Source organism: Protopterus annectens, chromosome 13.part0, assembly GCF_019279795.1.
Source record: "Protopterus annectens isolate FY-2018-M chromosome 13.part0, PAN1.0, whole genome shotgun sequence".
NCBI classification, from domain to species: domain Eukaryota; kingdom Metazoa; phylum Chordata; order Ceratodontiformes; family Protopteridae; genus Protopterus; species Protopterus annectens.
The window spans coordinates 177687001-177943712 of record NC_056747.1 but is presented as its reverse complement, the minus strand read 5'-3'; the positions used below and the strand labels follow the sequence as shown (position 1 = coordinate 177943712).

Here is a 256712-nt window from a genome sequence, read left to right as displayed (position 1 = left end):
GTTGTCTGAAATCATTTTAGACAGCCTCACCAATTGCCCCTTCACCAGATTAGCTTTCTGCTCCATGGGGTAACACCTCTTATGGTGTAGGTATGAGTTTGAAATTGTAGGCTTCCTATAGATATTAGATTTAAATCCATAAGTGTCCTTTAATGAAGGTCCCATCTAAATAATTAATTTCTTCAAATGAGTGATAACCATTAAGTATGTTTACTTAAAAGAATCTGTAGATATACTAATATATATTCAATAAGTTCACGCATACTGTCAAAAAAATCTTTCCATAAAATGGAAATATCATCCAAAAATATGTAATAGGCAGTCTGGTAGGATATAAAGCCACACTCAGATTCCTGTATCCACATCACAATATTCACATAAACAGGGGGACAGGCTGCACCCATCGATACCCGTTACTTGTCTGAAAAAATCACAATCAAAGAAAAAAGTTTTTTACCATAATCTCTATCAAATCTGCTATAAAATATATGTATATGTATCTCATGTGATATACGCATAAATAAGTCTTTAATGTCAACAGTAAAAGGAAAAGATTTTTGCCCCATAACTTGCTAGTAATACTTTTAATGAAATTCCAGGAGTATGAAATGTGTGGACATGAGTCCTGGAAAGGTTTTAGAATTCTTTGTATAACTGCTAGGGAGTAGATTTTAGATCTCTGTGTGACAACTATAGGTCTAAGTGGTGGACCTAACATAACCTTATGAATTTTAGGTATACCAAAAATAGAATGCACCCTTGGATTTAGTGCATAGAAGAACTTGTATTCATCTTCAGTAATACCTTGCATCAAACTACCATATGCAAATAAATCTATTTTCCTGTAGGCTATATTGATCTCCTTAACTCATTCACTCCAGTGGAGCTCAGGAAGTTTGCCCTGTAACTTCCAGTGGGTAGAGCCTAAGCCTTTTGATAATCAAATTATGTCCTCACATTTCAAACAAATGTTCCTATTTCTGGAACTATAGGGGTTATAAAAGAGGTATAAATGGCAAACCCTTCGGCACAAACTATTTTTATAGTGGTAGTATTCTTTAGGTTCTAGGTCTTAAGATGAATTTTTATAATTCACAGTAGATAAAGGAACTATTATGTTTGTAATATTTTGTAAACAGCTTACAACATCTCACCAAGCAATCAAGTTACACGCATATTGACAGCAGCATTTTATTCATCTAGCTGAGAGCTTTCATGTGAGGTTAAGGAGTTCTGTCCATGTTACTTGGCTGTTGAGATATTTAAAACAGTGAGAATGGTATTTATATAAATTAATATCCTAAAAACAACAGTTAATATCTCTTTACCTGCACTAGGTAGAGGTCAAATATTAACGCAGTTCAGTCTGCCATTGTGTAAGCTTTAAGATGAAATCTTTTAGAACCTTGTACACATCATGGCTTTGGAATTATTGATGCAAATATGAAAAAGCAATATTTGACACCTAGAGGCGTCAGTAGGAGTTAACTGCAGATGTATCTGGAGGTGTCACTCTGATATAATGAGTTAAGAGAAACTTGTACACATACTTCTATATCATAAAAGTTCAACATCTTATTAGAATAAATATAATCCATTACAACTGTATCACCCCCTTCTCTGGGTTCATAATCCTAATTTTATGGTCATCTGAGAGCTTGTCTAGTAACTCCTTTTCCTCCTTTGTAAAGTTATATTTTGTAAAATCCCCCTTTTTAAAGTTATCACAGATTTCAGTCTCAAAAGTGGTAATAATGGGATTAATGGGTGGAATGCATAAACTCCTTATTGTTGTACATGCACCTAAATTGTTCTCAGATGTGTTGTCTGAACCATGATGCATAGAAGCCAAATTCAGTTTTCTTGTATATGACTTTAATTCTATGAATATATTGACCACATCACACATGAAGTGAGCTATAAAAATGAAACCCTTTTCAAAAAGGTGAAGATAAATCTTTGAAATGGCTACATTACTGTAATTAAATATGTTGTAGCCATTATAAGAGTGCACAATACTGTACAGATAAACTGATAATTGAAGGGGTAGGTGCCTGGCTTAATATCTCTCTAATTTCCTGCCCCCTGTAAAACCCATCCCCCTTCCTCAGCCTCTCTTTCTCTGTTGTATTCCCTGAGTTTTTTGTCTTTATTCCATGCGGGTTGTTTGTTCTAACCTCTGTGATCTCCTTAGAGTGGGAAATTCCAAAGGGCCCTTCAGGGAAAATAAAAAAAATCAGCAAAATTAATAACTTCTCCCTCATCCTCAGAATCCATGTCTTTATTCCCTCATGCAGTGTTCCTTTGTACAGTATTTCCTCTTTCAAAGTCATGCTGTCGCCTATGCCAACACACATTACTGTTAGAAACTGAAATCTGTTTTTTATTCACGTAAAGATAGGATAAACATTCCCCACTTTGTATTTCTTAGCATCACGTTCATTTCTTATATTCCCTATCCATAATACTGTTGATGTGCTGATGTGCTTTCTGAAAAATATCATATTTTTAGATGCAGTTCAAACAATAAAACGGCTTTAATATTGCTGTCTGAAGTCTTGACCTCCTTCAGCAGCTTGTTTCTTACATCCGTTATCTTTAATTAGTACCTTTCCTAGGTTTGATACCAAAAATGGTCATACAGTTCAGTCAGTTCATAACCAGGATCTGAGTTATGGTCCATACCATTTGGAAACTTCCATAAGCATATGTCTGTCAGTACCCTTTTGTTTTTAATGCATTCTAGAAAAATAAAAAGCATTGCTGAATTATAAAGTAGTTAATTTCAACAACTCTTTCCCAAATCTCGCCAGTTAATTCAGTAATGTCCCACTAGAATCACTGTCTTGGTCCTTAATATTGAATTAAAAAGATCTCAACAACCAGTTCTCAAAATTGCAGGATAAATCCTTGTTATTTAGGCAATCGGTAACAGACCTTGTGGAATGAATCACTTGATGACTTCTTGTGTGGACTTAAGGTTAGGATTAGGAGAATGTCCACAAGCTGAAACAGCAGCAGAAGAGTCTGAGGTTCCTTTTTACCCAAACACCAATGTTCACACCATTCTAGAACTGGAATAGGTGGTAATCGTCTCTAGTAATCGACAAAATTCAGATGCCAAAAGTGGCCCACGCTGTACGATCTGCAAAAGCTGACCCACTAATACTGTGAGGTCACCTATGATTTTTCCCTAGGTCAGCTTCCCAGGATGGACCCATACTGTAAATACCCTGTTCGTCAACCACATCCTGAGATTTCATCCAGTCTACTGCACACCAATCTTAAAAACTAAAGCAAAAGGAAATGATGCGGAAAATACTTGTAACCAAATAAAAATGCAAAACAGTGTCTTAAAGAATTGGGATTTCAGGCACAAAACTAAATAGTTTGTACAAAGTATGTATATAATTGACTGAAGTTTAGTGCTTTCATCCAGAATTATAGGACTTCATCAGATCTGCAGTCTTAAACAATACCATCTATTTAAATAAACATACAAACCAATCAAACAACATTATCTAGTCACATGGTCCATAAAACTTTTGTAATTATACTTTGGCTTAGACACAACTTTTACTTGTAGCATATAATTCATAATTAATTTGTGACAAAATTATACCACCTGTTATTTCATACCTATACAAAATCTTCATAAGTAATAACTTTGAAATCTCTAACTAATGCCATCATATCCATCTTTTATATCTAGCTCTCATGTTCAGCTCACTACAAGCACTACCATCATTTCAAATGCTTACCCTATTGATTAAAAGCCTCAAAGTCAACTTTGTGAAACCAAGTTTAAAAATAAATCTTTTTTTTTTTTTTTTTTTTTTTTTTTTTTTTGCTGGAGGTAAGCCCCACCTCCTGCTTCCCCATAATCTCTTAGTGATACTCAATGGTTACACAGCCATAGTGGGGGAAAAAAGTACAAACAATATGAATCAGTCCTTGTTCAGGAATACAAAGTGTGCTTGCAGTGATTTCCTATAAGAAAACCAGTGAAGGAACAGAAATCAGTAAGTTTGAATGTGTTTATTTTGCACTAAACCAAGTGCAGGCAAACCATTTCAAACACAGGTTCAAATAAATCTCGCAATGCTAAGGAAAAGAAAACCATTTCTCTTCAATGAAAAGAAGTGACTTTTCAAGCATGTAAAACTTAAAGAACTGCAGCACCAATTATAATCCTGGTGGTATTGTCAAAATAGCTGTAAATACTGAACTTTGGGGCCTAATTTTGTATTCATCAAAACTCCCTACTTTCTTTTAGAAACTCCTCAGAAGGCATTAGTCTACTATCAGATTTAGAACTTCTACCTTTTCCATTTCCACAGCCAAAAGACACCATTTGATGATTCCCCCTATTTATTGCATATTGGCCCTTCATTCATATTACTAGTAACATACACATATTCTTTCCATTGGCAAAAAACACACTACCAAAGGGTGAATAATTGGTTAATAAATCCAGCACATATACATTTGAGTTTGTTGCAATTATGTGTCTGCCACCTAAAAATTATCATATAAAATTTTAAAGATGCATTCACACATTGTCATGCTCCCTAAAGAAAGTGAAACATTCCTGCCAAAATAAACATCAAACTGCTGCATACAATTAATGACATACATAGAAAGTACTGACTATAACTGCATAGGCAGTTTTAGAAATTTATGAATGTTCTTTATGGCAAATCAGAATCTGTTGATCATAGTGCTCCAAAAATCTTTTTTTTTAAATTAAATAAGTAAATAACACCTTGAAAAGAGTTAAAAAGTGTAGGATAGTAGTCAGTTCAAGTCATGGGTAAGTAATGAATTACTCACCAGAAGATGCCAGTTCTTAATTCTTTCACACCACCTTTGTGGGTAGAAAAAAATATACTAATACTTTTGTAAAAGCCTTGCACTCAACTTGCATTTGTAAAATATAGCTAAATACGGTATCTAAATAGTTTATTCATTTTCCAAATCATTTGTACAACTGGTGAGAGAACACCTGTACCTGGGGTTGCATTATTCCTCATATATTGTATCACTTCCTATACTTTAGCTGGCATATCTGGCCTACAGAGTGATGCTGTTTCCTTTTTTAGAAATTACTCATACTTTGAAGCCATGATCAAGCTGATTGTCTACCTCATCATGAGTTGCAATTCCTCCTCATTTAAGTATTCTTTTAACACCTTCAACAACTGTAAGTGTAGTAATATATCTGCTTGCATCTATGTGTGTGTGTATGTTTATATATACACACATATGGGTGCAGGGCAGAGGTACAAGCATCTTCTCTTGATGCAGGATTCATGAACTACATTTACTTTTGGAATGTTTGGTTAAACACTAAAATGCTGCAAGGAGAATACTGCTCCAGCTGTAGCATGTATGGTAGAGCCTGTTCTGGTGATTTAACATTCATGATTCATCAGAAAGGGGTTTATATTAGAATACTACTCCAGCTGTAGCATGTATGGTAGAGCCTGTTCTGGTGATTTAACATTCATGATTCATCAGAAAGGGGTTTATATTAGAATACTACTCCAGCTGTAGCATGTATGGTAGAGCCTGTTCTGGTGATTTAACATTCATGATTCATCAGAAAGGGGTTTATATTGTGCGACTCATACATGTGCAATTCAGCATTTAAGAATAGAACACAATTACATATGTGCATACATAGCAAACACAGATATGCACACACACTATACGGCTGCATTTCATGCATTTGAATGTTCACCTGTTCGAATGATAAAAAGACTAACAAAAGCAATTGAAACTGTAAAGATCACCAGTTGTCTTTCTCTGGCGAGATCAGGCTACTGTGGGGTTTGGGAATTTGCTCTTCTCCTCCTGCAATCCAGTCTTGTAGATGGTTATAAGTAGCTGGGGGTGTGGGGTGGGGGGGGCTTGCCGCCTTGCAAGACAAATGTTTAAAGTGTTTTTTAGTACGTGAATTTCAGTGACATTTGTTCAAGCAGTTGTGCTCTCTTGTTGTTTTGAGGAGTCAGTATCAAAGTGTGTGTGTGTGTGTGTGAGTGCGTGTGTGTGTGAGTGTGTGTGAGTATGTGTGAGTATGTGTGTGTGTGCGCGCGAGTGTGTGCGAGTGTGTGTGTGCGAGTGTGTGTGTACGAGTGTGTGTGTACGAGTGTGTGTGTGCGTGTGTGTGTGTGTGTGTGTGTGTGTGTGTGTGTGTGTGTGTGTGTGTGTGTGTGTGTGTGTGTGTGTGTACGTGCACGTGCGTCCACATGTCATTTGGTCAAGTGTTGCTTTGCTTTGATTGAAATCTGTTTGGCGAACACACCTTGGTTGACAAAACAGATAGTTGACAGGTATGTGAGACAGATACCTGGTGTTGCGGAATATGCCCTTTCTCTGCAGATGGTCTGATCTTGGAGTTAGTGTATGTAATTATTAGGGGGTGATGGGGATGTAGGAGAGCTTGCCCACTGCAAAAACAGTGTTTTAGTGTTTGCATGCTCTGAGGTTGTGCTTTGAGCTTGTGCGTTGAACTGTAATTTTCACAAATTTTGATTGCATTGACATTCATGTGTTTTCGTATATCCAGTACACCCATATATAGGTATTCTGGCTTTAGATCAAATCACACACACACACACACACACACACACACACACACACACACACACACACACACACACACACACTTGTATATGGAAAGGGTAAAAGCAATAGGATGTCTACAGGAAGGAGAAGATAGGAATGTGCTATGGAGATGAAGTACAAGGTAAGAAAGAGTAAAATATTCATCACAGATGATGACAGGAGATAAATTAAAAAGACTGGAACAAGTTATACATGAATTCCAACTAGCAGCTGTATTTGAATGGTAATATCAATGAATTAAGATTAAGTGGATTAAGATCAGAAACAGAATGACAAAGAAGGAAGGAATATCAGAATTAATATAAGAAATAGATTGGAGCAGGGAAGAGGAAAACCACTGTGTAGGCATTATTAGATAAAATGTGGATAACAACAGGGACTGAAACAGGGACTGAAAAAAAGAGAGGAACAAAATAAGCAAAGAGTTAGGCTGAAAATATGAGAGGGAATGAATGGAAACCAGAAAACTATCACAATCTATCTCTAAAGCCTGGAAATTCCAAATTTTGCTTGGAAGTGTCCACGCAGATATTTTATATGCTGACAAAGTTAGTTATGAAGCGTTTACAAGTAGAAGGCACATGTTAGAGATGTAAAGACAAAAGGGGATATGGGGGCATGTCTTCTGTAGTTACAGGAAGTTTAAGGGTTAGAAGGAGGAGTTAGAATAGTTACTAGATAGTGTCTCCATGGGAATATGAGAATTAACCCCTAAGATATTCTTAATAACATATGATAAAAAAATACCAGAAAAAGATAGAAATAGGCTCGCTGCTAACCGTAGGGAAAAAGGGATTGTGAGAAGATGGAAGCAGGAACAGTCATGGATAGGAAAAGAACTGATAATGAAAATGAATGTAATGTGGAGACTGGCAAAGGGGGATAGGGAGAGAGGGGAAGTGGAAACAAGATGGAAGAGCAGAGGGGAAGTGGAAACAAGATGGAAGAGCAGCAGGGAGATGAAAGTGAAACAAGACATGTAGACAGGAGGGAACAAGGATCCATTAAATATACAATAAATTTAAAGAATAGAAAGAGGAAGAATACTAGGAAAGATTACAAGAGACAGAAATGAATGTAATGTGGAGACTGGCAAAGGGGGATAGGAGAGAGGGGGAGTGGAAACAAGATGGAAGAGCAACAGGGAGATGAAAGTGAAACAAGACACGTAGACAGGAGGGAAACAAGGATCCCATAAATATACGATAAATTTAAAGAATAGAAAGAGGAAGAATACTAGGAAAGATTACAAGAGACAGAAATTAGTGTAATGTGGAGACTGGCAAAGGGGGATAGGGAGAGAGGGGAAGTGGAAACAAGATGGAAGAGCAGAGGGGAAGTGGAAACAAGATGGAAGAGCAGCAGGGAGATGAAAGTGAAACAAGACACGTAGACAGGAGGGAAACAGGGATCCCATAAATATACAATAAATTTAAAGAATAGAAAGAAGAAGAATACTAGGAAAGATTATAAGAGACAGAAATGAATGTAATGTGGAGAATGGCAAAGGGGGATAGGGAGAGAGGGGAAGTGGAAACAAGATGGAAGAGCAACAGGGAGATGAAAGTGAAACAAGACACGTAGACAGGAGGGAAACAAGGATCCCATAAATATACGATAAATTTAAAGAATAGAAAGAAGAAGAATACTAGGAAAAATTACAAGAGACAGAAATGAGTAAAATTAAATGAAAACAGCCTTGGGTAGTGCAACTGAAGGAAATTCAGCCTGGCAGAGGTGATGAGGTTGTAAGTACAAGGAGTATATGGGGTAATAGTTAAAAAAAGGGGAGACTCAGAAGAGAAGAACAAATGGAGGGAAGATAAACTGGGGAAAGGTACACAGAAATTTACCATTTTATGTATATAGTTTAAGATGACATTCTATATACAAGTTTTAAAGACAAACTTTGCATATATGATGCATATGGTGAAATGGTATTATGTTAAAACTGGAAAGTACATAACTGTTGAGAATGGATGAGTGCTGATGTATAAACAAGGTAATAAAAGTAAGCATAAGTCATTATGATTGAAATCATCAGAGGAGTTTTGAAGTGAACCATGCATGGAAATTGTGCAGTCTGTGATATGGAAGACTTGAAATAAACATGATATAAACTTTAAAAAAGGTGTGTGTGTGTTTGTGTGTGTGTGTGTGTGTTTGTGTGTGTGTGTGCGTGTGTGTATGTGTATTTATGTGTATGAAGTCAGAAACCTATAAATTATATCAGTCAATTGCAATACTTATTGTGCCAGGCAGCATTTGTATGCTTACTTATGAAGTTTGTGTCAAGAAAAAGTAACAGTAGGTTTAACTATGGGATGTCCAGGACTTTGCTTTTCCATTCTTAGCAACATATTACCAGATTTCTGATATTCTTTTCTTTGTACCACTGCTATAACAGCTGAATTCATCAACCATGCCAAAAGGTTACCACAGTTCCCTCTTTTTATTAAAAAAAATATATAAACTGAACTCTCTGCCTCAAATGACAACCTCATTAAAATGCATTATCGTCTTCTGGTGATACACTTTTCAGATAGCAGCCGAATGAAAACATGCATTTATTAGTTCATGGCCAGAAATTTTATAAAAATTATCAAAGTAGCCACCCTGTTTAGGTCTGTCTAGAACATTCAATTAATCATTTTATGGGCTAACATGTTATATATATTTTTTGTTAACTTTTTTTTTATCATAAACATAGATATAGACTTTAAAGGTACTGATATACACAGCTTCTTTTAATGGCATATTACTCTGTTAAACTATCTTTCATGACAACATACTGGAATGCGAAAAATGGGTTTTAAGAGTATAATCATGTGTGGATAGTTGCTTTTTTGCTCTCTTTGACCCCAATTTCTGATTGTCTGTTCCTCCCAGTCAATTGTCCCATTTATTTTTAATCACTGGGAAGAGGGTTAACTGGGAGGATCCTTCATTCTGACAGCTAGTGGCTGTGGTTCAAAGATTTTTGCTGCTTTTGCTGTTCTATTGTCTGCACCTACTCTGCTGGACTTGTAATGGTTGTCCATGGAGGATGTCTCCTCACTTTTGCAAGTGGCATTTCCTCATTGATGTACTGCCCCTCACCTGAAAGCACAAGTAGTGGCTTCTCTGGTCTTCAACAGGCAAACAGCATCACTCATTGTAACACCATGCACCTGCAACCCTCCCCATCTCCAGCAGGAAGTGAGTGGGTCCACTCCCCTTCATTCCTCATTATGTCTGTCTGGCCCCTCTAGTCAGAAGTAGAGCTAGCTCTTTTGGTGCCTAGTGTTGTCAGTTTGGTTCCTCTGTCTTCAGTTTTAAGTTCTGGAGGAAAAAAAAGCTCCTTACACTTGTAGACTGTGCACACATGCATAAAAAAGATTACCAGCTCTTCTTTCATTGTAATGTGTTGATAGATGCTTGCTGCATTTGTAGCAAACAGCTGCTACAGTTTAGTTACTATGTTTTCACACTTCAGATCACAAATGCAAATAAATAAATAAAAAGCACTTTTATTTTAAATTGCAGCAAACAGCTTGCTAAATTTGTAGCAAGCAGCAGCTAAAGTTGGAGCTACATACAGTAGGTGAAAATGCTTCACTTCAGACTGTAAATGCAATGATACATGTGAGATCTTTGCTTGGTGCTAACAACATTGATGTGTAATATTATACAGTTGGACAGAGAAATGAAGGGAGAAATGTGTTGTATCCTTGAATTGGTCAGTGTGTGTCAGAATATGGTAAATAAGTTTAGGTTGAAAGTGGGTGGATGGTTGCATCAGTACCAGAGTGGGCACAAAGGAAATAATGAGGGGGTGGGTGGGCAAAGGGATAGGGTAGAGAAGCAAAGTGCTATCTCACTGTAGCAAGAGGTTCAAAGAGGAAAAAAATATTTCTAAGAACAATCAGTTGGTAACTGTGTCTTAATTAAGCAGTACATTAAGGATTTAATGATTTAATGCAAGACTTTGCTGTGTATGTTATAAAGAAAATATAGGAAATAGAACTGTAAATAAGTTAATAATTAAAACGCACAGAAATAAAATCTGTGATCTAGTTATAGGGATTTGCTTTAAGAAATATGGCTAAAACCCATTCCGGGGGGGGGTATATTTCCCAATGCACAAATGGTGGGTACATAGCATATATTCCTATCCATCTGTGAATTGTGAGATAGAACTGATACAGGAGATAGGCAGTTAACTATCAAACCAAACAAAAAAAAGATAAAACAATATTTGTTTGTTACAAAATGTCCGTTGAGGTCAAATAATTGTATAATTTTATTTGAAGTTGCTCAAGTTTCTTGTTTGGTTCAACATTTGTAGTCAGAACAACGCTGAGCTTGTTGGCAGGTCATTTATTGTTAATTTTAGATTTTAATGCATAGTTCTGTAACTACTAATATAGTCTATTTTATTTATTTACTTTATTTATTTATTTGAATTTATTTACATGGAAATTCAGACTGGGTCATACAAGAACCATTTTCAGCAGAGGTTTTGGGGGGAGGCTCCAAAACAATTTGCAACCAAATGCAAATAGACATTCCAGAACACATTTTAAAGCGCACAGTAATTGGCACACCCAAAGCATTTGACTTCACAGAGCCATGTAAACATGGTCTGTTTCCACAGAATGCAACATTTGGACATGTAAGGTTATACACAGTAAAACTACGTCAACTATGCTGCGGTGACAGAAGCCCCATTAGTATTAATATGATTCCTAGACTGATGATCTTATTCACAATATATAATAATATATATTAATATGTCTTTGTATGATTTCATCATAGGTAAGTTTGACTGAAAGAAAAAGATCAGGGGCAAATAAAGTACATTTGACTGAAAAGCCATTTCTTCAAAAATATTCTATGTAACATGAACCACAAAGATTTTTAAGGGGGAAAGGCCTGCCACACACCCCATAATTATATATATTCTCTCAGTCACATACCAGTGGAAAAAAGGAAAAACACAATACAGTGAATCAGTGCTGGCACACAAACACAATCATCTATAAATCTGGGGGTAAATTGCGGGCATTGCCAGTCCACACAAAATCTTCTAAATGACATCATTAACTGCCATGATCAAAAACAATACCAGAAGTACCATCTATAGAATTCTATTTCAGTTTTTGACAAAAATGACTTTTCAGTCAAACTGTATATTTTCAACCAGGTGTGGTCCAGTCAAATGAGACGCACATACACACTAATAAATATATATATATATATATATATATATATATATATATATATATATATATATATATATATATACATATATAGGTCTAATTGCTGTTTCTTTGACAGACATGGGGGGTATGGTTTGATGTTGACTATATGGATAGCCAAGTGGTGGAAATATCGATAGTGTGTAATTTTGAGACATAAGTGGGGTTTTGGGGGGTGAGAGCATGTGTGCATGTAAATGTGAGTTAGGGTTAGGGTTGGGGATGAGTGAAGGATAGATGCTGTATGTTAGTGTGCGAGTTTGTGTATTTTAAGGTTAGGATCAGGCCGAGGTTATGGATTGATAGTGTTATTTGAGTGTGTTTGTGAATGTGTGCCTGAGTGTGCCTTGTGTAGTGTCAGTATTACAGAACGTTTTTTATGGAGGTAAGGTATAGGGTAAGGTTTGAGGGAAGGGGCAGCATTAGCACCCATTGCTAAGCTGTTATAGGGGGCAGAGCCCCCTGTCTCTTCAGTAGTGGGTGCTAACTCTAATCCTAGTGCTACCCTTTGCCTCAACCCTAATCCCTCACCTTACCTTCATAAAAACCTTCCCATAGCATTGCTATTATTCAAACAAATCTGAGGCTAGTCTTATGGAGAGTTTAGTTTTAATCTGGGAAGGAAATAGTTTTCCTTTCTTGATGTTAATTTATTTGATATTTTTTGTTTTCTGAATTATGCATGTTTGAACTTTTTTTTGTCGATTTAAATTTGGCATTAAATTAGTTAGGTAATATACAATAGAAAATATGCAGTGTCCTTGCTTCTTTGCAATTGTTTGTGTTTGCTGCTTTTCCCGCAATTCACAATGGCTGGGTAGGTAAGGTCTAGAAATGTGGGGGGGGGGGTGAGAGGGATGTTCCTTTACAGTTCACATTGTGTGGTTATTTTCATAAGGTTTAACTTAAAATTGTGTAGGCAAAGTGAAAAAGTCCTGAAAAAGTTTCATTGCTTCTGTGTTGTGAAGTTAAAATGAACAGTGGCTTGGGATGGTTTGCCTTTGCTGTTTCTCTCAAAGTTTGCAGTGTGCATAGGGTAAACAAGGTTCACAAAACACAATGGGGGGTTGTGATGTTTCTTTACAGTTTACAATATGCAATTCCTGATAACTTCTGATTCTGCCAATAACTGTGTGTGTGTGTGTGTGTGTGTGTGTGTGTGTGTGTGTGTGTGTGTGTGTGTGTGTGTGTGTGTGTGTGTGTGTGTGTGTGTGTGTGTGTGTGTGTATGTATTGTGGGGTGAGAGGGGACCAGAGTTCTAAATATTAAGCGTGCATGCTTGTAACTGTCTGGAAGTCTGGAGACAGCAGTGTCTTCAGGTATGTAAATTCAGTAAAAGCAACAATACCTGGCGTGTGACCATTTCTTATTGTGTTTCAAAGGTATGTACCATCCCCTTTGGGAGTGGATATTGACCCAGATAACAGAGCATCATTATCATTGTACAGTGATAATGTTTTTTATTTTGTTAATTGTGTTATTAGGGAGCTGTAAAATGGGGCTGGTTCATATTCCCAGTTTACTTGTATTGTCATTATATTTATACTGTATATGCATAGATTTGTCAGTTCTGTTATATAAGCTGTGTACCTATATTAAATGGAATAAAAAAATCAAAAAATAAAAGTATACAAACAAAACATTAGAGCCATGAAATTAATTTAGTAATATTTTTTTTCCTTTTGCTTGCAAAGATCCAGAAGTGGAATATTCAGTTGGAAATCTCACTTCAGAAGGAACTCGGTTACTGAATGTATCATTTAAGGTATTATGAATATTTCAAAACATTGGCATGTGGTAAAACATTTTCCTATATTTCCTATAGGAAAATAATTCAATAACAGCATTTTTACCATAAGCAAACAATATTGTATTTATCTTTCTATTTCTTTTTGCAATTTCATGATAATTGTCTCAGTGTTTAGTTTGTGGAGCTTTCATATTCCTCAAACCATGTATACTGTACAGTTGCCTGCAAATGATAAGTTTATAAAAAGGAGTGCCATCCATCAACCATATGGTCAACCCGCTCAAATCAAATAAATTGTTGATAGTTGTGAACACTAACACAGTGTTTTCTGTCGTTTCAGTCACTCTTTTTTCAATGAAAATGCCAGTTTTCAATGGATATAAACTTAGATCTATGTTTCTTGTTGTTAGGTGGGGCATGTAATTCTGATTAGAACCTTTTCGGCGAAGTCTCCCTATCTGTTGTAATAAAGCTTTTCTACTTGAAAGGCTAGGAACATATTCTAGAGATATTGAAGCAATAGCATCATCTACTAGTAGACAAGGTATATCTCTACAAACAGCAGCTCTGTGTTTCAACTTGCTACACAAAGCATACTTTTCTACTTGTACAGAGTCTGTTGTGTGGTCATGAGCAACTTATTTCAACAGTTGCTCCCCATTTGACAAAGACAATGTTACAGCCCTTCCTTTACATTTTGCTGTAGATTTGGACTTACAGCACCCATACTTTTTTAACTTAATACTTCATTCCAAGTGATTGATATAGCCTTCTGCATTCAAAACCTGCTTACTTTTTTGCGATTTAGTAGTACTATATAGTTCTCTGATTTTTCCTGGAGCGTGGAACATAACATTGGCCATTTTTTTAGGTACAAAGTATGAATCCTTAATGACATAGTACCCTATTTAAATCTTAGAAATACTGTTTAATCAGGGATTTTGGTATTTAGCAATTCGGGAATGTAAAGTTTTAATTTATTGTACTTTTTGTAATTTGGTAATTGAAACTACATCCATATATACATATGTGTGTGTGTGTGTGTGTGTGTGTGTGTGTGTATATATGTATATATATACGTATGTATATATATATATATATATATATATATATATATATATATATATATATATATCTACACACACACACACACACACATATATATATATATATATATATATATATATATATACACACACACACACACACACACACACACACACACACAGGTTCATAGGTTCATAGATGTGTACTATACTAATGGCCATGGAGCCTTTACAAGCCTAGCCTATAGGATTACTCTGGCATCATGCCACCCGACCTAAGTTCTCAGTGTCTCTGTCGAGTAGAGCCACTGGAGTGACCCTCAGGGTGAATTTTGTATTTCCCAACGCCAGTGAAGTGCTCTATTTGAAATGGATGGGAAGTCTATTCCATGGCATGTGCAGTCTCTGTGTTATGAACCTGTCCCTCCAGCATGTTCTGTTGATTGTGGTAATGAGGTTGAGGTCTCTGGAGCATGTGGTGCGGAGGGACTGGGATTTCTTTAGATGTAGCATTTCTAAAAGAGCTGGGTCAGACATGGCTTTGTAAGTCCAGCAGAGATCGTCTCTAAGTAGGTGATATACGACAGAGGATAGTTGGAGTTTTTTGAGTCTGTCCATATAGGACAAGTGTTTAAGGCCTATGATCCTCTTTGTGAGGTACTATTGCAGCCTCTCCTGTTGCTGCAGCTGTCTAGTGAGGTACATGCCAAATGGGGCACTGTACTCAATGATTGGCCTATTGAGGGGAAGAGTACAGGGAGACAATGACCTCTATCTTCCTGGATGAAAAACCCTTAGTAATGAGATGTGCCACATAGAAGGACTTTCTGACCACAGTGGCAATGTGGTGGTCAAAAGAGAGGTTGCTGTCAACCTGTGTTCCCAGATCTCTTATAACACCTTCCATGTTCAGTGGACTACCATCGATGTGGTAATTCATGGGAACCAGGTTTTTCCCAATGGGGATGATGACACATATTTTGGCACTGAGCTTAAGGCCATGGTTCTGACAAAAGTCATTGATCTCAATGAGGGCTTTCTGTAGGATGTCAACATCACTTGGGGAGTTAATAATAGCTCCAACTTGCAATCACCTGCTAACTTTGTCAGCCAGAGTCCCTTCATTTTGGCCTGGACTTCAGAGAAGTACATACCAAACAGAAGAGAACCCAGTACCGAACCCTGTGGGACTCCACTTGTGACTGGTCAGCAGTCTGACTTGGAGTCAGCTACTTTCTCACTGTGGGTTCTATCTTTGAGCCAGTTTGCAACTCACCTAGTGATATAGGGGTTGATGCCTAGATTAGTGAATTTTTCTATGATTCCTGAGTGGAGGCTGTATGAACCACCTTGCCTTCATCCACAGTTCTGGTGACTGACTCAAAGAAGTCAACCAGGTTGAGCAGGCATGATCTACCCCTCACAAAACCAAACTGTGTGGGATCCAGAGTTTGGAGATTCCCTATATCCTTGTTTATTAGGTCCATGATGATGCATTCCATAGCTTTGCATATCAGACTTGTCAGGCTAATGGGGTGATAGTTCCCAGGGTCAGTAGTTGCTCCTCCTTTGTGGAGAGGGATGACTGTAGCAGTGTGCCATTCAGTAGTGACAAAGCCTAAAGCAAGGCTGTGATGAAACAGGGCACACAGGTGAGGTGCCAGTTCACTCTGTAGTTCATGTAGAACTCAGCCAGGGATATTGTCAGATCCCATAGAAGCTGTATTCTTGGCCTTGGACAGTGCTGTTGTAACCTGTGCAGCAGTAGTACTGGGTACCTCACAATCTACTGGTTTTGTGATTGGTCCTTTGGGGGGGAGAGAGGGGTAAAGTTGGCACTGACTCTGTTGGCCAGTATATTGGCAATATCTGTTGGCTCAGTATAGGAGGTACCATTGTGCAGTGGCTCAGAGCAAATCTGGGTATTGCCATGGAGATTCTTTACATAACTATAGAAGGCCTTGTGCTTGTCTTTACTTTCTGCTGCAATTCTGTTTTCATAGCTAGCTTTAGAGGATTTGATGAGGGATCTCAACCTTTTGTTGAGGCTGATAAGGGAGTTTTTCCAGTCTTGGGAATTCACTTTATTCCGCATCAGTTTCCTCCTTCTTTTGTAGAGTTTGTTTATGGCAGGGGACCACCAGATTGGCTTCCTTTTTTTGGAGGAGAACGTCTTGGTTCTATTGAGTATGGTGAGATCCATGCATTTGTGTACGTGTTCGTACAGTGCATTGGTGTATGATTCGGTGATCATGCAACTATTCTCCATTTGCATGGGTGCCGTGAAGTTAGCTACCTCTGTTCTTAGGAGCCCAAAGTTAGCGTTGGAGAAGTTTTTTTATGGTGGTTACCTTTGCAGGAGGGGTGGGAGGGATGTGATTTTCCAAGGTGATTAGTTTGTGGTTGGATCTAGCCAGGAAAGAGTTGACTATTGGTGTAGAGCAATGGTCTCTCATGTTAGTAATGACCAGGCCAAGGATGTTGCTGCCTCTAATGGGGGTAAGAATGAGCTGGTCCAAAGCATTGGAATTAATGAATTCCAGGAAATGTTGGGCAAGTGTATTGGTACATGAGTAGTTTTCCAGTTAATGGAGGGGTAGTTGAAGTCACCCAGTATGTGTGTGTTAGGTTGGACCCTAATATTCTCTAGAGTGCTTAGGAATGTGGAGTGGGTGTCTTGGGACATGGTTGGAGACCTATAACAGGCTATGACCTGAATCGCTGCCTTACCCAGTGTTTGCTGCACCTGACGTATCTCTGATGCGTTATGTTGGGCTACCACTCCGGTGCTGTGCGCATCCTTTATGAATATGGAAACACCACCACCTTTGGAGCTTCGGTCCACGTTCTGAGGCAAAAAGGCGTGGAATGAGTTATAGCCTGGTAGTGCAGGGGTGCTTTCCGCTGCCTTGAACCAGGTCTCTGTTACAGCACAAATGTCAATGTTCTCCATTTTAAGGAGTGCTTTGAGCGAGTGCATTTTGAGATTTAGACTTCTAGCATCATGTTTATGATGTAATGCTTACAGGGAGAAATAATAAAAATTAGCATATTGTATCAGCTTATCTATGACAGAACCCTCTTTAGAGGGTCTATGATTGAAGTCAGTCCTCCTTTTCAGTATTAATTTCTTTGAAATTCCCATGTTTGCTGATATTGCAGTGAAAACTAGTGTACACCATGGCATAGAGCAAGGCTGGGGCAGCATGCCTAGCATGTAAGCCTTACCATTTCATCCCAAGCATTGACTGAGTGAGGACATACCCTGCAATTTGAGAAAAATGAACAAAAATAAAACACATTTAGTTAAGTCAAGGAAAAGAAACAAAAATGTGATGCTTTCACTAACTGCAAATAAGATACAAGCATATGATTACCTGGTCTAGAGGGCACTCTAACAACAATGTCCAAATGGGGGGGCTGTTCCCAAGCACAAGGAGTCTGCTTGAGGTTATTGGGAACCCACTAAATAAATCACCATCTTTAGATTATCTAATAATTATAATGTTTACTAAATTAATATCTGACGCCCCCCCCCTCCGGTAGCTCTTCATTAAGATTGAATCCCAAACACTAAATCTGCTGGGTTGAAAGAAGTTGGAGAATAGCCAGAAAGTAAATGTTTCAGAAGATGGAGTCCTGAAGTACTGATATATGAAAGGATATCCTTTTCCTGCATTCATGGCACAGATAACAGGGCTTGGTAATGTTATGCATGGATGACAAAGGGGCCATGGCACAGCTATCTACAATGGACATATTTCTGTGTCTGCCACTGGATCAGTTATAACTCTAATGGAATGGCCTTGGACCACAGTATTTTCCAATGGAGTGAGCTGTTGGCATCCAGTTGTCAAGTGTTTTCACTTCAGACTGTGCCACCCCTTTCTTCCTTGGAACAAAGGATATGAATGGCTGTCCTATCTTCCCAAATTTCTCACTTGTTTCACATAAAAGCTGAACTCATTTGACAAATACAAACTATGACGTGATCTTTCTTGGTTTATTCTCTCTCTCTTTCTCTGCCCTACTTTTTGTCCTAGTGAAGAAAAAGTAAGATGAATGGATTGGTTTAGGGATAGTTTAGAAAACATTTCTGGAAGGAATTGTGTGCTAACTGGAGGGATACTAGATGTTCAAAAAGAATGCGATATGTTTCCCCAGACCAGGGCTGCACAATATATGACTCACAAGGTGCATGTAGCCCGTGGGGGACATTGTTTGCAGCCTGCAGATTACACTGCTTTTTATTTCTTTAAAGATCATGTGCAAAGGAACACAATGGAATGCCTTATCTGCATTACAGTTTCCAGCTGTCCTGCTCCTCCAGAAGCAGGACTGATAGTCTCTCAGGTTTTCACCAAAGAGATCATCCTGCACGATATGCCACCCCTCCCCCTGAGTGTGCACAACCCTCACCACCTGCTTGAAGGATAAGTGGGCTGAACCAGTTCACTCCTCCCTCTCCCTGAATTCCTCATCCAAGTGCCAGGGCCAAAATTTGAACCCCAGTCAGCTAGGTTGCAGATGGGGACTGAGCCACAGGCAGCTAGTCTGCAGATGAGGATTGAGCCACAGACAGCTAGGCTACAGATGGGAATTGAACCCCAGGCAGCTAGACTGTAGATAGGGATTGAACCCCAGGCAGCTAGTCTGCAGATGGGGATGAACCCCAGGCAGCTGGTCTGCAGATGGGGAATGAGCCACAGGCAGCTAGACTGTAGATGGGGATTGAGCCACAGGCAGCTAGACTGTAGATGGGGATTGAGCCACAGGCAGCTAGTCTGCAGATGGGGATTGAACTCCAGGCAGCTATTCTGCAGATTGGGATTGAGCCATAGGCAGCTAGGCTGCAGATGGGGATTGAGCCACTGCCACAGGCAGCTAGTCTGCAGATGGGGATTGAGCCACAGGCAGCTAGTCTGTAGATGGGGATTGAGCTACAGGCAGCTAGGCTGCAGATGGGGTTGATCCCAGGCAGCTAGGCTTCAGATGGGGTTGACCCCAGGCAGCTAGGCTGCAGATGGGGATTGAACTCCAGGCAGCTAGTTTGCAGATGGGGACTGAACCCCAGGCAGCTAGTCTGCAGATTGGGATTGAGCCACAGGCGGCTAGGCTGCAAATGGGGATTACGCTACAGGCAGCTAATCTGCAGATGGGGATTGACCTACAGGCAGCTAGGCTGCAGATGGGGTTGACCCCAGACAGCTAGGCTGCAGATGGGGATAAAGCCACAGGCAGCTAGGCTGCAGATGGGGATTGAACCCCAGGCAGCTAGGCTGCAGATGGGGATTGAACCCCAGGCAGCTAGGTTGCAGATTGGATTCCAACTCTCCACACCATGGAACCAGCTGGAAAACAAATCCTCCTAAGGTATTAACATCAGTCTTGCATCTGACAGACTACAAATGCTTATAAACTTGATTCTTCAATTTCCTTGTAACTTTGCCAGTGTAAATGGAATCACAAGATACATAAGAGGCTGCATATACTATGTATGTTTGAACTATAAATCCTGGAGATTTGCACGTCATACTGGTGTTTCAATAACATTGGGAGCATCAGCAAAGGAATGTCACTTTTGAGGGAGAACTATCTGAAAGTGCCTTGCCTACTGATGATGATGCACCTCTTTAAACAATGTTCAAAGACTTCTTTCAAGTTTCTGTTCTCATGTTAATCAAGTGTAGCTGTGTGTGGTCTCTGCTTTGTATTTGCTTAGAAGATTCTCCATTTGCTGGAGATAATCTGTTTAAGGGCAGAGCTATTAAAAGGGTCAGTGAGTGTCATGGCAATATTCCACTCTACTTATTGTCCATCATTCAACACATTGCCTTTGTCACTGTCTCCAGTATCACTACTTCTAGAAAGTTCTTCATCTACAACCTGAAGCAAATCAGCAGAATAATCTCTGCTCTGGGGGTTATCCAAATTATTATTTTCATGTGCTCTTCTTTGGCTAAATTCTCTAACCTCACACTTGCATTTTTTGATAAATGCAAATATGAGTTACTTCTTGTATTTCTGAACTAATACTAGTAAGTAAAGAATTACTGAGAAGAGTTCTTCTAAACCAAAATATCAAGTAACTCATTTCAGAATTGTTGCAAGTAACAAAGAGCTCCAAACTAAATTCTAGAAAATTACTGAATTGTTCTGTAGAGCCCTTCCAAATAGAAAAAAAATGCCATTGATATAACTATATACAGGCATCATCACACATATGCTACTGGGAAACCATTCTTTTCTGTAAACAATATGACCAGGTCAACAAAACTTGATAGCATGGTGACCTTCATGACCATGCCCATAAGCTGCAGGAAGTACGTACTCTTAAACAACAGCTGGTCAGTACATTTACTAACTAGCCTCACTGGTCTAATAGTATATGGACTGCCATCCATTAAAGTACAAGTAATCCACTCCTCAATACCAAAATCATGTGGGGTAACTGTAACCATTTTTACCACCCAGCATATCATCCCTAAGTTTTTCAATAAAATGAAGCAAATCCCTTATGCAGGATGTACATTTGATAACTATATATTTTATCACTTATCAGTAAACCTAGATAACTCTGCATCAAGTGACATTGTTCATACATGCCAGTATTAATAATGTATAATTCTGCTAGGAAATGTGTTCATTTTGTAATGAATGGTTTATTACTGATTTTCTTCCAGAAACATAATTTCCACCAGAAGGAATTTAATTATACAATCAAGATTTCTACACCTTGTTCTTGTGCTGCTAGCAATAATAAAAATCATTCTGCTGGAAAACACTTCAGCTTAAATGTCTCAGGAGCTCAATACAGCATGTCGGTGAATTCATTCAATAAACTAGGACCGTCTAGGAGCAGAGTGCTTGTCATCCCCTCAGCAAGTCATAATGGTAAGGTATTAAAAGTGAATGCATAATGATATGAAAAGGATGTGTACCTGCATTAAACTTCATCCCACCATCCATTGTTACTACTGACTGCTCCAAAGCCCTACATGAAACAGGCTGAACCTGTTTCAACATGACCATAGCTATGTAGAGCACTTTTTAGTGGCAGTTGAGGGCAGCGTTGTCATAGTAAGAAGGTACTGAAGAAATATCTGCATGCTGATTTTAAGACTTTGTGCTTGTTTGGCACACATACCATGAATACCCTGAATACAGTAATTAGCGTGGGCTGTCAAAGATTCATAATGGGTGAACTGAGTAGTGGATGGCTGGAACATTTTGTATAAGGGGCAGCAAGGGATTTTCCTGCTGGTTAACTATAGTGTGGTAACCAGTGCCTCACTCTAAACCAGTAAGACCTGTCTGAAATATCATGGACAGACACATGCAGCAACGCACTTAACCATTGTGATGTCACTGTGTATTGTACAGCTGAGAAGAAGGAATCCACTTGAAACCTTTTTTTCTATGTGGGCCTTAAAAATTATCCCCCACTAACACAGGCCATGTGCTACCAAAGATAATTATTCCTTTAATCTTAAAGTGGGCATTAGGTCCCTGTGCTAGTCACAGACTAGTCTGGCTGGCTGGATTAGATCTTTGTGCTGCTCACAGAGTAATCTGACTTGCTGGATTAGATATCTGTGTTAGTCGAAGACTAGCCTGGCCTTCTGGATTAGACCAGCTACAACACAGACAGGGACTAAAGGTGGAGGTGGCTTGATTTACATGGAAAATAAATATACCTCAAGGCTGATCAAACAGGACAGTGCACTTGAGCTGCTCCATAGGGAAAATCAAATACCACTTCCTTGCAAGCTATAGGTCCCCCCTCTATGACCCAGGAAACCCATACCATGTATTTAAACTTATTTGAAACACTCACCATCCAACCCAATACCATATTCATGGGTGACTTAATTACTTCAGTATTAAGTGGGAACCTATACAACACCAAATGTATAGGTACAGAGATTCCTGGATTTTGAAAACACAAACTGTCCGGACCAGATTGTCAATACACCAACCAGGAGTGCAACCATACTGGATCTGGACCTCATGTGTATGGGAGAGTGCTACACACCCCATACTGTAATGTCTTCCCTGGTAAGGTCAGACCACAAAATGGTCTCCTTTGAAGTAAAAATAAAATCTGGACCCCCAGCTAAACCTGGAATATTCAGGAACTATTCTAAGGATAAGTTCTTACTATTAAGTGATAACCTGGCAAAATTTCAAGCCACATAAATCCTGAGAACACCTACTGCCTATGCAGAACCATTCACAGAAACCCTGTACAAGCTTTCTAATTGCTGTGTAGAGGCAGCTTTACCCACAGGAAGAAGTACAGAACTAACTCAAAAAACAAGCCAACCTGGTGGAATCACAAAATCAGTCAGATGTACAACAGAAGGAAGAAAATCATGGCAAAAATTAGGAGGTGCAGCACCCAGCAGGATAAAAGCACTCTCATGAAACTAAACAAACAACTCAGATGACAAATAAGGTTTACCATAGCCAAACTTGAGGTAAATTTGGCCTCCCAGGCCAAGGACAACCACAAGGTATTATTTAGCTATTTGTCCACAACTTCAAACGCAATACATAATTGTGGGCAGAGCTCATTGTAAATGGAGCCACCTATACTGAGCCAGAAAATATAGCAAATCCACTGGCTGATAAATTCAGCTCCAACTTTACCCTACTCTCCTCGTCAATGTACCTAACACTTTAGTCATAGGTGACTCTATAGTCAGGCACACTGATGTCCCACTCACCAGGCTGAACAAGGAGAAAATTACAGTCAGCTGCCTGTCGGGTGCCAGGATCTGCCACATAATGCATGCACTCAAGTCACTCCACAACAAGTACAAATACGACTCAGGCTGAACAAGGAGAAAATTACTGTCAACTGCCTGCCGGGTGCCAGGATCTGCCACATAACGCATGCACTCAAGTCACTCCACAACAAGTACAAATACAACTCTGCCATTGTCCATGCTGGAGTGAATGACTTGAGACGTACCTCCCTGGATTACATGAAAAGAGACATGGAAGAGCTCTCGGATCATGTGGCCCAGGCAGTTATAACCCTAGCCATGAGTAGCATCCTGCCTTCGCCCAGAATGATACCACAGTGTAAGGACAAAATGATTGACTTCAACAATTGGCTAGGCTTCTGGTATAATTCAAAGGGGATCCAGTATCTGTCTGCCTGGGAAGACATGATCGACAAACCACGATGCTTTGCCAGAGATGGTCTGCACCTGTCACCCCGGGATTCAGGTTACTGGCTAAAGTTCTTGCCACCCCTATAGTGCCTTATTTTAGGCAAGGTTCAAAGGACAGAACCACCACCGTAACAGATACAAGCATGCAAAATCTGAAGGTAATGCTACTCAATGCTAGAAGTCTAAACCTCAAAATGCACTCTCTTGAAGCACTCCTAAAAATGGAGAACATCGATATCTGTGCAGTAACTAAGACTTGGTTCAAGGCTCCAGAGAGCACCCCTGCAATACCAGGCTACAACTCTTACCACACTTTTCGGCCACAAAACCAAGACTGAAACACTAAAGGTGGAGGAGTGTCCATATTCACCAAGGATATTCACACCTCCAGGCTAGTTGCCCAACACAATGCATCTGAAATTCTCCAGGTGCAACTAACACTAGGTAAGACTGCAATCCAAATTGTAGCTTGCTACAAATCCCCCACCATGCCCCAAGATTCTCGCTATACCTTTCTAAACATACTGGAAAATATTAAGATACAACCAAACACCCTAATACTGGGTGATTTCAGCTACCCTGCCATTAACTGGGAAAACTACTCAGGTACCAACTCCTTTTCCCAACGGTTCTTGGAATTCATAAATTCCAACACCCTGGATCAACTAATCCATTATCCCACCAGGGGCTCCAATTTCCTAGACCTGGTCGTTACCAACATGGGAGATAGATGCTCCACACCAGTGGTCACCCCCTCATTGGTCAGGTCTGACCATAAGCAAATCACCCTTGACATCCACATCCCACCCCCACCCCCCAGTAAGGAAACCTCCTTAAAAAACTTCTCCAAAGCCAACTTCATGCTACTGAAGTCAGAAGTGACAAACTTCATGACACCCATGCAGATGGGATCTGAAAGTTTGACTCCAGAATCTTACACTAAGGCACTGTATGAGCACATCCACTCATGCATGAATTGTGCCATCCCAAATAGAACCAAGATGCTCTCCTCCAAAAAAAGGAAGCCAATCTGGTGGTCCCCTGCTATAAACAAACTATACAACAGAAGAAAGAAACTGTTGCAGAAAAGAGGAAAATCCCAGGATGCAAAAAACTCCCTCACCAGCCTTAGTAAGAAGCTGAGATCCCTCATAAAATCCTCAAAAGCTAGTTACAACAATAAAATTGCCAAATATTCCAAAGACAACCACAAGGCATTCTATAATTATGTCAAGAATCTAAATGGCAATGCTCAGTTCTGCTCTGAACTTCAACAGAATGGCATTAAATATACTGATCCCAAGGATATTGCCAATATCCTGGCAGATCAATTTAGTGCCAACTTCACCCCCCTCTCACCCCCTAAAGGACCCATCTCAATACCAAAAGATTCCCAAATTCCGGTAATCAGAACTACACAGGTAGAAACCGTACTCTCCAAAGCTAAGAATACAGCATACATGGGACCAGATGACATCTCAGGCTGTGTACTACATGAACTACAAAATGAACTGGCACCTCACCTATGTGTCATGTTTAATCATAGCCTCATCTCAGGCTTTGTGCCCACTGAGTGGTGCACAGCTACAGTTATCCCACTCCACAAGGGGGGATCCACCTTGGATCCCAGGAACTACGTACCATCAGTCTGATAAGCCTGTTCTGCAAGGGCATGGAATGCCTTATCATGGAACTTATAAACAAAGACATTGGCAACCTTCAAACACTGGACCCCACCCAGTTTGGGTTTGTGAAGGGCCGATCCTGTCTCCTGAACCTGATTGACTTCTTCAAATCAGTATCCAGAGCTGTGGACGAGGGTAACGCGGTCCACACAGCCTATCTGGACCTTGCCAAGGCCTTCAACACCATCCCCCACTCTGGAATCATAGATAAACTTACTAAGCTGGGCATAAATCCCTACGTCACTCGATGGGTTGCCAACTGGCTTACTGACAGAACCCAGACTGCAAAAGTAGCCAACTCCAAATCCAGCTCCAGGCAAGTGACAAGTGGAGTACCTCAGGGTTCAGTCCTGGGACCATTCATGTTTGGCATCTACTTATCTGAAGTATAGGCCAACACTAAGGGACTCTGGCTAACAAAGTTCGCAGATAACTGCAAACTGGGAGCTATTATTGAATCCCAAAATGATGTGGATATTCTGCAAAAGGGCCTTTCAGAAACAGATGCCTGATGCCAGAGCCATGGGCTCAAGCTTAATGCCAAAAAATGTATAGTTATCCCCTTTGGAAAAAAATATGTACCCATGAATTGCCACATAGGTGGCAGTACACTAAACATCGAAAGTGTGATGAGAGACTTAGGGACACAGGTGGACAGTGGTCGCACTTTCCATAACCACATCACCACAACAGTCAGGAAATCCTTCTATGTGGTACACCTCATCACTAACAGCTTTTCATCCAGAAAAAAGGAGGTCATTGTCCCACTGTACTCATCCCTCATTAGACCCATTATAGAGTATAATGCCCCATTTGGTATGTACCTCACAAGACATTTGCAACAGCTGGAAAGGCCACAGAAATACCTCACTAAAAGAATCACAGGCCTAAAGCAGATGCCATATGCTGACCATCAAAAAAAACTCCAGCTATACTCTGTGGCATATCGTCTACTCAGAGGCGATCTCTGCTTAACATACAAGGCCATGCCAAACCTTGAGCTGTTGGACATGCTCAACTGAAACAAATCCCAATCCCTCAGAGCCACACACTCCAGGGATCTAAACCTTGTCATCACAATGAACAAAACATGCTGGAGGGATAGGTTCCTTACCCAGAGACTCCCCATATTCTGGAATAGACTGCCCATACATGTCAAGCAGAGTGCCTCCTTGTCCCTCTTCAAAAGGAACCTTGATGATTGGATGGGAGATAAGAAATTCACCCTGGGGATCATGTCAGTCGCCCTGCTAGACAGGGGTCCAGAGAAGTAAATATTGTGGGAAGAATATCCAGGGAATTGTTATGGCTAGGCTTGTATAGGCCCTAGGGCTGATAGCCTAGTACCAGCCTATGAACCTTTCCTCAGGAAATACCATCAAATATAACTCCCTCTGCTATCTCTAGGTAACAGGTGCTTAATGCTCTATGTAAGACCAAGAACACTGCATCAATGGGCCCAGACAATATCCCAGGATGCTTTCTAAATAGCATGACACTTGACCTATCAGGGCCTCTGGAATTTTTATTTAGCTGCAAAACAGGCTTTGTGCCTCATAAATGGAAAACAGCAGCAGTCATCCCTCTGCACAAAGATAGGCCATCTACAGACCATGGAAATTACACACACATAAATATCACAAGTCTTATATGTAAAGCCATGGAAATAATTATCATGGAGATGATCAATAGAGGTATAGTAAATCTTCAGACACTGGACCCAACCCAGTTTGGTTTCATCAGGGGCAGGGCATGCTGACTTAACTTGGTGGACTTCTTTGAGAAGGTCACCAAAGCAATGGATGAGGGCAAAATGGTTCGCACTGCTTACTCTAACCTGGCCAAGGCATTTGATGCAATACCCCACTTGGGCATTGTTGACAAAATCAAGAGGTTAGGTAGAAACCCATATCTCACCCAGTGGATAGCTAAGTGGCTCACAGACAGGACCCAGGAAGTTAGAATTAGGGAATCCACCACTACAAAGAGGCCAGTCACAAGTGGGGTCCCTCAGGGACTGATCTTTTGACAGTTCCTTTTTGACATTAACTTCTCTGAAGTCAAGGCCAATGTCAGTGGTCTCTGGCTGACTAAATTTGCAGATTATTGCAAATTAGGAGCTATCACTGAATTCCACATTGACGCAAATGTTCTCCAGGAAGGGCGGACAGTTGAACAAGTGGTGTCAGAGCCATGGACTGAAATTAAATGCCAAGCAATACATAATAGTGCCCTTCAGGATATTATCCACCCCTGGTAACTATCGTATTGACAACCCACCCCCTTAGATTTGACCCAGTAGTCAGGGACTTAGGGACAAACATAGGCAGTAATCTAGCCTTTGACGATCATGTGTCTATAGTTGTGAAGAAATCATTCTATGTTGTGCAAATTATAAACAAAGGTATGGCATCTAAGTCCAAGGAAGTCATTATTCTACTGTATAAAGCATTCATAATACCTATCATTGAATACAATGCCACCTTTGGTATGTACCTAACCAGGCATATCCATCAATTGGAACATCCACAGAGGTTCATAGGTTCATACTAGGCTATCTGCCCTAGGGCATTTATAAGCCTAGCCAGAATGTGTTTGGCTTTCGCCACCCATTTTAAATTAATTTTGCTATGCCTTTTTCGAGGTTAGTATACTGTGCCTCTGTCTAACAGTGACACAGAAGTGATACCCGGGTTAAACCTACGATCTCCCATCCACTCATCAAGATTCCTCTTGAAGAGAGTCAATGAGGGACTCTGCCTAACCTGGACTGGGATTTTATTCCAGAGTGAAGGGAGCCTCTGGGTTATGAATCTGTCCCTCCAGCATGTCCTATTTATTTCAGTGCTGAGGTTCAAGTCTCTCGAGCGTAGCTCGATGGGATTTGCATTTTCTGAGTTGCAGCATGTCCATTAATTACCGGTTGGACATGGCTTTATACATCTGGCACAGATCACCCTGAACAGGCGGTATGCCACTGAGTAGAGCTGGAGTTTCTTTAACTCGGCAGCATATGGCATCTATTTGAGCCCTTTGATCCTCTTGGTGAGGTACTTTTGGGGTCTTTCCAGTTGCTGCAGGTGTCTGGTAAGGTACATCCCAAAAGGGGCATTGTACTCAATTATGGGCCTGATGAGGGATGAGTAAAGAGGCACGATGACCTCCCCTGATCTAGATGTGAATCCCTTCATGATTAGGTGGGCTATATAAAATGTTTTTCTAACCACTTTGGCCACGTGGTTGTCAAATGAGAGAGTGCTATCAACTTGGGTCCCCAGGTCCCGAATTATTTCTTCTGTACTTAATGGATTACCACCTATGTGGTAATTTGTGGGCACTTTGTTTTTGCCAAAGGGGATGACTATACACTTTTTGGCGTTTAGCTTGAGGCCATGGCTCTGGCACCAGTTGTCTGTTTCTATGAGGCCCTTTTGGAGGATGCTTGTGTTGGCTGGAGAGTCGATTATGGCGTCCAGTTTGCAGTCATCTGTGAACTTGGTCAGCCACAGTCCTTCCGTGTTGGCCTGTACCTCCGAGAAATATATACCGAACAAGAGAGGTCCCAGGACTGAGCCTTGTGGGATGCCACTTGTAACTGGTTTGGAGTCTGACATGGTTCCAGCAATTCTAACCATGTGGGTTCTGTCCTTGAGCCAGTTTGCAACCCATCTAGTGACATAGGGGTTTATATTTAAGCTGGTGAGCTTATCTATAATGCCCGAGTGGGGTATTGTATCGAAGGCTTTTGCGAGGTCCAGGTAGGCTATGTGGACCTCCTTCCCCTCATCAATGGCCTTGGTGACTGTTTCAAAGAAATCAACCAGGTTTAAGAGGCAGGATCTGCCCTTAACAAAGCCGAACTGGGTAGGATCCAGTGTCTGTAGGTCCCCAATATCTTTATTTATGAAGTCCATGATGATTCTTTCCATAGCTTTGCAGACCAAGCTAGTCAGGCTTATGGGGCGACAGTTTCCAGGATCCGTTGAGGCACCACCTTTGTGGAGAGGGACCACTGTTGCTGTACGCCACTCTTTAGGTACATATCCTGTAGTAAGGCTGAGATTGAACAGTAGTTTTATGTTTGGGTTTAGCCCTTCTTGGAGTTCATGTAGGACACAGCCCGGGACACTGTCTGGTCCCATTGATGCTGAGTGTTATAACTATGCCAACTTCATAATAAACTGATGACAAACAAAAATTGAAAAAAAAAAAAAAATGAATGATGATAGTACACTAGTTATCCAGGGAATTGTTATGGTTAGGCGTGTATAGGCCCTAGGGCCAATAGCCTAGTACCAATCTATGAACCTTTCCTCAGGAAATACCATCAAATATAACTCCCTCTGCTATCTCTAGGTAACAGGTGCTTAATGCTCTATGTAAGACCAAGAACACTGCATCAGTGGGCCCAGACAATATCCCAGGATGCCTTCTAAATAGCATGACACTTGACCTATCAGGGCCTCTGGAATTGTTATTTAGCTGCAAAACAGGCTTTGTGCCTCATAAATGGAAAACAGCAGCAGTCATCCCTCTGCACAAAAGTAGGCCATCTACAGACCATGCAAATTACACACACATAAATATCACAAGTCTTACATGTAAAGCCATGGAAATAATTATCATGGAGATGATCAACAGAGGTATAGTAAATCTTCAGACACTGGACCCAACCCAGTTTGGTTTCATCAGGGGCAGGGCATGCCAACTTAACTTGGTGGACTTCGTTGAGAAGGTCATCAAAGCAATGGATGAGGGCAAAATGGTTCACACTGCTTGCCCTGACTGGACAATGTAGTTGATGCAATACCCCACTTGGGCATTGTTGACAAAATCAAGAGGTTAGGTAGAAACCTAAATCTCACCCAGTGAGAGCTAAGTGGCTCACAGACAGGACTCAGGAAGTTAGAATTAGGAAATCCACCACTACAAAGAGGCCAGTCACAAGTGGAGTCCCTCAGGGACTGATCTTTTGACAGCTCCTTTTTGGCATTAACGTCTCTGAAGTCAAGGCCAATGTCAGTGGTCTCTGGCTGACTAAATTTGCAGATTATTGCAAATTAGGAGCTATCACTGAATCCCACACTGACACAAATGTTCTCCAGGAAGGGCTGACAGTTGAACAAGTGGTGTCAGAGCCATGGACTGAAATTAAATGCCAAGCAGTACATAATAGTGTCCTTCAGGATATCATCCACCCCTGGTAACGATCATATTGACAACACACCCCCTTAGATTTGACCCAGTAGTCAGGGACTTGGGGACAAACATAGGCAGTAATCTAGCCTTTGACTATCATGTGTCTATAGTTGTGAAGAAATCATTCTATGTTGTGCAAATTATAAACAAAGGTATGGCATCTAAGTCCAAGGAAGTTATTATTCTACTGTATAAAGCATTAATCATACCTATCATTGAATACAATGACCCCTTTGGTATGTACCTAACCAGGCATATCCATCAATTGGGACATCCACAGAGGTTGCTCACTAAAAGAATAGAAAGCATAAGTAAAATGTCCTATGCAGACTACCTCAAGATCCTATAATTGTATTTTGTCTCCTGTAGGCTTTTCAGGGGAGATCTATGCCTGACATACAGGGCCTTATCAGATCCCACTCAGGATTGTCTGTATATCCACAAACAGCATCAAAATTACTAATTTTAAAAGCGTAAACCTTTCCTGTGCTATAAATAGGACCTGATGGAGAGACAGGTATGTATCCCACAGGCTACCCTGTCTCTGGAGCAGGATCCCCATAAATTTGAAGCACAGATGCTTAACAAAATTGAAGTGCAACTTGGACAATTGGATGGGAAACAGGAAATTCATCCCTGGTTTGGCACCTCTGTCTGTAATGGACACAGGCACCCTGTAAATGGTTCATTTCCCAGGCCTTGCTTGTAAATGTTTCATCTTTCAAGCCCCTGCTTACAGTTATCAAGGATAGGAGAACTTGTCAGAGATTTGGGATGCATGGCTAGGCTTATAAAGGCCTATGAACCTATATCTGTGCTAGTCACAGACTAGTCTGGCCTGCTGGATTAGCTATCTGTGCTAGTCACAGATTAGTATGGTCTTCTCCCATCTTTATATTTAAAAAAAGTACACATTTCTGATGTGTGGCAGAATAAGAGACTAAAAATGGAAAACAAAAATAAAGTATCAAACTATTTACAGCAGTGTGTGCCATACATTTATCAGATATATTTGGGCACCCTGATATTAATTTCCAGTTATTTTATAGACATTTGACCCACCTGAATAATGTTCATTCATTCATTCATTCATTCATTCATTCATTTTTCCATTTATCTATGTTATCAAAATTAGGGACAAAGTAGAGCCAGAGTTTATCCTGCTACTCAGTGGGCACAACTCAGTGAAACTATTGTTGAATATGCCAGTATTCTTTTGTATGAAAGACAGACACAGATGCAGACACTGATACATGCTCACATATGCAAGAAAGAAAAACACATGAAAATACACTCACATGTACATACGTACACATATACATGGATGTATGCATATGTATGCCTATGCATAAATACTTAATATGAGGACAATGATTTTACCTAAGCTTGTCTTTCGAATGTGAAATAAAATTGAGGCACCCAGGAAAAGTCCACAGTGATGTGGGAAAGACATACAGACTTTGCAAAGAAAACACCTCAGCTAAGAACAGAACCTGCAACAGGCACTATGAGGCTGCAGTGTTAACTACTGTGTCATTATGTCCTCTTTTTGTGATATGATGATATAAAATGAAACTGACTTGTCCCATTGCAGCAGTTAATAAGTAAATAACAGCATTTTATATTACAAAAACAGTACTAAGCTTAATTCTGATAGTATGAAAGACATTTTACAAATCAGACTTAAAGTTTGCATTGTAGGAAATGTTTCCCACTGTTTATAAGTAAGAATGTAAATCTGTTTATAATTCTTTAGGCATTTAAAGATGGATAGTCTTAAATGATGTTTACTTTAATGGTTGCACACACTATTTAGTGCCATGAAAAAGGAAAAAAGAGTGAACAAATGTCAAGCATAACCTTTAGGCAACTATGAAAACAATGAAAACCTAAAAAAACTACTTATGTCTCATAAATGAATTTTAGCTTCATAATGTAGAGATGTTAATCTTATAGCATAAAATAAAGCATGATAAGGCACCACAAAAACCAAGTAAGATGTCACTAGAAATAACTGAGGAGATATGAATGTAGATGAGAGGAAAAAGCTTATAATGACCGTGCAGTTATCTGCAACGTAAAATGAGCCCTAGTACAGCTGATGGAATTTGGAAGCAAACTGTGAATTTTGGATTTAGTGTAGATATTGTACACTTCTATGTGAAGATTACTAGAGTATCTGTCCCTGGAAATAAGTTCTTTTGTGATTTAAGGTTGTTTTTGTTTTTAGGTTTGGTTTGGATCAGACTTTGCAAAGACTTTTCTCCCAGATGCTCCTTCCACCCCCAAAATATAGCAAACTCGGGTAATCTACCCATATATCTAATGCCACTACAGCAGTGATCAAAATTATAAACATAGTACAGTGTTATGTAAGTAAAATTACCATAACAGTAGATGTTTGAATGATTGCTGCTGCTGCAGTAGCCGCTCCTTCCCTCCATTCCTCCACCCCCTTGTTTTTTGGTGTGTTCTTTATGCCACACCCTGGATGACCCTTGCAAATGAAGGGTGGAGGAATAGTAGAGAAGATTATGGGTGAAGGAACTGAGCAGAAATGAGACTCAAACTGATGGTAAGGTGACCAACTCTAGTGAGTTTTTCACAGCTGAATGTGAAGTGGCCAGAAAGTTATTTTTTCAACAAACAAAATATTTATTGACATAATATTACAGTTAGTAAAAGGTGTATAAATAGTTCAGTCAGATTTAAAAAGAATAACAATATAACTAAACAAATACTCAGAAAATAGAAAAGAAAAATTATTTAATCATATAGTCTGAACAGTAATTTAAAAATAAGTTATAAACAAAAGATCATGGCTGAAATTCATTGACAGATAGCATGTAGATCATTGCTAACAGGTAGCTGTGTGAGAGATGTGGGTGATTCTAAGACAATGGGTAATGTAATTCTTCTTAGATGTTGATCCCCTCCTCACAGCAAACACCTGCATATTATCAGCATTGTGACTGCCCACATATTGCTGTATATAGATAAATATGTCCACCTGTTATTTGCAATTGCAAGCAATTAATTATTAATGATCACCATTTTTACTACTATAAAGTACTATATATAAGTACTATAAAGACATTTTACCTATGAAATAACCAATTTTAAGCAAGATAGCAAAGGCAGGAGATACCATGTTTTGTATTGTCAACTCATTTAGATATTTTATTATTATGTATTTACAAAAAATGTTACACAAGGCATCCAATTCAAATTTATTATATGTACAACTCATCAGCATTAATTAGATGTTTTATACATTAAAAAAATATTCAGTATTTTATACTCTCTTTTAGCAGGCACTATTACTTATTCATTGTATCAGTTTCCCTTCTAGTGTTCAGCATAACACTGAGGGTGGCAGTTATCTTAGTAAGAGTTAATTCTGTCACAGAGAAAGGCACAACCATTCCTTTATTATTTCCCAGTATTACTCTTAGTTTACTACAGATAAAATATTTAGATTCAACTTAATTTGCAATATAGTGGGAATGCATAAACCACAGGAAAATGTCTTCACCTTTACTCATATTACAGGTATGTACTTTTCCCCTTTTGCTTCTCTCTACCCTACCTAGCCATTGGCATCCAGATTGTGTACTAACCATAGAGGGTGGATCAAATAGCTACATCCTGGTATTTTTAACAAATGAATGTGCATACCCTACAGTGTCTGTCCTTGCCTGGATTTGATGGAGAATTTTACCCAAAATGATATTATTGCTCTCTTAATGACTTATATAAAAGTAATACTCAGATTAATATTCATAGCAAATATATCTTCAAACAGATGTAACTATGTACTTGTAATAGATCTTTTATTGTATTGTGCTCAGCATTTTTGATTCATGTTTTTATCACCATTAAAGAGAGTGTTTTTATACGTGACATGCTTCAATGACTCCTTTTGGTGTTGTTTGAGTTTCACTCCTTTCTGGGGTACCTTGATCTGTCTATTAGCCTTATTCTTGTAATTCCTTTGGCCATTTCTTTGTGATTAAGATCAGGAACCAAGCTGAGGATTGACAGTAGGCAATACCCATTAAAGTAGAGTGGAAAAAAGTGTAACAGTTGTAAAAGCTATTAGATACTTTGCTCTTCCACCATTATAAACAAAATGTGAGGGAGAATGAAGTATCTAATAGTTTTTAATGCACAGTTTGTTCTGAGAGAGAGAGAGAGATACTTCTTTTTTGTCTGCTGCCTAACAGTGCTAAAGTATTTTTTGAACGCCAGTAAAATACTTTGAATTCCTACAGTTTATTCTTCCTCTTCTTTTTTCTGAAACTATAAGTCCATTGAGCAGATATAATTATTTGTTGTACATGGAGCTTTGAGTTTGTCTCACCAGTCACAGCCCTCATCTGTTCTCAACATGGATGGCCAAGATTCACCTCTCAGGCTACACTCTTAAGGTGAATACCTTGGCATTCCTTGGACACACATGTTGGTTATGGTCAGATACCTGATCCTGATCCTCTTAATTTCTACCTAGTTTCCATTTACTCCAAATTTCTATAATCACCACCATTTATACATATGTGATGTTTTAAAAGCATGGATTAAGTTTTGCTTTATTAGTTTTACTTACTTCAATCCGCAGAAATAATTTTGATGTGAATTAGATCTAATGTCTCAGAATTATATATTACATTTCTTAATTGCAGAAATTGCAAAAACCCTCTCTACTATAAAAAGTATTTTTAATTCACTTAAGTATATTAAATAATATAAAGTAGAGTTATATAAAATGTGTGTGTATGTATATAATATACATATATATATATATATATATATATATATATATATATATATATATATCTGTGTATGTATGTGTGTGTGTGCGTGTGTATGTATGGTTTCACTTCATAATCGCGAATTGCTGAAATCTGGAATTTCAGCATTTCGAGACAATGAAGCTGAAACTGCAGATTGCCGAAAGTGCATAAGAGCGAATTCGAATAACTCGACTCCATGCTTATGCATTTCCGGTACGTTACTTGAAGTGTTTGGCTGGTATGTGTGAGTGTGTGTGTGTGTATATTTGCACACATGCATACATTCAACAGATGATGAAAACAATGTCTCAGAAGTCATTACATAAAGATAAAAAGAGCAAATGCAACTGCTAGGATATAAGATACAAAATGTAAGATAAAAAAGTCAGATGATAATGTCTGAAAAAAACTTTAATCATGAAAATAATTCAGCATAGTCATCTTCCACATATTTACACTGAGATCGCATCAGAATTATTTCTTCAGAAACTTTCCATTTGTTTAAAATAGTTTCATCTAAGCTATGTGACAAAATGTTAAACAACCAATAGTACTTGAAAATCTGTCACACTAGAACATGTCACTAAACTTAGTTATAAGGAGGAAATGTTAAATATTTCAAAATTATAAAAACTTTTCAAGACATTAAGCTTTTTGTTTCTGAGGTGTTATATCAAACATCAAGCCTAAGTTGACATTCCAGTTCTGTATTATCTATAATAGCTTAATAATTACCACTTCTCTAGGTCATATCAATGCAATCAAAAATATAAAAAGCACATACAGTACTATATACTCTTTGGGGACTTTTAACTGAAGTTGTTTACAGTAGGGCTATCTTGCCTGTTAGAACAAATGCAAATATCTGTTTCAACACAATAATGCTCCATTTCTTCAGGATGTAGATGTTCATGCATTCTTTTTTTCTTAACTTTCTTTTTTTTGTCATCAAAACCTTTTACAAGCATACAGTAATTAAAATGTTCTACCTCAAGTGTCACCTTTTTTTGCATAAATTAAAGGCCCTTTATTAATACATCTATTTATAAAAGATGAGACACATTTAAACATTCCTTGTTTGATTGGTAGATCAATCATCTGTTAATCTCAAAAGCATTTTAATATCTGGTTTATTTTTACAGATAAAAATTTGTTTTTTATCCAAACACTTGTTTAAATCTTGGTTACCCATTACAATCTTCCAGTTTGATTTTGCAATGCTTTTGATATTAGGCATAGCTATTGAATTGATAAACATAATTTCACATTTTTCATAATTGCATTTTTCTGAAATTCATATTAACTATGTACTATTTTACCATTTAACAAGGCTTAGTGTATATGCCCATTTTCTTGGGCGGTCATGTTAAACTCTTTCTGTAGGTGGGCTCTTTCTTTAAGTGTATCACAAAGTAAAGCAAAATCTTCATCACAGTTTTCATCTTCTCTTCTTAGTCTAGATGATCTTACAACTTTGGATATAATAATGTGTATCTTAACATGGCAAAGATGAAAGCTGTTAGCACATAATTATTTACAAATTTAGATTTAGAAAATATTCTTACTCTATGTTTTTGTTTAGTAAGTCCTATATTAAATTTTGCATCTACTTAAAAAGTAATTTTATTTTACTGCATAAGTAAATCATAAAAATGTACCTTCATCTGATTTATAAATGCCAAAAAGTTCACTGGTACCTCCCAATCAAATGCAAAATAAATCATCAATGAACTGGCAATTAAAGCCAAGTTTTTTTTAAGGCAATCAATTTCATAAAACAAGTCTTCCTCCCATTTGTATCATAATCAAATTTGCAATTGCTGGGGCAAATGCTGTTCTCCATGGCTACTTCATTCAGTTGTTTAAAGTAAGCCTTTTTAAATGAAAAAAAAATCTATTGGAATAGGATGATTCAGCTAATTATTTCTTAAAAAGTTCACATCTTTGTTGACTGAAATACAAGCTTATAATGAAACAACATCTATAATAGCTAATTAAAAAATATTAAGATCATTAGTTAATAATTATTTTTTCAAGGAAATTCCATGAATCTTTTATAAAAGATGGCGCATTATTTAGTAATGCCTTCATTTTTTAAATAGTAACTGGCTCATTCACAGATCTAGATGTAGCTACAATGGGATGAAAAAGTGACTTGATATTGCTTTCAGAATCCCAAAACAATAGCAATTGTAGGACAGGGAATTTAGAAAAAAAAATAAATAGAAAACAGCATCTGCATTTGTTAGTAAAGCATATAAACATTTTCATAATATAATTATAGGATCCATAAATCTTAAACTGTCACATAATCTCCACTTTGTGTTACCTGTTTCACACATTACACTCACATTGTACTTGAAACATCAAAACTACTCCTTTTTCATTTGTCATAACAAACATTTTTTTCATTAATTAAATTATTCAAATATTCCTTTTATGCTGTAGTTAAATTATAATATTTAGTATTAGGATGTATATGCAGTAGTTCACTAATCTTACAGCAGTTGCATTTAGTGTAAGTAATATTGTTGAGATGGAATTAAAGGAACTGCTTTTCTTTAAAGACAGTCCCCCCTGAATCAGTATAAATGTTGATGCCATTTAAAATACACTGTAAATTCAACTTTCTTAAAGACTTTGATTGAAATGAAGTTGTTTATAATAGGGCTAACCTACCTGTTAGAACAAATAAAAAAAAAACATTTTCAACACAATAATTCTCCCTTTATTCAGAACTGCCAGTAAATTTTAAAATAAAAATGCATTCTTTTATTTCCATGATGATCCACTACATCTTGTTTACTGGTTTAATAATTATCAAACCAACAGCAGGCAAGGTAAGAACATTGCAAGATGTTAGAGTGGAAATACAAGTGTTTAATAAAATTAAATAATTTATAATTAAATATTTACCATTGTAGAGATTATATATTGAAAACCATTTTACAGTTGTCTGGTCTCAAAACTAATTCAGAAAGAATTGAAATTTTACATAATGACTAAATCAGCTTGCTGTTTTGTGGTAGTGGATGATACCAGTTACTTTATTTAACAAAGGAACAACTTAGTATCCTAGAATATTTGCAAGACTATACAACAATAAACAATATAATTAAACCTTATAAAGCTATGTTATGATATTTATATACATTTATGCTTGGATTCACCTTAAATTGCCGTACATAAGCAGAATAAGAAGTTTTGCTAGTTTGTTTTTACTGCAACTACTTTAGTATTATCTGATTCATGCACAAATTGCTCAACAAAATAAAGTTAAGTTCATATATTTTAAAAGTTAAACACAGAATGTCACAATTTAAGTTCTCATGAGACATAAAAGGGAGATGTTTTCACTTAAACCCTTGTTTGTATATTAAAGCTTCTAAAATGTTACTTCAAACTCAACTATGATGATATAAATTGAATTAAATAGGATTTAATTCTTCATCTGATATAAATTTTAGTCTAGCACAAAGTTTCTTAGAGAATTAGGCTAAATTATACAACAAAGCCACATTCTGTTAAATCCCCTGCAGATTGTGGAACTGTCTTAACACCCAAGTGACCTTATTTTTCTCCTACACTGACCTTTAACAGAATCTTCCCCATTGACTCTTCTACCTAGCCCCAGTTGGTATGTTCATTTACAGAGGTGGGAATTGTGCATCTTCAGGCTAGGCAAGAACCCTTAGCTGATTTGACCCTGTCCAAGAAATCTGATCTGCCTTCTGCTTCCCCACATCAAAAATTGAATTGTAGGGAGTGAGCCATCTTGCAGACCTAGTGGAATGGCTTACCTTTCCATCCCATTAGGCTGATTTCTTACTTTTGATACCTGTTTGGCTAGGTGAAACAGATTGGATGCTAGCAGAAAAAGTTTGCCTGGCCTTTTCCACAGGTAATGACTTACCCACCAGTAGATTTTGCCAGTGAGGTGGAGAAAGTCTCCTCCATCCCTTCAGGATATATGAGCTTGCATCAGCTATTGATGTCCATCTTCTACTGCCCAACCTCTCAAGTGCCTGCACTTCTAACTGGAAAGGATCACCCTAGCAATAGTCAGGGCATTATCCTTTAATACCACGTGGCCACCCAAGTCTAGTGATACAGAAAAATCCAGTTTTGTTTAACAGTTGCAGGCAGGAATGCAAACTCTTTTCCATATTCAAAGTACCAACCTTTTAATTTTAGTCTTTTTTATAGAAATCTAAAGCTTTAACTTTTAGAGCCTGTCTCAGTACTCTGCTGGTGCATGGCAAAGAAGCTCATCCTTAATGGGGCAACAGACAATCCTGGGACAAGCATGCATGCAGATACACAGATGCAGAAGTATGTTAAATCAGCACAACGTCACTTAGGGCATATTATTGAGACATGAGCATAAACAAGATCACCCAATGGATACCTGGACCAGACACATGGAGGAAAACAGACCCTACACAAAATGCACCCAAGGTAAGAATTGAGATCCAAGTACAGTAAGACAGTGACTTTAAGTGCTGCGAAGCATAGTACATAGTAATAGTACCTTGGATCTCATCAATGCCAGAAATTCATTTTTGCTGAATTAAATTAATATAACCAGTGAAACATAATTTGATTAATGCTTTTAAAAGGAGCCAAAATAAAAATCACATTTATAAAACATTAAAGATAAAATGGGATGCAATACTTAAATTTGGGATAAAATGAAGCATTGATATAAATAAAACATTTTATTCACATTAAATTAACAAACACTTTAATGGAACATTTTAATAGAATATTTTAAATCTTATAATATGCATTTAAAATGACTACATAAAGATGTATGTCACCAAGATTCCACAATGGAGGTCTTATTGTCTCAACTGTTTTTGCTGCCTTCAGTTCAGGAGGACATACAATTAATTAAATAAAATACACAAATGTAGAAAGCCAAAACTATTTGTAATGAATTGGAAGACTGTCTGCAGACAGCTTCTCATGATTTATATGATTTACTTGAATTCTGGTTATTTGGTATAATTCCAAATAGTACTAAAATTATATAATTTGTAATAAAATGGATGCTTATGCATTTTGTATAGAAAAAGGCCTAACAATAAGAAAATGGTTTAAATATAAGTTATTCTGTGTAGAAAAAGTCAAATGAGAAAATGGTTTAAATATAGTGAGTTAAAATAATAAATTGTTTACTATCTTCATTTTCCTTCTTATTATGAAAATGACCATTGCTGATACTTTGCTTGCAATCATGATGAATTGCTTAATTGACTTTTTCTTATTTCTGCTGTTTCTTGCCCCATGTAACTTGCCAATCATCAACCCTTCCTGACCAATGGACCCAATTGTTCTCCATCACTGGGACAAGAGTCAGCCTGAAAGGGGCCATCATTCAGGCAGCCATCAGGGTTAGTTTAGCTTTGTACATGCTAATCCAAACACCCAGCATGCACTTGGTTAAGTGCTGGGGAGGTGATCAGGTAATGGGCTAACTGCAGAAGCTGTCTTTCTGCTTCCAAAGGGGACATTCCCTCAGAGCAGTCCCACCCCCTAGAAGTATGAGTGGTGGTTTCCCAAGTCTCTATGAAGAAAACAGGATTCTGTTATTATAGAGTACAATATAAGTAGGTATATAAAAACTTAAATAAAACAAACCACCAGTCTCACCATATTAAGAAAAGCAACTAACCAAAAATAAAGAATATAGTAAAAGACAGTCTCAGAAATTCACAAGATACAACAAAAACATCCATAGCATACTAGTTTGACTGCTTTTGTCTTTATTTTCTACAGACATTATTCACACCTAGTACTCTCCATAACCAATCAGTCTTTAAAACTTTGTTGTGATTGGTTGATAGCTGAGTATTCGACTGCATATGGTCAATTAAGCAGCTGCTTGGCACATGTGCAACATGTCCCAGGGTTGGGAAATTTGCCCTTAGCCCTTGTTTGTGCAATCTCAGACTTAGTATATACATATATATTTAGCAGAGGTGTGGGGGTATGCAGGGGGCAATGTTTTCTTGAATTTAAAAAAAAAAGATTGTATGTGCTGAGGCTGTTTCTCAATACATGCATACTTATGTGTTGGTATTGTTGATGACGGGTGCTTTTGTGAATTTAAAGATTATATATATATATATATATATATATATATATATATATATATATACATTCATATTAAGACTGCTCTGTTTCACAACACTGGTACTTCTAACACCATCATTTAAGCCTGTCCTGACATATGCATAAGTTAATAATTGCCACTTTATTTTAGTTCAAGTCTTTCAAGTCTGTTTCTTCAATCCTTACCCGCTTAAACCCAAACATACTTTCTCCAGTACAAGAAACACAAAGCCTTCATAGTCTGGGTGTTCATGTAAATGTCTAAAGGGGGGCATTGTTAACTTTTCCTGTTCTAATAGTGTAATAATGTTGGTAAGTACGTTGACAGGGAGCTACACTGATGACCTTTTAAGCATATGCATGGGACTGCAATGGAAAGTAGGAAACCAGTGAGTAGGCAGGGCATAACTTGAAAAAAAGCCAATGGAATGTAGATGGCTGAGATCCCCCCCCCCCCCAGGATACCCTAAGGTTCTGTGACCATCTCCAGCAAAAATCAGAGAAAGGCTGGGGGAATAAAGAGTTTCTGGTAGACATGATATGGACCTAAGGCAGTGGGTAGCAATCCCATAAGGATGATTTAGGGAACAAAAAATTTAATTACAAAATTTGACTCAGTAACACACTATTCAACAGTTTTGTCACCAATGAATCATTAGGTTGACAAAAAGTGGTAAGGGAAATGGAGGAAACAATGCTGGTGGGGGCTGATTGCCTGGAAGTGAAACTCAGACATCAAATGAGATTAAACAAACAGGCAATGAATGGAGAAAGAACCAGTTAAATAACATGAAGAATGACAAGTGGAACACTGAAAATAAAGGTCAGGAGGGGCAGAGTCAAGATGGCTGAAAGAGTAACAGTACTGGAGAAGATACAAGAGAATATATTTTATTCAGGAAAGGTATCAACAGGATTAATCTAAAAAATTTCTATTAAACTGCATCTTAATGTTATGGCTTCCTTAGATCCTAAACTTTCATAAATGAAAGGGTGCATAAGGCAATCAGAAAAGACATTTCAACAAATCCTGCTACTCCACCAAAATCCATTGTAATAATTTTTTTCTCTTTCTTGGATGAAGAATTAATATTAAAACTGCAAGGGCAGATCTCCTTTGAAAATGGATCAACATAATATATAATATGGCAATGATTGCTTCAACAAACTTGGAAAACAAATTCTGGTCATTAATTAAACAGCTAAAACATAATGGTTTAAACCACATCTACAGTTTCCCACAGGGCTGAAAGTATTATCTTCTGTAAAACAATTTGTATCACTCTAGAGGAAGCAAAACACTTACAAATTTATCCCAGATGAAGAATATATGGACTGTTTAGTCATAACCATGAAAAGCTCATAGGATAAAAATAACTGGATCAAAGTCACCATTAAAAACTGAGGTGCCCCTGCTACTTCAACTGCTTTTAAGAAAAAAAGTGTCATTAACTATTATCATTTGTTTTTCATATTAATTTCAATTTTGGTAGATGTGTTTTAATCTAATAAGTGATTTTCAAAACATATAACCCACTTCATTATAAGATATACCAAAATGTTACTTAGTCTTTATTATAAGCAGGAGTTATTTAATGTGCTTTTTGTGGTATTTGACATTATTACTAAGGTAGGCAAATCACTATTATTATTATATGTTAAAGTTGACACATATATAAATTGAATTTATTTAAATCATTAATACTAATAGTGATAAGAATAAGTCATTGCTAACTCTACTTATATTATGTTTTGTCACTAATAAGCTAAGGAGCTTAAAAGAGTGTATGAGTGCACTTTTAGAAGTCAGTTATAACTTAATTCAAATAGGTAAGGTGTGTGACTGCGTCCAACTTTATTTTGTCAAAGTATAAGGCAAATGTATCGTTAACTCAGCTATGATTCCCACCTTAGTTTCCAACAAATCCGAACAAATACGACTGTGTAAGCAATGCCCAAGAATTTCTGATGCAACCAGGCTTCACTGCACTTGAAAAGTGGTTGACTCTAAGTTATTTAAAAGTGTTTTGAAATTAGAGATTATATATTGGGGAAAAATGTCTGTTAAATGAGCAAACAGGGTGTTCATATCATTGCCATACTGAGCACTGTCATATTATTTATGTTGTATTGCAACATAAAATACAGGATGCTCATTTTTATTATCTTCCCTTTATTATTATAAATTAATAGCATGTGGACTTTGGAATGAAACCTGCATAGGATAAATTATGTTGGATACAAGGGAGTAGTCTAGTTATTAATAGGTAGTGCATTACTTACAAGGCTGATTCAGACTGTTGGGTAGATACGAACTCCAAAGTCATTCTATCTTCATATATAATGCCAGTGTTTTCGTACACAACATAAATATATGTTTTTAAACATTACCAGCTAAGGTTATCTTGTGCTGTATAATACTATGAACAATATTACACAATGATAATATGAATAGATAATGGAATGTACTTTAATTTGTAAATTTTATATTATAAATTGGAATATAGTCAGTGGATAGTATGCGATTTGCTATTAGTCTTACATAGCATGGAAAGACTTGGGGAAAGTCCTTAACAGCAACATTGCCTGCCTTTTCATTTATAGTTTTATTAAAATAAAGGCAGTTTAAGTTTAACTCCTTAATAATATTTGCATCTTTTAAATAATTTGGTCCATTTGCTGTTCCTGACTGCAGCAGATGTGTTTTGCAGATGGGTCTTGTGGCTTACTTAAATAGGTGGAGTTTGATAATTAGGATGTATTACCCACAGCTGGTAATTCTATGATTTCATTTATTAACATGTCAAGTTTGTTTTGTCTGCAGATTTTTTTTTTTATTTCATGGTTTTACAAATTGGACTTAAAGTTGAAGAGAAAGGGAGGGACAATGGAATCTTTATATATATGTGCTTTTTTTCAAACTGGTACAAGCCACTTCTAAACATAAACATTATGAATTGCTAAATGTGGCTCTACCTAGAAAGGACCATTATGAGCAGCACTTATGAAGAAAGGACGTCTTTAAATGTTCAAATTGAAATCTAGATTACTAATATGTTTTAATAGTGCTATAAGTCAAAGTAAATTTTTCAATTTCAGGAGAGCACCTCTCACATATTGAAAAAAAATAAAAATGGCAATGGACAAGAAGCACTCAAAGAAAATCAAAGAATTTTATTTATTGGACACAATAATGTTAGCGCTTTCGTATGGGATAATACCTGTACTTCTTCAGACAAAAGTAACATCACAAAACAGCTTCACGTAAATACAGCTCTTATTAGTTACATGAATAATACTACGGAGTTTTTAAGGTTTACAAGTGATTTCCAAAAGGAAAAAAATGTCCTATTTGGATATATGCTTGAGCAAGGATAGCATTAGGCAGTGTTATGTGGCTACTATTTACAGGAAGGAAACATACTCCAATTCCTACCTACATTATTCCAGCTCCCACCCTGACTACCAGAAAAAAATCTGTTGTCAATAGACAACTTGTCCAAGCTGCCAGAATGGTCTCTAATTATGACGAGTTTCTGGTAGAATGCCAGTTTTTGAAGGACCTGTTCATAAAACATGTCTAGCCACAATTGTTACTTGAAGATATATTAACAGAAGTAACCACTAAAAGGTCTGCTGGTTACTATAAGACAATTTTAAATGATTCCCGGATAAGTGGGGTGGATGTCATAGACATAACTAATGAACAGTTGGGAAGATCTAATCCAAACCTAGCCACCGATTTTGCTTCCGCTTTTATTACTCCTTTTTGTAATGAAGGTTACCTGATTAAATGCATTTTGTGTAAAAATTGGGATTTGATAATAGCTGATGAGAATGTGAAGAATAGTTTATCTATTAAACCTATGGTCATATTTAGGAGGGGATAGCATTTGAAATCATTATTAGAAGAAAAAAGGGTTAATAATTCTAGAATAAAAGGTATGTTCAAATGTGAGTCATGCCCCTACTGTAAATTCATTGATACAGGCCTTTTTTTCACTATCAGAGATATTAGATTTTCCTGCAATGGAAGGTTTAATTTTAATTCAAGGAGCATTATTTATTTGGCTAAGTGCAAAATGTGCCCTGCCTTCTACATAGGACAGACAGACAGGAGATTATGGCATAGACATGCTCATACACTCTGTCCCTAAAAGAACAAAAAGTTAAAAATGCCCTTGACAAGCATATAGTCAACCACCCAGACCACAGTTTTGATTTTAGAGTTATTGATCAGGTAGTTGGTTCCATAAGAGGTGGCCCTATTCCATTATGGTTGGAAAGATGTGAGCTCTTGTGGCAACTTAGGTGTGATGCCTTTAAATACTTGGGCATCAATTATATGTGCTCTCTATAGCATGTATATTAAAATTAAAGAGCCTAATAAGATAGAGCTTTATTATATTATATTATTATATTATGTTACATTGTATTAAATACATTTACATTTTAATATATGTACACCAGTTTTTAATTTACCTTTGCATGTATGTATATTTGTTGTTTATATATATATATATATATATATATATATATATATATATATATATATATATTTTTTTAGTGATTGCTTCTTATATGTGTGCTTTATATACATACAAATATTTTTAAAATAATGTTTTCATTATTCAGTTTTAAGGGTTAAACCAATTAATTAACTGACCATGTGATTTAAGATAGGTGGGGTTATCAGCCGAGGGGTTGTATTTAAGTGAAGTTGTTTTGTGATGTCACTTTTGTCTGAAGAAGTACAGGTATTACCCTGTACGAAAGCACTAACATTATTGTGTCCAATAAATAATATTTTCTTTGAGTGCTTCTTGCCCATTGCCATTTTTTTTCAGTTTGTTTGTCTTCATTTTTACCTTTTACATATTGTTTGATAAAGATCTGTACTGTATTATAATGCTACTAAATGCTTATGTTAACAGGGAGAAAAAGCGCACTGAACAATAATGATCAAAAGCATCTTACTAAATAAGACAAAGAAATCTCATTTAAAGATAACTTCTTATTTTGAGGAAATGTGAAGTAATTGTAATTTCTTAGCTTATTTAATATATTTTAGAGGAGTATTTATCGAAAAATTAAATATTCACAATGTTTGATGGAAAATTTTATTCATTTAATTCATATTTCTGAATTTAGTTGATAAATATATTGAGAGCATTTAATATGACAGTATATTGTAAATTTAGTTCATGACTCAAAAATAAGTCAAAGTGCAACTGAATTCTCTTCAGTATTTTGAGAGTTTGAAAATTGGCATGCAGCTTTTAAAGAAACATATATTATTCCAAGATACCAAAAGAATAATGAAGATACTGTAAACCTCACCTAAAGATTTGAGTTCTTTTCTCTTAGCACATTTTGTCTAGTGTTATTTGTAAAAGGTAGCACTCTGATTAAGTACTTGCAATCAAGCTTTGAATCATAGTTCAGTTCCATGAGGAATGTTTTGTTATGTGATATAAGGATTTATTGGATGCCTGTAGCATATAATATATGGATATATTTTATTTTAGGCCTTGAGCAATATCACATTTTATAGATAAAATTAGGATTTATATGTTTCAGTAGTATTACTTAAGACATTCCATCATTAGCATAGTTAATTTATAAATATTATAGCATTTGGAATTGAGTGTTCTGTCTTTGAATGTCAGTGGCTTGAACGGAGGCCAAAAAAAGGATTTATTATAAAATATCTGAAATTAAATAAATTCCAAGATATAAAAGAAAAAGTGTAGCTATTTTCTGGAAAAGGACTTGCTTATCCCTAAAATATTACTTATTCACATTACGACGGTGCATTTCATCCCCAATCTAGAACAAATAAAATATTGATCTCAAATGATCTGCCGCCCAAAGTTTCTAACTTCACATTTATTCTGTGTTCATTTTCTGGACATAATGCTCTAACACTTAGAAGTATGAATAACTTTAACAGACTTGCAGTTTTGTCAATTATATTAAGCAGGAGGAATTTTAAAAAAATTGTTTAATTTAATTTATGAATTATAATAGGTTCTATTATGAAACAATGATGTCATAATGTCAACATGTCAAAAGGATAAAAAATGCCCAAAAGTAAAAAGGGTAAAAAAAAATATTTATTTATGTTTTTTTTGCAGGGAGGCAAGCCCTCTACACACCAGCTGTGAGAGAAAATCCCCCTTTGCCTGCCCCCCAAACTTATATATATCAACTCCACAGTCACAGCAACTCAGAAAAGGAAGAAATATCCCTAGACAAGTGAATTATTGCTGGTGCACTATTAGAGATTGTACTGGCAATGATTTCTTATGGTGAAGAAGGGTTCTGCATTATACCATTCATCTTTTTTCTGTTATCTACAGAAGCTCAAGCAATTTCAAAATAATACATGTGTAGGGAAGCCATTTTTATAAGAAAAAAGAGGCAAATAAGCTAATGATATGGGATTCTTTAAAAACATTTTTCTATGATAAAACAATTGTGTGGTGCAAAAAGAAAAAATCAATAGGATAATGAGACTGTACACCTTCAAGAAAAAAGGAGCATGCTTTTTGGTTTGGATTTCAAATGGGAGAAAAATCTCTTCTGAAAGAAATCAACTCTTTAGAGAATATAAGAATATCTCATAAAACTTGTTCATAGGTAGGCACTAGGCTATTGGCTCAAGGGCCTAAGTAAGCTTAGCCAACAAGGTTCCATGGCTTACACCACCCAAGAAAGTTATTTTCCTGTGCCGCTGTTGAGCAGAGCCACAGAAGTGATCCTTGTGGTGTATTTCCTATTTCCCATTTCCCATCCACTCATCAAGATTTTTCTTGCAGAATGCTAATGAGGATGTTTGCTTGACATAGATGGGTAGCTTGTTCCAGAGTATGGGAAGTCTCTGGGACAGGAATCTATCCCTCCAGCATGTCCTGTTTATTGTGTTGACAAGGTTTAGGTCCCTAGAGCTTGTAGCTCAGACGGATTGGGATTTCCTCAGGTGTAGCATGTCCAACAGATCTGAGTCTGACATAGCTTTATATGTTAGGCAGAGATCACCTCGGAGTAGGCAATATGCTACGGAGTAAAGCTGGAGTTTTTTGAGACAGTTAGTGTAGGGCATTTGTTTGAGGCCAGTAATCCTCTTTGTGAGGTACTTCTGTGGCCTTTCTAGTTGATGCAGATGTCTTGTGAGGTACTTTCCACAAGGGTCATTATACTCTATAATGGGTCTGAGTGTCGAGTAGAGAGGAACAATGACCTCTTTTTTCCTGGATGAGAACCCTTTTGTGATGTGGTGTGTCATGTAGAAGGATTTCCTGACTACTATGGTGATATGATTATCAAAGGAGAGACTAGTGTCGACCTGGGTCCCAAGGTCTCTTATCACACAATCGACGTTATGTAGACTTCCGCCTATGTGGTAGTTCATGGGTACTGAGTTTTTACTATAGGGGATGGCAATGCATTTTTTGGCATTGAGCTTGAGGCCATGACTCTGACACCAGACATCTGTCTCAGTGAGGCCCTTCTGTAGCATGTCCACATCATTTGGGGACTTGACAATGGCTCCTAGTTTGCAGCCATCTGTAAACTTTGTTAGCCAAAGGCCTTCTGTGTTAGCCTGTACTTCAGAGAAGTAGATACCAAACAGGAGAGGTCCCAGGACTGAACCCTGTGGTACTCCACTTGTCACTGGTTTGAAGTCAGATTTGGAGTCTGCAACTTTTACAGCATGGGTTCTGTCAGTGAGCCAGTTGGCAACCCATCTTGTGATGTATGGATTTATAACTAGTTTAGTGAGTTTAACTATAATTCCAGAATGGGGATGGTGTTGAAAGCCTTGGTGAGGTCAAGGTAGGCTGTGTGAACCACCTTACCCTTGTCTACAGCTTTGGTGACTGCCTCAAAGAAGTCGATCAGGTTCAGGAGGCATGATCTGCCTTTCACAAACCCAAACTGGGTGGGGTCCAGAGTTTGGAGGTTACTAATGTCTTTGTTTATGAGTTCCATGAGGATACATTCCATGGCCTTACAGACCAGGCTCGTCAGGCTAATAGGGCAATAGTTCTTGGGATCAGTGGTGGCTCCCCCTTTGTGAAGTGGGATAACTGTTGCTGTGAGCCATTCAGTGGGCACAAAGCCTGACATGAGGCTATGATTGAACATGGTGCATAGGTGGGGAGCCAGTTTGTTCTAAAGTTCGTGTAAAACACATTCTGGTATGTTTTCTGGTCCAATGGATGTTGTGTTTTTGGCTTTAGAGAGTGCAGCTTTTACCTGCATAGTTGTGGTTACAGGGACTCTGCATTCTTCCTGTATAGATGTGGGCCCTTTAGGGGGTGAAAAGGGGTAAACTTTAGCACTGAACCTGTCTGCCAGGATGTTGGCAATATCAGTTGGTTCTGTAATTTTCATGCCATTGTGCTGTAAATCAGAGCAGATCTGGGTGTTGCCATTGAGATTTTTGACATAGCTATAGAATGCGTTGTGGTTGTCCCTAGAATCAGTAGTGATTTTGTTTTCATAGCTAGCTTTGGAGGATCTTTTAAGGGATCTTACTGAAGCTGACCAGGGGGCTCCTCCACTCATGGGATTTTACCCTCTTTTGCAACAGTTTCTTCCTTCTGTTGTAGAGTTTGTTTATGGCAGGGGACCACCAGATTGGCTTCCTTTTTTTTGGAGGATAGCATCTTGGTTCAGTTTGGGATAGCATGATCCATGCACTCATGTAAGTGCTTATAGAGTGCGTTTCTGTAGGATTCAGCAGTCATAACTGTATTGTCCATCTGGATGGGTGTCATGAAGTTTGCCACTTCTGTCTTAAGAAGCATGAAGTTGGCTTTGGAGAAACTTTTTACCATGGTTTCCTTAATGGGGGGTAAGGGCAGGATGTGGATATCTAGGGTGATTAGCTTATGGTCAGATCTGACCAACAAGGAATTGACTTCAGGTGTGGAACACCGGTCACTCATGTTAGTAATAAATACAATTGTGAGCCAGAACACAGAGCAACCAACGTACTTTCCAAATGGAAAAAAAATCTTCAAAGAATAGCTAAGCCAGGGACAACCAGGTATACAGGAAATGAATAAATCCAAGACCAAGTTTAATTTTGAAGCGCTTTTCGTTTGCTCAAATGGGCAAACTTCCTCAGAATGACCAACATTACAACAAGGAACCATATTTTATACAATGATCATAATTGATTCAATGCAATTAAGCACTACATTGATAATCAATCTATAGTCAATAGACTATCAATGTAGTGCTTAATTGCATTGAATCAATTATGATCATTGTATAAAATATGGTTCCTTGTTGTAATGTTGGTCATTCTGAGGAAGTTTGACCATTTGAGCAAAGGAAAAGCGCTTCAAAATTAAACTTGATCTTGGATTTATTCATTTCCTGTATACCTGGTTGTCCCTGGCTTAGCTATTCTTTGAAGATTTTTTCCATTTGGAAAGTACTTTGTTTGCTCTGTGTTCTGGCTCACAATTGTATTTTTTACTCATGTTAGTAATGACTAGGTCTAGGATATTGTTACCCCTGGTGGGGGTGTGGATAAGTTGATTCAGGGCATTGGAATTTATGAATTCCAGAAAGTATTGAGCGAAGGAGCTGGTACATAAGTAGTTTTCCCAGTTAGTGGTGGGGTTGTTGAACTCACCCATTGTATGGTATTAGAAAAGCTAAAATTGCAGTCCTATGCTATAACACCAAGCAGTATGCATAATTTAATAAGAAGATAGAAAGTGACTTCTAACTCTAACAAGGATAATCTTATGGAATTGAAACAAAGATATAACCTGTCGGTTAAAGTCTCATGTAAAAGAACAAAAATACAGCTTACTGCAACCTGCATGGCAACTAGAAATAAAACAAACTTAAAAAAATATGTTTATTCAATGACATTACACAGGTAAGCGCTTTCACATTGAATTAACTAATGCTTCATCAGACAAATAAAAAACTTCAAAGAGTATCTTAAATACAAAAGCATTACTACTTAGCTCATTAATACATATTCAAACTGACAAATAAAAACAGAGATACAATAAATCACCAAGGATATTCACCACCTCATCAGCAAGCTCTGGTACAGAATATGTCTCATAACAATGACATCACAAAAAACTTCAATTCTGTAGTTTAAAACAACAGTACTATAAAGCACATATTATGCTCTTATTCATAGAGTTCATAACATTCATGCAGACAGTGCAAAACAAGAAGTCTTCTAAAGCTATTATACTTCCCTACATAAACTAAATAATAATAATAATAATAATAATAATAATAATAATAATAATAATAATAATAAACAATTTAATGGAAATATTCGTTCAACACAATGCAATTTTTCAGTTTCTTTAAGTAATTTATAAGTTTATAAGTTTATAAGTTCTTAGACAGTGGTTGTGACTAAAGGGCTTCTAGGATCATTGATTCCAAAAGACTGGGCAGGGGCTGTAAAATTCTTACCCTATCATTAATATGAAGAATTCAATATTAGATGCAATCAAATAGGGTTCCTATTATATAATCATATAATTTATACATTCTTTGTGTTAGACTGACAAGTCTTAACTGAGACATTATTCCACAAAACAGACATCTGATTTGAAATAAAAGAATATCTTAACTTTGTTTTACATAAATGTGTCTGAGATTTCATATTGTTATGTCTTAGTGCTTTTTCATATTTATAAATCTTCATATTAAATAAAATTTGCAATGTATCATCACAAAAAGTTTTGTAAGCTAAATTAATTTTTCTCATGTACCTGTAGAATAATGATTTAAGTACTTGTATCTCCTCATATGATATGTTTTACTGCAGTAATATTTTTGGCAAACCTTCATTGGATGTCTTTTCATCTGACTCATAGTGTAAATATAAAGCATACTGTTAGTTTCAGTAATGGGCTAAATATATGTTTTATATACTATGATCAAACAATCCATATCTTAGTGGTTAAAATCTTCAGTAAGTAATCCATCTGTTTAAAAGCTTTAGTGCTTGCCCAATTAATGTGAACTTTAAATGAAAAGTCTGGGGATGTTATAATCCTAGATCACTATATTGCTGAACTAAACTGCATCTAGGGAAAACTGGATTTATTTGTATTTTATTGTTGAAATACATAATGTTACATTTCTTTAAACTAAATTTTAAACCTGAACCATTAGCCCATTTACCTAAATGCTTCACATAGGAGTTTAATTCATCATAGTCTTTGTTTTGTTTAACAAATCCAGGTCTGCAGTCATCCAAGTATTCATAAATACACAGTTTCCTATGTTATTTATTGGAGGAAAAAAACAATGTATTTTTGAACTTCACACAGTTTCCTATTTTTTAGCCATTCCATTACCCATATAATAATATAACAGTTAATATTTAATATTTTTAAACTTATCAGTTGCTGAGAATGGCAAACAATAAAAAGGCTTTGGCTAGGTCCAGGTATATCCCAAATACCATGAACCAAAAGTTTGTGTGTGTCCATGCAACACAAAATAAAGAACAAAATAAGCAGAGAAAATCTGCTCACATGGTGCTTGCAAGAGAAAACCCAGAAAAAACAAGACCAGAATGGTTTATTGAAAATATATACACTCAGTGAAAATTAAGTTTTTTTAAAAACATATGGTCAAGTGCTTTCATCCTGTAAGTATCAGGACTTCATCAGAACCATATTAATCAATCACAAAGAATGCTCATTTAAAAATTCAGACCAACATATCATGTGATTCAAATAAACAATCAGTGTCATTTAAAGTTAAATTAAGCAGAGACTTTTAAAAAGTGCTGTCGGTATGAAAAAATATACAGTGTTGAACAGTGTATAAAAGTCAGTCTTATGAACCTTTAAGGTTAAAAATTTTAAAGAAACTTCTGTTCACATAAAAAATATTAAATAAAAATAGTTGAACAAATTAGCAGTTTGAATATTGCCTGTCTTATAAATAAAACATTGTCTGGAGAACAGTAGTATCTTTTGCAGAGCATCAGGAAACTATTATTAAAAATTAATAAAAACTCAACAAATAAACTGAAAATCAACAAAAAATGCAATAATCATTTTATTTATTTATTTATTTTATTTATTTTACATTTGTTGAACGGGATAGTCCAACTGGATATATTTCCATTTTCAGGGGAGGCCCAGGGAGAAAAGCTCCAAGATAATAATACACATTGAACATTTAGTAAATGCTAGTTTCAAGAAGATTACAGTCATAAGCAGCACCAGCATTTAGTACATATAGTACTTATTATAAAACACTTTACAAAACATAACATTATTTTCAAAGTTATATATACATAACATTACATTCAGGTTTAAGACACACTGAGCAGCAGCTCTACAATTGACCCTTCCTAAAATGGTGTGGTAAAAAAAGTTTGAAGTAGTTGAAGGTAAGGCACCTAAGTAATAGGTCACTAGTCGGGGTTAGTGCAAGGACATAACCGATGAGTTTTGAAGCATTTGTTGAGATTGTTTTTGAATTGACTTAGTGAGGGTTCTAGGGTCAAGTCAGCTGGGAGTCTATTCCATGTTTTCCAAAGAGAGTTAGCAAACAGAGTCCCCAGCTGAGTAGTTGGATTTGTATGTTTGAACTAGGAGTCTAGTTTATAGAATTATAGTTTAGCACTCCTCAGTTTTAAGACATGTATAATAGAAATACTTTTATGTGCTGGGAGAGTCACAGCATTCAGTTTTAACTGCTGCTTTAGTTCTTTGTATTCGATTTAAATTTTCCCACTAACCCCCCCATCATTCTTGGGGACCACCTCTAGGATTCCAAATAAACCTTTTCTAAAATTCAGATATATTAGGGAGTGTTTATACAATGAATTGTTATAATTCTCATTTTTGTGTCATAGTTGTGCTTGTAAATTCTTTTGTGAAGAAGATGCTCAGTTTTACCAATGTAATCATTAAGCAATTTCCTTTTACTAAGTGGACTTTAATACTAATATAGCAATCTACCTCAATATTAGCTGCTTCCAAGATGAAGCTACATTGGTTACAACAACCACATTTGCTTGTGCCATATTTATTACTGTTGTGGTTATTTGAGTTGCTATTTTCCAAAAGTTTGTTTTTTTATATTTAGCCCTGTTTTCAAATTGAAATTCGGAGTTTATCCTACCTTTTTATAATTCTTTTCATCAGTCTTTTAAATATTCTCCAGTTATTTTTAATAATATTTTAATAAATGGTTTTGGTGTTTATACTGAATTACCAGTGCCTGTGAATGTTTTTTTACTAATTTTATTGTCTGTGGCTTTTAGACTTTTTGTTATAAACTGAGAAATCAGAATCTGAGGGGAAGGCATTTAGTTCCCCATACTTTTTTCATTTCTTCTCCTACTTTGCCTAACAACTGTTCAGGATATCCCTTCTCTAGAAACATATTGTAGATGTCACTAAACTCCAACTTAAAGGCATCAATGTTTGAGCACATTCTTGCTGCTCTAACAAGCTATCTTTTATATAAAATGTTCTTAATGTGATATGGATGACTACTATGGAAATATAAGTATGTGTTTGAAAATGTAGGTTTCTTATATACTGTTGATCTGAAACAATTTAACACTGAGTTCTTAGAAATAGTGACATTCAAATAATTTACTGCTTTCTTATCAAAATCGTATTTAAACATTGATAAAATTATTGATCTTCTTACATTTATTAACAATACAACAGATTTTTTAGAGGGACCTGTCCAAAAAATAAAAATACCATCTAGGAATCTAGAATATAATTTCATGTTAATGTTGTAACAAGAGTTGACAACATATTTCTGTTCCCAAATATACATGATGAAATTTGCATATAATGGGGGTACATAGTAACTCCCTTTGATTGTATGAAATATTTTCCTTTGTTATATAGTATGAATTCTATCAAATCAAGGAGAGGTTTAATAAGGGTGTTGTCCAGCGTAGTAAATTTTAATAAGGCTGAATGAAAATAATCTATTCCCAAAGTATGTGGTATGCAGCTGAATAATTAATAATATCCACTGTTAAAAAGTACAGTCATCTTCATAAAATTCCTGTTCAATTTTAGACAAAAAGTCCCATGAATCTTTTAACATTTAATGCGTAGATGACAAAATGTCTTTCAAAATTCAGTCTACAAATATGGCCGAGGGGTAGGTTTTCAAACCTTGGACAGCTTCAATTTAATCTAAATAGCAAGACCCTCACATTTATATGTATTTTAAAAATACCAAATTATGCTGGAATAATGGGATATTTTAATATTTAAAAAATCATAGAATTCAGGCGAAATGACTCCCTGTGGTAAACAGGACTTAAATGCATTTCTGTTATACTTGCCTTAAAGCGGAGGAATGCTAAGCTATGATTCATCTACATGAGCAGATTTTTTTTCTGTTATTTAGATCCAGGTACATAACACCAGGAACTGACCAAGATCCAGAGCAACTATAATTTGATTGCAAAAACTAAGTTGCTTATAGTAGATCTTCCCATGACAAAACCATGCTGTTCAATGTTAATAAATTCCATCACACCATCTTTTGATGAATTTACCAACAACAGATGTCAAACTAATGGTTCTATAATTTTTAAATTCATATTTCTTTCCTTCTTATAATTGAGATAATGTGAGAGAATTTCCATGATTTAGGAATCCCATTAGCTAAGGGTCTATTAATGATGTTATGCAGAACTGGCACAATAGTTGCCTTTATATTAACTAATAAAGAACCTGAGATCTTACCTGGACCATTCAGTGTTGTCTCTTTAATCTTAATCAATGCAACAATAATCAATTAGTGATAAATTTAGGACAATAACTTTCTCCTGGTATTGAAAACATGGAAACATCTATTTCATCATTACAACTCTCAACAAAGCATTTATTAAACACATTTGCTACACCATATGGATCTGCTATTGTTCTATGTGTTTTCATGGTTGGAGAAATAAGATCTTTGTTAAATGCATCAACATATTTATAAAGAGGACATTTTACATGGATAATTCTTTAACCATAATTCAAAATTTCTGATTTTAAATTTAAGTTTCTAACATACTTTGTTGATGTCTTATTCCTACTTTTTGAATACTTCCTACATAAATTGCACTTCCTTTTTTCTTCTTTAAGTGTTTTTGTTCTGTATTTCACCTTATGTGATAATATCTTCCTTATATTCTATAGCTAATTTAATAGCAGAAAATAAATCTTCATATAGCTTATACCCATACTCCAAAAAATATAATCCAAAATAGGAAGCCCATTTTATATTTGATATCCTTTCTGTCAAGAAACTATAATTACCCAAATTATATTTTTAAGTCTTGTATATACCTTGTTATATGTTGGCGATTTAAGAGTTAATGTTGAGCAGTGGTGTAAATATTCAAGAGAAGGTTCTATGTTTATCACCCACACATTCAGGAATAGCAGTTAGAATTACATCCAGTATGGTTCTGTTTCTTGTCTCACTGAACAATAGTTGAGTCATATTAGCAAAGGTTATCATGTTAAATTCTCTTTCTAAAATAGTACTTACTGAGTAATCAACCCAAGAAATACCAGAACAGTTAGTCACCAAACAGTATAATGTTATTAACTTTTAAATATGTCTGTAGTTTGTGTAAAAAAAATCCCAGTGGGTTATACTATCCATAGAAGAAATTTGATAGCATAATGCAGTATGAATTATTGTACTACTAATAGCATCTTTTAACTGGACTACAGTAGTTTCTGTATCACTTATTTGTTTTATAAGTAATGAGGAAAACAAATTGTGAATACATAGGGTAACTCCACTAATCCTAGACTTTCCTCTTAAACATTTATATTTTATGAAAGACTTGAAATTATAATTAGTAGAGTTCCATGATTCAACAAATGCTGTATGCTTGCATTGCTTTTCTGTATTAATCTAATTCATCATATTTATATCCCATTCTCTGTGCATTACAAAAGTAATTTATAATTTGCAGATCTGGAAATCCTACCATTTTCTTTTATACAAAGCCTGACCCCCCAAAAAAATTAAATATGTTCATATATTTTCCCCATGACATAAGATGTCCCATATGGGATAAGATTAAATTTGTCAGTTGAAAATAACCTATTGTCCAGATAGTCACAGTCCATCCAGTACTTTCAGTTCAATCTTACAGATGCATGCTAATTGCCCTAACCAGTTATTAAATGGGGTCTATAGTAGATCACCGAACACTTAAAAAAGCGAACAGTGATTAATTGACCCTCTGTAAGGAAAAGCTTACAATGTCGAAATGTCAGAACAGTGAATTTTTTTCCAAGGGGAAAAAAATCTCTGTTCCAAAAAAAAAAATTCAAACATTACATTTAGTGGGTAACTTCGCCCCCCACACCCCCTACTTAAATATACCAACTCCGAGACCACAATACAGTGCCGAAAATGGCAAAGTACCGAAGTGGCCAAGTAATTTCTTTCCCAGGGAAAGAATTTGCTTAACAGCCGCTTAGATATTTTGCGTTTTCAGCCTTTTAAATTCGACCAAGATGCATTGTAAAAAATGCGTCTTTGGTCTTCTAATATAGACCCATTAAATGCGTTACCTTCATGAACATGTAATCTGACCAAGGCTATGATGGAATAATTTCAGTCAAGTTATAATGAACTTTGTTAGTTTCCATGTATTTGATGGGTCTATATTAAATCAATGAATGTTTAAAAAAGCGAGTGCTGATTTATCGACCCCATGTAAGCGAAAGATTACGATCCCAAACACAGGGGAAAAATCACTGTTCCACAAAAAAAAAATAAAAACTTCAAAACATAACATAAAGTCGAGGGCTTTGCCCCCACACCCCCTGATATAGGGGGTGTGCCCCACAGCCCCCTACTTAAACATACCAACTCCAAGATCGCACTATGGTGATGAAAATGGCAAAGTAATGAAGGCAGCCAAGAGATTTCTTTCCCAGGGAAAGAAATCGCTTATATGCCGTTTCGCTATTTTGCTGTTTCGTGCTTTCAAGTGCGATCAAGACACATTCGAAGGAGTGGGTCTTTGATTATATAATAGGAACCCTATTTGACTGCATCTAATATTGAATTCTTCACATACTTCAATGGGGTATATTTAAAATCATTTACTCCTGTATGCATAATAAACATATTTTGGTAAAAGCTTATGGATCATTTCACTACCATCAATTAATTTCTGTCCAGACAATGATGAAACTGTAATTGCTTCTGTTTATTTCACAGAGTTGACTGATAGCTAATTTCAACATAGTCTTTCCTAATACCAAAACTTCATGGTGAGAATGTGTCAGGCTAGGTATTGTTAGAGTCTCCTTGAGTATTACTTTTTGTAGGCTCTGAATCTAAATTCGTTGAATTAAAACTGGTCTTTTTATTCCTTTTCCTAGCAGTAATGTTGTTATCAATACACTCATACTTAGATGTTAGTTCTTCTTTGTTATTATTAAAACATTCTAATGAATCAGTGCTAATCTGTTACAGGTAATGTATTTTTATCATTTAAAATGTACTTTTCTTCAAAATCAGAATTATTCCTTGAACTACCTTCAACTTTTACTTAAGAATAAAGACCACAACTTTTCAACTTTCTACAATTAGTCCTGAATTTTGTATATCATTCACCTCACAGTTTACATGACTTTGTCTAGAATCTAAACTGGCCATCTTTTCACAATTTCTACGCTCATGTCACTATCAAGAGTTTTTTTATAGTATTGTCTTGTCAAACTTTCAGTATATATCTTTATTAGAAACTACCTGTTAACTCCATTTCATTTTATTTTAATTCTTATTTTAATGTCCCTTTCTTTTCAAAGACTTTGCAGTTTCACATTCATTTAAATTCCCTGTTTCCAAAATATTCCTGCTTCTTCACAATACTTTTATTTGCTGTGGGAAGTATATCATCATTTGAATGAATGTATTTAAACTTGGAGCTGTCTTCCAACTGTTCTAATATAAATCCATGTATAGATGTGAAAGCTTTGATGTAGGGACAATTACAAGTTAGTTAAAGGCAAAGATTTTAGCAATATTCTATGTTACTTATTTCTGGGAGTTTAACACAGATAATGCACATAGCAACTTCATTCTTATTCAGATATATTCTGCATTTATTACATTCAGTTATGAATTGGCTTATTAAATCATAAAAACGTCAGTATTTAATGGAACCACTGTAAATAAACACAAGGCAGAGCAAGTAAATAAAGGAAATATTCTAAGCTGTATAAACTTAAATTTTTATTTACAGTTAGTACATTTTTATCAGTTCAAATAAATCAAACAAGTTCTGTTAACTATTCATCAACCTTATAGAAACAAGACCAGAAAACAAATGTGCCAGAATAAAATGAAATAAAATTATTACTAGTTGTATAATAAATACCAACCAACATTATTATAACTATAAAAATGCAAGCACAATAACTGTTGCTAGTACTTATAACTATTGGATGTTTCCCTTCTGTTGTCACAAGATTTATGAGCAAACTACAAGGACAGTTAGAAAATTATATCTCACAAATCAAATCTCACATATATATATTTTTATACATGTATATATATATATATATATATATATATATATATATATATATATATATATATATATATATATATATATATATAGAGAGAGAGAGAGAGAGATGGGTCCTCTTCACATGATTGACTTTTCACAAAGTCGAAATTCATATGGCTGAGACCATATGATCGACTTTTGAAAAGCCGACCATGGGGAACTGCTAGTGCGATCTTGGAGTTGGTATATTTAAGTTATGGGGGGTGTGGGGGCAGAGCTAACAGCTTTTAGGTAAGTGTTTGTTGTGTTTTTGTGTTTACTTTACATGTTCGGATTTTCAAAAAAGTCGATCATGTGAAGTAGACCCACACACATACACACACACACACACACACACATATATATATATATATATATATATATATATATATATATATATATATATATACATGTGTATATATATATATATATATATATGTATATCTAAAGAGAGAGACAAGTATCACAAGACTCCTCTTTGTGAATATATTAACAATATCTTAATCACACAAAACATCAACACTGACTCATTGTCTGTCCGAATAATGTCCGCTTATTGAGCAGCACTTCTTAAATAGCCCCCCTGTACTTCTGATAAGCAAAGCACCTGTCAGTTAAACCACTAGCCACCAGGTCAAATAAAAACTAAAGAATACGTGTAACATAATCTTGGAAAAAAACAGAAAAGTGATGAAAGTATGTCCTATAGATTTGTCAAAAATGGAGAGCCAAAAAGTAGGGATGGTAAGACTAAGGTAGATGCCATGTTTCTTAAGAGTTATTTGAGAGGTACTGTTTGATTCTATAAAATGCAAGTTGAAATTCAAATTATCATCTATAATGACCCCTAATATGTTTCTGTGTGAGCGATATTCTAATTTTGTGTTATTTAGGGAAGTAATATTGAAGGCAGCCCTTTCCAGATTGTGCAGTTTGGGAAGGTATAGATTTAACTTTGTTTTCATTAGATTTCCTGGGAGCTAAGAGTTAATTCAGGATTCAATAGCAGTAAAAGATTATTGGATTATATAATGAAGATTGGACTGAGTTTGGACAGAATATATGAGGGTCGAATTGTTGGTGTACTTGATTAAGGAGGCATGTTTGGATGTGGTATGGAGGTTATTAATGAAAATATTAAAAAGTAGAGGACCCAGAATAGATCCTTGGGGACTCTGAGAGGAACTGAATGGAATGATTTATGGGTACTATGCTACTTTTACAGCCTGCTGTCGATCTGATAAGTATCTGTTGAACCAACTGTAGGGATGGGGTAGAGAAGGAAACCTGACTGTAGGGATGGCATAGGGAAAGTAAAAAGCCATGCTGAGCGAGAGTGAGAAGCTCATGGTCAAGGAGGTATTGAAGAAGTTACCTCTGGACACATTTTATATAATTCTGGATACAAGATACATTATTGTATTTGGCCAAAAGTTTGACACATCAATGGAGTTTTCACCATTATGTAGTAGGAGAATGTATATATTTTTTCCAAAATGATAGTACCTGGGGACTTCACTGCTATAGCATTTGCAGTCAATTTGAGATACTCTGTGAGAAGGTTTTGTGAAGTATGACTAGTGGGTTATAGTTTTTATTGGTACTTTTTATGGAATATTTTGATATGGTTTGCAATGTGAGGGTGGAAGAACATTTATTTACAGGTATTTGCATTAGTGGATGAATTTTGTTATCTGAGTGGTTAAAGTATCCATGAAGTACAGGTTAAATTTTGATGCAGTCTCTGATGAAGTGTTGTAAGGTGATTGATTGGACTGGTCTTTTCTCTGTGTGAGATAATAAATGAGCTTTGGAGTATTCTGATGTGTAACTGGGAGTATGGTATTGTATATTTTCTAATTTTAATTATGGTAAGGTTACAGAGGTATTTGTATGCTTGGAGGATTTTTGTGTTGTGACCAAGTTTTTTAACCTTATCACTAGTGTGCATGAGTTCTTTGGTTGATTTGTTTAGCTATAGGTGGAGTTGGCTTTGACTCTTTCTTCTAATTTTGTTCTGTTAATTAAATATACTGAGAAAAGCAATATTGAATTTTGCAATGACATTAAGTGGGACTGTTTTCAGAATGGATCAATTCTAACTTTGTAATGTGGATATAAAAGTTTTTGCATTAAAAGTTGATAGGTTGTGTACCATGTTGTAACTATGAGGCCTAGTTACATGGGTATTTAGTATGATAGCTTCAGTTATCATTGTCCAACATTTGCTTTCTGGAAGGGTCCCCAGTGATAAAAAATTGATAGGAGTAGAAGTAAATATCCAGTCTAATACAGAAGCTTTACTACTTTGTTATATTTTGTTGGAGTATTAAGCTGAGTAAAGCCATAGGATCACAGGAAGTTACTAGGCTATTGGCCCTGTGGCCCTTACAAGCCTAGCCAAGACTTTATCCCATGTTCCAACAAGTCAGCACCCATTGCCTGTGTCCATCAGGGGCACAGGTGGAATCCCATGGCTGTATTTTCTGTTCCCCATCCAGTTATCCAGGTTGAACTTAGGATCATTGGAAGGTACTAGGTTATTGGTCCTGAGGACCTTACAAGCCTAGCCAAGAATTTAGCCTATGTTCCAAAAAGTCAGCACCCATTGCATGTGTCCAACAGGGACACAGGTGGAATCCCAGGGTTGTAGTTTTTCTGTTCCCCATCTAGTTATCCAGGTTGAACTTAAAAATGGTTAATGAGGTACTCTGCTTGACATGGAGTGGGGTCTATTCCACAGAAGGGGGAGTCTCTGGGACACAAATCTGTCCCACCAAGTCCTGTTGATGTCACAGACCAGGTTGAGGTCATGCATGTGGGTTACTCCAGTGGAGCCTGACTTGTGGATATGCAGCAGTCCCATCAAGTTGGTGTCTGACTTTCCTTTGTATGCCAGACAGAGGTCACCTCTGAGGAGTTTGTAGGAGACTGAGTAGAGGGACAGGGACTTTAGCTTATCTGTGGAGGATAGATGTTTGAGGCCCTGCATTCTCCTGTTGAGGAACCTCTGTGGTCTCTCCAGCTGTTGCATGTGCTTTGTGCCATACATGCCGAAAAGGGAATTGTACTCAATGGATCTTATAAGGGAAGAATACAGGGATGTTATGACCACCTTGTCCCTGGATGAAATACCCTTACTAATGAGGTGGGTCATGTAGAAAGCTTTCCATACAATGGGGGCAATATGGTGGTCAAAAGTCAGTTTGCTATCGACTTGGGTGCCCAAGTCCCTCATGATTGACTGCACACTTAGGACCTTGTTATCAATGTGATAATTAGTGGGGACATCACTCTCTCCAAAGAGGATGATGATGGCTTTTTTGGCATTCAGTTTGAGGCCATGTTTCTGGCACCAGTCATTTGTTAGGGTGAGACCCTCTTGGAGGATGTCCACATCACTAGGGGAATTGATGACAGTGCTCAGCTTGTAATCAACTGCAAACTTGGTCAGCCATAGCCCACTGGTTTTGGCCTGTACCTCAGAAAAGTATATCCCAAACAACAAAGGCCCCAAGTCTGATCCCTGGGGTACACCATTCATTAAAGGTCGACTGCTTGATGTGGCTTCCCCTATTTTGACTAGGTGGGTTCTGTCCATGAACCAGATTGCTACCCATCTGATAACCTCTCTCAGTTAGGCATCAGTCTGTATGTTATCTATTGTACTCTAGTAGGGAGTAGTATTGAAGGCTTTGGCCAGGTCAGGGTAGGCGGTGTGTACCATCTTCCCCTTGTCCATAGCTTTGGTGACTGTCTCAAAGAAGTCGATGAAATTTAACAGTCATGACCTCCCCTTGATGAAACTAAACTGTGGGGGGATCGAGTGTTTGGAGGTTGCTAATGTCCTTGTTAATGAGGTCCATGATAATCTGCTCCATGGCTTTACAGATCAGGCTAGTTAGGCTGGTGGATCTATAATTTCCTAGATTGGTGGATATAAAATGAAACTTTAAAAACAAACACAAATACTGTAGCCAAGTAGTTCACTCTGTGATAGAATTTTAATAACTGGTGCTTCTGGTACATTGGCTTACTCCTCCTTGGAAAAACTTTTTTACACCAAGCAGATCATTTTTATACAAGTGCCACCACATAAGTTAATCAATTAGTAACTGTTGATTAAATAACTGAATAATAGTTAAAATTCCTTTGTTAGAATGCCCAATGCATGAAAAATTCATGCTGTGCAAAATGTCAAATCTGCAACTATTAGATAATGTACCATATAAAATCACCCAAACATTAATACAAATATTAAATATTTAATTTTTTGAAATAAACATTATAGTTAGTCTTCTTTAAATAATTTACAATAATGGAAAAACAACACTCGGGCAATCAAACTTACCTCCAAATTCATACCCTTAGCTTGCATAGTCCTATAATTGAAAATTAGCTTGCTTTCCATCTCTAAGAGCTTTTCAGAGGACCCCCCCCCCCCACAGCTGTATGAGGTTTACCAGGTATGGTAAAGAAAATACTGTCATCCAAGCCTTGATGAACTTGAAAAAATGCTCTGTAACTGTACTGGCCAAGATGGCAAACTACTAACAGCACAAAGTCTTAGCTCAGCTTTATTTTCTTTTTTTTGCTGACAGGATTTTATTATACAAATGTGAACTTATTTTCTTACACATTGAGTCTTTTAAACAAACTTGGACTACTATTTGAAAGAAAAATCAAGTTTTTATGTTTTTGTCTGTTGTTTTTTTCTGTCAAAAGTTTTATTGACTGTTGTGACAGAATAAGCCACTCAAAAGTGAACTCTCAATACAATTCTGTGAAAAAGGAACTGTAATATATAATGGACAGTATCCAGGAGCTTTCTGTTAGATTTGATAAACTTGAGATCAGTATGGACAATATAAAAAAAGATTCCAAGAAACAAACAGAGATGTTAAAAGAGATCATAAAATGACAATCTGTTCAGATCTCAGCAATAAAAGACACATTAAATGACCTGGATAGCAGCATAGCAGAGAGTGAGAATCACACAGAATTCCTGTTAAAGCAAAATACTTTGCTTATGGAAACAGTAGGATCTAGAAAGTAGATCTAGAAGAAATAATAATAGGATATATGGAATACCAGAAAAGGAAGGAGGAGACAATATGTTACAGTTTTTAACTAACTGGATGCCTAAAATTCTAAATCTACCAGAAGCTCTCTCTTTTAGTATTGAGAGAGCCCATAGATTTTTCAACGTATTTTTTGAAGAAAAATCCTCCAGTCCCCAGATCTGTTATTGTAAAATGTATCTACAGCCAAGACAAGGACCTGGTGCTGAAGACTGCTTGGGCTAATTCACCGATAAAAATAAATAACAACACTAGCAGGTTTGACAGTGACTATACTGCATTTTTTATGACCAAAAGGAAAGCATGTATTCCATTCATAAAAGACTTAAAAAGCCAAACATTAAAGCTCAACTAATTTTTCCAGCCATAATTAGGATATTTTTACCAGAAGGTCAGAAAGTGTTTAATTCTCTAGAATGGGCTTTTCTCAGAAAAAAATAAACTTTTTGATCAGTCAAAAATATGGATTGGACTCTTGTCAGTTTAAAGAGACAAGCAACAAGAAATGGCTGGTCTTCAAAGAACAAAAATAGTAAAAAAAATAAAGAAAAGTAATGTTCTCATTTTCCATTTTGCCTAAATAGATTTCTAGCAAGTATTCAATTTTATCTATTACAGTTCATCAAATACAAGGTAAAACAAACAAAAAATTATACTTTATCAAAATACCTTTTCTATAGTATCTGAAATATTGCATCTATTTTCTTGTTACTATTACTTATAAACCCTTTTATTTTATTTTAATTCTCTCTAACGTTATTTTCTAAAATAGAGAGTAGTGTGTATGTGGGGGTGTATATTAACATGTTTAACTAATCCACTTAATTTATGTATACTTTATATACATAATTTCAAGTAATCTATTTTTTATTATATCTGTTGAATGTCGTTGTATGTGATAAGCTTTATCTATGTGCAGTGGGGGTTTTGAGTGGTTTTGTCTGCATGAAAATCATTTATATACATTACTTCAATTTCTTTTAATAGGTTTAACTGGTATGGTGCTTGTTCATTACTTAGACTGTTATTCAAAGAATTAGTTGTTAGTAAGCAATTAGTAGGTGTTCTACACTTTGCTCATTTGTTTCATGTTATGATGGCTAGTGTTCCTCATTTTGGAGATAAAAGGTTGACTGCTATGCTTATAACAGTCTAGATTCCATGCTCAAGCTGTTTGTGCTTCAGGAAATGCATTTTGAACATTAACCCTCATTTATAGGAAGTGAACTTTTAAAATGTTAAAATGAGCAGCAGAAAGTCAAAAATAGGACATTGAGAATTAATATAGTTAATTTAGAAACATACCCATGTTTTTATGCTCATTATATTTTTAAAAAGTGGAATAATGAAAATAAAACAGGAAAGAATAATGCAGTGGGAAAAAGAAAAAAGAAGATATCTGCAGACTTAGATACCTGGTACTAATATTTGTTTAGTGACTATCTTATGGCCATCTTAATTGTAGCTCAGTGAAAATTATATCCTTTATATACGTATAGTGTAAATATAATATACTCATGCAGCAGATCATCACAGTACAGAAGATTGTCATTTATAGTGATGAAAATGCTTCTTTAAAACAATATTACTGGTTTTAATGTCATAAAAGAAGCTGAAAAAACTAATATAAATGTAATAATTAGACAGTTACTGCTATGCAGAATACTTCTGATAAGCAAATAAGTACCTATTACAGTAATGAAATTTCCTCTACAGTTTCTCTGGTTCTATAATGTGCTACCCATTATATTGTAGGCACATATATTTACACATTGCCAGACTGGATTTTTAATTATTCAGTCCAAACATTTCATTGTAAGTCCTGATATTTTAAAAGGTTACTTTCCTTAATTGAGCCATTATTATCATTGACCTAATATATTGTTTCATAGTCACATTTCATTTATGTAAGTACAGACCATTAACTTCTTTGCTGGCTATGTCCTATATTTCTGACATTTCTGAGTTTTGCATTGTTCATGAGCTATCTGGTATTTTCTTCCTGGGCTCCCTCAGAATACAAATTCTTCACTAGAATAGATAATTTCATTAAATAAGATCTAATAAGTAAAATACCTGATCTGCTTCTTGCAACAGACAATGGTACACATAAAGATTTAAACTCATAAAAATATAACACATATGCCACAGATGATTCACAGGTAATGGAAGACCTGAGATATAATACAGAGGTAGTTAAAAATCAAGACTTTTGGTGGAATACAGAATACTTACAAATGCATAGTATGAACAAAGCTGAGAGTATAGTAAACATAGAATGATATGTCATACATAACATCTGGCAGTGTATTAAAATACTGTTAGAGAGAGCAGTTAATCATCTGAAAGTTGAGATACAGATTAAGAATCTGTACTTAAGTAAATGATGTCACATTGCAATTCTATATACAAAAGGACATCCACGTGCAAAAACGCAATCAAATTTAAATACATATTTACACAGACCACACTTGTCTGTTCATAAGTAAGGAGTCTACAGGTGTATTTACTCAAGGTATAACCAACTGCCTACAAAAACGAAATATCCCCAAACATTTAGGTATTACTTCAGTATACAGTTGTCCCAATGCTTTCCTTGAAATGGAATTGTGAAATCTAACACCTGATGTGATGCCTAAAAGAACTATGCAATGCAACAAAACTGTAAGGTTGAATATAGAGAACATGTCATTACTAAAATACAAATGAAAACAATCATGTAGGAGGCCAGCATATCGTATATGGGATAACATATGGTTCACACCACTGCACACTGGTTGCTATAAAATAGTTTTTTGTTCTAAATGATTTGTACAGACATTTGACTAGAAACTATTAACAGTGATTATAAACTTGCTCTGAGAGAAATATAATTATTTGACCTCTATATATATAAATTAATTGGCATACAACAACATATATATGCATTACTGTATTTATACTTTAATGTAAGCTGTCTTCTGTGCTACATGTAACAGTTTAGAAGAGAAGATGCTTAAAACACCTCAATCTGCTCAACTTCTATTGCCTTAATAACTCAGAGTTATTCCTCTAATTATTGGAAAATAATATTAATGAGCAGATTTAACTCTTTGAAATGTTCTGCATTTCTTAGTGAAATATGCAATTTTATTTTATACTAAACTGACTTTTAAATCGTGTCAAGCATTTTTCATCTCCGAGTGGTATGACAAATACAAAAACTTGATCTGCACATTTCGGAATATGGCAATGAAAACTACTATAAGAATTTTGTCAGTACATGATACTTAAAATTTAATCAAAAAAGAATGCTTTCTGTACAGAAGTTAGATTTTAAATGTACTAGAGGTATTGATAGTAACATAATACATTCATGATACAAACATTTGCTTAAAAATACTCCCTCATTTGTATATTTACTGTCATGCATAGATACATAGAACATATTCATTATCTTAACTGTTAATATACATATCGAGCATCTACTTATAATTTACAGACACATACATAAATTTATATGAATGCACATCCATGTAAATATATTATGCATATATAAGCGCATAAAATATACACAAATATGAAAATTTAAATTAAAGCACCTTTTAATTATACTTCATATTCTATTACTTTCACTTTTCACCCATGTTATTAAATGGGTATTAAAAGGTTTATGATATGTGATAATGATATGTGTTGGTGCTATGATGTGTATAGATTAATGTGTTATAGTTGTCAGTGTTATTTATTTACTGCATATAGATGCTTAGTATTTTCTATAATATGATTAATTAGAAGAAATGACTATATAAAATGCCTTTATCAAACAGAGAAATTTGAAATGCATTATTTCTGGGATATTTTTGATATATTCAGAAATGTTTAATATCATTCTTTATTATTAATACTTCCAAATATATATTTATATGATCAATAGTAACATTTTTCAAATTAATACTTTATATTGTTTTTCCTTTTAACTTCACTTGAGAGTGCTCTAAATAGTTATAATTAATAATAGTTTTAAATTAAGAAGCAGCAGCCACTATTTAGCTTAGTGACATTGGGATGAGTTGGTTGTGTGTGATTGGAATGATTATATCGTCAAATCAGGGAATTTTCATTCCATGATGCGAGATTTAAATGTACATAACTTTGAATTTTTTTTTTGTATCTGTCCATAGCGGAAAACAGAATATATGAACAAAACACTTTTTCTGGTATCTGTCCATAACAATTATTAGTATTTATTTTATTTAAGCTAACTCATCCTAAATCCGTGCATTTACATGTTCTTATGAATGTCAACATATAATTGTGCCTCATTAAACATCAATGGACTTAATAGTTCATTGAAGAGGAGTAACTTTAACAAATATGCAAAACTGTATAAAGCTCACATAATTTTCTTACAAGAAACACATTTATTATCTGAAGATGTAGATAGCTTGATGTTAAAAGATTATTCAACTGTTGTGAGCTCTTATTTTAAATCAGAAAGGAGAGGCACTCTTATTCTTTGGAGAAATTCATTACCTGTGCTTAAATATTAAATACCTATTCAGATAAAATGGCATGCTAGTTTAGTATTACTAGAAATTGTAAAAAAAATATATATATATACCTTTTGTGAAGTCTTACTGGATACCTGGAATTGGAGCCAAAGTTGCTAGGAAATATTTGTATATTATAATCTTGTATACAAAAGCTGAACTGATTATTGCAGGAGATTTTAACTGTCTTCTTTCTAGTAAAGCTACAACTACTGACAAGGTTCCTAAGCACCCAGACATTAAGAATGTTTTTACTTCTAGTGGTTTATTTACTAAAATTAAATATGTATTGATATCTGTATGTCCTTTATCTGACCACAATGTTGTTACATTTATGTTAATGTTAAGGCCAAGTAATTTGATTTACTGTCAAAGAATCCCTGCTTATAGAATAAAATGGAAAGACTTTAAGGAATGGTGTCTAAAAGAAATTGATCTATACATTGAAATTAATGATAATGGAGAAGGCTCAGAATTAATTCTCTGAGATTCTTAAAAAGCTTATCTATATGGAATAATTAAAAATGGTACATTAGTAAAAAAGTGGGATAAGGAGTTGATGTCTTTGCAGTCTAATATAGATAAACTAAAATCCAATTTAAAACCTTATGATACATTGGCAAATTCTGAGTTGAAAGTATTAAATCAGAAATATCTTGATGTACTTCACCACCTAATATCAATACATCTAGAAAAATTGAAATTAAAAACTTACTCAATAAACCCAAACAGCTTGCACAGGTTGGTTGTTATATCTAAGAAAAAATAAATACTAATCATATTAAAGAAATAATTTCCAAGCAAGATAATAAAAATAAAAAAAAATGACTGAATTAAAAGACATACTAAAATGCTTAGGAAATATTATAAATAAATTAATAACTATTAGACAGACTTAGAAAGCAACAACATAATTAATGGCTTTTTGAAAGAGAATACAAGTTTTAAATTAACCAAAGAACAAAGATCCAAAATTGATAAGTCATTCTGTTTTAAGGCGTTAAAAGACCAAATTAATAATCTTTAGCCAAATAAAGCACCTGGCCTTGATGGTAAATTGCCAGAGTTATACAAATTATTCAGAGAATATTTTAAATATCTTATAAAAAGTTTTTGAACAAGTTAAACACGTGTTAACCATTCCCCATCCTGGATATTTCCCTGATATCTCCTATCTTGAAACCAAATAAAGATTCTAATGTGTGTTCTTCTTACCATCCTATTTAATTATTAAATGTTGATAATAAAATATTTGTCTATTCTTGCAAAAAGATCGAACTTTATTATATCTAGATTGATAAATGATGATCAACCTGGTTTTATACTACATAGAAAGGTTCAGGATAATGTAATTAGGTTTAATACTTTAATAGCTGTAACTATAATAAGTCTAGATATAAATAAGGCTTTTGATTTTATTAGTTGGAATTATTTGTTCAAAGCACTTAAACAGTATGAATTTTGCCTAGATTATATAAATTGTATAACTAATCTATGTAGTAACTCATTGTCTTTTATTAAAATTGGTTCTTTTCTTTCTAGCTCTTTCAAAATATTAAAATAAAAAAACAGGGATATTCTTTGTGACCTCTATTACTTGCTGTAGCAATTGAACCTTTCACAAATGTTATTAGATCTAATAGCAAACTTCAGGGATTCTTAATAGATGAAAGTTATCCCTGTAAAATTCAGTTATTTGCAGATGACATTAATTTTAATAACAAGTGGTAATTTTGAAGCTTGAATAGAAAATTTAACTAAGTCTATTATTTACTTTGAAAAAGTGTCTGCTTAATGTTTAACCCTGATTAAACAGAGGCTTTACTTATTAATAAAAAAAGTTATTTAAAGAAACTATAAGAATTTTGTTTGGGACAATTTACAAATTTACTATCTTTGAATTATAATTAAAACTACTGTAAAAGATGCAATAGCATTAAATTATAGTAATATAATAGACAATGTTACTAAAATCATTAAAAGGAACATTTTTTACAATGGAAAATAGACTTACTTGAAAAATGATAATCTTATGAAAAAATACTTTTCTATCTATAATCACTTATAATTCTCCTTCCTAAAATATTTAACAAATTAAATTCTACTGTTAATTTTCTCTGGTTCCCAATAAACCAAGAATATCCTTTGATTGCCATGTTAAAAGTTGGCAGGAAGGTGGATTCATTTTTCAAAATGTTGAATTATATGCTGAGTCCATAATTCTCAATTTAATATCTCTGTGGTTAAATTCTTCTTACCAATCCACTTGGAAATCCATTCATGAACGAGTAATAAAAAAAAGAGCTATGTTGTAGAATCTTTGTCTAAATTTGGAATTAATAAATTTTACTAGATCCTGAAAGACTTTTGTTTAAATGAAAATAAAAAAAAAATACTATCCCTCTCGCTCCGCTGATTACATCCTCATAAATTTTAAAAGATTCATAAATTCTAATTCTATAGTTAAAGATTGATTTATTTTTGTTGTTCCCTATATCAAATACTGTGGGTTGTTTGGGAACTTTTGATAGAAACAAATTGCAAGGCCTTAGAGATGTAATTTTAATCTTTTGGCATTAATTCATAATCAGCAATAATTCACATAATACAGATTAACTTCTTGTAAGACATTGTTTAGGAAATAATAACTGATTGACTATAAAAGCTTGTAAAAATATTAGTTATAAAATCAAAATCTCTATAGATTTTCAAACAAAAACATATTCCAAAGATACTTGATTTTTTTCAGAATCAATAGTAACTCACATATGAATAAAACATGCATATCAGTTTATAAAATAAGAGTTTGGTTCTAAGGATTCATTATTTTGGAATTATTCAACTAAGATTAATGAGAAGGTCTTTTCTGATGATCAATGCTTAATTCTTAAATCTGTGGGAAAATCTACTTGTATTTATTAAAAAATATTTACATATAGATTTTTTTCACAGAGATTTTGTAACTCTACATAAAATGGCTTTAATATATAACTATGGGAAAATTAATTGCTGGAGGTGTAATGAAGTCTCTAACGCAGATTGATTTCATAAGAAATTGCATTGTAAAGTAGTAACTCCTTTTGGGGTTGAATTTAGACATTTTGCCCAAACTTTGTGGACAGATAATTACATTATTTCTAACTCCTTGATCTCCTGATTCAATTCCTAGGGCGCAGATGCCTCTCCTTTAGCCATAGCAAGAACAAATAGTCACAAAATACAGGAAATGTAAAACTGCTCTTTCTTTCACTGAATTCATTAATTTAGAAAAAAATATGTCTAAAAAGAATTGTCAACTGCCAAATTGAGAACTTTGAATATTACTCACCAGTTTAGAGTTTGGTCAAAATTAAGTGATTTGTTTGATAAATTTTAATGATTTAGTTTTCTATGATTTTTTGTTTTTTTTGTGGATGTCTGTAAATAGTTATGTTTTTGTTTTATTTATCTTTAAATGATTTTGTACAGTCTTTGTTTTAAAATGAATAAAATTGTTTTAAATAAGCAGTTTCTATGGGAGAGCTATCAGGGTAGGGGCTAGGGGCAGTAGGCATCCCTGGGTGTAAGATTTTATTAAAGGAGGACCAATATGTATATGGTTTATTTGTGGATATAAGTAATACTGTGTTTTAATAGCAGTGACTTGACTTTTAGCAAGGTTATAGAGATGCTTATAAATTTGAAGTGGGAGGAAGATTTGAGTCTTTGCCAATTTTGACAAAATATATCTCTCTTGTGCATTAGTCTGTGACTAGTATGGGATAGCCATACAGTTTGGATGGATTTAACACAGTTTCTTCTGATGGGGGCAAAGCTATTCAGGGTATTGAGAAATGGTTAACTGAATTTAAGTACAGCACCATCCAGTGATAAGGTGTTGAATAGCATTGCTAAAAAAGTTTAAAGCTGGTAAAGTTAAAGCATTCCTTAATTTGGAGGAGTTGTTTATTAATCAATGGACACAGATGGAAAAGTGGTCACTGAGTATATATGTGATTCTTTTGGGAGAACTGCATTGTTTAGGGTTTGAAACTAGGATTCAGACTGGAATGAAACCAGAATTTCAGGTTTTGTTGGGATGAGTATGAGAGGTTATAATTTGTGTAAATCCTTTCAGGTTGATGCTATTTGAGGGGTAGTCTGTTGGAAGATGCTGTCAGTCAGTGTTGACATCACCAAGGATTGTTGTTTCAATGGAAATGGAATTTGATCCAATTAAGTATGTCTTCCAAGACAGGGATATTTTTACCTAGAGGGATATATATATATATATATATATATATATATATATATATATATATATATATATATATATATATATATATTATATATATATATATATATATATAGAGAGAGAGCAATGATAGATTTGTATGATTGTTTAGTTTCAGGTTAGAAATTAGTATCTCTGCAGAGTAAAATGTAGGTGAGACAAAGTAAGAGGGAAAAAGAGTGAGGTGGTTTGAAAAGAAGATGGCTACACCACCATTTTTGTTTGTTTAACTATCAGCATTTATCATATTATAGCCTGGAGTAAGAATTTCAGAATCTTTGTGTGGCTTAAGCCAGGTTTCAGTAAGGATGGCAATATCTGGAGAGTAATGACAGAACCAGGAGTGGAATACTGTTACATTAACTATACTTTGTTTGTTGATGGAGGAGACTTTTACATTTCTTGGGGGTACAGATGTAGGAGAGCTAAGCTTAAATAGTAGAGATGAAGGATATGGGCCAGGATTAGGGTGTACCTCACCACATAGGGGAATTAATATGGTAATGTAAGTAAAGGGCATAATGGCATGTTCATAGTGGACTTATGTTTAAGCTTGAAAGAGAGCTAGATTTGTATTTGTAAAGGAGGTGGGGAGAACTTAAGTTGGATGCAATTTTGTACAAGTACTGTTGGCTGATTTAATGTGTGTTGAATAGGCAAGAGTGGGGGATTTTATAGTTAGTGAGAGTTGTTATAACATGTGAGGTATGACGGTAAAGGGAGTAGAAAAGTTCTTAGATATATGAGCAACGTGTTTAGTGGGGGTAATGAAAATTAACAGTTATTTCTAGAGTATGAAAAGAAGGTGATAACTTGAGGAAGAGGGGTATAATGTTCATTATCTTGAAATCATCACTTCCTGTTTGTCAGGAATAGGAAGTGATGTAGAAGGAAAAAGGATGACTAAAGAACTGAAGTGAGTATATATGCAGGAAGGGTAGGATTCTGTGTAATACTAAGAGGGTCTTGTGTAGGCATAAATGTAGTTGTAGAGGAGGTTGGGTGGGACTGGGAGTAGTGCAGGGAAGTGGTGTGAGCCTAAGCAGACCATCAGCAAATAGAATGGGACAGACCTGAGCTAAATGTGTTTCTGATACAATAAGTTTCTTCCAACAACTGCCAGGTAATAGTAGGTAGAATTTATTTTATATGACAGTGTCTCTTTAAGGATTTTAATAAGCTTATTAATTAATTATTAAGTGAATGTATATAAGGTGTAGTGTTTCTTGTCACAACATTGTCTGATGAAGTCTGAGGGATACTTGGAGAAAAACGCCATTGTTATAAATACAGCGTTAATCTTTGTCAATAAAGGACTACAAATTCTACTTGTTCTCATAGTCCAGTATTTGGTTTATTGGTTTTGCTTCCTGGACTAGCTCTGTTTTCATTTAACTGCTAGGTAAGTGTTATAGTGAAACTATAGAGTAAAAAGTAACACAACAGTCAGTAGTAAATAAATGCCTGAAGTACACTTTTTGTCAGAATTCAATATGTGAAAGAAAACAGATACATAGCTGACAGCAGATGGGATATTTTGATTAGCAGCTTGTGTTGTCAGTATGGATCAGCCATGATTCTTCACTGAAAGGAACAGTAGCAGTAAGCTTAAATGCTTACTTTTTCTATGAAGGACAAGTGGTTCATGTATAAGAAAGGCATACATATGAAGATATATTGGGTCCAACAATCCTGAGGCACATTAACACATGAAATGTCCTTTTTCCTTTAGCAGTAGCACTGATTGCAAGCTCAGTGGTACGGAATGCTTAAACAGCTTACCTACAGGCACCCATATATTGTCCGTACTGAAAGGTATTTTTTGCAAGCTTGCAAATCATCCTAGCAGAGGATAAAATTATTTAGAATGACAGGGGAACATGATGACATCTGATACTGTGTGGAAGGGGCAATTTGTGTTTTGTTAATTGTAGATAATTTAAAATGTTTTGTAAGTGAAATGATCATGCAGCCAATAAAAATAATCTTAAAACCTGAATAAAAATCAGGATAAGGCAAAAGCTTAAGGCAGAAATTGAACAGATAAAGAAGATGAGAGAACAGGAAATAAGGGACAAAGGGTAAAGGAGTTGGCTTATTAGGTTTACCTTCATAACTGCATTATGCACTCATGCGAATCCACTTTGTGCAAAAGGAGGTTTTCAAAGTGGCAAAACCTCGAAAAAGAATTGTCCGAATGGGCAATGGGTGAATGCACATTGGCATTCGCTCATTGCAGATTCGACATTGTGGGTGCGGATTGCACTATAGCGGGGATCGGGAAATGATCCCTTTTCCCACTGTAGTGCAATCTCGGAGTTAGTATATTAAAGTAGGGGGTGGGTGGCAGAGCCCCCCTCTTGGGGGTGCAGGGGGGCTTGCCCCTGCATTATGATGTGTCTTCAACATTTTAGTTCGAAAATCAGCGAATCAGCTGTTCGATTTGCTGATTTTTGAACTTCTGAGAATGTAGAAGTTTGAAATTCACGCATTTGGTTCACCCAAATGCGCGATCGATATTGTCATTTCTGACAATATGAATATATACTGGGTTATTAGTAATGCCTGAAGTCTAGAAAAGAGGATGGCTGAAAGGAAAATTTAATAGTGGAACATGAAGATGTTGCGGTTGAATCTTACTTGTTTTATTTTAACTGTGGTACAATTCTGATCCACCAGGACCTTTTCAGTCAAACCTAGGAATACTGTTGGCTTAAATGAATTGTTGAGACTTGTAGAAAAGACAACTGCAGGCTGAGAGAATCAAACTTGTGTTACAGGATTCAGCTCATTAACAATTCATAGTCCTAATCTTCTGCACTAACTGTGACAAACAGCAATAGAAACATGGACAAATGGTAGGAGGGATTTGTCACTGTGATATCAGAATACACCTTGTTCACAACATTTTGACTCCTGTTTAAATTTTAATCAATCTGTGTTTTTTGTTTCAGAAAATGTTGAAATGAATGGGGGTGGTTATAGTAATATTTTATTAATAACAGAATTTTATTGATAATTACAATTACAAGCAGATAAATTACCTGGACTAAATGGGAATGTCTCTGTTTCATGCGTTTTTAAAGGATAAAAGAAATGACTTGTGGAGACTGGTCACTGCATGCTCCTGTGATGGGAATTGTGGTGATATAAAAGGGTTTGCATTTTAATTACTTGAATTCTGATAAAGTCTGAATTGTATGTATGTATGAAAGTGCTTAGTGTCTTCTTTATTATGTAACTTCTATTATATCAGTGTTCATTTGTCTCAGATTCAGTGGTCGGCTACCAAGAGTTTATTGGTTCATTATTCGGGAAGGACAGAGGAGTGAAAACTGGGGAGGCAGAAGTTACTTAAGGGACGGCTGGAATGGAGAGGTGCTAGGGGCCTTCCATATGTGAGTTACCGATGGAACTTTGATTGAGGTCTGACTTGCTGATTTAAATTTCCCATATGCTACTGTTTCCTTGACTTTGCCCAAAGGTGCTTACATAAATAAATAAATTATCACTTTTTGATCTCATTCTGTATAGGTGGGTTGAGGTGAGAGATCTTCAAGCCAGAGCTGCATTGGACAAAGGGGACTACATAACAGTGTGGCTGACAGCAGCCATGAAAATGTAACTAGAAAGGTCCATAAAGAGTAGAGTTGCAATTATAGGGGAATGATATTGACTGGAGGGTACTTAAGCATGGAAAAGGGGCAGTGGTGCTAGAGGAAATGAGTCAAGGAGCAACCAGAAGTCAAAGCAAAACGGGAAATCTGAGAATGAATGGGAAAAGGGATTAAAGGGGGTTTTAATAAAGAGAAAAAAAATGAAATCAAATTGATCAACTTAGGGGGTAAAGTAATATGTAATGAGATTTTTACACACACACACACACACACACACACACACACACTGTATGTGTGTGTGTGTGTGTGTCTTTATGTGTGTGAGTGTGTGTGTGTGTGTGTGTGTGTGTGTATATATATATATATATATATATATATATATATATATATATATATATATATATATATAGATAGATATATATATATATATATAGTTAGATATAGATATATAGATATCTAGGTATTCAAGATTCAGAATAAACTTTATTGTCATTTAGGACTACACATTTGTAGCCTAAATGAAATTTGTGCATCAGCTCCTTCTTGAGATTACAAACAGAAAGTAAAACAACACAAACAAGTAAAGAATGAACATGACTAGCATATACAATCCTACTCTCAGTACCTGTGCAAAAGAGCAGAAAAATTCCAACACTTGAATACAGAATAAGTATACCCTCCCCATGTTTTAATAACTGCCCCATTTAAATAAGACACATTACAGATTGCACATTGCCTAAGATGTCTGTCTAATATTGCGCTTGATAGGGGTAATATAAATAAATATTGTACTTACTTGGAATTTGTGTGTTATATATTATACAACAGATTCTAGGTATTTATGAAAAAAAGAAAGAACTGCCTTAATGTCCAGTTCTCTGAGACTTATGCCCGAGTTCAGAAGTTTGATCACTCTCTAGTAGAAACTGTTGTTGAATCTGGTAGTCCTGCAGTGGATGCTGCGATATCTTCTACCTGTGCCAGATGCTTAGAGTCCATGTGCATGGTGGCCCTTCTGATGCTTCTTGCAGAGTCAAGTTGCATCAATGGAAGACTGGTACCTGTTACCTTCTCTGCGACCCTCACCACTCTCTGTAGTGCCTTCCTTTCTGTAGCTGTACACCTTCCAAACCACACTGTGAAATTGCTGGTGAGGATGCTCTGAATAGCACCTCTAAAGAAAGTGGAGAGGATATGAGACCCGAGCTTAGCTTTCTTGAGCCTTCTCAAAAAATGGAGGCATTGGTGTGCTTGCTTGACTAGCTGGCTGGTTTTACTCAACCAAGAGAGATCCTCTGATATGTGTATACCTAGGAATTTCATACACTTAACCCTCTCTACAGTCTCACCATTGATCATGGGTGCTGGATGGTTTGTTTTCTTTTCCCTGAAGTCAATGATAATCTCTTTTGTCTTGTTTAAATTCAGGTCAAGGTTGTTCCCCTCACACCAACTGATCAGAGATGCCACATTCTCTCTGTATGCTCTTTAATCCTACTTTGTGATGAGTTTCATGACTGTGGTATCATCAACAAACTTGATAATATGGTTGGACTTGTACTTTGCATAGCAGTCGTGGCTCAGGATGGTGAATAACAGTAGACTGAGAACACGTTCTTGTCGAACCCCAGTATTAATCTTGATACACTTTAAAAGGACTCGGAGAATAAGTTTGGGTAAGAACACATCAATCAGGAAGTCCAGGATCCAGTTACAGAGATGTTTACTGACTCCTATATATGCCAGTTTTTCTATCAGCTGCATTGGTACCACAGTATTAAATGCTGTGTTGTAATCTATGAACAGCATCCTCACAAAGTTGTCATTGCTCTCTACATGTTCAAGAGAGCTGTGTAGCGCTACTGATATGGCATCAGCCATGGATATGGTGGCTCTGTAAGCAAACTGCAGAGGGTCAAAAAAAGGAGGTAGGCCCAATGACAACTGTTTTTTTGATCAGCTGCTCGAAACATTTTATAGCAGTGGATGTTAGAGTGAATGGTCTGAAGTCATTAAGGCTGGAGGGGAGATTTTCTTAGGCAATGGAATGGTGTTTGTTTCCTTGTAACATGAGAGTTCTTTTGCCATAGCAAGAGAAGTGTTAAATATCTCCGTGAGTACAGTGCACAGTTCATCTATAATACACAATGTATGTATGTAGTAGGTAATAAACATGGTTCATGTTTCATCTTGTAGTGAGTTTGTTTCCTTTGCTTTTTGCACTGATTTTGTGGTTTTATATTACACACACACACACACACACACACACACACACACACACACGCACACGCACACGCACACACATATATATGCACACAAGCACATGCAAAAGAATTCCTCCCATATAAGTATAAAATCCATTTTATAACCAGAATAAGACACTCAAATGCATAGTTCTTTGATAAATACATGCTAACTGCCTTAATGTCCAGTTCTCTGGGACTTATGTCGAGTTAGCTAGTGTAAATGCCTCATGCCTTATGCATCAGAAGCATACACTTACCTGACCATAAGCCATATCTTTGTTTCCTTACATAGTGCATAATCTTGTAACATGTACAAATATTTTTATTTTTCATTGAATATTTGCATTAACCCATATATGTTACTTTGTGCAGTTCACTGTGTATCTCATTCATACTCTGACATACTTTCATAATAGTAATGGTTTTAAAAGGTCTTTTTTTATGGGTGTAACTTATGACAGAGACCTCTTTTTGGCTCTTCACTCTTCTTATGCTCACAGAATACCACTCTGTACATTTTATTGTTGCAGTAGGTGCAATATGCTTAGGAGGCATAAGGTGGGGGTCTACTATTTCCTCTGAGGCATCCTGGGTTTTGGTTTTCTCAGGAAACAGAAGTGAGTTGTAGGGTGCTAGGCCATATCTGCATCCATATGGCATCATACAGGGTGATGTATGTAAATGCAATTTAACCCGTAGCAAAGTTGACAACCATCTCTAATCTTTGAGACACTGACATCTTGTTTGAGATCTTACTGGGCTCTAAGTTTCAGCATTTATCTGCAAACATTTCTTCAGGTTTCTATATTTAGTGTCCTAACTTTCATAAGATCAGAAAGGGTAGCCTTCAGTTTTCGATTCTGATTGGTAAGCGGCCCAGTTCCCTAATGGAATCATCAGTTGTTTTGAATCTTTCATGAGCTGCATGAAACATTTTGCAATATTGGTCATCTTCCCTATACCCAGAAATGTCAGTGTTTCTCTACAAGATGTTCCTGACTTCCTAAATAATTCAGAGTAAGCCCATCTAAGGTAAACCATTGTTAGTTGTTTTAATAGGTTGATAAATGACGAGTTAGCCATTTTAACTACTATTACTTTTCATTATGTAAAGCCCTTTGTTTGTTCAGATTACTACTTTTGCTACCTTTGTTCAGATTACTACGTTTGCTACCTTTGTTTGTTCAGATTACTACTTTTGCTACCTTAGTTTGTTCAGATTACTACTTTTGCTACCTTTGTTTGTTCAGATTACTACTTTTGCTACCTTTGTTTGTTCAGATTACTACTTTTGCTACCTATAATAAAGGATACTCATCCGATTTGATACTCCTCTCCATAAAACTGGAGCCTTGAAGTTGAGCTGGTAGGGTGCAGAGACTTAAGTACTGTAGCAGGTAGTAACGTTACTCTTGTACCCAGGCAAAGTGAGGGTCTAGTGGTGAAATACATTACTGTCATCAGAGCAGTACTTCATCTAATTGCTCCAGTATACATTTTGCATTTCCGCTGCTCTATATGACCCATAACAGAATCAAAAGCTCTACACTCTAAGAAGACTGGGATGTAGTACAAAGTATCATTGAAGGCTGCCACCTTTTTAGGAGCAGGCTTGTTTGCAACAATGAAATCTCCCAAAAGAAGTCAATATTCTGGTTGTAGGAAATCCTCCTTTAGACTAGCTACTGCTTTCCAGATACTTGAGAGTTTGTGCAGTCCATACTGACTTGTAAACTAGAAAGCATTTTCTGCTTCTGAGTTTGAGGCACCTGCTTGCTCATAGGTTCATAGGCATTTACTAGGCTAATGACAACAAGGGCCTTTTTAAGGCCATGCATCCGAAATCTCTGACAAGTTCTGGTGCCTATGATAAGTGTAAGCAGGGGCTTGGGAGATGAAACATTTACAGGTTGCCTGTGTCCATTAGAAACACAGGTGCCAAACCAGTGATGAATTTCTGTTACTTATCCAAGTAGCACTTGAATTGGGTTAGGGAGAAACTCTGCTTTACATGGATGGGGAGTCTGTTCCAGAGTCAGGGTAGTCTCTGGGATACATACTTGTCTCTCCAGAAGGTCCTATTTATACAACAGGCAAGGTTTAAGTCTTTAGAATGGGTAATTCTGGTGCTTGTTTTGTGGATATGCAGGCGGTCCATCAGAGTGGGATCTGACAATGCCCTGTATGCCAGGCATAGATCTCCCCTCAACAGCCTGTAAGAGAAAATAATATTTGGAAGAACACACACTCAGGTTGACTGCTGTGAGATTAGAACCTCTAAGTATCTGATTATAGAAGCTGGAGAACACAGTAATTAAGATTAACACCACAGCACAAGTTTTTGTACTTTTTTTTTCTTTTTGCATCTAGTATTTACTCTTCATGAATCAACTGAGGGGCAGAATAGTGATTTTCAAGGATTGCCGGACATTTACAGTGTGTATTTAATAATACTGACTAATGTTATTAGTTTGATCTTGTGTATGTGCTCTGTTACTTGCAGTCCGAATTCAGGCTGAACCAGAATGTGTCAGTCTGTCAGCAGTCAGAGCCTAGGGATGCCACCTTTTCAAATGCCCAAAGTGGGACATTTTTGGTACAAACATCAGATTTTGCAGGCCAAAACATACCCATGGCCAGTACAAAGGACAATACTTCACTTTTTTGCCTAAATAAAAGCTTATTCTTGTAGCATTTTAGTTGCTTATTCTGTTTTGTATAACATATAATATTTAGGTGTTTCCGATACAGAATAACTGTTTTATGCACCTATTACATAAAATATAGGAAATAATTTTGTCCTAAAATCTCAGGACATTTGCCATTTTTACATTTTTTTTGCAGGACACAACTGCCCAAAGAGGGACTGTCCCTTGCAAAGTGGGACAGTTGGTAACCCTATCAGACCCTTTAGTTCTTCTGACAAGGCATTTCATGACGTTTCCCAAGATGCAGCTGTAACATTTGGTCCAGTGCTCCTTTCATTGTGGAAATGACTGCATTGTCAGTTAACAGATGGTTGCCCTCAAGACACCAGTGAAGTATTTTAAACACAGTTTGCACATTTTATAAGTGCATTTTAAACTATTAGTCTTAAGTATATTTTTTTTCATTTGTATTATGTTTAGAGTACTTTTTTATGAACAAAAAAATATTGATTAATCCAGAAACAGTAAATAATACAGTACGGAAGAATATCATTTTAGAATTTTAATTATATGGGTAGCCAAAATAAACGAATATTTGCTACAACACTGACAAGTTACAGTGAGTTTCAACAACATGATAGTTACAGCTATGGAAACATTGAAAATAATTCTAGACAGATAAAGAATTACCAATTATAATTATCTTGAGGCAGATCTCTAATCTACAAATACTGTCTTAATGTATCTGACAGTTTATATGCACTAAATATTCAAATATAAAATAAGAGAACTTTGAGACTTCTGTTATAGAAAAGTCCAATTACTGCTTTAGTTAAGTGTCATTTCATTAATTAATTACAATGAAAGTTTAGCACATTTAATAAAAAGCCTTGTAATAATCAGGATTTGCAGTCAAAACGGACCTAGATTTTCTAGGTTTAAACTTCAGGTCATCTGATTTAATTGTCCAATCTCATCTCAATAAATCTTTAGAATGGTTTAATAAAAGTGCCTCATTAGTAAAAAAAAAAAAACAAAAAAAACAATGTATCCTGTGAGACACTAAAACTGTAGAAAACTGAACAACATAGGAACTGAAAAGCTCATCTAATATGTACAACTTTCATTGTAATTAATAAACTGTGAATCTTTCACTGAAATTTGTTACATCCTTCTATGAACTGTTGAGTGATTTCCTTCGAATTCCTTTATCTTAGTACTCAGTTTATTGGAATCATTGGATGTTTTTGGTTGGATCATTTCTTTAATGAAGTTTAAATTCTTAAGCATGTTAATAAATTGGACTGAAAGGAGAAAATTACATCCAAAGTGAAGCAAATATAACCTTCTGTCTTAAAAATTCCACACTGAAGAATAGAAAGGGAAAGCAATAAATCACATCAAAATAATGGCATACAGAACAGACCTAATGGATCTAATCCCCGAGGTAAATCCATCACAGATCACATATTGCTGGAACTCCCAGGGCTGTTCCTCTGAACAAACATTTAATACATGGTGGGTGACTTTCTTCTGCAGGTTACTGCTTTCAATTCCTAGACTTGGGAATAAAACTTCATTTATTGCAGCTAAACATCTCCAACAAACATAACACTATCTCACTTATTTCATAGGGCAAGCCAGTGGGTAGAGTTAACTTTGACCATTTATATCTGTTGTGATTTCACTCCCCTCATGATGGGTACTCCCTGAATGTACCATAATAAACAAAAGGAGTGTTTTATGAACTGATAGTAATGTATACCTCTCATCTGTTGCAAATGACTCTTCAAATAGCTTTGTGTGTATTAATGGGGATTGTAGCATCAGATCGGTTTTGCTTCATTTAACAGAAACTTAACTTTATCCCTTCATGAGGCCTCTTCAGAAATATTGTCTCAATGACGTGATGGATTATTCTATGCATGCTGTTTATCATTAATTTGTATGTTTTTTTATTACCTGTATTAGATACTTTAGACCATCAAATTATATGCATAGAGCTGCAGCATTTATACTTTTCTTTCAGTAGATGGTTTCCCTGAAAAAAAGGGGCAGTCCTATAATGCAATAAAGCAGACAAGAGTAAATGCAATAAAATGTGACAACAGTGATTTAATTTGAAAGGGGGGATCTTAACTGAGAGTCATTTGGTAAGACTGATTTTAACAGGTTGCAATACAATCAGACTTACAAGACTGAGATGCAGACATACGTTTTAAGTACAGGCTATCAGAGTACAATCATCCAAAAAGTACACTCTGAAAATTTGACTGCAAGACTGCTGAGACATCACAGCATACAGTGAAGCATTAGTGAGACTCAATTGTTTGTAGCACTAGAGCTTTGGGTGGAGGTTACACTGTTCTCCCCCACTTCCAACTAAGGAAATAAATGTTTACTTCCTAGGCTGATATAAAATCTGGTGTGTTTTTCATTCAGTAGATTTTTTTGATGATTTAGGTTAAGCGTTTTTAATTGAAAAGATGGCGGCTGTGAGCACTTTCTTACTTTCTGGTTTGATCTAAAAACTGAACCTCTTCAAACACAGCACTTTTGAATAATTAGTCTCAGACGTTTATAATTAGAAGGATTGTACTTTGAACAAGTAAGTGGCCATGACTTGATAAAACTGCACGTTCACTTAAAAAGTTCTAGTAACAGATTCCCTTTATTGTTCTTGTCTTATTCTACTTATATTTAACTTCAGAAGTGGTTTTTACCCATGTAAGGTTTATATTGCTGGTGAAATTAAGTCTTCATACTGACAGATCATTAATCAGAAATCCATTTTATTTTCTATGTAGAAATGCGTTTACTGCAAAACAGCTTTATCAGGAACAATAGTGTTCCTTTTCCATGGGAAGATAAAAAGCATACACCACGGTACAAGAAGTATTGCATTGAACTTCATAATTTGTCTGAGGACACCTCTCATTATCATCCCTGTGTTAGGTGGAATAAACTGAGAACTGCCATAAGAGGTAATCTGTTGTCTATTGAAAAAGCATTGGTAATCTTCATCTATTGAAAATGCATTGGTAATCTTCAGTATACATTTGTATATAATAAAATGACTGTTTATACATGAAAATGTTTAAAATTATTCAGGCAATATCTCACTGTGTCTGTGTACAGCAAGAATTGTAACTGTTTAACAACACTGAATTTATTTTGTATGACTTCATTGTTTCCTTTGCAGATGTTTTCCTTCCAGCCAGAAGGGAGAAAAATATAGGTAAAATAGCAGACATAATTTCTTGTCAGATGAAGTTAAGTGAGCCTGTACCTTGGAATGTGCAAGACACAGGAAGGAGGAAATACCCCATCTTACTCTTCACAGGCAGTGACTATACCCCATCTTACTCTTCACAGGCAGTGACTAAACTCCACAATTCATTTTGGTGCAGCTCTGTGACTTATTGCAATTTTATTACCCATCTCAGTGTAGGAAAACACTGCATTAGTGCTATAGTTACATGACACGTGTCTACAAGGCCAACTCTCTGGGTTCAGCTGGTGAGCCTAGACTTACTTACAGGCTATGTCTGGAAATATAAGCGTAAGTAGCTAATGACTTGCTTTCCTATCTTGTGGAAACAGTGATGGATTTTTCACCACAAGATTGTGTTGTAGATGGAGACTAGAGAGCAGTTTCTGTATACAGCTTGCAGTCTAACATTACATGCAGAAAGTATGTGTAAAAAAAGATGCAGCTCATAGCAGGTACATGAGAATAATGGATTCTACTATGATTCATCAAGTAATAGTCAGTCAAGCATCATCTGGATTAAAGAAACCAATTAAAGTCTTAAACAGATGAAACAATCAACTAAAAGTATTTTTTTTGGGGCAACTCCCTCTGCATCCTGCATGCCACTTTATTTAAATGTACTAACTGCACCATTGCTGAACTGAGGAAAAAATAGAAAAACCCAAAAATGTTGCATAACTGCTATTGCTCTGATAGTAAATCCCCTGTAATGATTCTCAATCGATGTGGCAATCGACATGTTCCGGTTTGTGAAACTGTACTTATCGAACTGCAACCTTATCCACAAAAACAGGGGTGGAAAAGCCTAGGCCAGCACTGAGAGCATTGTAGAAATGTGCATAGCTCACGTTAGGAGATATAGAGAACTAAAAGAGAAAATGCACCTTAATTCCACAATAAGGATTATGACGTACTGATCATTGACTATCACTCCATACCATAACATGGAATGGGGGAATAAAAACCTTCCCATTCCCCTGGCTGTATTTCTTTCCAGTCCTTTCATCATACCAGTGAAGAACTTGAAAGAAATGGTAAAGAATTTTGCTTAGAGCAGTAGGTAAGCCAAGTGTGCAGTGTGTGCATGTATGTGTGAGGTGTGGGTGTTTGTGTACATGTAATGAGTGCGTGTGTGTGTGTGTGTGTGTGTGTGTGTGTGTGTGTGTGTGTGTGTGTGTGTGTGTGTGTGTGTGTGTGTGTGTGTGTGTGTGTGTGTGTGTGTGGTTGTTCATGTACATGCCGTGTATGTGTCTATATGTTTTGAATGTCTGAGTGTATGTATTTTTGTGTATATGCACAGTTGTGTATGTGTCTTCCTGATGCAGACAACTACAAAAAGCCCATTACTGAAGAACATTACAGCACACATTTCTTCAAAACATATGACTTAAGATATTTTTCCATGTACATGTATAGTCAAATATTAGAATGAAACAAAAGATAAACCCAGCCCCATGGTGTTCAGGGTTTAAGTCTTCACTATGACACAGATGACCCGAGACTGAGTAGAAAATCTGGTACTGGAGGAGATATACAGGGGATAAGGGTTTTGAGTGGTGAATGCAGATTTGCTCATTCTGGGGGTTGGAAGGGCAGTAACCCACAGTAATGCTGGCAGCTACAGGAGAGAGGTGAATGGCGTACAGCACTGGGGACAGGGGACATGTTAGACCCTGCCAAGCTATACCTGTACTATAGCTTTCATGAGCTGGGAGGAAACATGCACCCGCATACATGCTGTCCACTAGAGGCTGTTTAGGCCTCAACCAGAAGAAGAATAACTGCCTTATGACAACATCCACAATTAGAACTTAAGCAATGCAGACCATAAAGGCTGATTAAGGAGAGCTAGTAGATAGCAGGCGAACTGGGTATAAAAGGTACATAAAAATAAAGCAACACAAAATCTCTTCTGTGCTAGTCAATTAATATGTTTGCTGCTGGAAAAATAAAAATTACCCTGTACCCCTGTCATGTTGTGCTTCCTCACACCACTTCTATTCAATTATTCTACCTCTGAGGTCACACAGTCATGGGGAAAGGACAATATATTTTTATTTGGTGGGAAATTGTATGTATTTCCCCTCTTTTAAGATTGTCAACCTCAGGGTTAGAAAAATTAAACCAGTTGTGAGAGGAAAATTGTAGCACCCACATAAGGGCTGCAAGGGTGTGAAAATCTTAACTTATGTCTTACCAAACCTATTAAACCAATGCAGCTGTTTTGGCTTTTCACATCTACTATGGGATTAAACTGTAACCCATATCGCTGCTAGGATTCAAATGAAAACTTTTGTAACTGCATCAGTACTAACACATTTTATTTTGTAATTTTACAAAAGGAGGCCATTTTGCTGTAAATGTACGTTCAAAGATAATATGCAAAGAGCTAAACAGAGATAAGATATGATAGTATGAGCACATTCTGTAACAAGAGTACATGATTGTCTCTTTGAAAACATGTTATACCAATAATAAGCTATTGCTGAGGTAAAACAAATGACAACTGCTGCAATGGAGTAACAAAAAAAACCCAATATCAATAAGTCTCAGTAGTTAATAAGCTATAAAGATGACAAAATCAGATTTTAAAAATGCTGACCAAAGAGCACAGCTAAGGAAGTTCTAATTACTAATGTGAACAAATATATAGATAAAAAGTATCCTAGAACAGCTCTCAAACTATTTCAGTTTGCACTATACAGATGACAAAGATATAGCATAACAACCCAAAACACTCTGGAATGAGAGATGACCTGCAGTCCAACAAAATAATCCAGATATATGGTAAAGGATGAACTAATAGCTTAGGTGAAATCAATTAATTATTAAACATTTACAACATGCTGCTTCTGTTTCAGTTCGTTAGATGAACAAATCCACAACTGACAGAACAAACTTTCTCCTCAAATGACCTATTCAATTTCCCCAATATAAAAGCTTAGATAAACCTGCCAAACTGCTAAGTACACCACATGTTGGTTATTATAATCAGCATAACAGCTCATTATATTTACACCTACTGATGTGGTCTGTTTTCAGAACATATGTACAGTAGCTGCATTCAAAGCATGGTAAAGTCCCTATTCTGACTAACCAATTAGTTATTTTAACCAGTGGTAATACTAAAAACGTTTCAGGTCAATGTTACATTTAAGAATCCACCATCTTTGAAGAAACATTTGTTCCTTCATTTATATTTAAGAATAAACAATCGTATAATAAACCATCATGCTATGGACAGCAAACTTAAGTGAATAAACCTTAGTTAGTTTAGTGTAATACCTAAGACCTAGTGTTGTTAGCAGTCTGCCAGGTTTGTTATAAATTTTATGTGAGGAAAAAGAATAGGTCATTCAAAGAGCTTTATGTTATAGCAGTTGTTCTCAAACTTTTATGGGCTGAGACCCACTTTTGAAAATGGTAATTTTTCACGACCCAATAATCGCTTGTAGTTTTGTGTGCATCATCAGTTCTCACACTCCCTAATCAGATACCCTTTCATGTACAGTCTAAATAACTTTCCTAAATAGGGTGGACAGTTAAAGTGGTTTGAAGCAGTATAATAAACAGGAAACATCACATTAAGAGAGATGAACACATTACATCATCAGACCCATTATTGAGTACAATGCATCAATTGAAATGTACCTGGCTAGACATCTCCAGCAGCTGGAGAGACCACAGAGGTACCTAACCAAGAGGATTACTGGCCTCAAACAGTTGCCCTATGCAGCATGATTGAAAAAGCTAAGACTGTTCTCTGTTATACCGCTTTCTCAGAGGCGATCTCTGTCTAACGTACAGAGCCGTGAGGATGGGTAACAGAAAGTTCACACTGGGGATCACACCAACAGCACTACTAGATAGGGGCCAAGGGTACTAGCTGTTAGTACAAGGGTCTAGGGAACTACTAAAGGGGCGGTGAATACCGCACAATGTGGCTGGGCTAATATATGCCTTCGGGCAGATAGCCCAGTACCAACCTATGAACCTATGTTAATCTGTCAAGTTCAATGAAACACTCAGCACTGTTGTCTGCGACTCTGTAAATGCTGTTAAAAATTATCAGCTTCAGGTTATACCATTACCTCCCCCAACACACACACACACACACACACACACACACACACACACACACACACACACACACACACACACACACACACACACACCTCATGCCTACATGGTAATATACAAACATTCAACTCGTAGTGAAGTGCCATCCCAGCAAAAGCAACTGTAAAGTGCCCATCCCCTCCCATTGGCTGCTGCGGTCTGGTTTCCCCTTTACTTCTAGTTTTACAACTAGCAATGGGAAAATGATCTTTATACACCCCCCCAGTCAAAACAAAGAACAAAAACCCTATCTTTTAAAAGTCCTCCTACTGTCTTACCCCAACACTATGTGCCTGACCTGCTGCAAGTCCCCTGACTGCAGTGCCATTCAGTAGCAGTTCTGCCTGGGGACCTGCATTCCCTACTGCTAATTCTAAACCACTAGCTACTCCTTGGACCCAGGAGCAGATGTAGGTGGTGACAAATGTTACAAACATGCAGACATAGCACCAACTCTTATTCTGGGTGGGACCACACCAAGAGCTCGCCATGTGCTTGTACTGGTGCTACGGAATGCTGGCTTTAATTTCAGCTTGTGCTCATCGGCAACCTGAGTCCACTCCTGGGTTCTTTCCCCATAACCTCAAAGCTGCAGATGCAAACTTCCATTTCAGTGTAGAGACTGGTCAGATCTGAAAATGGAAAAAGATGAAGGAAAGGAAGGAATACGTTGTAACAAGGAAAACATTTCATTGCCAGGAGTCAGAATGTTTGAATATCACTTACAGATTAATTTGTGTTTGGTATGAATTTGGTTAATTTCCCGTAGCCATATAAAATTAGTAGGTATTTGAAACTATACAGACGTAACTGTAGGATTCACTTAGGCACAATGCATAAATGTCTGCCTTGACAATTTCGTACGAATGAAACGTTTGTTTCACAGAAAATGACTCATTCTGAGACTGCCACTATCTTTTTACAGTTTTTACAAGATTTCTCTCTCTCTAATCATTATAAAAACTAAAAACAGTGCAATACATACTTATCATGCACTGCATCACAATCAAAAAGATAGAACACACTTTATAGGTACACTGAAAATAAACATAATAAAAAAACAGTATTATGTCAATACAGCCATTAAATGAAATCAAAAAGGACATCTTTTGCAGCAATTCTTATTCTCCTTTTTCCTTTTAACTTCAACATCAAATTGCACCTTCACACCTAATACTTGCAAAATACATTCTTTGTTGTTCTTGGGTAACCTTAAATGACCTCTTGTCATGGTCATTACGTAATTACTTAACAGAATCACAGGTACATTAATTATATGATTGTCAGTTATTCCTTAGCTGCTATACCTTGCTTAATAATGCCTGTTGTACTAAAGACACATGCACACACACACACACACACACACACACACACACACACACACACACACACACACATACACACACACACACACACACACACACACACACACTCTTCAGGTTTGTTGTCCAGTCACTCTACCTTGCCTTTCAGGTCCTTTGCTAGTACTATTTAAATAGTCGCCATTAACAAAGCAGCATTTGAAAGGAAAGAAGGTCTGTTATCTGGTCTGGTCCTGCATGGCACAAAAGCAAAGCGTACAAGTTCCAATGTTTCAGATCTGTGTGTGCATTTCTCGTACTAGAGATACACAGACACTTCAGGTTTGCTGGCCAGTCTCAGCCTACCTTTCAGGTCCTGTACTCGTGGTAGCCATTAACATAGCAGCATTTCAAAGGAAGGAAGGTCTGTTGTCTGGTCTGGTCCTGCATGGCGTGAAAGCAATGCATGCAAGTTCGAATGTTTAAAATCTGTGCATGAGTCTTTTGTATGACAGACTCATGCACAGACATTTTTATCCTCAATGGAGAAATATTTTAATGTAATTTTGTGCTGGATCTGTCTCTGATGGGGGAGCTTTAGTTCCCCTAGACTCCCTGGTAAATCCACCACTGTCATACACTCACTCACCCTTACCTAGGCACGGTTACTTTAAATTCTGTAGTAAGTGTAGACTGAGATTGCAGTGGTGGTGCTGCGGTAGCGTTGTCACCTCACAGTAAGACGTCCTGTTCGATTCTCAGCTAAAGCGTCTTCTGTGTGGAGACGTGTGAATGGGCATACCTTCGTTGAAGGTTGTGCGTCAGAGCTGGCAACTCGGCACATAAAAATCTACTGCCAATCATTAGCGGACCGGAGTTCCGCTGTGGTGACCCCTAACCGGGAAAAGCCGAAAGACACAACAAGTAAGTGCAGACGGAGTTTGCATCAGCATACATGCATGTGAAGCATGCATGGTCCTCCTTAAAAAAGATGCCACCACCAAGGATTGTTTTTTTTTTCAGAATTTAAAGGGTCCATGTATACTGTTCTCATACTTTAATTATTAGTTTAATATTTAATGCGGCCCACCCAAAATCAGCTTACGATTAATACTTTGGTAATCTCTGCGATATAGAAAACATAATTTAATTAAGCTTTGGAAAAACATATTTCTGAAAATACATAATTTTAAATTTATGGCCTTATAAACTATGGTTAATAAACTGGGGGAGGGATATAATGAATGGCACAGAAAATGCTGAATATAAGTGGATAATTAGACTGAATGCCAAAAAATATCCTGGTCTGAATGAATACGTAACATGAAAACCAGTCTATTAAATTGTTTTACTCTGTATGTTGTGGATATGTTCATCTGAAGAAACTCTACAGAGTGTGAAAGCACTTATTTGAGAGTTTGATTCATTTTACCTGAGCTATTTCTCTGTAGTCCATCTTTTTGCTATATAAAGACGCACATCATCTTGTTTATCCAGGTATATTGTAAGATTTTTAAATTTAATCAAGAGTCTATTGCGTCATTCAGTTATCTATACCGTACAGATTCAGTGGGACAACACTATAATTGTGATCTTTAGAGTACAGAGAGTACAGCAAAAACAGGAGTGGGGGGTTTTCAACAAATGTTCTAAAATCAGCATAGCACTTAGCATTTAGAAACAAGATACAGTACTCCCATCTACCAAAATAGGCCTAACTCAGGCCTAATACACTAGAGAATCTAAGTTTTGTAAAATCTGAGAAATAGTTAATATTCAATATTTTAACTTTGGGCTCTAGTTTATTGGATAAAGAGCAGTGTGGTTTTGTGAAATGTAGATACCATGTCTTCAACTCACTTGCATTCTTTGAACAGGTTTCAGGTGGACTGGAATTGAGATTATCTGTTCATACCATGTATGAAGTCTTGCAAAAATCTTTTTGGCACCCTATAGTAGCTAATGATAGGAAAACAGACTAGTATATAACCTGCTGCACAGAAAAAACTAAGGAATGAAGCTAGCAGTGGTGTTCCATAGGGATCTATTTTGGAGTCAGCTTTACATGCTATCCTTGTAGCAGTCAGTAAACTGAGACACACTAAGTGGTTAATGGCAATGTGTTGCTGATTTTAATGTAGGATGTAGTTAGGAGAACACAGATTTTAGACAGTGAGCTTGTTCGATTTTTGGCTGGGGTCCCTTCTGTGTGGAGTCTGCATATCCTCCCTGCGTTCATGTGGGCTTCCTATGGGTTCTCCAGTTTCCTCTTACATTACAAAGACATGCGTCTGGAGTGTTTCTCCCCGGGCCTCCACTGAAAATTGGCTTTGTGTTCCAAGTTGGACTTTCCCGGTAAACAAATATTAAATAAAATAAATAAATAAATGTTAGGGCTAACCACTCAACAGTGCGGAACAATGGATCTACTTGATTTGGTCACACTGGTGAATGTTGCCAAAAGTGGTCATACAAATTTGCCAGTGACTAGTGGACTGAAGACCCACCTAGTCCAAACCTACACCAGAGACACATGCTAATGTTGGGAGAGTTCTATATGGCCATTGTGTACCTGTCATAAAGCCCAACAACCCTGGAACAATAAACTGATAGCTGGCCAGTGTTAACTTCTTTCCAGCTTGGGTTACCTTAGGTCACTATGTTGCACAAAAGCTGGATGTGAACCTATTAACCTGCCAACTAAGGATAACTACAATCAATACAGAACTAGAAAAAATGGGTCTATATTAGAACATCGAAGTTTCAAAACTTCGAATGTTCTAATATCGAACCCTATTATGCGAAAGCTAAAAACATCGAACATACAGAACAGCAAATTTTTTCCTAGGGAAAAAATTTGTTGTTCCAAAACACATACACTCAACACAAGCACACCAAACAAACAGCAATCCACACACATACACCTAATATCTTACACCTAACCCTACACTAAACTATACACACACCACTAACTATCCACTTACCTTAACTCAAACCCTAACCCTAAGGTCTGTCACTATCGCACACTTACCTGACCCGCACCCTAACCCTAACTCACCTACCCCACCCTAACCCTCACGTCCACACAATCGCACACTTACCTGACCTGCACCCTAACCCTAACTTACCTAACCTGCCCTAACCCTCATATACACACAATCACACACATACCTAACCTGCATCCTAATACTAACTCACCTAACCCGCCCTAACCCTCACATCCACACAATCACACACATACCTAACCCGCACCCTAACCCTAACTACCCTAACTCACACTCAATCGCACACTTACCTGAACCCGACCCGTAACTTTCCACCACAGCGCTGAAAATACTGAAGCAACAGAAACGGACAACCGAATTCTTTCCCTAGGAAAAAATTCAGTTTTCTGTTGCTTCGATATTTTCAACTTTCGCGTAATAAGGTTCGATATTAGAACATTTGAAGTTTTGAAACTTCGATGTTCTAATATAGACCCATAAAAAACATGGTGTACAAAAGTAAATAAACCCTTGTGTTCAGAAGAAAAGTTGTTGAAAAAAAGGAGATTGAGTTTGTCAAGATCACTTAACTTACTACTCATTGAAGCAAACGTCCTTTCATTAGAGCCAGTTAACAAACTGAGTAGCTGCAACCCAGTCAAAACTTAATTAAGATTGAATAAAATGCATCAGGCAATGTGCACTTAATGAAGAATGATTTCAGTACTTTAGATGGTGTTATTGGATTATAGAAGAGGGAATTTTAAAAATACATTAGAAATGAGAAAGACAGTTTAGCAGCTTAGACTTCAAGCTGGCAAATTTACAGGTCTTAATGAAACCATTTAATGTTGTGTGTTTAAGAGATAAAAAGCTGATTAGCTACATTTTTGTATTTTGCATTGTGTTTTTAAATCTAATTGTTCTTAATTGAATTGTTTTTATATTAACATGTTAACTGTTGTCACATGAATAGTGAACAATATAAAATGTGGAGTAAAACTTGTTATGGTATTTTGGTGAAGTCATTCAATGAGGATGAAAGTGCTAAACAAAGGGAAGTTTTGACAGAGAAATGGCTTCTTTTGGGTATGCTGTGCTTGTTTTTCAGTTTTGTTTGCGTCATTATTGCACACTGGTATACTTTTTTGTTTTGTTTTACATTCAATATAGGTTCACTGTAAAAATGCAGCTTTTAAGTATATGACCAGATGACCAGATGGAAGGGCAGTGGAACAAAGGCACTTGGTTCAGATCCAGAATCTACTCTGCAGGAGAGGACAGACTAGAAATTGTGTGGGGATTGTGGTGAGGAAGAATCTTCTGATGAAAGCAAGGGCTGTTGTAAGAATTAATGACAGACTCATGACAATCAGAATCCGATGTATAAATAAGACAACATTCATAATCACCACCTATGTGCCCCACATCAAGGTTGTGATAGCAAGAAAAAGAGTGCATTCAGACAGCACTATTAGAAAAAGCAGGACAACATAAGCTGGTGTTAATAATATAATACTTGAGTCATAGGATAAGAATATCATAGGAGGTTACTAGGTTATTGGCCCTGAGGCCCTTATAACCCTAGCCAAGAATTTAGCCCATATTTAGACAAATCAGTACCTGATGCCCCTGTCCAGCAGGGACATGGGTGGTATCCCAGGGGTATATTTTCTGTTTCCCATCCAGTTATCCAGGTTGCTCTTAAAAACGAGTAAAGAGGTACTCTGCTTGACGTGGAGAGGGAGTCTATTCCATAGATGGGGGAGTCTCTGAGACACAAATCTGTCCAACCAACAAGTCCTGTTGATGTCACAGACCAGGTTGAGGCCACGGCTGTGAGTTACTAAAGTGCAGCTTGACTTGCGGATATGCAGCAGTGCCATCAAGGTGGGGTCCGTGATCACCTTGTATGCCAGACAGAGGTCACCTCTGAGGAGTCTGGATGAAACTGAGTAGAGGGATAAGGTTATCTGTGTATGGTAGATGTTTGAGGCCCTGGATTCTCCTGGTGAGGAACATCTGTGGTCTTTCCAGCTGCTGCATATGCTTTGAGAGGTACATGCCGAAAGGGGCATTGTACTCAATAATGGGCCTTATATGGGAAGAATAAATGGATGATATGACCTCCTTGTCCTGGATGAGATACCCTTATATATGAGGATTGGCCATGTAGAAGACTTTCCGTACAACGGAAGCAACATGGTAGTCAAAAGTCAGGTTGCTGTCTTGCGTGCCTAGGACATTGTTATTAATGTGATGATTTGTGGGGTTGTCACTCTCCCCAAAGGGGATGATGATGCATTTTTTGATATTCAGCTTGAGGCCATGTTTCTGGCACCAGTCATTTGTCTGAGTGATACCCTCTTGGAGGATGTCCACATCACTAGGGAATTGATGACAGCACCCAGCTTGCAGTCATCTGCAAACTTGGTCATCCATATCCCACTGGTTTTGGCCTGTACCTAAGAAAAGTATATCCCAAAATAACACAGGCACCAAGACTGAGCCCTGGGGTATGCTGCTTGTTATGGGTCTACTGCTTGAGGTGTCTTCCCCTATTTTTACTTGTTGGGTTCTATCAGTGAGCCAGTTTGCTACCCATCTGGTAACATATGGATTGATGCCTAGTTGAGAGAGTTTATTTGTTATGCCTGAGTGGAGAATAGTGTCAAAGGCTTTGGCCAGGTCAAAGTAGGAGGTGTGCACCATATTCCCTTCATCCATGGCTTTGGTGACTGTCTCAAAGAAGTCAACCAAATTTAGCAGACATGACCTCACCTTGATGAAGCCAGACTGTGTGGAATCGAGTGTTTGGAGGTTGCTAATGTCCTTGTTAATAAGGTCCATGATAATCTGTTCCATGGCCTTGCAGATGAGGTTAGTTATGCTGATGGGTCTATAATTTCCCAGATCGGTGGATGCTCCACCTTTGTGTAAAGGGAAGACAGTGACTGCCTTCCACTCAGCTGGGATGAAGCGGTACTCAGGCTTTTGATGAATAGGGTGCCTAATGGTGCTGCAAGTTCCTGGCTGAGTTCACATAGGATGCAGCCTGGTATGTTATCGGGTCTGATGGAGGCCGCATTTTTTGCCTTTGAGAGAGCAGTGATGACCTGTTCTCTAGATATAGGGGGAAGGGGCAGGTACTGGGGGTGTCCTGATTTACTAATGGGGGGACAGAGGGGTGAAGTTTTCACTGAATCTGTCAGCCAACCAGTCGTATCAGGACAGAAAGAACAGGATATGAGGACTGCAACATAAGCAAAGGAGAGCAGACCATCCTAAACTTTTGTCTGGCAAATGACTAGATGGTGGTTCAGAGAGAGGGAGAATCCCAAGATTACATACAAAAGTAGCCAACATAAAACTCAGATTTCCTCCTAGTAGGGAAATGGTATCAGAGTAGAATCAGAGATTATAAAGTCATCCTCAGTGCAACAGTTAGCCCACTGCATTAACAAATGGTTGCCACAATCAGCTGCAAGCAGAGGTTTGAGAGGGCACTAAAGTCAATGGAGACTAGGCTTAAGACCTGTAAGTTGAATGGAGAAAAGGTGCAAGAGTCCAAGGAATTATTCAGAGCTCTAGCACCTCAAAAAGAAGAAAAAATTGATGGAGTTGAAGAATGGCAGCACCTCTAAACAGCATGTGTGAGGACTACAGAATAGATGTGTAACCAAGCCAGGTATGGAAATAAGGCACATAAGTAAGGATGGTGGTAGAATGCTGATGTTCAGGAAGTTACCAAAATAAAGGAGGAAAGCAGGAAAAGGGGGAGAGAACAGACGGATTGGGATAAGAAGTAATACTGGTTGACTAACAGAGAGACTGAGAGAGAGAAATTAAGGCAACAAAGAACAAGGCATCAGAGGGCACTCTACCAACTTCTGGAAAGTGACCATCCAGATGGTACAAAGAAACTCTATCAGGTTGCAAGAAAACAGAAAGATAAAAAAGATAGTCATCAGGCACCCTTCATGGGGGATGCCAGTAACAACCCACTCACCAGTCCATGGGACACCGAAGGCAGATGGAAGAATTACTTATATCAGCTTCTGATTGAAGAAAACTCCCTAAAATGTTTACTGCTCCAGACACACTCTACAATGAAAAAGTAAGAAGAGTCCACCTTAGAAGAAGAAAGAGCAGAATGATGGCAAATTAAGTCAGTGAAAACAGCAACCTTAGATGAAGTCACAGCAGACATGTTCAAGATGTTGGGTGAGTTAGGGGAGAAATGGCTCCGGAGGGTACTCATCGCTGTATCGGCAGATGACCGGAGAATATGAATTCTAGTGCCACTGTACATAAACAAAGGGTACATTCACAACTGTGGGCAATACAGAGGTATAAAACACCTGTCATACTATATGAAAGGGCTGGACAGGGGGACTGATAAATGAATACACAGAGTAGAAGAAAGTAAGATGATAGATGAGCAGTTAGGTTTTAGATTAGGATGCAACACAACCAACCTGATGTTTGCAGTAAGACAGAGTTGAGAAGAAGCTAGAGATGAAGAAAGTGTCCAAATGGGCATTTCTAGATGTGGAGAAAGCACATGACAAAGTCTTAGGAAAGCTGATTTGGGTAGTTATGTAATGGTTCAAAGTTGCAGAAACATTGGTAGAATTAGTGCAGGTTATGTACAAGGACCCAAAGACTCAAGTATGAATAATGTTCTGACTCTCAGAAGGGTTCATAGTGAGAGTGGGTGTGCATCAGTGTTTAGCTCTGAGTCCACTTTGTTTCATACTGGTGATGGACTACATCAGCAAACTGGCTGGGGAGGACATATCAACAAAGATGCTGCATGCAGATAATGTGACATTACAAGCAGACCCTGAATAGAAACTTCAGAAAACAATAAGGGAATGGACTACAAAACTGCAGGCACACAAGATGGAAACTGAGTACAAACAAAAACGTCATAGCAGTAAATGGGGGAAATCAGAAGAAGCTGAAAAACTGAGATAGAAGAGAAAATACTAGAACAGGTTAACAGATTTAAGTATCTGGGATGCATGGAGGAGGAGAAGGAATGTCTACATGAGGAAGTCAGATCTGGAATCAAACAGTGGTGTGACCAGTACCACTGTATGGGTCAGAAACGTGGGCAGTGAAGGCAGAATAGTTTATGAAGCTAGAGGTGATGGAGATGAAGTTCCTAAAGTATGTGATAGGATCCACACTATGGGACAGTTGAAGAAATGAGGACATCAGAGCAGAAGCCAAACTAGATCCAATTGCAGATAAGGTCAAAGACAATAGATTACAGTGGTTTGGAATGGAGAAGACAATTTAGTGAAGAAAATTTGGGAGAGACTGGAAGAAGTCAAGAGGAAGCAAGTATGCCAAACAAATTGACAGACGTATTGCTTGAGAGCAGACCTGAGATAAGTATGACTGTTGAAGAAGGTAAGAGAATGGCATTGAATTGGGAGAGATGGACACAGTTGATGTTACACCCCAATACCATGTCGAAAACTGGCAAAATGGAGTCTTCGTTGATGAGATAGTCCCTTCTGCAGTGGACATGGTCATATTTCTGGATTAGCATACATAAATGAATGGATGGTGCTGAGAAAGCTTAATTTCAATTTGGTTAATGTCATGAAACCAGTAGGAAAGAATACTGAGTGTACGTTGTCATGAATGTATTCATTTTATTGTGGAGAAGACAGTGAGTTATATGGTTTTACTTTATGATGATTTCATCTGTCCTGAAGTCTGAATATTTAACAGCATGTTTTTTTCTGATCACAGAACTCAGAAGCATCAGTTATGGTGATGTGAGGGGCATACAAGTGTTTTTACTGCAGTAAAAAGCACTTGAGAATTAAAAATGTCTGCTAAGATGCATACATGTTGTCCTATGTATTGTGATATAGTCTTGTATTTGTTCTATAAAAATATGATGGTAACTTAAGTCCCATCCACATGACCTGTCCTTGACTCACACAACCTCTATTTCCATACATTTTAGCCCTGTATAAATTGCTCTTCTAATCCAGTTTTCTTGGCTTATTCCTAAATTTAGTCCTTTGCCCTTTTGTGTGTCTTAAATACACTGTCAAAAAATAAGCAAAAAAAAGAATACTGCACTAGTAAAAATGTGTCTCCTGGATGGAAGTGTCAGGATTATATAACCCAAATAATCTACATTAGTATGTACATTAAAGGATAAGGATCGAGTAAAGGTCAACATTGCCTGCTAGATTACTTAATTTAATTCACTTTTTGTAATATTTAAAATTCTCATTTCTGAAATTGACTGGTAGACTACAATATATAATGTATTAAACTTTTTGTTGTCTTCTGTTTTAGGAGAAATGAAAGGAGAGATACACTACAGAGTGATAGTTCATGGTCAAAAGGATATGTTGTTGTTCACGATGGGATATACTTACATATGTAACCTTACTAAACGTAAGTTATTATTTAGCTATAAAAAATAAAGTACTATGTTTGCAATATTTTAAGTGATGCAGAAAACACAGCTGGTAGCAATAAGCTTTTCAGCTTATAATTTTTTAACTTTTAGTTGTTTTTCTATGTTTTTTGTGCCGACAGTGACATTTTAACACATGTGCATGTAAATGCACAGGATTTGTGGATCTACATGAATGAATCAGTACAACTATCACTGACAAAAAAAAGTGTCAAAACACCACATTGACATGCACAAACCCATAAACTGAGCATTCAGTAAACACATTAGCAAACAACAATTTCCAGCTCACACACACACACACACACACACACACACACACACACACACACACACACACACACACACACACACACACACACACACCATACGAAAGAAACGCACTACTCACAAAACACAGTTTCCCTGTAGACCTGCTGAATGCAAACAAGACTCAGGAGCACACAAACCATAAAAAGAAAGCTAATGTCACTCAGGCTAAGTCGGCACATGATCTCAACAGCAAGCATCCACAAAACCAATATACAATCTCTTCACTTCATAAAATAAAAACCTGCATTCACTGATCTACTGCAAATGGGTTGCCTGGATTGTGCCCAGACATAGAATATGCTAAGAAGTCACATACAATTGGTAAAGCCATGTGGGATCTCCATACACACACCCCCTCTAACTTACATGTATTGACTTCACTGATGCACAGTGACACAGGTTAACAAACTCTGTACAATGCACATGTAAAATCCCTACATTTTGACTGCCGTTTCAAACTGAACAATCCTGTTTTCAGTAATAACGGGCAAATCACTAATTGAAATATGATTTCTAGTACAAAATATTGAAAGATTCAGTAGGTCAGCCAACAAACAGATGAGCTGCAAGTGAAGTTTCCTCTACTTTGGAATTAATCACCGTTGATGTTTTCCTCTTGTTACACTTTTATGAAGTAGAGAACCTTAATGTCTAATATTAAGGAAATCAGTTGTAATCCGGCCTTTAACAACAGGAAACCTCTTTTCTTCCAATCTTAGGAGGCTTACTTTCAGTAATCACCTATTCTAAACCCTCAAACTGAGCTAAATCTTTTTACCCTTCCCATCCTTTCTCCACTCTTGTTTCAGCATGTTCTACTCTGCTTCAATTACTACTCCAGACCCCTACAGCCCTGTTTGCCCCTAATCCCCTCTATTTGACCTTACCCCCCCTTTTAACCTTACACCCATCCTACCTTCCACTTCAGTGCTCTTTCAACTGACTGCCACTTACTTCAGACAAAATTCATTTCTTCTCCTAATCTTTCAGACCTGATGAAGCCTCATTATTCCCATCTGTGCTTTCCTGTACTTATTCAGATTCCATCTACCTATTAATTATACAGCTCAATAACTGGCTCGGTAGTGACAAGCTTAATGTAGTATCAGTTCTCCAACCAACCACGCATCACTCTCATGTGAAACACTTTATAGGAGATTACTACTCTAATGGCCCTAGAGCTTTTATAAGCCTAGCCATGTTATACCTGAGTTCCCCTAACTGACCTTGATTAGATGGGGGTTATTATCAGAGCGAATCTATAATCAGCACCGACTACCCCTGTTGATGAGGGACATAAGTGCCACCCCTGGGGTAAATTTGCTGTCTCCCATCTAATTCTCTAGGTTGTGTTTGAACAGGGTCAGTAAGGAGCTCTGCTTCACGTGAATTGGAAGTTTATTCCAGAGAACTGGCAATCTCTGGGAGATATATCTGTTTCTCCAGCATGTTCTGTTAATGTCACAGGTTAGGTTAAGATTTCTGTAGTGAGTGACTCTTGTCCCATTTGATTTGTGCATGTGCAGCATTTTCATTAGCGCAGGGTCAGAGATTGCTTTGTAGGCAAGGCACACGTCACCTCTCAGCAGCCTATAAGATACAGAATACAGTGATGGGGCTTTCAGTCTAGCCACATAAGTCATGGCTTAAAGGCTCTGAATTTTCTTGTTGAGAAGCCTCTGTGGTCCGTCCAGCTGTGTCTGGTTAGATACATGTGAAAGGCAGAATTGTACTCTATTAGTGGCCTTATAAGGCTGGAATACAGAGGAGTTATAACATCCTTAGACCTGGATGTAATGCACAATGTTGAAGGCTTTCCTTACCACTGTGGAAACATGGTGATCAAAGTTTAGATTGCTGTCAACCTGTGTACCCAAATCTCACACCACGGGGTTTGAGCTTAGGGGGATGCTGGCAATACTGTAATTAGAAGGAAATTCATCTTTGCTAAAGGGGATAATAATGCACTTTTGTTAATATGCTAACGTTGTTGTGCAATCATCAGTGAACTTGGTATGCCACAGGCCATCTACTTTAGCCTGGAATTCCAAGAAATAGATTCCAGACAGTAAAGAGCCCAGCACAGGACTTTGTGGTACCACTGGTGACTGGTCTACTGGTAGAGTTGGAGTCACCAAGTTTGGCAATATGCATTCTGTTGGTGATTTGGCTACCCATCTAGTGATGTAAGGGTTAATCCCCAGCTGGGAGAGTTTCTCAATGATGCCTGAGTGGGGGATGGTGTCAAAAGCCTTGGTTAAGTCAAGATAGGTGGTATGCACAGTTTTACCTAAATCCAAGGCTTTGGTGACATTCTAAAAGAAGCCTACCAAGTTTAATAAGCATTATCTACCCTTAATGAAGCCAAACGGGGTTGGGTCAAGAATTTGAAGGTCATCTATATCTTCGTTGATAAAGTCCATGATGATTCTTTCCATGACCTTGCAGATGAGGGTGGTTAGACTTATGGGTCTATAGTTTCCCAGGTCAGTTGATTGCCCCATTTGTGCAGGGGGGATTACTATTGCTGTTCTCCATTCTGGTGGAACAAAGTCACTTCTCAGGCTATGGTTAAAAAGGCCACAAAGTGGTTCCATTAGATGTTGTTTTAGCTTGCTTAGTAAGCAGCCTGGGATATTATCTGGTCCCAAAGATTCCATGTTTTTGGCATTGGACAGCATGGATATAACCTGCACTCTAGAGATACTAGGTAGAAGACAAGTATCAGGTATACTTTGGGATATGGTTGTTGGGGATGGGGGGGGGGGGTTGAAGTTTGCACCTAATCTGTCAGCTAACAGGTTGACAATTTCCTCAGGTGCAGTATGAGTGGTACCATCTATTACTACCTCGGCACTTAATTGGGCATTCCCCTTTAGAGTCTGGACATAGCTAAAGAAGCCTTATAATTATTCTTAGCTAGGGATGCTAATTTAGCTTCATAATTAGCATTAGAAGACTTATAAGATATCTGATTTGCTTGTTCAATCTGTGGAGGGTATTCTTTCTCTGCTGAGTCAGTTCCCTCTTGTTCTTAGACGTCAGTTTCTTCCTGTTGTTATATAACCTATTTATACGTGAGGTCCATCAGGGTGGCTTGTTTTTCAGGGGGACCAGGTTTTGATTGGATCCGGTACAGCTGACAGTCTCTTAACTGTTTATACAAGACATATGTGTACATCTCTGCATAGGAGTCATTGTTTACTGTGTTAGCAGGGAGTTTGAAACTTTTTATATGCTTTGGAGAAATGTTTTAGTAGTTTTGCTGCTGTGGGGGTGTCAGGTCTGATCATTAATTCAAATGAGACTGATTTATGGTCTGACCTTAGCAGGGAGGGCAACACACAGGGGATAGTGTAGTGACCCCCCCCCCCATATTGGTGAGTAGTCAGTGTAGGACTTTTGAGCCCCTTGTGGGAGAGCAGACTATCTGTTCCAGAACATTTATATTAACAAAGTCCAGGAACCTGAAGGCGAGCATGTTTGTGCTCATATATGTCACTCAGACAATGCAAGGATAGTTGAAATCTCCAATGACCATGGTGTTTGAGAAGTTGACAAGGAGTTATAAGATGGACACATGCTTTCCTTTTTGACAAAATTAAAGTTGAATAATCATTGTCAAATCTTAGAATGTTTTATTTTATTTTAACTGGATAATTAGTCCACGCTGATTTTAAAATAAAATCCTTATCTTGGCTGAAAAGAATCTAACAATCACTGACCTTGGTGTAGGTGGATTATTCTTTGTTGATGTGTTAGAAAGTGATCTGTGTGCCGTCTCAATAATGAAGGAAAGAGCTTCAGGCAGGATCAATGTGTCAGGCAGCCTGGTATTGGTTTCTGGCCCAGGAATTGTAGTTTATTGACTGTTTGGGCAGTTTTTCCATCCTTTCAACTTTCTGGTTTAAAAGCCCGAGTTTGCACTTGTTTCCCACCTTTCCTGTAACTAGTCTAGTCCAGATACAGATTTGCTGTATCCAAGACTGCAAGCTTCTGAGCCCCCCAAGCATTTCTGTGTCATAGGGAAGCATTCTAGCTTATCAGTGAGAGTGGTAAGCACTAGCTAGTCTATCTACCACAAGATGCAGGTACAGATTCTTAGTTTTAGCACTTGAATTTGCTTATTCGTGCTCAGCACTTGTTCAGAACTTGTTGTTAGCACTAAATAAGCTACAAATTACTACAGCACTCAACCTTCCTCTTTACCTAGAGGAAAGGAGTTTTTGTACTTACTTTCCTCACTTGCTTAGAGAAAAACAGCTCTTATACTCACTTTCCTCACCTGTCTAGAGGAAAGTAGTTTTTTATTCAGGCATGTCCAAGGGTCAGCTCCCAGTGTTCTCTCCTGTCTATAGCGATTGCCTCATGTACAAAGACAACCCTCTCCATCTACCCACACAACACCACAACCTGTGAGAGATGCACTTATCTAGACAAACTAGAGGTAAAGCTCTCTCCAACCAAGACTGAACTTGACAGTCAAGAGGAGAAGGTAAACACTTGTACCACACTATACTCATCACATACTCCCACTAAACCTACAACACCAAAATCCACACATAGAAACACAAAAACATTTGTGGAGGCTCTCAATAATAATCTGCTCAAGCAACAGAGACCTCCAAAGCAGAAATGCAAGCAACCTCCACCCCCCAACACAACCCAAATGACACATAGCCCACAGACTCAGTGTGCCAATAAACCACAGCCCATAAAGCAAAACAACATACCCAACACACTAGTCATAGGTGACTCTATAGTCAGGCACACTGATATCCCACTCACCAGACTAAACAAGGAGAAGGTTACTGTCAGCTGCCTGTCGGGTGCCAGGATCCGCCACATAACCCACACACTCAGGTCACTCCACAACAAGTACAAATATGACTCTGTCATTGTCCATGTTGGTGTGAACGACCCGAGATGTACCTCCCTGGACTACATGAAAAGAGACATGAAAGAGTTCTTCAGTCTTGTAGCCCAGGCAGGTATGACCCTAGCCCTGAGTAGCATCCTGCCATCACCCATAATGATACCGCAGTACAAGGACAAAATGATTGACTTCAACAATTGGCTAAGCTTCTGGTGTCATTATAAGGGGATCCAGTATCTGTCTGCCTGAGATGACATGGTCGACAGACCATGATGCTTTGCCAGAGATGGCCTGCACCTGTCGCCCCTGGGATTCCGGACATTGGTTAAGGAACTTGCCACCCCTATAGTGCCTTTTTTAGGCAAGGTTCAAATGCCAAATTCACCACCGTAACAGGAACAGGCAAGCAAAAACTGAGGGTAATGCTACACAATGCTAAAAGTCTAAATCTCAAAATGCACTCACTCGTGGCACTCTTTAAAATGGAGAACATCAATATCTGTGCAGTGACTGAGACCTGGTTCAAGACTCTAGAGAGCACCCCTGCATTAGCAGGCTATAACTCATAGCACACTTTTCGGCCATCTAACTTGGACCAGAACAACAAAGGTGGAGGTGTGTCCATATTCATTAAGGATATCCACACCTCCAGGCTAGTTGCGCAGCTTAATGCATCCGAGGCTATCCAAGTGCAGCTAATTCTGGGCAAAACTGCAATCCAAATTGTAGTTTGCTACAGATCCCCCGCCATGCCCCAGGATTCCCACTCCTCTTTTCTTGATATACTGAAAAATATTAGGGTTCAACCAAACACCCTAATAATGGGTGTTTTCAACTACCCCACCATTAACTGGGAAAACAACTCATGTACCAACAACTTCACTCAACACTTTCTGGAATCCATAAATTCCAATGCCCTGGATCAACTTATCCACACCCCCACCAGGGGAAACAATATCCTAGACCTAGTCATTACCAACATGAGTGACCGGTATTCCACACCTGAAGTCAACTCCTCGTTGGTCAGATCTGACCACAAACTAATCACTCTAGATATCTGCATCCCGCCCCCACCCACCATTAAGAAAACCATGGTAAAAAATTTCTTCAAAGACAACTTCATGCTTTTTAAGACAGAAGTGGCGAACTTCATAACACCCATGTAGATGGACAATACAGTTACAACTGCTGAATCCTACACAAATGCACTCTATAAGCACTTACACAAGAGCATGGATTGTGCTATCCCAAACAGAAACAAGATGCTATCTTCCAAAAAAAAGGAAGCCAATCTGGAGGTGTCCTGCCATAAACAAACTCCACAAAAGAAGGAAGAAACTGTTGCAAAAGAGAGTAAAATCCCATGAATGGAGGAGCTCCCTGGTCAGCCTCAGTAAGAAGCTGAGATCCCCTATAAGACCCTCCAAAGCTAGCTACGAAAACAAAATTGCCACTGATTCTAAGTGCAACCACAAAGCATTCTATACCTATGTCAAGAATCTCAATGGCAACACCCAGATCTGCTCTGAGTTACAGCACAGTGGCACGAAAATTACAGAACCAACTGATATTGCCAACATCCTGGCAGATAGGTTCAGTGCTAACTTTACCCCCCTCTCACCCCCTAAAGGGCCCATATCTATACAGGAAGAATGCAGAGTCCCTGTAATCACATCAGTGGAGGTAAATGCTGCACTCTCTAAAACCAAAAACACAGCATCCATGGGACTGGACAACATCTTAGGCTGGGTTTTACATGAACTTCTGAATGAATTGGCACCCCACCTAAGCACCTTGTTCAGTCATAGTCTCATGTCAGGCTTTGTGCCCACTGAGTGGTGCACAGCAACAGTTATCCCACTCCACAAAGGAAGAGCCACCAGTGATCCTGAGAACTGTTGCCCTATTAGCCTGACAAGCCTGGTCTGCAAGGCCATGGAACGTATCATCATGGAACTCATAAACAAAGACATTGGTAACCTCCAAACTCTGGACCCCACCCAGTTCGGGTCTGTGAAAGGCAGATCATGCCATCTGAACCTGATCAACTTTTTTGAGGCAGTCACCAAAGCCGTAGACAAAGGTAAGGTGGTTCACACAGCCTATCTTGACCTTGCCAAGGCTTTCAATACCATCCCCCATTCTGGAATTATAGCTAAACTCACTAAACTAGGTATAAATCCCTATGTCACAAGATGGGTTGCCAACTGGCTCACTGACAGAACTCAAATCTGATTTCAAACCAGTGACAAGTGGAGTAACACAGGGTTCAGTCCTGGGACCTCTCCTGTTTGGTATCTACTTCTCTGAAGTACAGGCTAACACAGAAGGCCTCTGGCTAATGAAGATCGCAGATGACTGCAAACTAGGAGCCATAGTCAAGTCCCCAAATGATGTGGACATCCTACAGAAGGGCCTCACTGAGACAAATGCCTGGTGTCAGAGGCATGGACTCAAGCTCAATGCCAAAATGTGCATTGTCATCCCCTTTTGTAAAAACTATGTACCCATGAACTACCACATAAACGGCAGTCTACTTAATGCCGAATGTGTGATAAGAGACCTTGGGACCCAGGTGGACAGTAGTCTCTCCTTTGATAATCACATTACCACAGTAGTCAGGAAATCCTTCTATGTGGCACACCTCATCACAAAAGGGTTCTCGTACAGGAAAAAACAGGTCATTGTTCCCCTTTAATTGGCTGACATACCTCTCAACCATACCAAATTCCTCGGCAAATACTGGTTTTGAGGGCAAAATATTGGGGTGCCACGAATTTACAAGTGGCCTCTTTAATTTCCAAGTTTCACAGTTTTTTTTTTTTTTAATTTGCTGCTGAAGTCATCATGTGTATGCGATGACTTCAGCTTCAACAGGTAGGCAGACAGCCTGACTGTCAAAATGCAGAGCCACTCATTATTAGTGTACTTCATTTAGTTTAACTTGTAAAGAAGGCGCCAGTGCACCACGTGTTTTATTCAAGCAGTGCAGCACAGACATCATAACATCTATTTTTCTTCCTCCAGAGTCCAGGTAAGGCAAAAAAAAAGACTGTAAGGCTTATTGCCTTATATACGTGCGAGAGAAACTTAAGCTGAAATGAAAACTGGGTCGACACTCGGCAGTTCTTAATGTGCGAGAAGTAGAACAGCAGTCTGCAAAAGTGTAATACTACTATGTATTTGCATATTACTTGCTTCTGTTAAGGTGCAGGAAGTGTATTGCTTTTTTTTCTGGTTAAGCTCGCCCGACATGAGAAACAGCAGTTCTAATGTGCGAAACTGTGAACAGCAGTCTGCAAAAGTGTATGTATTGCTTGCTTGTCTGTTAAGCTTCTAATTCTGTGCAGAAAGTGCCCCATTTCAAGCAAATTTGTTTCTTATTGCAATGCTGCTGGTGGTTCAGTCCGAGTCTGACTCCATTCTGAAATCCATAGTGCCGTAGTTCAGAGAGTGCATGTAAAGAACTGTTTTAGTTCTGCTGCATTTTGCATATTGCTTGCTTCTGTTAAGGTGCAGGAAGTGTACTGCTTTTTTTTTTCTGGTTAAGCTGGCCTGAAATGCGAAACGGCAATTCTAACGTGCGAGACCGAGAACGGCAGTCTGCAAAAGTGTGTGTATTGCTTGTCTGTTCTGCGCAGAAAGTGGCCCATTTCAAACAAGTAAATTTGTTTCTTATTGCAATGTTACTGCTGGTTCAGTCCGACTCCGTTCTGAAATGGATAGTACTGCAGTTCAGAGAGTGCATGTAAGGAACTGTTATAGTTTTGCTGCTGAATGTAAGGAGATCGTTCATAGAGTGCTGCTCATTCATTTGCTGTAGTTCAGAGTGCATGCAAGGAACTGCTGTTCATTTGTAATTCTTTCTGTTGCTGACTCTGTAATTCTGCTTAGGAAATACTTGTTCCGCATAGTGGTGAAACGAAGTGCTGTAGTTCATTCATTTCTATGTAGTGTATGTAAGGAACTGCTGAGCTGCTCGTTTGTAATTCTGTTGCTGTATAGTTCTGCCTAGGAAATACTCATTCCGCGTTCTGCATAGTGGTGAAGTGCCGTAGTTCATAAAGTGCATTCTGCATATGAAATACTCTGTCTTCGTTCTGCATAGTGTGTGTGTGTATACGCTTTGTAATATTTTCTTTTTATAATTGCTTAAGTTTTCTTGAAAGCCAAATATTGTTAGAGGCATGTATTTTGTATAATGCTGCACTAATTGTATTGTTTGTTATACGTATTTTGTGCATATATTCAGTATAATGTTGCTTAATTCAGGATGCAGAGAGCTTTAAACTGGTAAGTGATATTAATGTCAGAAATGCAAGTAGTGAACATGCACATAATAAAGCTGTCAGCTCTTTGTAAGAGTCACTATATACACACAGTTGTAACTGAAAGCACCTGACAAGTAAAAGACAAATCAAAAACTGCTTGATGCCTGTGTGATGATAATATACCCTTGCCCATTAGGTAATTTTGTTGAATAGCAATCATAAAGCAATCTGTACTGCTAAACTGTTTACCTTCTTTGCACGAGTTATGTTATGAGCTACAGGAATCAGCCCATGCATATTGTTTTCTTGTTTATAAATGGTTATGGGTAGTACAGTCATCATTCCCTTTTGCACACTTCTGTATTATGGTTCAGCTGCTGGCTTACAGTTGGTAAATAAATGCATAGTTATAACCCAAACATTAAATCACTTATTGTTTTCTTCTGTGCTGCAAGCCTGCAAGTCCCATAAATTAGAAATTCGTATGGTTAAATGGCTAACATTTTCTCCATTTAACAGGAACTTGAGCTGTTCATTTGCCATTCAGTAGAAAGAGCTATTCAGCAGATTATTTAGCAAGAGCAGACCCAAGCCAGCTAATGTTGCTTTCAGTAGTTACATATTCTGAGCAGAACCAAAAAAACAAGGAAACAGTGATGTGTGTGTGTGTGTGTGTGTGTGTGTGTGTGTGTGTGTGCGCGCGCGCGCGCGTGCATTTTGTTTCATTGCTTACTGGAAAAATGTTCAAAACAAATTTAAAATGCGCTCTAACAAGTGTGCTGTATTATACAAGGAATATAATTTAATAGTCAGGAAGGTGTATAAAGAAAAGAACACATGTATGTTTCTTATTTTGTGTGCAAGGGGCCATTGATTTGAAAACAGCCCAAAGGTAATCTTTATCCATCACTGGCCAGATGCATTTTCTTTGGATGTATTGTGGGTTTCAATGCTGTTTCAATGAATGTGAGTTTCAAGGGCAGAGAAGTTTTAATGTCAAGCCTATTTCCATTGTGAGACAGTTACTTTGTTTACCAGATGATGTCTATTAGTGTTTCTGCATTGTTGTGCTGTAAAATGTGAAAATAAAATCCAAATAATCATTGTAGAAGTAAAGCAGTATGCATATGTTAGTGTTTATGGTAAATGGGGTGAACTAGCCAGGTAATGGGACATTGGAATGGCTGCAGGGTAACTTTGGTGCCATATTTTGGTTGTCTGTTCTTCAGTTTGCGTTTGAAAGTTGGTATCCCACAATTCCGTTGGAGTGGGTAGGGTTATGTAATTATGTATGCAAATTATATGTTAATTAGCATACAGATTTGTACCTATTTTTCATGGGCCTTGTCCAGATTTTTGATGTTTCCAGGTTGAGAGGCATGCTTGGCACTCATTCGACCCATTATATAGTACAATGCCCCTTTTGGAATGTACCTCACAAGACATCTGCAGCAGCTGGAAAGGCCACAGAAGTACCTCACAAAGAGGATGACTGGCCTCAAACAGATGCCCTACACTGACTGTCTCAAAAAACTCCAGCTTTACTCTGTAGCATATCACCTACTCTGAGGAGATATCTGTCTAACATATAAAGCTATGTTAAACCCAGAGCTGTTGGACATGCTACACCTAAATAAATCCCAATCCCTCTGAGCAACATGCTCTAGGGACCTAAACCTTGTCACCACAATAAACAGGACATGCTAGAGGGATAGATTCCTGTCCCAGAGACTTCCCATACTCTGGAACAAGCTACCCATCTATGTCAAGCAAAGTTCCTCATTAGTACTCTTCAAGAAAAATCTTGATGAGTGGATCGGAAATAGGAAATACACCCTGGGGATCACTTCTGTGGCTCTGCTCGACAGGGGCACAGGAAATTAACTTTCTTGGGTGGCGTAAGCCAGGGAACCTTGTTGGCTAAGCTTACTTAAGCCCTTGGGTTGATAGCCTAGTACCTACCTATGGACCTATGAACAAAGAGGCTTTTGTTTTGTTTTTACTTGTTGGTCCCGGGAAAAACCAACCACTCCACCAGGTTTGGAGAGTCTATAAGTGCACCTATTCCAGATCAGGTACCCTATATTTTATATTCTTTGTTGCACTTATCTAGAATTTTGCCATTTCATCTTTCTAGTTTGCCATTAACTAGGTGTGCATGCAGACGATGAATCAAGAAGCATCTTGGTAGTAGCATTTGTCCATCTGAAATTGAAAGACTACACTACCATAAACTAAGTTCTCTGGTATAGAAACTACCTTCATAATAGAACATTCACTGTTACTTCAGGCCTTATCATGATCACCATAGATACTTTTTTTTTTACAAAGGGGTTGCTTAAAGTTCAATTCTTGGATCCATCCTGTTCCCTTCCTCATAAATCATCTATAAATAGTCACAAAGTAATTTGCGTCTGTATGGTGATGTCATAATTCTATCCTGATCACACAGACTGCCTTCCTCTCTAAAATAGTTAGTTCAAACTGATGTTTGAAACCTGTTAACTTCTTGTTTATTTTGTGATAGCCAGTTTAACATTAAATGTATACCTTTCCCATAGTTATCCAGCAACAGTATTTAGATATTCCCCTTGTCCAAACCTTCCAACCCCAACATTCGAATTACCATATCAATAGGTACTACAGCAACCAAAACCAGACCACAGTGTCGACACTTGAACCTGGAAGACTCCCCATATTTGTATTCTCTGCTTCTGAAATCAGAATTGATAGATTTATACACTTAGCACACTGGAGTGAACACCACTGGTCAACCATTCAAAAACAAATGGCTCCCCATTAAGCAGAGGGCTTCCTTCCTTTCTTCCTTATAAATATCTTGGTATTTAAGCTTCTGCATGAGTCACTCTGTTCACCTCTTAAACACAGACTTCAACTCCACTTTACTGAATACTATCTCAGGAGCCATGATAAGCTCCTACCTCACAGATCACCTTTTCTAATACCCAAAGACAAAACTGCCTTCTCTAAGCTTTGCCCTTCAAACTGGAACAGTCTGCGTGACAAGTTTTAACAGATAAATACATTGATCCAGTTCTGAAAATAACTGAAACAACATCACCTTATCTATTCCAAATGTATCTGCTTTAACAACAATAGTTGAAACAAACCTGTGTGTGTGTGTGTGTGTGTGTGTGTGTGTGTGTGTGTGTGTGTGTGTGTGTGTGTGTGTGTATTATATTATATGTATATACATTTGCAGTAGTTATGATCAAATATACAGTCGACTTGCAGAACATCCATGTAAAAATGTCAAACATCAACACTGACACGCTAGTACACATGGACCAAGAAACAGCCTCAGTGCATGCAAAAAACAAAAATGTATATTTTTGCATGCAGCAAGCCCACCTGCAACTTCCATGTAGGGAGGGGGGGTTGGCTCAACACACCGTGATAATGATATTAACAATACGATTGCACAAACACTGAGTAAGGGTATATGCCCCGACTTACATTCTAAACACATACTGCAGGCAAATATTCCCCATTGTTTCTGTAGTGTATGCAGTTTTTATGCATTTAATCCCTATCATACTCAAATCATTGCATTAAACTACAATCTGTTTTACTAAAAGAATGGTTACATCCCCCACCACATTTCTTAATGTTGTACCTGAAGTCAAAATCTTCTAAATTAATAATTGATCTAATAGTAGCCGTATTTGTCAGATTTTCTAAAGCTATTCTTATTTCTCTTTCATCGCCTGTTTATTACTATTTGTATCCCTTTACTTTTCACGTGATAAACTTCATCAGTTATTGTTAATCTCAACACTGTTTTCACTCTTGACTCCAGTTATTTTAAATATGTTGGATGTGCACTGGTGAAATTTGAATAATTATTGCTTGTATATTCTTTTCTACATATTCTTATTCCTAATTTTGATTAACTTTCTGAACTAAATGCCTCTACATTCAAAAACGTAACCTTTTGAAAATCACAGTTAGCTGTAAATGTAAGAACATCTGTTATATTAATGTAGTTTAGAAATATTTAATGCTCTGCTGTATTGTCTCCAGGCTTACCCATCACTTTTTTGTTGATTTATATTGAATGGTTCCACATAAAGAGGGTGTGGCATTTTTAAAGAATTTAATATTTTGCCATCCAAAGTTACTTGCATATAATCTGATTTTATTTCTAAATACCAAATTTTCTCGAAAAAACGAAATGCGTCTTTAACAAATGAACCCGCTCTTTAATTGTAATGGATATAGCCATTTATTAATCGTTACTGTACTGTTCTTTTTTTAAAAAAAAAAATGCTGCTGTTCTGTCATGTTTAAATACAATTCTGCCATCAGGTATGTGCACTTTTAGAATAACAAAAAAAAAAATAGAGAATAACAGGTTTATAAACTTGACAAAATTCAAAGGCATCATCTGACAATGCATCTAAATGAGACAAGTGATTATAAAAACACAATGTTAGAAATATTAAATGAAAAATAATGTTATAAATATGTTGCAGTTGATGTGATAGGTAGACAACCTAAGGGAATTGACTTGGCTTTAAATGATATACATACATTCAGTGAATTGTTAGGATGATGATTTTGAAGTTTTGTCAGCTGTGTAAACCTATTATTTTTGCTACATCTTACCCTTCCCCCTTAGCATGGTACTGCCAAAAAAATAAATCATCTTCCAAAACATAAACCAAAACAGCTGCCACAAGAAATCCTACTTTTGACATGTATAAGCAGACTATTAATCCATGTCAGTCAGTCAGTCAGTTAAGGGACTTATTAAAATCTGTCTACTGGGGTATATATTTGGGACAAAATTCAACTTTTGTTCAACTGCCTGTAAGGACTCTGAGAATTCATTATGATTCTAGAGTCTAGATAGCAGTATATCTTTAAGAGAGATAAGACCTGGATCATGTGTGTCTAGAGAGTTCATGATAAGGATCTTGAGTACCCATCTTGAAGCATCAGGCAGCCACTATAAACCCAACAGCAGAAAAGTGATATGATTGCCATTGTAACAGTAAATCACTGTAGTGAAACTTCAAGTTAATAATTTGGCTGCAGAGTTTTGAACCTACAATGGTCACGCCATGTCAGTGTGTAGGATATGTGTCATTGTATGATGTATTAGTCATAATATGAAGAGGTCGCTGCATGAAAATCGCTGGCCACTGCAAGATTTTGTGGACTATTTGATCATAGAACGATCCTGAGATGGTAATATGATGCTGATATAGTTGGTGCTATTCGTTCTAAGTTACAGAATATTAACTAGGACCCTTCCATGCACTTTAATTCTCAAGATAAACCGCAGGATATTTCCAGCATATACAACAATGGGGACAGCTGCAGATGTTCTTATGGTCATATGCATGGCCATGACCTCTCCCTTTGCATTTATTTATTTATTTACATTTGTTTACCAGGTAGTGTCTGACTGGGCTAGTAGCCCATTTTTAGCAGAGACCAAGGGAGAAAAGCTCCAAAAAACATGACAGATAAAAAAAATACAGAATTTACAATAGTAAGATCTGAATAATACCATATGTAATTATATGTTAAAAGTAAAACTAAATAAATTATTACATCATAGGAACAATTTAGAAATGTAAACCACAGACTCTTGGTAAATGAGTAAAATTCACAGCTGTCAGAGAGCATGCCTAATTAAAATATATATACACATAGTGCAATAGAATGTTAACAGAGATATTTGCAATACCAAAAGTATTTAAATCTATCAGAGAGGAAACAATCAATTATAACCTTGAAGAAAAATATCATCTGTAAAAGATGGATGAGCCTAGATGGGAAATAATAGGAGAGAGGAATTATCCAGGAGGACTACAGGGGCAGACCCAGTTGCTTTTAAGATAGTCTTTTATTTTTGTTTTAAAATAAGAATAGCAGGGGGGGTGCTTTGTATGTTTAGGGGAAGAGCATTCCAGGACTTAGCTATTTTGTTCAAGCAGAGGGAGTCACCATGGTAGTTATGAGATTGTGTTAGTCTGTGCAGTGACCTATTGGAAGACCTAAGGGAACTGCTGTTGACCTGTAGTTGAGCCAGGGTTGAAATTGCAGCTATTGGGGTTGTATATGATTTTGTGGGTGAGGGTAAGTTGGTTTAATGTTAACAAGTTGAGAAGTTCTAGCCAGTTAAGGTGTTGAAGAGCAGAACAATGATGGGCTTTATGGGGATGATTGGTGGCAAACTTAGCAATTTTGTTATAGTAGGATTCTAGGCTATGAAGGTTGGCCTTGCATAAGTTGGTGAAGATTTATGAGCAGTAGAGAAGTGTAGATAGAAGCTGAGATCTAGCTGTGGCTAGCCTGGCTTGGGGTGTTAGGTAAGGTTTGCCCCTGTAGAGAGCACCGAGTTTAACATGGGCTTTTTTAATAGTTAGGGAAATATGAATGGTATCATTGGTGGATTGAATAGAGAGGGATAGGGTGTAGAGCTTGGTAGTTTTGTTTATAAAAATCATTAACTTAGTCTTATTTGGGTTAAGAATGAGTTGATGGTTTGATAGTCAAGTTTCAATTTCCTGAAATGCTTTTTGCATCTTTTCCTGTAGTTCTTGTAGGGAAGGGGCAGGGCAAATAAGAGGTGTATCATCTGCATATTGTATGAGTGAAGCAAGTTGGGTTGCTGAATTAAGGTTATTAGTAAATATGATAAAAAGAAGGAGGCCAAGTATTGAACCTTGGGGTACATCAGTGGATACTGGCAGTAGAGGGGAAAGATTGTTCTCCCATTTAGTAGCCTGTTGATGGTTTGATAGGTAACTGTGAAACCACATCAGGGATGCTGAACTGAGACTGTACATAGCAAGTTTGTTAGGTAGCAATTGGTGGGAAATGGTGTAGGACTGAGTCTTACTCTATTAACTTTCATCCAGCTGAGGATCTCCCTTAATAACCCCTCAAGGGAGCCAGGAACTTTCTTGAGGGAAGAACAGGTATAACTGATAATCTTTGGAATAACAATAATGATTGGATTTTAAATTATTCCAATTAACTCAACCAGTGGAGGAGTATACACTATGAAAAGTAATAGGACCAATATAGATCCCTCACACTTTAGAGAATGAATTGTGGAAAAATTCATTTCCAGTACCACTCCCTTAGTGCACCATAGAAGGCAGTCAAGGACTGCGACCTTGAGGCCACAGGGAGACAACAGGTATTCATCTGTAATCCTATGGATCTCAGTATCAAATGCTGAGAGATCCAGGGGCTCAATAGGGGAAGCTCCAGTGATCTTTCCTCAGACAAAAGTAAGGCCGGCCTTTGTACAGTTTTTGGCTCTTGAATACTCTCCATGAAGTATCAAGGAGGCAATCAAATATTATTTATTTATTTATTATTTTACTTTATTTTTTCTTTGCTGACCTGGAAAGGCTGACTGGGCAAACACCAGTTTGACCGGAGACCCTGGGAGAAAATCTCCAGCAGATACATTTAAGATATTTAAGACAGAAAAAAAATTACAAAGATATATTACAAAGATAATTTTTATGACATCTAGATACAAATAAGTAATTGGTCTCTAGTAACACTACACAAAGATAGAATTGGCATTTCGTCTATAGTGCCATTATATATAATATTATATTCCAAGTATAAAACATTAAGTATACAAGTAGTTCCTGTGCAATATACGTGATAAGTAGGCATCAGATATGACTTATAAGACATGGATATGGAGGGTTACAGTATTGACTTTAGAAATAAATGAAAATAAAGTAGAGTGCAAAATGGTAGGTTGATAATTAGAGCTTGAAGACAGTGACAGGCATTGTATAGCTGATGATCTAAGGATAGTTGGGATAAAATATACTAGGTTACATAGTGACATAGCATATGGTTATAAGAGAGTGGTGGATAGCATTTGAAATAAATGGATAAATTGAAATGTCAGAAAGAAAGAAATGGAAACAGGGGATTTAAGATAGAAAGGTAATTCAGGAGGAGTGCTTTCTTGTGTAGATGGGGATAGATGTTAAACATGGTGGTATGAGCTAATGGAGTTACCAAGGTGAGGAGCATGTGCACAACCACATGTGAGCTTGAAGACAGAAAAATGTATGGTCTGCTTTAAGTGTATTAGGAAGGTGCTCAGTGTTTAGATACTAATTGGAGTATAGTGAGTCAGTTTTTGAGTTGTTAAACTTTGTTGTGATTACAAAAATTTTATTTTAGGAATAAAGGTCTTTACCTGGAGAGTAGTGCTGCAGGTTATCTTTTAGTGCTGATCATTTTTCCAAAGTCTGTATAACATTTTGTGTAGTAATAAGTTGCGAGCATGTTAAATAGTTCAGGAGCTCAAGCCAAGTTAGTTGTTTCAGGACTCTGCAATGATGAATTCTGTCAATTTCTATCATGTATGTAGGTGTGTGTGTGTGTGTGTGTGTGTGTGTGTGTGTGTGTGTGTGTGTATATATATATATATATATATATAGATATATAGATGTAAATATATGTACATATATAAGATTGACAGCAAATTTGCATAATTTATTGTAACAGAAAGTTTAGCTTTGAGTTTATTATTTAGGCATGTAAGAATAGGTGAGACATATAGTAGGGATGAATGAAGTTAGTTAGATGCTGGTGTTTGCCTTGCATTGCTTGTGAGGTAAATTTTGTTTCTATGGGAGGTGTCAAGTTTCTGGTGTGTTTCTTTATAGTTTGCAAAATGTGTTGGTCAAATTTGAGGTTATTGTCAGTAAGGACACAAGTTATGTTTGAGATATGGTTTCAATTTTTGTGATGTTGGAAGTGGTTATTTTGAAATACTGTGTTTCATTTTGGTTTTATTTAGGAGTTATCAGCACATTGAATTATGCTAGTGAGGTGGGTGGCAGTATGTAGTTTGTTTATAAAAATGTTGAACATGAGGGAACATAATATTGATCTTTGTGCAACACTGACAGTGGATGGTGGTAAGGAGGAGAGATTTTGTCTCCATTTGATTGTTTGTTGCATGTCAGTCAGATATCTGTGCAACACTGAGCTAGAGGGCTAGATGAGGCTGAGGGAGAGAAGTTTTTTAAGATGCCGATGGGATGTGGTGTCAAATATTTATGATAAATCTAACAATAGAACACATACCATGTTTTCATCATTCCTGTATTGGTGAAGTTGAGGAGAACTTAATGCTTTTAATTAGGCAACCAAGTACGTTATCAGACCCCATGGATGAGGTTTTCTTTGTTCTGGAGAGCACCCTCAGGGCATGTTCTGATGATTGGTGGCTTGATTCCATCTGGGTTAAGAAGGTTTGGAATAGATGTCTGTGGGGTGAACTTGGCAATGCATTTACATTTCTAATGTTTTTAAGTTGTAAATGGGTAAGTTATTTCCATTAAATTCTGGAAATAACATTTCCTTTTAGGTTTTGTTGCATTTATGTGGTAGATACTCTGGTTTACTGTTGCGAACTTTGAGCATCCATTTCGTGGCCTTGCTGTTTCATTTACATGGGTATGATTTATTAATTTCTTGATGCATAGATTGTATTTTGGTCTTTTAATTTTTTCTGCATTGGCTGTGTAGCTGTTGTTGGGCTATACATTCTGGATTTTTTTTCCTTTGGAGAAAAATTTTAATGGTCACAGATTGTTTAAGTATTAATACTTCTTTTTTTTTTTCAAAACAGGTTTATTGTTTTAACATACAAGAGAAATATCATAACAATTTTATACAAGTAATTAAAAATAGATATGATTATAACATTCAACAAAACAACTAAAGTATTTACAAAGACATCCACTACAATCAGATCAATTAATTAAACTAAAATACCATGCTATTGAAATTAGGATTTTTTTAACAAATTTTGTAAATTATCCCATACAATATAATAAGATGTTTTTCTAGCTGTTCTTGACCTAATTGTGTTTATTTCCATATGGCACACTATATTCATAACATTTTTAAATTCATTGAACGAAGGAGGTGTATCTGAAATCCAATTTCTGGTTATTATTTTCCTAGCCACTGCTAGAATAGACCATAACAAAGGAAGCTTAACCTTTTTAACACTTTGAGGTACAGGTGTGTTGAATAATATAAGAGATTTAGAAATAATGAAATTATCTGTAAAAAGAGCCTGCTATATTAATACTTCTTGAGGGTCAGTTGTTAGTTTATAAATTGTATTTATGAATGGGTTGTGGCAGGGTTTTTACTATGTTGTAGCTCTGTAATTTTATTTTATATCGTAGGGGCTTTCATTGAGCAGGTTATTTCTGCTGTAGTTAACAGGATGCTTCCAGATTATTCTCCTCCTACCTGTGTCAGAACTTTACCACCATAAAGGGTTCACTACAAGAACTGGTCCTACTGACTGTTTATTAATGACCAACATAGAGAGGCTATGATTATACTATGTTTGTACTTTCGAACATGCAGGTGGGTGTGTGTATGTATGTATGTGTAACATATATATATATATATATATATATATATATATATATATATATGTATGTATGTAGTTGCAAAAAACACACAAGTTTGTAACACTTATAAAATTGTAATGCTGATCTTAAATACATTTTTCAGCTAAAAGACATGAACTATTACAAGTTACTGTAAGTAACATCAGAAAAACATCCGCAGTAATTGAGTGGGAAAACCATCATTCTATAGAATGCCTGGAATGGAGCAAGTACATCATACACGTTTTTGATGAACAGAAGAATCGGACCGTTAGTAAGTAAAATCCTTTAAAATTCACTGTGTATGATTTTCGGTAATCACTATAGCAGAAAGGGATAACTTTTGTATGGTATATTGCTGTCTTTTTAATTTGCATTGTTTATTCATTTTTCATTTTAAGACATTCCCTTTAAAGCGTATGTTATGTCTTGTACATTTACTCAGGGTAAAATATTGCTTTACTCAGCTTCTGCTTAATGCATCTCACATGTCCGACTAACATAAAAAGCAGCCAATCTGAATGTTAGCTGTGTTGTCAGATGCAGGAAGAGATAGTCAAAGTCCTCCCTTCTAACTGCAGTGTCATACTGCAGTGTCACAGATTACTGTTGTTTCAGGTACATAATAGAAACATATTTCTGCTTTTTATAATACAAGTGTATTACTTACAGATCTGCTGCATCAGGACAGTTAGTTGCATTTTTAAATCTTCTGCAGAGTCTAAACAAGACACACCTAAAGATCTCTCATTTATTATTCATAAACCCGCAGAGAAGCCAGTTATTTTTATGATCCACACCTTTCAGCTGGAGGGCTGCAAAGTAACTTGTGATACAAGACAGACACATTTGGCTCTGTTAATCGTGTAGCCTTAGACAGTATATTGCACCATAATTTAACCCTTCCCACTTCCACTTTTCCCATTTCAATTCATTCATACCTAGCAGCTGTGAAATGTTGTTTCTCTAGCAACACCCTTGTGACCTTAATTATTGGTCACTTTTTAACTCAAGCTTAAAAATGAAAGCAAACAAATATAAATATCTTGTCACCAGTACATTCTACTTAAAATCAGCGTCCAATAAAAATCTGCTGTATATAATAACATGATCAGCACTATCAAATGTTTTACACGAGTACAGCAATGCATTATTGTGCATAATCTCAAGCGTTTATTTTTCTCTACATTTTCAAAAACAACTGCTAGTATCTTTGAAATTATACAATCTAGACACATAAAACTGACATTATTTTCTTCAACCAGACTTGAATCTTCACAACATACCAAGGAATTCCTTAACATATGCTTGTTTTTCTTTCAGATAGTTACAGAAACATGGAGTATGTATCCATAATTAACAGTGTAAATGGCATTCAGTGTCTTTCCAGCTGTAAAATGGTGTAAATATGAAAGACAGTCTTCTTCAACATCATCTAAGATTTCCACTGATACCAGACAACTTTGTTGTAAGTCAGCTGAGTAGGCAACAGTAGTGATACTATGCAAATATGGTATATTCTCAGAATGCAAAATGGCTGTCAATATCTCCAGTGTAGTGCATCATACTTGTGTTGTAGCCTATTTTTCTGTACATCACTATGACATTCTTCACTACACCCAAACCCCCCCCCAATATAATGTAGCTAATTGAGTTCTGAAAATAGTTATATAAATATGAAAATAGTTATATAAGTAGGTTAAATCCTTATAATACCCGTGATGGAGGATTAGGGGTCAGCTCCGTCTGATGTATTCCATAGTCACCTGGGTTTGTTATAGTTGTGGTCAGCCCCTGTGGTACTGATACTTTTGATGACTATAGTGCTCCATTTTCAGGCTTAGAGAGCTGAGTAGAAAAGCTGCAAACTTATGCCACCAGGTAGAGAAATCCTAGTTGAGTAAAAATCCTAGTCAAAGCAGAAAAGACACTTTAGATGCTGTTAAATTCTTCTTAATGTTTTTATTATGAGTCTTCCAGTATTCAAGGCAGATGAGTGCTGTCCAAGTGACTGAACCATCAGAATTTATTTCAAGAAAGAGGGGGTATGTAGGAGGTGGAACTGGCCCTGGGAGCATGTCCATATAGGATGGAGAGCTATCAATAACTCCAGTGTAGTGCATCACTTTGACTGCTGTAGCCCTCATTCGAGGTCTGTCAACCCTGTCCACCATTGCCAACCCACTGAGGGTCAAGGCTTAATTCTATTTATTTAGTTCTGGTTCACGCCATATGTTCTTTTTAATGCGAATATTACCTTGCACCCGACAGCCTTAGCATCCCTGGACACTGACACATGAAGCCATCTTGGTACAAAGATATACTTTCTTCACCATCACTGGCAGTGGGCCTAGATACAAACCTCTCCCAGCACCACAAAATAAGATGAATAAGAGGACAAGCAATACTAATGGAATCCACGGACAGGCACTAAAACCACCATCAAGACCAGCATCAACTAATGACTTGACACACCTCAAAAACATATTAAGGTGAAATCCTGCTTCACCAGATAAACAACGTGATGACCACCAGCAGGTATTTCAAGTATGGCAGAACACACCGAGACAGGACCTGATTGCAAACAGCCACCGGCCCACAGACATATCAGATCAGGGTCTGATGACCCCAACCCCCCCATAGGAACCCTGCACAAGACCCTACAACCCCTCCACTTCAAGCAAGAGTGGCACCCAGGTTGGACAAGTCTCCAGAGAGCAACCATCACCACTGACATCAGACCTAGAAAGAAAGAGAGACTTCAAGCACCTATGGAACCACTCACGACCCTTCCAACAGACAAGGAAGGAAGAACATGACAAGCAGACAGGATTGATCAAGGTTTGGAACCACTTCAGAAAACCTCTTTTGAAAGTGGAAGATGATGTTCTTAAAGGCCTGACATTTATCCCACAACAAAGGAATATCCTCATTCAGACCTCAAAGACTTCAAACTCTTTACATGTAAACTGAACTTGAAAATATACTTTCACAATAAAGAGTTACACAATAACACCCCTACTAATGCAGTCATCCACTGAAAATGGAAAAAAGTAACTTCTGCCCATCTCCACATCTGATCATCACAGCATTTGAGAATAAATGCAAGGCAGACATCCAGAAAATATTGAAAAAAAAACCCTAAGAAGATATTTTTAACCTGAAACCACATGAACTGAAGACATATAAGAACCTTAATAAAGACCCCAAACATGTAGGATTATGAAAGTAGACAAAGGAAGTGTAAACTACCTTGCCATCTCTCCTTCCTTCTCCTATAACCACCCCACCTAATTTATACTTTATTGGTTAGTTCCTAAAGTGCCTTATTGCCACCTCACTATTATTAATATCTCTATCTGCTTTTTTTTTTTTTAAAAACTCTTTCTGTCTTGATATCATCCCTTTTACAACCTCACTAACATTTTCCTTCTATTTCTTTCTTGTTTAGCTGGTACAACACTGGTGTGCTTACTTTATCAACAACAATAGAAAAAGATGTAATATCTCATTTTATTCTTTTTGATTAAAACTCTTCATATGTAATTTAGCACATCTATTATTTTATATATTGCTAACAATTCCAGGTTTATTTCCTCTACTGTATTTTTGTATTCTGGAATGTGTATTTTATGTAACAGTATTGTGATTTTCTCCTTGGGACTGCTCTGAAAATGGGTCATATGGCCCAGTTGGACTAATCCGGTTAACAAAAGCCAAACAAATAAAATAAATAAATAATTCATCCTACAATGATCAGGTCACCACAAAGCTAAGCAACCCTGACTACTGTGAGTAATGCAATACAGAGACAATAAAAAGAGCATAGGAAACATAATAAAATAACTGATTTCTCAGGAATGAAGCCTCATCTGCAACAATCTGGTCAAATCCCTTTCAGTTGAACACCCCAGACTCCCTTGTTTCTTCAGGATTTCCAAACCACATAAAAATATCAGACTCTTCTTACAGACCCATCAGTCAGTGGAGGCAACATCCAAGAACCAATTTTAATTTACCTTGAAGTGCAAATCAAGCCCTTGGTGGGAAAAAACAGATCTTTCATTCCTGACACTACATATTTATTGAGGAGGGTGGAACATATCCCAGTCAAAAAAAAATTCATTCCCACTATATGGTCCTTCCATATGACTACTTCAATGAGGAATGGGAGGCACTGCCTGAGAAAACAGAAATCCTTAGCAGATTAAACAGGCTACTATTTGAAAATAACTACTTCAGGTTCATAGCATGCTACTACAGACTTGACCAGAAGGATAGCCATGGACACTATCATGGCACCCAATTTGGCCAACACTACCCTGGGGCAATGGTCAAAAGAGCATAGCAACAGCACTGGGTGGTGCACTGGTGCAGCTGTTGTCACCTCTGCATGTCCTCCCTGTGTTTGCATGGGCTTCCTCCAGTTTGCTCCAACATTCCAAAGACATATATCTGGAGTGTTTCTCCCCAGGCCTCCACTGAAAATGGGCTCTGTCTTTGTTGGACTTTCCTGGTACACAAATGTTAATAAATAAACAAACTCCTCTTTCTTTGAGCAGATTAGCTTTCTATGATTTTTTGATGACATTTTTATCATCTGGAATGGAGACAGGACAGGACTCCAGAACTTTCTTCATCACATAGGTAACTCAAAAACATTCTCAAAATTCACCACTATTCAGAGCCATGACATGGTTAACTTCCTAGATCTACAGAGCAGTAAACCAAAAACAGTCAACATCTGGTCAACATCCGCTATCAGAAACCAACAAGAGTTAACTTGTCATTACATCGTAATCACATGCACTCTTTCAAGACTAAGCAAAATGTCATAAAACCACAAGGATAAAGAATTGCAAGGCTTTCACAGGAACTCACTGACTTCACCAAAAATCTGAAAGAGCTCAAAAGAGATTTTCATGACAGGGGTTACAGCTTGAAACTTAGGAAGGGTATCCTTAACCTAAGACAACTAACAACCCCAATTTTTCCACCATCAACAATCATGACCGGGAGCTCAAGAGACTAGTAAAACACAGGAACAAAAACAGTGGAACATCAACATGACCATGACCTATTCCACAGCATTTAAAGAACTTGTGAAAACCATTGACAACTGGGTCATTGTCAGCAACAATAATACACTCAATAAGATACTGCTACTCCAACCCAACTTCACAATAAGAAGAAATAAGAACATCGGGGACTTATTGAAAAACATTTCACCCCTCACTCAAACAGAATTGCCACTTGGGACTTCTCATGCAGATCTCCTCACTGTAACTATTGTCAATACATGAGTAATAAACCTGACTTCCACTGTACCACCACTAGGAAGACCTATTGTAGTATAACCTATGGTAACTGCACAACAGACAATGCTATTTACAGGGCTTATGCTAAAGCTTCCCAACTTGGTGCATTTCTCCTGACTCACAATTTAGTATTTGATTTACAACAATTTCAATACCCAACAGGCAATACCATTCCCTCCAGTACCACCTCTACTGATGTCCCTCTGGTCAGTGTATTTACCTGTTAACAAATTTCTGTTCCACTTAAATCAGGGCCATGTAGCTCTCAAGATAGATAAATAGGGTTTGCAATATTTTCACACATAATTTCATCACACAATAGAGATTTTTTAAAACTAAATAGAAGTAGTTGGAACACCAACATATAACTTCGCTAAGTAAAACATAACTAACTATTCAAATTCTCAAAGAAATAATAAAAATAAGACAAGTGGGATACACTACAAAACTTAAAACTTTTTAGTAAGAAACCTGTTCTTTTTTTTGTTCGTCACAACGGTTAGGGAATGCTAACACTTCCCAACCTTGTTGGGACAAAGATAATCAGATTAGAATTTAAATATGCCTGAATGTATTGAAACTTTACCAGAAGAAAAGGAAATAATTCTAGATAAAATGAAATGCAATAGAACTCCATTCAAATCTAAACAGTGAAGGGAATGAATCATTAATAAAATGAAAGTAAAAGGTAAATGAAGAAGAATGCCATGAACATAGTAATACCTGTCCTAGAGTGATAATAATGGAAGGGTTAGAAGGTCAATCTAAATCTCTACCACAAAGTGCCAAAACACAGTATTTAATGGAGAAATCATAAATAATACATCTAAAATACATCTAAAATAGAAACAGGCTTTGTAAAGGTAAATTGATTAATAAGCAACCTGGCAAATCATTTACAGTGACCTTCAAATGACAATAAAATACTAAGAGGTTAAAAAACAGAGTTGTGTTTATTTGGATAAGATAATTTGTTTGATATAGTTATTAAAGTGATGGAGTTTTATGATGCGCAACTGCATGTCAGAAAATTAATGGAAACAAAGATTACATTTTTGGCATTTCTCAAATCAAAATAAAATAACCAAATGTGAGAAGGGGTACAGAAAACAATGTAAAGCATACGATACTTCTATGCTCAGTGATTCTCATACAAAGTATCTACTAAAACTTTTTACTGAAACTGATGAAGAAAGAGTGACAATTACATCTGTGATTGCTGTTAAGATAACATCTACTCAACTTGATTTCTAAATTATTATCAACAAGGGCTCTTATTAATATTACGACGGGGATAAATAATCTTAATGAAATACCAATCAAACATATAGAGGAGACATACAATAATGTCCATATAAAATTTGTAAATAAAACAAAGTAAATGCCACTTTTAGTAGTCTTCCTCCCTATACAGGCTTTAATGATTATCTGTTTTTAAACACAAGACTATTCAGTCACAGTTTGTGGTAACAAGGTATAAAACAGGGCTTTGACACATTAAATTTTTTGGAAGAAATAATAAATTGTAGCTTTTGTTTATAATAATGTGACTTTTATTTCTTGTAATGTGACTATGACAAAACAGCTAGAAAAACATGTAAAATGTTTTCTAGGGCTTAAGTTGTGAGTCAACAATTAGACACACTAGATGTAGAGCAATTCTTTCCATTCCAGCAACCCTGTAAGGAATCTTTCTTAAATAGAAGAAAAAGCTGAAATATTAAATGCTGTTTTACTGGATTTAAAACCTTGAGACAATGTAAGAAAACTTTTGGCTTACAGAAGCCTAGGCTTGTCTATAAAATCTCTTTATGAGTTTTTAAAAAGTTTGGAATCCATAATTGATAAACTCATTGTAATTCTGGGTGATTTTAACTAAACAAATTAACTGGAAATTTTATTTTATAAGTTCTTGTTATTAAAATTATATCGTGGACATCATAAATGCATATACTTTTGAACAGTTGGTGAAATTTCCCATACCAGAATATAGCTTACTAGATTTAATATTTACAAATAATGAAGGGTTAATTAAAAAACTGAAATAGAGTCCATAATTGTGTACATCAAATTGCAACTCAATGAAGTTTGATATTTTTAACTAGTAAAGGGGCTAAGTTAAAACCTGACATAAGCTAGTTGAATACAATACATTTACTAGAATATATAAAAAAATATCATGGAATACCATGAATATATTAATAGATGGGTTACTTGGGACTATAGCTGATCGGTTTTCAATGGTAAATGTAAGGAATATTTGGAACTAACATCAAATATGTGACTGTATTAGAAATAAAGTATAGGGAGGTATTCATAGCCCTGCCCTTTGTTTGTATGTAGTGGTATTTCACAAATAGCGGTGCTGCTCAGATATGTAAATGTCATCAGCGTATGTGATTCATGCCGATTAAAGAAACAAGAAGCATAACGTACTTAAGGACTAAACATAACAGGAGAGTTACTACGAAGATAAGGCACCTTAGACGTAGTCATATTACTTTTAATTCATAGAGGTAAAAGAGCCTCACTTCCATACAAAACACATAAAAACCCTGAACATGTGCAAGTAATTGTAACAGCACCATGGATAAGTGGATTTATGCGGACTTTGAAATATTGGAAATTATTTTTACCTCATTTTGAGCTGTTTCATGCTAATATAATTTGGTGTCATTCAGTAATTATACATACATGGACAAGCTACTGAAAGACTCTCAGTATAGACATTATTTACTTGGTGCTATTCAGTGCTTGTGTGTACATGGTTAAACTATTGAAGGGATCACTTTGGAAATGGCATGATTCATTGCTTATGCATAAATTGTTAAACTACTGATGGGATTGCTGGGGGCAAGTTTGTGGCCTGCAAAGTAGATATCAGACCCTGATGTCAGCTCAAATGACTTAGATGTCAGTTGAGCTGATGCATCATAATAGCCCTGAATTGGCTCTGGCCATGAATGTTGGTCTGTGACTTTCCCAGATATGCAAAAAAAGTAATGGAAGAATGTTGTTGTAAAACGGAGGTATATGCTGGGTTCACCTGGAAATAGATATATTTAACAACCTGGGAGTCAAAAATGATGTTACATGGCTGATGTCTTTGGATTTTGTTAAGAAAAATTACACTAAATTAACATATTACAAGGATTTTCCTTATGAAATAGGTCAGAGGTATGGTTAAACATCACAACATTTTCATCTATGTCATAGAATGATGTATTTTCAACCAAATAACCATTAGAAAAGGTTAAATTGGACTTTCATATTTTATTTTCTGAGTGAAAGACTTTAGCGATATAGTCTGAGGAATAATGATGCAGGTCAAGGTATCTGCTTGAGATCCAAAGCCACAACTTGCTGAATCAGAAATGGATGTACTATCAGACTTAACTATCTTGGCACGTTTGGCTGCTTTTTTGACTAACTTTCTTGTTCATTGTCTTGTTCAACAGTAATTGATGTGCTAGATGAGTCGATCAACAGCTATCATTTAACAAATCTTTCTGCGGGTCACCAGTATACAGTGGAAGTATCTAAAGTCGCAGCACATGCTCAGGAACGACTGAGTTCAAAAGTAAGATTTCGGACACTGAAGGAAGGTAACAATCAAAGCTTGTCACATTTTATTTAGCTCATTACAGCTGAGTGTGTCTCCAGGTTTTTTCTGCAGTTACTTTCTACTGCATCTTCAGGCATCAGATATTGCTTGTTCATACTTGCATTAATAATTCCAAAACCTTGTTACATGCAAGGTATCAGAAGATTTTAGCTTGAAGCATACATGATCGCAAACACAAGAGATATTAAATATTATTTGTATACTGTTTAATTTGTACTGTAATCATTTTTATATTTCTCTAAATATCTCAACATTCAGGGGTACTTTTCCATTATCGGGGCAACACATTTGTAAAGCAGCAGGTAGTGGCTGAAATCGTCACACAAGTGCTGGACTAAATAGTAAAACCTGGTGTGAAAAGCTAATCTCCTTCAAAACTGCACAGATCATCCTACAATGCTCGGATTTTTTCCTCATATGTTTGGTTTGTAAGTCATAAGCTTGTGATTTCTCTGCCAGATGCTTCTCAGAATCCTTGCAGAGCTGGTAGCCCTGAAGAGCTTTCCTTTCCGAATCTTGAAACAGCTGAAAAAGAATGTACACACAAAAACGGACACATCCCCATTTGCTTTACTTTTGTACATGCAGCTGTTTCACTCAGATGTACTTGCGAAGATTTGGAAAAGTAAAAAAAAAGTTTTTCTACCACCTCTATTTTTTCCAGAAAATAATAAGTGGTATGTTGTTTCAGAGAGGATGAGCTATGCAGCTGAGCCAGCTGATGTACTGCAGTGTAAAGTAAAGCTGAATATACAAATCATGAGAGTCTGAACAGCTGAGTAGCCAGATGTGCTCCGATGCTGAAATCAGAACAAAGCTAAAAACTGCAACCTGGCCAAAACAAACAGGAGTCAGCCATATGTTGTGCAGGAAGTGAATAAGCCAATGGCTGACTGTTGAGGATGTTGCAACAGCTGAAGGCAACAGGTGGTACGAGTTGGCACATGCCAGAACAGGTTGCCAGGAAGTGCTGCATACCATTAAGTCACAGTACACTGCAAATACCTACTATCAGGTGTCCTGTTATCCGGACTTCCATGAAAGGGAAGGAAAGGGAGTATAGGATAATAGGAAACGAGGAAACATAGCAAACATAGATACACAAAGAAAGTATAAAGTTCATGCGTGGCAGGGAAAGCACACCACATTTTCTTGTCAGGTTAGGTACCCCTTTTTTCACATATATTTTGAGAGAATGAATAATGGGAAAGGTGATAGGGAAGCAGGGGTAAAAAGATGAAGTGTAGGCAGAGGGAAGCACAAATATAAACAGTAAAATTAGGGTCACACGTATATGAGGACGGGAAATGGGCTGGAGAGAGAGAAAGAGACAGCAGAAAATGGTGATGGGAAAGCGTGAACAATGCAGAAGGGGCGTACTGTACACCGATGGGATGGAAGTACACCTGCAGGGGACAGGGTGGCATATGAGTGCCAAGTGGCCCAGAGAGATGCCGATTTGACTCAGAAGATGGTTCAGAGGGGCCAGGGTGGCTGGAGGGAGGCCACACAATTTTCTGGTCACGTGATGACAGATGCCTCCTGGTCAAATGCATCTGCTATGCACTTCAGAAGAGGCATAGCAGAGGCTGCTTAGTAGGCCATTGCACCACCAATTATCTGATATTCTTCCTGCCTGGGAGAGATTGAAACCCCTTACAGGCAAAGGATTACTCACGGTCCCGCATCCCATAGCTGCATGGGTAGTACCAGCTGTGGCTGATTCACCTATAGCTGGAAGACACCATGAGAAGGATAATGCCACTTAACATGTGGTACAAATGGCACAGGTAAAATAGGACAACTTAGTAAGAATGTGCCACACTGACATGTGGTACACATAGCACCAGTAAAATAGGCAAACTTAGTAAGAACTTGCCACACTGATGTGGTACAAATGGCACAGGTAAAATAGGCCAACTTAGTAAAAACATGCCACACTGACGTGGTACAAATGGCACCAGTAAAATAGGCAAACTTAGTAAGAACTTGCCACACTGATGTGGTACAAATGGCACAGGTATAATAGGCCAGCTTAGTAAAAACATGCCACACTGACATACAGTGCAAATGGCACAGATAAAATAGGCCAACTTAGTAATAACATGCCACACTGACATATGGCACAAATGGCACAGGTAAAATAGGACAACGTAGTAAGAACCTGCAACACTGACGTGGTACAAATGGCACTGATGAAATAGGCCAACTTAGTAAGAACATACCACACTGTACAACAAGTCTCAGCCAGTTTGATTGGCTGCCTACTCTTCCATGAAAAAAGACAGAACAGACAAAACAGCCATCTCACAGAGGTGTAGATGAGATTTACAGAGATAAATGCAAAACTATACTCCCTATATGAGCATGCATGTTAACAAACACCTGGAAATACACCTATTTATTACTGGGGAAGTCTGACTGGGTAATAAATACACATCTTCACTGGAAGACCAGGGAGAAAAGCTCTAGAGAGTTAAATGAAATCAAATAAAACAAGAGTACAATTTTAATTAAAAAAGCATATATACGTACAGTTTGATAGTGGGAGAAACAGAATACAGTGAAGCATGAGGAGACACCAGTGATGTAAAAATAAAAAAATGAGATTTAAATATTACAAACACTATATACAAATGTATTAGAAGTACAGTCTACGAAGCTAGGAAATAGTAATAAAAATATACAAGTCAACCCTAAGGGTGGGGAAAGGGCAGGTATTGAAAGGTATGGGCCTAAGGGTGGTGAAAGGGCAGGTATTGAAAGGTATGGGCCTAAGGGTGGGGAAAGGGCAGGTATTGAAAGATATGGGCTTAAGGGTGGGGAAAGGGCAGGTATTGAAAGGTATGGGCCTAAGGGTGGGGAAAGGGCAGGTATTGAAAGATATGGGCTTAAGGGTGGGGAAAGGGCAGGTATTGAAAGGTACAGGCCTAAGGGTGGGGAAAGGGCAGGTATTAAAAGGTATGGGCCTAAGGGTGGGGAAAGGGCAGGTATTGAAAGGTATGGGCCTAAGGGTGGGGAAAGGGCAGGTATTGAAAGGTATCGGCCTAAGGGTGGGGAAAGGGCAGGTATTGAAAGGTATGGGTAGGTAGTATGATGAGAGGTCAAGGTAGTAGGAATGTGAAATATTTGTTAATATAGCTCATACAGATAAGCTGCATGGATATGAGTTAAAGAGAAATTCTTTGGGAGTGGACTTAAATGCTGGAGGCTAGATATAATTGTGATTGAATCTGGCATTGAATTCCATAGTTTGGATATGCAGGCTGAGTGTAAAATTTCACCTATACTTTTTTTTGTTTATACATTTCAAGCAGGGTTTTGTCTTGAGAGTGCAGAAGGTGATTTGGGAGATAGTGGTGAAGTACAAAGAAGATGGAATGGGAGGGGTTATATATTATTTTGTGGGTTAGAAGTTGCGTATGGGCTAGTTGATATGGGAGTTCTAACCAGTTGAGAGTATTTATACAGTTGACTACACTCTCTCATGAACAAGCATGCATAATAAATGACCACCTGGAAATACACTTACACAATTCAGTTACAGTCCTACATGTAAGCACATAATAGCAGATTTATAGATGCTTACCCACAGCTGCACGAGTAAGCTACAATTCCACATGAATATGCAACATAGCAGAAGCATGACATGGTGAGAACAGCACAGAACTGAATAACTGAGCAATATCCCAAGGTAAGCAGTGATGTCAAAACAGACAGACATCAAGCACAGTGCAGATACTGTCCACCACAGTACCCACACGGTGACTGTCAGAGGAAATAGTCTTTTTAGGAGCAGTGCTATGAATGACTAAACAAATGGTTAAAAGTACACTTTTGAAAATGTGTAGGTACTGAAAATACCTGCTATAACATTTGGGCCTTTCCTGCATAACCTCAAGTTCCCACTGGCAGAGATTTTTAGGGTAAGGATGTCATGAGTCATCTTATTGGTGATTGCATTGCTCATTGGTCAGTGGATGCCAGTGGACTCACTGAGTAGCTCATAAAGATCATACCCTTCCATTCACTTTCTAAAATGAGATCCTAGCAGGGTCCTAGAAGCTAATTCTTAAACTTGGCTGTGCAGCAAGTAGAGTATTATCCTCCTGTGCTCAGCAAACCAGGTAGGCAATTTCCAAGGGGCAGTAGTATCAGCAGCCACTGCCACAAAAGTCATGTAAAATAAGGGGTCTACATTAGTAGACCAAAATTACACTTAATAAAAACTTACTTTACAGAGACAACATCACCAAAGTTTGAATAAACCGAAAATTCACATTACCACATTTTGTTACAGGGAATGGAGGTTCTTGGTCAGCATTCAACATAAAAACACACTGCAGTATGTCAAACTCACCAAGATGGGAGGCTGCACCCCCCACACCCCCCCTAACTAAATATACCAACTCCAGGAGTGCACTACAGTGGGGAAAAGGGTAAATTTCCCCATGTTGGCCAAGTGTCTCCATTCCCTGTAAAAAAATGCGGTAATATGAAGCTTTGTTGATTCAAACTTCGCTGATGTCATCTCAGTAAAGTACATTTCAATTAAGTGTAATTCCAGTCTACTGAAGTAGACCCAAAATAGAATAGTGCACTGGGATTTGTACTGCAGATGTGAAGACAGAATCATGACTGGTGTAGCTTAGCTCAGCTATGAAGCGCAATGCACATACATGGTGCAAGCAATATGCACAAGCTCTCACTCATTGTATATTAGTATCTGGGGTCTATATTATGTCAATGAACATTTAGGTTGTTGAATGCCTAAACATCGACCCATAAACGTTGAAAGCTACAAACCACGAGTGGCCAATTATGCAAATTTTTTTAAAGGTTAAAATTTGCTTGTCCAGCAGAAAACAAAACATTTTTCAAACGCTAATCAAGTGGGGGGCTTCACCCCTCCACACCCCCCTAACTAAATATACCAACTCCAAGATTGCTCTACATCGGCGAAAAGGGCAAATTACCTATGATGGCCAAGCAAATTTTTTCCCTGTAAAAAAATTTGTATAATTGGCCATTCACGCTTTGCAGCTTTCGACATTTAGGGGTCGACGTTTAGGTGTTCGACAAACTAAACATTTGTTGATATAATATAGTCCCAGTATCTGTGTGCTTCAGTGACGTACAGCAATTCATAGACATATGTGGAATTTAGCCTCATTTGCACAGTTCCTGTTCCAACTGCTATTCACTTGCTTAAGTGGACAGGCCTAGATTTCAAACTCCAAATTGCACACTGAAAAAGTGGCAGCAGCACTACCTGTACAGGCACTAAATATTGAATGTCCTCTGGTCTTGTAGTAACAGGTAAATTTGTGGCATGATGTACAACAATGTACAACAATGACCCTTTGTCTTTGTAGGTCATCATCATCATCATCAGCCCCTTTTCCCATTTTCTACATGGGGTCAGGGTATTGTGTTAACTGTCACCATCTCTCTCGATTCAGTGCCACACTCCTGCTTTCTTCAACACTCATGCCTGACTGTTGCATATCTTCTTCCACAGAATCCATCCCCCTCTTTGCTAGACATCCTCATTTCCTCTTACCTTCTTCCTGTCTGTCCCAAATTTTCTTCACCAGATTGTCTTCTGCTTTCCTGCACACATGTCAACCGTAATCTGTTCTCTTTGATCTTTTCTTCATTGGCGCTACTTTGGCTTCTACTCTTATGTCCTCATTTCTTTGTCTGTCCCACTGTATGCATCCTACCACCCTTCTTAAGCACTTCATTTCCATCACCTCTAGCTCATCTGCTCTGCCTTTACTGCCCAGGTTTCTGTACCATACAGTAGTACTGGTCACACCACTATCTTGTGCACCTTACATTTCAGCTGCTTTAGCATTCTTGTCATAGAGTACATCCGAGACTCTATGACAGTTGGCTGCAGCCCCTCTGATTCTAGCTTTGACCTCTTCATTCAGACTACCCGTCTCCTCAACAACCCCTCCCAGATACTTGTTTATCTGTTCCACTGTCTTCCCTTCTAATACAATTCTCAGCTTCTTGTGATTTCCCCAATTTGCTGCCATTACTACTGTCTTATCTGTGCTTATTTTTGTCCCATGTGCCTTAAGTTTTGCATTCCATTCCCCTATCCTTTGCTAAAATTCTTGCTAAGAGTCTGCCTGTAATGCCACATCATCAGCATACAGTAACTTTGCTGATCTGTCCCCTTCAACCTGTTTTCTAATGTAGTCTATCACAAGTATGACCAGCAGTGCACTGAGAGCTGAACCCAGGTGTACACCCACTCCCACTGGAATCCCCTCTGTGAGGCCAAACACCATTCATACTTGAGTCATTGGGTCCTTGTACATAGCCTGTATTATTTCTACCAATGTCTCTGGGACTTCGAACCATTGCAGTACTGCCCAAATCAGCTTTCTTGAGACCTTGTCAAATGCTTTCTCTAAGTCTAGGAATGCCAGTTGGACTGTTTCCTCATCTGCAGATTCTTCTCAACTATCTGTCTCACTGCAAACATTGGGTCAATTGTGCTGCATCCTTATCTGAATCTAAACTGCTCATCTCCAATCTTACATTCTATTACTCTGTGTATCCGTTTATCACTCGCCTTCTCCAGAACTTTCATGCAATGTGATAGGAGTTTGATGCCTCTGTACTGCCCACAGTTGTGAATGTCCCCATTGTTCTTGTACACTGGCATGAGTATGCTTATTCTCCAGTCATCTGGGATACACTTTTCTCTCCACACTGCTATGATCCATTTCTCCCGTATCTCACCCAGCATCCTTATCATATCTGCTGTGACCTCATCTGAGCCTGCTGCTTTCCCTGACTTCATTTTCCTTAGTGCTGTTCTTAGTTCTTCTAGGGTGTAGGTATATATATTATATATATATATATATATTAACCTGTACTTTTGTTTGCCGGCAGTGTGAGCCTGCATGCAGCCCATGCACAAAATATGTAGTCCAGCCTATAGATGAGAAAAACGTCAGGACTGCCTGTTGCTGTAGAGTCTTGCATGTGTATGTACTTGCATGCCTCTGCTTTTGATACCACAGCTGTATACATGCTCATGTCCACCTTTAACTGAAGTCTAGAGTAACACTGGGGTATGCCATCCTTAACTAGTGTCGAATAACACTGTGGTTCCCCACTGATTGTAGCATAGCATATCTATGACATGACACCTACAGTGTCTCAGTCCTAGTCCACACACATACTGTTGTGTTTCCCTTTGGGAAGACACTGTTTCCAGTTGCTAACTTACTATCTATAGCAATCACCATCCTACAGCTCTCTATCCTATTCCCATAGATATCTTCATGTCCTACATAGAGTTTGGACAGCAGGGGTTGAACAAGTTCAGGTGGACTGAGAATGACATTCTATTACAGACGCCCAAGACCCATAGGTACCACTTGTTAGGGAGCTGAAGTACCTCCCCTACTGCTGCAGGACCACACCTGTGAGTCCTGTTCCATTGCATCAGTGCTGCTGGAGACAGAATAATACAGCACTGCAATTTCAGAGTGAAATTATCAGGCATAATTGCAAGAGAACATGCAGGCCAACGGCAAAGAGGACAGCCACAGGAGAAGGCCACATCCTACGGTAAGCCTAACTGGTGAGGTAGCATTTCTGGTATCCATATATGGAGATAAGGGAAAAGGTACTGTACCTGAACCATTAGATTGCTATTATGAAGGAGCTTGTGTATTTCAATGAAGCTATGTACTATATCATATAGGACCATCTAAGACACATAGATCATGAAGGAGACCAGACTGAGCATGGTCCACTGGAGAAGAAAGGGTTTTCTTGACAATAATACTATGAAAAAAAGCAACCAAACATATGTCGGAAATGCACCGCAAGTTTGGACGCTCATGCTTGAAGGTGGGCAGAGTTACAAGTAGCTAATTATTGCACCTGGTGCCATCCAGTGATCTGGTGCCATCCCAAAACAATTCTTTTACAAAAAAAAAGCTTTTTTTCTGAAGGTGACGAGCAAAAATAATTGTCTTTTAAACTGTAGCAAGCAGTTGATACAGTTTATATCACACACAGCTCCACAGCACTCAGTTTTCACCAGAAATGCAATGCCAGCATTTACTTCTAAATGCTGGTGTACACTGAAGTATTATCTGAATCATCTGATTGTACTCCCTAACACTTTGTGCCCCTTCTACCCCACCCAAGTGAAATTACATCTCCGGGAAAGACCAGAGGGCAAGTACAAGTAGTGCTAGAGGTTACGCGGCAGATAGAAAAAAACAAAAAGGATGTCCATCTGCTGAGGTGTCCAAAGATACTAAAGAAAGTCCAGAGAAGCACAGAACTGTACACGATCAGAGCTTGGAATGTAAAAAGTATAAACCAAGGAAAACTTGACCTGAATTTGGATGAGATGACAAGAATAAACACTGATATAATGAGAATTGCTAAATTGACTGGAATGGATCATTCTGCATCACATAATAATCAGAAGTTCTACTGTGTGAGCAAGAATTTTGCAGAAGAAATGGAGCAGCTCACATAATTAAGAAAAATTAGTGCCTGGTTGCAACCCAACAAATAACTGAATGCTCTCAACCTGACTCCAAGGCAAGCCATTCAACATTACAGTCATGAGTTTATGCTCCAGCTACTGGGCTGAAGAGGAGAACGCCAGTAAGTTTCATGAGTCTCTACAGCACCTTCTGGAAAATGATAATACATTCATCAGAAATAATTCAAATGCTAAAGGTAGTAATCAGAAAACAATTTGAATAATGGGTAAATTCAGCCTTGGAGTGCAACATGAAACTGGATAAATAAAATAAATATATAGACTTAGCAGAAGAATTCTGCTCAGATAATTCACTTGTTATATCAAACATTATCTTTCTACAGTCTAGGAAAACATAATCACCAAAATCAGATCAACTTATATACTTTGCAGTCGGATGTGGGTGAGCTCAGTTGAGTCATCAAAATGAGACCTGGAGCTGACTGTGGCTTAGACCTTCAGCTACTGAACTTATAGTTTAGAATTAAATTAAAGAAAACAGAAAAAAACTTCCAGGCCAACAAGACAAAAGCTATGACATCTAAACAGATAATTAGTAGAGTTAGAGCATATTTAAGGGATTAGACCTTGAAGATGTAGCACTTGAAGAACTTTGAATGGTCAGAAGTGTGTCATATACTCCAGCAAGTGGCAACAAAAATATTCCTCCAAACAGAAAGATTATGAAAATCAGAGTGTCTTTTTCTGGAGGGTTTAGATTTAGCTGAGGAAGGAAGAAGAGACAGGGAAAATGTGTGAAACTGAATGTAGAGTTTTTAGATTAGCAAGAAGAGATAAGAAAGTGGCATGTTTAAATTAGCAGTGGAAAGAACTCCAAGAAGATAATAGGTAGACTGGGAAAGAGAGGAGATCTTTTCAGGAAAACTGCTGATATTAAGGCAAATTTCCAGGTAAAAATGAGAATAATAAAAAGACAAGACTAGGATGGTCCATGCTGAAGATATTTATAGGAGGTAGTAAGAATATACAGACCTGTAAATGAAGGATTTTAACTTCACTGATACATAAGATGGTATGTTCTGTGATCACTTACCATGATGTTTGTGTCTAGAGTTAAATGGGCCCTAGAAGGTCTTCCTAACAACAAAGGCCATAAGAGGTGATGGAATTCCAAGGGAATTGATTAAATCCTGCAAAATAATGCCATTACAATGTTGCTACAATTTTGCCAGTAAGTCTGATGAATACAATAGTGGCCATTGGATTGTGAAAGGTAAATTTTTATTCAAATCCCAGAGTGCTCAAATTTTTGAACACTTGCCCTTATTTCACATGCTAGTAAGGTTAATACTGCTAGTCAAGACATCTAAACTCCAGCAAAATATGGACTGAGAAAATGTCAGATGTACAAGCTGATTTTAGAAGGCCAGAACCATTTGAGATCAAATTGCCAACATCCACTAGGTACTAAAGAAAACAAGTGAGCTTTGAAAATGCAATTACTTCTGCTTTACTGATTATTTGAAAGCCTTTACTTGTGTGGATCATACTAAATTGTTTCAAATTCTGTAAAAGAGTATACCAAGTCAGCTTATTACTGTTAAATTTACAACTCATCCAGCTCTTCTGGGAAAGAGCAAAAAAAAGGGGGAGGGTATTCCTTCTACTGACATACCAACACACCAATCATGTGGTCAGATGCATGACACCCCCCTTCCCAGCCATTCAGGTCCCATTTCTGTGACTCCCCCCGACTCCTTCAACACGTCTTATTTAAAAAATATATAATGATTTATTTTAAGCTGTAGCAAACCATTGCTATAGTTTATACCCTGCAGGGTTTTGTTTTTCGTTTAAAAAAATATATTTTTAAACTGTAGCAAACAGTTGTTATAATGTATACCCTACCTCCACTGAGCGCTATAGCACCCTTGTTTTTTAGTTAATTTTTTTTTCTTTGTAACTGTAACAAACTGCAGTTGCCCCTCTTCTCCCACCCTACATTACTGGGTGTAACTGACTTTTTCAAGTTTGAGAAAGAAGTGTGAGAAGGTTGTTTATCACTCCTTAATTTACACACATAATATATCATGCAGAATGCTGAGCTGGTAAAGTGCTGGTTTGGATATGCAGTGCAAGTATCAGCCGCGGCCTACAGTAGTTTTGTTTATAGATTTCAAGCAGGTTTAAGTGCAAATCCCTGAGCAGCAAGACTGAATGACAAAAATGTACCTCTCAACTCTCCAGATTTTCACAGAATGTTAAGATTTTTGCCTCATATTTTTGGTCTGTTCCTTGTAAAATGTGTGGTTTTCTGGCAAATCAGTGGGATGATAGGAGGATTGAAGTCACTAAAAATGATACATTTGAGTTTGGGACTTCATATCCTTCAGAAAATGCATGTTAATATAAACCCTATTATTCTAGCAACTTTCTAAATTTATAAGAGCAGTATTTAAAAATGTATCCCTGAGAGTCACACACTCCAGGGATCTAAACTTTGTCATCACAATGAACAAAACATGCTAGAGGGATAGGTTCCTGACCCAGAGACTCCTCATACTCTGGAATAGACTGCCCATATATGTCAAGCAGAGTGCCTCCTAGGCCCTCTTCAAAAGTAACCTTGACGATTGGATGAGAGATAAGAAATTCACCCCAGGGATCATGTCAGTCACCCTGTTAGACAGGGGTCCAGGGAAGTAAATATTGTGGGAAGAAATATCCAGAGAATTGTTATAGCTAGGCTTGTATAGGCCCTAGGGCTGATAGCCTAGTACCAACCTATGAACCAATTTTTGGGCCATTGTTTCCCCATTATGTCAGGCTTTCCAGATTTCTTGCACTTAAGAGGTTGAGACTTGCTGTTCTTTGGAATATTCCCTTTTCTCAGAGGTAGTCTTGGAGTTGGCATAAATTCATTTGGGGGAGGATGGGCACTTTAACCCCCACCTAAAAAACAATAAAAGGGAAAGGGAACATTTAACGTTTACTGCTGTTCTGTGTGTTTGATCTTTTTTTCATCACTTCAGGGCTTGTTGTTATGAGTGTCAGCCATACCTCTCAACCTCTTAGTGGCAGAAATCTGGACAAAGCCCAACAAAATGGGAGGACAAAGGCCCAAAACTAGGGACCGATTTTAATTATTGCTCTTATAAACGTAGAACGTTTCTAGAGTGACAGGGTATGTTTTAACATATATTTTCTGAAGGATTTGAAGTCTGAAACTCAAATGTATGTCATTATTTAGTGACTTCAATCTGCAGATCATCCCAGTGATTTGTCAGAAAACCACAAATTTTATGAGGAACAGAACAAAAATATGAGGCAAATATATGGACATTCTGTGAAAATCTGGACAGTCGAGTGGTATGGAGTCAGCATTTCAATAGGGAGACAGTTAGGTAAGATGAATCAGATGCCAAAATCATGAAGAAAAATGCAGATGGTATCACTTTGATGCTGAAAGTGAAGGGAAAATGAAGACCCTGGTAGTAAATGTGAACGCAGAAAGCACAAGATGTGGCTCACTGCTCACCATAATTTTTTATGTCATCAAGCCCTGTCAGTACATTCCAGAAGTGGTGACAATGGCAGATTTTATTTTCTTGGACTCAAAGATCTCTGCAAATGCTGACTGCAGCCATAAAATTAGACTCTTGATTCTTGGAAGAAGAACTATGGCAAATTTGTATAAGATTTTAAACAGCAAAGATACCTCATTTTTAACCAGGTCTGTAAAGTCAAAGCTATGTTTTTCCCAGTAATAATACATGACTGTGAGACCTGAACTGAGTAAAGCTGTCTGCTGGAAAAGCAATGATTCCGAACTTTGGTGCTGGAAAAAAGTCATTTGCTGCAGGAGGATCAGATCAGTTAATACTTAAATAAATAACCTGAGACTGCTCACTGCAATGCCTGTTCCTGAAACTAAACCTGAAATGCTTTGGCCAAAGACAGGATTCACTAGAGAAGTCACTGATGCTGGCATAGACTGGAGGTATAAAAAGAGGGCAGATGATGCTAAGATGGATAGACAACATTACTGAGGCAATAAAATGAGTTTGCAAAGCATTAAAGGAACTGTTTATAGAAAATGCTGGTTGGCTAAAGTTCTTGAGGTCACAAAGCAATGGGCTCAACTAAATGACTAATCAACAACAATCATGCCCGTTGGAGTAGACAGATTCAAGCTGTGGATGAGCCTGAGATTCTCCAAGTTAGTAAGCATAATGTATGTGTACACAACAGCCACACATTGTGTGGTAGCAGTCCACAAGTACCACTACTTGCATTTTAAATTGGTATGTCGGGTGTGTAGGCACACAGGACTGGCAATGAAGGTATGTGTCCATTTTATATTAGCAGAATGTGTGTCATGCATAACACAGGCTCGCATGTGTAGAAGGTGTAATCAGATTCACTTATTCATTCTTGTATTATATATTCATGTGATGGACCACTGCAATGGTGACACCTTTACAGACTGGAACAGGACAATAGGCTGATGCCTTCACTTATGCAGGGTCTGACCATGATGCTGACACACAGACTGAATCATGGTCAGATGACACACGGGCCATATTTACCTCTGTCCTGCATGTTCATTCACTCCTTTTTCAGGGAGAAGGTATGACTTTTACAACATTTGAGCTATTAACCACTGAACTGGAGTGCTCATCATTCCTTATGGGGGGCCCTCATAGCTGTGAACATCACCTCATCATTCCATATGGGGGGCCCTATTGACTGTGAACATCACCAGTGCTTCAGCAGCAGCAGATGAGCACCCTGCTTCTGATGTGGGTAAACCCCCCCATACAGCAGCAGCAGCAGCAACTTAGCAGGGGTTCTTACCAATGCCATCACATACCATAGCCAGTCCCTTGATATGCAGGTGGTGTTAGGTGCAAATCAATCAATCAATATTAAAGGCTATCATCCAGGTACAATTTTCCACTACCTGTGCAAATATGGAGATAATAGGTAAGGGTGATGTGTATCAATGCATGTGTCATACTTAGGACACATGATGACTTTGGTGGCACAAACTGCTGCCATATCCACCTCTGTGCAGAAGACAGCAAGTGGTGCTGTCTTCTGCATAGAGGACAGCAAGTGCTGCTATAACTGCTAGCAGTGTTGACAGTAGTTAGGGTGTTTACATACATGGGGTGGTTATGTTGGGAGGACATCACAGGGTACACAGTCTGATCTTTAAGGTCTAGGGTTATCTCATTCCCCCAACTGACAGCATGAAAGGCAAAGACTACCAAGGGACAGGACACTGTCCCAGTGATGTACAGGCAGGTCCCATTTCTGTAGCAGCTCAACTTTCCAGTCATGGGGGTGCCTGTAGTGCCACCACAGTAAGTCTCTACAATGGTTCCAGTTCATGGTCATGTGACACTTCTCTGGTCATGGTCCCATCATGCCAACTGCTTCCTTTCAAATTGAGTATGACATAGAGTTCACCTTACTACAGCTGTCTCATTCTCTGGCGATAAGCCCCATCACCTGGGCTGTGATGTCAGCAATGTGATTTGTCTCTGCACCTGTACATGTGGTGATGACTGTGTCACACTGCATTCCCCACTCCATGTGATGTGTGTGTAGATGTCTGATGAAGTGCAGCTATGCATTCCCCAGAATGTTCTTCAACTAACATTGCATGCATCATGTTTATTTTGTGTGACATCACACTGCCCTTGTGTGCTCATCATGGACCCATGCAGCTGGATTAAATAAATGCTTTTGCTTTACTTATGCTGTTGAGTAGTGTGCCCATCATCTGAGGTGGAGTGGGGTTGGGGGTGATACAGCTGCTGCATGTTTCCTTTTAGTCACCCTCTCATTGTGTGCTTGTTCTAGCAGGGGCAGCTATAGTGAGTCCACCAGTCCCCTGGACAGTTGGCTGATCTGCATACTTCCTTATAATCATGTTCTATAGTGTGCAAAATGCAACAAACATTTGCAAACAGCGGCAGAGGTAGCAGTGACCCATATATAATAAGGCAGTGAAACTGTGCCTTCAGTAGGCCAAATACATACTTGGTGATGTTTCTGGTTTGTGCATGGATGATGATATGCTGTTTGGCAATGCTGTGTGGGTTCCTTATGGATTTCATCAGCCAGGGCTCCAGTGGCTATCCTGTGTCACCTGAAACACAGTAAGACATATGAAGAATAAGAAATGTTGTACACACACTTTGATCCTATAAATATATATATATAATTTATGCATATATATATATATATATATATATAAAATATGGATTCACTTCAGAAGCTCAAAATACTGAAATCTCGAATTTCAGTATCTCGAGCCCAAGAAGCTGAATCCACATAACAACAAAAACGTAAAACCGCGAAATTCAAAACCTCGAATACTGGAGGTTTTGAATTTTGCAGTTTTACTACACACACATACACACACACACACATACACACACACACACACACACCATCCTCCACACAAACACACACAATCTCTCTACTACATGAAAGCCCCCCTGCACCCCATATGGGGGCTGTGCACCCCACACCCCCCACTTAAATATTCTCACTCCGGGGTCGCACTACATACAAACACACACAAAACACCACCACACAAGCTAGATTCTCCTTGCACACACACATTACAGCAACAAAACCCACTGACACACACCACAGCCCCTACCCAAACCAGTTAACACACACACACACACACACACACACACACACACACACACACACACACTTACCCGAATACATGACCACAGTAGAAGTTTAGAAGTGCGAAATCCAAACCTCTGTTATTCAAAGTTTTGAATTTTGCGCTTCTAAACTTTTGCTGTTCTGTGGATTCGGCTTCATGGGCGCGAGATACTGAAATTTGAGATTTCAGTATTTCGAGCTTCTGAAGGGAACCCATATATATATTCACACAGAGTTTCTACTTACCAACTTAATGGCCATGTTGAACTTCCCTTTGCAGGAAGCAGTGATATAGTGATACAGATAATTATATTCCATATGTGGGAACTGTGAATATTGTCAGGGTGCTGTACAAATGCATTGGCAATCAGCCGTTGTGCATTGCACTCCTTGTGGGTACAGGTAGACTGAAATCCCTTCCTGCTGATGTACCCCATGCCTATTGTATTCTATGATTCTCTGAAACATCCCTGTAGCATGTATGGTAAGAGCTATACATGCCTTAGTGCCCAGTCGTATAACATGCCTTAGTGTCCAGTGGTGTGGGAAGTCCTCACAGTCCTTGCGGTTCCGGGTGTGGCTAATACATTTGAAGTGACATGCATGTAGTACATCTGCCAGCTTCAGCTGAGTTAGCTGGGTTATGTATTCCATGCAGGTTCTGTTGTTTGTTTTTGCTTTCTGCCTCTATGTAAAGATACTGGGTGAAATGCAGTGGCATTTATAGGTACCAACTCCCGACCATGTGCTGCTTACCTTTATAGGTTCATATGTAATTGTGTAGTCGTATAGACACTTGTGTACCTTCTACATGTTACAATTATGAATTACAACCTGTTTTGAGAGTTGCACATTTGCATGTTGTTATACCCTTATTTGCATACAACATTTCCCAAGCTGTTTTCTTTACTGTTCCACAGCACTACCTGCTACTGTGAATCACAACCTACCTGGATGTGGCCATTTCCTGCACAATAGTGCATTGTTTACTTTTTTCAAGGCTGACATGGAAATATAGTCCGTGATTCCTAATAATGCTACAAAGTCTCAAAAAGCAACTGATTCAGCATTTTATTGTGATAACAACTGTTTTAACTATTGTGCGGTGTTTAATGTCATCAGGATGGTGCTTTTATACAAATTATTCTGGTCAACAGTTACAAGTTATTTTTGTTTTCAGATCAAGAGAAGCTGATGTGGTTGATAGGTTGCATCAGCCTGGCCATTCTGATAGTTACGATTTGCCTTGCTGCTTTGTGTCGATTTTGCATCAGCAGGTCAGTAAATGCAAAAATACTTTTACTCAGTCACACTCAAAATTTTTGACATCTATTATAGCAAAAACTGTACAAGAAAAAATTGTATGAACTTTGTGTTAACAATATCCCAGTCATTACAATAGTAATTTATTTTTATTTTAGTTTCTTGTCAGCGCTTGATGGTTATTTGTAATAATACTGGAATTATGTCATGTGTATGCTGGGCAAAAAAAAAGTTAAGGAGGGAATGCAGGGAAGCAGTTGCAGGTCTTTGTAGTGAACCTCTGCATCAGACCGAAAGCTCACTTCCTGATGTTGCTACCATTTCTTGACTGGGAGAAATTCCTCTGCAAAGCCTTGCGTAAACAGAACCTCTGTTCAAGTGACTTAACACAATTCAACTGCTCAGAGCAGGTGTAATCCCATTGGTGGACATAATATTTTAAATGTAAGAATAGAGCATCTGAATACTTGACAAGCAATTTTACTTTGTGCTGAATTATGTTTTTCTTAGTCGAATGTTCACAGCCCCCATGCTGCCTGTTTTCTCCTGTTGTTCTTGCACATATCATTGAAGTCACACTGAGACCAGCTACACTGATCGTTAATGTGGTTTGGTCAAGCCTATGGTGTTAAGCACTAGAATGTAATGCAATCCTCCTCCATGTTTCTGCAAAGATAACACTGAATTTCAGTATTTCTAATATGTGCTAAAAATCATATTCATGTAAATTATCATATTATGCCAGATTTGTATGGTTTTACAAGCAGAGCAGCAGTATATGGATTTGAAGCCATATTTTCCATTGTGCAATTGTTGGATTAAATTTCATATTTTCTTAGACAGATAATACAAACACATGTTACTGCTATAAATCTGCATATTGTTATTCCAGAGATGACCCTACAACCTTGTTAAGTAGTTAGGTTGTAATGCTGCAGTTTCATTAGAAGTAGTGATATTGGTAGACTGACGCAGAATACGGGCTGTTTTTCCTACATTACTACTCATCAAAGAAGCAGTAGGCCATGGTGGTGCAGCTGTTAGAGTTGTCGCCTTGCAGCAAGAGGTTCTCCGGTTTGATTCTCGGCTGGAGCACCTTCTGTGCGGAGTCTGTATGTCCTCCCCAAGTTGAAGTGTGTATGTGAATGGATGTGCCTTTTTTGAAGGTTGGGTGTAAAAATCCACTGCCAATCATTAGTGGACTGGAGTTCTGCTATGGCCACACCTAATCCGGAAAAAACGAAAGACATTAGTTTAATACTCATCAAAGAAGCAGAGCCACTGTTTATTATTTGATAACTGGCAGTTGGGCTACTCTTTCATACCTTTCAACAATGTCATGGTTACAGTGGCACCCACAACAAAACAGAGGAGCTCAAAATATCCCACAATCATTTCAGGACATATAATATAATGTGATACTGAGTTTTATAAGTTCTTGACATACTGTGAAACCTCAGAAAATACACTTAAAGACACAAGCTAAAAATACATTGTCAACAAGAATAAAAATGAAATATATTTACTGAAAACGTTGAAGTATGTTTAGATATACATTAGGTCATGACTGAAAAGGGGTAGCAGGCCAATCCACCTACTGGTTGCCAAATTGTAAATAAATAAAATAAAATAAAGATACAAATTTGTTTATCTACAGATGATAGTTAAGGAGTATTTCACTGGGGTACTCTACGTTTTCTGCAGTAATGTATGGCCTGATAATTTTATGCAGATGTGACAGCATCTGTCCCTTTTCTGTAAAAAGGTGAAGTGGTAGGTATGTCATCTGTTTTTGTCTACATTTATTGTAGGCTTGTTATTTTCTTCAGGTGCACTGTGAAGTGGATTCATCTGGATGGCATAATCTGACTAAAACTCCTGTCTTTAATATGAAGGATGAATGAAAGTCTTCAAAAAGACTGTGTATGCAGCCTATATTGGGAGGTGTAGAGGGCTAGGTCATCTGGTACCCTAGACTGATGCCCCCTCAAGCTGAATGTGAAAATCAAACAAAAAGTTCTTAAAGCTCTGAAATGCAACAAAGAGGCTACACAAGAGCCTTGTTACATTTACACTACTAAACACTTGCATTTTGACTGCTAGAATATGAGGTGTGGCTGTTTAAATCTGTGCTGAGACAGCACTCACACCTAATTGGCAGCTGTTCAGCATTGCCAATCATTTCTCCTTGCAGTTAATTTCACTTTCACTTCACTTTCATTTACTTACGGTACTAGGAAGAGTTTTGCTACTAGTTTATTTTCAAGATGGGAGAGTATTTTCCATACAATAAAGACGACTAGATAATGCAGCAAGTTAAAGTGAGCTGTGGCTGGTGTCCAATATGCAATAGTGTTTACATCTGGGAGACAGTTGAGTAAAAAGGCAAATTTACTTATTCCTAAATAGTACAGAATGGTCCACATGTTCAAAAGCTGTGATTTTAATACTCATAGATCCCATGAACCAGCCTTTCTCCATGGCTAATATTATAGCAATAACCCATGCCTGGGTGTGGGTAATGCTGGGTTTACCCACGGTTGGCGTGGTTTGGTCACGAGGGCGAAGCCCTCACCCACACCCAGAAGTGGGTTATTGCTATTATACAATGACATTATTTAAGATAAAAAATAATTATTTTTCTTAAATAATGGCATTGTATAATGCCTCCTTGCTGCCCTTCCGCAGCAGACTGTCTGGTATTCTGCGGCAGTTCTGATGTACTGCGCATGCCTACGCAGTACATTAGAGCTGTGGGCAAAAGCAACGGAGAAAGTAAGATCTCCATTGCTTTTTACTGTTTCGCTATGTTAAATGGGTTTAACATAGTGAAACAGCTTTAAAAAAAGCAAAGGAGAATCTCCGCTGCTTATTTTAAAGCTGTCTCGCTATGTTAAACCCATTTAACATAGCGAGACAGGTTTAAGAAAAGTAACGGAGAAAGCAAGATCTCTGTTGCTTTTTACACACTGTCTTGCTATGTTCAAGGAGTTTAACATAGCGAGACAGGTTTAAAAAAAGCAATGGAGATCTCCGTTGTTTATTTTAAAGTTGTCTCGCTATGTTAAACCCATTTAACATAGCGAGACAGGTTTTAAAAAAAAGCAACGGAGAAAGCAAGATCTCCGTTTCTTTTTACACACTGTCTCACTATGTTAAAGGAGTTTAACATAGAGAGACAGTGTTTTAAAAAAGACTTATACTAATGGAAAAAGTCCGGGCGACTGGACCTTTTTCCATTAGTATAAGTCGATTTACAACGTGCACGCTGACCAATCAGCATGCACGTTTTGGAATATTAATGGGGGGGTCATGGTATAACATCTTATTGGTCATTGTATAGAGTGCATTGTATGTGCTATGACCAGCTTGAAAACCATAATGGGTGTCTGCAACAATTTCTTATCCATTGATGTGCTCAAAAAGATGTCTGAAAATTATTTTTCAAATATTTTTGTGACTGAACAAAAAAAGAAATTGCTGGGTGTCATAAAGAAGTATGTATTTATTGATTTGCTTACATAGTAAATGTAAATCATTTTCAGATACTTTTCTGATTGGATAAAGAAGACATATGTAGTAAAACTCATCTGACTATGTGAGCAATTTAGCTACAATGAGTCACCCACACCTATTAGCCCACCCACACAGTGATGCAATGGATCACTTGCAACACATAGCTACAGCAGCACTGCCCACATAATATGTAAATGTGCTCAACTCTAATCTCATCAAAGCCTACCACAAAACATTTGTGAGCTGTATCTTGCCATGACCACAGAGAAGGATGTTAGTAAGGTGCATAATCTCTCCCTGAGCTTCTCAACAATGTGTGTACAGTAAAGTTCTAAACTACATCATTCTGTGGGGAAAGAAAAGTGACAACTATCCACATTAGTATGTGGGTGTGTGTGTTGGCTATCTCTCTCAATTTTTAAATCCTATTTAATTTTCTAATAATGCTATCTAGAAAATAGCAGTATTGTAGGCAGCACTTAATTAACCAAAGGGGAGCTTTAAGTCTACTGCTTATTTTTAAGCATTTAATGCTTACAATAAAGCATTTGCAAAAATAATAACAACAGTAATAATAATAGTGACTAATTTAACACTGCACAGTCCAATCAAGTGCATTTAAAACTAAAATTAGTAAAATACAATAAGTGAACTATCAATTGGACTTGTTCAGAAGTTCAAAAACCTAGAGTTCACAGTAGGCCTTTCCAAAAAGCTGGAATCTAAGGCAGAGCAAATGCCTACACAAATCCTTAGTGGATATTGCCTCTGATGCACACTGTGCTCCATGCATGATACAGCTTTAGATACCACTCATAGGCAGTGTAGTAAGACTGTGTATTTTATTACATTACCATAATCTCTGTTTATTAATTGTTTTAATGTGCAGTTGCATATGACAGACAGTGCACAATCCCATGGTATGGTTCTGAAAATGAAGTTTCTGAATATAGTGGCATGTTAACTCACATTTGTAGCCAAATGCTTTACCGTCTACAGACACGGGTCTACTTCACTTACCTGACATCCCACACAACCGACACGCAAAACACCAAGCCGATAACATCGACGTTTCACAACACTGAAATCTCACATACCCGATGCACACAATACCTACACTACAAAACCCGGACACACCTCAGTAAAACATACACACAACAACACACACAAACAACATACAAAAGAAAAATCACAACACTCGACATAAAACTACCTAGTTCTGCTCACTCACACCCTGCCCACCATCTACACTAAACTAAACCCTTACCACTAAAACAAAACATACACCACAAATAAAAAATCTAAAACACTTACCTTCACATTTCACATTCTTGCAGGGGGTATACCCCCCTGCACCCCACATACCCCCCCTAACTTAAACATACCAACTCTGAGATCGCACTACAACATCCACAAGAGCAGATTTCCTGTTCTGCTCAAGTTGGACTGTCGATCATTCGGAAGTCGGCATTCTGACATGTCAGTCATCTGACACGTCGAGCTTTTCGGCTCGGTATTTAATGTGTTGGTCTACTGAGATTTCGGTAATCTCAAGTAGACCCAAATACACATGTTTGGACTCTTAGATGAAACAGTGAGCAACTTTTCCCTTTAGCTCACTTTGCATTACTTAACATCTGAAGCAGTCCAAGACTTGTTTTATGCACTCAGCTGGCGCAGAAGTAGATGGTTTTATTTTTTTATAATTAAACAATACTCAAGTGATTTATGATATGATCTCTCAAGGTGAGGATGCTCTTTGTGTTCTTCTGCTTAGCAGTGGCAGTTCCATTGCTAGCGATCCTGCAGGACAGTATGCATTTATGTATGTGTCTGTATATGCTGCTGCACACACATGTAATGTATATTTGTATAGGGGACTACAATGGGGCACACTGCAATAGCCTGACAGCTATGAGCTAAAATACATTATTGTGGTGGTCATTATTTATATATTCATTCATGTTATCACAGTCAGACCTCTGAAGTATACACAATGAATAAAGTGTCCATAATTGGTGACCACCAGTGTGCATGTATGTGTTGGGGGGGGGGGGTTGCAATGGTCTGAATTGTGTGCATGGATGTATGTGTTATCAATGATCTGAAATGCATTTCATTTATTCATTCATGCACATAATCATAGACATACAAGAGATATGCATTCAGTAAAGTTATTGCAGTTGGTGGGTACATGTGTGGGTGTTGAGGAGTGAAGGGTGTTTGCTACAGATTACATTGAATGTGCCTGACAGCAATTGGAATGCATTATTGTACCCATTGTTATCAAATTAGTAAATAATCAGACATCTGATGTGCACAGAAAAGTGGTTGTAATTATGTTGTGTGTAAAGGGTTGCAATGGATTATTCTGTATATGTATGTAACAGCAACTAACTGAAATGCATTACTATGGCCGTTATTTATTCAACCAATTACAGTCAGATTTCTGAGGTGTATTCAGTAAATTTGGTCTAATTTTTGACTTTGTGTGTGTATATGTTTATGGAGGTTTGCAATGAATTGTACTGTATATGTCAGAGAGCAGTGTGCTGAAATATATGACTGAGGTCATTTATTCAGTCAATTTATATACTATAATCAGGTGCATAAGATATACATAATTGATAAAGTATAACTGGTGGCACATGTCTATGTTTGTGTGTGTGTGTGTGTGTGTGTGTGTGTGTGTGTGTGTGTGTGTGTGTGTGTGTGTGTGTGTGTGTGTGTTTGTATACAGGGGAAGGTTGCAGCATCTTGCACAGTATATTTATAGCAACAAGCTGAAATACATTATTGTTGGCTTTATCTATTTGACCACAGTCAAACATCTGAGTTGTACACAGTCAATAAACTGGCTGCAATTGTTCAGTACTTCAGACAGTATGTGGATAAAAGTGACTGAACTCTGTTGTCATTTGATCACAGCTAAACAGTCATTGATCTGACTTGGTAGACCAATTATATGTTTGAGTGAAACAAGTTGAAATGTATCACTGTGTCATTTTTTTTCTTATCAGTGCCTGCTTTACTCTCAGGCTACACTATTGATCAGTTCTCCTTCAACGCAACAGTTAACTGTATGCATAACAGTTTACAAGACAGGCTCTATTAGGAAATTCTCTTGCGTGGCCCTTGTTCTGCCCTGGTGGCCTATGTGATCATCTGTATCACGATAGGGGCAGCCTGTGCTCTCCCCATGGTATATGCAAGCTCTGACATGTCTCATGAGATTTTACTGGCTTGGAGATCCCAGGGCTACATTCCCAAGTCTTATGACCACTGTGGCTGGAACAACTTGTGAATTGGGATGACTATCTCCTTCTTTCCAAGACATGTGAGCTGGCATAAACCACTCACTCCCTTCCTCCCCTACTAAGCTGTTCCAGCTCTCAAATCACTGGTCATTTGGGTCATACTCAAGTCTTTATACCTCTGTGCTACAGAGCTGTTTGCTTTTATCTGCTGTAATATAGACCTGTCCCATTCCAATTTGTCTCACTCATTCAGTTGCTTTCTCACCTCTTTGTTTTGAAGTCAGCAATTGCCTTTAGTGCATTTTGACTCTGGTATATCATACCTAAAGAGAGTATAGTTTGGCCACTATCCCCTTTTTCTTGATCAGTAGACTATACTGCATATGCCAGTTATTTATTTATTTATTTATTTGACATTTGTTGACCGGGAATGTCTGACTGAGCTTGCACCCTTTTTCAGCAGAGGTCCGGTTTATAGATGTCAAGGAGGTTTTAGTTGGTGCTACTATGTTTTCTGGTTAGGAGGTAGTAATTTAATATGTTGGAAATGTTAGGGCAGAAGGAGGGTTTGTAGAGGGTGGAGTGGATAATATTAAGTTGATAAAAAAGAGGTTGATTGGGGAACTCAAGCCAGTTCAGTGTTTTCTAAGCCAGGCAGTGATGGGATTTAGGTTGAGTGTTGACAGCAAATCTAGCTATTTTGTGATATGTATTTTCCATCTTATTCAGTAGTGTTGCCTGTAGGTTAGTGAGATTTGGGAGCCATAGAAGAGACAAGGTAGGAGATAAGCAAGAGAGAGTAACCGTCTTGCCTCTGGTGTGAGATGTCTTTTGTTAAGGTATAGTAAGCCAAGCTTTTGGTTACTATTTTTGATACAGTAATTTCTATGAAGGTCAGACTTTAGTTTATCATCAGTTATGACCCCTAGTAGTTTGGTATGGGATTCAACATTGATGGTGGTGTTGACTAACAAGGTAATAGTGAAGGGTGAGGTGTTATGAGAGAGTGATTTAGGCAGAAAGAGAAGCAGTTTAGTTTTCTTAGCATTGAGTATTAGCTGGTTATTGGTTAGCCAGGTCTCAATATCTGTGAAAGTTTGCTGGGCTTTGGAAAGCAAGTCTGAGAAATAATCAGAGGAGTTGATGACTGTAGAATCATCCTTATATTGGATGAGAGTTGAGTTGCGGCAGGATTTATAAAGATTGTTAGCAAAATTGTTGAATAGAAGTGGTCCTAAGATGGAGCCTTGGGGCACACCTGTGGTGACTGGCAGAGGAGGGGACAGTGTAGAAAGCCATCTAACAGATTATTGGACAGGTTGCTGCTGAACCAAGAGATAGTGGATGGGGACAGATTAAGTTCTGTTAGTTTAGAAATGAGCAAAGGATGAGACACAGTATCGAGTGCCTTGGATAAGTCCAGGAATAGGCAAGAGACTAGTTTGTTATTGTCTCTCGATCACGCAACTGAATTGGTAAAAGCAATGAGAGCAGTGGGAGTACTACGGTTCAGTCGAAAACCGTGCTGAGTGGGTGTTAAAAGGTTTTCTAATAATAGGTGGCATAATAATTTGTGCATGGACACATTTTTCCATGATTTTTGAGAGTGGAGAGAGAATAGCTATAGGGCTAAAACTGGAAATTTCTGTAGATTTTCCTCCTTTATGGATGGCGATAGAGTAGAAATGTTTCCAGATAGATGGAACAGTAAATTCAGACAGTGAGCAATTTACCAGAATAAATATGGGGTACGCAGTGGAACAGGCAGCTATTTTTAGGAAGTATGGTGGCAAGTTGTCAGCAGATGGAGAGCATGGCTTTAGATTCTGAAGAAGTTTTTTGATATAGGCAGTTGATACAGGTTAAAGAGAAAAAAGTGTTTTTTGGGGATTGGGGTGTTTAGCCTCAGGAAGTGACAGAAAACCTGTTTTACTTTGTACCTCTTTGTTAATTGCTTTGTACTGGCTATTAACTAATTGCTTTCAGTTATAATGTGACCTGAGAAAAAGCATGGGAAGATGGCAAAAGTATAAAGCACATCAATATATTGAAAACTTTAGAATGTTTCAAAGTCAAACTTAAAAGCAAATAAATGAAGACAAAATCTATACCATAATAACTTTCAGAATGATACTAAACACAACCCTAAAAAATTTTGGACAACTATTAAAGAAATCTTACATCCTGGCCAAAAATTCACCCCAAACTCCTCTCCTGATAAATCACCACTCTAAACCGCAATACAGTTCAACTCTTATTTTACAGATAGTATAGTATCTCTCACCAAGGATGGCTCAACATCTAATCCCAACCCTGCCCAACAGCCACATATTACCACATCCACTTTCACCTTAAAACCTGTGCCCACATCCTTTACAAAACTTCTCCTAAACTTAAACTGTGCTCTTCAGCTGTTGACATTCCAAGCAAGTACCTAAAAATAGCAGTGAATAGCATTGCCTATCCTGTCTCAATAATTATAAATAGGTCAATCCAGGAATCCCACATTCCCTGTCTCCAGAAAAAGTTACACATTATCCCTCTGAGCAAAGGAGCAAATTCAACAGACATTTATAACTTTAGACTTATAGCAGTCTTATCTCCCCTCACCAAAATACTGAAACTTTTATTCAAAAACAATTCTAGACTGTCTCCTGCAGGAAGATCTTCTATTCTCTACACAACTTGGCTTCCATCTTTGCCATGGTACTAGCATTGCCCTTCTAACCTATATAGATACTGTCAATAAAGCTAGAGATAACAGCAAATTAGTCCCTTCCTTATTTCTAGATGTGTCTAAAGCCTTCAATATTGTTTGTCACAGCAAACTTCTACTTCAAATGTCCTCACTAGGTCTCTCTCAGCCTGCCCTTCTGTGGTTCTAAAGCTAGCTGTCCAATATGTATCAGTCAGTAATATGGCACTCCACACACTCTCCTTACCTCCCAGTCACCACCGGTGTACCACAGGGCTCTGTCCTTGGTCCCTTCCTCTTTAACATTTTTGCCAACACCCTCTATACATTCACACAACAGGACACCATAATACAATACTCATCTGACAACATGATACACCTCCAAAAAATTTCTCAGGAAGCTTTAACAGCTACAGAAACATTAGTTAGTAACTCATAAGTCATACTCAACCCCCAAAAAACAAAACTACTACTTTTCTTCCCCAAATCCCCCTCTCATGAAGAAAACAACATTTAAAGTCCCGTCTTTTGATAATATGACCACTGAAGTCACTTCTCACAGCAAATTATTAGAGGGGATACTGGATGATGAGCTGACATTGGACCTGCACATATCAAATTGCATAATAAAAACTCATCAAAAATATGGATGCTTTACAGAGCCAAAAACTTTTTCACAGATGCAACTAAAACTACACTTGCCACCACTTATCTCTTCCCTACACTTCTTTATGGTGCTCCCATCCTTACTAACCTCCAGGCTTCACAAAAAATAAAACTTGAACAATGCTATAAAAAGGTTGCTACATTTCCAGCAATTGCCCCTTTCAGAGCCCACCACTGTATAGCACTAAAGCCTTAATTGGTAAGAACTGCCTCATCAACTAACATGTAGACAGCTTCTTAACACCTACAAAATTTCCCAGGATTCATCTGCGTGTCTAGCACGAAAAACATTCTATATAACAATGCTCCCAGTTGGTCATTGTGATTCAGTGATCAAAAACTCTTGTCTATGTATAAACCTATCAAATCTGCTGGGCATTGTCTGTACTCTTACAACGCTGTTAAGGCATGGAACTCCTTACCTGTATCCATTAGGTCAATACCCTCCATCCCATCTTTCAAAACCACTCTAAAAGACTTCCTGTCTAAAATATGTCTCTGTTCCTGAAAATACGGATAAACTATATCCCTAAATGTGAAAAAGTGCCTTTTTATTCCTTATAACTCCTTACTCTCCCCTATTCACTAACTTCCATGCTTCTATCAAATTTTCTTTCTTGATCTTTTGTCTAAATATACCATGACCCTGTTTTTTTCTCACTTCATAATGCAATTCCTGTTTGTATTAGACTAACCTACATTTAATTTTTCTACAAACTGTCTAAAATTTCTATAAATATTAAATGATTATCATAGAATTTGTATTGGTTCTTAACCAATGTTTTTTAATTAGATCTAATTTTTTATAATTATTTAAACTGCAGATGTTTTTATTTTATTTTTGAAGATTGTAAAATTATTGTTCTTAAAATGTTTTGTAATAATGTGGAGCTTTTTTTCACCCGGGCCTCCATTGAAAATGGGTTTCTACCCAATCAGACTTTCCCGGTAATCAAATGCCAATCAATCAATCAATAAATAAATAACAAGTAAATTAGGCATTTTGTATGATAATAATTGTATTTTCTTCTATTTTGCTTATAGACTTAGAAAAATACTTTGGCCTCCAGTACCTGATCCTTTAGACAGCAAAGCAACTCAGTTTAATTCTGCAGATATGAAACATGTAAGTACTTTTTAAGTTTTTGGTGATGTTTGAAAGTAATATGCATAACACTGTATATAACTTCATTTAAGTTGGTGGGAAAACATAACTGTAGTGAACACTACTAGTCATAAACATACTATGTTATAGGACTTGTAAAGCTTGCTGAATCTATGGGCTATGCTCTGTAGGGCCACCCAGGATGGACAGGTCATGGTAGAGAGAGAAAGCAAACTAGATGCAATCAGATTGAGAAGGTAATGGCAAACTAGTCTGATATGGACAAAAGCAACTGGTCATATGTGAAAATGACATTGAAGGGTGAGAACCAAAGATCTGAAGATGGACAGTATACTACTGGGGGAAAGCAGAGAAAAATACCAGGCGAGATGACACCCAAAATAGAAAAAAATGTGTAATGCTAGACGTTATGACACATAAAGATTAAAGCTGTTCAGAAGGACTGTCCATCGGCTCTGATACTTTGGGGACAAATGGAAACTGATGGTACAAAAATATAAACCATAGGATTCTGGAATGTAAGAGATTAGAAGGAAGGCAAACTTGATGTGGTTAAAAAATAACACGAAAAGAATAAATGTCTATCTTGAGAGTTACTCAACTAACAATTAACTGCAGCGAATCATTTTGCATTGGGTAATTGTTCTGTGTAAGCAAGAAGTTTGAAGAGGGAATATGGTATCACTGCATTCAAAAAAGGATGTCACAAATCATGCTCTGCTGCAACCCAGAAAATGATGGAATGACCTCAATCAGACATCAAAGCAAGGCTTGCAACACAGCAGTGATGATGTTTATGCTCCAACTACTGACAGAAAAGCAGCAGAAGGCAACCGGTTTTATGTACATCTCAGAACCTTTAAGATATAAAGCCAAAAAAGATATTACAGTCATCATAGGTGTCTGGAATGCTTGAGTTGCTTGTCAAAGAACAGATGGAATAATGTAACTGTTTGGCCTTACTGGCACACCGAATGAAGAGAGACACAAATGTTCTGTAATTCTGCCAAAATAATTCACTGGCCATACTAAACAGTCTTCAACATCCTAAAAGATGGCATTATACATGGATATCACCAGATGTTTAATGTTTGTAGGGTGGCTCAAACTGAAAGCACGAAACAACCAGCATTTTTATTGTAATTTGTATAAAATGGGTCATACAGTTTCCCCCCCAAACTTAACATCCAAATTAACTCTAAATACATTTAGGTTTTCAGATAACCTAACAGATAATGGTTGTAAATTTCACAATCTACTCACTCTGCAGTGAAATCTGTTCTTTCTTTAAACTAGTTTTAAAAACTGGAATGTTCCCCATAAACTTATTCCTGTTCCATGCCTGTGATGCATGAACATCATTCCCAATGTCAAGGCCAATGTCTCAGCATGATAACATCTATAAATAACCAACACACCTCTCAATAAACAGTAGCTAATTGAATGCAGTTTTAACTTCCTTTGTCTATCTCTATAGTGCAAGATGCATTACTTCATTAATTTTCCTAATAAAAACTCTGAATTCTTTCTTTAAGGAGGTGACATAATGGATACAGATGGCTCCATACTATTCAATGTGTGGTCTGATGACAGGTTTAAATAATGCAGTTAAGGCTTTCCTTGTGCATAGGTGGAAAACAGGAAGCAGCTGTCCCAAGAAGGAGAGAATCAGGTCAGTTGCCCATCTGGTGCTAGAATTTGTTACATCATGCACTCACATCTTTGCATCACATTTACATATATGACATGGTCATTTGAGTGTAAATGTGAAATGTACCTCCTTGGACTATATAAAGAAAGACATGATAGAGCTCTCAGAATATGTCTGAGGCTGGTATGAACCCAGCCTTGAGTGGCATTCTACCCTCACCAAAAATGATACCACAATGCAAACAAAAGATTACTGATTTCAGCAATTGGCTTTGCTTCTGGTGTCAATCTAAGGGGGTACAATTACATCAGCCTGGGCGAAGATGATTGACAGTCCTAACTGCTTTGCCACAGATGGACTGCAGCTATCCCACCAAAGCGTTTGTATATGGGCTGTGACGACCCACCACTGGACCAGTAATCAGGGAGCCTCAATACTCACCACTGGCACCAGTAGGGGTCATTCACTGGGAGGATAACTGGTACACACACAGTATTTTCAGATGTAGTTCCCTGCATCAAGTGCAATTTCCCTTAACAGCACACAGAGACCACAGTCAGTCCAGGGCTAGTTTCTCCCTCTTTCTCCAGATCCCCAGAAAGACTCCCCACTGGCACAGCTATAGAGTTGAGATCTCAGCTGAGTGGCCAAGCTAAGACCTCCAACACCCTCATGTCCTTGCCCAAGTAGCTGACACACACACTCTTTGAGGCTTGATTTATACATGCACACACACCTGGGAAAGGCTGGCACATGTTTACTAGCTATGCCCCCTTTTACTTAGACTATATGGCATTTATCACTGCCACCAGCCAACTCCTTAACAAAGGGTGTCCAATCTTGCTGAGTTATATTACTAGTAATACAAATGGCATTTTGACCAAGAGCAAGTCTATTAGGAGTGATCCACACAGTGCCATCAAATAAATATGCAAGTACTCTCACAACTTAAATACCTCTACAAAGATCAGGAACAATGAAAGGTTTAAATATATTTAATCATAAGTAATAAAAGAACAAGAAAATATTCCGTATATATTCTCTGACATCAGAGTTCAAAACCACAGGAAATATTTAAAACAACATTGTGGGATAGTCACAAATAAATAAAGAAAAATATCTAAACTAAGCTTTGCTATATTCCTGACTGTATCTAAGAGAATTACTATACCCTAGTTAACTTACTTAAGAGCAAGGCAAATGTGTGGTGAATGGGTCTTCTTATTGCCAGGTCCAAGACTGAATACAGAATGCTCTGTCTCTGTAAGAGACCTCTCAAATTAATATTTCAAAGACCGCTTGCAGAATGACATCATTTCTTGTCATCTGACTTTATCCCAGGTAAAATCCCCATTGCAGGAAGCAAGCAATATTCAGCATCTACCTGTGAAAATACATAGACCTCAGATCTTTGACAGATGCTGGAAGTCATAAAACAATTGCATTCATTCACATTCAAAACTAGTAATTGTTTCACCTTAAAGACAATACAGAGAGCTCCCTGGCACAGATATTCTGTCTCTAGCTGCCATAAAGCAATTTAATTTCAGCTATTTTTCTGAGGTTAACCTCCTATATTCTAATTTTCACTGTTAAAATATATACATTTAAACAGAATAGGTTATGTACATTTCTGTTCTCTTCCAGCATGGTACACTGTGGCTACATCTTTAAGCTCAGTGCTTTACAAAATACCTTTTTTTAACACACATGTCTGTGCAGACCAGTTTGATGTACACAACATACAGTTCTAATACAGTTGAATCACAAGCATCTTAGATCATGTTGATATTCACAAATGACATATACTTGCTTAGAAAATTACAGATAGCTGTGCTGGCAGTATCTCCCTTTGTCACATGGGCTAAAACTTGTCCACCCCCATAATACCTTTTTTAGGGAATGCCAGTCCTCCAAACCTTCCAACATAATAAAACTGAAGCTGGATAACATAAAAGTATTGCTGCTCAAAGCTAGGAGCCTTGACAGAAAAAAATCACCCTTCACTCCTAACAAGCAGTCCTTACCTTGGAAAACATTGATATTTGCATCACAGAGACATAGTTCAAGAGCAGTGAGATCTCTATCAGTGTAGGGTTTCCACTGTGTTAGATGAAGGTAGTAAAGGTGGTGGTGTACCCATATTCTTAAAAAAGTCAATATTAGCAGAAAAAAGACAGAAAATCCACCCAAGGATGGCCAATCAATGAAATCCACAAGTGTTGTCTTCCTGAGTCAAAAGCGCTTATCGGATATCTTCAAGGGACAGTTTTGAGCTTTTTTATTTTTCATTTTATTTTCAAGTCGAAGTTTTATTCGTATTAAAGGACTACATTTTAATTGGAACACTTATGGATTTCATGGATTGGCCATCCTTGGGTGGATTTTCTGCCTTTTTTCTGCTAATATTGACTGTTTTTGTGACAGACCACCTTTAGCGTTTGGGAGTTATTTATTCATTTGTATATTCTTAAAAAAAAACACGTCACCTCAATAGACAAGATAATGACTTGCAACTCTTCTATGCCCATTTTACTATTAACAAAACCATTACCATATGGCTAAGTAAAGGATCTCCCTCAAACCACACCTCCTACCTGACCAGTATAAAGTCCCTATGCATTAAGCCAAACACTATCCTCCAAAGAGACTTCAGCTATCCATCCATTAACTTGGGACACTTGTAATTTCTCAAACTTGTATGCCCAGAAATTTCTGGACTTCATTAATATAAACTCTCTGGATCAGTTAGTCTACACCCACAACCAGGGGCAATAACATCATGGTCTTAGCCTTTACTGATATGGGACAGCTTTGCTTCCCACTATGTCTAACTTCCTTTCTGGTCAGATTAGAGCACAAGTCAGTCACATTTACCTTATGACCAACGCTGGAAGCATTTGACAATAACTAGGTATTCTGAGATTATGCAAACACTAAGCTACTAAAACTAAGTGATGACCTGGTTAAACTGAAAGCCCATTGCATCTGGATGACCCCATTGCTTATGTTGAATAATTTGTCCACATATAAATGGTTGCATAGATGCATCTACCCCCTCAGAAGTAAATATAATGCCAAAATTAAAAATAACCCCCCTGTGCTGGATGAGCAGATTCTGTAATAAAAGAAAAAACTCATTGCATGCACAACTAAATTTTGGTCTCAGAATGCAATAATGGTCTTGATAAATTTAGCAAGGAACTCTGAATAGATCACTATTTTTATCTCAAACCTGGCTTTGTTTGATATGATCAAAGTTCAAAGAACAATTACAAAGCCTTCATTATCTATGTTAGAAGTTTCAAAAACAATGTCTGCACAGAGCTATAAGTAAGGCATAGCACAAATTCAGATCCAGAGGATATGTCCAGTATACTAGCAAAATATTTTAGTTCAAACTTCAAACCCTTATCCACTTCTGTATTCCCAGATCTCATACCAGCATCTACAGCACCAAATCTCTGAAGGACAAGTATTGAAGGCATGATCCAAGGCAAAGAACACTACTGTTGTGAGGATCGATAACGTACTAGACTGCCTACTGGTTAGGCTAAAACATGACATGACAAACTCCCTACTGATTTTACTCAATATCTACCTCCAAACAGGCTTTCAGCCTGATGAATGTAGGACAGAGGCAGTCATCCCATTGTGCAAAGGTGGGATGTTTACAGACCCAGGTAATTATAGATCCATAAGCCTGACCAGGCACATCTGTAAGGCTAGAGAAAGGAGCACTGAATTATTAAGGATGTAGCTGTCCTACAAACTCTCAACCCAAGCCAGTTTGGATTTGTCAAGGGCAGATCCTGTCTACCTAACCTAATCAAATTCTTCAACAAGGTTAAAGAAGCAGTGAATGAGAGCAGATTAGTACCCACCACATACCTAGACCTTACAAAAGCATTCAACACTATTCCACAATGAGGTGTTGTAGATAAAGTCTACCAGCTAATGGTAAATCTTTATGCAACTCAATGGATAGGAAATTGGATCACATGTAGAACCCAGGAATTTAGGGTGGGTGGTTTACCACCTCCAAAAGACCTGCCACTAGTGTATCCCAGGGTTCACTACTTGGGACAGTACTCTTTGGCATTTACTTCTTGGAGGCCAAAGCAAATGTTAAGGGTTTATAGCTAACCAAATATGCAGATGACTGCAAACTTGGTGCCATCATAAACTCCCCAGAGGACACCAAAATCCTACAAGATGGCCTTTTCCAAACCAATAGCAGGTGTCAAATCCCTAGCTCCCATCAGGTGATCATTGAATATAATGACCCAATGGGTATGTATCTGTCCAAACACACAACTGGAATGACCAGACTTTCTCACTTCAAAAAAAAAAAAAATTCAAGAACTTAAGTAAAAAAAAATATGCAGACTATCTTAAAGCCTTGTCCCACTGCTTGGGTATCATACAGGCTACTATGAGGTGACATCTGCCTCATGTATAAAGCCTCAACAAACTTTGTTTGACAGACCTTTTATACATTTATATGTCCACTGGTAATGTGAACACCAAGTCAAGGGATGTCAGTCTCTTTTGTGACTTAAATAGAACATGTGGGAATCCACAGGTATATACCACAGAGAATACCTCCTCTGTGGAACCGTCGGAGAACTGCAAATTCACCCCTGGTTTAGCATCCATGTTCCCTCGTGGATATTCTTAACCACCTCTGGATTTTTCATACACAAAATAAAACAGCCAAAAGCTACATACGGGAATATAAGGTGGCCTTATTAACATCCTCAGTGATCTTAAGTACCTATAAACCAGCTGTTACACTGTACAATCAGCAATTCCCAAAGGAGTGCAGGTGTGGTACTGACATTCATTCAAGAAGCCATGATGCTTAAATGAATGTTGATCTATCTGCAGTTTTATTTAGCAATTCATCCTGTAAGTAATTGTAGAAAGGAACTTGCTTCAGTTATAGCTCAGCATAGTTTTTTTTTTGGTCCTCAACTTTGAGTCAAGGGAGGTGCCAGTCTGTGGAAGTGCCCAGGTTGCCAGATAACCTAGTTAAAGCTCTGAACAGATCTTTTATCAGGGAGTAACATTTCCAGATAATGATTATACATTAGCCATGATCTCTAGATGATTCCAGATGATGATTACTACATTAGCCATGATCTCTAGATGATGCCAGATGATGATTACTACATAAGCCATGATCTCTAGATGATTTCAGATGATTATTACTACATACGCCGAGATCTCTAGATGAGTATTTATTATGACACTTACATTGTTGGCTGTTTCAATTGTTATTGTAAAATACATAATTGGTATTTCATATTGCTTCAACCAAAGTATAAACTCTATAGTTTGAGGTATTGAAATAGACTTGTTTTATATTGAGCATTGCTAGAGTTTGTCTAAAAACTCTGAATATTTTCCTTTTCCGGTAAGTTGGCAATGATTGCTATAACCTTTGCATAATCAGAAAATTTGCCAACCATTATTTTTGTCACCCCAAGAAACTGAGATATAAACAGCTCAAAAGGAAAAGGCCTCAAAAGAGATTCTGAAGGGATTCCAGTTTCCACTGACCTCTGATAAAACACTGACAATTATTACCTTATATTATGTTATGTGATTAATCATCAGCCCATGTTATAATCTAATTATGTCATGACATAGCATAAGTTATCTCTGAGTACAACACTGAGTCATATGCCTTGACTAAATCCAGAAAAAGTATATCAGCAATTAACCCAAATAATAATTATTACATTCATCATACAAAAATGTGCCATCAGAAACCCATGTTGGTTTATAATTAAGCATCTGTTTTGTGCCTGATGGTAATATTCTTTTAAATAATTTACCTCCTTGGATCATAAGGCTGATAAGACAATAGCTGACAATTGTAGTTACATAACCACTTTTAGTACAGAGTAAGTGTGGCAAAGACTTACCTCCATTTATCTGGTACATAGCCACTGGCTAAGTCAAACATGTCACAAGACTACCAGTGATCCTACTTAAAAGGAACCATTTACCTCATCTGGACCCACAGCAGCAGCACTGGGTTTTATTACAGGTATTCAAGGTACTGCCGGGGGGGGGGGGGGTTAACACCAAGCATATTATAAAAATATTCCTAACAGAAAGGATATTAGGAAGGTAAAATGGCTCTCTGTGGAAGATTTAGAAGTGACCAAAAGAAAGAACAACAAAAAAGGCAATTGAGAACTGACCAGTGCTAAGAACTACATTAAGATAATACAATATGAAAGGCCAATATATATCTTCATGAAGATCAACAGTGTTAAGGGAACGTCCGTGTGAAATGGGCATGATAATTGATGGGTCTATCATGAACAAAAATGTGTTAAGGAGAGGTAACAGGAATATAAAAAAATTACAAAGAATGACCCTAACATGATGGTGTGTTCTATAATGTAGATCTAGACATCTTGGAAAATGAAATCATATGGGCTGGAGAAAGCCATATTAACAATACAACTACATGAAATGATAGAATTTCAGTTGAGTTCATACCTCTCAACCTCTTAGAGCAAGAAATCTGGGCAAAGCCATAAATAAAAATGGTATAAAGGTCCAAAAATAGGGACAATTTTTAAATATTTCTCTTACAAACTTAGAAAGTTGATAAGATAACAGGTTTTGCATTAGCATTAATTTTCTGAAGGGTATGCAGTCTGAAACTCAAATGTCTGTCATTATTTTCTAACTTTAATCTTTAATAATTTGCTACTAATTTGCCAGAAAAACGCAATCTTATGAAAAATGGACCAAATATGAGGCAGAAATCTGGACATTCTATGAAAATCTGTACAGTTCAGAGGTAAGGCTGAGTTACTTAATATCCTGCAAAATGATGTTACAGTGCAGTTTATAATTTGCAAACAAACTTGGAAAACACAGCAGTGTCCACTGGGTTAGAACAGGTCAGTTTATATTCCAGACCCCAAAAAAGGGCAATGCTAGACAGCAGGGCGGCTCGTGCTATAGGACTGCAGGACTTCAGCCCCCCCCCCCCACACCTAGAAATGAAGAAGAAAAGGGATATAAAACAGAAAAATAAAATGAATGAGTCTGGAACTCCATGCATGGGTGCTGTGCTTGGAGTTCAGGGTACTCTCTCAGAACTCCAGACTGCTCTGCCAGGCAGTCCAGATAAGAGAGAATGGCATTCCTGCCCTGCAGCCCAGAAGTCTGTGCGATGATGACGACCATGGAACAGAATGATACCAGACTGCATCATTAGCAGGCTGGGGCTTCCAGCCTACTCTCGTGGGAAACCAGCATCATCAGCAGGCTGAGAAACCTACCAGGAGGTCCAGAAACCTAGCCGTTAGCTTGCGTGAGCTGAGGAGAGTGGATTTACTGTGTAGACGGGAACAGAGACTGCTGAACTAATTCAGGTCAGGTAGAAGTGTGTGTGTGTGTGTGTGTGTGTGTGTGTGTGTGTGTGTGTGTGTGTGTGTGTGTGTGTGTGTGTGTCTGTGTGTGTGTGTGTGTATGTGTGCATGTGTCTGTGTGTGTGTGGGGCTGAGGAGAGTGGATTTACTGTGTGGACATGAATGGAGACTGCTGAACTAATTCAGGTCAGGTAGAAGTGTGTGTGTGTGTGTGTGTGTGTGTGTGTGTGTGTGTGTGTGTGTGTGTGTGTGTGTATGTAAATTGCCCCAGAGAACACAAGGTGGTGGGTAGAGAATACCTCAGGCTTGAGGCCTGTACCATGGATGCAAGTGGTAAGGGCCTGAATTCCCTACCCACCACCATTTGTAAAAAAAAGTTTGCAGATTTTTGCCTCATATTTGTTCTGTTCCTCATAAAATCTGTGGTTTCTGTATGTTTGTTTTTCCTTACACAGTCAGTGGTGCACTGGTAGCATTATTGCCTGACAAGTACATGTTCTCTGGTTAGTTTCTTATCTGGGTTGCCTGTGTGGAGTCTGCATGTCCTCCCATCTCATATTTGTTCTGTTCCTCATAAAATCTGTGGTTTCTGTAGGTTTGTTTTTCCTTGCACAGTCAGTAGTGCAGTGGTGCACTGGTAGCATTGTTGCCTGACAGCTACAGGTTCTCTGGTTTGATTCTTGGCTTGGGTACCCTGTGTGTGTGGAGTCTGCATGTCCTCCCATCCTACAAAGACATGTGTCTGCAGTGTTTCTCCCTGGGCCTCTGCTAAAAATTGGCTTTTGTTCCAAGTCAGACTTTCCTGGTTAACAAATTTTAAATAAATAAAAATACCAGGCATTTGAATTTCAGACTTCATATCCTTCAGGACATATATGGTAACACAAAAACTTTTATTCTAGCAATTTTCTAAGTTTATAACATGGGTATTTGAAATTTGTCCCTATTTTTGGGACTGCATCCCCCCATCATTGGCTTCATCCAGGTTTTTTGTGCTAAGGTTGAGAGCAATGGTGAGAACTGAATTTGCTGAATATGTTTGGGGCTGTATTCCCCTATTATTGACTTTGTTCAGGTGTTTTGTGCTAGCAGGTTGACAGCTATGGTGAAAACTGAATTCACTAAATGGTAGCCATTTAAGTTTGTCTTCCTCTCTTTCACAAAACAGCTGATTTGGCATAGTGCTATATTGCTCTGACTGTTTTGCACAGGGTCCTGGGTTTAAGACTTGGCAGTGAAATGTATGGTGATAACACAGCATTTTATTCTAGCAACTTTCCAACATTATACAATCAATGTTTAAAATGTGTCCCTGGATTTTGGGCTCCCCCAAATAAATTTTGGCTTTTTCCAGATTTCTTGTGCTGCAAAGTTCAGAGATACAGCTGAGTGTTGAGTAGATTTTACAAGGAGCTGAGAGCTGCAGGGGAACAAAAGTTTAGTGCTGCTTATGCTGCGTCAGCTTGCATTGTTAATAGCACAACAGGTAGTGTACTTGTTTTTAATGAAGAAGGCTGTAGGTTCTACTCCCACAATAGGTAGATGCATTGCTCATACTGTACTATGTTGTAAAGAGGGTGGATGCTGCAGTCCTTTTTGGTGAAGATACCTATTAACTATGAACCTGTTATCAGTTTGCCTTCCATTCCCTATTGCGATTTACTTATATCTCACTCAATATTATCAACCAATACCACCTTTTCTCTCAAAGGCAGCATGGCCATGGTACACTCAGAGCTATCATGATACACTGTGGCAGTATTCTTCTTGGAATGGAGAAAGGCCTAATTAGTGGAGCCATTTTATTGATCTTGCAAGAACGTCTGATCTCGATCATTTACTTCTAGACCAGCTTAGAAAAATAGATATGAATGTTGACACACTGCTGTGGTTTAAAATCTGGCTTTCTAACTGCCACTTTTCAGTGAATTTCATCTCAACAGTCTCTTCATCAGTCCCTCTGCAGGAAGATGTACCAAAGGATCTATCTTTTCTTTTCTATCTACATTAACAAACTCCCTTTTGACTTACGCCATCTTCCTCTCTTGGTCCTGCTCTATCTGCTCAGTTTTTCCTCTTGAACTCAAACTTCAGGCTGATTTTCATACTTTTATTTAGTCAGTCAGTGATAAACAATTATAGCTCAACTGCTCTAAAACAAAAATAAGGCTTATTTGTACTAGACAAAAGTTCAGCTCTGTCTTGACCGCTAAAATTTTAGATAATTAAATAACACTATTGAAAATGTCATTTCATTGCAATTCCTAGGGATTTGGTGAGATTCCATTTCTAAATGTCTAACTCCACAGAGACTACACAAACACAAAATCAACTCTCTCCTATTCTGGGCTAATCGTATTTTCCCTTTTCTATGCAGATTCTGTAGAAATGTCATTTGTAAAGGTGTCTTAATGGAATAGCTAGAATATGGTCTCTTTCTAATTACTTCAACTATTTAAGCCATCTCAAATGCCATATGTAGATTCATCACTCCCTCCCCAAGAAATGAACATCAGTGCAAAACCATTGAAAAAGCTAACTGGCTACTTGTCAAACAGTATGCTGCCACTGGCTACTTACTGAGCTATAAATAAAAAGTTAAAAACTTCTCTTGACTTTACTAAACTGCTTTTGCAGAGACAGTTGTCCCAACTTTCATGACTTGTTTGAAATGAGGCATCTTTATGGGTAAGAAAATTAACTCACAATATCATGTAGTCTTTGAACTGGTGCATAAACATTGCTACAGTCAACCAAATGGGATTGCAGTGTGTGGCAATGCAAAGTTTTTAGCGATGAAATTGCTATCAGTGTAAATTTATGAATCCATTGATGAAATTCAGTGACATGTCTTAAAACTTTTCAAATCATTGTGAGTTTTGTAACTATTAAGGGTTAGTAACTTTTTTACCATAACTGTAACCGAAGAAAGAAAGAGGGTCACTCTACCTTTAATACTTGGTGACATCCTTTGTACTGCTTATCCCTTACGTGTTTAGACTGTATCTTTCAGACCTTTCTGAGGTGTTATGTAGATTATATGCAGACGACCTGAAAATGGGTAAACTGATTATGTGTGTTACAGATAAGGCATGTCTGCAAAAGAACTTGACTAAACTGACCATTTGGGCACAGGAGAATAATTTGCTGATAAATGTATCAAAAGCTAAGCATATGAGATTTGGGAGACATAACTTGAAAGGTGAATATTTAATACAGCATACAATGCTTGAAACTGTAGATTCGTTTAAGAACCTGGGTATATGGGTAGATACAACTTTGAGTTTTTCTAATCATATCAACCAATTGGTTAATGATAGTTATAGAACTATAGGTTGTATAAAAAGATTTATAAAGTCTAGGAAATTAGAAAGGAAGTCATTGTTTGTTAGTTACATTAGACCCAAACTTGAGTATGGAATAACAATGTAGAAACGTTATAAGAAAACAAGCATGGATAAACTGGAAAGAGTACGGCGGAAATATACCCGGGGCATCCATGGATGAGAAAATTTAAGTTGTTACGAAAGACTAAAATATCTGAACTTGAACAGTGTCTCTTATAGATATCTAAGAGGATATCTTATTCCGGTATATATGGCATTTAGAGGCAAATATCTCTGGGAATGTTTGGGGTTATCAAAAAGTACTAGTGAATCATCAGACAATCTATGTAGAAGATTGTACATGAATGAGAAGTGCACTAATTGGTTTGATGACAGAGCAGCTGATGCATGGAAAAGACTACTAAATTACATTACATTTAAACCTGGTGCATAAATATTGCTACATGTCTGGAGCTATATTGTCTTGTCATTAAAGCAAACAAGTTTAGATAGTTTTAAGAACAGCCTGGACACTTATTATAGGAACAAGTGTTTTGGTATATTAACAGGCTAGAAGGGCATTAATGCCCTTGAAATATGTGAACGTATGTATGTATCCTCTGTATCATACTCAGCAATTACCCATGTGATGTAAACTTGATTATATATTGACTTCCTATGATCATGTTTCAGATGCTGTAATCATATTACCTGTATCACATCTCCAGTACTAGTCCAAACACACCCAAAGCGAAGTAGACACAAGTAAAGTAAAATGAAAACCACACCCAAAGCTGAAGGTAGCTGGAATAAATGCTGCCAATCCAGATGAATAAAATCCAAAAGCTTTTATTGTAGATAAGTGAGTGCTTTTGCAATGATCAACACTGCTTCATCAGACAACATATCCTCAAACAACTACCCCATATATACATGTGACAAAACTTAAAATAATCAATCTGTTCTCAGAACAAATTAAGCATCAGTCATCCCATCCTAAAGGTACAGATACATAAAAAATGCAGTGCTGCTGAAAGTAATAAAACATTCACAGTATACTAAATATAGTATAATACTACATACAATGACCAAACAAAAACATGACATAACATAAAATATTTATTTCAACTCGCTAACAATTGGTAATAACATAAAAGAAAAAAAAAAGAGAAAAAAAAAAGGGGGGCAAGAGGGGGGAGGCAAAAACTGTGAGACCTGGATTATACTAATCACACAAAGTCAGTATTGGGACTTTTCATTTCAGTTTTCTAGATTTCAAAGCTGGTTTTAGGGGGACAGAATCATTCAAGCCTACCCCTCCTGTGTGCACCTAGCCTCAGGATCAAAAAACCTTCTTTTAAATTCCTCAGTTCCGTTTGATATATCTCATCCTGACAACATAGGAGGGAAAGCATCATTGCCTGCCATTTCACAATGTTGGGAAAGATGTGTTCCTTGTGCAGACTGTCATAATGTAGGAATGCTGCACAGTAACACTTCTTCCTATGGAACTCGGTGCACCAACCCTTCTCAATTTTGAATATTGTGACATCTAAGAAATCTATAGTGGTGCTGAAATGATTCACAGTGAATTTCAAAAAAATCACACATGATGTCCATACTACGGTGGAATAAGTTCAAACTAATTTCATCCCTCTTCCAACCTAAAAAAAGTTATCCACAAATCGTCTATTGTGTTCCAAAACTATCTCCAATAACATACAAAGAAAGTCTATTCATTGTATAGTTAGTTTCCCATGTCTCAGAAGTACTGACCTCACCATATAAATGCCTTGTTCATTAGGTATACTTGTAAACAGTGATACCACATCTAAGGTGACTATCAGGTCCATCCCCATGAATCCGGCCGTCTCCATCTCACTATATAGGTCACTTAAAAAATGTTTTGTATCTCTAAGGACAAGAGAAGTCTTTAAGTACATCTCTCAGTTCACCATCCACGTAAATAGAAATGGGCACCATTAGCCACCCTGTCCCTGCTACAATAGGTCTAAACATAGGGCATCTGGGGACCTTGTGTATTTTAGGGAGGCCATGCACTTGTGGGATCAACGTTTTTTCTACTATGAAGTATTGGAACAATTCCTTGTCCAGCATCACCATGCACACACATTCCTGAAGGGTGTTGACAATGTGTCAACTCGTATCATTCACTACATCTATAGATACAATCTTATATACTTTTGAGTCTGCTAACATTTCTGTCATTCTCTCAAAATAAAATGTTGAATTCAGCACTACAACAGGTCCCCCTTTATCAGAGGGACATATAACTATGCTATTATTATTTTGTAACTTGTGTAATGCCTACCTTTCTGCAGTTGACAAGTTATCAACCTTTCTGTCTCTAACATTGCTAACAGTACTATCATAAATAGCATTTTCGCATGCTTTTAAAAATGTTTCCGCATTGGGTTCTAAACTAGGTACAAAGGTGCTATTCCTTTTATATTTCAAATGGTGTACATTTTCAACATTTTTAAATTGTAATTTTAATGTTACATTTCGTGTAAACAAATGCAGATATAGTAACAAGTCACTAATGTCCATATTGCTGGTAGGTATAAAACTCAATCCTTTACTTAGTAGGTTTCAACTGGTGTCAGTTCATAGTCCGACAGGTTCTACACTAGATTTCCTGTCCATAGCCCCAAATCTTCTTGAGCGTGTGTGTATGTCTGTATCTGCCATGGTGCCTCCTTCTGCTTCTGCCCTCCTCTCTGTATGTCCTGTTCCAACGAACCCCTTCTCCCTGTACAAAAGGGCAATGGAAACATTGGAAAAACTTGTTGCTTTAAGTCCATATTGATTTTGCGTCTCACTACTGTTGCCGACATCATCGCTGGCTGTATCACTTCCATTTCTAATGGATTAGGTGGAAAAATTGGGCTACTGTTGGCTGAAGGAGGAGAGAAGGGGCAAGGCATGGCAGAAGGCAGGAAGAGAGGCTTTCCCACCTTTGTTGTCAGGATGAGGTATAGCAAACAGAACTGAGGAACTTAAAAGAAGTTTTTTTTGATTAGAGGGTATCCATCCCAAGAGGTGGATATGGCTGATAACAACTATAAAATCAGACGTCTTAAGAAGGCTGGGGTATTTCCTTGGCTGAAAGCGCTTACTCAAATAAACAGTCCGTGCCTTTGCTGAGTCTCTCCGGTTTCATTTTATAGTTGTTGAATTTGTTTCAGATATGGCTTATAAACAAGTGCAGAAGGAGAGATGAGGTAAAGCTAAACCTTATTAGTCAGAGAGAAGGTTATTAATACAGCAGGGGGAGGGATACAAAGCTTTCTCCAGACCCCTTTAGTCCTACCGTACACTAACGATGTGAGTAAGTTTACGAGGATGATACAGGACTATTGGCACATTCTTCTAGTAGATATAGAAACTACTCATGTGGTGGGAGATAGACCACCATTTATATATAAGAATGAGCAAAACCTGAAGCAACAACTGTGTTATCCTAGGAAGAAGAAACATGAGGCCAGTGTTATGAATGGGACATATAAGTGTGGCAAGTGTGCATATTGCACCTATGTGGATAAATCTAGATTTTACAAATACCCTGACACAGGACAATTTTGGGAACTTAAGGTCAAGGCAGAATGTGAGACTGTCAATGTGATGTATGTAGCACATTATAATGTACGTTTCCGATTTTCCATTGGAAAGACTAACCGTTGTTTCAGGGAAAGGTTCAGGGACCTTATATATATATATTGCACTAGGAGAGGCTTAGAATATAGTGCTTTAGTGGAACACACTTTATCCACGAATGAGGAGCATACCTTCTTGTTTCACGTACTGCTTGTTCAGGAAGTGAATAGCAGGATGGGTGACCTTGTAAACCAGACAGAATCTATGGATGTTCCTTGTTCAGGAAGTGAATAGCAGGATGGGTGACCTTGTAAACCAGACAGAATCTATGGATGTTCCTTGTTCAGGAAGTGAATAGCAGGATGGGTGACCTTGTAAACCAGACAGAATCTGTGGATGTTCCTTGTTCAGGAAGTGAATAGCAGGATGGGTGACCTTGTAAACCAGACAGAATCTGTGGATGTTCCTTGTTCAGGAAGTGAATAGCAGGATGGGTGACCTTGTAAACCAGACAGAATCTGTGGATGTTCCTTGTTCAGGAAGTGAATAGCAGGATGGGTGACCTTGTAAACCAGACAGAATCTGTGGATGTTCCTTGTTCAGGAAGTGAATAGCAGGATGGGTGACCTTGTAAACCAGACAGAATCTGTGGATGTTCCTTGTTCAGGAAGTGAATAGCAGGATGGGTGACCTTGTAAACCAGACAGAATCTGTGGATGTTCCTTGTTCAGGAAGTGAATAGCAGGATGGGTGACCTTGTAAACCAGACAGAATCTGTGGATGTTCCTTGTTCAGGAAGTGAATAGCAGGATGGGTGACCTTGTAAACCAGACAGAATCTGTGGATGTTCCTTGTTCAGGAAGTGAATAGCAGGATGGGTGACCTTGTAAACCAGACAGAATCTGTGGATGTTCAGTGGATCCTGAGGCTAGATGCACACAGGGGGTTGTGCTTGAATGATTCTGTTTCTCTAAAACCAGCTTTGAAATCTGGAGAACTGAAATGAAAAGTCACAATACTGACTTTGTGTGATTAGTATAATCCAGGTCTGACAGTTTTTGCCCCCCCCCCCCTTTTCTCTTTTGTTTTTTTTTATGTTATTTCCAATTGTTAGAGAGTTGAAATAAATATTTTATGTTATATCATGTTTTTGTTTGGTCATTGTATGAAGTATTATACTATATTTAGTATACTGTGGATGTTTTATTGCTTTCAGCAACACTACATTTTTTATGTATCTGTAACTTTAGGATGGGATGATTGATGCTTAATTTGTTCTGAGAACAGATTGGTTATTTCAAGTTTTGTCATATGTATATATAGGGCAGTTGTTTGAGGATATGTTGTCTGATGAAGCAGTGTTGATCATTGTGAAAACACTCACTTATCTACAATAAAAGCTTTTGGATTTTATTCATCTTCAGCTTTGGGTATGGTTTACATCTCCAGTACTATTTAATCAACCTTTTCTTCCTCATGACTGTAGAAATAGCTTTGAGAGCAGATACACACTGACCTAAACTGGTAAACAAGTTCCTTCTTTAGAGTGGTCATTTACTGCATATATATGATATCTGACAGTGCATTTACTATCCTCTGACTGTATTTTTCAAATGGTAGTACATGACAGACTCAAACAGCACAATTTGTTTCACATTCTATCAATTCAAAATGCTTTCCTTTGGGGAAACTGGGGCATACATTTGTAAAACCAGCTACATATTAAACATTCTGTCATCATAGAGTTCAGGCATCCATCCTCAACCCCTTTTCCCATTTTGCACAAGGTTAGAGTGTCACTGCAACAGTGACAATCATCTCGAGCAAAGGTTTACACCACTGGGTGGCTAGCCATGCCACAATAGTTCACCTGTACCACTCACTAGAACCTACAGCCAATTTACAGTGTCCAGTCTACCTACTGGATATCTTTGGAATGTCCCACGCGACTGCAGGGAGGACATGCAGACTCTTCACAGAAGGCACCCCAGCCAAGAATCGAACGAGCAAACCACTTGCTGTGAGGTGACAATGCTAACCACTGCACCACTGCGGCCACTGAGAAATGAAACTACTTCCTTTATATTTCACTGTACTCTTATAAATTCTTTTACTGAAATCAACAGCAAACATTGACAGTAAAAGCTACACAATCACTGACTGCAAATGAACTCATTTGGAGGTTTACTAATCTGCTGCCATTATAACAAGTGCTTCCTGAGAAGTCCCCTGTATAACACGGGTCTATATTATAACTATGACTGATCAAATGATTGAATGCTGTTATATCGACCCCCTAAACATCAAATCGCCAAAACAGCAAACGGCCGGAACAGCAATTTCTTCCCATGGAAAAAAAATTGTTGGTCCCCAAAAAAAAAAAAAGGCACTAAACGCTAAATAAAGTGGGGGGCTGTGCCATCCACACACACACACACTATTTAAATATACCAACTCCAAAATCACACTACAGTGGAGGAAATGGCACAACCTGGACAATGGTCCAGAGATTTTGTTTCCCTGGGAAAAAAATCGCTGTTCCGGGCGTTCACTGTTTTGCCAGTTCGACGTTTAGCGGTCGATGTAACAACATTCGATCATCTGATCATTTGTTATTCTAAAGTAGACCCTATAACATTATTATCATTGTCACTGTTTTATATGTTCAGTGAGAGAACTCTAATATGTATCTGTGGCATTGAGTGCATTCACTTTCTATTTATTTGATGATTTTTATTTGAAAACTTCGTAAAGCAATTCTTACTTTTAGGCAAGTCTGAAGATAAATTGTCTTGATAAAGTGAATTGTTAATTTAAACAATATGAAAACAGAGATTATGAGATGCAAACTCAGGGCTATAGGTTATTTCTTATTCAGCACTTGTTATGTTAAGCATGAGGTTATCCATATTATCAGCTACTTTAGTTAGAGTCACTAAGGACCACCAGTCAGAAATTCATAGCAAAGTCAAACTGAAAAAAAAAAAAGCGGAAATGAAAATTCTGAGACAGCATAAGACCAAATTTCAAAACACAAAAAATTAAATTGTGACATTTTATAGAAAATAACTCCTCATAAAGGCTTTATCTATGTTAAACTGAGTCACAATAGTTACATTTCATCAATTTTCCTAACTAGTAAAACTAAATTTTTATATAGCAACTGCATGGTCATACAACATGAGGAAAGAAAAAATGTCACTGCGATATACAGCGGTATTTTGTAACAAAAGTCAGTGCGCCTGCGAAATACCACCATCAAAGAAATAGGAAAAGCTGATCAACATAAGTATACTTGTCTGAGCAGAGCATAACCCACAGAATGTAATTTAAATAAAATGTATTAATTGAGGATACCCCTGTATCCCACCTGTAGAAATTGCAGCTCCCATACACCTTCTGCTGAAATGCTCATAGTCTAAGGTTCTGCAGCTTTGGAGGACATTTATTTCCTTACCATTATATTGTGTGACTTTGGATGCAGAACATGTATGTAGGTATGCAAACTGTGAGGGTGAGTGTGATCAGGGCATTCTACCCCCCCCCCCCCCAGAAGACAAAGATTTGTCACTTCATCCCTCTGATGCGATTCTCTCTTTTTGCTGATGAAGGCATTATGGTTTTAGTCTTCTTATATTCAAGAAAGTCAGTGGAACACAACACCATGGCTCAGTCTTTTACTCCACAGTCATTGTTACAGTCTCTGATTCTCACTAAACTTTGTAGTAGAGTTGAGTGATAACAGGAAGTCTGTTCCCTTCACAACGTATAGTTCATAGTCCATTGTCTCACTAGTGAAACAGTAAGATGGCAATTTTTATGGCATTCAAGTTCATCATTTTGCAGATCTCAGGCTTATGCTAAAGTTTACTCTTCTTCATCCTAGCAGTGAGTTTTTTTTTTTCTCAGAACCCCAGTTATCTTCAGTTTTTAAATAAGTGTCACCACTGATGGACAATGAGACCACATTATCCCGTGATCACTGTGGTAGCCTATTCACAGCTGTTAAGAAGCTTTTAAATTTCAGTAGGGCTATCTTGTAACATGCTATTATGACAGCGGATCAATAAACCCTCCTTTCCTGTCAGAAGATGTTTTCGGCAGCAGATAATAAACTGAGTGTAGAAATATGCGTAATCCAAATCCTTTTTTAATATAGTGTAACACCACCATTTGCATATGTTAGAAATGAGATTATAAGCTATAAGAAATAAATGTAATACTTTGAGTAATGAAATGCTTGGAAGTCATGACTTCAAAATGATATGTTTGATTTTCTTTAATTTCTAGGACAAAGGAGTGCAACATCGTAGACTGTCATCTGAGGAAGTCCAGTCACTGGAGCTTCTTGTAGTCACTCCCCATGAGAAGAAGGATGCAGATATTCCAGAACTAGATGATACTGCAGCGGTAACTAAAGAACTGCTTAATGAAGAAGTAATGAAAACGGAAGGCAAAGAGGGTCTGGTCTGTTTAGATGACGATCTCCCATTCGAATACAGAAGGCAGACTAATCCATCTTTTGCAGATGATATTGATGAAAGCAACGAGACTGAATTCTCTGAGATGATTGACATTGTTGGTGAAGAACAGGTGAAGAAGGGAAACACAAAACAGATACAGATATCAAATGAGGAAGATGTACGTGCTGATGAAGAACGCTGTCATCTTCCGCTGTGTGCATTGAATTCCAGTGGTCCAATAAATATTAAAAAGCTGGCCGACTTAAGTGCTTGGTACAATTCCCTCACAGAACAGTCTTAGTCTGACCAGTTTACCTTCTTTATAAACCAATACAAATTTAGAAGATGTTTCAGCAAAATAATGTACCAAACCCATATTTTGTCTTGTGAAGAGTAAACATTGCAAAGGTATGTTGTGAGTCGAAACTTGAAAAACTGTTTTTTTTTTTTTTCAGATACCTTTGTTGTGACCATTCAGTTGCTCTGATTAATGTGCAGGCAACTGTTCTCACTATTCTAAATGGCAATTTATAGGTGAGGTTACATCAGGGAACTTAAATCCAGTACTGAAACATAGTGGTTATTAAATGCCGATGAATGTGGAAAACTGGTAGTGAACTCTGACATGTGCTGATTTAATAATAGCAATACAAAATAGAACTGAGACTGCATGTACAGCTCCATGAGAGCAATGTGATTGGTCTTACCGTATAACAGATTTAAAGTTCAGTATGAAAACTTACTGGCATTTTGTGTTAAAATGTAATATTTAAAAAAAAAACAACCTTACCTCAGGATGTTCCATTAACCAGAGCATACACGCTATAAAATATGCTATGTTCAACTGAGCTGTAAAGCAACAGCTGCCTTACAACATAATTGCTTGCACGTGTTTGTACATAAGTTTCCCAGTGAATGCACATATGTGTTGTACATGAATTATGATGCAGTATGAGATGTTAAATCTGCTGTGCATTATGTCTGTAAAGATGAATTACGTATATGCATTTCTTTGTACAGGCCAAACAGCAAGGCACACACACACATACGGGTATATAACCAAATGTTGCTGGAACAACAGAACATACTCTATAGAGAAACACAGCAGTAAGTTACTCTTCAGTGCAGGTTCTTCATGGGACCAGCAGATGATTCCATAATGGTGCAACGCAGATTGGGTGAATGCGGAAAGATGGAAGATGTATCCTTGCCAGAACTGTAACCATTTAAAATGTTGGCACTTGTTAAAGCCAGTCTTGAAATACTGGGACTGAATGGTCAAAAGATCATACTTACATGTACTAAGTCTGAGATACTATTAGTCAGAATAATCCCTTTTCCCCAGGGTATGGCAAGCTCGGAGTTGGTATATATGAGTTAGGGGGGGGGTGCCCCCACATGTTGCTGCAGCCTGGGCTTGCCCCCCCTGCCAAAGGAAGTTTTAAGGAGAAGAGCATAATAAAATGATGATTCAGGATTTCAGGATGGCATTGTGTGAGACAATGGGACATTAGTTCATATATGGTGTAGCAAAGGGCATAATGGTAACAGTGTGGAAAAAGGCAAAGGAGGCAGTGGAAACATAGTAATGAGTCTTTAACCAAAATAAGTCTGCAAATCAAAAAGAAGGAAAACAGTGTAGTTCTCAAATGAGACAGCACTAGAGTATGGAGGAAGCATAGCATTTAGGAAATAAATGGAAGCACAAAACAAAAACAGAGAACACCACCATCTGTTAACGAGTAAGGATCCAGGAAAGGCAATCAGATCTGCAAAGACAGAGAGGGAGTGAAGGACAACTAGTTCACGCAAGATGGTAACAAATATTGTATAGGTTCATAAGTGAGCAAAGAAAGAGACGGGAGATAATGAGGAACCAAAAAAAAAAAGCAATCAAGGAGGGCTACCAAATGGTTGTATCTGCTAAGTATTCATGAAGGAAGAGAAAGGAAATTTCCCAGATCCAGTCAGTGGAAGTGCCTAAGATAAGGATGATTGTTCACAAACCGTTCATGTAAGCAGAGATCTTGAAAGAACTCCAGTGCTCATATGATATGTGGTTAGAAGGTTATGGGGTACAGAAGAGCCATATCCATCTCCCTGGACATTAATTGTGTGCCATGAGCCAATCAAAAGGGAGAGATCAACCCAGGGCAGATCCATGCCTACCAGCATCATATGTGAGAAATGTTTTCACCACAGAAGGAAACTGTGAAACCACTGGAAAGGGCAGTCTCATAGCACCAGTCCGTGGCATTACCTGTGGACATTTACCGTATATGGAGGGGAAGCTGGGGGTAGAGTAAGTTCAACTCTCCACTCATTGATATTGCATGTGAGCCTTGACATAAGCAGGACACCTGGAAAGGTGAAATCCATGCCCACTGTACACTGGCATCATGTGAACCCTAATGCAGACAACTCTTCTTCTTTGTTTGAAAGGCAGAACCATGTCCATAAGTCATTTATATTCCATATAAGCCTTGATTACACCATGGAAGGAGACCCATGTGTAGGGCAGACTCAAGCTCACCATTCACTGGAATCAGTTTTGAGAGTTGTACCTCAGGCACATCCACCTCTCAGCTGTGGTACTGCCATCACAGGCACATCCACCTCTCTACTGTGGTGCAGGCATCTTGGGCACATCCGCCTCTCAGCTGTGGTGCTGGCATTTCAAGCACATCCACCTCTCAGCTGTGGTACTGGCATCTCAGGCACATCCACCTCTCAGCTGTGGTACTGGCATCTCAGGCACATACACCTCTCAGCTGTGGTACTGGCATCTCAGGCACATACACCTCTCAGCTGTGGTGCTGGCATCACAGGCACATCCACCTTTCAGCTGTGGTGTTGGCATCTCAGGCACATCCACCTCTCAGCTGTGGTGCTGGCATCTCAGGCACACCCACCTGTCAGCTGTGGTGCTGGCATCTCAGGCACATCCACCTCTCAGCTGTGGTGCAGGCATCTTGGGCACATCCACCTCTCTACTGTGGTGCAGGCATCTTGGGCACATCCACCTCTCAGCTGTGGTGCAGGCATCTTGGGCATATCCCCTTCTCAGCTGTGGTGCTGGCATCACAGGCACATCCACCTTTCAGCTGTGGTACTGGCATCACAGGCACATCAACCTCTCAGCTGTGGTGCTGGCATCTCAGGCACATCAACCTCTCAGCTGTGGTGCTGGCATCACAGGCACATCAACCTCTCAGCTGTGGTGCTGGCATCTCAGGCACATCAACCTCTCAGCTGTGGTGCTGGCATCTCAGGCACATCAATCTCTCAGCTGTGGTGCTGGCATCTTAGGCACATCCACCTCTCAGCTGTGGTGCTGGCATCTTAGGCACATCCACCTCTCAGCTGTGGTGCTGGCATCTTAGGCACATCTGCCACTCAGCTGTGGTGCTGCTTTTGTGATGACAAATCTACATGCATCACTAGAAATGACTTTGAAAAGACCATGGAACAACTTTATGGAAACTGTACATTTTATTTGCTACCAACCTGCACTCAGTTTGTACTACTTTGCTGTGATCCACTGAAGTATTTAATTCTTAAAAGATCTAGACAGGATATGGAACATGTATCAGAATCCACTATGACTTGTTCAGCAAATAAACAAAAAAATACAAAATATTTCCAGCGAGCATTTACAAAACTTCTTAACTTATTACTGGGTATTGCAGTCCTTTTGATATTTAGTCTGACAGCTAACACCTTACATGATTTCCAGTTGGGAGTTTGTAAAGTTAACAACTGACTCTTGGATAACGGCTATTCATCGATTTGTATATTTTTCTCATGTTACCGGCTAGCCATCAGCTGCATCACAACTAACTGGACATGTCTTTCCTGATGGAGGGGTTGACTGTTGCAGGAGACAGTCAGTTAGGTATCTGATGACTTACCTGACTCAGCCACCATGTTATTTGTTGAATACAGCCCCAAACTCTCCCTTTCATAGGATCACAATAGTTACAAGACAGCAAAGCCAAGTGGACATTTTTGCTTTGCCAGTACCCATCATTAGGGCTATCTTCTCATTTTAAGGAGGGCCAGGCCAGTCATAGGTGAATTTGTGAAAACCCATCCAATTGTCCAGCTCCTTCTTAAAGGCAGTTGGTGTCTCACACTGCTTAATTGGGAGAGGAAATATGTTCTAGAGAAAGCATAGAAGCTCTACAAGAACTCTCTTTTCTCAGTCTTACTTGTTGGAGTTGATTTAGATCTTTGGGTCTAGTGTTAGCTGGAATGTTAGATTTATTGAGGTATAAGAGTTCTTAGACCACCGAATCCCTTAGAGCCCTATAAACAAGATAAAGCCTACATTCATCTTTTGTAGTTCACTTCTTTTTGGCTCCAGATTTGTTTACTTACAGACTTGCAGGGTCTTAACAATTACTTGATATGCTTAGTAAGGCATGTCCCTACGTGGGGGCATTGTACTCAATGTATCACTGAATACAAGCCCCCCCCCCAATGATGAGTCTCATCAAGGCAGAGTACAAGGAGATACAAGCAGGTAAGGACTTAAAAAACATTCTAACTTCCATTGCAGCATGACAGTCAACATAAGGGATTTGTCTACCTGTGTTCTCAGATCTCTCTCAATCTTTCCTTTTTGAAGTGGTTTGTTATCTATGATATATGTTCTTTCTAGTGGATGCTTTCCATACCCTACAGTGTTGCCCTTTTTGGCACTGAGCCTGAGACTAGTTTTAGTACAGCAGCTACTGACAAGTCTGAGCTCCTGATGGAATGCATGTATGTGAGAGTGGAACAAAGATTCCCAATTTACAATCATCCCCAAACTTTGTTAACAAAAGACCCTCATTTGATAAGTGGAGATCAGAGAAAGAGATGCTGAGCAACAGAGCACAAATCCCTGCAAAACTCTACTGGTCACTTTCATGCTCTCGGAGGGCACTCCCCCCTACTCTTACTGTGTGTGTGTCCTGTCTCTAAGCCATTTGGTTATCCACCTAACCACATGGCCAGTTTGGAGTTCTTATTATATTTGCATGTGGTATGGTATTGAATGACTTGGCAAAGTCAATGTACACTGTGTGAACAGCTTGTCCACCTTCTTCAGCCTGAGTAACCCTTTCAAAGAAATTCACAATATTCAGTAGAAGGGATCTACCCTTGGCAAAGCCAAACTTGTGGGAGTCACAAGTGTACGATTTTTGAAATCATATTTAATCAAGTCAGTTATAATACATTCCATGGCTTTGCTCATAAGACTCATTAGGCTGATGGGTCTGTAATTCTCGTGGTCTTTGGTGTGGCCACCTTTGTGGAGTAACATTACAACAGCTGTGCATCACTCACATAGGAGAAAGCCAGCTCCTAGGCTCAGTTTGAAGCGGATGGGTAGTGGGTCCTCTAATACTTGCTCAGATAGACAAGTGGGAATGTTGTCAGGGCTCCATGGATGAGGCATTCTTTATTTTGTAATGACAGCTTGATTCCAACAGGGATAAGAGTGTTTAGAATAGGTGTCTCTAGGTGAAGTTACTACCTAATCTTACTTGCCAGTATATTACCAATACTCACTGGATCAGACTAGCTGGTACTATTATGAGTACATTTCGAGCAATGCTGGGTGTTATTTCTTATTTTCCTGACATAACTTTGAAGGCTAAATGTATGTTTGCTGATGAACGGAGATCTATATAGTGCCTTCCTTTGAGGATGTGCACATTTCTACATACACACCCCATGACTGCTGTATTGTAAATGTCTTGGCAGTGGGCGAGGAAATGTAGGACACCTTTTTGTTTCTAATAGGTGTTCACATGGTAGTGAGTCAGACTACCACCCTTTGCCTAGAATGAGTGATATAGTATTATTTGGACACTCCTGTGCTCCTCTGCCTGGACCTTGCAGTGTATGAACTGCTAATCAAACTCAGGTTGTCTGGCTGTAGTGAAGGTACTATCCCACCACGACATACCATACGCCCAGTGTATAACTACTACTCGGGCAGTGCAGTGGTGCAGTGTTTAGCATTGTTGCCTCACAACAAGAGCCTGTTTGGTTCAATTCTATGCTGGGATGCCTTCTGTGTGTTGTCTGCATGTCCTCCCTGTATTCGCTTGGGTTTCATCGAGGTGCTCCGGTTTCCTCCCACATTCCAAAGACATGCATCTGGAGCCTTTTTCCCCTGGACCTCCACTGAAAACGGGCTCTGTCCCATTCGGAATTTCCTGGTAAACAAATGTTAAAATAAAATAAAAATAAAATATTCATAACATAATTGATACCAGCTGCATAACTGATATACATGGTTCATTTAAGTATCTGGCATAAAACAAGGAAATCAATCCCGAGTTATAGAGTTCATGAAAGTATAACACAACTGGAACTAGGACTAAAAAACCCTAGGCATTACAGTGTAAGTGAAGAAAGTACTTGGATGTGATTGCATTAAATGCCTTGTCCAGAATGCAGTGGCTATGGTATATTTAATAAATCCTTTGACAAATTTTCAAGGCTTGTCAGTGGATGGTTATACAGCTGAAACATGGTTTTGAAAGATTGCAACTTACAATGTAATAATCATAAGCACAGTTTTGAAGAGTCACTGCTGCAAAAGTTAAGACCATGGATACAAATATCGAAAAGCTGCTCCAACCACATTTGGTCAAGCTGATGCAGACAGGAATGTCCACATTCTGTAAATGACATTTCCTGGAAAATGAAAGATTAATTTTGTCAGAAAATCCTATAGACAAATACTTGTCCTATTTAAAATTTTCATTGTGAGGTCTGCTGGGCTGCACAGATTAATAACATTTATGCAATGCATATGGTATAAGAAAGCTCTTTTATGACTGAGCGTAATGTTTAATAATGGTACTATTTTAGTGGTGTGTGTATAACATAGTGCCATTATACACCCCGTGACTTAGTACTGAAGCAGTACTCATGTTTATATTCATAAAAACGGTCATCGTTGTTCTCATCTGTTTTACTTTGTGGTTAAAACATTGCTTTCATTTAAAACTAGATTAACTATAGTCTAGCCTAATATTATGAATTCCTTTAATGATAAGAACAAGATTTGTTTATACCTTGCCATTTTCTTATAAAGTTATGGTATTTGCTTAGAAAATGTATCAAGATGAAAAACTGTTGGCTTTTGATGGATAATATTTCTGTCAATTATAAATAGTAGTAGGAAACTCTAGAGTAAACATATTGCAAAAGTTATCCCTATGTCTTTGGTTAGACTAATACAGGAAACAAAACCTCCCTTGAGATGCTTTGTAAGTTAATTGTAAATGAATTGACATGCTATATTCTGTTTAAAACAATTTTGTAACAAAAAAGTAACATTATCAATATTCCCTAGTTATGAGTTTAAATGGTGAGTTCAGAAAGCTTCCTGGGGCATATTGTGGTCTCAGCACTGGAGAAGAGACGACTATCTAGTCTGCCATGCCAAGCACACAAGAAAGTAACAGTCCTATCTACAAAGTGTCCTTCAAATGAATACTTGCAATTATGATATTACTAAATATGCTTAAAATGGAAGAAAACACAGTACAATATTTGATCTGAAAGAGAAACCACTTGCAGTACGATTGTGCAAGAGGTTCCCAAGAATAAGAAAAGGATGAAGTGAAGTGAAAGAGAAACCAGTGAGTGACTACAGCAAATCTTGTTGTCTGTAATGTTTTGACGTTCTTTCCCTTCCTTGTTATTATATTCATTGTAAGTTTGCTTTATAGTTACTCTCATTAATATAGCTTTTCATTTCATGGCTGGCCACATTTTTTTATAGCTCTGTTTACTTTTGTTCACAACATAATAGTTAAGTGCTTAGCTACAGACCTGGTGATGCTGCTGTGATATCCTGCTTATGAGTAATGCAAGCCTTTTATTATTCACATTTCAGTGTTGCACCCTAAAATAAGCATCCATCATTGCTGCCTTTTCTGTCAGAACACCTTACAGTTTTCAATCTACTGCTAAAGCATATTTACTTGACTGACAGATCTGACATTCTTCATGATGGAACAGCAAAACAGCTGTCCAACAATTATATTTAAAGTTATAAGTCTGTAATTAAGGAGGCATATATTATTTTAATTGTGTTTTGTTTATTTACATTTTGATATCAATGGGCACCTTTCACAGATTCTTGGACAGAAAATGAGAAATATTTGTTTACTACCAAATTGTGTATTTATTTTTTGTTGGCTTGTACTCGGGGCATGGCTGTGAATTATCCCATGGCCCACTTCACTACATGGTTCAAATAAAAATAAAATGTGCATGCATTAATTCATAAACTTGAGTTTTTATTAAACAAAAAGTAGGTCTCATTCAGTATTCACAAATTAGAGCTTGTAAAATCAACAAGTATGAATATTAAGTTACATGTCAATCAACCCTTTCTTAGTGTGTGGCATGAAGGCAGAATGCAACATAAACATCATCAAAGCAGTAAGGGGAATAACAATAAAAGATATCAGTTTGGTTTGCATAGCATGAAAACTGAAAATACATGCAGTGAATTTGTCTGGTAATTTAAAATACTGTGGAGGTAAAAGTTGCTAGGAATGGTTCATTACTATTTGAGTTACTTTTTTTATTATGGCAAAGCCATGCCTACTTATGTGCATGCATTTCAGACAGAGGCAAATACTCTTGTAAAAATGCTTTGCAAAAGTACTTTCTCACTAGGATTCCCCAAACCTGGGTGAAAATTATAATATTATATATATTATATATTTCTATTTCAAGAGATGTACTGAATTTGTTGCTATTTTACCTCAAAAGGCTGGTAATGGAAGCAGTATCAGAAGCTCCTAACCCCTTTGCATTAGGAGATTTTTAGAAGAACACCATGAAGTCAGTTTGCTATTAATGGTCATTCTGGAATCACCACCTTAGTCGTCAGTGTACTACTGTGCCACTGTGTAGTACACAGGGTTTTCTACACAAAAAAACAAGAAAAATTAGCTTCAGAAGAATGGTGTCAGAACGTGAACTGCAGAATGTGGTCTGGATATTGCAAACATATCTAGCCTGCTATCTCTGTATTGACTGCTGGATCTATTATTTTAATGTTCCTTAGTGCCTTTCTCTTTACACGTTGAATTTGGCTGCTTATAATATTCTGTGTTCGCTGATTTTCGAACATAAATGTTGAAAAAAATTTAATGATGTGTAAAGCAGGGGGGCTTGCCCCCCTGCACCTCCCATGTGGGGGGCCACGCCCCTCACACATTCCCTACTTTAATATTGCACTACAGTGGGGAAAGGGACCATTTTCTGATCCCCACTATAGTATAATCCACCCCAAAATGCCAAATGTGCAATGAGCGAATGTCACTGTGCATTCACTCATTGCACATTCGAACCTTTTTGCATTCAACGTTTGCTAACTTTGCAAACGTCCTTTCGCACATCTGCTGTTCGCCCGTGTGCAAAATGCACGCATGAAGGTAAACCGACTTTTTACATTGAGTACGTGTCTATTCATTCCTCATGACATCTCTTTCTAGCTATGATGTCTTTCCAGCCACATAGCCCTTTCAGCACCTCCAATTCTATCTGCAATAAATTCCTTCAAGTCGTGATTCTCCAGACAGTGTTTCTTCTTAAATCCTTCTATTCAGTGATTTCACTTGCTATATAATTTCTTTGTTTTTATGCCATTTGCCCTGGTTGCTGCATTGTGTTTTATTTGCTGTTAATTCTTTATTGTTTTGAACACAGTTCGGCTGTTAGTCGTTGGTTTTAGTATTTTTTCTGTCTATATAATTTCTTCTTCACCTTCATTCCTTCTTGTCTCTGTATTTCTTTTTACAGTGATTTTATTAGCTCATTGCTTCCTCTTGATGAATGCTTCTTTATGAGCCATCATTTCTTCTGTCCCATGAATCTTTCTATGTCTTAATTCCATTTGTGCCAGGGATTATTCTGTATCTTAACTGCTTCTGTTTCATGAACCCTTGTGTCATGATTCAGAATTTTCAGTGATTCTTTGAGATTCATGATTACTTTTTTGACACAGTGCTTTATTTTTCATGATTCATTCTAATCTTTGATTCATTGAGACCCATGATTTGAATTATCTACCATATTTTTTTCTTTCCTACATTTGGCAGCATGATTCTTTGATATTATGTTTGCTTCTATTTCAGACTTCCTTCTGTAACATGAACTCTTCAATTCCAGGCTTCATTCTGACATGCGATTCATTTGTACCACAATCCATGAAAATGTTGTCCCGTGAATGTTTCTTTGTAAAGCCTCCATCTCTGATGTCAGGATTCCTTTATCCCCAGGACTCCTCCTGCCCCAGGATTCCATCTGTCATGTGATTCATTCTGTGCCCTGACTCGTTAAGCTACAATCTTCCCTTTGCATGATTCTTTCTCCTTCTGCTTCAGGAGTCCTTTGATGCCACTGCTTCTTCTGTCTTCGACTTCCTTCTGCGGTAAAGATTTTGGAGTGCCAGACTTCTGTCCACCTCTCAGTGTTTTTTTGCACCATTATTCTTTCTGTGTTTTTGTTCTTTCTGTGTTGTGATTCTTTGGGTGGTATTTATGGTCAGTCTGCTTATGTTAAGCAGTTGGAAAGCTGAAAAGAATATCATAAGCAAATGTGTATATAATGAGATATAAATGACAAATAGGTACAAAATATGGGACTTCACTATCTAAATGAGGTATCCTTCCTGCCTTCAGAGTTGCAATTTGCTACACAAATGTATGATATGTCTTATAAAAAACATGTCCGCACCTTTTTTATTCACTCTGCAAAAGGAATAAAATGCTTGGTTTTGCGTTATCATACTTTGGGCTGTGTGTGTGTGTTTTTGTATCACATCACAAACTGATGCACTGAGTGTGCTCACAGGAGGAGATATAGGCAAAGAATCTCTCATTTTAACTTTGCAGAGCAGGAACTGCATGACAAAAATAACTGCTACTGTAATGTATTTCCATGTGTTGCTATAGAGTGCCCCATCCCATACCGATTGCCACAAATATACAATAAAATAAGTAAACACAACTGTTTTGTGCAATGCCCATTCTTTCCATTGCCCACAGATGCATGTAGTTTCATGGCAACCTACGTGCCACAGTTCTCAAGTAAGAATCACAGACAAATACAGAAGGAATAAGGCTAACTAACATATCTGTGGTGTTTAAACCTTTTGCAGCTGACACACACATTTATATTTATATCACTTTACTTATTTACACTTGGTAATTTAGAGCATATTCTGAAAAGAAAAATCAGTTTAAAGGCATGCGCCAAACAATGGCAAATACCTGGGTCTATATTACATGGATGACCAATTAAATGTTCGAAACTCTAAAGGTCGACCTTTAGAGATCGAACATTTAAGTGTTCGAAAATGTAATAAAATAAACAAAAAAAAAAAAAGGTAAACTGAACGGGTTTTAGCAGGGGGGTAAGCCCCCCCTGCACCCCCCTCACCCCCTACTTAAATATACCAACTCCGAGATCGCACTTCAGTGCATGGTAGAGCGGAAATGGGAAATTTCCCATTCCCTACACTGTAGCGCAATCTTGGAGTTGGTATATTTAAGTAGCAGGGGGTGTGGGGGTGCAGGGGGGCTTGCCCCCCTGCTTACGCCCTTTAGTTTTTTTTGTTTTATTTATTTATTTTTTTAATTTTTAAAGATATTCAAACACTTAAATGTTCAATCTCTAAAGGTCAACCTTTAGAGATTCGAACATTTAAGCGTTCATTTATTTAATATAGACCCCAAATATCTTATTAACAGTAAGTGCTATTAAATGTACAAACAGCAATATTATCAGTAAAACATTTTCTTTACAGTGAATTTATGTCAATACTATATTATGCCCATAAACCTATAGTTATTTAAGTCTTTCTTAAAGTACTTTTCTTATTCTTGGTATCTGTACAACCTATGCATATAGCGATGTGGCATTTTTTCTCTCTCTGCAGACTTTAGTTTTCATGTGAGAAAATGTTTCTTTCTGAGTGCTTGTTTACTGTGCTATTTATAGAAATTTTAAAAATTAAGCTTAATTCATACTCAACCCCTCTCAAAAAATTGCTGTGCAAATATCAGTGACTACTTTTTTCAACATTCAGGTAATATTTCACCAGATAGCATGGGATAATTTGTAAGTTATTTGTTTATGGGAATATTGTATATCTTTATAATAGTTAGCAAACAACTAACAGCATCTCCATTACAGAACTATAGATTGACAGTAACTATATATTGTTCTATCTTTCATCACGTTCCTACCATGCCTTTCAGTAGCATACAGCCCTATCAATTATAAAAATAAGAATGCAAATGATTACGTTGCAAAGATTATTATATCCACTGCAGGACACCCTAGATTAACAATCTTGGGGGTTATTTTCTGGCTTATTCCTTGACCTTTCTTACTATGAGTGTTACTAATAATGTCACTTAGGTGAAGAAGCCACCCCCAGAATAAGTCAGAGTGCAATAAAGAGCTACGGCTGTTAAATGGAAGTATTCAATAAAGGTATTATAGGAGGGAATTAGTCAAATATTACTCTTATATAGTTAGGTGACTATGTCTCATATTTTTGTATGTTCATCATACAATTAGTGCTTTTGATGTAAACCATTCAGGTTTGAACTCCTAAATAATGTCATCACATTAAGTACTGCTAAATCAGTTTACTTACCACATTAGGTGAATGATATATGAAATCTATAATGTCTAAGTGCTGTCTCTTCTATATGCTTGTAGTTAATGTAATATCTAATCATATGTTGATACACTACTCTGTATTACTACAATGTATTTCTCTCTCTAACTCTGTGTAAATAAACTTGCACTATATGCATGCATGTAATGTTCTCTATACACTGTTCACATGTTTTTTAAATAGTTGAAAAATAATTCTGTACCTTTGTACCAGCTCTCATACCCGGTTATCAAATTGTTAAATAAAATAATGCAAAGTAATACAAATATTTAATTTTAGATGAAGAACTGAAGCAGTATAGTGACTGGTCAGTCATGGGCCCTTCTGAAGTTGTGAGCCCTTGGTGAGCACTTGAATCACCACTGTTATAATCGCCATTGCCATCTTCATTTTCTCCTGTCTTCATGTGGTTGCTTATGTTCCACGATTCATGCTGCACTGTACTTTTTTAGTAGACTTCCTCTGATGCCAGCCTTCCTTTTGAACCATGATCACTCCAGCCCTGCCCTGTGTTATTTTTTCCTATGTCATGATTCCATTTATGCCACATGCGCCACAATACAATGTATCTGACAGTCCAGTCACATGATTCCATCTGTCCCAATGACATGACTTAATTTTGTCAGGTTTCATTCTGCAGCATGGCTCATGCTGCTATATGCTTCCTCTCTGCTCGTTATCTTTTGTGCAACGATCCCATCTTTTCTAACCGACTTTCTGCACAACGATTCATTTTATGCATTATATCTTCCGGATGATAATGACTTCAGCTAATTTCCTCTTCTCAGTTATTTTGATTTGTGTTTCTTTCTGAAAAAAAGGCCTTTCTGTTCTGATTTTTTTCTGCTAAATTATCTCTGTTCTGTGATAAATCATCAGTCAGTAATTCTTTATGTAGCTATAGAACCCTGTATGTTACAGTTTAAAAATAAGCAGATTAATATAACCAAAAAGAAAATACCAATGAAAAGATTTAACGTGAGGAATCTTATAAACGCACAGTACGTAAACGTAAGAAGGTAAAAATGGTACCAAGAATGGTCCACGAAAAAGGTACGCATTATGGCACCTCCAAAAACATGATCTGCCATCTTAGAAGTATGAAAAGATAGAAAAATGACCCACGTCCTCAGGACAAAAGTCTTAACTAGGGGGGGTGTCGGTAGCCACAAAGTAGCTGAGCAGATTACCCATGATGGCTGGTAGGGGAGCAGGTTCTCTTAAGTACGTTGGACCTTGGTAAAAAGGTTATAATTTCCCCGTCACCATGACCATGTCCAGTTATGTATCTGATAATATATATTTGATATACATTTGTTTTGTTTTTGTTCCATGATTCCATTTCTCCCAAGGTTACTTCTGCACCATAATCCTGTGCTCAGCTTTCCTCTGTGACGTGTCTTGTGTTTCTGCAGTTGTTCTCCCTCATGATTCTTTTGTAGCATAATGTCATCTCCTTTATCATCCATTGTTAGCCTGGTACAGAAGGAATGATGGCAATCTTCTGCCTCCAAAACATTTTCTTAGATTACTTTTTACTTATTAATAATTTTGGATATCCCTGCACTAGTATCGGTAATTAATTTTCAATGACATTGTGATTTAAGATGCTGTATATCCATGATGTTTTTAATAAATTTATTACCAAACAGCTTTTCTACCTAGGACTCTCTCTAAAAATCAGATGTCCTACCTGGACTTTACCAGCCAACAAATTAAATAAAAGAACAATCAAATAACTAAAGCTCCTGTGGCAGGATTCCTTCTGTGCCATAAATCCTTTAGCAGCATGCTGGCTTTTATTCCCTCATTCCTTTTGTACCATTATGCACACTAAGCCATGATATGTCCTGTGATGACATTTTTTTCCCCTTTTTAATACATTTTGCTCCAGAATCCCTTCATTGCCATGATGCTATTTGATTATTTTCCTCTGCATGTTTCCTCCTCATCACAATTGCCTGCATTCGCTGTGGTAATTGTTTATTTTCTGCAAGGCTTCATTCTACATCATGATTAATTTAGCAGCATGCTTTTGTCTTCTCCAAGAGTCACTCAAAATTTAACTCTTTCAGACTCATTCAGTACTGTCTTATTCTGTACCATGATTCTTTCTGCTTCCTGATTCTTCCCATAGTTCTTTTCTGCACCATGATTCTTCCCGCTTCCTGATTCTTCCCATAGTTCTTTTCTGCACCATGATTCTTCCCGCTTCCTGATTCTTCCCATAGTTCTTTTCTGCACCATGATTCTTCCCGCTTCCTGATTCTTCCCATAGTTCTTTTTGCTGTGCTATTTTATTTTCTCAGTTATCTTTTCCTGGACCCTTATGTCTTATTTGCAATGATTGCTTCTGCTCAGTGATTTATTTATGCTGTAATAATTCCATTATAGTTACACAGAATTGACATACATGAGTGTGGGAACTAGGACAGATATAATACTAATGTACAAAAGAATGTTTGACATTTGCTGACCATCTGCATGCCATATTAGCTGTGGATATTAAGAACATGTGTAATAAATATTTAATAGGTGGGTTGTCATTGCAGTCCAAGCATGAATTCACGAACGGGAATATCTCAACTATTCTGTTGGGTAACTTTACTTAACATAGACCTGATAAAATTTTATGCTAGCTCCCTTTGTGCAACAATTTTTTTGGAACTTCTGACATAGAAAATGTTCAATCCATTAAAAGAATTCCTTACTAGAGGGAATAGTATTTTATTTCTTTACAAATTTTACCAACATTATCAGCAAGGTTGAGTCTTTTGAACCTCTGGGAATGTATGACACAACCAACTAGGGTGATAAAAGTTTGAACTTGGTCCATATCAATATGGGGCAGCTTTGTTCCCCACCAATTGTAACTTCAACTCAAATCAGACCACAAGTCAATCACTGACACCATAATACTGAAGCATCTTCCAATACCTTAGTATTCAGGGATTATGAGAAGGCTAATCTACTCAAACCGAGTGATGACCTGGCTAATTTCAAAAATGCATTCTGTCTTGATATGAACCCACTGCTGACACCAAATGCTTCATTGCCCAATTCTATGCACATGTAAATTGCTGCAAAAATGTATCTGTCCCTCTTAGAAATAAATACAGTGCCAGATTCAAAAACTCCTATAGTACAGCAGAAATATGTAATAAAAGAAAAAAAAAACTAATTACATGTAAAAATAAAAAAAGAACCTGTATGAAACAAAATCAATGGCCACTCTCGGACTAGATCAATTTAGCGCTTTCATTTACTTTAATAATGTGAACTTCATAAGAAAAACCAAACATCAACCTACCCCTTCCTTTTATAAATCATTACAGGAAATGATGTAACAACAATTATTGAATACTATACTCTGCAAGATCATAAAAAATCATATCAAAACATTATATATACATGTAAAATGTAAAACTTTGCTTGAAGTATATTGTAAACTCCATACTAATTTATCTATACATTAAAAAACATTTTATATTAATGACTTCATTCAGGCCTGGTGATACATCAGCCCCAAATAAGAGCTGCTGAAAAGCCTCTTTACATTCTAATTTGTTGTTTATATTGCCAACAAATATTCCTTTTTCTACACTATCTAAAACAAAAAATTCAAACTTTTTGAATGTAATACAAGAAAGTGCATGCCTATACAGTGAATTATTTTTATATTTTTTCTTAATTGCCAGAGTGTGCTCGTATATTCTACATTTTACATTCAAAAAGTTTGAATTTTGGGGCCGATGTATCACCAGGCCTGAATGAAGTCATTAATATAAAATGTTTTTTAATGTATAGATAAATTAGTATGGAGTTTACAATATACTTCATGCAAAGTTTTACATTTTACACGTATATATAATGTTTTGATATGATTTTTACGATCTTGCAGAGTATAGTATTCAATAATTGCTGTTACATCATTTCCTGTAATGATTTATAAAAGGAAGGGGTAGGTTGATGTTTGGTTTTTCTGATGAAGTTCACATTATTAAAGTGAATGAAAGCGCTAAATTGATCTAGTCCGAGAGTGGTCATTGATTTTGTTTTGTACAGGTTCTTTTTTGTTTTGAGTTCCTACCAGTGATTTCACAAATGTAAAAATAAAGCTAACATTCAAGGTGCCAGAATGATCTTACTAAACCAAACATGTAAGTCCACCCTGACCAAATCAACAAAAGCCAGATATGAGGCAAAAAAGGTCAACCAGGTGAAGGATAACCACAAAACTCTCTCTATTTCTGTCTGCTACAACCTTGTACAAATGCACAGGTAATATCTTATGTTTTCCTCTCCCTATAGTCACAAATTGCATGATATATGCAACATAATGTATGTAAACAAATTGTATGATTGCATGCAACCAGGATGAAAATTTTATAAGCAATGTGGAAAATGAAAATATACTGTATATTGCCAATGTATTTGAATATTGGAGCTTTTCTCCCTGGGCCTCCACTGAAGAAGAGTATCTATACCAGATGGACTTTCCTAGTCAACAAAGATTAATAATAATAAAAAAATAAAAAAATAATAATAAAAACTGTCTTTAATAATGTTAGAAATCTCAGAAGCAATACCCAGCATTGTGCAGAGCTAATAGCAAATAATATCACATCCTCAGACCCAGAGGACAAATTTAGCTCAAACTTCCAATATTCTCAGATCACATGGTCACACCTACACTTCCCTCAAATATCCGAAGAACAAGTTCTCAAGGCCATCTAAGGAAAATAACATGATGTCTATGGGCAAAATAACATACCAGGTTCCCTGATAGGTCAGTTTTAAACATGACTTGTCTGATCCCCTACAGAAGCTATTCAATATCAGCCTCAAAACAGGCTTCATGCCAGAAGAATGGAGGACAGCAACAGAGATATTGAAGTAGCACTTCTGGTGTTGCAGTTTGTTGATGGATAGGTGGGAGTTCAGGTAAGTATCTATGTGTAAGTGTGTTGGTTAGGGGCTTTAGTGTGTGTCAGTGTGTGATGTGACTGTGATGTGTGTGAGGGACTGTAAAATGTGTGGGTGTGAGTTTCCTTTGTGTGTCTGTGTGATCTCGGAGTTAGTATATTTAATAGGGGTGTGTGGGGGGCTTGCCCCCCACACGGGGGGTGCAGGGGGCTTGCCCCCCTACTTATCTGTAGTGTAGGATTATATGTTTGATTGTGGGGTGCAGTTGTGTGTATATGTATGCATGTGCTGTATCTGTATTGTACATTCGGGATTTAGAATTTCGCGCTTCTGGTCTTTCGGCATTTAGAGGTTTCGGCTATATAGTATCTAGATTTTTAAATTCGGTATTTCAAGATTTTGAGATTATGTAGTGAATATATATATATATATATATATATATATATATATATATATATATATATATATATACTGCACTGCCTCTGGATGCCCTAGGAAAGTATACTTACCTAGGAAACAGAAGTAACAGTCAGGATCACCAGAGCTTGTATCTGGCGAGAGGCTAAGGTTCAAGGTGATACAGTTTTAGTAAATGAAGGTTAGTCAGTTAGGCTGAATTAGGTACAGCTGTGAGCTGCTTCTGCAATTGTTGTAGGCTTAGGCTAATGAGTTAGTGGAACAAATATGGGGAATGGGGTGCATGAAATTATTATACAGCAAGGGGGCACAGATAACCAGATTAACAATATAAGACCAGCATGCATTTAGAGTACTATCAATAAAGAGAAGAATATCAGAAGTACAACCTAACAGCAACAGCAAATATGACTGCGGAAAGCAAAAATGTGCTCTAAGAAGCAATGGTAGTAAACTAGTCAATGATAAGGCAACAGCTAAATCACAATGACATGTAAAAGTTTAAATAAGTAACAGTAGTGTACTGTATTCCAGCTTAACAAAATCAATCACGACAGTGTAACTGAGCTGCAACAGAGAAAGCAATGAACGTTACTGCATGTTTAGGCATTGCCAGTTACCCAGCACCAAGGAGCACCAGAATGAACAAACATATAATAACATACCTATCAGAGCCAACCAAACAAATACCCACGGAATCCAGTCAGTCAAGAAATAGGTAGGCACTCTGTGACCCAACATTAATTGATTTTATCATATTTTTATTGCAACAAAATTCCTTAGGACATGGCCTCTTGTCCAAATTGTATAAAGTGGTAAGGGAAACTAAAACATGTAATGATACATATTGGAACTATTTTGCTGAAATCAATAATAGACGACCAAGGGAAGAAGGCAAACAATTATTTCAATTATCATCTAAACATACCACTTTATCTCTTAGATGGCATTTGTTTACATGGAAATTTTTACAAAGGTCATTCTTCACCCCTCATAAAATTGAATTGCTGTACAAGAAAAAGCAACTTTGCTGGAGATGCAGGAAAGAGCTTAAATCAGATTGGCAACACATGTTCTTTGATTGCACTATCTTGATTCCTTTTTTGGAATAATATTGATTCTTTTTACAGGCATTTTTTGGAGGTAAATTTATTTTTATCTAAATCATTAATTCTTGTTAACACCACCATTCCCACTTGTGCTAAAAGAACAAAATGTAACATATTGTGGGCTGTATTTACCATCCCCAGAAAAGTGATCACACAAAACTGAAAACAATGAATTTACTCCCTCATTTAAAGAATTTATATGTTTAGCAACCAAAGTTGTTGTTGTTTGTCTTTCGGCTTTTCCCGGTAAGGGGTAGCCACAGCAGAACTCCAGTCCGCTAATGATTGGCAGTAGATTTTTTACGAAACGCCAAGTTGCCAGCTCAACGCCCAACCTTCAGTGAAGGCATGCCCATTTACGCACGCATGTCTTTTGAACACTACCCAACCATGGGGAGGACATGCAGACTCCACACAGAGGGCACTCCCAAGCCAAGCCGAGAATAGAACGGGAGAACTTCTTGCCAAAGTAAAGAAATGATTACAATTTCAATGTGTGGACAAAATTTAAAGAACTGCTTTACAAGCAAAAATAAAAAACATTCTGGAACTGAACAGACATGCAACAACAGGAATGATTAGAAGGTTGATGGACACTTGTAAATAGTTATTGTCTTTGTTTCTGTATTTATAAGATTCATTTTTTTTTTACTTTTAAATATGTATGTACATTTCTAATTAACAATGTTGTAGTGATTGTTTTATGAACATTTAATAAAAACATTTTCAAAAAAATAAATGAATAGGCACATTAATGCAGAGTCCCTGTAATCACATCTATGCAGATAAAAGCTGCACTCTCTAAAACCTAAAATACAGCATCCATGGGACCGGACAACATCCCAGGCTGCATTTTACATGAACTTCAGAACGAACTGTCTCCCCACCTAAGCACCATGTTCAGTCATAGTCTCACATTAGGCTTTGTGCCCACTGAATGGCGCATCCCACTCCACAAAGGGGGAGCTACCACTGATCCTGGGAACTATCTCCCAGTTAGCCTGACAAACCTGGTCTGCAAGGCCATGGAACGTATCATCATGGACCTCATAAACAAAGGCATTGGTAACCTACAAACTCTGGACCTCACCCAGTTTGGGTTTGTGAAAGGCAGATCATGCCTTCTCATCCTGATCGACTTCTTTGAGGCAGTCACCAAAGCCATAGACGAGGGTAAGGAGGTTTACACAGCCTATCTTAACCTCACCAAGGCTTTCAACACCATCCCCCCATTCTGGAATTATAGCTAAACTCACTAAACTAGGTATAAATCCCTACATCACAAGATGGGTTGCTAACTGGCTCACTGACAGAACCTGCACTGTAAAAGTTGCAGACTCCAAATCTGACTTCAAACCAGTGACAAGTGGAGTACCACAGGGTTCAGTCCTGGACCTCTCCTATTTGGTATCTACTTCTCTGAAGTACAGGCTAACACAGAAGGCCTTTGGCTAATGAAGTTTGCAGATGACTGCAAACTAGGAGTCATAGTCGAGTCCCCAAATGATGGGGACATCCTACAGAAGGGCCTCACTGAGACAGATGCCTGGTGTCAGAGTCATGGCCTCAAGCTCAATGCCAAAAAGGTGTATTGTCATCCCCTTTGGTAAAAACGCTGTACCCAAGAACTACCACATAAATGGCAGTCTGCTTAACACTGAATATGTGGTAAGAGACCTTGGGACCCAGGTGGACAGTAGTCTCTACTTTGATAATCACATCGCCCCAGTAGTGAGGAAATCCTTCTATGTGGCACACCTCATCACAAAAGGGTTCTCATCCAGGAAAACAGAGGTCATTGTTCCCCTCAACTCAGCACTCATTAGACCCATTATAGAGTACAATACCCCTTTTGGAATGTAACTCACAAGACATCTGCAGCAGCTGGAAAGGCCACAGAAGTACCTCACAAAGAGGAATACTGGCCTCAAACAGATGCCCTACACTGACCGTCTCAAAAAACTCAAGCTTTACTCTGTAACATATCGCCTACTCTGAGGAGATCTCTGCCTAACATATAAAGCTATGTTAAACCCAGAGCTGTTGGACATGCTACACCTAAAGAAGTCCCAATCCCTCCAAGCTACATGCTCTAGGGACCTAAACCTTGTCATCACAATAAACAGTACATGCTGGAGGGATAGATTCCTGTCCCAGAGACTTCCTATACTCTGGAAAAAGCTACCCATCTATGTCAAGCAAAGTTCCTTATTAGCACTCTTCAAGAAAAATCTTGATGAATGGATGGAAAATAGGAAATACACCACGGGGATCACTTCTGTGTCTCTGGTCTACAGGGGCACAGGAAATCAACTTTGTTGGGTGGCGTAAGAGAGGGAACCTTGTTGGCTAGGCCCTTGGGCCGATAGCCTAGTACCTACCTATGAACCTGTATCATTGTTGATAGGGTGTCTAGCCAAAGCATTCACTTTGTTCTTTTTATGGATGGCATAAATGTGTTCACGTATTCTTTCCTGAAAGACCTGTCTGTCTTCCCTACATAGAAACAATGGCATACTATGCAATGGGCCAAAAAGACTAGGTGCTCTGTTTCACAGGTGGCATTGATGTTAAACTCATAAACTTTAACTGGTCAGGATGTTCAGACTTAGAGGTACTGTCTGTATACTTGCGGAAATGCCACATTGTTTTGTACCTTTATCTATAGCTGGCCTAATAAGGCCATGCTTCCTATCACTAACCTTAGGGTGACATAACTGTCTCTTGAAAGATTTATAGTTCTTCAGTGAGTTCTTAGGTTTCACATCTATTAAACTACTAATGCCCTTATCTAGTCTCAATCTATTCCAGTGTTTCTCTATCACATTCTTATACATCCATGCATCTTTAGAGTGATAGAATGATATTCTAGTTTGTTTCTTTTCTCTAATAATATATTTCTGAACATCACTGTGTCCTCTAAAGTCTTCACTCCTAGAAAAGTATGGTTTGGCCTTTAAACATCTCTGTTTACTCACTTCCTTGATGCTGTTCTGTATATCATTAATGTGATATCCCCTTTGTAATAAATCATTACTGGTTTGCTCAACTTGATGAACAAAATCTTCATCTGTCATATTCAGTCTTGAAGCTCTATAAAACTGATTCTGAATGACATTTTGAAAAACATATGGGGGTGTATACTATCTTTGGCTAATAAAAGGTTTCCATGGCATTCTTTCTTATGCAGACGAGTGACCACAGTGCCATCATTTCTCTTTTCAACATGAACATCTAAGAAATGTACTGTTTGCATAGAATATGTATGTGTAAACTTCAAAAATGTAGAGGTTTGATTAATATACTGTACAGACACCTTCAGTACTTCAATGTTTCCTCTCCACAAAATGAAGAGGTCATCCACAAACCTCCTCAAAATATGCACTCTGTGAAACAGAGCACCTAGTCTATTTGGTCCATCGCATAGTTTCTATGTAGGGAAGATAGACAGGTCTCTGAAGGAAAGAATACATTAACACATTTATGCTATTCATAAAAAGAACAAAATGAATGCTTTGGCTAGACACACTATCAACAGTGGTATGGAACATGTCTTTAAATTTTTGGTTATAGGGATGACATATGAGAGTATAAGAGGGGTGGACCCATGGAACATCACTGAAGAGCTGGAAGCTAAGTGTATAGTAAGACTGATGGCTGACAGAGGTCATGGATTAGATGAATATATACCGCTGCATCCTAAGTTAAAGTCTAGGCAGCTTTTTAGGTAAGAAGTGCTGTGGAACTGTTTGTATAATAAATTACTGACTTCTTATTACAGGCTTGTATGTGTTTTGAATAACACAATGGGAAAATGTAAGTATGTGCAGATACATTTTGTGCTTGTGATTGTACATAGAAATGTTATGCAATTTTGAATTATGATTTAGATATCTTATAAATAGGCTTTTAGAAGTGTATGTATGTATGTATGTATATATATATATATATATATATATATATATATATATATATATATATATATATATATATATATATGTGTGTATCAGTCTTCTAGTCCACTTAATGGCATGTACCTTTTGGAATGTTGCTTTAAACTGGAAGTGCTTGTTCACATCAGAACAATGTATTGGTGGGTTTTAATCATGTGTCCCAAGAGGATGTATATTTAAACCAAGAGCTGTTTTTAAAATGTATTAGACATCTGAAGAAGTGGGGAGACCCATGAAAGCACTTGTGTCGAATAAAGATTTTTATACTGGATTTTACAGCCACCTCCAAGTTCTGGTGTTTTGCTTTTTACTGTGGATCTTTTTGTGGAGGACAAGTGAGTTCTAAAGCTTTGGTGGCAGTTTTGTATTTTTTAAAATCTAGCAAATACTATTTCATGTAAGAACTTCCAAGGTCATTAGGTATTATAGTGAATAATGAATCCACATCTAAAGCTACTCAAAATACGATCAGTGAAATTCACATTCTTCGACCAATCATATAGTTGCTTCAAAAATCATTTGTGTCCTTAATGATTGTCCCAGTGTTTTTAAAGCCCACTCTTATTTGGCTTTCTAAAAACTTAGATGTGGGTTCAGTTACCCACCCTGTAACAGATGATATAGGTCTAAGTGGAGGCTTAGTCATAGATTTGTGCAGCTTAGGAAGCCCATAAATAAATGGAATGATGGGTTTGTTCACCATGAAATAATCAATTGTATCCTTATCTATTCTGGGTGGCCATGGTGGTGCAGCGGTTAGCATTTTCACTTCACAGCAAGAGGTTCTCTGGTTCGATTCTTGGCTGAGGTGCCTTCTGTGCGGAGTCTGCATGTCCTCCCTGTGGTCATTTGGGTTTCCTTTCCTCCCAAAGACATGCAGTAGGTGGATTGGACACTCTAAATTGGCCCTAGGTGTGAGTGTGTGCATGTGTGTGTCTTCTGCGGAAGGCTGGGCACTGGCTGGCAACTTGACACCGTAAAACTCCAATGCCAATCATGAGTGGACAGATGATCTGCTGTGGTGACCCCTAACTGGGAAAAGCCGAAAGAAGAAGATCCTTAGCTATTCTGTTTTGCTCAAAACTTCTCTTTATACTATTTAACACATTAGTTATAATGATATTACATTCATGCTTTGTAATTTTAATATAATCAGCACTATATAACAACATATTCATGGATTCAATGTAAAAACAAGTGTCTAAAATAACTACCCCTCCATCTTTATCAGCATTTTTTTATAACAATTTCTTCATTACTAATTAATTTACTAATGGGAGAGAAAAGTTTTGAGAGGCATGCGGAGGGACTAGGAGTAGAAAGGAAAAGAAGTGAGAGATGCAAACAAAGAGGAAAGTAGGAAAATGAGAGACAGTAAGTAAAGGGAACAACAAGATGAGATAAGGAAGGAAGACATAGGGATAAAGGGGTTTCATGTAACATGACCTGAGTGAACGCAGCTACAATTCACTTGTTACCTGAGCTGTTGTCGAAAGTCTGAGCACTTTTAGATGTCTTGGACTGAGAGAAGAATGGAGTCCCATAGCGAGGTGATAGGATGGACAGTGCACAACATGTACAATAAAGTCTACTTTTTGGAGTTAATAGTGTGGGCTGAGATTGAGAGATACCCCGGAGATTATATGTGGGGGTTTTGGTGAAAAGTTTGAGTGAAAGGGGAAGATGTCTCACAAGAAGGGGCTTTCTGAATCAGTGATCCTAGTGGGAGGTTGTCTGTCAAATGCACTTGGAGTCATTTAGCTTTGACAAACACTAGGCAGTGGTGTCCATTACTGGAGGAGTTAGTCATGAACTGGCAGATTTCATTGGAGATGGTTTGTAAGGTGGTGGTATTTTGTTTTGAGGCTGCAGCTAAAAGCATGCCTTTGCCTGTGTTTGACTTCATCATGTAATTATCAGTTAAGAGATTATGCTTGGTATTGTAGTAAACTAAGGCAATGTGCAGTGAGAAAACATAATGACACTCTTTAGGAGTACCGTTTGTTGAAGAAGTCTTAGATAATGCACTACTCAAGCCAAATGTAACAATAGTTACAGATCTGTATGCATCAAGTATCATAAAAGCTGAGAAATGTAATTACTTAATAGAAGTTTCCTTATTTAATAGCTTGCTTTTTGCACTAAAGTATGACGTGTGTCTAATAGGAGGACTTTCTGGGAATATGTCACAACATCATGTCATTTGCTGGCCGAGGATTTGACGCACATGTCCCTACGTTAAGGTTTATTAACAGCTGACCTGCAGTGTCCAGAAAATGCATTGACTGTGCCAGAAAGCATCCAAGATGTGCATGTTTAGTTATACTAGACAGAGCAGGGCTGGTTATGGGGGCCATTGTGAATAGGATATATATATAAGTCCATCAGTGATTTGTATTTCATACTGCATGCCCTTTTACAGAGTTCTGAGGCTAAATATACACCTTAGTCTAGGCTTGACTGTATGTAAGGTGTCTGTCTTATTTAATGATCATCTCAATACTAAATGCTATCAGAAGTAGAAATATGTGTGTCAAACGAAGAAATATATTTGAAAAACTGAAGAAATACATCTAATTTCCATGGGTTTTTCAGTTTGGAGGTACAGAAGCATACATTTCAGTGGAAGATATTCATCTGCAACATCCTGGAAGCATCTTGCTGCAAGAGAACTAGAAATGTTGTTTTGAGAAATAATTTGTATTTCTCAGTCAGAATACGCTAGCTGAGAAATCTGAAAAAAGGTATAGTGTACAGCATGTCAGTGAGGACACACCAAATCTACAGTGTCTCCTTATTTAATAGTCATCTAGCCACGTGTGTGATTTTGGGTGCTGAGGTGTGCTTGTTGTGGCTCCATTTTGTGAAGTTTGAGTTCCTAGTGTTTCACAGAACTGTGTCTCATTTCATACTGTCCCTAACTAAGGTGTTTTGTAACTTCTGGCGTCACATCACATCACAGCTTTCATCTAAGGAAAGCAGCACACAGAGATTTATTTATTTTTTGGCAGAGTTGAAAAAGCAGTACATTTTTTATAATCTACTCCTGTTTCTCAAGGTGGCATTGTAAAACTTTAGACCATCTTGTCAGGTGGCAGTGCTTGCTTCCATGGCCAAGACCTCTGTGCTAAGATTAGTATGTCCATTATTGTCAAGTCAGTGAACAGCAACTGACCGAAAGCCTTTTATCAGACAAGGGTGGCTATCTGAATTGTATGTGAGCACGTAATTAGATGCAGAAGTTAAAGGGTATTGTCTCATTTAATGTACATGTCTTCAGTCTGCAGCATACAGACCCTACCTGGTTCAGTTTCTTTTATTCTGTGCTTTTCAGCATTTATCAATCAAAGCTTTCACCTTTGTTTATGGAGGTGTATATGATTCTAGAGATATCTTAGCCTGAGATAATCCAGTACTTAAAGGGGGTTGTGGATGGATTGTCTAATTTCTATAATTAAGTAAATGAGGTTTCATTTTAATGAAGGTAAAAACAAAATCAGCGAGTTCTGTGTAAGGAAACCCCAAGTGGTTCAAATGATTTTGTCAGCTCTACACAGACAGAGATATGTATCAGACATTCATATCCACACAAACCTAATCCTTCCTTTGTTTATACAATGGAGAAAATGATACAGATAAGTTATTGCTGATATACAGAGATGTACCTAGTTTTGTGGTTCTTCTATGTAGTGTTGATACACTACCAGTAACGTGCCAAGGTGCCTAGACTGCAAAACATGAAAACCACATTGTAGAGAATTGTGAAACTTTAAACATGCAAGCCACAAATTCTCTGTTGTTTAATTATGTAACAAGTATGTTAACCTCATATTTGAAATGTGTTTTACTCTATCTAATGTTTTATAGAAGAGCCTCTAAACTGAACAAGAAAGTGTGCCTTTTCTAGTAAACGTTAATTGTATTTTTAATTATTTATGATTTATTTTTACTTCACAATAGTCTTGATATGCATGCCAGAATAAAGCTGTAAGAAAAGGGAGAAGGGAAATGAACAGCGACCCCTGGCACCCTCATGTTCATGGGTAGGATGAACATCATACATGGTAGACACAGTCAAGTTATAGCTATGCTCAACAGCAACCCCTGGCATCCTCATGTTCATGGGTAGGATGAACATCGTACATGGTAGGCACAGTCAAGTTATAGCTATGCTCAACAGCAACCCCTGGCACCCTTATGTTCATGGGTAGGATGAACATCGTACATGGTAGGCACAGTCAAGTTATAGCTATGCTCAACAGCAACCCCTGGCACCCTCATGTTCATGGGTAGGATGAACATCGTACATGGTAGGCACAGTCAAGTTATAGCTATGCTCAAGAGCAACCCCTGGCACCCTTATGTTCATGGGTAGGATGAACATTGTACATGGTAGGCACACTCAAATTATAGCTATGCTCAACAGCAACCCCTGGCACCCTCATGTTCATGGGTAGGATGAACATCGTACATGGTAGGCACAGTCAAATTATAGCTATGCTCAACAGCAAGCCCTGGCACCCTGATGTTCATGGGTAGGATGAACATTGTATATGGTAGGCACAGTCAAGTTATAGCTATGCTCAACAGCAACCCCTGGCACCCTTATGTTCATGGGTAGGATGAACATTGTACATGGTAGGCACACTCAAGTTATAGCTATGCTCAAAAGCACCCCCTGACACCCTCATGTTCATGGGTAGGATGGACATCATACATGGTAGGCACAGTCAAGTTATAGCTATGCTCAACATCAACCCTTGGCACCCTGATGTTCATGGGTAGGATGAACATCGTACATGGTAAGCACAGTCAAGTTATAGCTATGCTCAACAGCAACCCCTGGCATCCTCATGTTCATGGGAAGGATGAACATCATACATGGTAGGCACAGTCAAGTTATAGCTATGCTCAACAGCAACCCTTGGCAACCTCATGTTCATGGGTAGGATGAACATCATACATGGTAGGCACAGTCAAGTTATAGCTATGCTCAACAGCAACCCCTGGCACCCTCATGTTCATGGGTAGGATGAACATCATACATGGTAGGGACAGTCAAGTTATAGCTATGCTCAACAGCAACCCCTGGCACCTTCATGTTCATGGGTAGGATGAACATCGTACATGGTAGGCACAGTCAAGTTATAGCTATGCTCAACAGAAACCCCTGGCACCTTCATGTTCATGGGTAGGATGAACATCGTACATGGTAGGCACAGTCATGTTATAGCTATGCTCAACAGCAACCACTGGCTCCCTTATGTTCATGGGTAGGATGAACATCGTACATGGTAGGCACAGTCAAGTTATAGCTATGCTCAACAGCAACCCCTGGCACCCTTACGTTCATAGGTAGGATGAACATCGTACATGGTAGGGACAGTCAAGTTATAGCTATGTTCAACAGCAATCCCTGGCACCCTCATGTTCATGGGTAGGATGAACATCGTACATGGTAGGCACAGTCAAGTTATAGCTATGCTCAACAGCGACCCCTGGCACCCTTACGTTCATGGGTAGGATGAACATCATACATGGTAGGAACAGTCAAGTTATAGCTATGCTCAACAGCAACCCCTGGCACCATGTTCATGGGTGGGATGAACAACGTACATGGTAGGCACAGTTAAGTTATAGCTATGCTCAACAGCAACCCCTGGCACCCTCGTGTTCATGGGTAGGATGAACATCGTACATGGTAAGCATAGTCAAGTTATAGCTATGCTCGACAGCAACCCCCAGCACCCTTATGTTCATGGGTAGGATGAACATCGTATGCTTAAAAGATGCACCTATCAAGGCCCATGTATTGCACTGACATGTGCCGTCACATGTGCTGTGATTTATGTACAGTGCCCTATAAATAAAAATCCGGACATTAAAGAAATATACCTAACTAAATAACAGAATGGTGCAACCAAGAAAGTTTGAAGAAAAATATGCCTTGAGGGCATATTTGTTAATCACAGACATTTACCCTCAAGCAGCTGTAATAAATTCAGGACAACTCAGCTTCAAGCATCATCCATATTCCCTGAGCAACTGAAGTCTTGAACCCACTTCACAAGGCTCACAAGTAAGGAACATGATGGAGTGGCTTGGTGTACTGGAACTGCAAGACTGTGCAAGCAACTGCAAAAGGCAGTGCTTTCAACTAAAACACTGCTTATCTGGTAAAGCATATAGCAATGTTCATAATTAAGAACCCATCAGTCTGCCCTGCTACATGTCTGTAACAAGTACAAATTGATAACTGCAAGCAAAGAAGTGCAGACTGCTTACTTCTTATTTGTATAACAAGTGCTGCTTACTGCATTCTTCTGTAATGAATGCAGACTGCTTACTGTATGCACACACTGCTTACTGCAAGCTTCTATAAAAATGCACAAATGACTTGCCATATGCTCCTATAATAAGTGCATACTGTTTTGTTCATGTGCAGACTGTTTACTATATGCTTCTGAAATGAGTGCAGATTGCTTTCTGAAATGCAACCTGCTTATTGCATGCAGAAATTTTCGGCATGCTTCTGTAACAAGTGTAAAATGCTTACTGCTTGTTTGTAACTGTTATAGAAGCATGCAGTGAATGGTGTATACTTGATGTTCTTCGTCTCCCATTGCTGCAGTCCTGACATATGGGTATTCCGCTGTCCACCATCGGCGGCCGAGACTGGCGATCGCGTGTCAGTACAAATCGCATGACCGGCCATAACCTCAGTCTTTCTTGCCGCATGGTCCTAAGCAGAAGCAGAATTTGCGAGTGCCGTTCGGCGTTCTGGAATTGTCGGTTTTCGAGTTTCAGACCGGAGACCAAGTTGGGCTAAGTACCCCGTTGGGGACACTTTTGTCTTTTTCTTGCCTCAGTATTGATGGATGTCAGAAAAAGTTAATAACTGTATTTCTTGTGGGAAACAGATTCCTCATAGGGATTACCATTCACTCTGCATTCCTTGTTTAGGGCCTGAGCACGACGTTGTTGGGTGTCGCTTTTGTGCTACTTTTAACAAGCGTACTATTAAACGTCGGCTGGACTGTGCTAGGCTGGTGTTTGGTAAACGTTGTAATTATAACATGCCGTCGGATTCTCCGACGACTGGTTCTTCTAAACGCAAAGAAAAGTCTTTGCGGTCCAAACAGGATGAGGCGTCCACTCCGGACACCGGTTCTGTAGTACCACTGGCTACTTCAGCGGCTCCTTCTGAAAGTTTACCTGAGTCTCAAGGGGAGCCTTTGTTACTGCAGGAAGTGGCTTCTCCTGTGTTAGGCCAGGCTGAGGGTGCTTCTCTGATGTCAGTGGTTCCCTCCCCTCATAGGGTAGTTAGGCCTCCTCCTTCTCAAAGCAGAGCCCATTCTAAGTCTAAGTCTGCCCCTGCTGGTGCTAGTCCCCAGGGTCCAGCTCCTAGGAAGCACATGTTAAAGATGGCTGAAGATTTGATTATTTTAATTAGGGGTTCTATGCCTGTGAAGAGGAGCAGGGTAGAGACAGAGATGGACAGTTTGGTACAGTGTTCCAATCAGTCAGATTCCTCTGTAGAAGAACTTCAGGATTTCCTCCTTATTCTGATTCGGAGGCTGAGGATTCTACTCCTCGTCCCCTCCAGAAGATTTTTCTTTCTCTGAGACTTTGCATTCTATGAGGGAACATTTCAAATGGGAGGGCCAGGATTATTCTGATTCTCGTAAAAGACTAAGAGAATTCTTGTTTTTGCCTCAGCATAGGCCCTTGGCTATTCCCCCTGTACTGGATGTTGTTCAGGATGTGTTTTCTGAGGCTGCCCTTAACCCAGATACTCTGCCTCCTGCCCCGGTTAAACCAGATAGATACTACAGGGTTCCGGAAGCTCACAAGTACTTATATAAGAGTCCTAGGGCTGATCCAGAAACTATTACTCAAGGCCCCAAAGGGGTTAGGGCTTCTGTGGTTAGGAATCCAGTTCCTCTGGACAAGGATGCTAGGGCCCTGGATAGGTGGGGTAAAAAACTGTATACCTCTTCGACTTTGGCTATGAGAGCTTTAAATTGTCAGTTTCATATGCTCCGGTATCAAAATTATTTGCTGGGCCAATTGAAATGTAAAGTAGATGCTTTAGCTGAAGGTATTGAATGTAAGGAGCTTCAGGATTTAGTGCATGCTTCAGACCAAGTTGGTAAGCATTCTTTGCAGTGTGGTTTTGATGCTTTACAGGCTTCTTCCAGGGTGGCTGCTACTAGTTCAGTTATTTGTAGGCATGCTTGGCTTAAAGATCAGACCTTGTCAGAGCATGTTAAGGCTCGAATTATGGATGCTCCTCTACAATCTGATGTTCTTTTTGGCCCTCCAGTAGAATCAGTTTTGAAAGAAATGGAGGAAAAAGCTAAGTCTATGCAGACAGTTAAGGATTTTTTTACAGGTTCAGCCCCCTAAGTTCAGTAGGAATTGGCCTGCTAAGGGATGGTCTTTCCCCTCTTTGGATTATCAATCTAGGGGCAGGTCGAGGCGAGGTAGAGGTAGGGCTTCCTCTCAGGGCCCTGTTACTTCTAGGTCTTTGAGTTCTTCTACCCCTTCTGCTGGGGAGGGCAGGGGTCAGTCCTTTCGGAAACAGACCCAATGACCCGTGTCTTCAGCTGCCGGACTCTGCCTTGCTGGCAGCCCCTCTAGGAGGAAAACTGAGACTTTTCAAAAGGAATTGGCATTTGGTTACTCAAGACAAATGGGTATTGGACATAATAAATCGAGGCTACAAATTTTATTTTCACACATTCCCTCCTTTCAAAGGTATGCCGGATGTGCCTCGTCAGCAAAGACTGGAAGCACAGACTCAAATTTCTTCTCTGATTCAGTTGGAAGCAATACAGGCAGTACCTTCTACAGAAAGAGGCACAGGGTTTTATTCCCGTCTTTTCTTAGTGCCAAAGAAAGGAAATACTTGGAGACCAATTCTGGACTTGTCCATTCTAAATACCTTTCTGGAAATTCCAAAATTCAAGATGTTAACACTGCAACAGCTGTTACCTATGCTGGGCAAAGATCACTGGATGGTGACTCTGGATCTCAAAGAGGCCTATCTTCACATTCCTATCAGGCCCAGTTGCAGGAAATTCCTGAGATTTGAATGGGAATTTGCATTATCAGTTCTCTGCATTGCCCTTTGGCTTGTCTACTGGGTATTCACAAAAGTCCTGGCTCCAGTAATAGCTTTTCAGGCTACAAGGAATTCAAATTTATCCTTATCTGGACGACTGTTTGATTCTGGCTCAAGGCAAGCACGAACTTCTTCAACATCTGCAGTATGTAATGACAGTTTTAAGATGCCTAGGGTATTCTGTGAACGAAATAAAGTCCAGTCTAGTACCCTCACAAGAGATGTGTTTTCTGGGTGTGAAACTGAATACAGCTGCTCAGATGGCATTTCTTACCCCGGACAAACAAAGGAATCTTCACCTATACTTCCAACAGCTATCAGTAATGTCCAGGCTGACTGCAAGGACAGTCCTTCAAGCCTTGGGGTTCATGGCATCTTGCATTCTAGTACTTCCCAATGCCAAACTGCATATGAGGAAGCTACAATGGTATCTCAAAAGCGTTTGGACTCAACACTGCCACGATTTGGACACTGTCATTCGGATTCTACCTAGCATTCAGGGAGAATTTCTGTGGTGGGCTCAGGAATGTCACCTAAACAAGGGGCTCTCTGTGACCCAACCAGAGGCAAGTCAGATATTAATGACAGATGCCTCGGAGTCAGCCTGGGGAGCTCATTTCAGAGGAAAATGGATTCAAGACCTTTGGGCCCCAGAGCTACTTCACTTGCATATCAACATGAAAGAGATGCTGGCAGTTCAATTTGCTTTGGAAGGATTCAAAAGCCTACTTCAACCAGGATTGGTGTTGATTCGAACAGACAACACGACTGTCATGTGGTACATCAACAAGCAAGAGGGAACTCATTCTTACCCTCTTTGCAGACAAGCAATGCTGTTATGGGAAACTGCTTTGAATCTGCACATCACTCTTCGAGCACAGTTTCTGCCAGGAGCACAAAATTCTTTAGCAGATGTTCTGAGCAGACAGATTGTGGATCCTCACGAATGGAAATTGGACCCTCAGGTATTTCTTCAGTTGACAATGGCTTGGGGAACTCGGACATAGATCTGTTCGCTTCTCCTCTGAATTTCCAACTGCCACTGTTTTGCACAAGGCTATTTCATCCAAAAGCCTGGAAAATAGATGCACTATCCTTCAGTTGGAGCAAACTTCACGTGTATGCTTTTCCTCCTTTGCCTCTTCTTCCGAAGGTGCTGTTGAAAGTCAGGAGGGACAAACCTTGCATGATCCTTATAGCACCGGATTGGCCTCGTCAGCATTGGTACCCTCTGTTGAGGAGCTTAATTCATGTACCACCTTGGCCATTACCACAGATTCCTCACTTATTGTCTCAGGAAAACAATCATTTTCTCAATGTCAGGGTGCAATCCCTACACCTGACAGCCTGGCGCATTCTGTTTTAGAGAAGGAGGACCTTCAGCTCCCTCAACAAGTTTTGGATGCTATTTTGGAAGCCAGGCGTCCTAGTACTCGAAAAGTTTGTGCTGGTAAATGGAAGAGATTTTTTCTTTGGAGTTCAGCTAAAGGCTTTGATGTCGAATTGCCTAATTTGAGTTGTACATTGCAATATTTGAAAATTTTATTGGACAAGGGTTTGTCCTTCTCTTCTGTAAAAGTGCATGCTGCAGCTATTTCTGCTCACTATGATTGTGACCCTCCTTTATTTTCACATCCATTGGTTAAACAGTTTCTTAGAGGGGCAAAGAATATCAGACCCCCACGGAGGGCTCCTACTCCTACCTGGGATCTTAATTTTGTTTTGGAAAAGCTGACTCTGCCTCATTTTGAACCTGCAGCTACAGCTGAATTGCAGTTGTTGACCTGGAAGACTGCTTTTTTATTGGCTGTTACTTCTGCTAGAAGGGTATCTGAATTACAGGCCCTCATGGCAGTGGAACCTTTTCTGATTTTTCACAATGACAGAGTTTCCTTACGTACTAATCCTACTTTTCTGCCTAAAGTGATTTCTAATGTGGCATTGAACCAATCTATACATTTGCCTACTTTTTATGCTAACCCCCAAAATGAAGGGGAAAAAGTTTTGCATTCTTTGGATGTACATAGGCAGTTGAGGTATTATTTGAGCAGAACCACAGAGTTCAGAAGATCTCAACAATTATTTGTTTCTTTTGCTTTGACTTCACGAGGGAAAGCTGTCTCGAAACAAACTATTTCCAAGTGGATTGGCCATTGTATTGCTTTCTGTTACTCTCATCATGGAGAGGATGTTCCGGCTGGGATCAGGCCACATTCTACTAGGGCTACGGCCACTTCTACTGCTTTTTGAGAGGGGTAGCTACTAAAGACATTCTAGAAGCAGCTACTTGGAGTTCTGTACATACCTTTACAAAGCATTATCATTTACCTCTTTATTCTAGGTCTAGGGCTGGGTTTGCCACTGCAATCTTACAGGGCATGTTAGCAGCTCCTAATGCTATTTAGTTGACCAGCCTCCCTTTTTCCGTTGCTCTGGGATTCTACCCATATGTCAGGACTGCAGCAATGGGAGACGAAGAACATAGTACAGTTTTGTACCTACCATAAATGTAGATGTTCGAGGATCTCCATTGCTGCAGTCCAACTCCCTCCTTCCCCCTTTTTCTTTTTAGGTTGGGGTTTGGGTGGTGTTTTTTGCATTCTGACGTCTGAGGCAAGAAAGACTGAGGTTATGGCGTCGGTCATGCGCATTTGTACTGACACGTACTGATGTCAGTCTCGGGCGCCGATGACCGACGCCGGTTCTAGCCCTTTGGTATTCGGGCCGATGGTGGACAGCGGAATACCCATATGTCAGGACTGCAGCAATGGAGATCCTCGAACATCTACATTTATGGTAGGTACAAAACTGTACTTTATACAAACTGCTCATTGCATGTTTCTATAATGAGTTCCAACTGCTTACTGTGAACTTTGAGAGCAAACAAATTGTTACTACGTGCTTTTGTGACAAGCACAAATTGTTTGCTATAACAAGTAGAATCTGCTTACTGAATACTTCTACATAATTCTGTAAGCAGTATATTTCTATAGCAAATACAAACTGTCAAGCAAATGTTTCTGTTGGAGCTGCAGCTCCCACCTCACAATTTCTTCTAGAGGAAGCACAAACTGCTACATCACATTCTGCTATAGAAACCACAGAATGTCTCCCTCTGAAAGTACAGAAGTACAAACAGCCTACAATTTGGGTAGAATAGTGTGTGTGTGTGTGTGTGTGTGTGTGTGTGTGTGTGTGTGTGTGTGTGTGTGTGTGTGTGTGTGTGTGTGTGTGTGTGTGTGTGTGTGTGTGTGTGTGTGTGTGCTGTATCTTTAAGAAGTGTTTCAAGGATGGCACGATCATACAAAAAGCAAGCACGTGCTAGTTTCAGTGGCATTTTGAAAGTGCAGCCTGAGAGTGAGCATGCACGAGTGTGATAGCTAGTTTGTTTATACGTTTATCCAAGTTAAAGTTATTAAGCCTCAATCCTGATGTGTTTGTACATAATAAAGCTGCTTGAACAGAACCCACGAAGGCTCATCTATTTCATCCTGACTGGAAGAGCAACAATTTGCATCTCTAGGAAGCAATGACAGTCCCCAGATATATTCAGTAGTAAACACAAAATGCCACTGCATCTTTCTACAGGAAGTTCAAAACTGCCCCCTCTGCAACCTTTCATAGGAAAAAGCACAAGCATCCATCATTCCTTTAGACAACTGAGCTGGTAACAAAAGTTTTGAAATAAACATCTTGGAGTCTGTGTTCCATTCTGCTCAACAGGGCTGAGCACAAGTAACTATCACCTATGAACCCAGATGAAAAAAAAAACAAATTGCTTCAAATCCTTCATTGGAAGTGTTAACTTCTCTTTTCATCCTTCAATACTGCAGGCAGAGGGCCTCAGCCCCCTGCAAGGTATTATTTCCCTGTAACACCCACATTGGACAACATTATTGGACTGAAAATTATCTCTGAATTGTTGTATTTCTCTTTGTAGTAGTATATGCATATATTTTTATATAGTTCATCTGCCTAATGTTTCAAAGTTGCTCTAGGATATGTAATTGTTAGATAATGTATATTTTTGGATGCAAAATATATTCTCCAAGTATTTAATGCCCCCCAACACACACAGTCAGTTGTATATATACATAAGCAAACTAATGCAGAAGGAGAGTGTTGCCCACACATATACACAAACTAAGGCACACATGCTTGCATGTATATACACATACAAACAAAAAATGCATAGCAATTACAGCCACTTGACTGTGTACATCACAGATGTCTCACTATGATCAAATGAATGGAGAAACACCTGTAGTGCAAGGCATTGCATCTCCCCCATACCTCTCAACTGCCCTTGACTGTGCCCCTTATTTTTGCTCTAGCCTTCAAAAAATGTTTGATTTTGTAATACATCAAGGAGGATCAGTCATCCTTAAAGTCAGAAAATATAGTTTCATACTTCCTATAATTTAGAAAATGCTTGCTCTATTATTTTTTGTGTGAATTAGGGTTATATTTAACAATTATCCATGATTTTGGAACGTTGTCTCTGCATTATTGTTTTTGTCTAGAGTTCTTCAGTAATGAAGTTGAGAGGTATGCACACTTTTCCTCTCCAACACGGAACACATGCACATGCACACACACAACTAATTGCATTAGGTTTTCTTTTATTTTTCCCACACTTGCTAAGCTAGTTTTAGTTAGTGAAGGAAAAGTAAGAAAGCAAGTCACTGTAGCTGCTGCTGCAGTTATGTTTACTGTTTGTGCTATGTATTTTTATTCCCTTATTTATTTACTAATTTATTTTTACTGTTGCTGAGCAAGATGGTGACCATTTGTTTCCTTTTAAGTCCATGTTTCACAGTGGTTTTAAACTATTGCTAAGAAGTTATTGACTTCTGTTTTTTTTTAAACTTTGCTTTACCTGTACATTAATATCCTGGTAGAGAATCTTCATTCTTCTATAGCGTATCATTCCATTGTCTAATAATCTGTGTTATATGCTCGTATTAATCCATTGTCTAGTAATCTGTGATATACGCTCGTATTATTCCATTGTCTAGTAATCTGTGATATACGCTCGTATTACTCCATTGTCTAGTAATCTGTGATATACGCTCGTATTATTCCATTGTCTAGTAATCTGTGATATACACTCGTATCATTCTATTGTCTAGTAATCTGTGATATACGCTCGTATCATTCCATTGTCAAGTAATCTGTGATATACGCTCGTATCATTCCATTGTCTAGTACTCTGTGATATACGCTCGTATTATTCCATTGTCTAGTAATCTGTGATATACGCTCGTATCATTCCATTGTCTAGTAATCTGTGATATACGCTCGTATCATTCCATTGTCTAGTAATCTGTGATATACGCTCGTATCATTCCATTGTCTAGTAATCTGTGATATATGCTCGTATCATTCCATTGTCTAGTAATCTGTGATATACGCTCGTATCATTCCATTGTCTAGTAATCTGTGATATACGCTCGTATCATTCCATTGTCTAGTAATCTGTGATATACGCTCGTATCATTCCAATGTCAAGTAATCTGTGATATACGCTCGTATCATTCTATTGTCTAGTAATCTGTGATATATGCTCGTATCATTCCATTGTCAAGTAATCTGTGATATACGCTCATATCATTCCATTGTCTAGTAATCTGTGATATACGCTCGTATCATTCCATTGTCAAGTAATCTGTGATATACGCTCATATCATTCCATTGTCTAGTAATCTTTGATATACACTTGTATAATTCCATTGTCTAGTAATCTGTGATATACGCTCGTATCATTCCATTGTCTAGTAATCTCTGATATACACTAATTTGTATGATGAGTACAAAGCTCTGAGTTTTTAAGATATTATTTTATTCAGACATCTTCACACTCACTACCTGAGCATGGAAGTGCAGAGGTCTGCATAGCATTCAGTAATGAGCTTCCCCAGTATCTTGTAAATGGAGGAGAGACTCTGGTGCGACACTACTCACAGGTCATCACTATCACCCAAAATTACTTTCTAACCACTGCTGACATTTTTTAGTTAACATTTGGTTCTTTGTCTCTACTAATAGCTATGTTTTAAATGTATCTTTCTTTTTAAAATCATGTTATCATGTGATATAGGCTATATCAAAGTTTTTTTGCTGAATAATGCCACAATGAATTTCATGACTATAAAAGTGCAATCATATTTTTATTTCTTTCATGTATGTAGTCTAAGAAAAAATCTTAGGTAACTAAATGTAATGTGATTCCATAATATAACCTAATTATTTTCAGTATGTGTGGTTATCAATATAGGATTCCTAGATTTATTAAAATCTCTAGTACATACCAAACCCTGCAAAACTCTCTTCATGTATTCCTCTTTGACAAATACACAATTTTCCAACATCCTTCTGTAAGAAGTACAAATTAATCTCATATCCCTCTATCAGAAGTACAAACTTGGTCCCCCATGTTCTTCACACAGATGTACAAACTACTTTTGCATTGTTTTGTAAGAAACAAAAATGATCACGTCTTTTAATAGAAAATGTAAACAGTCCACACACACACACACACACACACACACACACACACACACACACACACACACACACACACACACACACACACACATTCTTCTACAAGAATTTAATTTTGCCTTCAATATCCGTTTCTAAAAGGTACAAACTAACCCATGTCCCTCCATGGGAAATGCAGATGAAGAAACACCTGAATATGATGTACAAACTACCCCCATGTTGTTCTTAAGTTTTGACTTGAGTATTGATTTATTTATGGAAGCATATGTTTACCAGGGTAGCACACTAAAATCAGTGGACCATTTTCAGGCTCTGTATATGGTTTCATATTTATCAGTAGGAAATACACTGCCCCCTCACCTCTTCATAATTAGTACAAGCTAATCCCACATTCCTCAAGCGGAATCATAACATGCATTCCACAACTAATTATAACAAGTACTATATCTAGTTCCCCAGACTGCATCTGCCTGCTTAACAGTGAACAATTGTATTTGACTAGGTTGCCCACGATAAAAAACAGAGTATAACATATCTTTTCCACACTTTTCAGCAAATGCTGATTGACTGAGCCCATTTTATCAAATGGGTTTGGAATCACAACCGTCTGTGAACTGAAGTGTAACCCCCCCACCCAAAATGAGGGCTCCCTCCAAACTCCTTTAATTAATATAACCCTCAATTAATTAAATTAATTATTAATTAATCAATCAATTAATTAATTAATTAATTAATTAATTAATTAATATCATCCACAATTACTTCCATACCATCATGTACCCACTTCAAAACTTCACTAAAAATGCACCTAAAAACATGCTGGCTATGCCCTTGCAACTCACATTCTAATATCACCCACCCCATCCAACCACCACCTTTCTTTCCACTGCACTAACTACTTTGATTATAGCAAGTTCAGATACTCATAAGCCTAGTACTTATTATACAGCAGGAACTTCTTATTGTAACATTTGTTAATGTCTATTATGTACTTCACAGATAAAGATTCTAATTGTCTACTGATGCACTATGTTCTTCATCTGTAAATAAGTTGTAAGTAATTGCTATGTTAAATTGTTAATCAAAATGTAATCCAATGTAACTACTGTCTGTTTATTTTAAGTGTGGAGCTTTTCTCCCTGGGCCTCCGCTGAAAATGGACCTACGTCCAGTCGGACACTGCCGGTCAACAAATATAAATAAATAAATATAACATATTCCAAAGTTGTAAAAACACAAAGTAAGTTAAAAACATAAAAACATTCTGTTTTCAAACCCAGCCTATCTGGCAGCTGGCCCAGAGGGTTAAGGCACTGATTTGTAGTTCCTGCAGTACAGGGTTTGATTCCCTCAGCCCTCGTCATACTGTGTAACCTTGTGCAAGTCACTTAAACAGACCATGCTTGAGGGTAAATGGGAACTTGGGCTAGCTTCCTCAATGGTCCAGTGCACTGCAAGCCTAATAATTACCTACGAAGCTAATGCAGCGGTATTCATTAACATGCAACTCCCTATTAATAAACATCTTGCAAGCCTGGTCCCTATATCTACCTGTCTGTCTATTGTTTCTGATAAACCCTTTCCATCATGCTATGGGCAGAGTTAGTGTAATAGGATAAGGTACGTATAAAGGAAAAGATAATGAAGTGTAATGATGTGTTTTTGAAATGATGAAATGTGACATTCTAAGTTACCAGAGTGAATGTGATTCTGGGGTGCTGCACACACACTGATTCAGTGACCTCTACCAGTGAGTGTACATTAACTACCACATTTGATAGTACGTGGGCAAATAAGCAGGGTTAAGGATTAAATCACTGTCTGAAAGTATAAAGGCAGCAGTGCTGTCAACTATAAAACAACACTTATCCCAAATGAACTATATCCAATGGTCTGGGATTAACAGTCACAGCATTCCAACTCTTACAACATTAGATAATGCCAGTTGAGGCTTACATTTCCCACCTACAGTGGATTGGACAATGGGTCCAGGCAAAGCACTGCCCTTTTATAAATAATATCATGAAAATTAACTTTTTTTGAAAGCATGAAAAATAGAACACAGTGAAAGACTCTTACACAGAAAGATGTTAAATCATTATTAACTTTCAGATCATGGGTTATACAATCTCACCTTTTTTTTTCCTTTAGTCTATAGCAATTGGAAAGTGGCGCCAAGGCACAGGCTGTCAAAGCTCTGACTGTACCAGGCCATCTCAAGTTTTACTAGTGCCCGGGATGCTGGAGGAGGAGTTCAGGGCATGAATGACCAATACCAATTCACCTATACTGGGTTGAAGGAGTCGGTCATCTGTCCTGAAACATGGCCATCATTTTGAAAAAGGTCTGATACTGTACTTCTGCAATATGGAGCCAGGAGCAACAATCATTCAAAGATTATCTGTACTCTACATGAACATGGTTGGTGTGTGGATGTGCACTGCATAAACATGGTTGGTGTGTGGATGCACATTGTATGAATGTGGTTGTTGTGTGGATGCACACTGCATGAACATGGTTGGTGTGTGGATGCACACTGCATGAACATGGTTGGTGTGTGGATGCACACTGCATGAACATGGTTGGTGTGTGGATGCACACTGCATGAACATGGTTGGTGGGTGGATGCACACTGCGTGAACATGGTTGGTGTGTGGATACGCACTGCATAAACATGGTTGGTGTGTGGATGTGCACTACATGAACGTGGTTGGTGTGTGGATGCACACTGTATGAACGTGATTGGTGTATGAATGTACACTGCATGAATGTGGTTGGTGTGTGGATGCACACTGCATGAACGTGGTTGGTGTGTGGATGCACACTGCATGAACGTGGTTGGTGTGTGGATGCACACTGCATGAACATGGTTGATGGGCGGATGCACACTGCATGAACATGGTTGGTGTGTGGATGCACGCATCTTTACCAGGCCTTAACATGGTAGGCAACGGGTAGTACTTTTCAGGTAACAGATGGGTGGAAATTCACGCATGGTAAAAACAATCTTGTGACAACCCAGGATGATGGCAGTGACCTCTCAGCTCCTCCCTTTTTGTTGGTGCACCTCCCATTTATCAGGCTCTGTATATGGTAAATCTCAAGAGATGGGAGGTATTGTCCAAAGTGAAGAGAATGCAAATAAAAAATAAGTAGAAGGAACTGATCTTGTGAAGAGGAGCATTAGAGTGAATGCTTATTGATCTGGTAAAGGAATATTAATTGTTTAGCAGATTAGTACAGAGGATTGTAGCCATTTACTGTTAATGAACTTCATCCTGTAGTTTTGGGTTTTAATTTTTTAGCCTCTATTTATGAACTATTTGATCCCTACTAAGTCACTTAATCAGAGAGTGATCCTGGGTTGCCCCTAAAAAGAGTCAATTGAGGCAATTGTGACTAATGGTTTTATCCACTTAGGAAATGACTAATAAAACAACTAAACAAATAATCCAAACAAATAAACAAACCCAGGTCCACGACAACATTACCTAAATCTACATGGAAAGTATAGGGTGCTCTAGTATGATACACTTAAGACTGAGAAGAGAGATGGGCTGCTGATATCTACATATTTTCTGAAGAATGAGCCATGAGTTTTATTATTCTAAGATTAAAAGTGCTGTTTCAGTTTTAACTGTGGTGTAAAAGCAGTAACATAAATAAACACACAGTTAATGTAATAAAAAAGATACTTTACCAGCAGAGGAATTGAACAAGAATCACCTTGCACTTCAGAAGTACTTATAAAATATAATTTTAATAAAATCTAAACAGTAGCTGGGCAGCAGAACTTGGAATGTTACCAAGAAAATATTAGCCCTCTCCCCAGTTTACAGTTATATTCATATTTCTCTCTCTTTTAAAACTTGTGTCCTAAGCAGAATGCACAGAAACTAAGGCCAAAGATCAGTCACACATTAAGACTGAATAACATACGTAGCTGTATCACAACAAATAGGTCTGGCATAGACCTATAGACAATACACATGAAATCACCTTTACCAGATGAGTAAACCTCTGAGGGAGAGCTGTTTACATGGAGTATGGACTGAAAACCATATAGATGTGGTCTAAAATGCAGTACAATGGAACAATGTTGCAGGACCTGCCTGCCAGTTACATCTGGCAAATTCACACTTGGAAGTACTAAGAACCATCCATGTGGCTGCTAAGGAAATGCCCTGAATAGTGGTATTACTTCATTCAGCCCAGCATATGTCAATAGTCTTGGTGGAACGAACACTGACACATGGACGAGGGTTTACTTTGTTGTTATATGCCTCTTAAGTTGTCTTAATCCTTACAGTTAATACATGTTAAAGTATAGCTTCCCCCTTTCTGGAACTCTGTGTGGTAATGAAGAGATATTCTGTCTTCCAGAAGTAGGCTATCTTACCTATAACAGCTGCAAAAGCCCCTTTTATGTCTAGGGAGTGGTGAATATATGAGTCAGCATCTGGTCCGAATAATGTGGGGGACATTACTAGTGTGTTGAATGCTGTTCATGAAGTCCACACATTGGCTAAATAAGGGTCTTGACTTCACCATACAGCTTTCCTCATAAAACATTAGGACAGCATGAGAAAACATAAATACAATAAATATTACAACTGTCCGAGATGAATATTTACTTGTTATAAAATGTTTTATATGTCAACCGAGATAAAGCCATTAAAGATTCAAAAGATAATGTTGTCATGGCCATGCAGAACAAGAGGGAAATCTCATGAGATTCCACAAGGACAAAGCCTCAGCATCACGTTCTCTGCTGCTTTTAGAAAGTAAAGGGCATGGGCATCGCAGTAAGACTGACCGTTGGCAGGGTGCTGTGGACATGCCACTGAGGAAGATGGCCACTTAGGAAATCAGCTTATACATAGGTAAAAGTGACAAAGAGGAGTGCGTTACAGGGTGTGGAAGTAATGGCTTTGCATGTGAGCACCGATATGTGAATGACCACAGCAGAATGGGGGGGGGGTCCATTGCAGTAAGAAGTAGTCTAAGATGAGAATAAAAATGTTACTGTGTGCAGCAGAAGGATATCATGCGAATGGTGTGTGATAGTAATAGAAAAGTTTATGGATCTGAAGAAGGTAAAGGCTGGAAAATTAATTTGCATTTTTGCAATGAGTTTTGATTGTGGACAATCATATTCCATATCTACGTATATTCTCGGAGTGAGAGGTCACCCAATCCAAGTAAGCTGTACTGTGCTGCAAATGTAAATGAGACATGAAAATGCAGACAACAATTAGGATGTTTATTGGGAGGAAGGGCTGTTGACTGAGGAATGATGAGAGAGACAGGGGAGTTACAAGACAAGCAGAAATATTACATGCTGAGTAATACCCAATTGGCTGTTACAGTGTATGACTGTCAGTGACTTTGATCTATGTTGTCTGGGGTAGAGAGCACTTGTGCACTCTTGTAGTATGCCCAATGACCCTGGGGTCCCTCTACAAAGAAGCAGAGAATAGGTTGGGGAAAGAGTGGTATGGCAGGGTGTATGAATGTGGAGGAGTGAATAACTAAATAAAAGGCATTGTATACTAGGGTCTATATTAGAAAATTGAAGTTTCAAAGCTTCGAATGTTCTAATATCGACCCCTATTCAGCGAAAGCTGAAAACAATGAACATACAAAACAGCGAATTTTTTCTTAGGGAAAAAATTTGCTGTTCCAAAACACATACACACAACACAAGCACACCAAACAAAAAGCAATCCACACACATACACCTAAAATCTTACACCTAACCCTACTCTAAACTATACACACACCACTAACTATCCACTTACCTTAACCCAAACCCTAACCCTAAGGTCCATCACTATCGCACACTCACCTCACACACGCCCTAACCCTAACTCACCTACCCCACCCAAACCCTCACGTCCACACAATCGCACACATACCTAACCTGTGCCCTAACTCACCTAACCCGCCCTAACCCTCATGTCCACACAATCGCACACATACCTAACCCACACCCTAACCCTAACTAACCTAACCCACACTCAATCGCACACTTATCTGAACCCGACCCGTAACTTTCCACCACAGCGCTGAAAATACCAAAGCAACAGAACAGACAACCGAATTCTTTCCCTAGGAAAAAACTTGTTTTTCTGTTGCTTTGATAGTTTCAGCTTTCACTGAATAGGGGTCGATATTAGAACATTCGAAGTTTTGAAACTTCGATGTTCTAATATAGACTCCGTATACTATGCCTAGAGGAACCAAATTAACCAAACAAACAAAACAATGGAGAAGATGCAAAAGAAAGACTACAATGGAAGGGAAGGCACTGTGTTCCATAAGAAGGGAAAAGAGCAGCCATATTAGTGCAAGAGAGGGGGGTTAGCGGTAAGAGAGACAGTATAATCGGATTGGGAGGGTGGCCTAATGGTTAAGGTGATTACCTTACAAACACAAGATGCAGGGTTGAGTCTCACAAGGGATAACTGGCTAAGCTTAAAATGGCTCGCAAAGGCAGTTAGCTTAGTACTAATCTATGAACCTATGAGTGGGGGGAGGGTGGGGTATATAAGCACTTTGGAATTTAAGAAGGGATAGCGGAATCCGGTTTTGGCCTGAAGAGAGGGAGAGTAGAAGCAGTAACAGGCTGTGTAGAAAAGATGAGACACATTCTGACAAAAACAAGCAGGCAACTGGCACTTATGCACACTTCCATTGTCTAGGAATCTGGCTTGACCAAGCACTTGATTTGAGCTACTGTTTAGATGAATCCAAGTCCAAAATAAATAAATCATTGTTCTGGAACAGAAATATCTTTCACTTCCACTATTCAGAAAGGTGAGGAATTATAGGGAAGGAAATACTGCTTTTATAACTTGAATACGGCCTCCTGCCATCAGGAACAAATCCTTCTCCTCACGGATCACATCCAACAGGATGCTATTTCATCTGCCTGGTCCTAAATAATGAGTTTCATTGTGTAGTCTTACAAGCAAAGTGGCTTCTAGTTCAACAGAGAAGCAAACTTTTACTATAATCACTTCTCTACAAATTACTTAAACCGGATTCTTTGCCTTTCTTGGCTAGCTGTCTCCAAGTTAGACAAATGCATCATAAGCTAAGGTGTTTTAAAAAATTTTAGCTTCCTTGAATTCTGACCCTTGTTTAAACAGTATGCCTCCTGTAGTAGAGGCATGTGGGATTCATTCATTCACATGGGAGTCATTGTTTTATTGGCACAAATGTATACACAAAGACTGAAAAAGAAAAAATAAACAGTCATGGACATTCAGAAGCCATATAGCTGAAACACTCGATATCTTTAAGGGGTCATTTGTATATATCCCATGTGCCTCTATTACAGGAGGTTTAAGGTATCATACAGTGGAAACTCTAGTTTGACTAGGTTTTTCTTGTAGTTTTTACTAATTGGTTTGTCTGTGTGCCTTTTTGCTTTTTGGTTTAAACACTATGTCTCAGGAAAAAGCAAGAAACAAATGCCTTCTGAAGAGACCCCCGGCATACGTTGCTTTTAGGTTTGTAGGTTCATAGGTAGGTACTAGGCTATCTGCCCAAAGGCCTAGGTAAGCCTTGCTAACAAGGTTCCCTGGCTTACACCACCCAAGAAAGTTAATTTCCTGTGCCCCTGTCGAGCAGAGCCACAGAAGTGATCCCCAGGGTGTATTTCCAATTTCCCATCCACTCATCAAGATTTTTCTTGAAGAATGCTAATGAGGAACTTTGCTTGACATAGATGGGAAGCTTGTTCCAGAGTATAGGAAGTCTCTGGGACAGGTATCTATTCCTCCAGCATGTCCTGCTTATGTGGTGACAAGGTTTAGGTCCCTAGAGCATGTAGTTCAGAGGGATTGGGATTTCTTTAGGTGTAGCATGTCCAACAGCTCTTGGTTTAACATAGCTTTATATGTTAGGCAGAGACCTCCTCGGAGTAGGTGATATGCTACAGAGTAAAGCTGGAGTTTTTTGAGACAGTCAGTGTAGGGAATTTGTTTGAGGCCAGTAATCCTCTTTGTGAGGTACTTCTGTGGCCTTTCCAGCTGCTGCAGATGTCTTGTGAGGTACATTCCAAAAGGGGCATTATACTCTATAATGGGTCTAATGAATGCCGAGTAGAGGGGAACAATGACCTCTTTTTTCCTGGATGAGAACCCTTTTGGGATGAGGTGTGCCACTTAGAAGGATTTCCTGACTACTGTGATGGTGTGATTATCAAAGGAGAGACTACTGTCCACCTGGGTCCCAAGGTCTCTTATCACACATTCAGCATTAAGCAGACTGCTGTTTATGTGGTAGTTCATGGCTACAGAGTTTTTACCAAAGGGGGTGACAATGCACCTTTTGTCATTGAGCTTGACGCCATGCCTCTGACACCTGGCATCTGTCTCAATGAGGCCCTTCTGTAGGATGTCCACATGATTTGGAGACTCGACTATGGCTAGTAGTTTGCAGTCATCTGTGAACTTTGTTAGCCAGAGGCCTTCTGTGTTAGCCTGTACTTCAGAAAAGTAGATACCAAACAGGAGAGGATCCCAGGACTAAACCCCGTGGTACTCCACTTGTCACTGGTTTGAAATCAGATTTGGAGTCTGCAACTTTTACAGTGCGGGTTCTGTCAGTGAGCCAGTTGGCAACCCATCTTGTGACGTGGGGATTTATACCTAGTTTAGTGAGTTTAGCTATAATTCCAGAATGGGTGATGGTGTTGAAAGCCTCGGTGAGGTCAAGATAGGCTGTGTGAACGATCTTACATTCATCTACAGCTATGGTGACTGCCTCAAAGAAGTCGATCAGGTTCAGGAGGCATGACCTGCCTTTCACAAACCTGAACTGGGTGGGGTCCAGAGTTTGGAGCTTATCAATGTCTTTGTTTATGAGTTCCATGATGATACGTTCCATGTCCTTGCAGACCAGGCTCATCAGGCTAATAGGGTGATAGTTCCCAGGATCAGTGGTGGCTCCCCCTTTGTGGAGTGGGATAACTGCTGCTGTGTGCCATTCAGTGGGCACAAAGCCTGACATGAAACTATGATTGAATGTGGTGCTTAGGTGGGGAGCCAGTTCGTACTGAAGTTCGTGTAAAACGCAGCCTGGGATGTTGTCTGGTCCCATGGATGCTATGTTTTTGGTTTTAGAGAGTGTAGCTTTTACCTGCATAGATGTGATTACAGGGACTCTGCATTCTTCCTGTATACATATGGGCCCTTTAGGGGGTGGGGGTGGGGGGGTAAAGTTAGCACTGAACCCATCTTCCAGGATGTTGGCAATATCAGTTGGTTGTGTAATTTTTGTGCCGTTGTGCAGTAACCCAGAGCAGATCTGGGTGTTGCCATTGAGATTCCTGACATAGCTATAGAATGCTTTGTGGTTGCCCTTAGAATCAGTAGTGATTTTGTTTTCATAGCTAGCTTTGGAGGATCTTATAAGGGATTTCAGTTATTAGTTATTTATCACATAGAATGCAGAAAACCTAAAAGGGCCCAGCAAATATAAACCAACCCTCCCTGCGTTGTTTAAAGATAGCCTTTCTCAAAATTACTTAGCACTTTAAACAACGCAAGTGCTGTTGCTATAACTTGCCATGGACTATAGATATGGATTATAATTTTGTGTTCTTTGTGAATATCAGTGATATTTATTCTTGTTGTTTTTGGCTAATAATTCCACTTGATTTTCAACAGCAATATCCCCTGAATTAGCACATCTATGGATCCATTATCTGCCTTGCTGCTTGCAGCAATATGATCTGTATAGATACTCTATAATAAGAACAAAATAATTAAGCATACATTTCAAATATGACTGAATTAAGAAGAAATTCAGTTCCATAATGAAACAAAATATCTGTCTGTTTCAGTAGCAAAACATAGCAGCTGTCCTTGTCAGTAGGAAGAACAAAAAAAGAACTGCTCCAGTGTTCATAGGTTCATAATAGATTATGTATAAGGGACCTTACAAGCCTAGCCAATATAACCCAATTTTACCCAATATATGGCCCCCTAGGGGCAAGAGGATGGCATGGATTTGTGCCTGTGCATTGATTGTCCTACAGATTACCCCTTTCCATAAGGAACATGGGCACTACCCCAAGTGTGAATTTGTGATTCCCCATCCATTGATCCAAATTGCATTTGAAGAGGGCCAGGGAAGTCCTCTGCTTAATGTGAATAGGAAGCCTGTTCCAAAAAAGGGGCAATCTTTGAGACACATATCTATCACTTCAGCATGTTTTGTTTGAGTCGCTGACTAAGTTTAGATCCCTACATCGGGTGACCCTCATGGTGTTTGACTTGCGGATGTGTAGCAGCTCCGTCAGGGCTGGATTTGTGAGTGCCTTGTAGGTCAGACATACATCACCCCTTAATGGCTGGTAGAAGATACAGAGTAAAGGGATAAACTTTTAGTCTATCCACATAGTTCATATTGTTTACACCCTGTATTTTCTTTGTGAGGAACCTCAAAGGTCACCATAGCTACTGTAAGTGCCTAGTCAAGTACATGCCAAATGGCACATTGTTCATAGGTTCATAGGTGTATACAGCCCTGGAGCCTATATAAGCCAAGCACAAGAAGATTCCCTGGCATCATGTCACCCAAAGTTACATTGTACTTGATTATTGGTCGTATGAGGGCTGACTACAGTATGATGAGATTTCCTTAGATCTAGATGCCATACCTTTACTTAAAAGTTGTGCCACATAAAGTGATTTCCACTGTGGACACATGGCAGTCAAAGTTCAGGATGCTGTCTATCTGTGTACCTAATTCTCTCACCTCTGAGTCCACTTTAAGGGGTGTACTATTGATGTTGTAATTTGCAGGGGCATTTTACTTTCCAAAGGGTATGATAACACATTTTTTGTGTTTAGTTTTAGGCCATGGCTTCAGCACCAATCATTTGTTTGAACTAGACCCGCCTAAACCACCTTGATTAAAATAAAACTAAATTTAAAAATGTGCCCATCAACACCACCTACAGACACACAAGGCTAGAGATCAGTTCTCATAAGCAGTTGCTTTCTACAGCAAAGTTTATTTGCTACATGCATGAGAACAGCGATTAGGTTGTTGAATACACAAAATCTCATTTCCTTCAGACCAAAAACAAAAAAGCTAAAACAGGATGTTATGGTTAACCTGTCAGACAATACTGCCCTTAGATTATAAGACAGAAACTAAATCAAAACCAGTTTATTGGCACAGATAATGTGCCATTGTCTGTAAAGCTCATCTGTGAAAAGATCTGAAATCCTTTGTTTAGGGTAGTGTGGCAGGAAAGCTGTCTTGAGGATATAAAGTTTGTTTGCCATCAAGAATGTCTATTTTGTTTTATTACAAGTAGAATGTTCAGTACCCTTGACTAATTTGTGCATTGGTGTTGGATGTTTTTATCTTATCATTTGGAAGGGCAGCCACGGTGGTGCAGCAGTTAGTGTTGCCACCTCACAGCAAGAGGTTCTCTGGTTCGATCCTTGGCTGGGGTGCCTTCTGTGCGGATAACACAAAAAACACTGGTAATGCCTAAGTAAAACCACCACGACTTTGTTAACATTAACTGACTAAGCGCTTTCACCCATGTAGGGCATCCTCAGAGTCAGTTTATCACAACTCATCACAGCCTTTAAAAATACAATTCAATTAACATTGTAACCAATTAACAATTAAATACAATAATTCTATTATCAATACTTTTGTAGTTTAACCCTTGCTGCTCAACTTTGTTTTGCTTTACAGATTTTTTGGCACCGAATGCAAAAGTTTGTTAGTAATACAATCACTTTAAATCAAGTTTTGTTTCAACCACAAAAGTTCTGCAGGTATAAAAATCTAAAAAAATTCACTGTTATTTTGTTGTTTCCAAAGTTTCAAATACATAATGCCTTGTGTTTTAATATACATGCTAAAGATAAAGTGTCATTAATACCAGGTAGTGTACTTGCATCTAGTCATATTTGCCACAAACATTCCCTGACTTCTAGCATAGTTTTATAATCACCACCAAAATCTTTGGTGTATAGTCTGTCTATAACAAAAAATATACATTTTTTGTAATTAATACAATCTTTACTATGATCAAATAACAAATTGGTTGACTTCCTGTTTTTGATGTCCCTGTTGTGTTCCAAGATCCTTAGTCTTAATTTTCTTGTAGTCATGCCAACATAGAAAGCTGGACAAGATAAACAGGTTGCTACATATATAACCATGTTCGTATTGCAATCGCAATAACCAGAACTCTTCAAAGACCTCTTATAGTTGCCCACTTCAACATATGGACCGTCATTGATATATTTACAAGCTTTACAGTTGCCACATTTGGCCATCCTAGCTGGCCTTTGACTAGTAGGTATAGGTGTTCTCTCCAAATATTCTTTAATATTCAGGCCCCTACTATTAATACATTTTGGAATGTCTCCTAGTATGTCTTGCATATCTGTGGGAAGTATGTTTTGCCATGTTGATTGAATAATATCTTTAACCTTAGTAGCTATGGTGTTATATTGCCACCTCACAGCAAGAGGTTCTCTGGTTCGATCCTCGGCTGGTGTACCTTCTGTGCGGAGTCTGCATGTCCTCCCTGTGGTCACGTGGGTTTCCTCCGGGTACTCCAGTTTTCTCCCACATCCCAAAGACAAGCTGTAGGTGGATTGGACACTCTAAATTGGCCCTAGGTGTGAGTGCGTGTGTGTGTGTGTGCCCAACCTGTGGAAGGTTGTGCGCCGGGCTGGCAACTTGACACCCTAAAACTCCACTGTCAATCATGAGCAGACAGGTGATCTACTGTGGCGACCCCTAACTGGGAAAAGCCAAAAGAAGAAGAAGAAGAAGTTCTTATCATTTGGAAAATGCTTGTCAAAGTAGAACTGTTTGTTCTGTTAATTTTCTAAGATTGTTAGAGTTGCCTGTCTGCCTCTTGTCTGCATCTGATTTCAGAATATTTATGATATTGCCACATACTTTTGTCATCCCTGTCAAGATTACAGTAAACAATGCTGGTCATTAGTATTTCATGGTCCTTACTGTTCAGAAAATGCATGTTGATGCAAAACTAGTTATGTTAACTTTTTTAAGTGAATTAGAGTCATCCGTCTATATTTCATGTCTCTCCTATTTTGCAGAACAGTGTTTCTGATTTTGTCTGATGTTTTCATCATCCCTTGTAAACCTTTTCTCTCTGGTAAACTACAGTCAGTGAATAATACCAGTCCTTATTTTACCATAATTTTAATTGTTTAGAAAATACTTGCTGATGTAACAGTTATTGTTCTTTTAACTTTTAAACTAAATTAGAGTTTTCTGGCACTTAAGGCTCTGAGCTGTTAATGAACCACTACTTGCAGTCAAAAGTGCAAGGTTTGAATCCTTCGACTTTTATTTGCCTACTGTGTGATTTTGAGTAAGTCACTTCACCAGACATTTTTCCTGGGTTGTCACTGAAAATGGACATTTTATTTTGTACAGTGGGTTTAACTGGTTAACAAATATAATAAAAAATATTTAAATATTGTCTCTTTTGGGTCTTTGTTCTCCCATTATTTTTGACTTTATCCAGAATTCTTGAGCAAAGAAGTTGGGAGATATTTTATTGTGAAGTATAATGTGTGGCTTTCTGCCAAAGTGTTGTGGATTGCAGTCAGTAAATAATAGGCATGAGAGCTTCAGCGTTTGTTTCCATCAGAAAATACTTGGAAGGGGGCATGGCTACAATGGTGAGTGGTTAACAGCACTGTATTTGTGCTGTGCTTCATTTTAATATCTCTGACAGGATTTTTACAGAAAATTTCAAAGAAAACATTTCAAAACTGGATTGCTGTATAATTAAACAACTTCTGAAAAAACTACTACAAGAAAAAATAAGTTTGAAACCTTTTATATTGCTTTTTTCCTATCAAGAAACTATTTCCCTCCGAATGAGTCACTCTAAACCCAATGTTCAGGACAAAACAATAGAGACATTCACTCTATACTCAGCAGCATCAGTGCACTTTCTATAAAGACAGATAAATTGGAAAGAAAAATAGACAACATTAAGGAGGAATGTAAAAAAAACAGGTAGAAGTGTTAAGTGAACCCCTTAAACAGCAGTCTTCACAAATTTCAAATATAGAAGAGGCAATGACTGATTTAGATGGAGGAATGATTGAGAGTGAGAAGAATACTGAACTTCTTCTGAAACAAAATAACTTATTTCGGGAAAAAATAGAAGATCTAGAAAACAGATCCAGAAGGAACAACATTAGGATTTATGGTATTCCTGAGAAAAAAGGAGACAGTATGATTCAATTTCTAAACACCTGGCTGCATAAGACTTTGACCTTGGCTGAAGCTCTTTTCCTTTGGTATTGAGAGGGCACAAAGATCACTTTCTAACACATCAACAAAGAAAAATCCACCTACACCAAGATTATTAGATTCTTTTTCAGCCAAGATAAGGATCTTGTTTTAAAAGCAGAGTTGACTAATTATCCAGTTAAAATAAAAGAAAACATTATAAGATTCGACAATGACTATTCAACTTTTGTTACATCAAAAAAGAAAGCATGTGTACCTCTTATAAAGGATTTAAAGAAAGGCAATATTAAAGTTTAAAATTTGTTTCCAGCAAAAAAAAAAAGGTTCAGCTTACATAAGGACAAAGGACTTTGAACACTTTGGAAGATGTTTGGAGTTTATACAGAGGAATACAATTTTGGAAAAAATTGAAGCTATGGACTGGAGTTCGTCTACATGTCTCTAACTGACCATCCATTCCTTGATGAATTTCTTTTAAGACAAAAACAGTAAAACACTAAAACATAAATGAAAAATTAATTCACTCTCATTGTAATATTTGTTCTGTAACATAAAGAAGTGTATGAATGGTAAGGATCAGATAATAATATCACTTTTCACAAGGTAATTCATTTTTATTCCTTATTTTCAAATTAACTTCTTTTAAGTTTCTAGATATATATATATATATATATATATGTGTGTGTGTGTGTGTGTGTGTGTGTGTGTGTGTGTGAAGCTAATTAATTCCAAATAGAGTTTACTCAGTCATACTATAGCTGTCACTAAATGTAGAATATCAGTATGATGCAGCTTATGTAAAGAAACAAACATTTGAAGTTCTTAATATGGTTTTATGCTGTGCTACTATGCACATTACTTGTAATATATAATGATAGCAAAAATGTATGCTAAGTTACATTCTAATTCACATAAGCAGTTGTTTTACTTATACAAAGGAAAGTATTGGGATGTCACTGAGCAATTAACATATCCCTTCTAACAACACTACTTCTCAAAAAGTAGTTACATTCCTAGCTGCAACTCTCACCACTGAAGTATTACTAACTATGCACTACTTTGCCTAAGTGATTCTCCCTACTTAATTTCCTAACTAATGTTATGTTCCTCCACATAAATAAATTCAACCATATATTTGTCTATATTCATGTGTTTAAAGTCTTGTTCTATTTGATACTATGTATATATTTTTGTTTTTAAATGTTTATCCTGTGAATGTGTTAACACTCATTTTTTGTATATAATTTCTGTTACTTGATGTGATGACTTTGTATGTAAGCTTAAGCTGGAGCTCTTCTCCCTGTGCCTCTGCTGAAAATGGGCACTGTCACAGTTGGACAATCCCAATGTAAAATAAAATAAATAAATTAATAGAAATTAGCTTATCATTAACACCTATACAAGATAAATTCTTATCACACATTACTGGCATTCTTTCAACACAAGTTTTATTGTTAGGTCTACTTAAAGTGTGATAAAAAGCTTCATTTAAAATGCATGAAAACTTGAGAAAACATCTGCATATGAAATATTCAAGTTATTGTTTTATCTCTAATTGGACGGCCACAGTGGTGCAGCGGTTAGCATTGCCACCTCACAACAAGAGGTTCTCTGGTTCAATCCTCGGCTGGGGTGCCTTCTGTGCAGAGTCTGCATGTCCTTCCTGTGGTCACGTTGGTTTCCTCCAGGTGCTCCGGTTTCCTCCCACATACCAAAGACATGCTGTAGGTGGATTGGACACACTAAATTGGCCCTAGGCATGAGTGCATGCATGTGTGCGCCTTCTGTGGAAGGTTGGGTGCCGGATGGCAACTTGACACCGTAAAACTCCACTGCTAATCATGAGCGGACGGTGATCCTCTGTGGCAACCCCTGACCGGGAAAAGCTGAAAGAAGAACAAGATTGTTTTATCTCTAATTATGCTTTGTTACTGTTGTCTTATAATTTACTGATTAAAGTAACTTGCTAAGCCTTTATTTTAGAATGAAGGTTAAAAATGAACACTTGCAATTGTCGTGAGTTTATCTGTATATGCAGTGTTTCTGAATAGATATATTTATTTTTAGAATTATTTCAAAGTTTAAAATGTTTTATGTTTTTTTTTCTCAATTAGATGGCTTTGAAGGGCAAATATTTATTGCTGAAGGGTTTAAATTCACTGACAAATGCCACAGGCATTTCTTTGTAGGCAAGTGGAGCTAGATAAATTATTTTCACACATTTAATGTAAATTTATCTTTTAAAGAAGCTATACAGTGGTGCGAGCACTTTTGTGAGTTTTTATAAGCTTTAAAAGGTTCCATAAATTATTACCTCCTTCTTCTTTAAAAGTGATGCATTAGAATGTTAAAATGGGAAATGCAGTGCACTTTAAGTATTAATGCCGATAAATTAAATTAAAGCATTTATTTCTAGGAATTAAAAATATATTAAATCATACATAAGGAATATGCACAATTCCTATAATATAATAAATTAAAGGTAACAAATGAGCTTTAAGACAAATAATAATTGGTTTGTAGTTCTGATTGCTTGTAAAAATCACAGATAGATTATATTTGATAGATTTTATTTAAAAATATTTGATGTTAGTTTAAATTCCCTCTGATAAAATACATAAATAAGATAGAAGACTAATTGCAAGAAATGAAAATATATAATAAAAAGAAGGAATTATAGAATAATGATTTTCAGGTATATAAGGGATGGTATATCTGATCTTTCAAACAGCATAATACATATGGATTATAACTGAAGTACGGAGTTCATGTTAATAGTAAATGACAGAAAGTATAAGCAGGAATAGCAAGAGATAAGGACCAATAAACATGTATACAACTAGTAGATTATTATATAAATAATTGTATATGTAGTAAATAAAATAAGTATTAATATGCAACTTCTTGACCTTTATAATAACAAATGCAAAAACAACATCTGCTAATCTTCTTTTTGTAGTCTCAGGATCAAGAAGCGGTTATAAGGGAAGATGGAAACAGTGATAACTAATTTAGCTTATTTAAAGTGAAATGGGTCCCAAGTAGCCTTTTCTCTCCCTTTTAATAGCATATAGAAGGGCTTTCCTAAATGATTGATATTAAGATAGGGAACATACACGCATGAGCTAAGTGTAGGTAGTTTAATGGGGAGGTTGAGATGTAGTTTGTTTGATTTTTATCAACAAGCTAGGAATATGTTATTCCATGGTCGAATGATTTCAGGTTATATTGGTAGATAATATTCTAATGTTTTAAAAGATTTGTCCATAGCTGAACGTTTTTTATCATTATCTAAGAAGTATGTCGTAGTTCTTTACATAAAAGTATTTTTAGTAATATGCTTTCTTATAAATGTCTGATTTTAAATGTTTATCTATAAACATTAATTGATTAAATAATCCAGTAAAGAGGGGAAGCCTGCTTAAATACCTGAAGTTACATAAAGCTCAAATAGTATTTTTACAAGAAACACATTTACTCAATAAGGATGTTAAAACATTATCATTACAACAAATAGGTAATTCTGACAGGCTCTGGTTTTAGATCTAAAAGAAAAAGACTCTCATTCTTTGGAAGAATTCCTCAGTTATGCCTAATGTAATGACACTTATGTTGATAGAAACATTATGTTAAGTATTGTTGTAATTGAATGGAATAGGAAAATATATACTTTGTTAAACTCTTAATGGATTCCAGGGGTTGGAGCTAAAGATGCAAAAAATTATCTAGGTACTATAGCCTATTATATGAAAGGTGATATCATAAAGGCTAATGATTTTAACTGTATCTTATCTGACAAGGATATCACTGCTAATAAGAAACCTAGAATCACATCATTAGCTAAACACGTATCAAATTTTGCAAACCTTATGAACCTAAAGGATATATATGAACTAAGAAAAGTAAAATTCACTTCAATATACCCATTATTCTTATATATATGGAACTCAGACAAATATCAATAAGGTTTTTGTTACAGGTAATTTGATTTCAAATATGAGACATTTCCATAATGTCATTTCCATTATCAGATCACAATGCTATTTTATTCAACATTATTTTTACAAATAATATCTTAATATAGCATAAAAGATGATCAGCATACATTGTTAAAATTAAAGGATTTAAGGAGTGGTATGTAAATGAGATCAAGAACTTCATGGAAATAAATACAAATGGTGAAGTAAATTATATTATTCTTTGGGACTCACTAAAGGTTTACTTAAATGTTAGAATTACTTGCTGATATATAAATAAAACAAAATAAAGGGATAAAGAAATAAATACATTGCCTTCTAAATTAGGTAAAATAAAGCTAGACCTAAAACCTAATGACATTATTAGTCAGTCAGAACTAAAAAAATTGAATACAAAATACATTGAAATTTTAAATCATAAAGTGTCAATAAACTTGGAAAAACAAAAACTTCAAATGTATTCTGCAAATCCATCTAGTTTACATAAACTTGCTATTAGATCTAAGAAAACGAATAGGCTAAATCACATTAAAGAAATTATAATGCAAATAAAAAAGAAAGGAAAACAGATATTAAGGGTATTCTTGAGACCTTTAGAATATTCTATGAAAATATTAATGAAAATTCAAATAACCTAGTCAATGATGAGGTAATTGAAGCTTTTCCAAAGGAAAATATAAAGAATATTTTAATTAATGAACAATTAAATAAAACTGATAGACTGTTACTCTTAAAGAAATAAAAGATCAAATTAAAAAATTAAAAAATAATAAGGGTCCTAGTTTAGATAGTCTTATACTAGAACTATATAAACTATTGCCAGATAATGCAGTCTTTCATAGGTTCATAGGTTGTTCATAGGTTGGTACTAGGCTATCAGCCCTAGGGCCTATACAAGCCTAGCCATAACAATTCCCTGGCTATTTCTTCCCACATTATTTACTTTCCTGGACCCCTGTCTAGCAGGGCAACTGACGTAATCCCTGGGGTGAATTTCCTTTCTCCCATCCAATCGTCAAGGTTCCTCTTGAAGAGGTCCAAAGAGGCACTCTGCTTGACATGTATGGGCAATCTATTCCAGAGTCTGGGGAGTCTCTGGGTCAGGAACCTATCCCCTCCAGCATGTTTTGTTTATTGTGATGACAAGGTTTAGATCCCTGGAGCATGTAGCTCTGAGGGATTGGGATTTCTTTAAGTGTAGCATGTCCAACAGCTCTCGGTTTGACATGGCCTTGTATGTTAAGCAGAGATCGCCTCTGAGTAGACAATATGCGACAGAGTATAGCTGGAGTTTTTTAAGGCGGTCAGCATAGGGCATCTGCTTTAGGTGTGTGATTCTTTTAGTGAGGTATTTCTGAGGCCTTTCCAGTTGTTGCAGATGTCTTGAGAGGTACATACCAAATGGGGCGTTGTATTCTATAATGGGTCTAATGAGGGATGAGTACAGTGGGACAATGACCTCCTTTTTTCTGGCTGAAAAGCCCTTCGTGATGAGGTGTGCCACATAGAAGGATTTCTATACTAGAAAAAGCTTTTATGGAAATAAAAAAACACTTTGGAGGATCCCCCACCATGGAAATATTCCCTCATATCACCAATTCTAAAACAAGACAAAGATCCTACAAAGTATTATTCTTTTAGACCCATTTCACTCCTAAATGTTGACTATAAGATGTTCATGTCTATTTTAGCAAATAGAATTAATCTGGTAATACCAAAATGAATTAACAATGCTCAAGGTTTTATTTTGAATAGACAGGTAAAAGACCATATAATAAGGATGCGTATGCTAATAGATTATGCAAATAAAAATAAAAAAATAACTTTCTGTCATTAGTCTTGATTTAAACAAAGCTTCTGATTCAGTTAATTGGTCTTATTTACTTAAAGCTCTTAAAAGATATAACTTTTCATCTGAGTTAATAACATTAATTTCAAAGTTCTACATTAATTCTTGTGTTTACGTCAAAAATAGGCTCATTTCTCTCTAATTCCTTTAGACTACATTTGTTTGTGTCTTTCGGCTTTTCACGGTTAGGGGTCGCCACGGCGGAACTCCGGTCAGCTAATGATTGGTAGTTGATTTTTACGTGCCGAGTTACCAGCCCTGATGCACAACCTTCAACGAAGGTACACCCATTCATGCATGTCTCCACGCAGAAGACACTCTAGCTAAGAATTGAACCAGACAGCGTCTTACTGTGAGGCGACAACGCTAGGTTGACCACTATCTCCACTACTTTTTTGCACTCGTAATAGAACTTTTTGCTAACTTTATTAGGTGAAACAAAAATATTTATGGCATAAAAATAGAAGATGATTTGGAACTAAATATTCAACTCTTTGTGGATGACATTCTACTTACAATAGGATAGAGGGAAAACTCTCTAGAACATATAATTAGTTCTATGAAGCAATTCAAAACTCTGTCAAACTTTAAATTTAATCATAATAAAACAAGTACATTATTAATCAATAAGAAATTAAAACATTCATATAAAAATATTCTGATTTCTATTGGAATAACTCTCAAATTAAATATCTTGGTACCATCAGTATGTCTAATAGTAAGGAAATGATGCAAGTAATTTTTTAATAGCTTATTGATAAAATTATAAGTGTAGGCACAAGTTGAAATAAATTTCCTTTACTGTGGAAGAATGCTTAATGTTAGTTAAGATGGTAATTCTCTCTAAAATATTATTTATTATGCAACCATTAACATTGTCTCCAACAAAAAAAATAAAGAAAAAGATTAATAACATTCTATTTAAGTTTCTTTGGCATCCCAATAAACCAATAGTTAAATTTTTTTTTTAATTTTACATTTGTCGACTGGGATAGTTCGACTGGATTCATGCCCATTTTCAGCAGAGGCCCAGGGAGAAAAGCTCCAAACTTACAAACAGATAAAGACAAGCAAGTTACAGTATATGCACAAACATATTATATTAACATACAAGTTACAGTCTCACATTTCAAGCTTATGAAGAATACAGTTTATATGCAGAAATATATACAAATATGTACAGTTTCTCTTATCAAACCGATAGGTGCAGCTTATATGCAGAGTATCTGTAAAGATATTACAGTTTCTCTTTTCAAACCTTTTAGAGTAAGAGGTTAGTTGCTATGAATAAGAAATTGCAGGGATATGGAAGTAGATGAGGATTTAGTCGGGGTTAGAGCAAGGACAAAACCAGTGAGTTTTAAAATACTGGGTTAGATTTCTTTTTTAACTGATTAAGGGAGGGGTTCAGAGTAAGGTCAGATGGGAGCGAATTACAGGTTATGCCTACTGAATTTGCAGAGAAAGATTCTCCAGATAGGTTGCTAGCTTTAACAGACTGAACCAATGTTTTGTAGTGGAACGAAGAGGCCTAGCGTTTTTGTAGGAATGGATAATGTTTTTAAGGGAGGGCATTTTTTCTGCATTGTTAATAACCTTGAATGCTACAGTAAGTAGTAGGTGCCACCTTTATGGAGTGGTATGACATGGGATATTTTCCAGATAGAGGCTTCAGTTATGGTTCTGTTTATCAAAATAGTGACAGGGTATGCTATGACATCAGCAGCTTTTTGCAGGGAGTCTGTAGGGAGGAGGTTAGCTGAAAAGGTGGTTGGTTTGAGTTTTTTTAATTATGGCTCTAATGAGTGATGTCGGAACTTTTTGGAAGCTAAAGGAGAGATTATCACTGAGTTTAAGGGTTTCAGAGTTAGGGCAAGTGGGTTTAAGTTTGCTAGCAAGGGCTTGGATGGTTTCTGTGCAGAAACTGTTGAAGGTGTTGGCAATGGACCCTGGCAATTTTTGGGAAGGGGCTGAGGGGGCTGGAGTAGTGGATTGCCCTGGGTGGAGGAGTTTGTTAATACCTGCCCAGAACTTCTGTGGCTTGTTGTGGTGTTTCTGCTGTAGATTGCAGAAATAGTTTTTTTTGTCTAGTAATATGAATTCTTTTGTATGATTCCTCTCTGTTCTTGTCTTGTTGTTAATGTTGGTGACTCTGGAATTGCCCGCCCCTCCTGTAAGTCTGTATTTGAACACTCCTCCTGGGTCTATCTCATTTGCTCACTTAACCAAGTACAGTGAGATCATATTCTGAGTCTAGTGTTCACTCTACTTAATACAGAGAGAAGATTTGAGAAGGCCAACCCACTTAGGTTCTTCCTTCCTCTCTCCTTGCACTTTACTAACAAAAAAAAAAACTGAACTTTGTATTTGTGTTTCCTCCTACTTTATTTTGCTTTTGCCTCTTCTTAAAAGTACTCAGTTTTATTTATTCTGCTGCATTTATTACTGCTTGGCAGTAGCCTGATTAAATTGTAACTATTATTCTAAGTCTTTTGGTTTAAGCACTTGGGCTTCATACCAGTTGTTTTTCATTAAGAAGGTTTGTGGTCTGCACTGTTGTGGCAGGACAGGTAGCTTGCATCCTTCTAAGCTGGGAAATGCTGATTGAAGGCTCAGTGTCTGCTATTCTAAAAGTGTATTAGTTCTGGTTTAAGCACTTGGGCTTCAGGCCAATTATTCCACATTAAGAAGGTTTGTGTTCTGCACTCTTGTGGGAAGAGAAGCTGGATTCTGCCCTTCTGAGATGGGAATTTCTGGTCACAAGCTTATTGTGCCTGCTTATTTGAACTGTTTCTTTCTGTAATTTGTGTGCCTTGTTGCTGTAGTATAGACCAGATTCAGGTCTGCTGAATTTAGCTTTGTTGTATAACTTGAGCACTGATCCAGGCCATCTTTTTTGGAGAAGGTTCCCTGCACCCTAGTGGCAGCAGTGTGCAGTTAGACCTTGTCTGATTGAAGACTGCTGGAACAGGGCTCAGTTTTGAGCTTGTTAATTGGGTAACGTGTTTAAATCAGTTTGTTCGTTTTCTATTGTTTTATATATATAAAAAAATTGTACTTTATTCATCTGCTTTTACTGTATTTGTGTTTCTTCCTACTTTATTACTAGGGGCATTGACTACAACTCTGATATGAGATATATAACAATAAATATCCTTTTCTGTGCATTTAAAGTGTTTTTTTTGATTGAATCTGCTTTATTTTCTGAAAAAAAAAAAAAAAAAAAATATATATATATATATATATATATATATATATATATATATTTGTTTCCTGCCTTTCTAAGCGAGTATAGTCCAGTTTTCAGGTTAGTGCTGAATTCAGGGCTGTGTTACAAGTCTTTGTGTTTGTCCTTACCTTATTTGGATAGAAGGAAGTTTCTTGGTTCACCTGTGAGAGAAGGGAGCTTTGAGCAGCCTATCTGTCCCTGGAGGAGTGGTATCAGCCCAGAAATTAGTAGTTTACTGGCCATTTTGGGCTAATTTCTATCTCTTTCATTTCCCTGCTATAAAAACCACATTTGCCCAATTTTGCATGGCAGGCAGCGCCGGTTAGCTAGGGTATAACTATTCCCGGCTCCACAAAGTCTCCTCTTCAATTTTTCCTTTGGAACTAGACAAACTTTCAACTTAAGCACTCAAACCATTCATTTCTCAACCAGGCACTTGCTCAAAACTCATAGCAAGCACTTATACACCCTAGCACTAGAATCCCCTATACTGTACAGAAAGACAAGGCTCTCTATTTGACCTTACCAGCCAATCAGTAAAACAGTTCACTGTACTTATCCAGGCATGTCCAAAGGGCAGTTTCAGGTGTACTCTCCAGTCAAAGTGGTGAATCTGGGCATTTTGAGGCAATGCTACAACTGCCTTATGTACACAGACAACCCTCTCCTCCTACCACCAAATACTAATACATGCAAGAGATGCAATTATACAGCCAAACTGCAAGCTAAGCTGTCTCTACCCAAGACTGGATCAGACAGTCAAGAGGAGAAGGGAAATACTTGCATCACACCACCATTCTCACATAGACCCATTAAACCAGCACCGGCAAAAAACAAATATAAAAGTACTAAAACATACTCAGAGGCTCTAAATAAAAATATGCAAAAGCAACAGAGACCTCCAAAGCAGACATCCAAGCAACCTCCACCCCCCAACACAAACTATGGAACACATACTTCACAAAACCAGTGTGCCATGCAATCAAAGCCCTTAAGGCAAAATAACATACCCAACACACTAGTAATAGGTGACTCTATAGTCAGGCACACTGACATCCCACTCACTAGGCTGAGCAAGGAGAAGATTACTGTTATCTGCCTGTCAGGTGCCAGGGTCCGCCACATAACATAAGCACTCAGGTCACTCCAAAACAAGTAGAAATATGACTCTGTCATTGTCCATGTTGGTGTGAATGACCTGAGCCATACCTCCCTGGACTACATGAAAAGAGACATGGAAGTGCTCTCTGATCACGTAGCTCAGGCCGGTATGAACCTGACCCCAAGTAGCATCCTGCTCTCAGCAAGAATGATACCATGGTATTAAAAAAAAAATGATCAATTTCAACAAGTGGCTAAGTTTCTGGTGTCATTCAAAGGGGATCCAGTGTCTATCCACCTGGGATGACATGCTCGACAAGCCACACTGCTTCGCTAGAGACGGCTTGCACCTGTCATCGTTAGGCTTTTGAATACTGGCCAAGGCTCCTGCCACCTTCATAGTGCCTTTTTTAGGCAAGGATCAAAAGACAAACCCACCGCCGTAAATAGCACAAGTAACAAAAAACATAATAATGCTACTCAATGCCAGAAGTCTAACCTGAAAATGCACGCACTCGAGGCACTCTTCAGTATGGAGAAAATTGATATATGTGCAGTAACAGAAACCTGGTTTAAGGGTCCAGAAAGCTCCCCAGCATTACTAGGCTCATACCATACATTTCGGCCACAGAACCTGGACCGAAATGCAAAAGGTGGGGGAGTATCCATATTCATCAAGGATACCCACACCTCCAGGTTAGTGGCACAGTACGATGCTTCAGAGATCATCCACATGCAACTACCATTACAGATCACCCACCATGTCACAGGATCCCCATTCCGCATTTCTGGAAATACTGGGAAACATAAAGGTCTGACCAAACACCCTAATACTGGGTGATTTCAATTACCCAAACATTAACTGGGAGAACTACTCAAGTACTAATTCCCTTGCCCAAAAATTCTTAGAATTTATAAACTCAAACGCCCTGGATCAACTGGTCAGCACTCCCACCAGAGGTGACAACATATTGGACCTGGTCGTCACCAACCTGGGCGACTGGTGTTCCACACCGGAGGTCAACCCCTCGCTGGTTAGATCTGACCATAAACAAATCACTCTGGATATCCACATTCTGTCCCCACCCCGGTCAAGGAAACCACTGTGAAAAACCTTTTCAAAAGCAAACTTCACGTTACTTAAGACGGAGGTGGAAAGTTTCAAAGCTCCCATGCTAAAGGATAACACTGTCCAAGCTGCAAAATCCTTTACTAATGCATTCTACGGACACCTACAAGAATGTATGGATCGTGCTATCCCAAGCAAAACCAAGACTCACTCCTCCAAGAAAAGGAAACCAGTATGGTGGGCCCCAGCCATAAACAAGCTATACAACAGAAGGAGGAAACTAGTACAGAAAAGAGCAAAATCCCAAGAAGGGAAGACATCACTGATCAGTATCAGCAAGAAACTATGATCCCTCATTAAATCATCCAAGGCTAGATTCGAAAGAAAAATTACCAAGGACTCCAAAGATAACCACAAGGCATTTTTTAGCTATGTCAAGAATCTAAGTGGCAATGCTCAGATCTGCTCGTCGGAGTTAGTGCTGAATGACACAAAATGCACTAAACCGACCGGTATCACCAACATCCTGGCAGACAGGTTCAGTGCAAACTTCACCCCCCCTCTGACCCCCAAAAGGGCCCATAATCATACCAGAAGAATGTAGAGCCCCTGAAATCACAGACACTCAGGTTAAAACAGCCCTCTCCAAAGCCAAAAACACAGCATCAATGTGACCAGATGGTGTCCCAGGCTGCGTACTACATGAGCTCAAAGATGAACAAACCCTCACCTAAACACACTGTTCAAACTCAGCCTCTCCACAGACTATGTACCCATAGAGTGGCACACAGCAATGGTTATTCTGCTCCACAAAGGTGGAGCCACAACAGACCCCAGGAACTATTGCCCTATAAGCCTGACTAGCTTGGTCTGCAAGGCTATGGAGCACGTAATCATGGAACTCATTAACAGAGACATTGAGAACCTCCAAACACTGGACCCTACCCAGTTCGCTTTGTTAAGGGCAGATCATGCCTCCTAAACCTGGTGGACTTCTTTGAGACAGTTACCAAGGCTATAGATGATGGAAAGGTGGTACACACAACCTACCTAGACCTCGCAAAGGCCTTTGACACCATATCCAATTCTGGTATTATAGACAAGCTCACCAGCCTGAACATAAACCCCTATGTCACAAGGTGGGTTGCCAACTGGCTCACGGACAGAACTCACATGGTGAAAGTTGTGGAAGCTAGGTCTGACTCTAAACCGGTTACAAGTGGCGTTCCCCAGGGCTCAGTCCTTTGACCCCTGCTGTTCAGCATATACTTCTCAGAGGTACAGACAAGCACAGGAGGACTATGGCTGACCAAGTTCGCAGACGACTGCAAACTAGGGACTATAATTGACTCTCCAGCTGACACAGACATCCTACAAAAGGGTGTCACTGAGACAAATACCTGGTGTCAAAATCATGGCCTCAAGCTAAATGCCAAAAAGTGCATAGTCATCCCCTTTGGAAAAAACAAAGTACCCACAAACTACCAGATAGTTGGTATTCCCCTAAATACGAAAGATGTAATAAGGGACCTGGGGACCCAAGTAGATAGTAATCTCTCCTTTGATAATCACATTGCCAAAGTGGTTAGAAAATACTTCTATGTGGCCCACCTAATCACAAAAGGGTTTGCATCCAGATCAAAAGAGGTCATTGTGCCCCTCTTCTCATCACTCATCAGACCCATCATAGAGTACAATGCCCCATTTGTAATGTACCTTAGAAGACACCTGCAACAGCTGGAAAGACCACAGAAGTACCTCAGCAAGAGGATCACTGGCTTCAAACAGATGCCCTATGCAGCTCGACTGAAGAAACTCCAGCTGTACTCGGTTGCATACCGCCTACTCAGAGTTGATCTATGCCTGACATATAAGGCCGTGTCCAACCCAGAATTGATGGACATGCTCTACCTAAAGAAAACCATATCCCCTCGAGCCACATGCTCTAGGGATCTAAACCTCAGCACAACAATAAATAGGACATGCGGGAGGGATAGATTCCTGTCCCAGAGACTTCCCATGCTTTGGAACAAGATTTCAATCTACATTAGGCAGAGCTCCTCACTAACTCTCTTCAAGAGAAACCTTGATGAGTGGATGGGAAACAGAAAGTTTACCAAAACGAAGACCAGTCAAGGTTGCAGGATGTCTCAATGTGTATAAGGAAATGAATCCAATCCACAAAACACTTTTTATTAGCAGAACAATCAAAAGCAGGTAAGCGCTTTCGTTCCCAAAATACAGAACTTCATCAGACAAATCACACTTCAAACCACCCATATTTAAACTAAATTAAGATAATCACATGAGTAAAAGCACATTACATAGCCACACCTCCTTAAAGTTATAGTAAAATATATACTAAAATATATATATATATATATATATATATATATATATATATATATATATATATATATATACACATATATACATAAATATATAGTATAAAAAATGGTACAAAATTGTAACCAGCATATAATGACAATAAGAAAAATTAAAAATGTTTTTTCATTACGGATTTAGAACAATACACCTCCATATGAAAGATGTACATATATATATATTAATATAAATATAAATATAGGTATAAATATAGGTAAGTGTACACCTATCACTACAAACCATTATTCATTTCAGGGGTATACATTATTATTAATTTTTTTTTAAATATTAAATATTAAATATAAAATAATTATCTCATTAAAGCTTTTAATCTTAACAGGGAACTAATAGAAATATTCTCATTCAGTCCCGGCCAGTTGCCAGCATACAAAACCAACTGCCAGTACAGTTCCCTTTTCTCCAATAAAATAGACCAGGCACCCCCTCTTATTTCAGTGGGGATGTGATCAATAACAAAAAATTGAAATGAATGCCCTTCATTCTCCATCAGGTGCTTGCTCAGAGCATTTGTTTCTTTTTTCTCTTTATTTCATACAAATGTTCATAAACACGATTCCTCAATTTCCTATCTGTTTTGCCAATATAGTAACACCCACATTGTTCACATAAAGCACAATATATTACCCTTTCAGTATTACAATTGTATTTCCTTTTTAGTCTAAAGGTAATATTTTTTATTTTAAATTCATGTCCTTCCTTTATAAATTTACAGAAATGACACATGCCACACTTGTTCATGTAACCATCATTATTTTTCATAGAACTCAGTTTCTTTTCAAAACAACTCTTCAAATTCCTACCTCTTCTGTATATTATTGTGGGCCTTGTATCCACATGTTGTCTTAGGTTTCCATCTTGTCTAAGTATGGTCCAATTCTTCTCTAAAATGTTTTTTTAATTCAGGGCTGTCTATAGTGAAAACTGTTATAAAGGATGTGTTATAATTTCTGCTCACTTCATCATGATTGCCAGTAGTACCACCAATGGTGGTAACCTGGTGTATTTGGGATTCACTTAAAAGTGATATATAGAAATTCCTTTCCCTCTTATTAACCACTTCCAATATAATCTTAGTAACAAATTTCACAGTCTAGCCTCTTTTTACAAACATATTCTTTAAAACTTCACATTCAGTTAAAAAATTATCCAAATCGGATACCATACATGCAGCATGGACAAGTTGACCCTTGACTATGGCTTTTTTCTGTTTGTATGGGTGTGTACTGCTATAATGTAATAAGGAATTTGAATAAGTCTTTTTTCTGTAAATTCTAGAGGTAAATCTTCCATTATTATAATTTTTAGTTATCAAAATATCCAAGTATGGTATCCTATGTAAATCAAAATTGTGGGTAAATCTTAGAAAATATGTTGTAGAATTAGTATAGGACATAAATTCACAATTTTTTTCAAAAGGTCCATCCCACAGGACAAACTTATCATCCAAAAACCAACAATAATATTTTATGTAAGGGTAAAATTCAGTGGGGAATAAATATTTCCTTTTCCATTGTGCTACTACTATATTAGCATATAAACCCCCACAAGCTGATCCCATAGCAACACCCTCTTGTTGTAGAAATAACTCATTTTCAAATAAATTAATATTATTCTTTAGAACAGTTCCCCAAAAGTTGTAGATATAGTAATACTTTGAAATGTCCAACCTTCTTGTCGTATAAATATTCACTGAACCAAGTTAGTCCAATGTCATGTGGAATTATTGAATATAAATCCTTGATGTCTATAGTGAGAAACATATAGGTGCCCTTAAAGGGTACTTCATTCATGGCCTTTAAAAAGTTCCATGAATCCTTACACAAATGAGGTTCGCTATGTACTAGATGTTTTAATTTAGCATCCAAGAATTTGGCCAAAGGTTGTGTAATACACCCCTTGGAATCCACTATAGTGCACATTGGTGGCTGATCTAAATTTTTGTGCAGCTTTGGTAATCCAAATATTACTGATACCTTAGGGTGGGGGACTGTAAGGTAATTTTAATTCATCAATTGTTATGGATCCTTCAATGAACAAGTCCTGAAGTTCATTTTTAATTTTTAAGTATGCCTTATTCAATTCATTTAAGGAAGACTTTATATATATTCTTCCATTTAAAATATAGAACATCTTCTTCTTATAATCCACTAAATTCATTAAAACAACACCACCCCCCTTTGTCAGGTTTCATAATGTCTTCTAAGAAACCATGAATTTCTTTAATGGTATGTCCTTCTTCTATATCATCCCTATTCAGGCTTCTATGCCCAGTCATTAAATTCCGGATATCTAATTCACATACTCTTTCAAACAATATGATTGGGGGTGTAGTAGGGGGTTATAAGTACTTGAAATCATTAGGGGGATTTAAAAATTGGTCAGAAAAAGAATTCTGAAACATGCTTCTCTGTTTTAATTTGTGAGTGTATAACTTTAAATCCATTAAGATATTACCTATATCACTAAGTTGTCTAGGAACAAATGTGAACCCTTTTGCAAAAAGGTCACAATGAGCAATGTTCAAAGCAGCATTAGAAAAGTTATATACTTTAAAATTACCTAAGGAATTTGTAATAATACAACAAGAAGGTAAAAGGTGATCACATAATTCATCCACAGGGATAGTGGGGGGTGTATCAATATCAAAATCACTAATGTTCAGGCTGTTTAATTCCTGTTGCTCCATGCCCTGCTGTAGGGGTACCTCCCCCTCCCATTCGTCTTCCCTCCCCTGTTCCACCTGTTGTTGGACCTTTGTGGGGTTTGATATTCTTGCACTCTCATGTTGTCTGGAGGTGGATTCCTGTTCTTCAATCGCTCTGAGGTTTTAAAGGGGGTATTCTTCCTGATCTAAAAAAAGGGTCTTCCTGTTCAAGATCTAAGGGGTGTAAATCAGAAGTGTTATTATTGTTATTGCTACCATAATAATCCCTAAACTTATTACCCCATTCCTGGGAGGGTGGGGGGGGGCTGGGTTAAGCAACACCTCTACCATACTCTATTTTGTCTCTATTAAACTTTTTTATTTTACGAGCCCTTATGGTTGAAGTTAATTCATCTATGCTTTTAAAAATTCTCACATATTCATTTTTAAAATCATTGTACTGTCTGTGTGCCCAAATCACATGGTCTAAATCAGTCACAGTTTCCATTAATTCATTAAGCAATTTATCATTGTGTTTTATAATTAAATTCATATAGTCATAATCATGTTGGTCAAACAATTCAATCAGTTCATTAAATAATAATAAAGAGTCAGCCTTTAAACCATTGGGGTATCGCCACATGCGTAACCCTTTTGGAACCACTTTTTCTTTTATACATTCTTAAAAATATGTATTATCCAATTGTATTCACTTAATTTTAGACAAGTAATAGTCAAATTCTTCCAGTAAAAAATGTAAACTTTTATTACCGGTTAAGTTTGTTATTAAGGGTAGACCAATGTGGCTGTCCATTTTACTTTTCTTTTTAATAAAATTCCCAACTGGATGCAGACCTTCTAACTGTGCAAGCCTTTCAGGGTGGGAACCATGAGAAGAGATAATACCTAATAATAGATATTTAGTGTTAGTTCATCAGCAGAAATAGAACTATAGCAAAAAAAAAATGATTGAACAGTGTTTCATGCCATATATAACATGGCGACTGAGAGAAAAAGCATAATCCTTACATTAATAGTACACTGTACTGCCCTAAGAAACAGTTTCAAGTATTTGGTAGCTAAATAGAACAAGTAAGCAGGATATAGCACATATACGACAAAACGCTAATCAGGATCACACTATTCTGTATACAGCATCTTGTATCTTTAGCCTGAAAATAAAGCCCAAATGCTGCTACCATTGAATAGTAGGCTGTTTGTACAGAGTCTAAGATTTAAGAAGTAGACTAAATACTGCAACAAAGTTACACTGATCCACTTTAGCCTGAAATTAAAGCCCAAATGCTGCTACCATTGAAAAGTAGGCTGTTTGTACAGTCTAGGATTTAAGAAGTAGACTAAATACTGCAACAAAGTTACAGTGATTCACAAACAATCACTTCAGTTTAGCAGCAACAAGAAAGCACAAAATCACTTTCCCATTATTTATTTTGATTGGCACACAAAAGGCTGGGGTAATGGTGGAATAGGATTCCCTGATATTCAATTGTATGCTACTTCAACTATTGTAAAAAGCATTGCATTATGGATAAATTCCTCATATGAATCAAAATGGAAATTAATACATCAGCTAATGTTATCTAAAAGTAACAAAATATTACTACCTGTCATAAAGAAACAGTTCCTAATAGTTTTGTCCAGCTAAACAGAAACATTGCTGCTAATCAAATTACTATGTAAATAATATTTTCTCTTCATTCCAGAAGTTTACATATTCTAATTATTGTATTTTCTGAAGTTCACATAGTCTAATTACTGTATTAAAGACTTAATCTTTTCCAATTTTCCAATAGTATTTTCAAACGAATGCTTAGAAACTCTCAATTTGACTAGAATGATAGATCTAAAAGAACAAAATAATTTATTGACATCAATTTTTTAAATGGAACTGGAATACATACTTTTGAAAACTTGATGTCTAGATACAATCACAGTTCTAATAATTGGTTAATACTACAAATATGTAGAGATATTGTAAAGTCAAAAATAAATAAGATATTTAATTTGGAGAAGAGATCTTTCCTGAAATATTAGAATTACAAATTAATATTAATATTAATAATAGAACAATTGAAAATAAGACTTATGTATCACAAATTTATAGTATTCTTAGATTAGACTTCTTAAACGTAAATAATACTTTTTGAAATTATTCCACAAAAAATAATAATTTATTTATTTATTATTTATTTTATATTTGTTGACTGGGAAATAATAATAATGAAACTTTTACTGATGAAAATAAGAAAATGATATTAAAATTGATAGAACAATCTATTTCCTCTTTATATTGCAACATTTTCACCTGGAAATTCTTGCACAGAGCATTTATTACACCTAACAAGGTTACAATTATTAATGAATCAAGCAGAATCATATGCTAGAGATGTGATTCTGAGGTAACAGTAGATTGGATACATATGGTATATGATTGTGAGGTCATCTCCCTCAAGCATTGTGGTTAGCTAGAAGTAATATTTCCAAGTAATTGTTTTTATTTAATGCTGTGATCTCCAGAATAATTCCAATGACTTAAGTGCCTCTTCTTTGGTCAATACTCGCAATAGCTAGGAAAATAATAGCCAAGAATTGGAAGAGTAAAACAACTCCCTCTCATACTGAATTTCTTAGTGTGGCAAAAATGGTATGTAGTAAGGAACTGCATATGATTAGGATGAGAACTTGGAAAATAACAAAAAAGTATGAAAACGACCTGAAAAAAATTTCCTTGGTATATATTTTTTTCAGTATTTTTTTTCAGAATTTTAGACTGTTTAAATTGTTCATTTTCTACATCCATGTTACCATTTTACAAGGTATCTATATTCATATATATACATTTTAACATCTTTATGGTGCATAAGAATGTTTTTTACAGTCATTTTTATCCATTTTTTTATCTATTTCTTTTGTAATGTATTACTATTTATTAATTTTCCAGTTTTATAAGTGATATTTAACATTTTTACCAGGTGTTAGTGGCTACTTTTCCAACATACTTCTAATGTATACAACTGAGGTATTTTGAAATGTATTTTTCAATGTATTTTCTTATATTATTCCAAGCTAGGTCTTTTATTTAATGTAATTAATGTTTAATTGACCATGTGATAGAGCTCATTAGATTTACATTCTGGGAGAGTATATATAAGGTCCTGCATTCAGTACTGTCTTGTCTTGTACTATCCTGTATGAAAGCGCTTACTTTATTGGGGAATAAATACTTCTTTTTGGAGTGTATCCAGGTTGTGTTCATACTTTTTTGTTATTTTCCAAGTTTGTTTTGTGTCTTCATAGTATTCAGTTTGTGCTTCAGGACAACTGAACTTCTAATAATATTCATTTGTCATAGCTAAAATGCAAAGATTTGCTTGAGAAGCATTAACTGTTGTTAATTTGTATTACACTGATATATTACACAGCTGTGGATGTATGTAAATAGTTATTTATTTGTTTTATTTTACTTTGTTTATTCCATGCTATTAAAATAAAATAAAACATTTTTCAAAAAAAAAGAAAAAATGTTTGTAATGCAAAACTTGTTATTCTAGCAACTATATATATATATATATATATATATATATATATATATATATATCTGTGAAATATTTAAAATATGTTCCTGATTTTCTATCTGTATCTGATTCTTGAGCCAACACGCTGACAGGGCAAAGGGATGTTGTATTGGGTTGCACTGTTTGATTCTGACAGCAGCAAATTCAGAATCATTTCTGAGCCATTACTTTTGTTTTTATTCATTCACTTGATCTCAAGCAGATACCTGAGGAGTACAGTCATACAAATGGCTATAACTGATTGATACACGAGTATGCTCATGTGTGTGTGTGTGTGTGTGTGTGTGTGTGTGCACGTGCATGCGTGTGTGTATGGGTATGGGCATGCATACAGAACATAGATCTCAACAGCTCTTTATTTTGATGAATTTGTGGTCTGCTCCTCATAACATTTGTGTTTTTCTATGTTTTGTACAGAGTCATCACTAAATGATGACAAACACATAAGTTTCAGACTGCATATTCTTCGGAAAATTATTGCTAACATACAACCTGTTATACTAGCTACAGGAACTATATTAAAGATCTGATCCTAATCTTGGGGTTTTCTCTGATTCTTGATCTGGGAATATATGGGAGATATAATGGGTTGCACCATATGCTTCTCACAGCAGTGAAATGAGATCCATTTATTGGCCATTGTTTATACTAGTGATGCTAGTCACTTTAAACATACGCAGTTTATGCAACAAGTTAACAGAATTTCAGGCATGGCTAACACAGCACTCCCCAGACTTAGTCGCAGTTACTGAAACCTGGCTAACGCCACATGTCAAAGACACAGAACTCCTCCCTCCTGGCTATAATATAATAAGAATGGACATAACCAAGAAAAAAGCAGGGGGTATTGCCAAAATCTATCCCAGCAAATATACTATCCTTCCATACCCCAAAGATATTTACACCTTTGGTAATGCAGAAATTCTCATTGCATTACTAAAACTCAATAACCAAAAAAAACTTTGTATCATAACGGTCTATATTCCCCCAGGCCAAAATATCCCAGTACTAGAAGACATTCTCTCTTGGGTATCCAAAAATATCTCCAATAAAACAGTCATCATGGGAGATGTCAATATCAATTGACTAAACCTTTCCTCAAACTCACCAGCAAATAGTATCCACCTTCATGGTTTTACACAGCTAATCACACTACCTACTAGAATACATAACAATAACCTAACCTCAGGCCTTGACTGGATCCTGGTGTCTGACCGTCTCAAATACTGCAACTCCAACATCCTATCTAATGCACTCAGTGACCATCTCCCTCCTTATACCCATACAACCACCTCTCAAAAACAGAACACCCACACTTACAAGACATCCAGAAACCTAACAACATTTAGTCAGGAACTATTTAACAGCGTATTAAGATTTATCAACTGGACCCCATTAAAAACGTTACCTTTAGATGAGGCTGTCAACCATTTCAATAAAACTTTCCTAGATACCCTTAATGACTTAGCCCCTTTCAGAACTAAAAGAACAAAATCTAATCATGCACCTTGGTTAACCAAATCAACTAAACAAATATTATTAACTAGAGATAGGGCCTGAAAAGACTGGCAAAGAAGTAAAACAGATGCAAACTGGCAAAAATACAGGCAACTATGTAATACAGCTAAAAAATCAATTAAAACTGATAAGAAAAACTTATTTTCTCAGCAGCTAACCAGCCATAAGAACAACCCTAAACATTTTTGGAAAACTTTTAAAACAATACTCTCTCCTGGATCCACACAAAACCCTACCCCAAATGCAAATAAGTCACCATCTGAAATAGCTAACTTTTTCAATTCCAACTTCATATATAGCATCACCTCACTAATCACAAGCCTTAACCAATCAAATTCCCAACACTCTCAAAACATCACCCACCTCCAACCAATGTCCAACAATTCCTCCTCTCTCTTTTCAACCTGTTTCCACTTCACTAATTCATAAACTTCTCTTCAAACTTAACCCATGCTCATGTTCCTCAAACAACCTTCCACCAGAATACTTACAACTTGTTGCAGACTCCACCACCTTTCCAATTAGCATCCTTATTAACCAATCCATCTCTGAATCCTACATCCCAACCCTCTGGAAAAAAATCTATCATAATCCCATAACACAAAGGAGGGAAATTCACCGAATTTACAAACTATAGACTCATCTCCATCCTCTCACCCTTTCCAAACCACTCGAAAAATGTATTCATATTCAATTACTTAACCACCTTACCCATTATAATATACTTACACCCACCCAGCATGGCTTCAGGCCATCCCACAGTACCACAGCAGCTCTTATGTCTTTCACAGACCTAGTTGATAAATCTAGGGATTCCAACCTACACACATCCATTTTACTGTTAGATCTGTCAAAAGCCTTTGACACGGTCTCACACAAAAAAACTACTTCAGCAAATGACAGCAGTAGGTTTCTCACCAACCTCCACACAGTGGTTTAGTAGCTACTTAACCAATTCACAACAGTGTGTAAAATGGCTAGGCTGCCAATCACAATACCAAACCAACAAAACAGGAGTTTGACAGGGGTCCATCCTAGGACCCCTCCTCTTTAATATATTCATTAATAACCTTCACAAAACCTGTCATCATAGCACTTTAATTCAATACGCCGATGATTCAACTATTATCACCTCCTCCGACAATATCCCTGATCTACTGAAAAAAACACAGAGCATATTTACCTCCATAGAGTCATGGCTATACAATGCACAGCTATTGCTTAATCCTAACAAAACCAAACTGTTACTTTTTTCTCCCAAAACCAACATACCAGACTTCAAAATATACTCTCATAACAATATCAAGATTGAAATTGTTAATAATGCCAAATTATTAGGAGTCACCATAGATAACAAGCTCTCACATGACCAACACATTCTTAATGCCATAAAAAAACCTCACTTCAAACTAGGAACTCTCTACAGACAAAAACACTTCCTGGACCCAAGCTCTAAAAAAACTTTAGCAAATATCTATCTTATCCCCTCCCTTCTCTACGGTGCTCCCGTATTCACTAACCTGCATGTCCCTCTCAAATCTAAACTTCAGTCTTGTTACTATAAAATTGCAAAATTCGACAGTAATTTACCCTACCGTACCCATCACTACAACTCTCTCAAGGAAATAAACTGTTTGGAATTCCCCCATTATCTCAACTACCTACAACTAACTACAGCACATAAAATAATATATAAGCCTGATAGCTGTTCAGTCTTAAAAGGCATCCTCCACAACTACTATCCCACTAGAAATCTCCGCTCAAATAATAAAGTACTTTCAGATGTAAACAAACCTAAAAAAGAGTTGGCGAGTGTCTCTAATCTTATGCCATAGCTAAACTCTGGAACAACCTCCCAAATAACATTACCAGAATTGAACAGCCCAGAAATTTCAAGCTCGCTCTAAAGAATGGCATCTACAACTCTTGGGTCTTTCCTTGTCAAACTTAACACTAACCGCATCACCAGCTACCCCACACCACTTCATCCCTACCTTTCCTTAAACATCCCACCAACCTTCCTACTTCAACCCCCAACTCTCAAAACACCACATACTAACACATATACCCTTTCTCCTATCTATTGCACTTCACTCAAACCTATCCATCTCTTCTAATATTATTCCTATAAAGTATTTAATCCATTTGTGTAATACATACTTGTAAGGTATATACCCTTTAAAGTGATGCATTGAAATATTGTATTCTCTAAACTATCTGATCGCAGCTTGAAGCAATGCTATGATCTTTCTTGTATCTAATGTATTGTATCATTATATTGTATTATCTGTTAATGTCTGTACTGGAGCTTTTCTCTCTGGGCCTTAGCTGAAAATGGGTCCCTTGACCCATTCGGACTTTCCTGGTTACCAAATGTCAATCAAGCAATAAATAAATAAATGTCTTTATACATTCATATAATTTCTGACAAATGCCTGAAGTGTAAAGTCATACAAGAAAAGAAGTTTACAGGTGAAGAACAATTTTCAAGATTTGCTCTTCTCTTGCTGCTTTCAGTCTTTTTTTTTTCAGGTTCTTCAGCATTTTGAGTGCCACCATTTTAATAGGGAGGCCTACTCTTCACTTTCTTTTCCTTCACTGTGCTGATCTCCCACTACAAAGGTCACATCAGAATAAAACATATTGTCAGTGTAACTTTTTTCTTGCTTTACAGATTCATGCAGCTTAGAATTCACATTCACTAATCTCTCCATGAGAATTAATAGGCTCAGAATTCTGCATTTTCCTGCTTATCTCAGTTTAGGCACTCACTTTGCACTGAGGTCCTCATGTAAATGCCTTTCTTTTTCTATTTTTGTGCCAGGTTATATGCCAGCACTTCTTGCAAGTTTCTATATATACTTCTGTCTTGAAGTGACCTTTATTTCCTTTCAGTTCATTTTCAGTTCCATTACTTGCATCTCCTGTAGTTTAGGGTTTTTGTTGGTCTGTCATTAGGGCATGCTTCTGATAGCTGTCAGGATCCTTTTTCTGTCTATTGTAAGCAAATTCTAACTACTTTTGAAGTCTGTCAACTCTTTTATCCTTATTTTAGCAATGGATCCCTATGTGATGGTCATTGCATTTGATCTCCTTCCATTCTTATACTGAATGGAGTTATCTGCTTGCCACACTAACTTAGGGTATATATTTAGGTTGCATGGTTACGCTTATAAAGGCCGCAGTGGTTGTTAGCCTAGTCTATACCTAGGAACCTAACATTACATCATGAGTTAAATCAGGGGTTACAGCCATGGGATGTCACATTTCCCCAACAACTATTTGTATTTCTACATGCCTGATGGGATACTCTCTTCTACCATAATTAGTGCATGTTATGCACATTTTATGGCTGCTAATCTTATGCTTACACAGCAGGGAGCTCATGACAAAGGAGAAATCAAGCTTCCACAATCTAAAAGAGCTTGAACCTCCCTTCCTTTTAAAAATACAATGCATTTTGTTAGCTAGGTTGTAGCAGAATGGCATACACTTCATAGGAACTGTATCATCTAATCTAAAACAGAATGTCTAGTTTTCACATTTCTTTTAGAAACACTATCTCTATTGTTAGTAGTACAACACTTAGCAATGTGACTTCCCAACATCTGTAGCAAATTAATTGCTGTTTATGATTCACATAAAATGCTGCATTCCTTATGCAGGTTTAAAATTATCAGTAGGCATTTATTTTTAAACAGTATCAAAACAAAAGATGTTACTAGTCGACACAGCCATTAAAACATTAATAAAAATGAACCAAGTACAATATAGGATTAGTGCTTTCATGACCTGTCTAGTCACTTCTTCAGATCACAAACATAAAGTTTAAGCAACTATTATGTAGCCCAATTCAAAGTTACCACTTTAGACCCCATGATCTTAATAGTGGTCTTAAAGGGACAGGCTCATTAAGCCCTTTCCCCCAATCACTTTTTAACTCTAAAATCCACTTTTCTTCAGTACATTCAGTCAAAATTCTAACATCCCCACCCCTAATAGACATCCTAAAGCATTTTAAAACACAAAATTTAAAAACATGATTATTACCTGCAACAGAAATATGCTTAAATAGGGCATTTTTGGTCTCATGCTTATTAGCACTGTATACATGCTCACAAGTACGATCCCTCAGTATTCTGTTAATTTTTCCAACATAAAAAACTCTGACATACGGAGCAGATTCATAAATATACCAGCTCTTGACTTTTGCAGGTAGTATAATACTTCAACTTGTAAACCTTCTTATTGTCTGGGTGTATAAACGTATCACTGGTATTAATGTACTTACACGTACTACAAACCTCACATGGATGGTAGAGCAAGACCATATTTTTCTGACAATGCTTCTGATCTTGAGAACTGTGTAAACATAAATAATAATACCTTGAGAATGAGCATTACCTATTCAAATGATGTTCGTCCAGTATTTGATATTGTACGTGCTTCTACTTCTTATATTTTTTCTGGGAGGGGCCCCCAAAAATTTGTAGCACAGGGAGTGAAAC

At 37.6% G+C, this 256712-nt stretch overlaps 1 protein-coding gene across 1 annotated transcript; it reads left to right on the top strand.

Annotated features, from left to right (window-relative positions):
- The first annotated feature begins 13573 nt into the window (after positions 1 to 13573).
- On the top strand, positions 13574 to 179225 carry LOC122817686 (interleukin-6 receptor subunit beta-like). Its single transcript, XM_044090756.1, has 9 exons — positions 13574 to 13635; positions 21350 to 21560; positions 85427 to 85603; positions 100628 to 100729; positions 120774 to 120923; positions 129426 to 129572; positions 145966 to 146062; positions 157227 to 157308; positions 177597 to 179225. Exons 2-9 carry the CDS (start codon positions 21485 to 21487, stop codon positions 178068 to 178070), a joined length of 1305 nt encoding a protein of 434 aa, XP_043946691.1. The 5' UTR covers positions 13574 to 13635; positions 21350 to 21484; the 3' UTR covers positions 178071 to 179225.
- The last annotated feature ends 77487 nt before the right edge of the window (positions 179226 to 256712 follow it).

Bases quoted from the DNA above. Each gene is read 5' to 3' on its own strand.
- LOC122817686 (XM_044090756.1), top strand. From the start codon at position 21,485: ATGTCGGTGAATTCATTCAATAAACTAGGACCGTCTAGGAGCAGAGTG. The intron at 21,561-85,426 runs GTAAGGTATTAA...TTTTCTATGTAG, and splicing joins CCCCTCAGCAAGTCATAATG to AAATGCGTTTACTGCAAAAC. The intron at 129,573-145,965 runs GTAACAATCAAA...TTTTGTTTTCAG, and splicing joins ATTTCGGACACTGAAGGAAG to ATCAAGAGAAGCTGATGTGG.